A 288,358-nucleotide genomic window follows, 5' to 3' on the forward strand; every position below is an offset into this window, starting at 1 on the left:
AGGTTGGGTGTGATCAAGGCATGTTTGAAGGATGAGGGGAACACACCATTTGTAAGTGAGAGGTTGAAGCGGTGTGTTAGAGTGGGATTGAAGACTGTGGCAAGGTTAGGGATGAGGTGTGACGGGAGCAGATCAAGCGTGAAAGTGGTGAGGTGTGATCTTGAAAGGAGGGTGGGAGCTGATCTTCCGTCATGGTGGAGAAGTTAGTTTTTGAGGAACAGGGCAGAGCAGCTAATAGGGGCATTGGGGTCTGTGGGCCAAAACTTTCTCTGATCGTATCAATCTTCCATTAAAGAAGGAGGCAAAGTATTCAGTGGTAATGAGATGAGAAGGAGGAGGTGCTGGGGACAGAGTAGAAAATTGAAAGTGTTGAAAATCTGTATAGGGTTGTGAGACGGAGGATATGAGAGATGAAAAGTAAGTTTGCTTTTGCGGCAGTGAGTGTGGATTTGAAGGGATAGGAAACAAAGAGTGGTTATTAATGAAGCACACTCGGAATGGGTCACGGTTAGCAGTGGGGTACCACAGGGGTCAGTTTTGGACCCGCTTCTTTTTAACATATTTATTAATGACCTTGTAGGGGGCATAGAGAGTAGAATTTCAATATTTGCAGATGACACTAAACTCTGCAGGGTAATCAATACAGAGGAGGACAATTTTATATTACAGGAGGATTAATGTAAACTAGAAGCTTGGGCTGATAAATGGCAATTGAGCTTTAATAGGGATAAATGTAAGGTCATGCACTTGGGTAGAACGAATAAGATGTATAATTATGTGCTTAATTGTAAAACACTGGGCAAAACTGTCACTTAAAAAGACCTGGGTGTATGGGTGGATGACAAACTCACATTTAGTGGCCAGTGTCAGGCAGCTGCTGCAAAGGCAAATAAAATAATGGGATGCATTAAAAGAGGCATAGATGCTCATGAGGAGAACATAATTTTACCTCTATATAAGTCACTAGTGTGACCACACTTAGAATACTGTGTACAGTTCTGGTCTCTGGTGTATAAGAAAGACATAGCTGAACTGGAGCGGGTGCAGAGAAGAGCGGCCAAGGTTATTAGGGAACTAGGGGGTCTGCAATACCAAGACAGGTTATTACACTTGGGGTTATTTAGTTTGGAGAATCGAAGGCTTAGGGGTGATCTTATTACAATGTATAAATATATGCGGGGACAGTACAAAGACCTTTCTAATGACCTTTTTACTCTTAGACCTGTGATGGGCACAAGGGGGCATCCTCTACGTCTGGAGGAAAGGAGGTTTAAGCATACTCACAGACGCGGATTCTTTACTGTAAGAGCAGTGAGACTATGGAACTCTTTGCCGTATGATGTTGTAATGAGTGATTCCCTACTAAAATTTAAGAAGGGACTGGATGCCTTTCTTGAAAAGTATAATATTACAGGGTATATACACTAGTTTCCTTAATATTGCGTTGATCCAGAGAGCTAGTCTGATTGCCGTATGTGGAGTCGGGAAGGAATTTTTTTCCCCAATGTGAAGCTTACTGTTTGCCACATGGGTTTTTTTTGCCTTCCTCTGGATCAACATGTTTGGGCAGGTTAGGACAGGATATGGGTTGAACTAGATGGACTTAAAGTCTCCCTTCAACTTTAATAACTATGTTACTATGTTACTATGTTACTATGAAGTTGGTGAGGGACTGCTTGTATGCAGTTAAGTGCTCGGCAGAGTGATATTTCTTCCATCTCTTATCAGCAACACTGGAAGCCCGTCTCAGTTCTTTGGTGAGGCTAGTCAGCCAGGGCTGCCTGTTGATTATATGAGTTTTGCTATGTGTGAGGAGGGAGGCTGAATCGAGTGCTGCTGTTATTGTGGTGTTATAAAAGGTGGCAGCAGCATCTGTGTCATGAAGTGAAGCTATGTCTGTAAGAGGGAGGAGAAACTCAGAGAGCAGTTGTAAACTGAGGTGTTTGAGATTTCTGCAAAGATGAGAGATTGTGGAGTGGGGGTTGCGTACTAGGAGAGGAGAGGGAAGAGAATATCAGTAGGTTGTAGTCAGACAGGGGGAGGTATGAGTTATTGAGATTAGTAAGGGAGCAGAGGTGGGTGAAGATAAGGTCCAGTGTGTGACCATCTTTGTGAGTGGCTGCAGAGGACTATTGATTGAGGCCAAAGGAGGCAGTGAGCGATAAAAGTATGGAAGCAGCTGGGGTGGAAGCATCAATGGGGATGTTGAAGTCACCCATGATTATAGTGGGAATGTCAGCAGAAAGGAAATGAAGCAGCCAGGTAGTGAAGTGATCAAGAAAGGTGGAGATGGTTAGTTCTGGGGGGCGGTGGATGACAGCCAGCTGGAGGTTGGAAGGGGAGTAGATGCGGATGGAGTGCATCTCAAATGAGGGAAGAGTAGCGGATGGTGGTAGAGGAATTAGGGTAAAGGAACAGGTATTTGAGAGGAGCAAGCCAACTCCTCCACCATGTTTGTTGCTGGGGCGAGGGGTGTGAGAAAGATGGAATCTGCCATAAGAGAGTGCAGCTGGAGAGGCTGAGTTAGAGGGCTGAACCAGGTTTCAGTGATACCAAGAAAGGAGAGTTTGTTGGTGTTGAAGACAGATGAACGACAATTTATTGCAGACTGAGCGTGCGTTCGATAGTGCTCCAGGTAGGTGTCATGATCCATGCTGGATCAGGACTGATGAAAAGCACAGGTAACCTTTTTTTTCTCTTAAGCTGTGCTTAAGTTTGGCTTTTGCCCCCCGGTGGCCATTAGGATTATTACACTGTGGTGTCTTTTGTTCTAAGTTTGCCCCCGGTGGTGGGGAGCATCATTGCACTCTGGTTTCTTTAGTTAAGTGCACATGATTATATATGGAGGTGTGATTGCTCTGCTCTGCTATAAAAGAGTCACAGGTGTTGCAATCAGTGTTGGTGATAGTGTTCATTTCAACCATTCTTGGTGGAGGAAGGAGCTCGAGAGCGTTCCTTGCAGCACTGTCTTAGCCCTGGTGTGGAAGGAGTCATAGGGGATTTCCATGTAGCTCTGACAGAGCTTGGTGGCAGCGATTCAGGAGGAGAGCTGCATTCTGGTGGTGGACTCTTTTGCCAGGAGCAAGTGCAACAGAGTAAAGCTAAGTGGTGTTTCCCTGTTTGTGTTTTTCCTTAGTGTGTATTAGTACAGCGGTGGGGCCAGTGCCTACGCCACCCAGCTCCCTAGCATGGGCGCCCGGTGCGGAACTGGCATAAGGAACGTTAGGAGCATTAGGTACACTGACTCAGGGGAGTGCCGGAGGTCTCCACGTCCCCTCTCCCTATCGCAGGGCCCACGATTGTAACTGTTTCCCCTTTCCCCGTGTCTTGTTGTTTTAGTTACCGGCCTGCGGGTCACGTCACACAGGATGGGTCATCTTGTCAGTAGGGGGACCGGAGCAGTGGGGGCTGGATGAATGGGCATGAGGTTATCATCATTGCGAAAACATGTGGAGGATTGTGGCAGGGTGAATACACTCTTAATGCTTCATTATTGTAATGTGAAACGCCAGCACAGAAGGTATTATTTGTACGTTGGTGTCTTAACACATCATAGATTAATTGCAAGTTGCATGCCTAACTGGACTAAACATATGCCCAGGACTGATTTTTAAAAGTTAAAGGGGTCCAGGTCTTTTACATTGATAGCCTTTCCTTACTGTATACTAAGGTCACATTATTGTATATTCTCTCATTTGAGAAACTATGGTAAATATACTCTGATCACACTCTGATCAGAGTTTGATCAGCCAGTGATCATAGTGACATCCAATTTTCTCGGATGAGCAGCAAATGGAAAAAAGATAATTTTCTCCATCTATTCCATATTGTCAGTCCGTGGAAATCAGTTGCACTCAGATGCCATCCCAGTGCAATCTGATGATTTCCATTGACTCATTGACTTGCATGGATGATCAGAATATCGGATACAACTTGGGCATACTCCAATTTTTTTAATGAGACCATTGTCTGAGCAAAAAATCCAATATGTGCACATCCCCGATTCCCATTAGAATAGAATTGTTTTGAGTGCAATCCAGTGTTTTATCAAAAATATGACTATGTGCTCAAGCCCTTACGATAGGTCATCAATATCTGGTGAACATAAATTCCCTTAAAATATAATTTTATTATAAATATCTGTAAAATACACCAAAAACAAAACAAAATAATTAAAAAAAATGTGCAAATAACACAAAAATATATGCTATTCTGGATTACAGGGATATCTGGGAGAGCCACCGTTGATCAGGGGCGCCATCTTGAATCTTAGGGTGCCAACCTCCGCTGGTAGGTAGAGGCAGCAGTAAGGACAAAAAATATCCAAAGGGGAGGGAACTGTCTCTATCCTATTTTTTGTCCTAGTGCTGCCCCTACCTACCAGCGGAGGTTGGCACTCTAAGATTCGAGACGTTGCCCTCACTCAACAGCGGCTCTCCCCGATATCCCTTCTGATTTGGATAGAGATAATAAAGAATAGCTTTATACACATTTTTCAGTGCAATTGGATGCTTTGAAGTCATCTTTATGCAAGACACATCCATTTACTGGGAATCAAATTTTCTGACAAAATTCAATGAATCTTGTGAATTCAAACTGAAAAAAGATTTGTTCAACTCTACAAATTGAAAACAGTTCGTAAAATTGCATTTTGCGTGTAAGTCTCAAATTTTAAACATTTCTTCTTTAAGATGATCCCAATTGAAAAATTACCTTAGAATAAAAAGAACATTCAGCTCATTTAGCCTAATTGTCTTGGGAAACATGACACAAATATTGTTTCTTTTTTAATTACAGAATATTCCTCTCCTGGAATGAAAATTATGTTCTGAAAACTTAAATTATTAGTCTCCCGATATGTGAGCTGAGAACTCTGGCTGTGCTGAGTGATATTCTGTTGGGCAACATGATTATGATTGAAAGTCATGAAGTAATTCCATTGAAAGTTCTGATAATAAATACACATCTAATTCCATCAATCTCCTGTCAAATACCATTAAACCAAATATGTCTTAAGTCATGCAAGTGCAATGCCTATTCCTGGAATGTGACACGCAATTGGTAGCGATTTTTTCCTCTATTGACTGTAAAGTCTATTTTTTCCTACAACTGTAAAAATCAAAGTACATTTTCCTCTGCAAGAAAATAGATCAAAAAGGCAAACATATCAGTTCAACTCATTAGTTGGAACTGGAGGGTAAAAAAAAAATCAAATGATTGGCTGCATTCCTTGTTTTTAACTCAATACTTTCATCAGGCATAATGATTCTTCTGCAAAAGTTTCATTTATTCTTCAAAAGATAGTAAACCTTTAGGAAAATAATGTGCCCAGGTAATTAAAGACATTGTGTACCATTCACATGACTTTAAAACAAAGTCACATTAGTCATGGGCATCTCTAATATACCATTAATGGGCTACACTAGCGGGCTCCACGAGAGTTAACACTTTATGGCTCCCTTAAAAAAGAATTTGGGGAAGCATATTATTTTTGGCATTCAGCTGAAAATGATATTTGGTAGGAGTTATCTGCACTAAAAGAATTAGTATCTCTAGGAATGTTTTATCAAAGCTTCTGCCAAATGTAGGAAAAGCTATTTTTAATCGCAAAGTATAGTTCTCCAAATGCAATGTAAAGTTTGACTGCGACTCTAATGAACAGTTATATTTTCCAGTAAGGCTAAGTTCACACTGGGCTTTTTTTGCAGCTTTTTTTATGCATTTTTTATGCAAATTTTCAACTGAATATAACAGTCCCAGTAAAATCTATGATATTTCGGAAATCTCATGCACATACAGTGGGGAAAAAAAGTATTTAGTCAGTCAGCAATAGTGCAAGTTCCACCACTTAAAAAGATGAGAGGCGTCTGTAATTTACATCATAGGTAGACCTCAACTATGGGAGACAAACTGAGAAAAAAAAATCCAGAAAATCACATTGTCTGTTTTTTTTTCATTTTATTTGCATATTATGGTGGAAAAAAAGTATTTGGTCAGAAACAAGCAATCAAGATTTCTGGCTCTCACAGACCTGTAACTTCTTCTTTAAGAGTCTCCTCTTTCCTCCACTCATTACCTGTAGTAATGGCACCTGTTTAAACTTGTTATCAGTATAAAAAGACACCTGTGCACACCCTCAAACAGTCTGACTCCAAACTCCACTATGGTGAAGACCAAAGAGCTGTCAAAGGACACCAGAAACAAAATTGTAGCCCTGCACCAGGCTGGGAAGACTGAATCTGCAATAGCCAACCAGTTTGGAGTGAAGAAATCAACTGTGGGAGCAATAATTAGAAAATGGAAGACATACAAGACCACTGATAATCTCCCTCGATCTGGTGCTCCACGCAAAATCCCACCCCATGGGGTCAGAATGATCACAAGTACGGTGAGCAAAAATCCCAGAACCACGCGGGGGGACCTAGTGAATGAACTGCAGAGAGCTGGGACCAATGTAACAAGGCCTACCATAAGTAACACACTACGCCACCATGGACTCAGATCCTGCAGTGCCAGACGTGTCCCACTGCTTAAGCCTGTACATGTCCGGGCCCGTCTGAAGTTTGCTAGAGAGCATTTGGATGATCCAGAGGAGTTTTGGGAGAATGTCCTATGGTCTGATTAAACCAAACTGGAACTGTTTTGTAGAAACACAACTTGTCGTGTTTGGAGGAAAAAGAATACTGAGTTGCATCCATCAAACACCATACCTACTGTAAAGCATGGTGGTGGAAACATCATGCTTTGGGGCTGTCTCTCTGCAAAGGGGCCAGGACGACTGATCCGGGTACATGAAAGAATGAATGGGGCCATGTATCGTGAGATTTTGAGTGCAAACCTCCTTCCATCAGCAAGGGCATTGAAGATGAAACGTGGCTGGGTCTTTCAACATGACAATGATCCAAAGCACACCGCCAGGGCAACGAAGGAGTGGCTTCGTAAGAAGCATTTCAAGGTCCTGGAGTGGCCTAGCCAGTCTCCAGATCTCAACCCTATAGAAAACCTTTGGAGGGAGTTGAAAGTCCGTGTTGCCAAGCGAAAAGCCAAAAACATCACTGCTCTAGAGGAGATCTGCATGGAGGAATGGGCCAACATACCAACAACAGTGTGTGGCAACCTTGTGAAGACTTACAGAAAACATTTGACCTCTGTCATTGCCAACAAAGGATATATCACAAAGTATTGAGATGAAATTTTGTTTCTGACCAAATACTTATTTTCCACCATAATATGCAAATAAAATGAAAAAAAAAAACAGACACTGTGATTTTCTGGATTTTTTTCTCAGTTTGTCTCCCATAGTTGAGGTCTACCTATGATGTAAATTACAGACGCCTCTCATCTTTTTAAGTGGTGGAACTTGCACTATTGCTGACTGACTAAATACTTTTTTTCCCCACTGTATATTGCTTTTTTTGTCATCAGGATTTTGTGCTTTGCGTGTTTTTTGCACTATGGAGCATGTCACTTCTTTCAGCATTTTTTCAGCATTTTTCACCCACTGAAATGAATGAGTAGTGAAAAAAACGCTGAAAAAAAGCTGCGTTTTTCGTGCCAAACCCTCGTTCTATGGAATAGAATTTTTGTTTTCCAGCAATAAAGTTTATCAGCATGCAAAGACTGCAGAGAGAAATCTGGCAAGCCAGAACCGCAGCAGAAAATGCACAAAAAGCGCATCAAAAACCAACAAGAAAAACCAAGGAAAAACAAGGAAAACATGCTTTTTTCTGCAGCTTCCTTTCTGCCTAGACATCAGGTTTTGTGCAGACAAAAAATGCTAAACAAATGCCTCGTGTGAACTAAATGTGCTCTACTTAAACTCTATGGATTTTAATGTTAATGCTAAAAGATGTTTTGGCTTTCAAACTTCTGCTCTATTATTCCCCAACCACCCCTTTATTTTTTAATGCACTTACATTTGTGTCTCCTTCTCAATCTTCTGGAGTGCTATAATATGCCCTAAACTTACCTGTTGTGATTTGGCTATGATAACATCACGTCAACCAATCACATGGGTCTCTAAAGGTCCCGTTACACATAGCGATGCTCCAACAATACGACCTGGAAAGGATTGCTGGTACTTCGTTACATGGTTGCTAGTAAGCTATCAAACAGGCAGATCTACTCAACGACGCAGCAATGAACTGGCGATCTGTATAACAACCTTGGCGGTCGTTGGGATCTTGTCACACAGCAGCTATTCTGACGACTCAGACCTCGGTAGGTGTGTTTCAGCATTGCCTTTTCCACACCCCTCTGCTCCAATTGGTGGCAACTACTGTGCTATCACTACGTGGTTTGCTTCAGCGTCCCTGTCTGCATCGCTAGTGCGCTATTTATTCGTGGATCCACAGTCACTGACACGGAGGACACACGATTATTATAACTGTACATGTTAAATGTTGTGATTGCATATAATTGATAGCTGACCTATAAAAGGAAACGTTACAAAGATCCTAATTTGAGACCACCAGTCAAAGCAAAATCACACCTGCATCCCAGAGTTCTGAGTCGCCAACGAGGTCGCTCGTCGTTGTTATGGCATCAAACACAGCGATGCATGCTGGCCAGCGGGACACCAATGATCAAAAAATGGCCTAGGACATTCGAGCACGATCAGCGATATCGCAGAGGGGGCCGGTCACCGCTATGTGTCACATGTAGCGAGATCGCTGGTGAGGTCGCTGTTGCGTCACAAAACCTGTGACGTTTCAGTGATCTCGCTAATGATCTCGCTATGTGTAACATACCATTAACTTATTCCTGCTTTCAGCATGCCTCATGGACATGAGTCATCAGTTGCAGGGGGTAGTGGAGAGATCATACAGCCATGTCATGGCATACACAGTCCAAACAGTAGCTTCTTATTTTATGCATTAAGTCAGAAAGGCCAAGAAAGTAGATGGGAGGTCTACTCAATACTTCATTAGTACTTCCCCTTTTAATCAGTACCTCCCCACCTCCAACTTTTATTTAGAAATTAATTTACCTGCAGCTTAAAAGGGTATTCTCCAATCCAAGGTTAGCTGAGTGTTTGTTATATCTGATTTGTAGCAGAGCTGACTGTTTTGCAGTGTGTTGTGTTGTAGAAGAGCTGACTGAGTTGTTTTGATCTGTTGTACCTTATGCTTCTTTTACCCTTACCGGGTTTTTTGCAGCCTGTTTTTACAGGCCGTTTTTGCGGGCCGTATTGCCATGATCTTTGTGGTCTTCCGCAAAAACAGGCTGCAAAAAACCTTCTCGGATCGCCGGTTTCCCTGTTTTATCAAATTGGTGGGAAAAATATGGCGATCCGCAAACACGGTGTACCGCAAAAACAAGCTACTGTTGTTTTTGGGGTACCATTGAAATGTATTGTGGCCATGTCTGTGAGTTATGAAAAATATCGAGCTTGCTCGATATTTTTTCACGGCCGTATATGCTGCCCTCACGATCATGTGGCACACGGCGCTCCGATGAAATTTTGCCGGCCGTTTTTGCTGCAGAATTTGTTGTGTCTTGTGTAGCAAAGGTGTCTGTGTTATATCTGGTGTAACAGAGCTGACTGTGTTGTATTAAGTCCTGTATAGTAGTGCTGGCTGTGTTATCTTGTTATCTTTCGTCTTTATGTCTGGTTTAGCAGAGTTAACTGTGTTGTGTTTGGTTTAGCAGAGCTGTGTTGTGTCTTGTATAGCAGAGATGATTTTGTTGTACCTTGTGTAGCAAAGCTGACTGTTGTGGTTATTGTGTAGCAGAGCTGACCATATGTCTTTGCATCATGTGAAGCAGAGCTGACTTTTGTGTCCTGTCTTGTGCGGCAGAGCTGAATGTGTTGCTCTGTCAGGTGTTGCAGAACTAACTGTGCATATGGATTTGTCACTGCACAGTGAAGAATGGGAGAGCAGCAGTTCAGAACGTGAGGTTGGTGAATAAACACCTAAACAGGAGAACCCAGAAATCAATTTGCAAGAAAAGAGGGGATAGAATAAAAAGGGGCATAGTGCATGCTATTTGTACTATTTTGCAGATGAATCAGCACAGACGAGAGAGAGCTAAAGCCTGCAGAAGGATTAGAGGATTTAATGAGTAAGGAGAGGGTTGTGCTGCCCGCTAGTTAGTGACATGCACAGGGGTACAGTTAAGATGTAAACAAGCAGAGCTGCAAGATGAAAGTGACTACATAGAAATGAAAAAAATATCACAGCTTATAGTAACAAAGCAACACAGGCAATAGTAATTTTATTTTTATTTTATTTTTATTTATTTTTATTTTATTTTTAGACATTGAAATCAAATGGAAAACCCCTTTAAGTGATGGGGTCCATCCTTATTTATATATTTTTTTCTACAATAGATGAGTCTTATTGAAGTAACAGAGAAAGTAAAATCATATCTTCTTGATGATGTTATAGACATATCATTGCTTTATAAGAAAGCCCTCATTCACTGAGAATGGACCTAGCTCAGCTTCTAAGCCTGCTCCTTTCACATGCACCCGATTGGCACTGTGCGTGTACTGGAGATTTTGGGAAGAGGTTAGCAATTGATAAGCAGCAAAGTTTCATGATAAAACAGTAGATTTGATGAGGCTTGTGCTTTGTACACCTGTCTTGGAGTAAGATGCACCAAATTCATTGAGGCACCTCTTAATTAATGGGGCACTTCTTTTTACTGTTGTGTGCCATCGCAGGATATCTACTACAGTCATATGTCTATCGTACCTTATGCAAAGTTTGTAAAATAAATTACATTGAATTTGTAGCCCACTATTGACCACATACTGTACCTCACCGCTGAACATTGCATGATTTTCCAAACACTGACGGAACTGGCCAGGACTGGCTAAAAAATGACAAAAGTTGCAGAAGGTTTGTGCAACATTTTGCAAATTTTCACAGTTTCGCGCAAGAATTTTGGACAAAATTATGTCATGAATTAAAGAGGTTTTCCAATCCAAATTGATTATGTGATGGTCAACGTGTGACTGGACACACTGCCTCCAGCAGGGTGAATTTCTTTGGCACACGTGACCCTGGATACACCGCCTCTAGTAGGGCGAATTTTAATAATATAACGTGCAGCCAGATACACCGCCTCCAGCAAGCGAATTTCAGTATTACACGTATAACTGGATACACCGCCTCCAGCAGGGCGAATTTAAATAATAAAGGGAAATACCAGGGAAACTGATACAATGGCGGGCCCTGTGATAGGGAACGGGGACATGGAGACCTCCTGCACTCCCCTGAGTCAGTGTCTCTACACTCCTAGCGATCCCTAGGCCGCTTCCGCACTGGGCGCCGATCAGGAACCTAAAAACCCTAGCTCACCCTGCTCCTAGCCCTTTCTATTGAAATGGATGGTGCAGAAACTAATCCCACCACTGCACTGAAACACACAAAAGGAAAGTTACAAAACAGGGGTAACACCACTTAGCTTTGCTCTGTTGCTCTTGCTCCCAGCAACAGAGTCCAACACCAGAATGCTGCTTTCCTCCTGAATAGCTGCTGCTTCACCAAGCTTTGTCAGAGCTGCAAGGAACTCTCTCTAGCTCCTTCCACACCAGGGATCTGACTGAGCTGCCAGGAACTCTCTCTAGATCCTTCCTCCACCAAGGATGGTTGAAATGAGCAATATCACCAACAGTGAGTGAGAGAACAAGACACACCTATATAGTTAAACCAGAGCAATCACACCTGTTAGTGATAATCATGTGCACTAAACTAAAGTAACCAGAGTGCAATGACCCTACTGGCCACCGGGGGCAAAACTAGAACTGAAATCACCACAGTGCAATGACCCTAATGGCCACCGGGACAAAACTACCTTAAAGCCAAAGGCTTGAAGGAAAAAAAAAGGTTACTAGTGCATTTATCTGTCATAACCCAACCTGGATCATGACAGATTAGTCTGCAGTGACTCTCTCTGACTGCAGACTAATGAATCCCCCAGCGCATGCATTGTGCCCTGCAAGGCAGGTATGTATGAGTTATACATACTGTCAGCCAGAGCCCATCCAGTGGGCGCTACCTTTCTCCATACACTTGTATGGAGTCCGGCGGCACCCTTTTTAGCGATATGGCCATCTAGAGGGCGTGGTCAACCAGAGGGAGTTTCGAAGTGTCAGACGTCTTCATCAGGTCACCCCAGAGGCTGTGGTTTGTCCTGACGAAGTGTGACACTTTGAAATGCATTGACCAACAAACCTCATTCCTGGATTACTGACTCCTCATCACCAGCAGTGCAGATTTAACTCATTTTCACTCCAATCTTTGATCTTCACCTAGCTGTGGGTCTGCAGCAGCCTTAGGGCCCCGTCACACATAGCAACTCACCAGCGATCCCGACCGCGATATCAACTTGTCAGGATCGCTGGTGAGTCTCTACATGATCGCTGGTGAGCTGTCAAACAGACAGCTTCACTAGCGATCAGCAGCAGCGACGCCGAGCGCGCGGCGTTTCTGTGTACTTTAGTTACCAGCGCGCTGATGCAGGGAGCTGGTAACTAAGGTACACATTGGGTTTCTAAGGGGCGTGTGTCACTTAGAAACCCGATGTGTACCTTGGTTACCAGCTCCCTGCATCAGCGCGCTGGTAACTAAGGTACACATTGGGTTTCTAAGCACCGCCCGGTGCTTAGAAACCCTGCGTTTACTTTAGTTACCAGCGCGCTGATCGCTGGTCGCTGGTCATTTGCCTGTCACACGCAGCGATGCGTGCTGGCCAGCGGGAGACCAGCGACCAAAAAAATGTCCAGGGCTTTCCATCAACGATCAGGGATACCGGCAGGGGGGCCAGTTGCTGATAGGTGTCACACACAGCGATCTCACTGGTGAGATCGCTGATGCGTCACAAAACTTGTGACTCAGCAGCCATCTCGCTAGCGAGATCGCTATGTGTGACGGGGGCTTTAGACTTTTTAGTGGTTGTGATCATACAATTCAACCAGGTGAGCCCCATTGTCCACATTCTATCAATGTTAATCTGGATAAGACCCATTTGCGCTTATTGTTCTACCATTTCTGCATTATTTTAAATTATTACCTATAACTCCATCGGTCGGCATTTTTTTTGTAACACTAGTTTGATTCCAATTTTGTGAAGTCATCTAACAATCACCAAAGAGATTTAGAAGGTTATTAACGTTTATGCATATGCAATATGCATTCTCCTTATGTTATTTCCTTAAATATCTAAACACAAAATTTTGGACTTTCTAAAAACAGAATGGGGGATTTTACAGAGAAAATGGACAGCTTTTGATTATTTCCTTCAGCTTAAGCCCTAGTTGATCTTCAAAGAGATTTTAGACTGAATGATACACCTTGGGCTTCCAGGTTTGTTACTGTTATAACTGCTGATTTCTGCCTTTATGTTTAAATGCTTTCATGGATTCTACATCACTGTGCACATCACAAACCATCACATCTATAGAAACTTTTGGCACAGACTACTAATAACACGAAATACGGCATCCCTTATGCTTTCTACCATGCGTTTGATGTGACGGAAGAAATAGAAAGATATTGAAAGCATTGATTGCATCAGCAAAAAAGAACGTATATTATCTACATAGCCTGAAGAGGCAAAAGGTAAAATAAATCCAGCATGAATCATGCAGTGTGTTATATAAATCCTAGCAGTAATGTTACATTTAAAATAAACACAATGTAAATCTGCACAGTGAAAACTAATACTAATAAAAAGAATAAGGACAAGTCTCATGTATTTACATTAACATTACAAATACGCCATCTGAATGTACAAATATCAACATTTTAAAGAGGTCATCCAGGCAAACTCTTCAGCCATTCTTACATCGGGGTATGGAAAGGCAGTACAGATTCTTAACAAAAACCTATTGTCCAGCAAGAATAATGTACAGTAAAGGCTCCTTTACATTTAGCGATGCACCAGCGATCCCGACCACTATACGACCCGGTCAGGATCGCTGGTGCATCGCTAAATGATCGCTAGTGAGCTGCCACACAGGCAGATCTCACAGTGATGCAGCAGCGATACAGCGGATGATACTTACCTTTTAGACGCGGCGATCCTGACGTCCTCCCGTCCGCCTCCACATGTCACTCGTCGGTGCCACAGGAAGCCCAGCAGGAAGCGCCCGACGAGAAATGGAGCTGCGCAATCTCGCACTATCAACGACAGACAGCGGGGAGCCGGTCGGAGGCAAGTATCACACATAGCGATATCGCTAGCAATATCGCTGCTACGTCACCAAATCGGTGATGCTTTAGCGATATTGCTAGCGATATCGCTATGTGTAAAACCCACTTTACTTTACTAATTATTCCCTCAACACAACATGATGTGCAGATATCTAATTATCACTTGATAATTAGCACTCCATGCCAAGTATATTTATACTGGGCAAGTACTGTTTGTGTACCAGTACAGTGCAGGAACCCTACTGATATACACACCCAGACTTTTCAGGGGATCGGTGAGAACAAAAGTGTCATGTTATTTAACCCATATGATTAAAGGTATGGTGAAAAAAGGTTCCCCCACACATTATATCTAGTCTAAAATGCTACTATTAGGAAATACACCTTGCCCATTTTTTTTTTTACTTATCTTTTCTGTCTGGTGCAATCCCCATTAGGATGTGCTCCACTATTGCCAATGCCATCCAGTGTACGTCTTGCTGCATGTATGAAATCCTTGACCAGCTGGTCGAGGGTGCATACTGCTGTGTGAGATGTGAGCACGTTGTGCATTTGGAAGCCCAGATACTGGATCTAAATGCGCAGCTGGCAACACTGAGATCCATAGACAATATGGAAAGGAGTCTTCTCCTCACTGAGCAGACGCTCAATGGGATAGATGGGGGGGGGATGCTAGGTTGAAGCTGCAGGACAGTGAAGTAGCCAGCTGGGTGACAGAAGTTGGGGTAGAGGGAAGAGAACCAGGGAGGCTAGTCCTGATCTGGCACACCCCAATAAGTTTGCTAAGTTGGCAGATGAGGGGAGTGTCAGTGCAGGAGTAGCACTGCTGCAGCAAGGCATGTCCTCTGAAAGCCACCGGAAGAATGTCTGCTCCAGTAAGGGGGGAAATAGGAGAGCAGGGCAGGCAAGACAGGTGCTGGTAGTGGGGGACTCAATTGTTAGGGGAACAGATAGGGCAATCTGTCACAAAGACAGGGATCGTCGAACGGTGTGCTGCCTACCTGGCGCTCGAGTCCGACAAATCGCTGATCGGGTTGACAGATTACTGGGAGGGGCTGGTGAGGATCCAGCGGTCATGGTGCACATTGGCACAAATGACAAAGATAGAGGTAGGTGGATGGTCCTTAAAGATGATTTCAGGGAATTAGGCTGCAAGCTGAAAGCAAGGACCTCCAAGGTGGTATTTTTGAAAAATAGTTCCTGTACCACATGCCACGCCAGAGAGGCAACGGGAGATTAAGGAGGTTAATAAGTGGCTCAGGAATTGGTGTAGGAAGGAGGGGTTTGGTTCCTGGAGAACTGGGACAACTTCTCAGTTGGCTACAGGTTCTACGCTAGGGACGGGCTGCACCTCAATGGTGAGGGTGCAGCTGTGCTCGGGGAGAAAATGGCTAGATGGTTGGAGAAGTGTTTAAACTAGGGACTGGGGGGAGGGTATTCATTTTATAGGAGGGGAAGACAGTGCAGATAGAGACCTGGGCACAAATAATGAAATTGGGGGTGGGGTTAGAACAGTTAATAATTTAAGAAAGAATAGAGGTACAGAGAGATACATAAAGTGCATGTATACTAATGCCAGAAGCCTCGCCAACAAAATGAAGGAATTAGAATTAATGTTGTTGGAACATAATTATGACATGTTGGGGATATCTGAGACATGGCTGGATGAGAGCCATGACTGGGCTGTTAATTTACAGGGCTATAGTCTGTTCAGAAATGACCGTACAAATAAGCGAGGGGGAGGTGTGTGTTTATATGTAAAATCATCCTTAAAACCCATCCTGCATGATAATATATATGAATCTAATGAAAATGTAGTCTCTGTGGGTGGAGATGAGGGGAGGGAAAAAAAATAAATTACTAAGAGGGGTTTGTTATAAGTCTCCAGAAATAATGGAAGCAACGGAGAACATCCTTATCAAGCAAATAGATGAAGCAGCGACTCAAGGTGAAGTCATTATTATGGGGGACTTCAACTAGCCTGAAATACATTGGGGAACCGAAACCTGCAGTTCCAGCAAAGGTAATAGATTTTTGACAACTATGAGAGACAATTATCTTTCACAACTGGTTCAGGACCCAACAAGATGGGGGGCACTGCTAGACCTAATATTAACCAACAGGCCAGACCACATATCAAATATAAGGGTTGAGGGTCACTTGGGTATTAGTGATCACAGAATGATAAGTTTTCATGTATCCTTTAATAAGATGTGTAGTAGAGGGGTTACAAGGACACTAAACTTCAGGAAAGCAAATTTCCAACGGATGAGAGATGATCTTGGTGCAATTAACTGGGACGATATCCTGAGACATAAAAATACACAAAAAAAATGGGAGACGTTTATTAGCATCCTGAATAGGACCTGTGCACAATATAAACCGTATGGGAATAAACATGCGAGAAATATGAAGAAACCACTATGGCTAACGCCTCTTTCACACATCAGGTTTTCGCCGTCAGGCGCGATCCGGCGCTTTTGACAGAAACCGGATCCGGTGAAATGCAATGCCGGATCCGGGGTCCCCCCCATTGACTTGCATTTGCGCCGGATCGCGCCGGATGGCCATGCGTTTCATCCGGTTTTCGCCGGATCCGGCAATGTGTCGCGATCCGGCGTCTGGAAAAAACGGCTACTGTAACGTTTTTTGTCTCCGGCGAAAAAGCCGGACACGCCGGATCCGGCGCGTCCGTCTTTTTCACACAATGAAAGCCTATGAGCACCGCAATGCGCCTGATCCGGCGAAAGCCGAATCCGGTGGTCGGATCCGGTTTTTTGGTCTGAGCATGCTCAGTAGCTCTGCCCACAAGACATATATAAAAGCAAGACAGTGGGACCCACAGCCACACCCAACATGCCACCCAAGAAAGCAACCAAGCGCAGCAGGAGAAGGCAGGAGACCACTGCAGCACCATCAGCACCACCACCACCCCAAATGGAGCAGCAAATGGAACATGCTGAGGAGGGGAGGCCAGCAGCAGATGAGAGACGGTAATTATCAAATCCCCCATTCCTCCAAACTAGGGCTATTGAATATCAAGATATTCATTGGCCCTTTGTTTCTCTTTATTCAATAGCCGCCCAATAGATGCAGCAGCAGCAGCAGCAATGGCAGCAGGTGGAACACCACCCACAGGCATGGAGTGTCGCCACCAGGAAGACAGCACATCATCTTCTGGGAGCCCTCCCTCGCATCGTCAGCGTTTGACGGTAAGTTTTTATTTCCAAAATCCATCATCTCTGTAATATATGTCTATTCATTGCCTTTTATTTCAAAACAGGATTCACAAGATGAAGAGGAGCTCCCAGAAGAAGAAGGAAGGGGTGGACAGACACCTGGAGTGGGCTCACAATTGGTAAGTTTTTTGCATCAAACGCAGAAACACAACATCACACTACACACAACACATAGAAAACAATGTTCTGCAGACCACACACAGCAAACAAATGCCTACATCCAAAGACATAACATTTTTTGTTTTCTTCTCTAGTCTTCCCAATCTGGTGCTCGGCCAAGAGGTCCTCGCAGTGCCTCCCAGGGTCGTCGGCGACAGCAACGCGGCGGTCACCAGCGTGTAAGTATAAATATTTTTGCTTTGTTTTTTTGCACTTTTTATTTCATTTCTTTTGTGGAGGCTAATTATGTTATTTTTGTCTTTTTCTTTAACAGCCTTCACAGCGTGCTCCCGACTCTGACGGTGAGGATGGAGGACTCGATGTGGACCACCTCATCGATCTCGTCAGAGAAAGGGAGCCGCTCTGGAATATGGCTGACCGCCGCCACGCTGACCTTATCGTTACCCGACGACTCTGGGAGGAAATCTGTTCGCTCCTTGTGGGCCGCTGGGAGGACCTCGATGTTCGGGCCCAGATTAAAGAGCGTAAGTATATACAGTACCGGTTGCTTGATGTAAACCAGTGTTTCCCGAACTCCAGTCCTCGTGGTCCCCACGGATCATGTGTTCAGGATTTCTATTTACTATGGAAATCCTGAAAACATGACCCCTGGGGACCATGAGGACTGGAGTTTGGGAAACACTGATGTTGTATACTAACCACTCCTTTCTCGTTTCAGGGAACAGAATTGTGAATCGGTGGCGGTCTGTGAGGGATCGTTTCAAGAAGGAGTTCAATAAAGAGATGCGGGCCCCGAGTGGATCTGGAGGACGCAGGAGCAAGTACAAGTATGCACAAGCCCTGTCATTCCTCCGGGAAACAATGGTCACTAGAAGGTAAATATTACACACCACATGTGAAAAAAAATGTTAGATGTAACTTTTTTTTTTCAGCCAGGGCCATACCATGTCAGTATTTTAATTGTTTTTTTTTCTCTTTATTCCACAGCACGGTGAGCAGCACTCGGGAGCCTGCACGATTGGACCCTTCTGAGGCGATCCCTGAGGAGACCGGCACCGAGGGACACTTCGACCGCCCCGGTACATCTGCACCTTCCCAGCCTTCCCACACATTCGACCCATCTGTCCCATCTACCAGCACAGGAGCATCGTGGCCGCCTACATTACATGAAGCTGCTGGTGAGGAGATCGCTTTCCCTTTACCCCACCCTTCTGCCCCTGCCACCTCTAGTACACCTGCGGGTACTGGGCAGCAGCGGCAGAGGGGTCAGGAAAAGAGTTATGCGCCAGAGTTCTTGCATCTGAATGCATCTTTCCAGAACTGTCTAAAAGTCTTGTCAGAGGAAATCTCCGCAGGCTTTCAGCAGATCAACTCCAGCATTCTGGAGGTGAAGACACTTCTGCAAACCATGCATTCAGAAGCAAGATCTTTGCCAAACCACACCTTTTTCAGGTCTGTTGTGGAGCGCATGGCAACACTATCTCCTACCCAGCAGATGCATGTAATGCATTCGTGCCACGGTGCTCTACAGCAGGTTACCTCCCAACCTCCACCTCCCACCACTGTAGTTCCTCCACCTGCACCCCCTCCAGCCACTTTCCATCCTCCCCCTCCTATTACATCTGCACCCCCTCCAGCCACTTTCCATCCTCCCCCTCCTATTACATCTGCACCCCCTCCAGCCACTTTCCATCCTCCCCCTCCTATTACATCTGCACCCCCTCCAGCCACTTTCCATCCTCCCCCTCCTATTACATACCAGCAACCTCACCAGTACCAGCAACCTTCCCAGTACCAGCAACCTCCCCAGTACCAGACATCTCCCCACTTCCAGCAACCTGCCCCGTACCAAACTCCTTCCCCGTACCAAACTCCTTCCCCGTACCAAACTCCTCTTCCCCATACAACTTTCCATCAACATCATCTGCTCCTACAGTCCCTGCCCAACCCTCCACTCCACCGCCCACCACCTCTTCTGCCTCCCACATGTCCACCCATTCTGTATCTTTTTCCACATCATCACCTCTAACTGTTCCTTCCCCACCACGATCCCAGTCCTCTCTCCACACTCCCATTGTCGAAGTGTCCCGCAGCCCCTCCAGCAGTATTTCCACCCCACACTACACCGAGTTATAATGTTTTTTTTGTAATAAAAATGCCCATTTGGTTGGTTTCAAACCTTTATTAAAAAAGTTTTTTTAACTATAAAAACAGTTTACACAAAAAAAAATATTTTAAATAAAAGTTAAATTATTGTTTACACTGGTTGTCTGTCATTTCTTTCTGCGGCGAAATATGTTTAAAAAAAAGGTTAAATACAGGGTATTTAAAAGGTAAAAAGGTATTCAAAACAAGGTATATAACTGTGGGTAAATTTTAGCTTTTTGCCACAGTTGTGTTCCTGGTTGTGTTTGAAGCAAAGTATTTCACCTGAAAAGTTGTGTTTATTGTTGGTGATTTCCTAACAATGTACACAACTTTTGTTAAAAGGTGAAATACTTTGCATAAAACACAACCAGGTACACACCTGTGGCCTAAAGCTAAAAATAGTAAGACCATGACAAGATAGCCAACTTTGGTTGGCAAAGGTATATACTGTTGGTCCAGAAGGTACACAAGTTTGGTTAGGGCACAAATCTTTCACACTCTGTCATCCTGCCAGTGTACTCTGCCTTGAGGTGACATAAAGTATAGTGCAAAATTGTCCCTCAAACCGTCACAGAACTTCTAGTGGTAATATTTCCAATGACAACATCCATCTTCGCCAGTAACTTGCTCTTCTCTCCAACCTGCACTTTCTCCTCTACAACCTGTCAAAGAAGGGCTGTAGGAACATGCTATATATAGTTTTCCAGTAGCCAATCCCGTTCGGAAGGCCACAAGGGTCAATATTAAAAACCAGATCCTGCGTAATCCGTCGAAAAACAGATAGAAAAACGGATGAACCGGATGAGACGGATCCGGTTTTGTCTGTCAAGAACAAGACGGATCCGGCAGAAAACCGGATCCGGCACATCAGGTTTTACAAAACATTTGCCGGATCCGGCATTCCGGCACGACGCCGGATCGCGCCTGACGCCGAAAACCTGATGTGTGAAAGCAGCCTAAATAGAGCTGTAAGGGGTGCAATAAGAAATAAAAATAAAGCATTTAGAGAATTAAAGCAAGTAGGTAGTGATGAGGCATTAACTAAATACAGAAGATTAAATAAATTATGTAAAAAGCAAATCAAGGCAGCAAAGATTGAGAGAGAGAGACTCATTGCCAGAGAAAGTAAAAATAATCCCAAAATATTCTTTAACAATATAAATAGTAAGAAACTAAAAAATGATAGTGTTGGCCGCCTTAAAAATAGTCTGGGTGAAATGGTAGATGAGGATGAGGAAAAACCCAATATGCTAAATGACTTTTTTTCAACAGTATTTACACAAGAAAATCCCATGACGGATAACATGAACAGTGATAAAATTCTCCGTAAATGTCACCTGCTTAACCCAGCAGGAAGTACGGCGGCATCTACAAATCACTAAAATTGACAAATCCCCGGGCCCGGATGGGATACACCCCCGAGTACTGCAGGAATTAAGTACAGTCATAGATAGACCATTATTTTTAATCTTTAAAGATTCCATAATAACAGGGTCTGTACCAAAGGACTGGCATATAGCAAATGTGGTGCCAATATTCAAAAAGGGGACAAAAACTGAACTTGGAAATTATAGGCCAGTAAGTTTAACCTCAACTGTGGGTAAAATCCTGGAGGGTTTTCTAAGAGATGCTATACTGGAGTATCTGAAGAAGAATAACCTCATGACTAGAGTTGAGCGACTTTGGTCGGATCGGGTTTCATGAAACAAAATTTGTTTCAGATGAAACTGGTCCGACTAGGGAAAAAAAAGTCGGAGTTTTGTCCGAAACCCGACCCCAATGCAAGTCAATGGGGAATAAAAGTCGGCATTGAGTGGATGAATGTCATCCGCTCAATGCCGACTTTTATTTCCCATTGACTTGCATTGGAGTCAGGTTTCGGATGAAACTCCGACTTTTTATGCCCTAGTCAGACCAGTTTCATCTAAAACAAATTTTGTTTCATGAAACCCGATCCGACCAAAGTCGCTCAACTCTACTCATGACCCAATATCAACATGGGTTTACGAGGGACCGTTCCTGTCAAACTAACCTGATAAGCTTTTATGAAGAGGTAAGTTCCGGACTGGACTAAGGGAATGCAGTGGACGTGGTGTACATGGACAATTCAAAAGCTTTTGATATGCTGCATTTCGGCGCGCACGGCGCACCGTCAAAAGTGCGCAGCACGCTACTTTCACACTGGCAGCGCATGATCTGCGCACCCTATGCTAAAGAAAGGGTGCGCCGATCGCATGCGTGCAAATGCGAAAGTAGGCGGTGATCTCGGATGGGGCGGGCAGGGAGCCGGCTCGGGGCGGGGCTTAACGACGCAGGGCGCAGCATTGTTTTAACGCAAATGTGAAACCAGCCTAACAAACAATGTATAGTAGAAACCTCAATCTCTATCTATGATTAGTATCAAATTGTAATAAATGTTTACCAACCAAGATTATCTTACATTACATATATGAGGAGGAAAAAACAAACATACGTTCATTGTTCAATAACTATCTAAACAAATTTTCTTTTTATGCTTATGTTTGTGTAAGCAACAGACATTGGTATGAGAATGTGACATCATAAAACTATCACATGCTATGTTATTGCCTTACATATGGATTAAAATATGCTGCAAGTCTATCATATACTAAATAATGACATTTAGTTAAAATGTTTTAGAATCACTTTTTCATTATTGTACTGTAACTGAAATATTTTACTTAAAATGCACACATACTGTTTGTGTGAAGATGTGTATGACAATGCTCTCACTGTGGTGAGCTCCTTTTAAGACTGTTCACTGGCAAAACTTGCAAAAATGATGAAAAGCACAAAGTAACTAGATTAAGCTTTTAACCTTGTAATCTATCTCAAAATGTTTGACATGGAAAAGGTCAGCCATGGAAAAAATGCTGCCATGCATTTCTGCTGGTATAGATTTTTAAGAATGGAATACAATTTAGGTAAGTTTTTTTTTACAAAAAAATATTAATCTAGTTCCTCGGTTCCTTTTGAAGATTATCCAGTTGTCTGAATTGATGGGAGGTCATACCGAGGAAGAATGGAGAAACGCTAATGGTGCATAAGAATCTTCTATTTTATAGAAAAATATTTTAACTACTGTATTTTTGGACTATTAAAAGCACTTTTTCCCCAAAAAATTTGGGAGGAAGATGGGGGTGCATCTAATAATTCGAATGTAGCTTAACAGCGGGGCGGCTTTGGTGGAGCGGGATAACAAGAGGCATTGTCCCTGCTGCAGGAAGCCAGTGGTGGTGGATGTGGGGCGATGGTGTGTGCCTTGGGCTGTAAGGAGGGGTGTTGGCGATGAGGCATGACTGGAGTCCCAGCTTTCTGGTGATGGGCCTAAGGAAAATGGCCACCAGAAACAGCGCATGCGCAGATTGAGATCTTGACTCAGCCAAGATCTCAATCTGCGCATGCGCCACTGGAAGTGGCCATCTTCATGAAGCCCACTGCTTGGAAATCAATGCATTCCACTCTGCTTCACTGCCTACAACCTTCCTTTCAGCCCAGGGCCCACAGCATGGCACCATCGAGACACCCACTCCTCACACCCGGGATCCGCAGCATCATCCAACTTTTGCCACCACTAGCTTCCTGCTGCAGGGACCCTGCCTTCTGTGGCCCTGCTCTGCTGCTGCCTCCTCCCTGGTAAGCCACAGTAAATAGAAACTATAAGACTGATCCCCATGTCATAGAAAATATTAAAAATCTCTATGACTCTGTAGTGAAGGGGCACTCCCCACCCTCTCTCCTCCCCTCTCTCTTTTTGCAGTTAAGCCCCATCACACATAGCGATCTCATTAGCGAGATCACTGCTGAGTCACAAGTTTTGTGGCGCAACAGCGATCTCACCAGCGAGATCGCTGTGTGTGACACTGACCAGCGACCACCCCCACGCCGGTTATTGCTGATTGTCCTGGAATGGCCAGGACATTTTTTTGATCTCTTGTCTCCCGCTGGCCAGCATGCATTGCTGCGTGTGATAGGTTGGAGACCATCGATCAGCGCGCTGGTAACTAAGGTAAACGTTGCATTTCTAAGTGGCGCGCAGCGCTTAGAAACCCGATGTGGTGATTGTTAGATGACTTCACAAAATTGGAATCAAACTAGTGTTACAAAAAAAATGCCGACCGATGGAGTTATAGGTAATAATTTAAAATAATGCAGAAATGGTAGAACAATAAGCGCAAATGGGTCTTATCCAGATTAACATTGATAGAATGTGGACAATGGGGCTCACCTGGTTGAATTGTATGATCACAACCACTAAAAAGTCTAAAGCCCCCGTCACACATAGCGATCTCGCTAGCGAGATGGCTGCTGAGTCACAAGTTTTGTGACGCATCAGCGATCTCACCAGTGAGATCGCTGTGTGTGACACCTATCAGCAACTGGCCCCCCTGCCGGTATCCCTGATCGTTGATGGAAAGCCCTGGACATTTTTTTGGTCGCTGGTCTCCCGCTGGCCAGCACGCATCGCTGCGTGTGACAGGCAAATGACCAGCGACCAGCGATCAGCGCGCTGGTAACTAAAGTAAACGCAGGGTTTCTAAGCACCGGGCGGTGCTTAGAAACCCGATGTGTACCTTAGTTACCAGCGCGCTGATGCAGGGAGCTGGTAACCAAGGTAAACATCGGGTTTCTAAGTGCCGTGCGCTGCTTAGAAACCCAATGTATACCTTGGTTACCAGCTCCCTGCACCAGCACGCTCGTAACTAAGGTACACCGTGGGTAACTAAGCAATGTGCGTCGCTTGTTACCCTCCTGTCGCTGGTGCTGATCGCTGGTGAAGCTGCCTGTTTGGCAGCTCACCAGCGATCATGTAGCGACACACCAGCGATCCTGACAAGGTAATATCGTTGTCGGGATCGCAGGTGCATCGCTATGTGTGACGGAGCCCTAAGACAAGAGCTAGCAACCTTCCCTTATATGAGTTACACAGTTTAACACATGAGAAATGAGTAAAGGCCCCTTTACATTTAGCGATGCACCAGCGATCCCGACAACGATACGACCCGGTCAGGATCGCTGGTGCATCGCTAAATGGTTGCTAGCGAGCTGCCACACAGGCAGATCTCACAGCGATGTAGCGACGCAGCAGCGGTCGTTACTTACCTTTCAGACGCGGCGATCCTGACGTCCTTCCGCCTGCGTCCACGCGTCACTCGTCGGCGCCAGCAGGAAGCCCAGTAGGAAGCGCCCAATGAGAAATGGAGCTGCACGACCTCGCACGATCAGCGACAGACAGCAGGGGAGCCGGTCGGAGGTAAGTATCACACATAGCGATATCGTTAGCGATATCGCTGCTGCATCACAAAATCGATGACGCTTTAGCGATATCGCTATGTGTAAAGGCCCCTTAAAACTGCTATGTATAGATTGGAGACAAAGAGAAGTGACAATCCTAATTAAAATGCAAGCAAGAGCTCCTTTTGTGTCAATAGAGTCAGGCGTACAAACAAGAATGTTCATTGTGTATGGGCAAAGAGTTACAAATTTGTTTTTTTGAAGGATGAGTTGTACTTTTAAATGACACCAATCATTTTACCATATCATGTACTGCATAATGGAAATTTTTTTTAACTCTGGTAAGACGATGAAAAAGATGCAACTCCAACACTGTTGTGGGATTTGGTGAGTACGTGTATGGCTATACCGTACTAAATTATCATTTTTTATTATTTCCATTAATTGAGCTCTGTAAGGGCTTATTTTTTGCGCTGCTTGCTAACATTTTCATGGGTATATTTTTTGTGGGTATATACAGTTGTGCTTATAAGTTTACATATCCCAGCAGAATTTTTGCTTTCTTGGCCTTTTTCAGAGAATATGTATGGTAACACCAAACCTTTTTCTCTACTCATGGTTAGTGGTTGAGTAAAGCTATTTATTGTCAAACTACTGTGTTTTCTCTTTTCACATCATAATGACAACCCAAAACATCCAAATGACCCTGATAAAAAGTTCACATACCCTGGTGATTTTGACCAGATAACATGCATAGAAGTTGACACAAATGCGTTTGAATGGATACTAAAGGTAACATCCTCACCTGTGACCTGTTTGTTTGTAATCAGTGTGTGCATAAAAGCTGAGAGAGTTTCTGGGATCCAGACTGGCTCTTGCATCTTTCATCCAGCCACTGATGTTTCTGGATTGTGAATCATGGGAAAAGCAAAAGAAGTGTCAATGGATCTATGGGAAAAGGTAGTTGAACTGTATAAAACAGGAAAGGGATACAAAAAGATATCCAAGGAATTGATAATGCCAGTCAGCAGCATTCAAACTGCGATTAAAAAATGGAAAATCAGGGGCTCTGTAAAAACAAAACCACGGTCAGGTAGACCACCAAAAATTTCATCCAAAACTGCCAGGAAAATAGTTCGGGATGCAAAGAAAAATCCACAAGTCACATCAGCTGAAATACTGGACTCTCTGAAAACTAGCAGTGTGACTGTTTCAAGATGCACAATAAGGAGGCACTTCAAGAAAAATGGGCTGCATGGTCAAGTTGCCAGAAGAAAGCCATTACTGCGCAAATGCCACAAAGTATGTTGCCTACAATACGCAATACAGCACAGACACAAGACTCAAAACTTCGGGAACAAGGTAATTTGAAGCAATGAGACCAAAATTGAACTTTTTGGCCACAACCATAAACCTTACATTTGGAGAGAGGTCAACAAGGCCTATGATGAAAGGAACACCATTCCTACTGTAAAGCACAGGAGTGGATCACTGATATTTTGGGGATGTGTAAGCTACAAAGGCACAGGAAACTTGGTCAAAGTTGAAGGAAAGGTGAATGCAGCATGTTATCAGCAAATACTGGAGGCAAATTAGCAATCATCAGTCCAGAAGCTGCGCATGGGACGTACATGGATGTTCCAACATGACAATGATCCAAAAGACAATTCCATGTCGACCTGTCATTGGCTACAGCAGAGCAAAGTGAAGGTTTTGGAGTGGCCATCTCAGTCTCCTGACAATATCATTGATCCTCTCTCGGGAGATCTCAAGTGTGCAGTTCATGCTAGACAGCCCATGAATTCACAGGAACTGGAGTCTTTTTGCAAGAAGAGTGGGAAGCTTTACCATCTTATAAAACAAATAACCTCATCCACAACTACCACAAAAGACTTCAAGCTATCATTGATGTTAGAGGGGGCAATACATGGTATTAAGAAATGGGGTATGTGAACTTTTGATCAGGGTCATTTGAATGTTTTGGGTTGTCATTATGATTTAAAAAGAGAAAACATAGTAGTTTGACAATAAATGGCTTCACCCAACCACTAACCATGAGTGGAGAAAAAGTTTTGGTGTTATAATTCATATTCTCTGAAAAAGGGCCAAGAAAGCAAAAACTCTGCCGGGATATGTAAACGTTTGAGCACAACTGTACAATATTTTGACTGCTTTTTATTGTATTTTTTTAAAGAAGGGAAGTGAACGAAAAACAATTATAGCTTTTTTGACTAATTTTCTTCTCAAGTTACCATTTGAGTTAATTTATTTTATATTTTTATAGATAAGACTTTTTTCGACTTGGTTATTACAAATATGTTTATGTTTTAATTTTAATTGTGAGTTAATTCAAATTTTTAATTTTTTTTAACTTTTTTTCATTTTATTTTTTACTGCCTTTACTTGAGCCTGCTACTATCTGCTCATTTACACTATTTTCTGCAATACAATAGTGTTGAAGTATAAAGTGAAAATTGTCTCCTTTGAAGCTCAGCGTATAACGAAATGTCAGAGATGGAGTGTGATGGAAGTGATAGACCATAGAAGCAACTTACATACAATAGTTTTAAAGCCATGAAGACAAATACCCTAATGTAGTGGTTTGCAAAGTTTCATAACCTTACTTGCTTGATAAAATTGTTTGTAAAAAATATAAGTAAGGTTTATTTATTTTTTAAGTGAAATAGATTGGTGGGGCAATGGACTTGTGGGGTATCCATCATGCACTGCATCCATACATTGTGTCATAGTTTCTGAAATAGTACTCGAGTGTAGATACTGTAGATAAGAATTTGCACAGGGACAGAAAAGTTAACAGAAATATGATTTTTTGTCACACAAAATGTAGTTTATGCATCTATTGTTTATTGTACTGTGGTGTATAGATTTTATATTAACAATGCATTATTTGTAATAAAACCTGGCTTTTTCTGTTCAAAACAACAGCAGGATTGACATTTCATCGAACTCAGCTATGTCCTTTCACTTCTTATGCAGTTTCTTTTAATACTATTAAATAATGTTTTTGTTGTAAGGGTGGTATGAGGATTCCAGAAACATTTTCAAGAGTAATTCCACAATAAAGTGTTATTAAAGAGTTGTTCTTCCAATTTCCATATCTCTATTGAGGTATAGGGATATAAAAATCTGACAAGCTCAACCCATCTTTTCATTTTAAAAAGCCTTAAGCAAATACTACATCCTGCAGTAATCACCCAAATTTTTCCATATTACAAGCCATTAAACCTTGCAGAAATTGTTATTGGTGGGCTCCGAACCCAGATCCGTATGGGAATGGCTTTTTCAGACTTACCCTTTTTTCTGTTCTTTGTGTAGTGTTGTTGTTATTATTGTCCCTGTCTTATTTTATTATTCACTCATTAATTGTACATTTCAGTGGTATGTTTTTATGGCGCATGATCTCTAATTTAAGTACAAATTATTGCTCTTGCATCAATAAATTCCATGTGTTTATTTACAATTCTCTGTATGTCCCTTTGCTGTATTGTTTCTGCTAGTGAAGAGATTAGTAGAACATCCCAGTGATTGTTCCGTGAGCCTCCGCAGTTCCACCTGGCATTGGGTCTCCCATTTTTACATTGTCAATCTCCAAGTGGGAATCCCTGGAATTGGCAGCAGAAATGTAAAATAACTCATTTGTGGGCATTTGGTGTATGTTTGGTTTTACTTTGCAAAATCTATTAATTGCAGTGAAAATCTCATAGGCAAAATCACATTTAATGCATATCCTCCCTTGGGCTATAAGTGAGAATTTTGGACTACTTTGGATTTTAATCCAAAGTAAAAAAAAATGACCATAAAATCTTGTTTGAAAAGTTTTTGCTGTGGGTGGCAAACCCACAGAATTTAAATCTCAGTCTTCCCCATAAAAAATGAATGGAGCAGCTGCAGATATGCATGACCACTGCTACATTGCGGCAGTCTCCCGGAACTCTAGATGTCAGATGCACACTGATTTAACAATAATCAGTTCTGTAAAGAGGTGAAAACTTGTTATAAACACTATACCACTAAATGGAGATACCCCACATGGCTATTATATAAATGTAACATTTAAGTAATGAGATAATTATATTTCAAACCATGTTCACATTAGGGCTCTGTGCACTTATGCATCTGTAATTATATGCCTGAAGAAACCTGTTTCCATACGGTACCTATATATGTCTTAGAATTTTCTACAGAGGCAAATTAAGTTTTTTTTTTCCTACATGGTCCATAGGAAACCTCAGATATATTTTTATTGTTAGATATTAATCATTTACACATAATCAATTCAATGTACAATCATGGTGTTCGGAAACATAGTTGTTCCACAAGTAAGCTAAAAATGACGACATCAGATCATCACTGACCCAACAAGCAATAAATCAATGTATATTGGATTTACTCTTTAACAGCAGAAAAAAATCATAGCCTGGTGTTATCACTAAAAAATAAATTATTAGTGACAATTTATAATATAGTGGCGGACACTCGCTGTCGTCATGCAAGGTCATTAAATTTTTCATGCTCGGAAAACATGCAGTCAATTGTCTCTAATATTTTTTCTCTAATTGAAAATGTTGCACCTGCCTGTCAATCTTTTATCCAAGCTGCCTTGTCGAGAATTCCTTTAATTTTGTTCCTGCACCGGCATCCATTGGCATCCCTTGCCAGTACCTCTGTTTCCGAACACTGTGGAAAGGAAGGAGCTGCAGCTGCTGTTGCATATTCATTAGTGAGCTGTTTACTTTCACAACCACATCATAAGGTGTGTGCAATAAATTGCACACTCTGACCTTTTGGTGAGACTTTTTGAATATTCTTCCATATACACCTACTTTTAATGATAACCACATTTAATTAGAATACGGTACATAAAAAATGGATGGATGAAATAAGACTATTAATTAGATATACAATTCTGCACTAGTCACTGACCTCAACTTACCTAACAATCCAGTAATGGTAGCAGCAATGCAAAATAATGTCAAAGAAAATGAAAGGGGCTTTCCTCACAACATTAATCACCTAAAAACAATATACATAATTAATAATAACTTAACCCCTCACATCCATGCATCACTACCGCACAAACACTCCCGCACACGTTTCATTTAACTTTATGAGAGTGAGAAAGGACTTGACTCAAACATTAAATATAAATTTAGCTACATTTGCATTTTTTGGAATAGATTTCCATTGCTCAGGCTGGAAACAACATGATGGCAAAGCCCCAATTAGAGAAGCTGGAGAATCCATAAAATTAAGTATTATTAAAAACATTACTTTTAGGCCATGTTCCCTTGTTCAGTATTTGATCAGTATTTTACATCAGAATTTGTAAGGGTACCGTTACACCTAGCGATGCACCAACGATCCCGACAAGCGATATGACGCAGTCAGGATCGCTGGTGCATCGCTAGGTGGTCGCTAGTGAGCTGCCACTCAGGCAGATCTCACCAGCGATATCGCTGGGGTCGGAGGTCGCTACTTACCTGTCAGACGCGGCGATCCTGCGTCCTCCCGCCCGGCTCCATGCGTCGCTCGTCGTCAAAGCAGGAAGCCCAGCAGGAAGTGGCCGACGAGGAATGGTCCATGAGCTTCTCGCGCGATCAGCGATAACCAGCGGGGGAGGCGGTCGGAGGTAAGTATCACATGCAGCGATATCGCTAGCAATATCACTATAACATCACAAAATCGGTGACTTTGCAGCGATATTGCTAGCGATATCGCAGTGTGTAACGGGGGCTTAAGTGAAAATCACGAGTGGGTGATAAATACAGAAGTGGTGACGTGTTCCTATTATACTTTTTCTCTAGAGTTGAGCGAAACGAGTCGAAAAAATTCAAAAGTCGCCGACTTTTGGCAAAGTCGGGTTTCATGAAACGAAACCCGACCCTAGGATAAGGTCGGCCACGAGGTCGGCGACTTACGCGCCAAAGTCGCGTTTCAAAAGTTTGTTTTGCGCTCTTTTTCAGCCAATCAGGATCCACGGACACTGTGGGCAACGTGATGACATAGGCACGGGTCACCACCATCTTTCAGAAGGGCATGCAAGTGATTGGCTTGCTTTGGTGGGCGTCACAGGGGGTATAAAAGGGCGTGCACGCCGACCGCCATCTTACTTCTGCCGATCTTAGTATAGGGAGAGGTTGCTGCTGATTCTGTAGGGAGAGCGTTAGGCAGGGAAGAAGACAAAAAAACTGCTTCTGCTGCTAGCGATTTGGCCTGCACAACACACCAGTCACTGTGTGTGCAGTGCAAGGGGAGGCTATATAGTGGTGTATCAGTGGTGTTGGTTGTTGGGCTGCCTTCTAAGGCTTCCTGACATTCCTGCATTGCTGTTTACCCACTGCTCCGCAAACTGCTTTTTTAAAAGCAATCCCAATTTTTTTTTTTGTCCTGCTGAGAAGACAAAAAAACTGCTTCTGCTGCTAGCAATTTGGCCTGCACAACACACCAGTCACTGTGTGTGCAGTGCAAGGGGAGGCTATATAGTGGTGTATCAGTGGTGTTGGTTGTTGGGCTGCCTTCTAAGGCTTCCTGACATTCCTGCATTGCTGTTTACCCACTGCTCCGCAAACTTCTTTTTTAAAAGCAATCCAATCTCCCTTATCCTCTAGTCACTTTTGTCACAGCTGTGCCATCGAGCCTGTCACATAGTGCTCAGATATTCATTGGGCCTCACACAATCCAAACGTGTCCAGTGTCCAAAAGTGTGTGCAGAGATTCAAAATCTCCCTTATCCTCTAGTCACTTTGGTCACAGCTGTGCCATCGAGCCTGTCACATAGCGCTCAGATATCAGTGGGCCTCACACAATCCAAAAGTGTCCAGTGTCCAAAAGTGTGTGCAGAGATTCAAAATCTCCCTTATCCTCTAGTCACTTTGGTCACAGCTGTGCCATCGAGCCTGTCACATAGCACTCAGATATCAGTGGGCCTCACACAATCCAAAAGTGTCCATCCAGTGTCCAAAAGTGTGTGCAGAGATTCAAAATCTCCCTTATCCTATAGTCACTTTTGTCACAGCTGTGCCATCGAGCCTGTCACATAGCGCTCAGATATTCATTGGGCCTCACACAATCCAAAAGTGTCCAGTGTCCAAAAGTGTGTGCAGAGATTCAAAATCTCCCTTATCCTCTAGTCACTTTTGTCACAGCTGTGCCATCGAGCCTGTCACATAGCGCTCAGATATTCATTGGGCCTCACACAATCCAAAAGTGTCCATCCAGTGTCCAAAAGTGTGTGCAGAGATTCAAAATCTCCCTTATCCTCTAGTCACTTTGGTCACAGCTGTGCCATCGAGCCTGTCACATAGCGCTCAGATATCAGTGGGCCTCACACAATCCAAAAGTGTCCATCCAGTGTCCAAAAGTGTGTGCAGAGATTCAAAATCTCCCTTATCCTATAGTCACTTTTGTCACAGCTGTGCCATCGAGCCTGTCACATAGCGCTCAGATATTCATTGGGCCTCACACAATCCAAAAGTGTCCAGTGTCCAAAAGTGTGTGCAGAGATTCAAAATCTCCCTTATCCTCTAGTCACTTTTGTCACAGCTGTGCCATCGAGCCTGTCACATAGCGCTCAGATATTCATTGGGCCTCACACAATCCAAAAGTGTCCATCCAGTGTCCAAAAGTGTGTGCAGAGATTCAAAATCTCCCTTATCCTCTAGTCACTTTGGTCACAGCTGTGCCATCGAGCCTGTCACATAGCGCTCAGATATCAGTGGGCCTCACACAATCCAAAAGTGTCCATCCAGTGTCCAAAAGTGTGTGCAGAGATTCAAAATCTCCCTTATCCTCTAGTCACTTTTGTCACAGCTGTGCCATCGAGCCTGTCAAATAGCGCTCAGATATTCATTGGGCCTCACACAATTCAAAAGTGTCCAGTGTCCAAAAGTGTGTGCAGAGATTCAAAATCTCCCTTATCCTCTAGTCACTTTTGTCACAGCTGTGCCATCGAGCCTGTCACATAGCGCTCAGTTATCAGTGGGCCTCACACAATCCAAAAGTGTCCATCCAGTGTCCAAAAGTGTGTGCAGAGATTCAAAATCTCCCTTATCCTCTAGTCACTTTGGTCACAGCTGTGCCATCGAGCCTGTCACATAGCGCTCAGATATTCATTGGGCCTCACACAATCCAAAAGTGTCCAGTGTCCAAAAGTGTGTGCAGAGATTCAAAATCTCCCTTATCCTCTAGTCACTTTTGTCACAGCTGTGCCATCGAGCCTGTCACATAGCGCTCAGATATCAGTGGGCCTCACACAATCCAAAAGTGTCCATCCAGTGTCCAAAAGTGTGTGCAGAGATTCAAAATCTCCCTTATCCTCTAGTCACTTTGGTCACAGCTGTGCCATCGAGCCTGTCACATAGCGCTCAGATATTCATTGGGCCTCACACAATCCAAAAGTGTCCAGTGTCCAAAAGTGTGTGCAGAGATTCAAAATCTCTCTTATCCTCTAGTCACTTTTGTCACAGCTGTGCCATCGAGCCTGTCACATAGCGCTCAGATATTCATTGGGCCTCACACAATCCAAAAGTGTCCAGTGTCCAAAAGTGTGTGCAGAGATTCAAAATCTCCCTTATCCTCTAGTCACTTTTGTCACAGCTGTGCCATCGAGCCTGTCACATAGCGCTCAGATATCAGTGGGCCTCACACAATCCAAAAGTGTCCAGTGTCCACAAGTGTCTGCAGAAATTCAAAATCTCCCCTGTCCTATAGACACCTTGTACCTTGTTTTACATTACTATATAGTTTGTTGGATTTTGTCTACATTTCTACCAAAAATGAGGAAGGCTGGTGGAAGAGGCCGTGGAATTGGGCGGGGGTTGGCAGCTGGTAATGATCTTGTTGGTGGTGGATCTGATGGTAGTGGCAAGAGCAAAATAGGACCGAATGCAGGAGGTGCTGACCCTGCGTCATCGTCTGGCTACATAAGGCCTCGAACGCTTAGTTTTCTAGGAGTTGGCAAACCGCTTTTAAAGCCAGAGCATCAGGAAAAAGTTTTGTCTTACATTGCTGACTCAGATTCCAGCTCTATCGCCTCCTCTTCTTCAGTTGTAAAAAGTAAAAGCACCGAGTCGTCATTGGAGGCTCATGTTCATGAACCACACCTTTCCTTGTGTCCTTCACCCCAACCAAGATTGAAGGATGACACAGGCCATACTACTGATTACTCCATGGAGCTGTTTTCACATACCATGCCTGGATTATCAAGTCAAATGGTGAATTACCCAGGCCAAGATGAATCTGACATGGAGTGCACTGATGCACAGCCGCTGATGGATGATTCTGCTGGTACATTCACTCAGAGCACTACATTGTCCTCGCAGTGTACAGAGCCAGATTCTGACCCTGATGAGACTCAGGTGCCCCTTCCCGCACACTATACCACCATACACGGTGACACAGAGGAAGGTGCACATGACATAGAAGAGGAGGTGATGGATGACCCAGTTGTTGACCCAGATTGGCATCCATTGGGGGAAGAGGGTGCTGCTTCCAATAGCTCAGATGAGGAGCATCCACAGCAGACATCGACATCGCAACAGCTGTTATCTGGCAGGCCCGGAGCACTCCAAAGACAGGTTCCAAACATCAAAAGAGTTGCTGGACGGCTTGTCCAGAGGGTCAAAAGATCACAGCCTGCTAGGCCGCAAAATGTCTGCCAAAGTAGGAAGAGTGCAGTGTGGCACTTTTTTGACCAAAATCCTCATGATCAGGCCAAGGTTATCTGTAAGAAGTGCGCAAAGACCTTTAGCCGAGGGAAAAATCTGAAAAATTTGAATACCAGTTGCATGCTTAGACATTTAACCAGAATGCACTTGCAAGCGTGGACACAACACCAAACCTCAAGTGCCACATGTGCAACTGATCACAACGAAGGTAGTCAGCAACGCTATATTGTTTCCCCCACTGTAAGCCCACCGGTTAGCACAGCAGCAAATGTTGAGGTGTCGTTGCAAGACCACAGCAGTCAGGGAATCCCACTGTTATATCAACGAAAGACTGATTCTAGGCCATCAGAAAGAACACCAACTCCATCACCATCATCAACCCTCTCTCAGTCCGCCCTGTCCACCGCTACTTCCACCATATGCAGCTCTCAAGTCCAGCTCACCCTCCCAGTCACTATGAGTAGGTCAAGAAAGTACTCAGTCTCTCATCCGCGTACACTGGGTTTGAACGCCCACATTGCCAAACTAATCTCGTTTGAGATGATGCCCTTTCGGTTGGTGGAAAGCACAGCTTTCCGCGAACTCATGGCCTATGCAGTACCACGCTATGACCTACCCAGTCGCCACTTCTTCTCTCGCAAAGCCATCCCAGCCCTCCACCATCATGTGAAAGACCGCATTGTCCATGCACTCAAGCAGTCAGTGAGCGGAAAGGTGCACCTCACAACTGATGCATGGTCCAGTCGGCATGGCCAGGGCCATTACGTGTCCATCACTGCGCACTGGGTTAATGTGGTGGATGCAGGGTCCACAGGGGACAGCGGTGGTGGGACAGTGCTGCCTAGCCCACGGTATAGGAAACAGTTGGCTGTAGGTGTTCGACCCTCCTCCTCCTCCTCCTCCTCCTCCAGAAGCGAAAGCTCGTCCACAGAGCGCAGTCATACGAGCACTCCATCTGCAGCTGCCACTGTTGCACACGATGTGTCCCCCTATCGAGCAGCTAGTGGAAAGCGTCAGCAGGCTGTGTTGCAGATGATGTGTTTGGGCGACAGACACACCGCCAAGGTGCTGGCCGAGTACTTGAAGCGACAAACTGAGTCATGGCTGGGCAGTGTACATCTTGAGGCAGGCAAGGTAGTTAGTGATAACGGCCGTAATTTTGTGGCAGCCATAGCCCTTTCAAAACTCAGCCACATACCTTGCTTGGCTCACACCTTGAACCTGGTGGTGCAGTGCTTCCTCAAAAATTATCCGGAGTTAACAGCCCTGCTCCAGAAGGTGCGAAGACTGTGCGCGCACATCCGCCGGTCGCCTGTACACTCCGTTCGTATGCAGAAGCTGCAGCGATTGCTCCACCTTCCCAACCACCGCCTCATTATCGACATTGCAACAAGGTGGAACTCCACCCTGCACATGGTGGAGCGGCGGTGCGAGCAGAGGCAGGCCATAATGCATTTGTGGGAGGATACACGGCCAGGCACTTTGAGAGCAGACATGGAGTTGACAGGTGTGCAGTGGTCGAAGCTGAAAGACCTTTGTAAAGTCCTTCAGTGTTTTGAGGAATGCACACGGCTGGTAAGCGCAGACGACGCCATCCTAAGCATGAGCATCCCACTTATGCGTCTGCTCATGCAAACTTTGACGCACCTTAAGGAGCAGGCGTCTGCAGCCAATGTTGATGAGGAGGAAGAGGAGGAGGGAATCCTTGATGACATTCAGCCATTGTCTGCTCAGGGACCTCTCCTGGACGAGGTGGAGGAAGAAGAGGAGGAGGAGGATGATGATGGGGATGATTACTTAGGGGAGGAGGATGCATCTCGTGGGGCAAGTGAAAATGTTGGCGTGGCAAGGTCTGGTACAGGGTTTGTGCGTGACTGGAGGGATGTGGATTTGCCAGAAAGTGCTCCTCCACCCAGCACTCGCAGTGCATCATTGACACCGGGAACATTGGCCCACATGTCAGATTATGCCTTGCGGATCCTAAAAAGGGACCCCCGCATTGCCAAAATGATGAACGATGACGACTACTGGTTGGCCAGCATCCTGGATCCATGCTATAAAGGCAAATTACAAAACATCATGCCACAGGAGAACCTTGACCTAATATTGGCTAATAAACAAGCAACTCTGGTAAATCGGTGGCTTGAGGCATTCCCAGCACACAGCAGCGGTGATGGTTCTCACACGAGCCGTACGGGCCGGGGGCAGCTTGGCAGAGGTGTTCGTGGTGCATACAGCAGAAGTGGCGTTGGAGACAGGGGTTTCATGACAATGTTGTGGACTGATTTTTCAAATACCGCTCACACAACTGGTAATTCTGCATCGATGGAAAGTGACAGGAGACAGCAGTTGTCAACTATGGTTACAAACTACTTTTCCTCCCATATCGATGTTCTCCCACACAGGTCATTCCCCTTTGACTATTGGGCTGCTAAACTGGACACCTGGCCTGAATTGGCCCAATATGCCTTACAGGAGCTCGCTTGCCCAGCTGCAAGTGTGCTATCGGAAAGAGTCTTCAGTGCAGCTGGATCAATCCTGACAGAAAAAAGGACCCGTCTGTCAACCCAAAATGTGGATGATCTAACCTTCATTAAAATGAACCACGCATGGGTTTCCAAGGATTTTGTCCCACCTTCCCCTGATGACACATAGGGTGACAGAAAAATGGCTTGCTTTAGTCCACCTCTTCCTGGTACTTCACCTATTTCGCCTTTTGCATCAGCTGAATGTCCAACATCAACATATGCCACTTTCTAAAACTCCCTAACTGTGCTGCCTCCCCCCCCATGGCCGGGGTCACCACCTAGCGCACGACACCGTGCGAGTGCCGTTGCCCTGGACAGGTGGGTAGGCCGACTCTTGGGCGCGGGCACTGGCACAGGGTCCCTCATAGTGCAATCAAGTGTCTCTGACGGTGGTGGTGCACACCCGCCGTCAGACACACCGCTGTACTATGAGGGGCCCAGTGCCAGTACCGACGCCCACGAGTGGGCCCCCCTTGCTTGGGCAGGGCCCCAGCATTTGCAATCTTTACCTCTCCCTGCTCCTCCACTGTGTAATCTGGGCCGTCAAATCCATACTGTGCCTGACACCGTCTGAGCCTGCCTCCTGATGTATAGACATATATTTTGAATGTGTACGCTATCCATACATGTTATCCGGGGATACGGTACCCTTTCTAACCTTTGTGCAATCACGTGCAATCCATACTGGGCCTAACACCGTCTGAGCCTGCCTCCTGAGACTTATATTTTGAATGTGTACGCTATCCATACATGTTATCCGGGGATACGGTACCCTTTCTAACCTTTGTGCAATCACGTGCAATCCATACTGGGCCTAACACCGTCTGAGCCTGCCTCCTGAGACATATATTTTGAATGTGTACGCTATCCATACATGTTATCCGGGGATACGGTACCCTTTCTAACCTTTGTGCAATCACGTGCAATCCATACTGTGCCTAACACGATCTGAGCCTGCCTCCTGAGACATATATTTTGAATGTGTACGCTATCCATACATGTTATCCGGGGATACGGTACCCTTTCTAACCTTTGTGCAATCACGTGCAATCCATACTGGGCCTAACACCGTCTGAGCCTGCCTCCTGAGACATATATTTTGAATGTGTACGCTATCCATACATGTTATCCGGGGATACGGTACCCTTTCTAACCTTTGTGCAATCACGTGCAATCCATACTGGGCCTAACACCGTCTGAGCCTGCCTCCTGAGACTTATATTTTGAATGTGTACGCTATCCATACATGTTATCCGGGGATACGGTACCCTTTCTAACCTTTGTGCAATCACGTGCAATCCATACTGGGCCTAACACCGTCTGAGCCTGCCTCCTGAGACATATATTTTGAATGTGTACGCTATCCATACATGTTATCCGGGGATACAGTACCCTTTCTAACCTTTGTGCAATCACGTGCAATCCATACTGGGCCTAACACCGTCTGAGCCTGCCTCCTGAGACATATATTTTGAATGTGTACGCTATCCATACATGTTATCCGGGGATACGGTACCCTTTCTAACCTTTGTGCAATCACGTGCAATCCATACTGGGCCTAACACCGTCTGAGAATGATAGATGGGGCGCACCATACACTGGAACATTCCAAAGGTGGACATCAGACACTGGAGCAGCATTTACAGGGCCCATTATACACTAGAGCATTAGAAATGGGGCCCATTATGTTTGGAGCATTATTTGGGCCCATAAGACAGTAGAGCTTCATCCATGGGGACCAACATATACTGTAGCATTATGTGGAGCTCATCATATACTGTTTCAAACATTATATGGGACCAATGATTCTGTATGGAGAAATAGATGGGCCTCGTCATGAGATGTAAAAAGTGAGGTATTTTTCATTGTACTATACCGCTATTTCTCTGCCGTATCGGAGCATGATGAGTTGTGGTATGTGTTAAAGGGGCGCTCTTTCGCCCAGGGCACATGAAAACCTGGAGCCAGCCCTCCCCCCCCACAGTCTGTAGCCAAATAACCCCCATTTTTCAGTGCGTAACTTGTATTATGAAGTTAATTAAGGTTGACAAGCTTAAGTAAGAAGAATTGATGCTTTTGGCATTCAAATGGGCACTGTTGGTGTGTTTCCTGTCCTCCTCTCACTGCCGACTTTTATTCCCCATTGACTTACATTGGGTTTCGTGTTTCGGGACGACCCCGACTTTTCCCTATAATCGGACGATCTTGCTCGACCCGACTTTTGGAAAAGTCGGGTTTCACGAAACGAAACGCGACCCTAAAAAACCAAAAGTCGCTCAACTCTATTTTTCTCTAATTGTTCCTCTCCTGGTTTTGGATTAAAAATACAGATGTAAAATACAGACCAAATACTGAATGTGGGAATTTGGCCTTATATTGAAAACAATGGTTGATCCGTTTAACTTTGTTTTTGCAATATTATGGAAAAAGACTTTGATTAACCATCATTTTAATTTATTTTTTATACATATTAATGTTAATACATTTTATTTTAAATTTAGTACATTGTAGTTTTTATGTATCTCAAAAGCAATCAAAGAAATCTACTTCTTTCTTTGTCAAGACTGATTATTCTTTCTCTAAATTCTGAATTCATGGGTAAAATCTTTCTTCAGTGGAAAAAGGGAAGAGCTAAAGGCAGGGTTTCTCTCTTCTCCTTCCCTCTTCCTTCTACAGTGGGTATGGAAAATATTCAGACCCCTTTACATTTTTCACTCTGTTTCATTGCAGCCATTTGGTAAATTCAATAAAGGTCATATTTTTTCTCATTAATGTACACTCTGCACCCCATTTTGACAGAAAAAAAAACAGAAATGTGGACCTTTTTCCAAATATATTAAAAAAGATAAACAAATATCACATGTTCATAAGTATTCAGACCCTTTGCTAAGACACTCATATTTAACACACATGCTGTCCATTTCCTTGTGATCTTCCTTGAGATGTTCTACTCCTTCATTGGAGTCTAGCTGTGCTTAATTAACCCCTTCACCCCCAAGGGTGGTTTGCACGTTCATGACTGGGCCAATTTTTACAATTCTGACCACTGTACCATTATGAGGTCATAACTCTGGAACGCTTCCATGGATCCCGGTGATTCTGACACTGTTTTCTCGTGACATATTGTACTTCATGTTCGTGGTAAAATTTCATTCATATAGCTTGCGTTTATTTGTGAGAAAAACGGAAATTTGGCGAAAATGTTGAAAATTTCGCAATTTTCCAACTTTGAATTTTTATGCCCTTAAATCACAGAGATACTGCACACAAAAAACTTGATAACTAACATATCCCACATGTTTACTTTACATCAGCACAATTTTGGAACCAAAATTTTTTTTTGTTAGGAAGTTATAAGGGTTAAAAGTTGACCAGCGATTTCTCATTTTTACAACACCATTTTATTTTTAGGAGCACATCACATTTGAAGCCACTTTGAGGGGTCTATATGATAGAAAATACCCAAAAGTGACACCATTCTAAAAACTGCACCCCTTAAGGTGCTCAAAATCACATTCAAGAAGTTTATTAACCCTTTAGGTGCGTCACAGGAATTTTTTTGAACATTTAAAAAAAAATGAACAACTAACTTTTTCACAAAAAAAATAATTCAGGTTCAATTTTTTTTATTTTACCAAGGGTAACAGGAGAAATTGGACTGCAAAAGTTATTGTGCAATTTGTCCTGAGTGCGCAGATACCTGATATGTGGGGGGGAACGACTGTTTCAGCGCATGGCAGAGCTCAGAATGGAAGGAGCGCCGTTTGACTTTTTCAATGCAAAATTGGCTGGAATTCAGATTGGACGCCATGTCACGTTTGGAGAGTCCCTGATGTACCTAAACAGTGGAAACCCCCTACAAGTGACCCAATTTTGGAAACTAGACCCCCAAGGAACATATCTAGATATGTGGTGAGAACTTTGAACCCACAAGGGCTTTACAGAAGTTTATAACGTACAGCGGTACAATTAAAAAATCATATTTTTTCCACAAAAATGATCTTTTCACCCTCAATTCTTATTTTTCCAAGGGTAACAGGACCCTAAAAGTTATTGGGCAATTTGTCCTGAGTACGCTGATACCCCACATGTGGGGGTAAACCACTATTTGGGCGCATGGCAGAGCTCAGAAGGGAAGCAGCGCCATTTGACGTTTTTGGCTGGAATTGAGATCGGACACCATGTCGCGATTGGAAAACCCCTGATGTACCAAAACAGTGGAAACCCCCCACAAATGACACCATTTTGGAAACTAGACCCCCTAAGGAACTTATCTAGATGTGTGGTGAGAACTTTGAACCCCCAAGGGCTTCACAGAAGTTTATAACATACAGCCGTACAATTAAAAAATCATATTTTTTCCACAAAAATGATCTTTTCACCCTCAATTCTTATTTTTCCAAGGGTAACAGGACCCTAAAAGTTATTGTGCAATTTGTCCTGAGTATGCTGATACCCCGCATGTGGGGGTAAACCACTATTTGGGCGCATGGCAGAGCTCGGAAGGGAAGCAGCGCCATTTGACGTTTTTGGCTGGAATTGAGATCGGACATCATGTCGCGATTGGAAAACCCCTGATGTACCTAAACAGTGGAAACCCCCCACAAATGACACCATTTTGTAAACTAGACCCCCCAAGGAACTTATCTAGATGTGTGGTGAGCACTTTGAACCCCCCAGTGCTTCACAGAAGTTTATAACGCCCGGGCGTGAAAATAAAAAATGCGAAATTTTTTCCACAAACATGATCTTTTAGTCACCATTTTTTTTATTTTCCCAAGGGTAAAAGGAGAAATTGAACCCCAAAAGTTGTTGTCCAATTTGTCCTAAGTACGCTGACACCCCATATGTGGGAGAAAACTACTGTATGGACACACGTCGGGGCTCGGAAGGGAAGTAGTGACGTTTTGGAATGCAGACTTTGAGGGAATGTTCTGCGGGTGTCATGTTGCCTTTGGAGAGTCCTTAATGTACCTAAACAGTGGAAACCCCCCACAAATGACCCCATTTTGAAAACTAGACCCCCTAAGGAACTTATCTAGATGTGAGGTGAGCACTTTGAACCCCCAAGGGCTTCCCAGAAGTTTATAATGCCAGGGCATGAAAATAAAAAAATCGTATTTTTTCCACAAACATGATCAATTAGTCCCCAATTTTTTCATTTTCCCAAGGGTAACAGGAGAAATTGGACCCCAAAAGTTGTTGTCCAATTTGTCCTTAGTACGCTGACACCCCATATGTGGGAGAAAACTACTGTATGGGCACACGTCAGGGCTCGGAAGGGAAGTAGTGATGTTTTGGAATGCAGACTTTGATGGAATGGTCTGCGGGTGTCATGTTGCCTTTGGAGAGCCCCTAATGTACCTAAACAGTGGAAACCCCCCACAAATGACCCCATTTTGAAAACTAGACCCGCTAAGGAACTTATCTAAATGTGAGGTGAGCACTTTGAACCCCCAAGGGCTTCACAGAAGTTTATAATGCCCGGGCATGAAAATAAAAAAAATCGTATTTTTTCCACAAACATGATCAATTAGTCCCCAATTTTTTCATTTTCCCAAGGGTAACAGGAGAAATTGGACCTCAAAAGTTGTTGTCCAATTTGTCATGAGTACGCTGACACTCCATATGTGGGAGAAAACTACTGTATGTACACACGTCGGGGCTCGGAAGGGAAGCAGTGACGTTTTAGAATGCAGACTTTGATGGAATGGTCTGCGGGTGTCATGTGCGTTTGGAGAGCCCCTGATGTACCTAAACTATTGAAACTCCCCACAAGTGACCCCATTTTGGACACTAGACCCCCCACGGAACTTATCTAGATGTGTGGTGAGCACTTTGAACCCCCAAGTGCTTCACAGAAGTTTATAACGCTCGGACGTGAAAATAAAAAAATCATTTTTTTCCACAAAAATGATATTTTTGCCCCAATTTTTTATTTTCCTAAGGGTAACAGGAGAAATTGAACCCCAAAAATTGTTTTGCAATTTGACCTGAGTAGGCTGATACCCTACATGTGGGGGTAAAACACTGTTTGGGTGCATGGCAGAGCTTGGAAGGGAAGGAGCACCATTTGACTTTTTCAACTCAGAATTGCAGAATTGGCTGGAATTGAGATCAGACGCCATGTTGCATTTGGAGAGCCCCTGATGTGCCCAAACAGTGGAAACCCCCAATTCTAACTCCAACCCGAACCCCAACACACCCCTAACCCTAATCTCAGCCCTAACCCTAGCCCTAACCCTAACCCTAACCCTAGCCCTAATGGAAAAATGGAAATAAATACATTTTTTTATTTTATTATTTTTCCCTAACTAACGGGGTGATAACGGGGGGTTTGATTTACTATTTATGGCAGGTTTTATGTTTGGCGGCTGTCGCACGCTAAAAGACGCTTTTTATTGTAAAAATAGTTTTTGCATCACCACATATTGAGAGCTATAATTTTTCCGTATTTTGACCCACCGAGTCATGTGAGGTCTTATTTTTTGAGGGACGAGTTGACGTTTTTATTGATACCATTTTCGGGCACATGACATTTTTTGATTGCTTTTTATTCCGATTTTTGGGACGCAGAATGAACAAAAACCAGCGTTTCATGAATTTCTTTTGGGGGGGTGCGTTTACACCGTTCCGCGTGCGGTAAAATTGATAAGGCGGTTTTATTCTTCGGGTCAGTACGGTTACAGCGATACCTCATTTAGGTCGTTTTTTTATGTTTTGTCGGTTTTATGCAATGAAAACTATTTTATATAAAAAATAATTATTTTTGCATCGCTTTATTCTGCGAGCTATAACTTTTTTATTTTTTCGCTGATGATGCTGTGTCATGGCTCGTTTTTTGCGGGACAAGATGACGTTTTCAGCGGTACCATGGATATTTATATGCGTCTTTTTGATCGCGCGTTATTACACTTTTTGTTTGGCGGTATGATAATAAATCATTATTTTTTGCTTTGTTTTTTATTTTTATTTTTTAAGGGGTTCGCTAAAGGGGTTAAATAATGGGACAGTTTTATAGGTCGGGTCGTTATGGACGTGGCGATACCTAATATGTGTACTTTTATTGTTTTTTTTTTATTTCCAAAAAATGGATTTATTTTTATTTTTTTTCTAATGTATTTGGCGATTTTTTAAAATTTATTTTAACACTTTTTTTTATTTTTTTTTTTAAGTTTACTAAATAGTCCCAGGTGGGACATCACTGTCCTGTGACAGATCGCTGATCTGTCACATCACAGATCACTGTGACAGATCAGCAATCTGTCACAGTCAGTGCAGAAGGCTTCCTCATGCCTGCGCTTTGCAGGCACTGAGGAAGCCAGCTTCCTGCAGGCCCCCGAAGGCCCCCGTCGCCATCTTGGATTCGGGGGCCTGCAGGAAAGGAGCCCCCCGCAGCAGCGCTGCACATTGCGCTGCCGTGGGGGGCTCAGGGAAGCACGGAGGGAGCCCCCTCCCTGCCGATGCTTCCCTTTAACCCCCGGTACACCGTGATCATGTTTGATCGCGGTGTGCAAGGGGTTAACGTGTCGGGGACGGTCCGTGACCACCCCTGACACATTGTGCCGGGTGTCAGCTGTGATAATCAGCTGACACCCGGCCGCGATCAGCGGCGCTCACCACGTGGGCGCCGCTGATCGCGGTAGACGTACTATCCCGTCCATGGGCATAGGGTCCCGGGTCCCATGGACTGGATAGTACGTCTGATGTCAGGAAGGGGTTAAACTGATAGGACTTGATTTGTAAAGACACACACCTGTCTATATAAGACTTCACAGCTCACAAAGCATGCCAGACCAAATGAGAATCATGAGGTCAAAGAAACTGGCCAAGGAGCTCAGAGACAGATCTGTGAAAAGCACACATCTGGCGAAGTTGACAAAAGAATTTCTGCTGTACTCAAGGTTCCTAAGAGCACAGTATCCTCCATCATTTTTAAATGGAAGAAGTTTGGGACCACCAGAAGTCTTCCTAGACCTGGATATCCAGCCAAACTGAGCAATCGAGAGAGAAGAAACTTGGTGAAAGTGGTAAAGAAGAATCCCAAGAACACTGTGGCTGAGCTCCAAAGATGCAGTAGGGATATGGTTGAAAGTTCTACAAAGTCAACTATCACTGCAGACCTCCTCCAGTCGGGCCTTTATGGCAAAGTGGACATCGGAAGCCTCTCCTCACAGCCACACATATGAAAGCCCACATAGAGTTTGCTAAAAAACACATAAAGACTTCCCAGATTATGAGAAATAATATTATCTGATCTGATGAGATGAATATTGAAGTTTTTGGTGGTAATTTTAAGTGGTATGTGTGGAGAAAATCAGGCACTGCTCATCACCTGCCCAATGCAATCCCAACAGTGAAACAAGGTGTTGGCAGCATCATGCTATGGAGGTGTTTTTCAGCTGCAGGGACAGGATGACTGGGTGCAATTGAAGGAATCATGAATGCGGCCAAGTAGAGAGATATCCTGGATGAAAACCTCTTCCAAAGTGCTCTGGACTTCAGGCTTGGCCAAAGGTTCACCTTCCAACAAGACAATGACCCTAAGCACACAGCTAAAATAACAATGGAGTGTCTTCAGAACAACTCTGTTACCATTATTGACTGGCCCAGCCAGAGCCCTGACCTATACCCAATTGGGCATTTCTGGAAAGACCTGAAAATGGCTGTCCACCAACTTTCACCTTCCAACCTGATGGAACTGGAGAGGATCTGCAAGGAAGAATGGCAGAGGATCCCCAAATCCAGATGTGAAAAACTTGTTGCATCATTCTCAAGAGGACTCATGGCTGCACTAGCGCAAAAGGGTGCTTCTACTCAATACTGAGTACAGGGTCTGAATACTTATGACCATGTAATATTTCAGTTTTTCTTTTTTAATAAATTTGCAAAAGTTTCTACATTTCTGATTTTTTTCAGAAACTGCAGGACTCTGCTCTGACCTCAACAGGGCAGAGTAGTACACCTGCGCCGGAGCCACGACAGGAAGAAAAAAAGAGGATGGCATCGTGTGAAGATGGGAGGCGCCGGACCGGGCCGTTACACCCATTGGACCGGACCGGATGCTGGGGTGAGTATAATCTAAAGCCCCCGTCACACACAGAGATCTCGCTAGTGAGATCGCTGCTGAATCACAAGTTTTGGGATGCAACAGTGATCTCACCAGCGAGATCGCTGTGTGACACTTATCAGCGACCGACCCCCCTGCCGGGTATCGCTGATCGTGCTCGAATGGCCTGGACTTTTTTGATCATTGGTCTCCCGCTGGCCAGCACGCACGCATCACTGCGTGTGGCAGGCGGGAGACCAGCGATCAGCGAGCTGGAGCTGGTAACCAAGGTAAACATCGGGTTTCTAAGTGCCGTGCGGTGCTTAGAAACCCGATGTTTACCTTGGTTAGCAGCTCCCTGCACCAGCGCGCTGGTCTCTAATGTGCACTGTGGGTGGCTAAGCGACATGCATCGCTTGTTACCCGCCTGTCGCTGGTCCTGATCGCTGCTGAGATCAGCCTGTTTGTCAGCTCACCAGCGATCATGTAGTGACACACCAGCGATCCTGACAAGTTCATATCGTTGTCGGGATCGCTGGTGAGTTGCTATGTGTGACGGGGCCTTTACTCTTTTTTCTTATCTTTCAGGTTACATCAGGGGCTTATCTACAGCATTACAAAATGCTGTAGATAAGCCCCTTATATCGGTGCCGGCAGTTCATATTCGAAAAAAGGGGTGACAGATTCCCTTTAAATATTTTTTTTCTGTAATGTATTACAAAGTTGCTTATTTTCTTGTGTGCTACTGACTGAAAACATAAAAAAATTAGATGATGCTTACTCTTTAACTTTCCACTATATTCTAAATATCTATTACATTTTACTCCAATTAAAATAGCTGCATGTGTTGCATTTTTCCTCTGTTTCCATTAGATCATTACAGTATATAGTTTAAACTTATTTACAGCCAGCCAAGTGTCTTTACTACACCTTTGGCTGGACCTTCCTGCTTATACATAAGTTTTGTCCTCAACAAAATAGAACAGCTGCTAAATCCTCCTGCCAAGTCAGAGACATCCAATTCTGTACCTGAGCAGAAAGGATGCCTGGACTCAAAGGAAAATGCAATAGTTCCCAAAAAATGACTTTACTTATTTGAAAGCTAAAATATGTATTGTCTTACTTTATGATATTAGGATTGTGTAGCGTTTTGGGCATTTAGTTCCTTTATCCAAAGCATTTCCATTTTCATATTCATTACATACTCCTGGATCACAGAGCTAGAAATACATGCACTTTTTTCTAATTGTCATTGATACATTATATATATTGTATCCTTTTCTCATGTAGATTAACACAAAAACTAATATGTGTGGGCCTGCAGGACATCACAATATAAACACATTAGTATTCCAAAGGGTCAAAGGGGTCAGCAATTGTATTTTTAATTGTATGGGATTCCTTTGTTCTCTTGGAAATGTGCACGCAGCATGTACATTACAATGCATTTTAACTCTTAAAACATTTTTTTCTGTTCAGCTTTTGAAGCTTTAATCTGTGCCGGAAGTAAGAATTTGGCTTTGGGTCTTCAAAAGTAAAAGTTAATGTATGAGTTATCATTACTGATATAATATTTGTGACTAATATTCATGATCACTCACATATTGAGACTAATATTATAGACATTTCTAAAAATATAAAATATTTTGTCAACAGTCAGCAAATGAGCCCAATAACAACATGCTAAATAGTCATTTCAAGGCTTCAAAATGTAATTGAAAATTCTGACGTAATAACGATTAACAAAATATATTCATTATTAACTTTTTGGAAAATGTTCTTATTAGGGAGCTATATTTCCCATAAAAATAGCAATTTGTCTGATTTTATTGACCAATTTCTCCCTTACAAATGTGTACTCTCTGATTGAGTAATCTGACATTTCAATATGTAGGCATGTGATATTCAACATGGCAGACACTTTACCTCTAAGGCAGTTATCTATTTTTGGAAAGAAGAAAAAAATAGTAATCAGCACAACTTCCAGTGAGGACAATTCAGTAGGAAAACCACTTAAATTCACGTTGGAAACCTGCAAGACCTTGTTTTTTCAGGATGTGATGTAGGGAGTGTAGAACACATAAGGTTGGTGTCCATGCTTGAAATGGGGTGGCTGATGACTGAAATCAGAGGATAGAGGCCACTGAGTCTCATTTGGGCAACATGTGAAGATGGCCAGTCTGAAGGGTTTGTGGCGCGAACATCATCACTGTGTAGTGACAGGAAAATACCAAATAACTAAAAATTGGCTTGTACGTATGCATTTTGCCATAAGGTTTCTAACAATTTCTGGTGCAAGCAATTCCCTTTATAATGCGCATGCTTAGTGAAATGAAGTCCACCTGTGGGCAATCTAAGTGTCACATGGTCTGTCAGTATGTACGCACAGTTTCTGAAAGGCCATAGAAGCTGAATCACAATTAAGCAAGAGGCCCCACTAACTAAACACCATGAAGAACAAGGAGATCTCCAAACAATCAAGTCAGGCATAATGTTGTGGGGAAATACAAGTCAGGGTTGGGTTATGAAAAAATGTCCCAATCTCTGATGACCCCTGTAGCACCATCAAACCATCAAATCGATTATGATCAAATGGAAAGAATATGGTCATGGAACCACAACAAACTTGCTAATAGAGGGCCGCCCACCAAAACTCTAAGCCCGGGCAAGGACGGCATTGATCAGAGGGGCAGCACAAAGACCAAATATAACCCTGTAGGAGCTACAGAGTTCCCAAGCAGAGACTGGTTTATTTATTCATACGACTACAATAAGCCATAGACCTAGTAAACGTGACCTTTTAGGAAGAATGGGCAGAAAAAAATTTTGCTTATACAAAAAAATCCATAAGACTCATTTTGAATTTGCCAAAATACATATGGGAGTGTTGATTTCTTTGGATTCTGCCACACTAGGGTGTGGCCAGTCTTAATTGTCTGTGGCCGAATTGGACCTTTGGCAGAGATTATACGTGCACGGAGAAAAGAATACACAAGACAAGACAAGGTGTATCATGTCAAAATGATTCTTCTCTACTTTTAATCAGAGATGTACAGTTTTTATAACAGAAATTGAGCTGTCTCATTGTGTTACAACATGGGTTCTTTTCCAAATTACTGTTTACTCCAAATAGCAAATTAGTATTGATCTCATATGATCTCATATGTCCTATATCTGCTACTTAATCATTATGCACATAAGTATCGCTCTATAGCCCGGTCCACCCTAGTCCACCCAGTTTCGCTGAAGCCTAGGTGGGTTATACAATACAGAAATAATTCTCAGAAAATCAGATGTATCTTAAAGCGACATGATTCTTAAAGCTATATGATTCTAATATTTGAGCAAAGCGTCCATATAGTGGTGATTCTTGTATATATTCATATGTCATATATTCTCCCCTTAACAGGAGACTCCCCAAATGTATGGAAGAAGGCGGTGTGGTCAAATGAAACCAAAATTGAAAGTTTTGGCCACCAAGGTAAACTCTACGACTGGCAGCCAAACAAACACAGTTCATCACTCCAAGAATACAACCCTCAAAGTGAATCATAGTGGTAGCAGCATTATGCTGTGGGGATGTTTTTCAGCAGCAGGGACAGACAAAATGGTCCAAGTCGAGGGAAGATGGATAGAGCAAAATACAGGGATATTCTTGTTCAGAACCTGTTTCAGTTTGTCAGTGATTTGAGACTGAGATGGTGGTTTACCTAATGCATAACACACTGCTAAAGCAACACTCAAGTGGTTTAAGGGGAAACATGTAAATGTTTTGGAGTGCCCCAGTAAAAGCCCGTTCCTTAACCCAAATGAGAATTTGTGCTCAGACTTGAAGATTGCTGTTCACTAGAGGAAACCTTTTAGCTTGCAGAAGTGGAGCAGTTTTGCCTTGAGGAATGCACATAATTCCCAGTGGCAAGATGTGGAAAGCTCAAAGAGACTTATCCAAAGACTTAAAGCTGTAATTGCCACAAAAGGAGGCTCTACAAAGTACTGACTTTAGGGCGTGAACAGTTATACACACAGAAGTTTTCATTTACTTTGTCCTATTTGCTCTTTGTTTCACAATAAAGAGAAAACCAAATGTTCACAGTTGTAAGCATGTTTCTTACATGAACTGATGCAAACTAAATGTTGAAATGTTTCAAATTTTGAAAAAAATGTGAAATTTCAGGTTGTGAGGTAGCAAAACACAAAAATGCTAATAGGAGTCAACACTAGTGTTGAGCATTCCGATACTGCAAATATCGGGTATCGGACGATATTCGCTGTATCGGAATTCCAATAATGAGTACTGACATTTTTTCAATATCGGATACCGGAATGGAAGTCCCCATAATGCAATGAGCCACTGTTGTGGCTGTGATTGGCTGCTGAAATGATGTCATCATGATGCGCGGTCTGTGCGCATCATGATGCGCAGTCTGTGCCGACTGCAGGGGGCCTGTACTGACCGTGGGGGGCCTGTACGGGCCTGCTGGGGGCCTGTGCTGGCTGTCGGGGGTCTGTATGGGCCTGCCGGGGGCTTGTGCCGGCTGTCGGGGTCCTGTACTGGCCTGCCAGGGGCCTGTGCTGGCTGCCGGGGGTCTGTATGGGCCTGCCGGGGGCTTGTGCTGGCTGCCAGGGGTCTTGTGTGTGTGCAGGCATCATCCGATGGGACTACAAGTCCCATCGGGCGATGCCTGCTACAATGACAGTGATTGACACATTAGCCAATGATGGGACAGTAGTAGTCCCATCATCCAGCTAATGTGTTGAATGCAAAACAAACAAACAAAATATATATATATATACTACATACATACTACATATATACTACATTCATACTACATACATACTAAATACATACTACATATACACTACATTCATACAACATACATACATACATACTACATATATACTACATTCATACTACATACATACTACATACCTACTATATATACACTACATTCATACAACATACATACATACTACATATATACTACATTCATACTACATACATACTATATACTACATACATACATACAACATGCTACAGACATACAGTACATACTACATACATACTACATACATGCTACATATATAATACATTCATACAACATACATACATACATACTACATACATACTACATACATACTACATATATACTACATTCATTCTACATACATACTACATACATACAACATGCTACAGACATACAGTACATACTACATACATACTATATATATACTACATTCATACTACATACATACTACATACTATACTACATATATACTACATTCATACAACATACATACATACTACATACAACATACATACATTCATACAATACATACATACTACATCCATACTACATACAATACATTCATACATTCATACAATACATACATATAGACATACAGTACAAATAACATACAGTACATACTCACCAATACTTGTCACATTGTTCCCCGAAGCCAGTGTCATCTATGAAAAAATATGAAAATAACAAACCACCAAATACTCCCTGATCCACAGAAATCCACGAGTGAGTGTCCCACGCCGATTTCCTGTGGAGAACAACAGCATCAGCTGATGCGACCGCTCTCTACGGGGCTCCAGGAATCCAATGACGGGAGGTAGGTATCCTTCCGCACTGTATTCCTCCGCCACTGTAAAAGAATAGTCCCTGGTCTCACTTTATGGCAAAAGCTGCGTGGGAACTTTTTCACAGCAATGTCAAAAGTGAGACTAGGGACTATTTTTTTTACAGTGGCGGAGGAATACAGTGCGGAAGGAAACCTACCTCCCGTCATTGGATTCCTTGAGCCCCGTAGAGAGCGGTCACATCAGCTGATGCTGCTGATCTCCACGTGAATTCCACAATTATCCCTGTCCCCAAGAAAGTGGGATCCTCTGAGTTGAACGACTATAGACCAGTAGCACTCACATCTGTAGCTATGAAAGTCTTCGAAAGAATTATGATGTCCCACCTGATAAAATTCACGCAGAAGCTATGGGACCCGCTTCAGTTTGCCTATAAGGAGAATCGTTCAGCAAACGACACTGTCAATCTGGCACTGAAGTACATTTTGGATCATACAGATGAACTGCACTCATATGTCCGGATTCTTTTCATGGACTTTAGCTCAGCGTTCAATACCATTGATCCGAATTTACTTCATAAGAAAATGGTAGCTCTTGGAGTCCCTCTCAACTTATGCTTGTGGATTTATAACTTCCTGACAGCCAGGATACAGAGTGTAAAAGTTGGACCATTCACTTCGGACACCTTGGTCACAAACATCGGGGCACCTCAGGGGTGTGTTTTGTCCCCGTTACTGTTTTCTCTCTATACGAATGATTGCATCTCTTCAGCAGACTCAGTAAAAATCTTGAAATTTGCCGATGATATGACACTGATTGGTCTCATCAGGGGAAATGCTGAAGACTTGTATCGGAGTGAGGTGGAAAGAATATGTGACTGGTGTAAAGCCAATAATCTTGTACTCAACACTAAAAAACTGCTGAGATGGTTGTGGATTTTAGGAAAGATCAACATGAGATACTTCCAATCTACATCCATGACGAAGTGGTTCTTAGGGTCACAGAGACCAAATTCCTTGGTGTTATCATCTCTCATGATCTTAAATGGGGGAAAAACGTGGATGCTGTTATAAGAAAAGCACAACAGAGGATGTTCTTCCTGCGTCAGCTGAAAAGATATGGTTTGTCTAAGAATCTGCTGATCTTATTCTTTAATGCTGTCATCAGATCTGTGATTTGTTCCTCTCTGATAGTCTGGTATGGGGGAGCCACTGCGCATGACAAACTCCGCTTACAAAGGACTTTCAGAACAGCAGAGAGAATTATAGGTTCCCCCCTGCATAAAATCCAGGATCTTAATGATAAGAGTATTCGATCCCACACATTGAAAATTTAATCCGATCCCTCTCACCCAGGACACTCCTCATTCCAATTACTCCCTTCAGGATGTCGCTTCAGAGTCCCCAAATGCAGCACCAACCGCCATATGAACAGCTTCTATCCACTCTCTGTTCAACAATTAAATCGTCATGTGTAGACTATATACTGTATCTGTCTTGTTAGATGTTTCTTGTTGTATCTGTTGTTATATATTATGTTGCCTCTTTGCCACAAAGAATTCCTTGTATATATGTAATATGTACTTGGCGATAATAAATTTGGTTGATTGATTGATTGAAATCGGCGTGCGATACGTGGAGATCTGCGGATCAGGGAGTATATGGCTTGCTTGTTATTTTCTTATTTTTTCATAGATGACACTGGCTTCGGGGAACAATGTGACAAGTATTGGTGAGTATGTACTCTATGTTATATGTATTGTATGTCTATATGTATGTATTGTATGAATGTATTGTATGTAGTATGTATGTAGTATGTATGTATTGTATGAATGTATGTATGTTGTATGTAGTATGTATGTTGTATGTATGTTGTATGTCTGTAGCATGTTATATGTATGTTGTATGTACTATGTATGTATGCTGTATGAATGTAGTATGTATGTATTGTATGAATGTATGTTGCATGTTGTATGTATGTAGTATGCATGTTGTATGTCTGTAGCATGTTGTATGTATGTTGTATGTATGTAGTATGTATGGATGTTGTATGAATGTAGCATATATGTATGTAGTATGTATGTATGTTGTATGAATGTAGTATATATGCAGTATGAATGTAGTATGTATGTTGTATGTCTGTAGCATGTTGTATGTATGTTGTATGTATGTAGTAAGTATGTATGTATGTTGTATGAATGTAGTATATATGTAGTATGTATGTATGTATGTTGTATGAATGTAGTATATATGTAGTATGTATGTAGTATGTATGTATGTTGTATGAATATAGTATATATGTATGTAGTACGTATGTATGTATGTTGTATGAATGTAGTATATACTGTATGTAGTATGAATGTAGTATGTATGTTGTATGTATGTTTTATGTCTGTAGCATGTTGTATGTATGTTGTATGTATGTAGTAAGTATGTAGTATGTACGTATGTATGTTGTATGAATGTAGTATATATGTAGTATGAATGTAGTATGTATGTTGTATGTATGTTTTATGTCTGTAGCATGTTGTATGTATGTTGTATGTATGTAGTAAGTATGTAGTATGTATGTTGTATGAATGTAGTATATATGCAGTATGAATGTAGTATGTATGTTGTATGTCTGTAGCATGTTGTATGTATGTTGTATGTATGTAGTAAGTATGTATGTTGTATGAATGTAGTATATATGTAGTATGTATGTATGTATGTTGTATGAATGTAGTATATATGTAGTATGTATGTAGTATGTATGTAGTATGTAGGTATGTTGTATGAATGTAGTATATATGTATGTAGTATGTATGTATGTTGTATGAATGTAGTATATATGTAGTATGAATGTAGTATGTATGTTGTATGTATGTTGTATGTCTGTAGCATGTTGTATGTATGTAGTAAGTATGTAGTATGTATGTTGTATGAATGTAGTATGTATGTGGTATGTATATATATATATTTTTTTTTTACATTCAACACATTAGCCGGATGATGGGACTACTACTGTCCCATCATTGGCTAATGTGTCAATCACTGTCATTGTAGCAGGCATCGCCCGATGGGACTTGTAGTCCCATCGGACGATGCCTGCACACACACAAGACCCCCAGCAGGCCCGCACAGACCCCCAGCAGCCAGCACAAGCCCCCGGCAGGCCCGTACAGACCCCTGGCAACCGGCCCAAGCCCCCAGCAGGCCCGTACAGACCCCCGGCAGCCAGCACAAGCCCCCGGCAGGCCCGCACAGCCCCCTGGCAGCTGGCACAAGCCCCCAGCAGGCCCGTACAGACCCCCGCAGCCGGCACAAGCCCCCGGCAGGTCCGTGCAGACCCCCGGCAGGCCCGCACAGACCCCGCCCGCACACACAGACATGCACAGTGTCTGCCCACGCACCGCCCACACTCTTCCCCCCTCCTGAACTGGATGTGCAAGTAAAGAAATGTTTTTTTTTCATTCCGATATTTCTGTCCCATTGACTTGAATGGGACTTCCGGTAACGGAATCGGCGATACCCGATACTTTTTTTGTATCGGGCTGATCCAATCCGATCCGATATTTCTCTATATCAGATGGTATCGCTCAACACTACTCAACACTTTCACAAGGCACAGTAAATATCACTTAAAGCACCCAGAACTGAATGATATAGGGAGGGTGGGGGCGTTTATCTATTTAATGATAATTATTGTTTATCTATGTATGATTTACTTATTTTTCCTTTTTATGTGTGCGATGTTTATGTCTCTCTATTTCTTTGAAAATCAATTAAAATGACTATAACAAAAACATGGCAAGAAAAAAATACAGAAAGATAGCAAAGATTAAAGATTTATAAGCTTACACTTTTCAGGATAGCAACCCTCATTCGCTATGAATAAAAGTTCAGCAAACCTTATTCAGCTATGAATAAGGGTTGCTAACCCGAAATGTCTAAGCTTATAGACAATTATTAATTTTTATCTTTTTGTTTTATTTCTCACCATGCTTTAATTGCACAGTAAAAGCTATATTGAACATTTTTTTCATTGGTGCTGGCATCTAGTCCTCATGGTCCTTCTTTCCCAGTCACCTGTTTTTGTTGGACTGTTTCCAGTAAATCGGGTTGGACAATATTTATCTCACTTTTTTTTACTATTATATGTGCCAGATTTAAAAAAAAAAAAATAACAATGAGTATAGATTTACAGAAAAGAACATACCAGCTTGCTTAAGCCAAAGGCTTCTTTTACATAGTACAGCGAGCAATTCACATCCAAATTTTCAGGCTCAGGTTACCTAAGGCTTTGTTCTCTGTGTGAAATTACAACCAGGTCACCCATAAGGCACTGCACTGTGATGTCAGGAGCCCAGGACATATCTTATTTTACTTTTCTGTTCAATCGGCCAATAAAACATTGTATAAGTTGCACAATATAGAAAAAGCAAAAAATTACATAGTTATGCTAAAGGTAGACTCATGCCATAAAATATTGCAATATAGCATCAAAGAGCAGAGTTTTCTTTTGTGTTTTTCATTTTTTTTAGAGGGGACAGATTGTCAACCAGAACCTTCTAACAGCGCCAACAGATCACAGACATTGTCTTGCTAGGAAGCATTGAGTTATATTATTTAGCACAATGCCACATGCTGGAAATACATGACAGGCAATGTAAGCATTCATTTGTTCCGTGCCAGATCAAATGGCCAGAATCTGAACAGGACTGATCCAAGAAACTAATTCTACCCATCAGCTGTAAATTATATAACAGATGATACAAGCGGAATGAGGTATGATTCACTATAAAATAACCATGCTTTGCCTGCCAGACAACTGAGAAATAAGAACATATGACTATTTAAATGGAATCTATCAGCTAAAATGCGGCATAATTTTGTAGATCAGGAGAAGCAGAAAACATTGATAAATAGGTTTTTTGGAAACTAGCCATTATACTTTGTAATTTTCTGAATTCCTATGCTCATTTTGGGCTCATAGGTGAAGGAGGTGGTCATAGTCAGTGACTGTCATCTTTTCTTGAATAAAGGTACTGTCACACCAAGCGATATCGCTAGCAATATCGCTATAACTTGTGACGTTATAGCAATATTGCTAGCGATATCGCTGTGTCTGATACTTACCTACAACACGCTCCCCCACTGGTTATCGCTGATCGCGCGAGAACAGGCTGGACTGTTTCTCGTCGTCAGCTTCCTGCAGCGCTTCCTGTGGAGAGACGAGCGATGCGTGGAGCCGGGCGGGAGGACGCAGGATCGCCTAGTGTGACAGGTAAGTAGCGACCCCCGTCCCCAGCGATATCGCTGGTGAGATCTGCCTGTGTGGCAGCTCACTAGCGACCACTTAGCAATGTACCAGCGATCCTGACTGCGTCATATCGCTGGTCAGGATCGCTGGTACATCGCTAAGTGTGACAGTACCTTAAGTGTGCAGTCAATCATTGACTTAGAACCACCCAGTTCACAGAAAATCCCATAATGAGAAGACATGTGAATGAATAAAATACAAGTTAGGGTTCATTAACATTACAGTAAAGTGCTATCCATTTTGACAGATAGCACTTGTCCTTATGTTAATCAATGAGGAATGCATATGGCCAACTTTCGCCCAAGGTAAAAATTGTATCATGAACGAGTTGCCTCCAATCAGATGGCACTCAACCATTCATGTCTATGGGTTAGTGGTACACATCAGGCCAGACTCAGATGACATTCGAGTGTGGTCAGATTTTCACTAACACACTGCATGTAGAAGATAAAAAAAAACTTTTTTTCCTCTACTTCCAAGAAAATCACAACACACTGTGACCACACGCTGAACAAACTGTGATCAGTGTGGGATGAGCACAATCGGACTGATTTTTTTTCTGATGAGAGAAAATTGTGTGACCTTAACCTTATACTGAATAGTTTACTACAAATTTGTGTGCTCAGTTCCTCTTGCTCTATACCATGATGTCCATAGATTACACAACACTTTCAGACTGGAGACTTTCTTTTCAACTTATCATCAAAATGAATAAATTCTACAACTTCAGTTTCATCAAACTCTTCAAACTAACCTTGATTATTGGATCCAGTTTTGTGCTTCATATTCTAAAAAGGATACTGGAAATTCAGAGTGAGTACAAAAGCAGGCATAATTAAAAGGAACCTGTCATGTCTAAAAATGCTTTTTACTTGCAGCTATGGGGTTAATATGATAATAATAATAATCTTTATTTTTATATAGCGCTAACATATTCCTCAGCACTTTACAGTTTGCACACATTATCATCGCTGTCCCCGATGGGGCTCAGAATCTAAATTCCCTATCAGTATGTCTTTGGAATGTGGGAAGAAACCGGAGTACTGGGAGGAAACCCACACAAACACAGGGAGAACATACAAACTCCTTGCAGATAATATGGGGAGAAACATTAAGATCCATCCTGCTTACTTTACTGGAAGAGCTGCTGCACGGAGATAACTAGCTAACTTCCTCCTTGTAGTTGCTAGCTTTCAGTCATATGGGCAGTGAAGGGATCTGTAATAGTCACAACGAACTAGACTGTGTGCGACAGCTGTAATCACTCCCTGGCACTTTGATTGACAGCCCGCTTTGCAGTGTATATGTGAAGACTGAGCATGCTGTTAATTAGAGTGTCATGGAGTGACTAAAGTTGGGCTAACTGTAAAGTGAGAAATGACTCTGACCGCTTTTTGAACGTCCATATGGCTGAAGGCAGTGGGTACAGGGAGGATACAAGTTCATTTTCTCCCTGTAGCTGTCCCTCCAATAGGGCAACCAGGCAGGATTTTAACATTACTTACTTGCATATTAACCCCATATCTGCAGGTAATTTTTTTTTACAGGATATGTTCCCCTTATTTGGGATGGATGCTCTCGTTTAAAAAAATAAGTTAGAAAGTTGATCTTGTTTAGGTTAGAAAAAAGATGACTCATGAAGAAATATATCTGTGGTCAATGCAAAAGGACTGGCTCATGATTAGAGTTGAGCGACTTTTGGTTTTTTAGGGTCGCGTTTCGTTTCGTGAAACCCGACTTTTCCAAAAGTCGGATCGAGCAAGATCGTCCGATTATAGGGAAAAGTCGGGGTCGTCCCGAAACACGAAACCCAATGTAAGTCAATGGGGAATAAAAGTCGGCAGTGAGAGGAGGACAGGAAACACACCTACAGTGCCCATTTGAATGCCAAAAGCATCAATTCTTCTTTCTTAAGCTTGTCAACCTTAATTAACTTCATAATACAAGTTACGCACTGAAAAATGGGGGTTATTTGGCTACAAACTGTGGGGGGGGAGGGCTGGCTCCAGGTTTTCATGTGCCCTGGGCAAAAGAGCGCCCCTTTAACACATACCACAACTCATCATGCTCCGATACGGCAGAGAAATAGCGGTATAGTACAATGAAAAATACCTCACTTTTTACATATCATGACGAGGCCCATCTATTTCTCCATACAGAATCATTGGTCCCATATAATGCTTGAAACAGTATATGATGAGCTCCACATAATGCTACAGTATATGTTGGTCCCCATGGATGAAGCTCCACTGTCTTATGGGCCCAAATAATGCTCCAAACATAATGGGCCCCATTTCTAATGCTCTAGTGTATAATGGGCCCTGTAAATGCTGCTCCAGTGTCTGATGTCCACCTTTGGAATGTTCCAGTGTATGGTGAGCCCCATCTATCATTCTCCAGAGTATAGTGCTCCCCAAAAATTGCTGTCCCAACATTGAAAACAATCAAATAAGTCTCCTCGCTAGGGAATCCCTGTACTTGTCTGGACAGGTGCTGTAGCTTGCTTAACAGCTCGCCAGCCGTTCTCACGCCCAGTATGGATTACACGTGATTGCACAAAGGTGAGAAAGGGTACCGTATCCCCAGATAACATGTATGGATAGCGTACACATTCAAAATATATGTCTCAGGAGGCAGTCTCAGACGGTGTTAGGCCCAGTATGGATTGCACGTGATTGCACAAAGGTTAGAAAGGGTACCGTATCCCTGGATAACATGTATGGATAGCGTACACATTCAAAATATATGTCTATACAGCATGAGGCAGGCTCAGACGGTGTTAGGCCCAGTATGGATTGCACGTGATTGCACAAAGGTTAGAAAGGGTACCGTATCCCTGGATAACATGTATGGATAGCGTACACATTCAAAATATATGTCTATACAGCATGAGGCAGGCTCAGACGGTGTTAGGCCCAGTATGGATTGCACGTGATTGCACAAAGGTTAGAAAGGGTACCGTATCCCTGGATAACATGTATGGATAGCGTACACATTCAAAATATATGTCTATACAGCATGAGGCAGGCTCAGACGGTGTTAGGCCCAGTATGGATTGCACGTGATTGCACAAAGGTTAGAAAGGGTACCGTATCCCTGGATAACATGTATGGATAGCGTACACATTCAAAATATATGTCTCAGGAGGCAGGCTCAGACGGTGTTAGGCCCAGTATGGATTGCACGTGATTGCACAAAGGTTAGAAAGGGTACCGTATCCCTGGATAACATGTATTGATAGCGTACACATTCAAAATATATGTCTCAGGAGGCAGGCTCAGACGGTGTCAGGCACAGTATGGATTTGATGGCCCAGATTACACAGCGGAGGAGCAGGGAGAGGTAAAGATTGCAAATGCTGGGGCCCTGCCCAAGCAAGGGGGGCCCACTCGTGGGCGTCGGTACTGGCACTGGGCCCCTCATAGTACAGTGGTGTGTCTGACAGCGGGTGTGCACCACCACCGTCAGAGACACTTGATTGCACTATGAGGGACCCTGTGCCAGTGCCCGCGCCCAAGAGTCGGCCTACCCACCTGTCCAGGGCAACGGCACTCGCACGGTGTCGTGCGGTAGGTGGTGACCCCGGCCATGGGGGGGGAGGCAGCACAGTTAGGGAGTTTTAGAAAGTGGCATATGTTGATGTTGGACATTCAGCTGATGCAAAAGGCGAAATAGGTGAAGTACCAGGAAGAGGTGGACCAAAGCAAGCCATTTTTCTGTCACCCTATGTGTCATCAGGGGAAGGTGGGACAAAATCCTTGGAAACCCATGCGTGGTTCATTTTAATGAAGGTTAGATCATCCACATTTTGGGTTGACAGACGGGTCCTTTTTTCTGTCAGGATTGATCCAGCTGCACTGAAGACTCTTTCCGATAGCACACTTGCAGCTGGGCAAGCGAGCTCCTGTAAGGCATATTGGGCCAATTCAGGCCAGGTGTCCAGTTTAGTGGCCCAATAGTCAAAGGGGAATGACCTGTGTGGGAGAACATCGATATGGGAGGAAAAGTAGTTTGTTACCATAGTTGACAAGTGCTGTCTCCTGTCACTTTCCATCGATGCAGTATTACCAGTTGTGTGAGCGGTATTTGAAAAATCAGTCCACAACATTGTCATGAAACCCCTGTCTCCAACGCCACTTCTGCTGTATGCACCACGAACACCTCTGCCAAGCTGCCCCCGGCCCGTACGGCTCGTGTGAGAACCATCACCGCTGCTGTGTGCTGGGAATGCCTCAAGCAACCGATTTACCAGAGTTGCTTGTTTATTAGCCAATATTAGGTCAAGGTTCTCCTGTGGCATGATGTTTTGTAATTTGCCTTTATAGCGTGGATCCAGGATGCTGGCCAACCAGTAGTCGTCATCGTTCATCATTTTGGCAATGCGCGGGTCCCTTTTTAGGATCCGCAAGGCATAATCTGACATGTGGGCCAATGTTCCCGGAGTCAATGATGCACTGCGAGTGCTGGGTGGAGGAGCACTTTCTGGCAAATCCACATCCCTCCAGTCACGCACAAACCCTGTACCAGACCTTGCCACGCCAACATTTTCACTTGCCCCACGAGATGCATCCTCCTCCCCTAAGTAATCATCCCCATCATCCTCCTCCTCCTCCTCTTCTTCCTCCACCTCGTCCAGGAGAGGTCCCTGAGCAGACAATGGCTGAATGTCATCAAGGATTCCCTCCTCCTCTTCCTCCTCATCAACATTGGCTGCAGACGCCTGCTCCTTAAGGTGCGTCAAAGTTTGCATGAGCAGACGCATAAGTGGGATGCTCATGCTTAGGATGGCGTCGTCTGCGCTTACCAGCCGTGTGCATTCCTCAAAACACTGAAGGACTTTACAAAGGTCTTTCAGCTTCGACCACTGCACACCTGTCAACTCCATGTCTGCTCTCAAAGTGCCTGGCCGTGTATCCTCCCACAAATGCATTATGGCCTGCCTCTGCTCGCACAGCCGCTCCACCATGTGCAGGGTGGAGTTCCACCTTGTTGCAATGTCGATAATGAGGCGGTGGTTGGGAAGGTGGAGCAATCGCTGCAGCTTCTGCATACGAACGGAGTGTACAGGCGACCGGCGGATGTGCGCGCACAGTCTTCGCACCTTCTGGAGCAGGGCTGTTAACTCCGGATAATTTTTCAGGAAGCACTGCACCACCAGGTTCAAGGTGTGAGCCAAGCAAGGTATGTGGCTGAGTTTTGAAAGGGCTATGGCTGCCACAAAATTACGGCCGTTATCACTAACTACCTTGCCTGCCTCAAGATGTACACTGCCCAGCCATGACTCAGTTTGTCGCTTCAAGTACTCGGCCAGCACCTCGGCGGTGTGTCTGTCGCCCAAACACATCATCTGCAACACAGCCTGCTGACGCTTTCCACTAGCTGCTCGATAGGGGGACACATCGTGTGCAACAGTGGCAGCTGCAGATGGAGTGCTCGTACGACTGCGCTCTGTGGACGAGCTTTCGCTTCTGGAGGAGGTGGAGGAGGAGGAGGGTCGAACGCCTACAGCCAACTGTTTCCTATACCGTGGGCTAGGCAGCACTGTCCCACCACCGCTGTCCCCTGTGGACCCTGCATCCACCACATTAACCCAGTGCGCAGTGATGGACACGTAACGGCCCTGGTGTCCTGATGCTCTGGCTTTAAAAGCGGTTTGCCAACTCCTAGAAAACTAAGCATTCGAGGCCTTATGTAGCCAGACGATGACGCAGGGTCAGCACCTCCTGCATTCGGTCCTATTTTGCTCTTGCCACTACCATCAGATCCACCACCAACACCATCATTACCAGCTGCCAACCCCCGCCCAATTCCACGGCCTCTTTCACCAGCCTTCCTCATTTTTGGTAGAAATGTAGACAAAATCCAACAAACTATATAGTAATGTAAAACAAGGTACAAGGTGTCTATAGGGCAGGGGAGATTTTGAATTTCTGCACACACTTGTGGACAGTGGACACTTTTGGATTGTGTGAGGCCCACTGATATCTGAGCGCTATGTGACAGGCTCGATGGCACAGCTGTGACAAAATTGACTAGAGGATAAGGGAGATTTTGAATTTCTGCACACACTTGTGGACAGTGGACACTTTTGGATTGTGTGAGGCCCACTGATATCTGAGCGCTATGTGACAGGCTCGATGGCACTGCTGTGACAAAAGTGACTAGAGGATAAGGGAGATTTTGAATATCTGCACACACTTTTGGACACTGGACACTTTTGGATTGTGTGAGGCCCACTGATATCTGAGCGCTATGTGACAGGCTCGATGGCACTGCTGTGACAAAAGTGACTAGAGGATAAGGGAGATTTTGAATATCTGCACACACTTTTGGACACTGGACACTTTTGGATTGTGTGAGGCCCACTGATATCTGAGCGCTATGTGACAGGCTCGATGGCACAGCTGTGACAAAAGTGACTAGAGGATAAGGGAGATTTTGAATTTCTGCACACACTTGTGGACAGTGGACACTTTTGGATTGTGTGAGGCCCACTGATATCTGAGCGCTATGTGACAGGCTCGATGGCACTGCTGTGACAAAAGTGACTAGAGGATAAAGGAGATTTTGAATATCTGCACACACTTTTGGACACTGGACACTTTTGGATTGTGTGAGGCCCACTGATATCTGAGCGCTATGTGACAGGCTCGATGGCACTGCTGTGACAAAAGTGACTAGAGGATAAGGGAGATTTTGAATCTCTGCACACACTTTTGGACACTGGACACTTTTGGATTGTGTGAGGCCCAATGAATATCTGAGCGCTATGTGACAGGCTCGATGGCACAGCTGTGACAAAAGTGACTAGATGATAAGGGAGATTGGATTGCTTTTAAAAAAGCAGTTTGCGGAGCAGTGGGTAAACAGCAATGCCAGCCTGTCAGGAAGCCTTAGAAGGCAGCCCAACAACCAACACCACTGATACACCACTATATAGCCTCCCCTTGCACTGCACACACAGTGACTGGTGTGTTGTGCAGGCCAAATTGCTAGCAGCAGAAGCAGTTTTTTTTTCTTCTCAGCAGGACAAAAAAAAAATAATTGGGATTGCTTTTAAAAAAGCAGTTTGCGGAGCAGTGGGTAAACAGCAATGCCAGCCTGTCAGGAAGCCTTAAAAGGCAGCCCAACAACCAACACCACTGATACACCACTATATAGCCTCCCCTTGCACTGCACACACAGTGACTGGTGTGTTGTGCAGGCCAAATCGCTAGCAGCAGAAGCAGTTTTTTTGTCTTCTTCCCTGCCTAACGCTCTCCCTACAGAATCAGCAGCAACCTCTCCCTATACTAAGATCGGCAGAAGTAAGATGGCGGTCGGCGTGCACGCCCTTTTATACCCCCTGTGACGCCCACCAAAGCAAGCCAATCACTTGCATCCCCTTCTGAAAGATGGTGGTGACCCGTGCCTATGTCATCACGTTGCCCACAGTGTCCGTGGATCCTGATTGGCTGAAAAAGAGCGCAAAACAAACTTTTGAAACGCGACTTTGGCGCGTAAGTCGCCGACCTCGTGGCCGACCTCATCCTAGGGTCGGGTTTCGTTTCATGAAACCCGACTTTGCCAAAAGTCGGCGACTTTTGAATTTTTTCGACCCGTTTCGCTCAACTCTACTCATGATTATTTCTTCCAAGACCCTCATAAAGGATGCCAGGGCTTTCATTACGTGTGGAGGAAAGGTGATTCTAGTAATAAATAGTTCTTAAGGCCCCGTTACACACAACGATGTCCCAGCGATCCCACCAATGATCCGACATGGATGGGATCATTGGGACATCGTTAGGCTGATTGCTGGTGAGCTGTCACATAGACAGCCCCTCCAGCGATCAGGACCAACGAGTAAGCTGGTTTCCAATGTAAACAGCGGGTATCTAAGAGCTGCGCGGCTCTTGGATACCTGCTGTCTACCCTAGACACCAGCGTGCAGGCTGGTATACAACATAAACATCGGGTAACTAAGAGCCGCGTGGCTCTTAGTTACCCGATGTTTACGTTGGAAACCAGCATCCAGCGTCGCTGATCACTGGTCTCTCGCTGCCACACGCAGCGATGTGTGCTGGCCAGCGGGAGACCAACGATCAAAAAATGGCCCAGGACAATCCTGCATGATCAACGATACCCGTCAGGGGGGCTGGTCGCTGATCCCCGTCAGACACAGCGATATTGCTGGAGAGATCGCTGATGCATTACAAAATCAGCGATCTCGCTAGCGATCTTGCTCTGTGTGATGGGGCCCTTAGATTAGTCAGAGTATTTCAAGGTGAAGGCATTTCAAGAAAAAGGCAGGCTATGTCTTTCCTGAACCTTCTTTTTTGTCATTTCTGAATAGGCTTCACCATGGGTGTCTTTCTTTTTTTCTAATTTTAACTTTAAATCACCCAAAGAGAAAATGTCCTACAACTTTTAACCTTTTCCCAGAGTTTGAAATCTGAAGCAGCTAAAAGAAGTCACAAAAGATGGAAAATATGCACAGCAGGTCATTTTTTACATTGCTGTGAATATGTTCATTCTTTTTAGCCTTTTTTAACACTTTTTCAGGTGGATTCCAGGTGGACATACCCAGACAGTTCAAACTGAAGAATGGTTGAAAAGATTAGTGGAACAGTTGGTATCTTTCGGATTTCCAATAAAAAATTAAAATATGCAAAACGTCCTGTTATATTTGCATACTTATGACTAGAATCTTGTACATTCAGCTGTAAGCTTTTTACTCTCAATGTTACATTTAGGCAAGGGAAAGTTTAAGACAGTAATAAAACCTTATGAACATGAGAGCAAGCATGATGTATACACAAGGTTATTTAGCAAATGCAATACCTTTTTCATTACAGCAATCATATAAATCACAGCATTGTACGCAGCAATGAGTTATAAGGAGAATAATAATTCACTAAGAGACAAGTAAAACTTCAGTGTTAAATATTATTTCATTTCAGAAAGTGACATGCTGTAAATTGTCATTCAGGCTTTAATGCATAATAAATCTACTTTGTTTTTTTTCTTTAATGAATATAATCCTTTCACAAATGATACACAGTAGTGTGATCTATGCAGATCATAGTTACAGTTTTATATGAAACAATTCTATTTATTTCTCAGACATATCTTATTATGTATTTTTATTTTTTCTTTAAGGTTTAGGACGGTTCCAGAAAAACGTTACCAATGACTTTTATTTATAATCATTTTTATTTATAATCATTTTTTTCTCATTTATTTTAATTCTTCACTTGCAGTTACTTAAAGATGCACTTCCATCAAAGTTTTTTAATCATCATATTATACGGCACTGTGTACAGACAATTGCTCATTTTGCCTTTTTAGTCGGTTAATACTCATCTTTTCCGTTAGGCCTATGACACCATGTGATTAAAACAGACTAGCTGAATACTTCTAAACTCTATGTAGGAACAGGAGGTCTATTTTACCTGTATGAGTCATAAGTCACTGCAAAAGTCCCTGGCATGGGAGGATGAGAAACTGGGTCAGAAGATAAAGAGGGAGATGACTCATGCAGACAAAATAGACTTCCTGTTACTATACAGAGGTTAGAAGAGTTCAGCTAGTCTGTTTCTAGTCACATGATATCATAGACCTAATGGAAAAGAGAAGAATTAACTGAGTAGAAAGGAAAAATGAGCAATTGTAAGTACACAGTGCTATATAATAAAATTATTGCAATTTGTTAAGAGGATAAAAACTTTAATGGGAGGAGAGCTGCTTTAAAGAGAACTTTTATTGTTTTTTTTCTTGAACACATATTTTTCCTGATAATATGAAGGACATGCAGAGGAAGGAGTGATAGCAATTATCATGTCAGAGTTTTGTTTTCTAGCAAGATAAAGCTAGATTTGCACAACAAGATAGTCATAAATGTTTCATGATTACTTTGCTGTGTGAACAGACTGATGATCAACCGATGAATGAGCAAAATGCTTCTTCATCGGGAAAGATGATCTTTTGCACAGAGCAACAAATTATTACTCTTGGTGATGTATAAATGGAAATTGTGCTGCCAAGACCCATGGCAGCATCCATGCACTGAGCGATCTTGTATGGATCGCTCAGTTTGCATTGTTTGTTTTGGTCTACCTTTGTAAACAGGTATTTACAAGACTGTCAGTTGGTAAAACTTTACCGTATCGTGCTGCCGTTCTGTCCATGTAAATCAACCCTAAGACTTTGTTCATATTTGGATTTTTTAATCAATTATTCTGCTCCGACATAGGAGAGGAACAAGGAAATTAACAGCAGAGCCGGACCACATACATGCACAGCACCAGCAAAATCCAATGGACCCCATTAAATATAATGTGACCCATTGAATTTTGGTCAAGCTCTCCAATATTTTAATGCATAAAACAGCAGGGTGATATTTTTACTATTATTTTTGGCATAATCTAGATTAGAGACTAAGATAGGAACCAGAATTGCAGGTGGAGAGCCTGAGCACCTGTGTGTATATGGCATGGGCAAGACAGATTTTTATTTTCACAGAGTAAACAATGATGGATCCTAATGTCTGAATGCAAGCACAGATTTCGAAAACCATAAGGTATTGATGCAGAAAAGATTAGGGCAAACTTTGCATTACACAAAGAAAATCCTAAATGTTCTGTAGCTATAATATCCCTTTAACAAATACATAGTTCTCTGTATTCACATTTCATTCAAAAATTCTACAATAAGAACTCTAAAATGTATCTAATTATATTTACCATTGTCCATGTGTCCAACACAAGCATTAAGTAAAAGCTTCAATCTGTGCTCCTCAAGGTTACAATATATAACTTAGGTGGAGAAAGTCTGTCGACGCATTTTAGGCATGAGTAATAGTCTTAGGGTCCTGTTTCAGATAGCGATGCACCAGTGATCCCGACAGTGATACGACCTGGTAAGGATCGCTGGTGCGTCGCTACATGGTCGCTAGTAAGCTGCCAAACAGGCAGATCTGTATAACGACCTCGGCGGTCGTTGCTACCTTGTCACACAGCAGCTTTTCTGACGATTCCCGCCTGCGTCCCTGAGTTCTGCGTCTCCAGCGAGGTTGCTCTTCGGCATCAAACACAGCGATGCATGCTGACCAGCGGGACGCCGATGATGAAAAATGGCCTAGGACATTCGAGCATGATCAGCGATATCCAGCAGGGTGCTGGTTGCTGCTGCATGTTACATGTAGCGAGATCGCTGGCGAGGTCACTCTTGCGTCACAAAATTGGTGACGCTTCAGCGATCTCGCTAGCGATCTCACTATGTGAGACAGGGGCTTTGCTCTTGCTACAACTAAAGCTGCATTTACACTGAAAGATAATTGTGACTATGTGTTCTTGCAGCTAATAATCACCAGACGAATAATCAAAATACCCACTCATAGGGTTCATTGATCTTTTGTGCAACACTAAAGATCATTTTTCTTGGCGGTCTTGTAAACAGGGCTTGCACCACCGAGAACCACGGCAGCCTATTTGCACTGAATGATCCACTACAAACTGCTCAGTGCATATTGATTACTGTGGCCTGCCATTCTAAACAGGCTATTTCACAATTGCCAATTGGTAAAGGCTAAATGGACACTAAAGACTTTACTCACGGTTGAAACGCGTCTGCAGACTTTCTTTTTTAAATGTTTAAAGATTGTAGCATTTAATTATCACCTGTTTATCTTCACAAGTCTTATCTGCCATGCTGGATGGAGATCTTTGCGCTGGGATGGAAAGCTATAGTGCTGGTAAACCTGTCTGGTTCCTATTCTATAAGGATACAATTTAAACATTAATTTAAGTATTTTCTATACAATCTTCGGTTGCTTAGTAGCATTTAATGTCTTCAGTCAAGGACAATATTTGTCAAGGACCTGCATTTTATCCTTTAAGCAGCAATTATCTAATTTCCTGGTAGTCAAGGGTGTCCTTAAGCTCAAGGAACCATTACTATTATTATTGCTATTATTTACTTTATATAATTTAGGTAAAAAAAATACTTTATGAAAACTGCTGACTAGTGATTAGTTTATCTTACTGTGCTAAGCAGGTCCTAAATTAATTAGAACATGGCAATTATCACAAGTAGGAAACCCTAATTAACTATATTTAGACCAATTAGGTGGCCTTAACATTATATAGTCACATTTAGGGCCCACTTTGTGTCTGCAACATCTGTTCTTTGCACAATCATAAACTAAACTTAGATTCTATGGCAAAGTAAGTATTTTTTCAAGAGAGACTTGGGGGATCTAGGTGATATGCTCATAGTGAGGACAATTAATAAGATGTAATACATCAATCAATAGAAGTCCCTGGGTGCATGGGCGACTTTATTATTGGTACAACCTGCACAGCCGAACAGGGACCTGAAAGGTAAGGGGGGGGGGAATTTTCAGTGACAAAACAAGTGGAGTTGTGTGTTATGATGGATTACAAGGGGCCCATATATTGTTCTTGAACATAGGCTGTGTATCCACCAGTGCTTATGTATATTTTAGTTTCTGGTTCAGATAAAAAAGGGACAAGATGAAAGAATTTCTAAAATAAAGTCTGCTCAATGATCAATTCATAACCACCAGTACGGATTCAGAAACCTCTACTATTCTGTGTTATCATGGAGGGACATAATGACTGGCAATACATTTTCAGCTGTGGACATAGAGGAGTATAACTCTTAAACATTGGATATCCAATTTACAGTGGGTACGGAAACTATTCAGGCCCCTTTTATTTTTTTATACATATTAATTTTAATATATTTTAATTTACATTTAGTACATTGCAGTTTTATAATGTATCTCAACAGTACACATGAAAATAAGCAACTTTGTAATATATCTAATCAAAGCAATCTGCTTCATTCTTTGCCAAGGCTGATTATTCTTTCTCAAAATTCTGAATTCCTGGGGGAAATCTGTCTTCAGTGGAAGGAGGGAGGCGCTAAAGGCAGGGTTTCTCTCTTCTCCTCCCCTCTTCCTTCTAAAGTGGGTATGGAAAGTATTCAGACCCCTTCAAATTTTTCACTCTGTTTCATTGCAGCCATTTGGTAAATTCAAAAAAGTTCATTTTTTTCTCATTAATGTACACTCTGCACCACATCTTGACTGAAAAAAACAGAAATGTAGAAATGTTTGCAAATTTATAAAATAATAAAAACTGAAATATCACATGGTCATAAGTATTCAGATCCTTTGCTCAGACACTCATATTTAAGTCACATGCTGTCCATTTCCTTATGATAGCCCTCAAGATGGTTCTAATCATTCATTGAAGTACAGCTGTGTTTAATAAAACTGATAGGACTTGATTTGGAAAGGCACACACCTGTCTATATAAGACCTCACAGCTCACAGTGCATGTCAGACCAAATGAGAATCATGAGGTCAAATGAACTGGCCAAGGAGCTCAGAGGCAGAATTGTAGCAAGGTGCAGATCTGGTCAAGGTTACAAAAGAACTTCTGCAGTACTCAAAGTTCCTAACAGCACAGTGGCCTCCATAATCCTTAAATGGAAGAAGTTTTGGATAACCAGAAGACTTCCTTGCCCTGGCCGTCAGGTCAAACTGAGCAATCGTGGGAGAAGAGGCTTGGTGAGAGAGTTAAAGAAGAACCTCAAGATCACTGTGGATGAGCTCCACAAATGCAGTAGGGAGATGGGAAAAAGTTCCTCAAAGTCAACTATCACTGCAGCCCTCCAACAGTCGGGCCTTTAAGGCAGAGTGGCCCAACGGAAGCCGCTACTCAATGCAAGACATATGAAAGCCCGCATAGAGTTTGCCTTAAAACACATGAAGGACTCCCACACTATGAGAAATAAGATTCTCTGGTATGATGAAATGAATATTGAAGTTTTTGGTGATAATTCTAAGCGGTATGTGTGGAGAAAACCAAGCACTGCTCATCACCTGCGCAATACAATCCCAACAGTAAAACATGGTGGTAGCAGCAACATGCTATGGGGGTATTTTTCAGCTGCAGGGACAGGATGACATTGAAGGAAACATGAATGCGGTCAAGAACAGAGATATCCTGGATAAAAACCTCTTCCAAAGTGTTCTGGACCTCAGACTTGACAGAAGGTTCACCTTCCAACAAGACAATGACCCGAAGCACACAGCTAAAATGACAAAGGAGTGGCTTCAGAACAACTCTGTGACTATTCTTGACTGGCCCAGCCATAGCCCTGACCTAAACCCAATTGAGCATCTCTGAAGAGACCTGAAAATGACTGTCCACCAATAATCGCCTTCCAATCAGACAGAACTGGAGAGGATCTGCAAGGAAGAATGGCAGAGCATCACAAAATCCAGATGCGAAAACTTGCATCATTTCCAAGAAGACTCATGGCTGTATTAGTTCAAAAGGGTACTTCTACTCAATACTGAGCAAAGAGTCTGAATACTTATTACCATGTGATATTTCAGTTTTTCTTTTTTAATAAATTAGCAAAAATTTCTACATTCTGTTTTTTTTCTGTAAAGATGGGGTGCAGAGTGCATATTAATGAGAGAAAAAAATGAACTTTTTTGACTTTACCAAATGGCTGCAATGAAACAGTGAAAAATTTAAAGGGGTCTGAATACTTTCCCACTGCATAGGAAAAATACAGAATTACATCCCAACAATGAATAACTGACCCATTAACTTAGATTAGGAATACCATTGTGATAGATGCTCTCTATTAAATGGACTCCCCATTTTCTAACAGAAGGTGACACAAGTAAAGGGTTCTCTCCCCAACAGTTCTGTAAGCCTTAAAAGGATACATGTGAAAATATTTTTTTTTTTCCGAGACACCCCATTTATAAAAAAAAAAATCCTTCCTTTGAAACACACACTTGTATATCGAACATATGTATAAAATAATCTATGATGTATAATTCTGGTATTCCACTGTATAAACAAAGTGCCCTTAGGAAAATGTTTGTTTTTCAACTTACTGAACTGGCCAAGAGTGGAGGTGCTCCTGCAAATTTGGCAAACTTTCACCAGATCTGCTGATTTTGGCAGAAGTGGCCAATCATAGAACTCTAACCTTTAGGGCTCATACTCATTTGCGAGAGACTCGCACGATTCTCATGCAAGTCTCTCGCATGACAACCTGGCACTGCCGCCAGCACTCAGACCGGAGCGTGTGGCCACATGTATTTCTATGCAGCCACACACTCCGGTCCGATTGCTGGCGGCAGTGCCGGGCTTTCATGCGAGACACTCATAGGAGAATTGTGCAAGTCTCTCGCAAGTAAGTTGGATACCTTATAGTAATGTCCTGATTTTTCCTTTATTTCAGATATTGGAGAAAGAAAAATCAGGCACATTGGATATCAACATATACAATTCTTCTGTTCTCACAGGAAAAAAATAATGTCTCATCTTATCCCCAATGCGAACACATATACATAAGAATGAGCTAGGCTTGAACATCTGTGGGTGGGTTGGGAGTAATAGTTATTGGATGAAAGACCATTTGGTCTTCAACTATCTAAGATGTTTTGGCACCTTTGCTTTAACAGACCCATCATCTTGATCACTCTGCTTTATAGGGAAGCCAAATATGATTCTACATGCTCTTGATCAGTCTGCTTTCTAGGGAAGCCAAACATGATTCTACATGCCACATTGTTAAGAAAAAAAGACAATATAGAATTACAAAGCAAATTTATATGGCAATTATTAAAAAAGCCTTCAAATATGTAAAAACAATCTCCAATAGCTGCTAAAGTGGTTAAGACAGAATCAGCCAGGCCTTGTAGGCCTAGTGCAGTAATGTCCAACCTGAGCGTAGAATAAGTCCTTGTGGACATTCGGTATCTTATCCCCATAAGGTGCATCCTACAATGCCATTCAGAATCTGGCACGCTCAGTGCTTTACATTATAATATTACTTTACTCTCCCCTCCCCCAACCAGTAACTTGAAGGGAAGAATAAGCATCATAATCATAATTGCAGATGCAGTGTTCATGTTCTTTACCACGACCACATGGCCTAATGGCCCCAACTATAAGCTTCAATCAGGGCAAATTTATGTCATAATATTTTTCAACCCCCTCAATATAAAGCTTATTATAAGTGTTATAGGTATACATACTATGGAGCCCAGAAAAAAAGTCGTTATATTATAAGGCTATGTGCACACACTGCGGATTGGTCTGCGGATTTTTATCGCAGAACCGCAGGTAAAACCGCAGGTAAAATGACCTGCAGTTTGGCCTGCGGTTTTGCCCTGCGGTTTGCTACCTGGACAATGGAATAGGTGGTAAACCGCAGCAGAATCCGCAGAAATAATTGACATGTCAATTGTTTCTGCAGATATAAAACCGCAGCTTTTCCGCAGTTAAAAATCCGCAGCGTGTGCACAGCAGAATGTTAATCCCATAGGATAACATGCTATTGTACACTGTCTGCAGAACTGCTGCAGTTCAGCTACGGCCAAAACCGCAGCAGAACCGCAGCAAAAACCGCAGCGTGTGCACATAGCCTTACTGTCTAATCCAGAAAAGATTAGCTCCTAATAACCTGTACATGTGAAAACCTCACTACCATTTTCTTATGAGATAACTTGGAAATATCATTGCATATGTGTGCCATGCACTGGTGTCTGGAAACTGCTTTCTCATATAATCCTTGATTTTTTTTTTTGTAGATTTCCTAATATGCTTGCATTTCCATTTTGCCATAGCAGCTCACTGCAGGCTTGGTGATTGAGATGTATGTTAAGGAGTGTACAAACCTATCTTACACTGGGATTCCTATAATTAGAGTGAGACAGCAATTAAACAACGTTTAATGCACATATTTTTTTTTTATCCAGAATGATTTTGAATATCTTCAAATTTATAGAAATTCTAAAAAAAAATAAATAAAATAAAAGTCAGCAGTGACCACTTCAATCTCTGCATGATAATAACGGATTATTATGTGCAGTAACCTATTTATGAAAAAGGAAACAGTGTGCTTCTTTCAGACTCCATCAATTGCTTTAGCAAAGATTTGAAAAGCTTGGCCTACTTTATATGCAGATCACCATCCCAGTTGCATAAGGATTTACAATAGACAAAAACAAAACTGGTTTTGTTTTAAATAATGGGTGTTTGTTTAATTCCCACAATTATGCCTGCATAGGAAATGTTTACTGACTATTTAGGATGTAGATATTGCACTTTGATCATTTTAATTGTGCAATCATTTGCTTAAAATATCCATGAACTACAATTAATGCTATAGCTTCTCTAAATTGCCATCTTGAGTGTTCATAGCACGATAAAAAAAGTCTCGTAAATAGCCCATAATGCTGCTATCTGTCAAAGAAATGTTCCAAAAGTCATATATTGCAAAAAAAAAAGTCAGTAAAGCACAGAAACACAAATATTTCATATCATTTAACTCTCGTTTAATTAGGAAAATAGTCTTAAAACAATGAATTAGCATTATCAGTAGTGCTGGAAAAAGTAAGCAAGAACTATATATGATGTATATGTGTGTATATATACATCTAGATACTTATACATATATCTATCTATATACATATACCTATTTATATCTATCTACATACATATATATATATACATATATATATATATATATGTCTACAATCACACACATATATATAGATAGATATAGGTATATGTATATCTATACACATAGATATACATATATATGTACATATGTCTATAGATAGATAGATAGACACACATGTACATCTCTGCTTCAAATAAGCATTTCTAAATTTCTAGAACTCTATACTTGAAAATGTACATCTTGAAGGAAATCTTAAAGAGAGGTGTACAATCTAAACAATCCCTTTTTAAATTATTTCATCGACCTACAAATTTGGACACTGCTATTATTATTTTTCTTTTTTTTTGTAAAATACAAAAAAGATCGTTCTTATTCTTTATGGGATATACAATATATATATTTTCTTCTGAAATACTGCACATTAAAATATATTCATGGTAGAAAAGCTAAAAGCAACATTTAGGTTATTTAAAGTGCAAAGGCACTTTAACACAAAAAAAAGTGACGCCCAGTGGCTGCAGTAGGTAATTGATTTGTAAGAGTAACATGTTATTTACATAATAAAGCAAGAAAAAAAAAAGTTCATTTTGCCAAGACCTCCGGAAATCTTCTAGTTACTGTTTAAAACATTAGATTGAAGATTCACTCTCAGAATAAACAAAAAAACAGACCCAGAAAGAAAAAAATCAACAATGTAGTAATAAAAAAACATTCATTTAAAGGAAACTGTTTTTAGAACTGTAATGTAGAAATAATTTAAAGAAAAGGAAATAAGGATACATTGTCCCCAATGCCAATGGTTTTACAATGTATCTGTACCTGTGTAGCTTAATAAAAGGCATACCGTGTATGCACAATTGCATCTGACATTCCATATAAACAACAAGCGTGAAGCAATGTTTTTTTTTCTAGAAATGTTGCCTACAGCTGACTTATTGCAGTTTGCTTTTCCAAAACCTCAAGGTAATCTGGCTCTGATTGCATTTTTCCTTGAAGGAGAAGATGCTCTTGTTTAGATTGTTCCGCAAAGTATTTTCTGGGGGTGCCATATAAAACAGTTTTATTTATCCTGTCCTGGTTCTGGCGCCTCGATTCATATGCAGGCATGAGTTGCCTTTTAGGTAAGGTGCAAAAGTTATAATGGACTACCCCTCCACTGGGCAATTCCTTTACCCTCTCTGTAATATTCTGGTACAAAAGTTCTGGCTCTGCTGTAGCAGAGGACTTTTCCAGCAGTTCAGTTGTGCTTATTGTGTATGCAGATGGGTCCTCCTTCTTGTGGTCCAGTTTGCTGTAACTAAACTCTTGAAGGTTTCTATAATAGGCAACCGGGTCTCCTTCTTTTTGCATGTAGATTGGGTTTTGGCACATTTGCCCAACAGGTGGTGGGATGTAATTGTACACATGGGCCTCAGTTTTATCGCTGGAGTTGGTGTTGTATGACCCATACTGCAGTTGGAAAGAATTGATATCTAGATTGTTTGCACTGCTGTTCGGAACACTCTGTACCCCTTTTCGCCTTTTCAACACAAAGACAAACAGGCCTGCCCCAAAACATACTGAAAGAATGAAAACCACTAGTAATCCCAAAATGAGGACTGACAGAGGAACCTCAGTGTGAATTTCTGGATAAGGACTCGGTGATATACCCAATGGATGTAGTGTGTAGGTTTTATGATTAAAAGATAACACAGTTGCATCAGCCAAATGAGGGTTCTCTGGACAGATTGCTTCTTTAGACACAATCCTTAGATGCTCTCCGACATGCTTAAGTGGTGACTCACATGTTACTTCCTGAACAACCACAGTGGAGCTTGATTGCTCAATCCAGTTTTTCAGACCTAAAATATCACACGTGCAATCCCAAGGGTTTTCCTGGAGATCTATTTGTATAAAGGCAGTGAGCTGATCAAGAACTCCCTTTACAGGCAGATATGAGAAATGGTTGTTCCTTAAATTTAGTCTTGTAAGGGCAGTACCACCAAACACGTTATCAGGCAGTGATCTCAGTAAATTGTTGTTCAGGAATAAGAGCTGGAGGTTGCTCAGAGCATCAAACGTTCGCGGAAAAATGTCCTTTATTACATTGTATTCTAAATAAAGATATTGCAAACTGTACAAGCCTTCAAACATGGCTGGATGTAGTATTTCAAGGTAGTTACCATTAAGATAAAGTCTACGTAAGCTTGTCAGGTTTGAAAAGGCACCTTCTTGTATGACTGCTATTCGATTATTTCCTAAATGTAACAAATCCAAAGAATAAAATTCTAGAAGATCAGTCTTATAAACAATTTGAAGATAGTTACCTGTCAGATACATCTTTCTTGGATTGCTGGGCTTGGGTTGAAGATCAGAAATGTTGCTAATTTTTCTCTCTTGACAATTGACAGTTAAGCCACTATCAGAGGTCTGAGATGTGCAAACACAACTTTCTGGGCAGCTTAGAGGAACTGGAGATTTAGTCTGATACACCATGATAGGCCCAAAAATCTGCCGATCTTTTGAAACCGTGACTCTAGGTGTAGGTCGATTCCGGGTTTTGGGTGGCCGGCTAGCCTTTGGGGCTCTGGTTGGGCTCACTGCTGGGTTAAAGGTTGGAGGCATCCGTTGTATGCGAGTATCTGGAAATGCTGGATGTACAGATCTCTGATTTGTATCACTTGCACTTTTCCTGGGACACAGATCTTGCCTTGTGAGCTGTGTAACATCTTTTCCATGGAGTCTAAAAGGAGTCTCACACACAATCTCGCCAACAAACACAGTGATGGTATCTAACCATGCTTTGAGGGGAATTAAATCACAGGTACAATTCCAAGGGTTCTCCTCGAGTTGAATCTCCATAATGCCTCCAATGTGCTCAAGGACACCAGCAAAGGGCAACATTTTCAGCCTATTGCCCCTCAGATCCAAATGGGTTAAAAGTACAAAGCGAAATACGTTGTTCGGAAGAGAGAGCAGGAGATTGTCGTTAAGAATCAAGACTTTTAATTTATTCAGTTTGCTGAAAGCACCAGCTTCAATAATACTGATGAAATTGTAATCTGCTTGCAGATATTCCAGACTCTCAAGGCCCTGGAAAGTTTCCTCTCTCAACACTTCTAATTTGTTATTATTCAGGTGTAATCTTTTCAGCGTCTTAAGCCCATTGAAAGCACCAGTTCTGATTTCTTGAAGCTCATTGTTGCCCAAATGTAGAGTGACTGCATTGGAGTAATTGACAAACTCATTGGGATACAGCCTGCTCAGTAAGTTGCCATTAAGGAAAAGCTGATAAATTCTGGACTGGGGAGGCAGCAGCAAACTGACGCTGGTGAATCCTTTATTTTCACAATTAATATTTAGGACATTCTCCTTTTCCTCACACAGACAGCGGATCTTGCAGATATCTTTGGCAGTTTTACGACTCTCTGTCTTTAGGATTGCAGTCACTGACATAATACTCAGCAACAAAATGCTGTTCAGCATCTTTAGAATCCACAGATCCAAGATCTGGTGCCTATTGGAAAACCTTTAAGGAAAAACGAGAAAACAGAAGAAAAAAACAAACAAACAAACAAAAAAAGATATGTATCACACAATGAAAAGCAGCGAACAGATATCAAAGTGCAGAAAGACTATCCAAATCTCTGCTTCTAGAGCTGCCTAATGAATTGGAAGCCCCCACTTTCCCTCTTCCCAGACCGATGGCACAGCTTCCCATTGATTCCCAGCATATTCTTGGAAAACGTGCAGAAATATTAACTGTGTACTCACACATCAGGAAAGCATGAGGCTTTTCTTCCTTGCGAGTCCAATGCAGGTTGGCATATCAAAGCATGTGGTTCCGAGCTCGGCTCATTTGTCCCTATCCATGATCTCTGGGGAAATGTGGGAAGAAGTTATCTGAGTGGGAGATTGCCGTGACTGGGAGTAGTTGCTGCCGTGGACGCCTTCCCTTCTCTGCTTCCTATGAGTGGGTTTCTATGCTGCAGGCTCCCTCGGACCGAGAGAGGGTGACGTCACGCTCCGAAAATTTGTTGCTGGGGGAGCACTGCAAACACGTTGTGCCTATCTATTGTGTTCTCTCGCAAAGCTCAAATGTGATCCGTCCCTTTCATTATAGGAAAAGGGAGTGTGAAACTCATTGTGATCCTTGGATGCTGCCTGTCTGAATGAGGACAGCATCCTCTCAGCCCCCTCCCTTCTCCTTAAATACTCCTGATCATCAGTTTAGGCTGCACTATATAGGAGGACAATGCTGTAAGTTTCTTTTTTTCCATCTATCTATCTATCTATCTATCTATAGATAAAACTAAAGTTTTCGGATCTATATCACAAGACAGAACCGAAAAACATGAAGAGATCCAGCACTAGAATAAAATATCATATTTTATTGAGTATCTATAGATGCCTATCAAAGATCACTGTATGAGCTCGTCATCTGCTCTGGCCTGTCTGGTACGTACATCTGTGCAGCATATGCATTCCAAATCTTTGTAATGAGGAGTGATCTGCATGTCTGTATTAATTACCGTGCATGTTTGACCTGCTAAAACTAATGTTCATAGGAGCTGATTGCATTTTCCTGCTGGCGCACCATTGTTGACTGCTATACGTTTTGGATATTGACTCGTTTTTATGCTAAAAAAAATGATGCTTTTACTTGTATTAGTTAATTTGCTTATGCATTTATTTTGCATGTGTTTATGTATGTTTCTATTTATGCTTTTATTTTAGTCTTTTCTATATTGCTACCGTGTTCTGTAGCACGGTAAATATATTGTCATCACTCACACCATTCCATCTCCCCACTGAGACTCACAATCCATATTCCAAATTAATGTAATGATATTGTCATCACTCACACCATTCCCTCTCCCCATTGAGACTCACAATCTACATTAACAATTGATGTTAAGATATGGTTACCACTCACACCATTCCATCTCCCCATTGAGACTTCCAATCTATAGTCCCAAACTATTGTAACAATATTGTCATCACTCACACCATCCCCTCTCCCCATTGAGACTCACAATCTACATTTCCAATTGATATAAAGATACTGTCATCTCTCACACCTTTCCCTCTCCCCATTGAGACTCACAATCTTCATTCCAAACAGACCTATCAGCAGGATTGTTTTGCTAGTGTATGTGGTGTCTATTTATCTACCTTGACAAATGAGTTAAAGTATCTCTGCTCTCCCAGACCCATGTGCTTTTATCTGGGTGCCCAAGCGACCTTTGGCTACTAGTAATGAGAAGGGTCAGAGAGGGAGAGAAGAACTGATGGACAGTTTTTCATCCTCAAACCTGATTTTATCCTCTAATGGGCCCACAGGGAGGAATTGTGAGTTAGGTCTCATAGTCTAGATGTAATTACGTGTAGACCGTACAATATCATCACCGGTGTGTTGGACTGTTGAGTATTTGGATCATTATTACAGCAATTACTCTCTGTGGTGTCAGTGGTGCTTCTATTAACCGATTTGTGGCTAGAAGCTCATTAACTCCAGCTACTAAAGACTCATAAAACCTTCCCTTGTTGGAAGCCTATCGCCTTTTAACACCCAGTAACCCTTTGAAACCTACCAGTGCAGAAACCTCAGTAACCCTTTATCCCCTGTCCAGTAGTTGCAGAAAGCTGTTTAACCAGCAGGAGATACATTGCTCTTACCAGAATATGGAAGCTGCTAAATCTTCCTACCTAATATATTTAGATTACAAGATTGGCTACACAGTGAGAGAAATAGATTTCCAAAGGATGACATGTAATTTATAAAGAAACCTATATTGATATACAGTGGTCTGTATCATAGAACAAAGGGAAAGGAAACCCCGAACATCGATAAGTGGAAATTGGAAAGGTTGTCCTAGTGGGTATGAAAGAAAGCATTATTTATAAAGAGAGGCGAAGAATGCAGGTTTTCTTTATGTTGGCGCCAATGCCCAAACCCTTGCTGCATTCATGTAGCCTTGCCTGGCTTAACTCTCACAACTGTTTTCACACAAAGTGGTGATCAGTGAACTGATTGTTTCCTGGCCGGATGGACTGTGGGTGGTGGAGAGAAATACAGGATGACATTTGCAGGGGTGTTTGGCATCCGAGATAAAGAATGTAAAAATGTACTCTCTCTATACCTCTGGGTGACATTCATTTATCAGCCATACAGTAGAAGGACAAACACGACTACGTCCTGCTTGATGCAATTACCAGGATTGCAAAGATCACTTTCAGTTATTTATAGTTCTACCTTTTGGATAGGACATTTAAATGAAGATCTCATTGCAAAGCGTTTTTCTTGTTTAGATGTTGCAGATTTGTACAACTCGCCTTTCTTCCCAGCTTATAACTGAAGCACATTCTGTACCAGGCTTTCAGTGAAGGCAGATAGGACAGGAGGGGGAGTGAGTTGCAAATGCTATCCCTACCGGAATTAGACCTGGTTCGGCCACCCACCTGCTATTTCTATTTGGGTGCGCAAGCGTTGAGTCGTAACGTTGAGTCCTTGCTTAATTTGCCAGCAATATACCTATGCGCGATAGAGGTTTATTTATAATGGAGCTTGCTGCAGGATTGAGGCAGATTTGTGTGCTCCAGCCTACAGCCCACTCATTGATAATGTGAGTCCCTGTCAGAGAATGTTGCTATTGAATCACAGGAAGCTGCACTCAGGCAGCTGCTTGTAAGAAGGCAAACCTTAATGTCTCTTTTTCCTTAACCGGAGGTCCCTCATAAAAGACAGCTATATATTGTTTTATACATTGATGCCTATCACTTGTCCAGCCTTTTAAGTATTCATTATTCTAATTAATATCACAAGTTACACATTTATGCATCTATTTAAAAAATAATGAAACGACCTCACGATACTGTGAACAAAATGTTTGGTCTTATGTAAATTTAGTACAGTGTCATTTTTATTAAACGCATTGCCATATTAGAATGATCCACTTTTTATTAGAGTACGGATTTAAGAACTCAGAATCTGCAGAAGCTGTCAGTCACAACTGTCCCAGATATGTTCAACTATCCTTTCTGTATCAGGGCTCCCACGCATTTCGGTTTCTTTAGGTCATTGTCAATACAGTGTTCACAAAATGCCTGAATTTAATAACGGCTTCTAGTAAAGTTTTGCTCAAACTTGTCCTGAAACGTCCATTCAGGAGCATAGCTAGAATTCACAAGATGTCATGGCAAAAGGAGATTGACCCCCATAATCTAGTGAAAAAGTATCTGCTGCTATTTTAGATGTATGGATAATAGAGTGAATTGATTTTCTGCTAATTAAATTCATTTCAAATATTAGGAATTAGTTGAACGAGGTGAATGCAAACAGTTTTCAAATCAGTGGATATAAAACCTGCGTTGCCGAGGATCCAAAATACAATAGTAGACCAGATGTGGTATGGATGCAGTTCTATTTGTCAGCGCGTTTCAGGGTGATCATACCTCTTTATCAGGACAAACCACAATTATTATTGTGGTTTGTCCTGATGACGAGATGTTATCACCTCAAAACGCATTGACAAATAAAACTGCATCCATACCGCATCTGGTCTTCTATTGTATTTTGGATCCTCAGCAATGCTGGTTTCTTAGGCTAGTTTCACACTAGCGCTTATTCCATGCAGCGCACGGTGACACTAAGCCACGCCCCTGCCGGCTCCCTGCCCACCCCATCCGGTCATCGCCGCCTACTATCGCACAAGGCTGCATGCGATCTGCGCACCCTATCTTTAGCATAGGGTGCACAGATCGTGCGCTGGCCGTGTGCTAGTAGGATTTTAGCGTGCGCTGCACACTTTTGAAGGTGCGCCGTGCGCGCCAAAATGCAACATGCTGCGTTCGGCGCACACTGGTGCACCTTCAAAAGCGCGCAGCGCACGCTAAAATCCTACTAGCACACGGCCAGCGCACGATCTGGCAGGGGGCGTGGCTTAGCGGCGCCGTGCGCTGCATGGAATAAACGCTAGTGTGAAACTAGCCTTATCCACTTCCAACTCCAAGTTTGAATACTATCTGCTTTTTTGTGGATCTGCAGCAGCCACCTTTGCTTAAAAGCAAACAAAGGGGTAGTGACTTTCACAACCTCCCCAGGTGAGCAAATCCTGTTTTACTCTTTTCTTAGTAATTCGGATAAGACCCAATTGCACTTTTTGTCATTCCAGTTTTTTATATAAATATAGAGAAAACAAAAAGCAAAAAACACAAATATCCTAAAATAAAAAAGTTAAAGATAAACTGCAAATAATGCATAAAGGTAATAATAATAATAATAATAAGGGTATTTAGTAAACATAATTTTGATCAAAATAGTGTACAAGCCATCCCGCCACGTCACGGCAACCCTTGTGGGACAGTCCCTACTCTAGTATTTAATACCTTTTCACTTGCCAAGTGACGTGAATGTGAACAACGATCGAGCGACTGAACCACTAGTAAAAGCTTAGGCCAGACAGGATGGGTTTCCCAGCTCAGAAAGAGGGCGGTCACACCCATATATGCACTGAATGCACAATGAAATGAGCTTATTATTATTATTACTTTTATGCATTATTTGCAGTTATTTTTTACTTTTTTATTTTAGGATATTTGTGTTTTTTGCTTTCTCTGGTTAATGGTCATGTGTTAATATGCACTTACATTCTGCATACACATTAACTTACTTTCTCAGTTCAGACTCCAGTTTTTTATATAAATATGCAGCATTCATTCTAAACATTGCAGAAGCTTGCTTCCTCCAGAGAAGGCTCAATTGACCTTGGGTTTGACTAGGCAGCCTTTCCTATAACATCTTGCAGTTATTCCATCACATGGTATTGCATAGCCAATCAGGAGGAGCTTTATAGCCTGTTTAAAAGCAGAGGCATGAAATGCAGCAGCTATTTTGTGCTGAATCTGAATTGTCAATTGTGTGAGAATGTCATAGCTCACAATTTAGCAATAGAAATTGGAAGAGGAAGTCATAAAAAACAGAAAAGATATTACAGATGATGTGTGACAGCACAGCAGTGAAGAGCAGTTCCCATCCATTAAACCATAACCATATATATTAAGGTAAATGTTGAAATTACTAAAACTGTGTTGCATTGATAATGCTAAGAATGAGTTGGATACAGTCCTGTAAGACCTCAGAGTGTTAGGGTATATTTCCACGTTTCGGATTCCTTCAGTATTTGCTGCGGATTGGACGCTGCGTCTGTATGTAGCGTCCAATCCGCAGCATCGAGATGATACAGCAGAGTGGAAGGGATTTTATGAAATCCCATCTCCACTATGCGCGCACGGCTGCATCTGGCAGCCCTGCATAACCGGACATGCGGCAAGACTTTATAGACCTCAGCATGTCTATATATCTTGCGGAGGCGCTCCATCTCTGTAAGATAAATAACCCAGTCTTTGAATAGGATGCGGTGATTCTACATGGGTTCAATGAACACATCCGGAATCACCATGCATACAACAGGGAGAGGCGCTTTGGGCGGAGCGGGGTATCTGCTGCGTTCAAAGCGCAGGGATTCCAGACTGTGGAAACATACCCTAAGATTCGTCTTTTCAGGGTAATTGAAGAATTTACATGAATCAATTTGACACATATCAAATTGAAGAAGATGGGAGGTGCCAGACCAAGAAGAGTGACAACCCTTGGACCTGACCCACCTGCCAGGTGAGTATAATAAAAGTTATTTTTCTTCTCTTACAGGTCAGGTTGGGGGCTGATATACAGCATTATAGAATGCTGTATATAAGTTCTGAAAGACGGTGGCCATAACTCGCATCAACCTAACCTGGTGACAGGTTCACTTTATACAGGTGATATTGCGACTGCTGTATATACATTATGAATATGATGCAACTGTATAGTTGCAGTATCAACTATATAATGTATATACAGCAGTCACAGTATCACTTATATAATGTATAAACAGCAGTCACATTATCACTTATGTAATATATATAGAGCAGTCTGTGATATAAATTCAGCAGTCGATATGTATCCTGTATGATATATATGCATGACTCCTATGTGATGTATGCAACATAATATAGTATATAGTATAATGCTGTCTTAATACAGTGTATAATGTAGAGTTGTGCGTGTATATATATTATACAAAGTACAGATATTTATATAGTATGTTGCTGTGTATATGGCATGGAATTCACGCTATATACACTGGCACATCGTGTACACTATATACAGAGCTCCACTCTATACTCTTTAGCACATTATGTATTGTGGAGCTATGTATGCTGTGTATACATTTTGAATCTGTGACCTCCTGGGACATTTTTAAGCTATTAATATGGGTATATAGGTAATAGAATGGTTAGAATATTCCTACCTCTATGCCCATATCTGCAGTCTTATTGTGGAGAAATCGACTTTTATTTCTTTATGGTACTGTGTTCTTCCAGGCTCTGGGACGTGCAGTGCCTGGAAGAAAACTCTGCCTCAAGTGCTCAGTTGCATACCATCCTACTTCCCCCTCCCATCAGCATCACAGTGCCCTGTGATGTGTACTGATGGCCCTGGGATCCCATGCCTGCGCACTGTAATAGTGTGACTACACTTACCTTTTCCACCATTATAATAATAATCTTTATTTATATATCGCCAACATATTCCGCAGCGCTTTACAGTTTAACAGTTTCAAAACACAAGTCATAAGTAACAACATTAACAATACAATAATTAAAGCAAAATAAGACGACCCTGCTCGTGATAGCTTACAATCTACAATGAGGTGGGGGAGATGCAAAGTACAGGTGTGTATTTACAATGATGGTCCAGCCATCTTGAGGGAGTGAGGATGGATGGAGGTAGTGAATGTGCTACACATGCACACTTACACATAGAATGACCATTCTATGAACATTGGCTTCATTGTTCCCCTGCACAGGTGTCAGCAAGTCACTTACACATCAGTCCTGTTTATATACTCCTGTGTATATACACTGCACAGTACCACTCCTCCTGTCCTGTATATATAGACTTAGGGCCAGCGTCAGCACCCAAGCAAGTGGGAGGAGCCTGGAAAAAGTGCCAAACTTAATAGATGTGTCTTTTCAGTGGCGGCTGTTGACTGTTATTCTTAGGTTGGTGACCCAATAACCATGGCCATTGTTAGGCATTGGGTTCCTGCCTCTGCACAGCAGGAATCCCAAGCCATGCCATCTGCAGTCTCCCATTCCTCTCCAGCCACAGAGGAGCATACTCTGCAAAGATGTTGTGCTCGGCGTCTTGCTCAGTCTGCTACTGTTGGCTTGGTTACTGCTGCCAATCAGGGTTCAGCTATAGTAACCTGCAATAGCCAGCAGCAAGCAGCTCTTGGGAATAAAGCCCTTCTTTTGGCCCACTGAGCATGCCCGTGGGAAGTCCTCTCATTGGAGGTCTGAGGTCACATGCTCAGGTCCTATTGCTGCTCCCATTGGACCACTAGGAAGGTCCCAGAAGGATGCTGCTATAAAAGGTTTTCATGGCTGCTTGGCCATGCACTAGTATAGACTCAAATACTTATGGAGTGTATGATGATGGATGCATGTATCTGGTGACTGACTCCTTATGAAAACCCTACCCTTGGTTGTGTCTGTTGTTAGGGTTTAGCGGTTAGAGTCAGCGCCTGTTAGTGACTAGTGTGTACGCCACAGTGGATTCCAGTCTTCTGCACACTAGCGTCCGATGGTGTCGCCCACTGCAGGGCACTATCATGCTGCAACAAGTGACAGTCACGCCTGTGCAACGCCTTTACCAACCTGTGCGCTTATCTGGCCCAATCCTGAGCGATTAGTGGCGTCCGCCTGAGCAGCACTGTGCACACTTGCATGCGTTATCTATTAGTAACTCTTGCTGGCACCGCAGTCACGGTGCTGAGCGCTAGCGGTCTAGAGGGACTCCAGTCCTGCGGTCTAAGGGCCGATTCCTGTGGCCTTACGCTATGCGCTTCCTCTGCCGAGTCTTGTGGTGTTAACAGGTGGTGTTTCTTTCAGTGGCTCTGTGAAGTAACAGAGTTCGCTCCTGTGCACACCGGGTCAGTGGTTAACGTGCCGGTGTTCACTTAGGACTCCGCCATTACTAAGCAGCATTTTTCCATTTCTGCACAGCGGACCCCGGGTTGCGATCGCACTTCCTTATATTTCATATTTAGTGCGATCCGCAACCCTAACAGTCCTTTACCAGCCTGAGAATACCAGCCTCCAGCTGTCAGCTTTAGCTTAGCTGGTTGTCAAAAATGGGGGGAACCCTACGCCATTATGTCACTTATTTATTTAAACGATTAAAAAAGCAGTGTGGAGACTTGCTGAAGCTGACAGCTTCGAGATACAGCCAGCAGCTATCAGTTTTACCTAGCTGGCTATTAAAAATACCGGGGAATTTGCATCCATTTTTTTAAATTATTTATTTATTGTGCAATTGATAGGTCAATTAATGCCACTTCTCCTTGTGTCTGCCCCTAATTTTAGCTATTTTGCACCTTTCCCCTCTTCCTGAAGGTGTTGTCTATGCATTTGGTTTTTCCTCCCATTGAAGACAATGGGGTTTGGGTATGTTCATCAAAATGTTCAGTGAACATGTTCGGCAAACATTTAAAATCTTAACTCCCAGAGTTTTTTTGGTTTTGCGTTTTTGTTTTTCGCTTCCCTTCTTCCCAGAGCCATAACTTTTTATTTTTCCCTCAATATAGCCATATGAGGGATAATTTTTTGCTGGACGAGTTGTACTTTTGAACGACACCATTGGTTTTACCATGTCGTATACTAGAAAATGGGGAAAAAAATCGAAGTGCTGTGAAGTTGCAAAAAAGTGCAATCCCACACTTGTTTCTTGTTTGTTTTTTTTGCTAGCTTCACTAAATGCTAAAACTGACTTGCCAATATTATTCTCCCAGTCATTACAAGTTCACAGACACCATATATGTCTTAGTTCTTTTTTATCTAAGTGGTGAAAAAAAATCCAAGCTTTGGTAAAAACAAAATTGTGCCATTTCCAATACCCGTAACGATTCCATTTTTCATGATCTCGGGTTGGGTGAGGGCTTATTTTTTGCGTACTGGGCTGTTGTTTTTAATGATATATTTTGGTGTAGATGCGACCTTTAGATAGGTCGGTATTGCACTTTAATGCAATGTCGCGGTGACCAAAAAAAGGCGTAATTCTGACGCTTTGACTTTTTTCTCACTACGCCAATGAGTGATCAGGCTAATCTTTTTTTATTGACAGATCAGGTGATTCTGAACGCGGTGATACCGTATTATGTTTCTGTTTGATTTTATTTTTATTATTTTATTTTGAATGGGGCGAAAGGAGGCGATTTGAACTTTTATATTTTTTTATTTTTTTAATATTTTTAAACACTTTCTTTTTTACATTTGGCATGCTTCAATAGTCTCTATAGGAGACTAGATGCTGCCACAACTCAATTGGCTCTGCTACATAGAGGAGATGATCAGATCGCCTCTATGTATCAGATTTACTCACTTGCTATGAGCGCCAACCACTGAGTGGCGCTCACAGAAATCCGGCACTGATAACCATAGAGGTCTCCAGGGTCAGCAGTGTGCGTATTTCTGGTGCAATTGCCGAAAGCGCTTGTTAAATGCCGCTTTCAGAATTTGACAGCGGCATTTAACTGATTAATAGTGGCGGGTGGATCGCGATTCCACCCGTGTATTTTGCAGGCACTTGTCAGCTGTTTAAAACAGCTGACATGTCCAGAGAAAGATGTGGGCTCACCGCCAGAGCCAACATCAAAGAGAGGTAAACCGACATCGCTGTAAATATAAGCCCGATGTAGGAAATGGGTAAAAGTCCCCAGAACACAATAAACTAATGATGTTAACTAAAAATAATAAGAATAATCACTTCACTGCTCTTCTTTACCAACATCCTCACAGTCTGCCATCTGGTCTCCTGCACCTCTTCTTTTCCCCTTTTCCCATGAAGCTCATGCTTTTCATCCTCTTCACTCCAGGTTCTTTTGGCTTGAGTAGGCCTCAGATGTTACTCCACTCAAGTCATAACTTGACTAATGTGCACCATAACAATGTGATGTTAGAGGACTTGTTGAGCTGGAAGCCAGAGCCATCAGTGAAGACTTTGAGAAGGACGTGCTTGTTTGGTAAAGGGAAAAAGAACAGGCTTTTAGTACCAGATGGTTAGATAGATGAGCAGAGAGGTGAGCATTATGTATTTATTTTAACCATTTACCTGGCTTCGTTACCATTTTGCTGAATTCGTGTGTTCCGAATTGCAAAAAAAAATCCTTATTTGGATAATACAAACTTTTTAAAAATTAGAACAGAATTCAATTCCACTTAAATCAAATTGATTATCTCTATTTTTGTCATTGTCTTTTCCTCCTTTGGACTGACGCAGCTTGTTGAAAATTCTATTTCCAACTTGCTCTACCAGCCAGCAGCTACTCCATGAATGCTATGCAGGTGCCTTGCAGTTAGAACTATTTAGAAAATGGCATACCTGGGAATTGTTGCCATTTTCAGGATTTTTTTTTTCAAGAACAGTCTACAGTACTTTTGCCAGCAGAAATACAAAAGCTCTGATGAAAAGACAACTTTAAGCTTCATGCCCAAATGTAGAATCTATAGAAACCTCCTAATATGTGCCAATTTGAGTGGCTGGTTTTATCTAATTTAGCAAAGAAGCTTTTGAATCCCTCAATCACCAGGACAAGATGTTACTGCTACATCTGCACCCACTTTAGCAGTAGCCCTGTTTGACCCCATAAAATTCAATAAAACCATTCCATATCCAGTTGGATCCTTTGAAAAATTGATTTCTTACAATAAAATTGCTTCTATTATTACCAGAAGCCATGATGCTAGTGTATACCAGCCCACTCAACCATAACCGGATATTTTACTTTGATGCTGACTGTAGGCACAGAACCAGAAATTCTTTTGGCTGTATGTATCTATGATTGACAGTTAGAATTTCAAAATATAACTCATATCTACCAGTATTGTTGTTATGGGGACATAAGAATCTTTATACTGCAATACTGAAATGATATAGAAAAGATTACAGTGATGGTGGCATAATAGACAGATGGCTGAAGATTATGGGTATTTTTTCTATTGCACTTTACAACTGTGCATGCAACTGCACATAACTTTCCAAATAAATTCCACCACAAGCCTTTCCATCAACACATTTGCCTTTAGGCTTTTGTTGAGTTGCCAACATTTATATCTATTATAGTTTATGAAATAAGTATGTATGGTTTCAAACAAATGGAACCTCGAAAAAAATCAAAGCTTTTGTATTATATTACATCTTCTGATGACACTGCAGCTTTCCCTCTGAGCACATTACTGTACACTGGTACTGGGAACATTGCATTCTTATATCCTCGTCCCAAAGGGAACTGGCTAATAAAATTGCACAAGCAACGATAATGGAGGATGGGCATTAATCCATATTCTGGCAATCACTACAAAGAGCATACTTCCCAGTACCTGTCAGACTGCTGCATGTGGGAATACCCAGACTCTGACATATGTAAAAGGTATAGAATATGGAATTTACTAGAGTCAATTAACTTGTTTTTCTTTTGCCATCCCCTTTCTCTTGGAAGTGGGCTATTTTTCTTTCTGTTTTTCTCGATCCCTTGTTTCTCGGCATTATTTCCCAAACTCCAGTCCTAATGGACCCCAACAGGTCATGTTTTCAGGATTTCCTTAGTATTTCACAGGTGATGGAAGTATCATCAAGGCATCAGAAATTCTCTCACATGTGTAACGCTATGGAAATCCTGAAAACATGACCTGTTGGGGCCCGCGAGGACTGGAGTTTGGGAACCACTGCTCTACCGCATTGAAGAGAGTTAAATGTTTTTTGGGACTCACATACAATTGTATACTACGGAAATAAATGGGCGAGTCTACCAAAACTTGATTCTGGCAGATTAGCTTGAATACAAGTAGCAAATTTGATTTGATCCCCAAAATCTAACTTCAAGACAACAATTGTCGTAGAGGAAGTGGTTGAAAAAAATAAATCTTTCTGATCACTTTTTATCTCCAGTATTGTCACTTTTCCTTTCCTGTTTTTCCACTTCCACACCAGTTCTAGTCCCCAGTCCCAATCTCCAATAGACATGTTCTATTTTTCCATTGATGCATTAAAGATGAGTATGAACGTTAGTTTATCTTTATTTTAACGCTTTCCTGGATCTGGATGGCTGCAATTTTATTAGTTTGATGCAAATCTAATCCCAAATGGATTTTCTCATCTCTAGTTGCAGATTTGTGTAATGCGGCATACATAAACTATTAAAATCCATTAGAAACAAGTGTACCCATAAAGGAAATGTTAAAAACTCACACGTTTCTGGAGCAGCAAATGCTCTTGATTATAGTAGAATCATTGGAGTCTCCTTTTAAATATGTGGGAGCCAAATGCATGAATGAACGAATAAAGGACCAATAAAAAAACGCTACATACATGTATTGATTAAAGAAAATCAATACATTTTCTTTAATTAATTCACACGTTCCTTTTTTTATTGGTCAATTATTCATTCATTCATTCATTCATGTGACTGGCTCCCATGTGTTTAAAACAAGACTCCCATGATTCTTTTCCAAATTCTATAATTAAGGATGTATGTAGCTCTAGAAATGCTTCAGTTTTTAACATTTCCTAAATGGATCCACTTAGATTTAATGGATTTTGAAGAAAGGATTCTTCATTTTACCAGACGACCATGCTGAGCATTTCCTCTTTTAGGCTATGTTCACACGTTGCATTTTTTTTTTAAGCAAAGTTTAAGCTGTGTTTAAGCTGCTTAAAAAAAATAAGTTTTGTTTAGTTTTTGCTGCATTTTTTTGTCAGGGTACATTTGTCTCTTTTGCATGCTGATAAAGTTTAGAGCATAAAAAAATAATCAACTGCATCAGGTTTTGGCACAAAAAATGCAGCAAACCTGACAGCTGCATTTTTTGCACTATCCATTGCTTTTAATGGGGGAAAAATGATGAAAAAAATGCTGAAAGAAGTGACATGCTGAATTTTGCAAAAACGCAGCTCTTTGACAAAATAGTCAGGAAAAAAAGGTGTGTCCATGAGATATCTGAAATCTCGTAGACTGTCGTTACTGTGAAATGTAGCTGAAAATGTACTTAAAAAAGCAGCAAAAGAAAAACACTGCAAAAATTCAACGTGTGAACATAGCCCTTGTCCTTCTTCACACGCCCATTTTTTAAGGACCGCAACACAAACACCCATTTTATTAAATGGTGGTGTGCACATGTCAGGTTTTTCACACAGACCATGTGTCCATGTGAAAAACCCGCAGTCATGCCCCCTTTTTAATGCACCATGGTCAAAATGTGCGCCGCACACGTGCACAGTTATGACACACCAATGACATGTACCAGAATGAAACGCTTCGGCGGCAGACCCCGGCATCTGGGAAAAGCAGTACAGTTATTGCTGTTCCCAGGTGCCTGGTGCTGAATTAAACTCATCATTGTCGCCTGACAATACTCATGAGACTTGTAGTCAGCACCCACTGTGTAGCGCATATTAAATAAATAAATAAAAAATGGTATGGGGTCAGTCGACAGCTGGGGGCTGATGTTAATAATCTGGGAAGGGGCAAATAGCTATGTAGGTTCCCAGGCTATTAATATCTACTCAAAGCTGTTTGCTTAGCCTTTACTGGTTATTTTGGGGGGAACCTTAAAAAATATTTTGAGGGCCCCTATATTTACTAACCAGCAGAGGTCGAGCAAACAGCTGCGGGCTCATATTAATAGCTTAGGAAGGGACGATGGATATTGGCCCCCTCTCAGATGAAGAGCATCAGCTCTCAGCTGCCTCAGAAGTAGCGAATCAATTAGATGTGCCAAATATGGAGCTTAGCATCCACTCTTTCCACTTGCCCTGGTGCAGTGGCAGGTGGGGAAATAGTTGTGGAGTTTATGCCAACTGTTTTATGTCTGCTAACATCAAGCCCAGGGGTTTGTAATAGTGAGGCACCTATAAGAAGCCCCCATTACTAACCCCATAGTGATATGTAATTAAGACACAGACATAGTAAAGTCATTTAATTGAAATAAACACTCCCCAACCATCTTTTACCCACTTATAACCCAAAAAATAAAAAAGGAATGTTTTACTCACCTATCTGCCAATAATCCAGTTAATGCCTATGTCAGACAATGATCCAGATGGTTTGGTGAGCAGTCACATCATTGATGGAATTGCTCACCATGTCAACCGGAACATACTTAGCTGAGCATGAAAACCAATGTCTGTGACCATCAGTAGCTTTAATGACTACACTGCTGGTCACACTCAGCCATGTTATCACACAAGTTCAGTGTATTCCAACTAGCGTGGTGAGCGGTCACATCAATGATGTGACCACTCACCAAACCATCCAGTTTGTTGTGGAACATGGAAATTAATAAATTATTTGAGGAATGGTGAGTATAACTTTGCTTTTTTATTTTTATTTAAGGTAAATAAATGGGCAACAGAGGGTCGGGGACTGATTATTTCAAATCTAGGACTTTACACTGTGTTTATTTCAATTAAGAGACTTTAATCTGAGTCTTAATTAAATTAGACTATCAGGTTAGCAATGAGGATGTCTTATGGATGCCTCTTTATTACTAAGCCCTGGAATTGATGCCAGTGGCCTTAAAAAAGCTAACATCAACCCAACAACTGTTATCCCACTTGCTCAAGGGCAAGTGGAAATAGCACAAGCTAAGGGCAAGATTTGGCGCATCTAATAAATGTTTATAAAAACTTAATTCCAGCTCACCCAGTTGCTCTATGCTCATCTACCTGGGGCTCAGACACCAGCCTCGCCTTGGCCTCACATCAAGGACAATAGAAAAAATTGGAGTTTGGCTCAACAGGACTGGATTTTCCCTTTCTTTTTATTTTTCAAAAGAAATTATAGTTCATACAAAAGAAAATTTTCATGGTCGACATGAGATCGACTGGGTCACGTCGACCATGAAAATTTTCTTTTGTATGTACTATTCTTTCTTTTGAAAAAGACAAAGAAAAGGAAAATCCAGTCCTGTTGAGCTGGACTTCAATTTTTTCTGTTATCTAATGGATGTGCCATTTCTGGGATGGGTGAGGGCTGATGTTCTTAGTCTGGGAAGAGGCCAATATTAATCTCCCCTTCCTAGGCTATCAATATCAGCCAGCAGATGTCTGTTTTGCCTTGGCTGGTTAGTAAATATTGAGGGGACCCCAAGTAATTGTTTTGGGGACCTCATTATAATAACCAGTAAAGTCAAAGCAAGCAGCTGTGATCTGATAATAAAAGCCTGGGAACCTTTATGGCTATTGGTGCTTTCCCAGAATATTAACATCAGCCCACATCTGTCGGGTTTTCGTCAGCTGGTTATGAAAATTAAGAAGGACCCCATGCTACTTTTTCATTTATTTAAGCAATAAATACAAGTACAGAAAAAAACATGCAACGCGCTAATTACACATCACACTGACAGATTTTTATTTATCTTTCTTTCCATCTATCGATCATCTACCAAGTTCCTCATCTCTAGCTCTCTCTATTTTTGAACATCTTTAATACATAAAACTCTTTAATTTCTGTGCTATGTTTCATTCATTATGTGTCACACTGACAGCACACAGACATATGGATGTCACATACGTACACATGGATGTTACATGGACATGGGCCACAAATCTCATCAGTACTGTTTTTTCTAGCACAGGAATCACCAGGATGTGAGAAGGGAGCCTTACTCTGTATTTTGGCTGTATTTCAACAGCAGGATCACAAATTGTTTTTTGGTTTCTCAGCCTGCTATTTAACATGCAAGTGTAGAGAGATCTGTTTCACTTTTTCTTTTAAGGATCTACATGTTAGGGTTGCGGATGGTATGAAATATAAAATATAAGGAGGTGCGATCGCAACCCGGGGTCCACCATGCAGAGATGGTAAACTGCTGCTTGGTAATGCTGGAGTGCAAGCTAAACACCGGCGGGTAACCACTGACCCGATGTGTGCAGGAGCGAACTCTGTTACTTCAAAGAGTTCGCTGGCACAAATGCCAGAGCCTGTTATCTCCACAGGACTTGGAAAATGGAGTGCTACTGTAGAGTCTCAGGACTCTGCCCCCAGGACACAGGGATAGTGTCCCTCTCACCTCACTAGCATGCGGCAGCGCAACTGCATTGCCAGGAAAACAGATATATTTACAAACGAGCGTGTAAGTGTGCACAGTGCCTGCTCAGGCGGACTCTGCCAATTGCCCCTGGTTAGACCAGATAATCGCACTGGTTGCACACTGCGCTGCACAGGCGGTGGCTGTCACTTGCCGTGATACGATAGTGCCCCACTGGGGGCGACACCATCAAACGCTAGTGTGTCCTGAGAACTAGGAGCACAGTGGCATGAGCATAGCCACCAGTTGGCGCTGACTCTAACTCTGAATCCCCAACACAAACACAACCAGAGGGAGGGAATCTTAATGAGTCAGTCACAGATACATGCATCCTTCATCATACACACAAATAACAATTAGAGTATATACTAGCACATGGCCGAGTGGCCATGCAAACCTTTTATAGCAGCATCCTTCTGGGATCTTCCATTCGGAACAGGTACGGGACCTGAGCATGTGACCCCTGAGCTCCAATGGGAAGTTGAGCAACAGGCATGCTCAGTGGAGCAAAAAAGGGACTTAGCCCCAGGAGCTGCTCGCCGCTGGCTAGTGCAGGCTGCTATAGCTGAACCAGGGATGGCTGTAGCAACCAACCTGACAGCACTAGCTTGAGCAAGGCGTCGGGAATGACATCTTTGCTGACCAGGCTTCTCTGCGGTCGGGACTGAATGGGAGACCGCAGCAGGTAAGGCTCGGGATTCCTCCTGTGCAGAAGCAGGAACCTGATGCCTAACACTGTAGTTGTGTGAAAAAGTGTTTGACCCCTTCCTGATTTTTTATTCTTTTACATGTTTGTCACATTTAAATGTATCAGATCACCAAACAACTTTAAATATTAGACACAGATGACATAAGTAAACACAAAGTGTGGGATTTAGATGAAGATCTTTATTATTAAGGGAGAAAGAAATCCAAGCCTACAGTGCCTTGTGTGAAAAAATGGCTGCCAACCTCTCCTTAAAACATAAAATAACTGTGGTTTATTATATCTTTGGGAAGTGGAATTCAATTTCCCTAGCCACATCCAGGCCTGATTACTGCCACACCTGTTCTCATTCAATAAATCACTTAAATAGGACCTGCCTGACAAGGTGAAGTAGACCAAAGCTACACAACATGCCACAATCCAAAGAAATTCTAAAACAAATGAAAGACAAAGTAATTGAGATCTATCAGTCTGGAAAAGATTATAAAGCCATTTCTTAAGCTTTGGGACTCCAGCGAACCTCAGCGAGAGCCATTTTCCTCAAATGCCAAAACCATGGAACAGTGGTGAACCTTCCCAGGAGTAGCCAGTTGACCAAGATTACCCCAAGAGCACATAGATGACCCACCCAAGAGGCCACAAAATACCTCACAACAACATCCAAAGAACTATAGGCCTCACTTGAATCAGTTAAGATCAGTGCTCAGGACTCCACAATAAGAAAGGGACTGGGCAAGAATGGTCTGCATGGCAGAGTTTCAAGACAAAAACCACTGCTGATCAATAAGAACATAAAGGCTCATCTCACTTTTGCTAGAAAACATCTTGATGATCCCCAAGACTTTTGGGAGAATACGCTGTGGACTGATGAGACAGTTGAATTCTTTGGAAGGTGTATTTGTTAGGCATCGTGTTCTTCCGCTTTGCAGGATAGATCCCAAGCCTTGTTTGGTGCCGTGGTCTCCTATTCGGGCCAGACCACTGGGTCTGTGGTTTAGCGCAGATGTCAGTCTCAGCAACTCGCTAAGGCCTTTTGTTATACATGTGGTTACTGCTGGCTCTCCAGCTAAAGTTCATGGTAACCAGTGGTATACTAAGGCAGACCAACTCTCTGGAGTCTAAGTCCAGAAGTCACCTTATTGAGCATGTCCATGAGGTGGCACCTTCTTATTGGTGCTCGGAGTGCTCTGGTTATGTGGCAGCTCCGAATTGGCTCATGGACGATGCCCTGTCCAACTGGGCGTGAGTGTTTGGGGTGGAGCTTAGTGCATAGAGTCAGCAGACCACTCTGCAAGAATCCTCAGCTAGTGTGAGGACCTGCAGAACAGTCACACACATGTCAGAGACAGGTGATAGACAGGTCACAAAGTGGTCATACCGCTGCTGTGACCTGTCAATGGTGGGATCAATGATCACATCGATCCCACCAATCAGAGCTGGCCCTGGTGATGCCAGCGTTGCTAGGCACCAGCATAGAATCGGAGCTCTCAGCTGCAATCCTAGGGCTGGTCACTGGCAGGTCACCAGCAGGGCACAGTGTGGTCACACCGCAGCTGTGCCCTATTATTGGTTCGATCAACAATTACATCGATCACACCAATCAGCAGCTGCAGGCCATGCCTGGCCTGTCCTAGGCACCGCCCTAGGATCTGTGCTTTTACAGCACTGATCCATGAACGTCCTGGCAGGGCAGAGTAACACCACGGCTGTGCCCTGCGATTGGTGCGATCGATGTGATCGTCGATCGCACCAATCTGAGGGTTTTTTACCGATGCCTGGCGTTGTCAGGCTCCTGCCTAGGATCGAATACATCGGTTCTCGATCCTAGCCTGGGACCTCACTGTTTCAGCCAATCTGATTGGCTGAAACAATGAGAGAGGGTGTGATTGGCTGTTCAAAATTGAACAGCCAATCACAGCGATTGTTAGCCTGGGTGGGCGGCGATACCCCTCGGGATGCCGATACCATCTTCCAAGAGGTAAGATGGAGCCGGAATTTTAATGTGATCACCGCGACTTAAGTCACAGTGTTGCATTAAAGGTCATGACGTACTATCCCATACATGGGAAGCAAGGCTGAGGCAACATGGATGGGATAATACATCAGATGGCAAAGAGGGGTTAAGGAAGAAAATGGTACCTCCATAGAAGGAGGGCGGGTTAAGACTGGTGTATTAACAAGCGAGTAAGTCCTGTCGGCAAAATGCAAATGTGACTTCCTCTGTGTGTAGGTGACGGACTTACATATACAACCTATACATTAGATGTATTATTTTGGACTGTAAAACAGACCCAAATAATGAGTGCTGCCATTTTTATTTTCATGCAGATCATCAGACTGTGTGGAAAATTGGCTTTGTGAGATGGCACACTTTGTTTTCCTGTGTGGTCCATTGTTTCACACAGATAGCACAGGGACTAATTATACACTCTGAAAAAGCCCTATGTCATAGTTTTTACCACTTCTCCCTTGTTCCTACAAACTTGTGGCTCTTGGATTGAGCATCTTTTTGCCTAAGGGCATGCCAAGTGGAGACTATTACAATTTATATATTATGGAGAAAACCTGAGGCTACAAGATATTTTTCTATGGTAATAAAATCGCTAAGCTCCATAGTGATGCTCATTTACACTTATTTTTATTCTTTTTATACATGATTTTTTTTTTTTTAGGGCGGTTTGGGGGCACCAGCATAATATTAATTACTAGATTCAGAACATTATTCTATTAAAAGTTATTAGAAAATATTATGAAAATGATCTTCTGATACAGAGTGCCATGGGGCCATGACTGATTTGCAGAATATATGGAGTCTATAGAGTGCTTACACCTCTATGGCACATTGCATTGATTTCTGTCACTAAAAATCTGATATAATCTTCTAAACAAATAGACATTCAAATCAATGGCCCCTTGCATAGAATGATTATGTTAGAATTCATGTGAAAGAAATCACTGAGTAGTGCCAAAAGAATTTCAGTTTAATCGGTAGTGTTTTATGACAGAAGGTCATTTTAAAGGAAGTAAATGACATAGTTTTGAATGACAAAAGTAATTGAAGACATAATGTACTGAATATAAGGAAAAAATTCCAATAGCATGAATCCCCTACCTATCCCCACATTAATTCTGAGTTTTTGTTTTATTTGGCTTGTGTTTTTTATGATCTTCAGTAAATATGAAATGCTAACTTTGTTCTGCGGGTCAGTGTGGTTATGGTGATACCAAATTTACAACTTTTTTTAATGTTTTACTATGATTCTTCTAAAAAAACGATAACATATAGTATGTCGCCATATATTGCAAGCCATAATTATATTTTTATTTTTTATTCGATAGAGTTATAAAATGGCTTGCTTTTTTGCAGTACAAACTTCAGATTTTATTGGTACCATTTTAGGTACCATCTCTCAAAGTCACAATAAAAACCTGCTATTCTGCCATTTAATTCTTTTTTCAATTTGGAGTTCAACATTTTGTTCAGAGTGGGAAAATAAGTATGTGATACATGGACGATTTTGCAAGTTTCCCCACCTACAAAGAATGGAGGGGTCTGTAATTTTTATTGTAGGTATGCTTCAACTGTGAGAGACAGAATCTAAAAATAAAAAGTAGAAAATCACATTGTATGATTTTTGAAATAATTAAATTGCATATTGCATGCAATAAGTATTTGTGTCATTGTCCAGTCCGGAGTTTATTTTCTGCGGTCTTCCCTCCTTACTGGTCATGCGGGAGTTAATCTCCTCAGCCTCGTTCTGGAGCTAGCTGGGCTATTTCAGTCTCTCACAGCCTGCTGACCAGTGTTAGTGATAGCTCAAGCTTCCAGTTTACAGCCTCTGACCCTTGTACCTTGGTGATCCTCCTTTGACTGGTATTCACGTGTATGACCCGGACTGATTTCTGACCCTGTCTCTTGGTATTCGTCTCTGCTGTTACGTTCCCTCTCTGGCATCTGACTCCCCGGCTTGTACCCCGACCACGTATTTCGTCTCACGTTTTGGACCCTATGCTCATGTTCTGGCTTTCTGACTCGGTTTGTCTGACCATGCTCTCTCGTTACCTGTCACACCTGTGCTATTGCTCATTGTTTGCTACTCTTAGTGTGTAACCTCTCTTCCCTCACCAGCTCCCCCTGGTGGAAGTTTCACTACATTATCACTAACCTATACATTTAAATGAGATTTTGCACCTTTTTTTTCTTTGGTCATGGATCTGCTGCATAACTTGGCAGATCAAGTATCCAGTTTGACGCAGATGGCGCAGGACTTTTCTGTGAATCATCAGTCCCTTGTTATGTCTCATACCCACTTACAGAAAGAACTGACTGAGACTGTTAAGACCATGCAGGGAAACACCTCTCATATTGTTTGTCCAACAGGTGACTCTGTAGATATTATTTTGCACTATCCTGAACCCTCAGTTAAACTTCCTGACTAGAGTTGAGCGAAACGGGTCGAAAAATTTCAAAAGTCCCCGACTTTTGGCAAAGTCGGGTTTCATGAAACGAAACCCGACCCTAGGATGAGGTCGGCCACGAGGTCGGCGACTTTCGCGCCAAAGTCGCGTTTCAAAAGTTTGTTTTGCGCTCTTTTTCAGCCAATCAGGATCCACGGACACTGTGGGCAACGTGATGACATAGGCACGGGTCACCACCATCTTTCAGAAGGGCATGCAAGTGATTGCCTTGCTTTGGTGGGCGTCACAGGGGGTATAAAAGGGCTTGCACGCCGACCGCCATCTTACTTCTGCCGATCTCAGTATAGGGAGAGGTTGCTGCTGATTCTGTAGGGAGAGCATTAGGCAGGGAAGAAGACAAAAAAACTGCTTCTGCTGCTAGCGATTTGGCCTGCACAACACACCAGTCACTGTGTGTGCAGTGCAAGGGGAGGCTATATTGTGGTGTATCAGTGGTGTTGGTTGTTGGGCTGCCTTTTAAGGCTTCCTGACAGGCTGGCATTGCTGTTTACCCACTGCTCTGCAAACTGCTTTTTTAAAAGCAATCCAATCTCACTTATCCTATAGTCACTTTTGTCACAGCTGTGCCATCGAGCCTGTGACATAGCGCTCAGATATCAGTGAGCCTCACACAATCCAAAAGTGTCCAGTGTCCACAAGTGTCTGCAGAAATTCAAAATCTCCCTTATCCTCTAGTCACTTTGGTCACAGCTGTGCCATCGAGCCTGTCACATAGCGCTCAGATATTCATTGGGCCTCACACAATCCAAAAGTGTCCAGTGTCCACTAGTGTGAGAAGAAATTCAAGATCTCACTTATCCTCTAGTCACTTTGCTCACAGCAGTGCCATCGAGCCTGTCACATAGCGCTCAGATATTCATTGGGCCTCACACAATCCAAAAGTGTCCAGTGTCCACTAGTGTGAGAAGAAATTCAAAATCTCACTTATCCTCTAGTCACTTTGGTCACAGCAGTGCCATCGAGCCTGTCACATAGCGCTCAGATATTCATTGGGCCTCACACAATCCAAAAGTGTCCAGTGTCCACAAGTGTCTGCTGAAATTAAAAATCTCACTTATCCTCTAGTCACTTTGGTCACAGCTGTGCCATCGAGCCTGTCACATAGCGCTCAGATATTCATTGGGCCTCACACAATCCAAAAGTGTCCAGTGTCCACTAGTGTGAGAAGAAATTCAAAATCTCACTTATCCTCTAGTCACTTTGCTCACAGCAGTGCCATCGAGCCTGTCACATAGCGCTCAGATATTCATTGGGCCTCACACAATCCAAAAGTGTCCAGTGTCCACTAGTGTGAGAAGAAATTCAAAATCTCACTTATCCTCTAGTCACTTTGGTCACAGCAGTGCCATCGAGCCTGTCACATAGCGCTCAGATATTCATTGGGCCTCACACAATCCAAAAGTGTCCAGTGTCCACAAGTGTCTGCTGAAATTAAAAATCTCACTTATCCTCTAGTCACTTTGGTCACAGCTGTGCCATCGAGCCTGTCACATAGCGCTCAGATATTCATTGGGCCTCACACAATCCAAAAGTGTCCAGTGTCCACTAGTGTGAGAAGAAATTCAAAATCTCACTTATCCTCTAGTCACTTTGCTCACAGCAGTGCCATCGAGCCTGTCACATAGCGCTCAGATATTCATTGGGCCTCACACAATCCAAAAGTGTCCAGTGTCCACTAGTGTGAGAAGAAATTCAAAATCTCACTTATCCTCTAGTCACTTTGGTCACAGCAGTGCCATCGAGCCTGTCACATAGCGCTCAGATATTCATTGGGCCTCACACAATCCAAAAGTGTCCAGTGTCCACAAGTGTCTGCTGAAATTCAAAATCTCACTTATCCTCTAGTCACTTTGGTCACAGCTGTGCCATCGAGCCTGTGACATAGCGCTCAGATATCAGTGGGCCTCACACAATCCAAAAGTGTCCAGTGTCCACAAGTGTCTGCAGAAATTCAAAATCTCCCTTATCCTCTAGTCACTTTGGTCACAGCTGTGCCATCGAGCCTGTCACATAGCGCTCAGATATTCATTGGGCCTCACACAATCCAAAAGTGTCCAGTGTCCACTAGTGTGAGAAGAAATTCAAAATCTCACTTATCTTCTAGTCACTTTGCTCACAGCAGTGCCATCGAGCCTGTCACATAGCGCTCAGATATTCATTGGGCCTCACACAATCCAAAAGTGTCCAATGTCCACTAGTGTGAGAAGATATTCAAAATCTCACTTATCCTCTAGTCACTTTGGTCACAGCAGTGCCATCAAGCCTGTCAAATAGCGCTCAGATATTCATTGGGCCTCACACAATCCAAAAGTGTCCAGTGTACACAAGTGTGAGAAGAAATTCAAAATCTCACTTATCCTTTAGTCACTTTGGTCACAGCAGTGCCATCGAGCCTGTCACATAGCGCTCAGATATTCATTGGGCCTCACACAATCCAAAAGTGTCCAGTGTCCACTAGTGTGAGAAGAAATTCAAAATCTCACTTATCCTCTAGTCACTTTGGTCACAGCAGTGCCATCGAGCCTGTCACATAGCGCTCAGATATTCATTGGGCCTCACACAATCCAAAAGTGTCCAGTGTCCACAAGTGTGAGAAGAAATTCAAAATCTCACTTATCCTCTAGTCACTTTGGTCACAGCAGTGCCATCGAGCCTGTCACATAGCGCTCAGATATTCATTGGGCCTCACACAATCCAAAAGTGTCCAGTGTCCACTAGTGTGAGAAGAAATTCAAAATCTCACTTATCCTCTAAAAGGTAACTTCAATTCTCAGAGAGAGAGACGAGTTTGGGAGTACAAATTTATGACGAACTTTGACACTCTCAGTGCTGGAATGAATGTGTCGCATGGATTTATGTCTTTTTACATCAATTAAGGAATTTCCTTTTAAAACTAGACCCCAATCAGAGGACCATAAAACATCCAGACTCCTTATCTATGAACTGGTCCAATGTTTATATTTATGTTTTTCCCTCTCCCATATTGATAGTTCTGCTTCACGTCACTTGTCTTATCTTTTGCATTTTTTCTAGGCTGTATTGTGCATAAATATGTGACTTCAGATTTTGCATTAGTCTAGCCTGATGAAGAGACCTGAGTAGTCTCGAAAGCTTGCAATGTGTTACCATCTTTTCAGTTAGCCATAAAAAGGTATCAACTACTGAGGACTCTCAATCCTGAATATTTTTCTATCCACTGGCTAACACGGTACAAAGATATACATCTTTCCTGTATCAGTGTCCACAAGTGTCTGCTGAAATTCAAAGTCTCACTTATCCTCTAGTCACTTTGGTCACAGCAGTGCCATCGAGCCTGTCACATAGCGCTCAGATATTCATTGGGCCTCACACAATCCAAAAGTGTCCAGTGTCCACTAGTGTGAGAAGAAATTCAAAATCTCACTTATCCTCTAGTCACTTTGCTCACAGCAGTGCCATCGAGCCTGTCACATAGCGCTCAGATATTCATTGGGCCTCACACAATCCAAAAGTGTCCAGTGTCCACAAGTGTGAGAAGAAATTCAAAATCTCACTTATCCTCTAGTCACTTTGGTCACAGCAGTGCCATCGAGCCTGTCACATAGCGCTCAGATATTCATTGGGCCTCACACAATCCAAAAGTGTCCAGTGTCCACTAGTGTGAGAAGAAATTCAAAATCTCCCCTGTCCTATAGACAGCTTGTACCTTGTTTTACATTACTATATAGTTTGTTGGATTTTGTCTACATTTTTACCAAAAATGAGGAAGGCTGGTGGAAGAGGCCGTGGAATTGGGCGGGGGTTGGTGGTGGATCTGATGGTAGTGGCAAGAGCAAAATAGGACCGAATGCAGGAGGTGTTGAGCCTGCGTCATCGTCTGGCTCCATAAGGCTTCGAAGGCTTAGTTTTCTAGGAATTGGCAAACCGCTTTTAAAGCCAGAGCATCAGGAAAAAGTTTTGTCTTACATTGCTGACTCAGCCTCCAGCTCTATCGCCTCCTCTTCTTAAGTTGTAAAAAGTAAAAGCACTGAGTCGTCATTGGAGGCTCATGTTCATGAACCACACCTTTCCTTGTGTCCTTCACCCCAACCAAGATTGAAGGATGACGCAGGCCATACTACTGATTACTCCATGGAGCTGTTTTCACATACCATGCCTGGATTATCAAGTGAAATGGTGAATTACCCAGGCCAAGATGAATCTGACATGGAGTGCACTGATGCACAGCCGCTGATGGATGATTCTGCTGGTACATTCACTCAGAGCACTACATTGTCCTCGCAGTGTACAGAGCCAGATTCTGACCCTGATGAGACTCAGGTGCCCCTTCCCGCACACTATACCACCATACACGGTGACACAGAGGAAGGTGCACATGACATTGAAGAGGAGGTGATGGATGATCCAGTTGTTGACCCAGATTGGCATCCATTGGGGGAAGAGGGTGCTGCTTCCAATAGCTCAGATGAGGAGCATCCACAGCAGACATCGACATCGCAATAGCTGTTATCCGGCAGGCCCGGAGCACTCCAAAGACAGGTTCCAAAAATCAAAAGAGTTGCTGGACAGCTTGTCCAGAGGGTCAAAACATCACAGCGTGCTAGGCCGCAAAATGTCTGCCAAGGTAGGAAGAGTGCGGTGTGGCACTTTTTTGAACAAAATCCTCATGATCAGGCCAAGGTTATCTGTAAGAAGTGAGCAAAGACCTTTAGCCGAGGGAAAAATCTGAAAAATTTGAATACCAGTTGCATGCTTAGACATTTAACCAGCATGCACTTGCAAGCGTGGACACAACACCAAACCTCAAGTGCCACATGTGCAACTGATCACAACGAAGGTAGTCAGCAACGCTACATTGTTTCCCCCACTGTAAGCCCACCGGTTAGCACAGCAGCAAATGTTGAGGTGTCGTTGCAAGGCCACAGCAGTCAGGGAATCCCACTGTTATATCAACGAAAGACTGATTCTAGGCCATCAGAAAGAACACCAACTCCATCACCATCATCAACCCTCTCTCAGTCCGCCCTGTCCACCGCTACTTCCACCATATGCAGCTCTCAAGTCCAGCTCACCCTCCCAGACACTATGAGTAGGTCAAGAAAGTACTCAGTCTCTCATCCGCGTACACTGGGTTTGAACGCCCACATTGCCAAACTAATCTCGTTTGAGATGATGCCCTTTCGGTTGGTGGAAAGCGCAGCTTTCCGCGAACTCATGGCCTATGCAGTACCACGCTATGACCTACCCAGTCGCCACTTCTTCTCTCGCAAAGCCATCCCAGCCCTCCACCATCATGTGAAAGACCGCATTGTCCATGCACTCATGCAGTCAGTGAGCAGAAAGGTGCACCTCACAACTGATGCATGGTCCAGTCGCCATGGCCAGGGCCGTTACGTGTCCATCACTGTGCACTGGGTTAATGTGGTGGATGCAGGGTCCACAGGGGACAGCGGTGGTGGGACAGTGCTGCCTAGCCCACGGTATAGTAAACAGTTGGCTGTAGGCGTTCGACCCTCCTCCTCCTCCTCCAGAAGCGAAAGCTCGTCCACAGAGCGCAGTCGTACGAGCACTCCATCTGCAGCTGCCACTGTTGCACACGAGATGTCCCCCTATCGAGCAGCTAGTGGAAAGCGTCAGCAGGCTGTGTTGCAGATGATGTGTTTGGGCGACAGACACACCGCCGAGTTGCTGGCCGAGTACTTTCAGCGACAAACTGAGTCATGGCTGGGCAGTGTACATCTTGAGGCAGGCAAGGTAGTTAGTGATAACGGCCGTAATTTTGTGGCAGCCATAGCCCTTTCAAAACTCAGACACATACCTTGCTTGGCTCACACCTTGAACCTGGTGGTGCAGTGCTTCCTCAAAAATTATCCGGAGTTAACAGCCCTGCTCCAGAAGGTGCGAAGACTGTGAGCGCACATCCGCCGGTCGCCTGTACACTCCGTTCGTATGCAGAAGCTGCAGCGATTGCTCCACCTTCCCAACCACCGCCTCATTATCGACATTGCAACAAGGTGGAACTCCACCCTGCACATGGTGGAGCGGCTGTGCGAGCAGAGGCAGGCCATAATGCATTTGTGGGAGGATACACGGCCAGGCACTTTGAGAGCAGACATGGAGTTGACCGGTGTGCAGTGGTCGAAGCTGAAAGACCTCTGTAAAGTCCTTCAGTGTTTTGAGGAATGCACACGGCTGGTAAGTGCAGACGACGCCATCCTAAGCATGAGCATCCCACTTATGCGTCTACTCATGCAAACTTTGACGCACCTTAAGGAGCAGGCTTCTGCAGCCTATGTTGATGAGGAGGAAGAGGAGGAGGGAATCCTTGATGACATTCAGCCATTGTCTGCTCAGAGACCTCTCCTGGACGAGGTGGAGGAAGAAGAGGAGGAGGAGGAGGATGATGGGGATGATTACTTAGGGGAGGAGGATGCATCTCGTGGGGCAAGTGAAAATGTTGGCGTGGCAAGGTCTGGTACAGGGTTTGTGCTTGACTGGAGGGATGTTGATTTGCCAGAAAGTGCTCCTCCAACCAGCACTCGCAGTGCATCATTGACACCGGGAACATTAGCCCACATGTCAGATTATGCCTTGCAGATTCTAAAAAGGGACACCCGCAATGCCAAAATGATGAGCGATGACGACTACTGGTTGGCCAGCATCCTGGATCCACGCTATAAAGGCAAATTACAAAACATCATGCCACAGGAGAACCTTGACCTAATATTGGCTAATAAACAAGCAACTCTGGTAAATCGGTTGCTTGAGGCATTCCCAGCACACAGCAGCGGTGATGGTTCTCACACGAGCCGTACGGGCCGGGGTCAGCTTGGCAGAGGTGTTCGTGGTGCACACAGCAGAAGTGGCGTTGGAGACAGGGGTTTCATGACAATGTTGTGGACTGATTTTTCAAGTACCGCTCACACAACTGGTAATACTGCATCGATGGAAAGTGACAGGAGACAGCTGTTGTCAACTATGGTTACAAACTACTTTTCCTCCCATATCGATGTTCTTCCACACAGGTCATTCCCCTTTGACTATTGGGCCGCTAAACTGGACACCTGGCCTGAATTGGCACAATATGCCTTACAGGAGCTCGCTTGCCCAGCTGCAAGTGTGCTATCGGAAAGAGTCTTCAGTGCAGCTGGATCAATCCTGACAGAAAAAAGGACCCGTCTGTCAACCCAAAATGTGGATGATCTAACCTTCATTAAAATGAACCATGCATGGGTTTCCAAGGATTTTGTCCCACCTTCCCCTGATGACACATAGGGTGACAGAAAAATGGCTTGCTTTGGTCCACCTCTTCCTGGGACTTGACCTATTTCACCTTTTGCATCAGCTGAATGTCCAACATCAACATATGCCACTTTCTAAAACTCCCTAACTGTGCTGCCTCCCCACCCCATGGCCGGGGTCACCACCTACCGCACGACACCGTGCGAGTGCCATTGCCCTGGACATGTGGGTTACGCCGACTCTTGGGCGCGGGCACTGGCACAGGGTCCCTCATAGTGCAATCAAGTGTCTCTGACGGTGGTGGTGCACACCCGCCGTCAGACACACCGCCGTACTATGAGGGGCCCAGTGCCAGTACCGACACCCACGAGTGGGCCCCCCTTGCTTGGGCAAGGCCCCAGCATTTGCAATCTTTACCTCTCCCTGCTCCTCCGCTGTGTAGTCTGGGCCGTCAAATCCATGCTGGGCCTGACACCGTTTGAGCCTGCCTCCTGATGTATAGACAGATATTTTGAATGTGTATGCTATCCATACATGTTATCTGGGGATACGGAACCCTTTCTCACCTTTGTGCAATCATGTGCAATCCATACTGGGCCTAACACCGTCTGAGCCTGCGTCCTGGTATATAGACATATATTTTGAATGTGTACGCTATCCATACATGTTATCTGGGGATACGGAACCCTTTCTCACCTTTGTGCAATCACGTGCAATCCATACTGGGCCTGACACCGTCTGAGCCTGCCTCCTGATGTATAGACATATATTTTGAATGTGTACGCTATCCATACATGTTATCTGGGGATACGGAACCCTTTCTCACCTTTGTGCAATCACGTGCAATCCATACTGGGCCTGACACCGTCTGAGCCTGCCTCCTGATGTATAGACATATATTTTGAATGTGTACGCTATCCATACATGTTATCTGGGGATACGGAACCCTTTCTCACCTTTGTGCAATCACGTGCAATCCATACTGGGCCTGACACCGTCTGAGCCTGCCTCCTGATGTATAGACATATATTTTGTATGTGTACGCTATCCATACATGTTATCTGGGGATACAGAACCCTTTCTCACCTTTGTGCAATCACGTGCAATCCATACTGGGCCTGACACCGTCTGAGCCTGCCTCCTGATGTATAGACATATATTTTGAATGTGTACGCTATCCATACATGTTATCTGGGGATACGGAACCCTTTCTCACCTTTGTGCAATCACATGCAATCCATACTGGGCCTGACACCGTCTGAGCCTGCCTCCTGATGTATAGACATGTATTTTGAATGTGTACGCTATCCATACATGTTATCTGGGGATACGGAACCCTTTCTCACCTTTGTGCAATCACGTGCAATCCATACTGGGCCTGACACTGTCTGAGCCTGCCTCCTGATGTATAGACATATATTTTGAATGTGTACGCTATCCATACATGTTTTCTGGGGATACGGAACCCTTTCTCACCTTTGTGCAATCATGTGCAATCCATACTGGGCCTAACACCGTCTGAGCCTGCCTCCGGATGTATAGACATATATTTTGAATGTGTACGCTACCCATACATGTTATCTGGGGATACGGAACCCTTTCTCACCTTTGTGCAATCAAGTGCAATCCATACTGGGCCTGACACCGTCTCAGCCTGCCTCCTTGTATATAGACATATATTTTGAATGTGTACGCTATCCATACATGTTATCTGGGGATACGGAACCCTTTCTCACCTTTGTGCAATCACGTGCAATCCATACTGGGCCTGACACCGTCTGAGCCTGCCTCCTGATGTATAGACATATATTTTGAATGTGTACGCTATCTATACATGTTATCTGGGGATACGGAACCCTTTCTCACCTTTGTGCAATCACGTGCAATCCATACTGGGCCTGACACCGTCTGAGCCTGCCTCCTGATGTATAGACATATATTTTGAATGTGTATGCTATCCATACATGTTATCTGGGGATACGGAACCCTTTCTCACCTTTGTGCAATCACGTGCAATCCATACTGGGCCTGACACCGTCTGAGCCTGCCTCCTGATGTATAGACATATATTTTGAATGTGTACGCTATCCATACATGTTATCTGGGGATACGGAACCCTTTCTCACCTTTGTGCAATCACGTGCAATCCATACTGGGCCTGACACCGTCTGAGCCTGCCTCCTGATGTATAGACATATATTTTGAATGTGTACGCTATCCATACATGTTATCTGGGGATACGGAACCCTTTCTCACCTTTGTGCAATCACGTGCAATCCATACTGGGCCTGACACTGTCTGAGCCTGCCTCCTGATGTATAGACATATATTTTGAATGTGTACACTATGCTATCCATACATGTTATCCGGGGATATGGTACCCTTTCTCACCTTTGTGCAATCACGTGTAATCCATACTGGGCCTGAGAACAGATGGCGAGCTGTTAAGCAAGCTACAGCACCTGTGGTTTGCACACGTAAGTTTTTCATTTTTTCAGGAATGACGGTTAGGCCTAATTCCGGAACTGCGGTTGACCTGCACTTACTGGGAAATCATCGTTCGCGGGTAATAATTGTAATCACAGATCCCCATCACTAACGTTGTTCAGCGGGTTATCTGCACCTGTAAGCGACAAACGCTGGCCTTTTCAGTGTAGCGCACATGCAGCCACGGACATGTAAGGGCATGACACACCAGTTATTGGCCAATCTCATGTGCCAGAGCCTCACGTGTCCCTGTAGTAAGCCAGACTCAGACCGCGGGGCATGACGGAGTCTCGTTCGTTAACGGAATTAAGCTTGCAATGTGTGCATCTGTTCTGTAGCTTGCATGGTTGAGGTTTCCCAGGTGGAGTCGAATTAAACCGTAGGCTCCACTCCTGGTGGTGCCCTTCTGGACATTCCTTTAAGGTTCAGCTTTGCAACCATACTGCCCACGTAAAACAAACACTTTGCCTTCATGAACGCTGTTTGGAGGGTCATGACTCATGGGAATAACACCGCCCAATCAGTTAACCTGCTAGAGAGATCCTTCGTTGCTCCCAAGCATGACATCACACTCCCTAGGAGGAAGGTAATGCCACTGTGGCGACCGTACTCCTGGGGGCGACACAAGTGCACTGATGCCCAGCCACTGCTCGATGAATCTGCTGGTACATTGACCCAGACCACTACATTCCCCTCGCACGCTACACGGCCTGAATCTGACCCTGATGAAACTCAGGTTACCCTTCCCATATACAGTTCCATCTTATACGGTGACAAAGAGGAAGCTGCAGATGAAAGTGCAGGTTCGGCCCACCCGCCATCAGACACACCACCGTACTATCAGGGGCCCTGTGCCAGTGCCGTCGCCAACGAGTGGGCCCCCCCTGCTTGCTCAGGATCACAGCACTTGCAAGGTTGAAATACTGTGCAGTGAGATGGAAGATGGGAACGACGAGGAGTCCAGACTAGTACAGGGATTCCCTAGCGAGGAGACTTATTTGATTGTTTTCAATGTTGGGACAGCAATTTTTGGGGAGCACTATACTCTGGAGAATGATAGATGGGGCCCACCATACACTGGAACATTCCAAAGGTGGACATCAGACACTGGAGCAGCATTTACAGGGCCCATTATACACTAGAGCATTAGAAATGGGGCCCATTATGTTTGGAGCATTATTTGGGCCCATAAGACAGTGGAGCTTCATCCATGGGGACCAACATATACTGTAGCATTATGTGGAGCTCATCATATACTGTTTCAAACATTATATGGGACCAATGATTCTGTATGGAGAAATAGATGGGCCTTGTCATGAGATGTAAAAAGTGAAGTATTTTTCATTGTACTATACCGCTATTTCTCTGCCGTATCGGAGCATGATGAGTTGTGGTATGTGTTAAAGGGGCGCTCTTTCGCCCAGGGCACATGAAAACCTGGAGCCAGCCCTCCCCCCCACAACTTTAGCCAAATAAGCCCCATTTTTCAGTGCGTAACTTGTATTATGAAGTTAATTAAGGTTGACAAGCTTAAGTAAGAAGAATTGATGCTTTTGGAATTCAAATGGGCACTGTAGGTGTGTTTCCTGTCCTCCTCTCACTGCCGACTTTTATTCCCCATTGACTTACATTGGGTTTCGTGTTTCGGGACGACCCCGACTTTTCCCTATAATCGGACGATCTTGCTTGACCCGACTTTTGGAAAAGTCGGGTTTCACGAAACGAAACGCGACCCTAAAAAACCAAAAGTCGCTCAACTCTATTCCTGACACATTTTCTGTCGAAAAATCTAAATTTCACATATACAAGGAATGTTGTAAATTATGGTTTTCTCTTAGACCCCGATCGTCTGGGGATGAGACTCAGCGGGTGGGGATTGTTATCTCCTTACGTAGGGAGGTTCCCCAATCCTGGGCTTTTTTGTTGCCCCCTACTGCTACTGAACGGATGTCAGTAGATAGGTTCTTTGAGGCCCTAGGACTTATCTATGATGAACCGGACCGTGTTAGGGTGGCAGAGGACACTATTTTGGGTCTGGGGCATGGAAAGCACTCAACCGAATGGTACAGCTCCGAATTCCGTCGATGGTCCACTGAGGTGTCCTGGGACGACTCCGCACTGAGATGACTGTTCAGGAAGGGACTGTCGGATTGCTTGAAGGACGCTCTGGCTCTCCATCCGTCTCCCAGCTCATTGGAGGAGGCTAAGACTCAGGCTATCCGTATGGATCGGAGACTGCGGGAGAGAGGTGTTACTCAGCGAGGGTTTCCATTTTTCTCCTGCTAACCCTGATGTTTTGCTTCCATCTGAACTTATGGAGGTGGGAGCCACCAACCCCCAGGACAAAGAGAGGAAACGGCGACGTGATGGAAAATTGTATTTTTACTACGGAGATCCCGGACATTGGAAAAAAGACTGCCCCTCCTGTCCTCCGACTAACAAGCGGCTGAGTCTGGGTGATAATCGTGGAGGTCACCCAGACTCTCAGGTACCTTTTTCTTCTTTTTCAAAGATACTGCTAAAGGTGGAACTTGGTGTTGAGAACGGCTTTTTCCATACTTCGGCTTTTGTAGACTGTAGGTCATCCCTGAACCTGATTGACTCTAAGCTGGTGGCTCGCTGTAGATTAGCGATAGTTAGGTTGGGGACTCCCTTAAAAATTGTGGCTATTGACTCTACACCTCTCACTAAGGATGGTCTCCATTTCATTTCTAAAGAATTCACCCTCAGGGTGGGGGCCCTACACCAGGAGAGCATGTCATGCTTTGTTTTGGATAACCTCCCTGCTGGCCTGGTGTTAGGGTTTCCCTGGTTGCAACGGCATAACCCGGTTATTGACTGGGGGTCCCGGGATATTGTTAAATGGGGACCTGGTTGTTCTGAAAACTCTCTTGCTACTGTGTCTATGTCATCCGTCAGTCTGGAGGGTATTCCGGAGGACCTGAAGGATTTTGAGGATGTGTTCTCCGAAAAGGAGGCTGAGGTTCTACCACCACACCGCCCATTCGATTGTGCCGTGGATCTTGTTCCCGGTGCCAAATTGCCCAAAGCCCGGCTGTACAATCTCTCTGGCCCTGAACGGGCTGCTATGAAGGAGTATATCTCTGAGAGCCTCCATAAAGGGCATACACGGCCATCTGTCTCTCCCGTGGCAGCGGGGTTCTTTTTTGTGAAAAAAAAAGGATGGTGGTTTACGCCCATGCCTCGATTTTCGAGAACTGAATAAAATAACCATAAGAAACGCTTATCCTCTCCCACTGATACCTGATTTGTACGATCAATTGTCGGGGGCCAAGTGGTTCTCTAAGTTGGACCTCAGGGGAGTATACAATCTCATCCATATCCGGGAGGGGAATGAATGGAAAACTGCGTTTCTCACCTCTGAGGGTCTGTTTGAAAATTTGGTTATGCCCTTCGGTTTGACTACCGCACCAGCGGTATTCCAGAATTTCATTAACCATGTTTTTTCTGATTTTAGTGGACGCTTTGTAGTTGTTTATCTTGACGATATACTCATATATCTTTCTGATAGACAAAGTCATATGGGTCATCTTCATGCAGTTCTCCAGAGGCTCAGGGAGAACTCACTCTTTGCCAAATTGGAGAAATGTTCATTTTTTACTCAAGAATTGTCCTTTCTAGGGGTCATCCTGTCCGCTGAGGGGTTTCGTATGGACTCTAGGAAGGTACAGGCCATTGTGGATTGGGTGCAACCCAGAGATCTCAAGGGTCTTCAGCGATTTCTGGGTTTCGCCAATTATTATAGAAAATTCATCAAGGGGTTCTCTCAAGTGGTCAAACCCCTCACTGATTTCACCCAAAAGGGGTGGATCTCAAAAACTGGTCAGCTCCAGCTGTGGCAGCATTTTCTTTGTTAAAAGAACGTTTCATGACTGCTCCGGTACTGGTGCAACCTGACTTGTCTAAACCATTCATCATAGAAGTGGATGCCTCTGAGGTGGGAGTGGGAGCTGTGTTGTCCCAAGGGCCAACCACATTAACTAACTTAAGACCCTGTGCTTTCTTTTCTAAAAAATTTTCCTCTGCTGAACGGAATTATGATGTGGGTAACTGAGAGTTGTTGGCCATTAAATTGGCTTTTGAAGAATGGAGGCATTTTTTAGAGGGGGCTGTCCATTGTATCACTGTCATTACAGATCACAAGAACCTATCTTACATCGAATCTGCCAAACGACTGACTCCGAGACAGGCAAGGTGGTCACTTTTTTTTCCCGATTTCAGTTTTCCATCACTTTCAGACCAGGTTCCAAGAATGTAAAGGCGGACGCCTTGTCTCGCAGCCTAGATCCGGTATCGCCTCCTGAGCCTCCTTCCTCCATTCTTCAGCGCGGGTTGGTGGTGGCTGTGGTGTCCCAGAGATTGGAGCAGGAGATTCGTGGGGCCCTATCTCTTGCTCCTCTGTCCATACCTGAAAATAAGCTCTTTGTGCCTGCCCGGTATCGGTTAAGGGTGCTTCGGGAGTTCCACGACTCAGCTCTGAGTGGGCATCCTGGAATCTCGGCCACTTGTAAAGCCATCACTAGGCTGTTCTGGTGGCCCTCGTTGACTTCTCACGTCACTGGTTTTGTGTCCTCCTGTGAAACTTGTGCCCACGCTAAAGCCTCCCACAACCGGCCGGCAGGGGAATTGGTGCCACTGCCAATTCCGGATAGACCGTGGACTCACCTGTCCATGAATTTCATCACCGATTTCCCACCCTCTAATGGCAAAACCGTGATCTGGGTAGTTGTGGATAGGTTCAGTAAACAAGCACATTTTGTACCCTTAACGGGCCTTCCTAATGCTGAGACTCTATCTAAGCTATTCATTGAGCATGTGATTCGGTTGCATGGTGTGTCTGTCAGGGTGGTGTCTGATAGAGGGGTGCAATTCGTGGCAAAATTCTGGAGAGCTTTTTGTAAAAGGCTGGGCATCAGTCTGACCTTTTCATCGTCCTACCATCCCGAGACCAATGGTCAGACTGAAAGGACCAATCAGTCTTTGGAGCAGATCCTGCGGTGTCTTGTCAAATCCAGACAGGATGATTGGTGCTCTGTGATACCTATAGCGGAATTCGCCTTCAATAATCGTGTCAATCAGTCTACTGGTACTTCTCCTTTCTTCTGCAACTATGGGTTTCACCCTCATTTTGGTGAATTCTCCAGACTAGATTCGGAGTGTCTAGGGGCTGATTCGGCCTTTTTGCGATTGGAGGAGGTTTGGAGGGAGGTTCAGAGAAACATTGGGGAGGCTCAGGGCAAATATAAATTTTTTGTGGATAAACGATGCTCGGTGGGGTCAACTTATCAGGTGGGGGATAAGGTATGTTTATCCACCAAAAACATAAGGCTGAGAATTCCCTCTGCTAAGTTGGGTCCCAAGTTTATTGGTCCGTATGAGATTTTAGAGGTGATTAATCCTGTGGCCTTTCGCCTGCATTTGCCTCCGTCATTACGGATTCCTAATGTGTTCCATAAAGCACTTCTGAAGCCGTTGGTGCCTTCCTCTGATGAGTCTCCCTCGCACCCGCTGCCTGTTATGGTAGATGGTCAGACTGAGTACGAGGTGGAACAGATGGTGGATTCTCGTATGCTCCGTCGTTCACTTCAGTACTTGGTCCATTGGAAAGGATACGGTCCTGAGGATCGGTCATGGGCGTTCAGTCCATGCGGATCGGTTGGTCCGGGCCTTTCATGCTCATCATCCATGGAAGCCTGGGGGTCCAGTGGCCCCCCATTGAGAGGGGGGTACTGTCATGGTCCAGTCCATCATTAGACATATCCCCTGCTTTGATGAGGGCTCCGGCGCTGAGCCCGCATCAAAGCCTGGACATGTCAGCTGTTATTTTTTTCACCACATAGATAAAAGAGGACAAAGACATGTTTGGTGTCTGTGGACTCGTAATGACCTGGAGAATCATAATGGCAGATCAGATTTAGCATCTAGTGAAGATATCAAAAAAGCCAAGCAAAAAACTGGGATTGCACTTTTTTTGCAATTTCACCGCACTTGGAATTTTTTTCCCGTTTTCGAGTACCCAACATGGTAAAACCAATTGTGACATTTAAATGTCCAACTCGTCCTGCAAAAAATAAGCCCTCACATGGCCATATAGATGGAAAAATAAAAAAGTTATGGCTCTGGAAAGAAGGGGAGCGAAAAACGAATACGAAAAAAGGTCCGTTCATTAAGGGGTTAAGAATCCCTCCTATTCTGCACTCAGTACCTGTATTAATTGCATCTGTTTGAACTTGTTACCTGCATAAAAGCCACCTGTCAAACATCTCAACTCATCACAGTCTGCGAGTTTTCTTTTTTGAATGCTCGAACGCAAGCTCAGGTCCCTGCGCTGCATGTTTGACTCTTTGTAGACATCCAATGAACATGTGTGGATTGCCTGAAATTCACTCTAATTCCATAGCTATCTTAATTGTTGCAATACTGTGATTGGCTGGCTACATAGCATCTTCAGGTCTATTTAACACCTGTGATGTCATGCTCGGCACACTGTACACCAGACACAGGCAGCACAGGGTGCTGCTAAGAGTGGGACAGAATTCTAGCTGCATATTAGCCAGGGATTCAGTTATATATATATATATATATATATATATATATATATACACACTCACTGGCCACTTTATTAGGTACACCTGTCCAACTGTGTGTTAAGACTTAATTTCTAATCAGCCAATCACATGGCGGCAACTCAGTGCATTTAGGCATGTAGACATGGTCAAGACAATCTCCTGCAGTTCAAACCGAGCATCAGTATGGGGAAGAAAGGTGATTTGAGTGCCTTTGAACGTGGCATGATTGTTGGTGCCAGAAGGGCTGGTCTGAGAATTTCAGAAACTGCTGATCTACTGGGATTTTCACGCACAACCATCTCTAGGGTTTACAGAGAATGGTCCGAAAAAGAAAAAAAATCCAGTGAGCGGCAGTTCTGTGGCCGGAAATGCCATGTTGATGCCAGAGGTCAGAGGAGAATGGGCAGACTGGTTCGAGCTGATAGAAAGGCAACAGTGACTCAAATTGCCACCCGTTACAACCAAGGTAGGCAGAAGAGCATCTCTGAACGCACAGTGCGTCGAACTTTGAGGCAGATGGGCTACAGCAGCAGAAGACCACACTGGGTACCACTCCTCTCAGCTAAGAACAGGAAACTGAGGCTACAATTTGCACAAGCTCATCGAAATTGGACAGTAGAAGATTGGAAAAACGTTGCCTGGTCTGATGAGTCTCGATTTCTGCTGCGACATTCGGATGGTAGGGTCAGAATTTGGCGTAAACAACATGAAAGCATGGATCCATCCTGCCTTGTATCAACGGTTCAGGCTGGTGGTGGTGGTGTCATGGTGTGGGGAATTTTTTCTGGGCACTCTTTGGGCCCCTTGGTACCAATTGAGCATCGTTGCAACGCCACAGCCTACCTGAGTATTGTTGCTGACCATGTCCATCCCTTTATGACCACAATGTACCCAACATCTGATGGCTACTTTCAGCAGGATAATGCGCCATGTCATAAAGCTCGAATCATCTCAGATTGGTTTCTTGAACATGACAATGAGTTTACTGTACTCAAATGGCCTCCTCAGTCACCAGATCTCAATCCAATAGAGCATCTTTGGGATGTGGTGGAACGGGAGATTCGCATCAGGGATGTGCAGCCGACAAATCTGCGCCAACTGTGTGATGCCATCATGTCAATATGGTCCAAAATCTCTGAGGAATGCTTCCAGCACCTTGTTGAATCTCTGCCACGAAGAATTGAGGCAGTTCTGAAGGCAAAAGGGGGTCCAACCCCTTACTAGCATGGTGTACCTAATAAAGTGGCCAGTGAGTGTATATATATATATATATATATATATATATTTTTTTTTTTTTGTGTGAAGAACAGCAACAGTTATTCTTAGGGCTAATCATAATACATACAGTCATGGCCAAAAGTTTTGTGAATGACACAAATATTAATTTTTACAAAGTCTACTGCTTCATTTTTTCTAATGGCAATTTGCATATACTCCAGAATGTTATAAAGAGTGATCAGCTTAAAAGCAATTACTTGCAAAGTCAATATTTGCCTAGAAAATGAACTTTATCCCCCAAAACACATTTCAACATCATTGCAGCCCTGCCTTAAAAGGACCAACTAACATCGTTTCAATGATTGCTCCATTAACACAGGTGTGGGTATTGATGAGGACAGGGCTGGAGATCAATCTGTCATGATTAAGTAAGAATGACACCACTGGACACTTTAAAAGGAGGCTGGTGCTTGGCATCATTGTTTCTCTTCTGTTAACCATGGTTATCTCTAAAGAAACACGTGCAGTCATTATTGCACTGCACAAAAATGGCCTAACAGGGAAGAGTATCGCAGCTAGAAAGATTGCACCTCAGTCAACAATCTATCGCATCATCAAGAACTTCAAGGAGAGAGGTTCCCTTGTTGCCAAAAAGGCTCCAGGGCGCCCAAGAAAGACCAGCAAGCGCCAGGACCGTCTCTTAAAAGTGTTTCAGCTGCGGGATCGGGCTACCAGCAGTGCAGAGCTTGCTCAGGAATGGCAGCAGGCAGGTGTGAGTGCATCTGCACGCACTGTGAGGCGGAGACTCTTTGAGCAAGGCCTGGTCTCAAGGAGGGCAGCAAAGAAGCCACTTCTCTCCAGGAAAAACATCATGGACAGACTGATATTCTGCAAGAGGTACAGGGAGTGGACTGCTGAGGACTGGGGTAAAGTCATTTTCTCTGATGAATCCCCTTTTCGATTGTTTGGGACATCTGGAAACGGCTTATTCGGAGAAGACCAGGTGAGCGCTACCACCAGTCTTGTCTCATGCCAACTGTCAAGCATCCTGAAACCATTCATGTGTGGGGTTGCTTCTCAGCCAAGGGAATGGGCTCTCTCTCAGTCTTGCCTAAAAACACAGCCATGAATAAAGAACGGTACCAGAATGTCCTCCAAGAGCAACTTCTCCCAACCGTCCAAGAGCAGTTTGGCGATCAACAATGCCTTTTTCAACATGATGGAGCACCTTGCCATAAAGCAAAGGTGATAACTAAATGGCTCAGGGAACAAAACATAGAGATTTTGTTACCATGGCCTGGAAACTCCCCAGATCTTAATCCCATTGAGAACTTGTGGTCAAACATCAAGAGACGGGTGGACAAACAAAAACCTTCAAATTCAGACAAAATAAAAGCATTGATTTTGCAAGAATGGACTGCTATCAGTCAGGATTTGATCCAGAAGTTGATTGAGAGCATGCCAGGGAGAATTGCTGAGGTCCTGAAGAAGAAGGGTCAACACTGCAAATATTGACTTTCTGCATTAACTCATTCTAACTGTCAATATAACCTTTTGTTACTCATAATATGATTGCAATTATATTTCTGTATGTGATAAAAACATCTGACAAACACACATAAAAACCAGAGGGCAGCAGATCATGTGAAAATATAATATTTGTGTCATTCTCAAAACTTTTGGCCATGACTGTACAGTATTAATACTTCTGTTAGCAGTACTTATGGAGAGATTTTGCTGAAGTGATCATGTAGGACAGGATAGAGGTTATTGCAAGTCCTTTATGCTGCAGCCTGCAACTGATACCAAAACCTCTTTTTGTTCTTAATCCTGCAAATTCTTCTGAGTAGGGAAATATTATACAATATTTTCACTGGAGCAGTTGTGCATTAAAAGCATACTGCCAGACTTGGTTGTATCTCAATAGTACAATGTCCAACTTAGGACATTATCACATATTTTAATGTCAAACATCAGAAAAACTGTCTGGTACCTGATTCTGATACTTGAGTCTGATAATTGACTCTGATATGTGATTCTGATACCTGAGTCTGATACCTGACTCTGATACCTGACATTGATACCTGACATTGATACCTGACTTTGATACCTGATTCTGATACCTGACACTGATATCTGATTCTGATTCCTGACTCTGATACCTGACTCTGATACCTGACTCTGATAACTGACTCTGATAACTGACTCTGATAACTGACTCTGATAACTGACTCTGATACCCGTGTCTAATTGCTGAGTCTGATAATCTCACTAATCCTCTGTGAGTGAGGCATGGTCCTTCTGTAGCAGCAAAAATCAGAACTATGGGTGTGTCCTACACTATCTGATTCTGCAGGGGACATGCATGTGTTCATTGCCATCTCACAGATCTGCGGAGCATCGTTTCACTCTGTAAGGCCGGCGTCACACTACCGTAGAACACGGCTAAGTGCTAGGCGAGAAAACATCGCATAGCACTCTGCCCAGTGTTAATGTATGGGGCAGCATCACCATTTATTTTCTCGGGCGTATTCAGCATGCATGTAAAATCGCAGCATGCTGCGATTGTCACCGAGACTAGGCCGAGACTCGCCAATGCAAGCCAATGGGTGCAACAAAAAAAATTGCACAGCACTCAGATATAGATATATAGATGTTAGTGACACACATATACAGCTATGGCAAAAATTAAGAGACCACTGCACCATTATAAAAATCAGCTTCTTTACATGTCTGACAGCCATTTCGTTCCAGTTTCAGTTGAATTTCAACTCATTCTATTTAATGTGCTTCTGATTAGGTGATTAGGTGATCACCTGAACCAAATCTTATTTAACAAAGGAAAGTATAAAAAACCTGCTATGGTGTTCACAATCATCTTGCAATAGGACAAGCTGGATGACAAAACAAGTGCTAGTAATATCCCAAAAGTAATAGGAATGAAAAAATAACTTTTAACCATGCCAAAGGAGTTGAAAAGTCTTGAGTGAGGAAAAGAAGGGCTCAATTCTGGCTCTACTAGCAGAGGGATACAATGAGTGTCATGTTGCCTCCATCCTTAAAATTTCTAAGACGGCAGTCCGTTACAACAAGATCAAGCGGAAAAATGGAGAAAAATTGAGTCACCAATTGCTGCATAAATAGGCACAATTTTATTAATTACAAAAGGACATATATTGGGGAGAGACAAACTTCATAAAATAGTCACATAATAAGTGCAAAATGATGGGACAATAATGACCAATACCCAGAAAAGAAAGGCCTTTTTATGAAAACTGCACCCCTCAAGGTACTCAAAACCACATTGATGAAGTTTATTAACCCTTCAGGTGTTTCACAGGAATTTTTGGAATGAGGAAGAAAAAAATAAACATTTACTTTTCTTTCACAAAAATTTTCCTGTAGACCTAACTTTTTTTTAACTTTCACAAGGGTAACAGGAGAAAATGACCATACATTTAATTGAGCAATGTCTCCTGACCATGCAGATACCTTTTATGTGGGGAAAATCTACTGTTTGGGCCCACAGCAGGGCTCGGAAGGGAAGGAGCGCCATTTGACTTTTTGAATGCAAAATTTTATGGAATAATTAGCAGACGCCTTGTTGCGTTTGGAGAGCCCCTGATGTGCCTAAACAATTGAAACCCCCCACAAATGACACCATTTTATAAACTAGATCCCTATGGGACCTTTCCTAGATGTGTGTTGAGCACCTTGAACCCCCAGGCACTTCATAGAAGTTTATAACGTTAAGCAGTGAAAATTAAAAAAAAATGGAGAATCTGGCTTGGCTAAGTCATGTAACTAGGCTCGTTAAAGGGTCAACATTGACTTTTAGGATTGCTACCTCTAATAGGTGGCACTAGAGTTCTAGTCCTCTTCCTCTCTGAAGAGACAATTTGCATAATTAAAAAAAAAATCACATTTTTCCCATGAAAAACTATTTTAGCTACAAATTTTGTATTTTTACAAAGGTAAAAGGAGAAAATGGACCCCAAACTTTGTTGTTCAATTTCTCCTGAGTTCACTGATACCCAATATGTAGTCTAAAACTACTTTTGAGCCACAGGGCAAAGCTCAGAAGGTAATTAGCGCCATATTACAGTGCAGATTTTGCTGCACTGGTTTGAGGGTGCCATGTTACATTGGCAGAGACCCTGAGGTGACAGAACAGCAAAACCTCCAAGTGACCCCATTTTGCCAATTAAACATTTCAATTAATTCATCTAAGGATGCAGTGATTATATTGACACCACAGGTGTGTCACAAGCTTTTATACCATTGAGCAGTGAAGAAAAAATAATTTTCATTTTTACAACCAAGATTGTGTGTTAGACCCAAGTTCAATTTCACACTGGGAAATAGGTAAAAATGGCACAAGAATTTGTCCCACAATTTCTGCTGAATGTAGAAATACCCCATATGTGGCTGTACAGTACTACTTTGCTATGCAGAGTGACTTGGGAGGGACATAGCGCTATTTGCCTCCTGGAGTGCAGATTTTCCTAGACTAGTTTGTGGATTCCATATAAAGAGCCCCTAAGTGCTAGAAAAGCAGAATCCCCCTCAAGTGACCCCATTTTGGAAATTATATCCTTTTGGGAATTTATCTACAGATGTAGTGATGAATTTGACTCCATGGGTGGTCGGAGGTCACATGCTAAGGTCCTCAAGCAGCTCGGACTGGGCCATCAGCAAGGTCCTGGAAGGCTGCGGTTATAAAGGCTAGTATAGACCATGTGGAGTGAGTGTTGTATGCATGTATGAATGTCTCTGGTGACTGACTCATTAATAAACCCTACCCTTGGTACGCATGTGTTGATCAGCCTTGCCAGTTAGTGCCTAGGCTGATAATTCAGGTAGGAGGCAGAGTAAGGGCCTAGCATCAGAGCCTAGTAGTGGCTTGCCTGTATGCCACTGTGTACTTTGCACTCCACAGTATGCAGCGTCTATTAGTGGCTCTGCAGGTGTGACCCCGTGTGCTTAGTGGGTCTAGAGAGGCTCTTACCCCGCATCCTTGAGGCAGAGTCTTGTGACCGTACACTAGCGCTGACTCAGCTGTGCCCTGTGACAGCTAACAGGGTATGCAGGATAGGAAAAAAGTGGTCAGACAATCCGGGCTGCAAATTACTATAAACAATTATTATTGCTGTGGGTCTTTATTCGACGCATTTCGAAGTTTCACAGAACTCCTTCCTCAGGAAAAAAACAGGTGTGGACCCCAGGCTGCGAACGCACCTTATTACCATCTTTATATTGTTTAGTGCGTTCCTAACACCATGTTTATTTATATCTGTCTTTTTGATCGTGTGTTATTCCACTTTTTGTTCGGCGGTATGATGATAAAACATTGTTTTTTGTTTTTTTGCCTTGTTTCTTTTTTGCAATGGTGTTCACTAAAGGGGTTAGCTAGTGGGACAGTTTTATAGGTCGGGTTATCAAGGACTCGGTGATACTAAATATGTGTACTTTTATTGTTTATTTTTTATTTAAATATTTATTTATTGATGGATATTGAATTATTATTTTTTTAAAATATTTTACAATTATTTTAATTTTTTTTATTCTTACTTTTACACTGACTCCTACTATAGAACACTCATTTTGTGCAGGCAGATCGCTTCTATAGCATGCAGATCTGCACGCTTTAGAAGCTGTCAGCGCTGCAGCTTCTATAACACTAACTTGAGAGACTTCCTGACATGCACTGCGCATAACATGAAGTCTCTCAGCTCTGGAGACCCGGATGTCGTCATGATGACATCGGGTCTCCTTGGCAGCAATCGGGACCCCCGCATCATGACGCGGGGTCTCCAACCCAAAGGCAGAGGGACTGTTAGAGTTGACAGCCCCTCTGCTTGCTCCTGGAGTGCTGCGATCATGTTTGATTGCAGTGTTCCGGGGGTTAAAATTCCGGGAGCGGCTCGAGACCACTACTGGCACATAGTGCTGGGTATCACCTGTGAGAATCAGTTGACACCCTCCTGCGATCAGCTGCGCTCCCCCCATGAGCTCAACTGATTGCACATGATGTACTATACTGTCCATGGGCATTAAGGTCCAGGGCACATGGACGGTATAGTACGTCATATGTCACAAAGGGGTTAAAGTTGGAAGGAGAAGAAGTTCTGCTACCCAGCAATGAGAGTTACAGACAAGCAGTGGGGGTGCTCCTGTACATATCAACCACAACTTTTCCAGATATCACAGCCACAGTCGGAATTCTCTGCTGACGTGTAAGCAAGCCACGCCAAAGAGACTGGAATGCAATTAAGAGAATTCTTCAATATCTTAAAGAAACTCAAAGGCTAAAATCTTAAGATATCTGCATCAGGTGATCTCACTCTCAGAGGTTATGTGGATGAAGATTGGGCTGGAGATTCAAGTGATCGGAAATCAACAAGTTGTTACTTGTTCAAGTTAGGAGAAAATTCAATTTCTTTATCCGGCAGAAAACAAGTGTAAATCGTATTATCTTCTAAAGAAGCTGAATATATGTCTGCTGTTTATGCAAGTCAAGAAGTAATTTGGCTGAAACAACTTTTGGAAGATCTCGGCAAGGCATTAGCTCAACCAACAGTTATCTATGAGAACAACCAAGGATGCATTAAACTTGCCAGCAATGAGAAGATTAGTGCAAGGATTAAGCACATTGATGTAAAACATCACCACTTACGTGACTTTTTGGACCGTGGTGTACTCGAGTTTGATTATTACGAGTCTGAAAAGATGATAGCTGATGGTATGACAAAGCCATTATCAAGACCCAAGTTTGTGGACTTCAGAACCGCAATGGGACTAACAGGATAAGTAGTTCTTGAGTGGGGGTTTTGGAATATGTTTGGTGCAACAACTCCATTCCTGTCTGTGAGTGTTTTGTTGCTAGATTTGTATGCTGTTTATCATATTAAGGGCATGTCACACTAAGAGATATCGCTAGCAACATCGCTATAACTAGTGACGTTATAGCGATATTGCTAGCGATATTGCTGTGTGTGATACTTACCTACGACCGGCTCCCCCGCTGGTTATCGCTGATCGCGCGAGAACGTTCAGGACTGTTTCTCGTCGTCAGCTTCCTGCGGCGCTTCCTGCTGTGAGGACGAGCGACACGTGGAGCCGGGCGGGAGGACGCAGGATCGCCTAGTGTGACAGGTAAGTAGCGACCCCCGTCCCCAGCGATGTCGCTAGTGAGATCTGCCTCTGTGGCAGCTCACTAGCGACCACTTAGCGATGCACCAGCGATCCTGACAGCGTCATATCGCTGGTCGGGATCGCTGGTACATCGCTAAGTGTGACAGTACCTTTAGAACAAAAAAAACCTCCCAGAGGCTCACACAGGAAGAGCATGTTACCGTAGTTTCAGTTTTCCTCTGTCTTTGTATGAGAGAAGCAGCCTGCTCTAGATGATGCACAGAGAGAGACACACAAATAATTTATTCCTGATCTGTTAAGCTTATCATATATTCTTCCTGATTGTTCCTGAATAAAGAAGCTCTGTTGCTGCACGCTTGGAGAGTATCCTGAATAATCCGCTGCCAACACTTTATGAGCAGCAGAGGGCAGTAGTTGAATGCCAGCTACACCATGCATATCAGTATTCCAGTCAGCCTTTGCACAAAAGAGCTTATGAATGGGCATTGATGTCTGACATTTCTGTGTTTCTCCAAAACTTTGAGGACTCGACCAGGGTGGTGAGTGGCGATGACACCATAATCACCATCACCATCCCTCTTCTCTGTCTACTGAAATGCTCACTGCTCACAATTAAAAAGGAGGATTTGCAGGTAGAGCAAGTTGAGATGGAGTAAGAAACTATACTGGGAGATGCTACACAGCCCAGCCTCATATTCTCAATGTGGATTGGGTGATAATGAGGAGGAGGAACAGGAGCTGGTTGCCTGAACTGCAGTTGGTAATACCCACACCACCTTCATCCCGTCTCTTCAGCGTGGATGGCCTGAAGACAAGGAGGAAAGGGAGGATCAGAAGATGGAAGAGCATTAGACCATGGACAATTACCCTCTTCAAGAGGACAGGGAAGTCTTGGCTGTTGGCAGTCAGGCACACATGGCTGAGTTCTGTTACTTTTCCCGTGAACCTTGTGTTGTATGCATTTTGGCCAACACTAATTACTGGTGGGTTACCCTTCTAGACACATGCTACAAGGACATCTCTCCTTCCCGTGGCAGAGAAGTCTAATAAAATGTTGCAGTACCAAAAGGCGTAAATTGAAGAACTGTCTAATATATCCCCATCTGACAACACTGGCAGCAGGGGTCACAGTTTGTTAGACAGACAAGGAGTGGAGACTAGGGAAACACCCACTAGATGCAGTAGAGTAACAGGAACACTCTCAAAAGTCTGAGACAGTTTTCTCAGACCCTCCCAGTGCCCAGACCCTGATGCGTGAAATACTCTGACAAGGAGGGTAAAGGTTTGGAAGATGCTGAAGGAGTACCTTGCCAACTTTACCAGCATCCTCTGTGATTCCTCTGTGCCTTACAACTATTGGTTATCCATGCCAGACACATGGCATGAACTGTCTCTCTACACTTTGGAGGTCCTGGCCTGCCCTGCCACAAGCATTTTCTCATAATGGGTTTTTTGTGCTGCAAGGTGTATTATAACCAATACGTGCAGCCCCCTGTCAACTGAAAATGCTGACAGGCTGACTCATATCAAAATGAACAAGGGCTGGATTCTGCATGACTTCTGGACACCACCGGATGACAGCAGCAGAACATACTGTAGACCCAAATCCAGTGTTTTTTTTCTGGTCTATTCGCATGCACCCCTTCCCATCCAAACATGGGTATGCAATTCAGGATTTTGTTGTTTTATGTCATCCTTCTCTTCCTCCACTACCATATAAATAGGGTGATCATGCTACCCTCGCCATAAATTTTTTAAGGGTGTTTATGATGCACGCATTAATAATTTTACTTGGCCTACCATGAACAATCTTTTATATACTATGTATACCTCTCAGGGGTAAATGTGTTCAGGCCTAATTCAAATAGATTCTATTCTTTCATAATAAACCCTCTCTTATCTGCAATTCATGTAGGGTGAGATTTGGCAGTAGGTAAAATGTATGACAGGGATCTAGTCAGGGATTATTGCCTTATAAATTCTAAGCTTTTCTGCTGTTTTTTCCTTGCACTCATTGACCAATTCATATTTTTTATGGTCTATACTCAGAAATTCATCAAAGCTGGAGGTGTTACATGTGTTACTCTACAGTTTTTTGCTGCCACGTACAAGAAAAAAAAATTCAGGACCGATTCAATTTCCCTTATATAATAATCAATAACACCGCTCTTAAAAACAGAAAAAAGACAATTGGCGCTGCGCGTGGTACATGTATCACAAAAGCAGCAAGTTTCAAGGACAAAACCACTCAATCTGTCCAATATAATAAATTAAAAGATAAAACTAAAAACTTGCGCTGAAGTGTGTACCTTAAGGATTAAGCTCCGAAAAACCAACTAACATGTGCTGAGATTAATGTCTCTATGCAGGACTAGAATAAAGGGTGTATTACCTTTTAGGCAGGCATTAGCATAATGGCGCTGAAGTCCCAGGAATAATAATAATAATAATAATAAATTTTATTTCTATAGCGCCGACATATTCCGCAGCACTTCCGCAGCAGGAATGGTGTTTAGCAGACAGGAAATTCAAAAGTCTAACTCATGAATGTTCCAAAATGAAATAGTTACTATATTCTTGGCTCCAAGTGAACAGGTTTACTAATAGAAGACGTTGTCCAGGCTGGTCACCCGCCAGGACAACGTCTTCTATTAGTAATCCTATTCACTTGGAGCCAAGAATATAGTAACTATTTCATTTGTAATTCATTTGTAAAGGTTTGGGACAGTGTGTCAGACACGGTGATCTGCAATACAGGGGCACCTCAAGGTACAGTTCTTGCCCCTTTTCTCTTCACACTGTACACTGCGGATTTTAAGTGCAACTCATCTAGCTGCTACTTGCAGAAGTATTCTGATGACTCTGCAATAGTAGGCCTCATCACAGGAGGAGATGAAAGAGAGTACAGAGATACTAACCAAGCTTTTGTGGAGTGGTGTCAGAGGAACCACCTTAGGATTAATTCCGGGAAGACCAAGGAATTGGTGGTGGACTTTCGCAAGGGAAAAAATCCACCAGTAGTGGTGAATATTCAGGGAAATGATATTGAGATAGTCGACACCTATAAGTACCTTGGTGTGATCTTCAATAATAAGCTTGACTGGGCCCATCACTTGGATGCAGTGTACAGGAAGGGCCACAGTAGGCTTTATCTGCTCAGAAGGCTGAGAGTCTTCGGAGTTAGGGGGGCACTCCTTGCATCCTTCTTCAACTCTGTTGTGGCATCTTCTTTGGTGTGGCATGCTGGGGTAGTGGCATATCAACCAGGGACAGGAATAGGCTAGACAAACTGATTAGAAGGGCCAGCTCTGTCCTGGGATGCCCCCTTGATCCAGTTCAGGAAGTAGGCGACAGGAGGATACTGGCCAAGGTGAGCTACATGGTGCAGAATGATTCCCATCCCATGCATGAGACCGTGACAAAGATGTGCAGTACTGTCAGTGACCGGCTACTTCATCCTAAATATGAGAGGGAGCGCTATCGAAAGTCCTTCCTTCCTGCTGCAGTTAGGCTGTATAACCAGCACTGTCCAAAACGGAGAATGACCCAAACAGTGAACTGATAGATCCAAAGTTGTGATAGTCCGGTTATATCTTTTTTTTTTTTTTTCCGTATATGTACCTACCTACTGTCAATGTAATGCCTTTATGCATCTGTATCTGTACTTGTTCCTGCCTTGGGGCTGCTGTAATGCTCTGAATTTCCCCATGGTGGGACGATTAAAGGATTATCTTATCTTATTTTGGAATGTTCATGAGTAAAGGTACTGTCACACTTAGCGATGTACCAGCGATCCCGACCAGCGATATGATGCGGTCAGGATCGCTGGTACATCGCTAAGTAGTCACTAGTGAGCTGCCACACAGGCAGATCTCACTAGCGACATCGCTGGGGACGGGGGATCGCTACTTACCTGTCACACTAGGCGATCCTGCGTCCTCCCGCCCGGCTCCACGCTCGTCGCTCGTCTCTCCACAGGAAGCACCGCAGGAAGCTGATGACGAGAAACCGTCCAGGACGTTCTCGCGCGATCAGCGATAACCAGCGGGGGAGCCGGTCGTAGGTAAGTATCACACACAGAGATATCGCTAGCAATATGGCTATAACGTCACTAGTTATAGCGATATTGCTAGCGATATCTCTTTGTGTGACAGGCCCTTTAGACTTCTGGATTTCCTGTCTGCTAAACTTCAGTGCCATTATGCTAATGCCTACCTAAAAGGTAATACACCCTTTATTCTAGTCCCACATAGAGACATTAATCTCAGCACATGTTAATTGGTTTTTCAGGGCTTAATCCTAAAGGTACACACTTCAGTGCAAGTCTTTAGTTTTTTCCTTTAATAACACTGCTCTTATCTGCAATTCATCAACAGTGAGGTGTGGCAGTAGGAATAATGTATGACAGGCATCTAGTCAGAGATTATTGCCTTATAAATTGTAAGCTTTGCTGCTGTTTTTTTACATGCACTCGCTCACTGATTCATGCTTTTTATGGTGTTCTGTACTCAGAAATTTATCAAAGCAGGCAAAATTAATCATTTTATGTAAGTAAAAGGTAGTAATGGGAGACTTTACGCTACTGGAGCAGGAATGACCACTTCTGAACTCTCTAGTTCTTTGTTTCCATCTATTTCTGAGTTGTTCTTGAAGTAAGTTTGGAGTTGTCGTCTTGCTTTAAGACCCATGCCCTACTACGATGCAAACACAGCTTTCTTACATTGGGCACTACATTGTGACCCAAAATCCTTTGGGAGTCTTCACATTTCAAGGCACACATGGCGATAGGCAGCAAAACAACCCCAAAACATCTATGAATCTCCACCATATTTGACGGTAACTAATGTGTTATTTTATTTGTAGGCTTCTTTCCATTTAGTATACACTAGTCTACACTAAACAGTAGAATTATGTGCTTCACCAAAAAACTTTATATTGGTCTCATCTGTCCACTACACACCTGCTGGCCCTCTAACAATTGAAAGGGTCGCCTGATGGCCCTCTGCAAATAGTAATTGCCGTAAAAAAAATTAATAAATAAAAGACTTTCAATGTGTCTGACCATGACTCACACACCACATGGCCACGGCATTAAAATGATAAAATTACAATTCCTATGGAATGTTGTTTTCACCATTGAAAGCAATACAGACATGCAAAAACACTTTGCATGAACATAACCCATTATATGGAGGAGCATTTTTTCTCTTATTTATTTTGCCTTATATACAAGTCATCCTGGAAAGAATGTTTCTTAACATTTGTTCCAGTCAAATCCATTTTAAGTCCGGTTTTGTTTGTTTTAATGTCATTCGGTAAAAGTGGCATAATATTCTGGCATTGTTTTTAGCACCAGTTTGGGATTCAGAGGTGCTTCCAGGGGTCTCCCCCATGCTGTTCACATGCCATTTTTGTGCTGTTTACATTGTTGTTAGCAATTTTTAGACCTCTTCCAGACCTCCTGGGGGCTGCCATAAAAATGCTCGAATTTCCCATCGACTTCCATTATACTCAATACTCGGGTCGAGCACTCGAGCATTACAATTTGCTCTGCTTGAGTAACGAGTACTCAAAAAATTTTAGTGCTCTTACATCACTAGTAGTAAGTATTCTAATATAAATTGTTTCTGGAACAGCTGGAGTTTTGAGGTTATGGAGATGGTTTCAGTACTCAGGTCCATGTGAAAAATATTGTAGCATGTGTGGGGATGTGACTCGCTCAGGTGCAGCGGGAGACAATCAGGAGACCGGTTCTTCCAAAGTTCATGAGGTTTATTTCTGTCATAAACCATAAAACAGCATATCACCAAAAATAGCCTCTAGCTTAGGCAAACAAAACATAAACCTTCGTGGTTGCAGACTCAGACCGCGAGTCTCAGCACATGCTGGGAGGTGTAGTCCTCCCCACATACAGCTCCCTGGTTCAGGAGCAGGTCACATTATAAGGCTGTAGCCACACCCACGTTCCCAGCAGCTGACTGGTCACATGACTGTGACCTCACCACAGGTCCTTCAAACAAAAACAATAACAATATCTGGTATGCTTTACTTCTGCCTTACATTATGGAGATAAGCCATTTATGAGACACATATCTCCCATCAATTACACGACCCTTAGCCCTGCCACATACCTCTCCCCTCTGCCTAAAGCCGTGGGGCTTGGCACTTTCACCTACCAGGCAAGGGATTCTGGAGAGGGCATCGGCATTCCCATGTAGCTTCCCGGCCCTATGCTCTACATGGAAACTGAAGTCTTGTAGGGCTAAGAACCAGCGGGTGACCCTAGCATTCTTGCCCTTGGTTTCCCTCATCCACCTGAGTGGGGCATGGTCGGATATTAACCTAAACTTCCGTCCCACCAGGTAGTACCGTAATGTGTCCACTGCCCATTTTATGGCCAAACACTCCTTCTCTACAACTGAGTAATTTCTCTCACAAGAAGTCAACTTCCTACTCAAGTAGAGAACAGGATGCTCCTCCCCACGTATCTCTTGGGAAAGGACAGCTCCTACCCCGACATCTGAGGCATCTGTCTGGAGGACAAATTCACGTTTAAAGTCTGGGGCCACCAAAACGGGCTGCTTACAAAGAGCTCCCTTCATTTCTTGGAAGGCTGACTCTGCTTCTTCGGACCAGCTGACCATCACTGACTTTGTCCCTTTAAGCAGATCAGTTAGAGGTGCAGCCATTGTGGCGAAGTTTGGGATAAACCTCCTGTAATATCCCACAATCCCCAGGAAGGCTTTAACTTGCTTCTTTGACAGAGGTCTCGGCCATGTTTGAATTGCCTCCACTTTATTGATTTGGGGTTTGATCTCGCCACGCCCCACTACATATCCGAGGTACTTGGCTTCTTCTCTCCCCAAGGCACACTTCTTCGGGTTTATTGTAAACCCCGCCTCTCTTAGAGCGTCAAACACTGCTTGGACCTTTTCCAGGTGAGTCTCCCAGTCCGGGGTAAAGATGACGATATCATCCAGGTATGCGGCAGCGTATAGCTTATGAGGTGCAAGGATTCTATCCATCGCCCTCTGGAAGGTTGCTGGAGCTCCCTGTAGGCCAAACGGCATCCGGACATACTGGAAGCACCCATCTGGTGTGGAGAATGCCGTCTTCTCCTTGGCTTCCTGTGCCATGGGGATCTGCCAATATCCCTTGGTCAGATCCAAAGTGGTTATGTACCTGGCAGGTCCAAGTCTCTCGATGAGCTCATCAACGCGTGGCATGGGATAAGCGTCGAACTTGGAGACCTCATTCAGCTTCCGGTAATCGTTGCAGAACCTCCATTCACCATCAGGTTTTGGGACCAGGACAATCGGGCTCGACCAGCCGCTCTTGGATTCCTCAATGACCCCGAGCTTCAACATACGCTGCACCTCCTTGGAGATTACCTCTCGCCGGGCCTCAGGAATACGATATGGTTTCACGTTCACCCGCACATGTGGCTCGGTCAGAATTTCGTGCTCCACCACCTTCGTGCACCCCGGCAACTCTGAGAACAGGTCGCGGTTTTTCTGGAGTAACTCCCGACACTGCTGCTTCTGGGCCTTCGATAGAGTCTCCGCTATGGTAACGGCTCCAACCTCCCCTTCTAGGTTGCCCAGCAAGCACGGAGTTACCGCTGGCTCTCTATCTTGCCACGGCTTGATAAGGTTAACATGGTAAACCTGGTATGGCTTGCGTCTTCCGGGTTGGTGGATCTTGTAGTTTACGTCTCCCAGTTTCTCCACCACCTCATATGGCCCTTGCCACTTGGCCAAGAACTTACTTTCCACCGTCGGGATTAGCACGAGAACTCGGTCTCCCGGATTGAACTGCCTCACTCTGGCTGACCGGTTGTAGACCCTGGCCTGAGCCTCTTGTGCCTGGCGGAGATGTTCTTTAACAATGGGCATCACCTTCGCAACCCTCTGCTGCATCAGTGCCACATGCTCAATGACGCTTCTGTGGGGCGTGACTTCGGCTTCCCAGGTTTCCTTGGCTATACTGTATCTAGGAGACCTCGCGGATGCCGGCCGTACAGAAGCTCGAAGGGGGAGAACCCCGTGGAGGCCTGGGGAACTTCACGGATAGAAAACAGTAAATACGGTAAGAGACAATCCCAGTCTCTACCATCTTCCTCTATGACTTTTCTCAGCATGCTCTTCAGGGTCTTGTTAAACCTCTCAACAAGGCCATCTGACTGTGGATGGTACACTGAAGTCCTCAGCTGGGAAATTTGCAAGACTCTGCACAATTCTCTCATCACCTTGCTCATAAAAGGTGTCCCCTGGTCGGTCAGGATCTCCTTCGGCAAACCCGTCCGGGAAAACACATGGACCAGCTCACGGGCTATACTCTTCGCAGAGGAGTTTCTCAGGGGAATAGCCTCAGGATAGCGTGTGGCATAGTCCAGGATGACTAATATATACTGATGGCCCCGAGCTGATTTAACTAAGGGACCGACCAAGTCCATGGCAATTCTCTCAAATGGCACCTCAATAATTGGCAGTGGCACAAGAGGGTTCCGAAAATGAGATGTGGGGGCAGTTAACTGACATGTCGGGCAGGACCTGCAATAGTTTACTATTTCCCGGTGACACCCAGGCCAATAGAACCTCTGTACAATCCGTTCCTGGGTTTTTTCCACCCCCAGGTGTCCCCCCAAGATGTGTGAATGGGCCATGTCCAACACTTTTCGTCTATAGGGGCCTGGTACTATTAACTGCTCTGCCACCTCCTCCCTTATTTTCGTGACCCGGTACAACAATTCCCCACTCAACATAAAATGGGGAAACCTTGTGTCTGCTCCCGGCTCTTGTGCAACCCCATTAATGACGGTGACATTGTTAAAGGCTTCCCTTAGTGTGGGGTCCCTATGTTGGGCAGTCCCAAAATTCTCCCCGGCCACCCCTAACTCCGGGATGTCAGGTACAGGGGACCCTTCCTCTTCATCCCCAACAAGGACACATAAAGGGAACTCGTCTGCCTCTGGTGGTGGCGATACCTCAGTGGGGTGGATTGGTTCCCTGCTCTTGCTAGCACACTCAGAACCCATCCCCCACAGATCCCAAAACAGACAGAAATCCCGGCCAATAATTATGAGATGCAACAAGTCTCGAACAACGCCAACTTCATGCGACTCGGTGCCATGCGCCGTTTCAATCTTCACCCTAGCCATAGGGTAGTCCTTTGCATCGCCATGTATGCACCGAACACCAATCTTTTTACCCGGGAGTATGTTTAGAGGAAAACTGGCCCTCACAAGGGTCACCAAGCTCCCGGAGTCCAGAAGCGCCATTACTGCTCGACCGTTCACCTTCACGGGACACGCTTGTGGCCCCTTGTTAGGTAGCGAGTTCACACTGCAAGCTGGATATGCGTAGTATGAACTACGGCATCCCATGCTGCAGTCCATCTGCTCGGTGGTCTGGGGACAACGGGCCACTATATGTCCTGGCCCATGACACTTCCAGCAAATAACACCCGAGGGGACCTTGGGCACCGCCTCCCCCGCCCCTTTTGACCTTGGACGCACCACCCCTTTTTGTGACTCCGCCCCCTGCTGGGACCCCCAATATGAAATAGGCTGCTTCCCCAAGGAACCTTCCATCCCCTGGTATCTCTCGACCAGCCCAACCAGTTCATCAGCATTTTGGGGATCACCCTGGGCAACCCAAGTCTGTAGAGGTCTCGGCAGAGAATGCACAAACCGATCCATCACAACTCGCTCTACCATCTGTGCAGGGGAAGCCGACTCTGGCTGCAGCCATTTCTGGACCAGGTGCAACAGGTCAAACATTTGGGAGCGCGGGGGTTTGTCCCGGTGATAGGCCCAGCGATGAACTCGCTGTGCCCTGGTAGTCATTGTTACCCCCAAGCGTGCGAGAATTTCCGCTTTTAATTTGGGATACTCTCTGGCATCTTGTACCGTCAGGTCAAAGTACGCCTTCTGGGGCTCCCCCGTTAGGTAAGGGGCCAGTACCTCCGCCCACCGCTCTGGCTGAAGTTTTTCCCTCTCAGCCACCCTCTCAAACACCGTCAGGAAGGCCTCCACATCATCCTCAGGGGTCATTTTTTGTAATGCGCGTCTTACCGCCTTCTCGACGTCGGTGGCATCAGCCTGACCTGGGGTTGGGGCGCTCGTCCTGCCCTCCTGGATGGCGGTTGCCAGAAGCTGCATCTGCTGCCGTTGTTCCTGCTGGCTCTGCTGGAACTGCTGCCGCTGCTCCTGCTGGCTTTGCTGGATCTGCTGTAACAACAGCTTGTTGGTTTCCTGCTGCAGTGCCTGGGACTGGACCAGGTGTTTCATGAGGTCCTCCATGATTCCAGGCAATGCTTGTTGCCCCGCTGCAAACTTCACCCAGGACATGCAGCAACTGTCTCAAGTCTCTGCTGGGACCGCTGCCCGCACGTGTACCACCAATTGTGGGGATGTGACTCGCTCAGGTGCAGCGGGAGACAATCAGGAGACCGGTTCTTCCAAAGTTCATGAGGTTTATTTCTGTCATAAACCATAAAACAGCGCATCACCAAAAATAGCCTCTAGCTTAGGCAAACAAAACATAAACCTTCGTGGTTGCAGACTCAGACCGCGAGTCTCAGCACATGCTGGGAGGTGTAGTCCTCCCCACATACAGCTCCCTGGTTCAGGAGCAGGTCACATTATAAGGCTGTAGCCACACCCACGTTCCCAGCAGCTGACTGGTCACATGACTGTGACCTCACCACAGGTCCTTCAAACAAAAACAATAACAATATCTGGTATGCTTTACTTCTGCCTTACATTATGGAGATAAGCCATTTATGAGACACATATCTCCCATCAATTACACGACCCTTAGCCCTGCCACACATGGTATATGCTGGTTTGAAATATTGATCAAAATACTGCTTGTTAATAGCAAGCAGGCAGTTCCTGAATCCAAACGCGAGCATCAAGCTTCAAATAGAGCCAGTCAAGTTCACAATATGATTGATTTGAGCTTTATTGTGAAAAGAAAACAGGCTGGGGGCTCCATGGAATAAAGATGCAATTGTACAAATTGCAAACACAACCCTACATGAAGTTTAGAAGATAAGGAGGATGTGGTTTCTGCTCCTGCCGCTGAACCAGACTTAGTTCAGGCATGAATCTGGATAGATGAGACAAGTGGAAAATGTGATATTGTTGGGACCTTCCAATAGGAGTTAGGTAGAACAGCTCCAAAACGTGTTGTCAATAAAGTCTCCCCTTTTCAATCACTTGGCCACCTTGTTTTCCAAACTTGGCAGTGCCCGATAATACAGCCTTTTACACTGGTCTCTTCATGAGTAATGAGTTTTATTATGACCACCTAAATGTAAGCCTAAGATGGAGATGTGCTTTATGCTTCCAAGTACTTCCAAGGTAGTGAATGTTTTGTTGTAGTAATAGAAAAAGGTGGCTGACACCTTTTCAACTAAGATTTTGCATCATTAGTTATTTTCGGAGGTGGTTAGACTGAAGAGGCATTGGTGGTCCTAAATCTCTCCTGTCATGTCTTCACTGTAAAAGAATAGCTCTATCAATGTCATGTTTACATTGTTGGATACAGTTTTTAGACTATCCTTATGGTCATGTGGATGTTATTATCTGCTGAACATTAATGTCTCAGTGTGGATATAATTTTATAAATAATTATTTTATTCACCTATATAGCACCGTTAATTTCCACAACACTTTACAGACATCATCACTTTAACCACTGGGAGTCAATCTAAATCCCCTATCTGTATGTCTTGGGAGTGCAAGAGGGATCCGGAGTAAACCCATGCAAGCATAAGGAGAACGTACAAACTCTTTTCTGATGTTGCCATTGATGGGATTTAAACCCAGGACCTTAGCACTGGAAGTCTGCAGTGCTAACCACTGAACCACCCTACTGCCTATAAATATGAGCACCATCAAAGATCCATTGGCTCTACATACCAATCTCAGGAGTTGTTGTTCTATAATTCACATCAGAAGAATTTTGTGAATCTGTACTGCTTGTTAGTAGAGTTGAGTGAAACGGGTCGGTCATATTCAAAAGTCGGCGACTTTCACTGAAGTCGGGTTTCATGAAACAAAACCCGACCATAGCTTGAGGTCGGCCTCGAGGTCGGCGACCAGAGCGCCAAAGTCACGTTTCAAAAGATGCTTCCAGCGCCCTTTTTCAGCCAATGATGGAGGACGCACACTGTGGGCAATGAGATGACATAGGCATCGGTCACCACCATCTTTGAGAAGGGCATGCAAGTGATTGGCTGGCTTGGTGTGGCATCACAGGGGCTATAAAAGGGCGTGAATGCTGACCACCATCTTACTTCTGCCGATCTTAGCATTAGGGAGAGGTTGCTGGCTGCTGATTCAGAATAAGGGAGAGCGTTAGGCAGGGAAGAAGAACCAAAAAACTGCTTCTGCTGTTAGCGATTTCCACTTACAACACAACACTTTGTGTTCAGTGACAGGAGAGGCTCTATTTTTGTGCATCAGCTCTGTTGGTTATTAGGCTGCCTTATGAGGCTCCATGAGAGCTGCATTGCTGTTTGCACACTGCTGTGCAAACTGCTTTTTTAAAAGCAAAAATACTTTTCTTCCTCTTTTCTGCACAGCTACCAAGCGTTAATTTTTCCACCCTTTTGTGTGTGCACTGTGCAGCAGTCCTGCTTATTAGGCTGCCTGCGTCCATACTTGGACTGAGAACATCATTGTCAGCGTCCTCAAATCTCTAGTGAGAGCCAAATTCTCCCCACTCCTATAGACACCCTCCACCTTGTCATACACCATCCAATTTCAGCCTGTTACATTGAGGTGTAATCTCTCCTGGGCCTGAGACAATAGTTCAGCGTCCTCAAATCTATAGTGAGATTCAAATTCTCACCAATCCTATAGACACCCTCCACTGTTATGAATGAGTCACCGTAGGAGGCAAAAACAGAAATACTAGCTAAGTCCAGAAAACCAGAGAAGTTGGCAGCTATCGGATTGCAGACCCCTGAACCTATCAACAACAACTAGCAGTAGCCGTGGGGGGTTCCTACGGTGCCCTAGACCCCTCGATCACAGTCGGAGAACTACATAGCCTAAAGACAGAGAGGGAAATCTAAACTGCCCCAGAGCAGACCCCAAAGCAATAGGCAGCCCCCAACATATAATGACGGTGAAGCAAGATGAAAAAACACTCACACAGATAGAAAGATAGGCTGAGCAAATGATGGGGCCAAGCTAACTAGATAGGACAGGATAGAAAAGCTGCTGTCTGTAATCCGCCAAAACCCTATCAAAACAAGAGCCAACAGCTGATAGGGAAAAAAGCCCTGAAGACGCTAGGCTTCAAAAAGACTATATCAGTACTCAGGTATTTTCTGAAGACAGAGCAAAAAGGAATTCAGCTCACCCCAGCAGGGAATGGCAGAAATCAAGGAAAACAATGCAAAACAAAACCAAAACACAAATGCAAAAAGTAGAGCAGAAAACTTAGCTTTTGAGGAGCAGGAATCAGACTGGTCTCCTAGAATCCCTCAGAGAGATCACCAGCAAGGCAGAAGGGCGTCGGCTGCCTTATATCCAGTCAGTAATTCCCGTCACCCAGTCATCATCATCCTGCCCAGGTGCTTGGTAATCAGCCTCACTACCTTCCTCCACCAGAAGAGGGAGTTCACCAGACCTCAATGGTGAAGGGGAAAATGAACTCACAACACTCCACCTTGTCATACACCATCCAATTTCAGCCTGTTACATTGAGGTGTAATCTCTCCTGGGCCTGAGACAATAGTTCTGCGTCCTCAAATCTATAGTGAGATTTAAATTCTCACCAATAGTAGATACAACTTCAATCTTGTTTTACAGTACCATATAGCTGGTGGTATTTTGGGTACATTTTCACAAAAATGAGGAAGTATGGTGGAAGACGCCATGGAAGTGGGCAGGGGTTGCCAGCTGGTCCCGATGGTCGTGGTGGTGGTGGTGTTGCATCTGTTGGTAGTGGCAAAAGCACAATAGCACCTAAGGCAGGAGGTGTTGAGCCTGCGTCATCGTCTGGCTCCACAAGGCCTCGAAGGCTCTCTTTTCTGTAAGTAGGTAAACCACTTTTAAAGCCGGAACTTCAGGAACAAGTTTTGGCTTACATTGCTGACACAGCCTCCAGCTCTCTTGCCTCCTCTTCTGAAGTTTCAAAAAATAAAGCACTGAGTCATCAGTGGAGGCTCCTGGTCAGGAACAACACCTTTCCTTGTGTCCTTCACCCCTACCAAAAGTAACATAGTAACATAGTAATTAAGGTTGAAGGGAGACTTTAAGTCCATCTAGTTCAACCCATATCCTATCCTAACTTGCCCTAACATGTTGATCCAGAGGAAGGCAAAAAAACCCCATGTGGCAACAGTAAGCTTCACATTGGGGAAAAAAATTCCTTCCCGACTCCACATACGGCAATCAGACTAGCTCCCTGGATCAACGCAATATCAAGGAAACTAGTGTATATACCCTGTAATATTATACTTTTCAAGAAAGGCATCCAGTCCCTTCTTAAATTTTAGTTGGGAATCACTCATTACAACATCATATGGCAGAGAGTTCCATAGTCTCACTGCTCTTACAGTAAAGAATCCGCGCCTGTGAGTATGCTTAAACCTTCTTTCCTCCAGACGTAGAGGATGCCCCCTTGTCCCCGTCACAGGTCTAAGAGTAAAAAGATCATTAGAAAGGTCTTTGTATTGTCCCCACATATATTTATACATTGTAATAAGATCACCCCTAAGCCTTCGACCAAACTAAATAACCCCAAGTGTAATAACCTGTCTTGGTATTGCAGACCCCCTAGTTCCCTAATAACCTTGGTCGCTCTTCTCTGCACCCGCTCCAGTTCAGCTATGTCTTTCTTATACACCGGAGACCAGAACTGTACACAGTATTCTAAGTGTGGTCGCACTAGTGACTTATATAGAGGTAAAATTATGTTCTCCTCATGAGCATCTATGCCTCTTTTAATGCATCCCATTATTTTATTTGCCTTTGCAGCAGCTGCTTGACTCTGGCCACTAAATGTGAGTTTGTCGTCCACCCATACACCCAGGTCTTTTTCAGTGACTGTTTTGCCCAGTGTTTTACAATTAAGCACATAATTATACAACTTGTTCATTCTACCCAAGTGCATGACCTTACATTTATCCCCATTAAAGCTCATTTGCCATTTATCAGCCCAAGCTTCTAGTTTACATAAATCCTCCTGTAATATAAAATTGTCCTCCTCTGTATTAATTACCCTGCAGAGTTTAGTGTCATCTGCAAATATTGAAATTCTACTCTCTATGCCCCCTACAAGGTCATTAATAAATATGTTAAAAAGAAGCGGGCCCAAAACTGACCCCTGTGGTACCCCACTGCTAACCGTGACCCAGTCCGAGTGTGCTCCATTAATAACTACCCTTTGTTTCCTATCCCTGAGCCAGCTCTTAACCCACCTGCACATATTTTCCCCTATCCCCATTGTTCTCATTTTATGTATCAACCTTTTGTGTGGCACCGTATCAAAAGCTTTTGAAAAGTCCATGTACACCACGTCCACTGCATTCCCTTGGTCCAGTCTGGAACTTACCTCTTCATAAAAGCTTATCAGATTAGTCTGACAGGAACGGTCTCTTGTAAACCCATGTTGATATTGGGTCATAAGGTTATTCTTCTCCAGATACTCCAGTATAGTATCTCTTAGAAAACCCTCCAGGATTTTACCCACAGTTGAGGTTAAACTTACTGGCCTATAATTTCCAAGTTCAGTTTTTGTCCCCTTTTTGAATATTGGCACCACATTTGCTATACGCCAGTCCTGTGGTACAGACCCTGTTATTATGGAATCTTTAAAGATTAAAAATAGTGGTCTATCTATGACTGTGCTTAATTCCTGCAGTACTCGGGGGTGTATCCCATCCGGGCCCGGGGATTTGTCAATTTTAGTGATTTGTAGACGCCGCCGTACTTCCTGCTGGGTTAAGCAGGTGACATTTAATGGAGAATTTTTATCCCTGATCATGTTATCCGTCATGGGATTTTCTTGTGTAAATACTGTAGAAAAAAAGTCATTTAGCATATTGGCTTTTTCCTCATCCTCATCCACCATTTCACCCAGACTATTTTTAAGGGGACCAACACTATCATTTTTTAGCTTCTTACTATTTATGTAGTTAAAGAATATTTTGGGATTATTTTTACTTTCTCTGGCAATGAGTCTCTCTGTCTCAATCTTTGCTGTCTTGATTTGCTTTTTACAGAATTTATTTAATCTTCTGTATTTATTTAATGCCTCATCACTACCTACTTGCTTTAATTCTCTAAATGCTTTATTTTTATCTCTTATTGCGCCCCTTACAGCTCTATTTAGCCATAGTGGTTTCCTCCTATTTCTCGCATGTTTATTCCCATACGGTATATATTGTGCACAGGTCCTATTCAGGATGCTAATAAACATCTCCCATTTTCTTTGTGTATTTTTATGTCTCAGGATATCGTCCCAGTTAATTGCACCAAGATCATCTCTCATCCGTTGGAAATTTGCCTTCCTGAAGTTTAGTGTCCTTGTAACCCCTCTACTACACATCTTATTAAAGGATACATGAAAACTTATTAATTTGTGATCACTATTACCCAAGTGACCCTCAACCTTTACATTTGATATGCGGTCTGGCCTGTTGGTTAATATTAGGTCTAGCAGTGCCCCCCCTCTTGTTGGGTCCTGAACCAGTTGTGAAAGGTAATGGTCTCTCATAGTTGTCAAAAACCTATTACCTTTGCTGGAACTGCAGGTTTCGGTTCCCCAATGTATTTCAGGGTAGTTGAAGTCCCCCATAATAATGACTTCTCCTTGAGTCGCTGCTTCATCTATTTGCTTTATGAGGATATTCTCTGTAGCTTCCATTATTTTTGGAGATTTATAACAAACCCCTATCAGTAATTTATTATTTTTCCCCCCTCCCCTTATCTCTACCCACAGGGACTCTACATTTTCATTAGATTCATATATATTATCACGAAGGATGGGTTTTAAGGATGATTTTACATATAAACACACGCCTCCCCCTCCCTTATTTGTACGGTCATTTCTGAACAGACTATAGCCCTGTAAATTAACAGCCCAGTCATGGCTCTCATCCAGCCATGTCTCAGATATCCCCACCATGTCATAATTATGTTCCAACAACATTAACTCCAATTCCTCCATTTTGTTGGCGAGACTTCTGGCATTAGTATACATGCACTTTATGTATCCCTCTGTACCTCTATTCTTTCTTAAATTATTAACTGTTCTAACCCCACCCCCCATGCCACCTCCAATGTCATTATTTGTGCCCAGGTCTCTATCTGCACTGTCTTCCCCTCCTATAAAAGGAATACCCTCACCCCCGTCCCTAGTTTAAACACTCCTCCAACCTTCTAGCCATTTTCTCCCCCAGCACAGCTGCACCCTCCCCATTGAGGTGCAGCCCGTCCCTAGCGTAGAACCTGTAGCCAACTGAGAAGTCGGCCCAGTTCTGCAGGAACCCAAACCCCTCCTTCCTACACCAATTCCTGAGCCACTTATTTACCTCCCTAATCCCCCGTTGCCTCTCTGGCGTGGCACGTGGTACAGGAAGTATTTCCGAAAATACCACCTTGGAGGTCCTTGCTTTAAGCTTACAGCCTAATTCCCTGAAATCATCTTTAAGGACCTTCCACCTACCTCTAACTTTGTCATTTGTGCCAATGTGCACCATGACCGCTGGATCCTCTCCAGCCCCTCCCAGTAATCTGTCAACCCGATCAGCGATGTGTCGGACTCGAGCGCCAGGTAGGCAGCACACCGTTCGACGATCCCTGTCTTTGTGACAGATTGCCCTATCTGTTCCCCTAATAATTGAGTCCCCCACTACCAGCACCTGTCTGGCCTGCCCTGCTCTCCTATTTCCCCCCTTACTGGAGCAGACACTCCTCCGGCTTTCAGAGGACATGCCTTGCTGCAGCAGTGCTACTCCTGCACTAACACTCCCCTCATCTGCCAACTTAGCAAACTTATTGGGGTGTGCCAGATCAGGACTGGCCTCCCTGGTGCTCTTCCCTCTACCCCGCCTTCTAACTGTCACCCAGCTAGCTGCTTCATTGTCCTGCAGCTCCAACCTAGCATCCCCCCTCATCTATCCCATTGAGCGTCTGCTCAGTGAGCAGAAGACTCCTTTCCATATTGTTTATGGATCTCAGTGTTGCCAGCTGCACATTTAGATCCAGTATCTGGGCTTCCAAATGCACAACGTGCTCACATCTTGCACAGCAGTATGCACCCTCGACCGGCTGTTCAAGGATTTCATACATGCGGCAAGACGTGCACTGGATGGCATTGGCAATAGTGGAGCACATCCTAATGGGGATTGCACCAGACAATAAGATAAGCAAAAATAAATTAAAAAAAAAAAAAAAAAAGTATTAATATAACAGCAATTCAGTAAGACCTCCCTTGGAAACTCCCTGAATCTAAAGTCACTGAATTTCAAGTCACACACTTACCACAGTTCGCACTTATGCTCAGGTCACACTCAGCTCGTTCACACTCGCTCAGGAAGAAGATTTAAAAGAGTTTTTTTTTTTTTTTTTTTTCCCCTTTCACCAGCACACCACCTTGCTGCTCAAAGCACTTCCAAAAGGAGTTGAGCCCCAACCAGCTGCCCCTTATAAACCCTTAATTACTGTATGAACTCCCACCCTTAATTAACCCCTTGTGAATATAGTTACACCTCAAGATTTTTTACCCTTAAAAACACAGATAGTAAAATAAGAGATTAACCCTGAAGAGAGAAAATTTAGGTTAAACAAGCCCCCAAAGCCCCGCAAAAATTGAACAGGTAGAAAGCACTCAGCAACTTACAATTCAGCAACTCACACAGGTATTTGTTATAGGTTTTCCAAATACCTCTTCACTGAATTTCAAGTCACACACTTACCACAGTTCGCACTTACGCTCAGGTCACACTCAGCTCGTTCACACTCGCTCAGGAAGAAGATTTAAAAGAGTTTTTTTTTTTTTTTTTTTCCCCCTTTCACCAGCACACCACCAAGTGAAGGATGTGGCAGGCCACACTACCGATTACTCCATGGAGCTCTTTTCACATACCATGCCTGGGTTAGAAAGTCAAATCATGAATTCCCCAGTCCAAAATGAATCTGACATGGAGTGTGGGTGGCCAGCCAGGGCAGTGGGGTTAATCGGTACCGGGCTGATGTCTCAGAAGGATGTGTCATGTTGGTGGTGATGACTCGTTCCGTGGCCCTGGGCGTCCATGCAAAGGGGTGAATAATATTTATAGGTGAATGATACTTGACGCCACCTGTGGTTTCTGATCACATTGACCCACGCTGTAGTGTCGCGCCTGTGGGACAGATGTTGTGGTGCAGCTAAAAGGTAGAAGCCCTGCACAGGTAGGGCCGTAGTTGCAGGGCAGATGAAAGAGTTGGTAGATGGTGTGCAGAGCAGGATGTAGCATAGCCGTGCGCCAGGCACAGGAGAAAGATGACAGACACAGTCGTGCTGTTCCTTTACCTGTACTTGGTAAGTGCCGTCCATTACCCAGAGTACAGATGGAGAAGGAGTTGGTCAGCCTGGAAGCAAATTTGGAATTCTCTCTGCAGATAGGTAGTGTGGCCTCCGTTCTAGCGCTTATCTGAGGTACTCGCAGTACTGAGTTCACTGAGGTTCCCCCTGTTGACTCTCTTTTGGAACTTTCTCGTATGGCAGGCAGCCATATCCTTTTCCTTCTGGCTCACACACGTCGCTGCTGGGGCCTCCGGGCCTTAGTTGGGAACAGAGCATTTCCAGCTGCTACTTCCTCTGGTTTCTGCTGCAGGACCGTCAATGTCCCTACAAACTCGGAGACCGGAATCCCGACCATGCGCTCCAGCTAGGAGTGAGCCTTAACTCTGCTCATCCTCCAGCTCCCCTTCTCACGTCCACACACTTCCCCTTCCCTTCACAGACTGCCCTAACTTACCTCCCCCCGACCACAGAGAGCAGCTCCTCAGAAGTCAGGTTCAGAGGTCTCCCTGCTGGCCTGGAGTGGGAACTGTGTTGTGTGTTGGTTTAACTGCTAGAGAGATCCTTTGTTGCTCCCAAGCATGACATCACACTCCCTAGGAGGAAGGTAATGCCACTGTGGTGACTGTACTCCTGGGGGCATCACAAGTGCACTGATGCCCAGCCACTGCTAGATGATTCTGCTGGTACATTGACCCAGACCACTACATTCCCCTCACACTCTACACAGCCAGAATATGACCCTGATGAAACTCAGGTTCCCCTTCCCGCATACTATACGACCTTACACGGTGACAAAGAGGAAGGTGCACTTGAAAGTGCAGGTTTCTTGAGCAGGTGGGGGGTATACTCATGGGCGACGGCACTGGCACAGGGCCCCTCATAGTACGCAAAAGTGTCTCTGCTGGTGGGAGGGCCCTCCACCCACCATCAGACACACCGCTATACTATGAGGGGCCCTGTGCCAGTGCCGTCGCCAACGAGTGGGCCCCCCTGCTTGCTCAGGATCACAGCACTTGCAAAGTTGAAATACTTAACTCTCCCTGCTCCACCGCTGTGACGTCTTCCGCGTTTTCTGACAGTGACATTCTGGTCAGAGAGCATGATGACATCACGTCTGTACGCCCTCTGCCTAAACAGTCCAAGTGCAGTGAGATGGAAGATGGGGATGACGAGGAGTCCAGACTAGTACAGGGATTCCCTGGTGAGGAGACTTATTTAATTGTTTTCAAGGTTGGGACAGCTATTTTTGGGGAGCACAAAACTCTGGAGAATGATATATGAGGCCCACCATACAATGGAGCATTCCAAAGGTGGACATCAGACACTGGAGCAGCATTTACAGGGCCCATTATGCACTGGAGCATTAGAAATGGGGCCCATTATATATGGAGCATTATTTGGGCCCATAACACAGTGGAGCTTCATCCATAGGGACCAACATATACTGTAGCATTATATGGAGCTCATCATATACTCTTTCAAACATTATATGGGACCAATGATTCTGTATGGAGAAATATATGGGTCTCATTACTCTGTATAGCGCACTATGCGGTGGCCATAATACTGTATGGAGTTACATACTGTCCGTTTTTGGAGATATTGGAGAATTTAAAATGGATATCAGTCATGAGATGTAAGAAGTGAAGTATTTTTCATTGTACTATACCGCTATTTCTCTGCCGTATCAGAGGATCATGAATTGTGGCATGGGTTAAAAGAGCACAGTGACACTCTTTGGCCCAGGGCCCACAAAAATCTGGAGCCAGCCCTACTCCCCCCACAACTTTAGCCAAATAACCCCCAGTTTTCAATGCCTAACTATTATAAAGTAAATTAAGGTTGACAAGCTTAAGCAATTAGAATTGATGTTTTTGGCATTAAAATGGGCACTGTAGGTGTGTTTCCTGTCTTCCACTCCCTGCCGACCTTGGTTCCCCATTGACTTGCATTGGGTTTCGTGTTTCAGTCGGCCTTCGAGTTTTCACGATAATCGGCCGATTTCGTTCGACCCAACTTTTGAGAAAGTCAGGTTTCATGAAACCCGACTCGACCCGAAAAAAGGCAAAGTCGCTCATCTCTACTTGTTAGAATACCTTTTAATGCCAACCTGTCTCCTAGCTATAACCTTCAATACTATGTACGATGGTAATGTAGATCTGGAGCATTATATCATCTTCTTTCAAAGTTGAATGCATTCTCAAGAGGGAATACTTGAACTGAAGCCATGTGGTAGAATATTCTGTTGCCTTTCACCTGTAGTCGCAATGTAAATTTATAGCTCTGAGTTATAAAATATTTATCTTTAAATTTATGAGCAAGCAGTATAATCATCTGCATAGTGACAAGAGTATTCCATACTGTTCTCTAGGGACAGTGTAATGTACTGACAAGGTTATAGCACTCTTTAGTGCCACTATTCATATTACACATATTGCAGATTTAGCACTTTAGGAAAGTATAAAAATGTACTGCATTCTTTCTTAGAACACAATTTTATACAAATATGTACATACAATACATTCTACAATTTTGTCCCTCATGAAGCCCCACCACCCCAACTCTTCCTCTTCCCTTAATAGCTTAAAAGCCATATGCATAAGGTTCTGGCAACTGTTTCATTCAATATAAATCTGTAAAGTGCTTGCTGTCTATTTAACTGCCGGACCTACGGCATCCATGCACATTATACTTTATGTGAAAAGTGAAAATGAATAGCTAAAGCTTATCTGAAAGGACTGTGTTCTGATGTTTGTACCTGTGGCTGGTAGCCTTCTAGAATCCATTAAAAATAACAAGCAAAGTATTTTAAATACTTGCATAGTCAGTTTCTTGTTCAGCTTTGCTTTTGTGTAGTGTCCTTTTTTTCACCTTTTCTCTCCATTAGATGTGAGTGGACGTTTTGAAATTCGATTTTGCCAACTTCACCCAAAATCTCCCCAAATATGTGACTTGTGGCTAATAAATTTGTGCAAATTTCAATACTAGAATGCTTGTAATTACTTGGAAAATACATTTGAGGGTGGGGGACACCTCTTTAACCCCTTCACCCCCAAGGGTGGTTTGCACGTTCATGACCGGGCCAATTTTTACAATTCTGACCACTGTACCTTTATGAGGTCATAACTCTGGAACGCTTCCATGGATCCCGGTGATTCTGACATTGTTTTCTCGTGACATATTGTACTTCATGTAAGTGGTAAAATTTAATTCAAATAACTTGCGTTTATTTGTGAAAAAAATGGAAATTTGGCAAAAATTTTGAAAATTTTGCAATTTTCCAACTTTGAATTTTTCTGCCCTTAAATCACAGAGATACAGCACACAAAAAACTTGATAACTAACATTTCCCACATGTTTACTTTACATCAGCACAATTTTGGAACCAAAATTTTTTTTTGTTAGGAAGTTATAAGGGTTAAAAGTTGACCAGCAATTTCTCATTTTTACAACACCATTTTATTTTTAGGACCACATCACATTTGAAGCCACTTTGAGGGGTCTATATGATAGAAAATACCCAAAAGTGACAACATTCTAAAAACTGCACCCCTTAAGGTGCTCAAAACCACATTCAAGAAGTTTATTAACCCTTTAGGTGCGTCACAGGAATTTTTTTGAATAATTAAAAAAAAATGAACATCTAACTTTTTTTCACAAAAAAAATAATTCAGGTTTAATTTTTTTTATTTTACCAAGGGTAACAGGAGAAATTGGACTGCAAAAGTTATTGTGCAATTTGTCCTGAGTACGCTGATACCTGATTTGTGGGGGGAAACGACTGTTTCGGCGCATGGCAGAGCTCAGAATGGAAGGAGCGCCGTTTGACTTTTTCAATGCAAAATTGGCTGGAATTCAGATCGGACGCCATGTCACGTTTGGAGAGTCCCTGATGTACCTAAACAGTGGAAACCCCCTACAAGTGACCCCATTTTGGAAACTAGACCCCCCAAGGAACTTATCTAAATATGTGGTGAGAACTTTGAACCCACAAGGGCTTTACAGAAGTTTATAACGTACAGCGGTACAATTAAAAAATCATATTTTTTCCACAAAAATGATCTTTTCACCCCAATTTTTATTTTCCCAAGGGTAACAGGACCCTAAAAGTTATTGTGCAATTTGTCCTGAGTATGTTGATACCCCACATGTGGGGGTAAACCACTATTTGGGCGCATGGCAGAGCTTGGAAGGGAAGCAGCGCCATTTGACGTTTTTGGCTGGAATTGAGATCGGACATCATGTCGCGATTGGAAAACCCCTGATGTACCAAAACAGTGGAAACCCCCCACAAATGACACCATTTTGGAAACTAGACCCCCTAAGGAACTTATCTAGATGTGTGGTGAGAACTTTGAACCCCCAAGGGCTTCACAGAAATTTATAACATAAAGCCGTACAATTAAAAAATCATATTTTTTCCACAAAAATGATCTTTTCACCCTCAATTCTTATTTTTCCAAGGGTAATAGCACCCTAAAAGTTATTGTGCAATTTGTCCTGAGTATGCTGATACCCCACATGTGGGGGTAAACCACTATTTGGGCGCATGGCAGAGCTTGGAAGGGAAGCAGCGTCATTTGACGTTTTTGGCTGGAATTGAGATCGGACACCATGTCGCGATTGGAAAACCCCTGATGTACCTAAACAGTGGAAATCCCCCACAAATGACACCATTTTGTAAACTAGACCCCCCAAGGAACTTATCTAGATGTGTGGTGAGCACTTTGAACCCCCAAGGGCTTCACAGAAGTTTATAATGCCCGGGCATGAAAATAAAAAAATCATATTTTTTCCACAAACATGATCAATTAGTCCCCAATTTTTTCATTTTCCCAAGGGTAACAGGAGAAATTGGACCCCAAAAGTTGTTGTCCAATTTGTCATGAGTACTCTGACACCCATATGTGGGAGAAAACTACTGTATGGACACACGTCGGGGCTCGGAAGGGAAGCAGTGACGTTTTGGAATGCAGACTTTGATGGAATGGTCTGCGGGTGTCATGTGCGTTTGGAGAGCCCCTGATGTACCTAAACTATTGAAACTCCCCACAAGTGACCCCATTTTGGACACTAGACCCCCTAAGGAACTTATCTAGATGTGTGGTGAGCACTTCGAACCCCCAAGTGCTTCACAGAAGTTTATAACGCTCGGACGTGAAAATAAAAAAAAATATTTTTTTCCACAAAAATGATATTTTTGCCCCCAATTTTTTATTTTCCTAAGGGTAACAGGAGAAATTGGACCCCAAAAATTGTTTTGCAATTTGTCCTGAGTAGGCTCATACCCTACATGTGGGGGTAAAACACTGTTTGGGCGCATGACAGAGCTTGGAAGGGAAGGAGCACCATATGACTTTTTCAACTCAGAATTGGCTGGATTTGAGATCAGACGCAATGTTGCATTTGGAGAGCCCCTGATGTGCCCAAACAGTTTAAACCCCCAATTCTAACTCCAACCCGAACCCCAACACACCCCTAACCCTAATCTCAGCCCTAACCCTAACCCTAGCCCTCACCCAAGCCCTAACCCTAGCCCTAACCCTAACCCTAGCCCTAACCCTAGCCCTAACCCTAGCCCTAACCCTAATGGAAAAATGGAAATAAATACATTTTTTTTTATTTTATTATTTTTCCCTAACTAAGGGGGTGATAACGGGGGGTTTGATTTACTATTTATGGCGGTTTTTATGTTTGGGAGCTTTCGCACGCTAAAAGACGCTTTTTATTGTAAAAATAGTTTTTGCATCACCACATATTGAGAGCTATAATTTTTCCGTATTTTGACCCATCGAGTCATGTGAGGTATTATTTTTTGCGGGACGAGTTGACGTTTTTATCGGTATCATTTTCGGGCACGTGACATTTTTTGATCGCTTTTTATTCCGATTTTTGGGACGCAGAATGAACAAAAACCAGCGTTTCATGAATTTCTTTTGGGGGAGTGCGCTTACACCGTTCCGCGTGCAGTAAAACTGATAAAGCGGTTTTATTCTTCGGGTCAGTACGGTTACAGCGATACCTCATTTAGGTCGTTTTTTTATGTTTTGTCGGTTTTATGCAATGAAAACTATTTTATATAAAAAATAATTATTTTTGCATCGCTTTATTCTGCGAGCTATAACTTTTTTATTTTTTCGCTAATGATGCTGTGTGGTGGCTCGTTTTTTGCGGGACGAGATGACGTTTTCAGCGGTACCATGGATATTTATATGTGTCTTTTTGATCGCGCGTTATTACACTTTTTCTTTGGCGGTATGATAATAAATCATTATTTTTTGCTTCGTTTTTTATTTTTATTTTTTAAGGGGTTCGCTAAAGGGGTTAACTAATGGGACACTTTTATAGGGCGGGTCGTTACGGACACGGCGATACTTAAGATGTGTACCTTTATTGTTTTTTTTGTTTTTTTTTTTACAAAAAATGAATTTATTGGGGAATATTTTTTTTTTTACTAATTTATTTAGCGTTTTTTTTTTTTAAATTATTTTTACACTTTTTTTTTTTTTTTTTACTTTATTACATAGTCCCAGGTGGGACATCACTGTCCTGTGACAGATCGCTGATCTGTCACATCACAGATCACTGTGACAGATCAGCAATCTGTCACAGGCAGTGCCGAAGGCTTCCTCATGCCTGCGCTTTGCAGGCACTGAGGAAGCCAGCTTCCTGCAGGCCCCCGAAGGCCCCTGTCACCATCTTGGATTCGGGGGCCTGCAGGAAAGGAGGCCCCCGCAGCAGCGCTGCACATTTCGCTGCCGTGGGGGGCTCAGGGAAGCACGGAGGGAGCCCCCTCCCTGCCGATGCTTCCCTTTAACTCCCGGTACACCGCGATCGTGTTTGATCTCGGTGAGCAAGGGGTTAACGTGTCCGGGGCGGTCCGTGACCGCCCCTGACACATTGTGCCGGGTGTCAGCTGTGATAATCAGCTGACACCCAGCCACGATCTGCGGCGCTCACCACGTGGGCGCCGCTGATCGCGGTAGATGTACTATCCCGTCCATGGGCATAGGGGCCCGGGTCCCATGGACGGGATAGTACGTCTGATGTCAGAAAGGGGTTAACCATAAAAGATTAAACACTATAGGAGAGTAAGAGGACCCCACTGACTGTAAGAGCTTACACTCCACAGGAGAGAAAAAACTTACTCCACTGGGAACCACTGATCTGTGACAGCTCATATACTGACCACCATAGCACAAGGTATGATATTCTGGAAGATGTCATAGCTGCAGGGCATTATGGAGAAGCCCCGGTAGCAGCACAACATGAAGTTAACCTGCTCTCTGTGACTTCAGCAGTGTGGATAGTGGTGCTGGGCAACTTTTTTTGAGAACAGCAAGTCTAATTTCAAAATATTCTAATTTGCACCAAGCCACAAATATTAGAAAATTCAACTTGAAGTTGTTCCTCTGCTGATGAATTCGCTCATCTTTATGCCACATATCCCAAGATATGTGGTGTAAGATTAGCAGTTTTGAAAAACACAATAACTTCATGACATGCTATAACAATACATGCATACTTTCTGTTTTTTTGTGGACACACAGTGATTGAGCATTAAAATGTTGCCTATCGAGTTTTTGCTAGCATGCTACAATAAAAGTAATACTCCGAAGTCCATTTAATTTGAGTGATTAGTTTTTATGTGTTATTCAATTAAATATTACACTATATGCCATTGTAATGCACATAGGATCATGATTTTCCCAGACTTTGAAACACTATAGATTTCACAGCTTTAAGTTGTTAAATAGTTCCATTTCAGAGTGGTGGGAGTAGAAAGTGTTACAAATACACTGACTGGCTTTAGAACTAGAAACCAGTAGGAGTGGTAAGAACAACCGCAAGTGGAGTATATGAGAGTGTAAATGCTGCACAGAACTAGTGATGAGCAAATTTCTCCCCCCCACTGAAGTAGTCATTTCTCCCTCCATCCTCCCCAGCCATCTCTCCTCCTCCTCTGAACTGTTCCTCCCCACACAATCCTTTTTCCCCAGACACACACGGCCACATCATGTCCTATCCTGCTTCCACCTTCTAACGCTCTGTCTGCTACTCCTCATTGCTGGCGACGTATCTCCAAATCCTGGCCCTCCTCAACACATCCCTACACTCATTTCTAACACCCAGACACGATCTTCTACATGCTTTTGCAACCATGATAACCTCAGAACGCACGCTCTGTTTGCAATAAACTGTAGTTTATCCATGACCTCTTTATCACCAACAAACTCTCCTTCCTTGGAATCACTGAAACCTGGCTCAACCCCTCTGACTCAGCCTCTCCAGCTGCACTTTCTTACGGAAGACTCCATCTCTCTCACACACCTCGCCCTAGTAACAAACGTGATGGAGGAGTTGGCTTGCTCCTCTCCGATACCTGCTCCTTTACCCCAATTTCACTACCACACTCGGCTACTCTTCACTCATTTGAGGTCCACTCCATCTGCATCTATTCCCCCTCCAACCTCCAGCTGGCTGTCATTTACCACCCCCCAGAACTAGCCATCTCCACCTAACTCGACCACTTCAACACCTGGCTACTTCATTTCCTTTCTGCTGACATGCCCACTATCAACATGGGTGACTTCAACATCTCCATTGATGCTTCCACCTCAGCTGCCTCTAAACTTTTATCACTGACTGCCTCCTTTGGCCTCACTCAGTGGTCCTCTGCAGCCACTCATAAAGAGGGTCACACACTGGACCTCATCTTCACCTGCCTCTGTTCCCTTACTAATCTCAGTAACTCACCCCTCCCCCTCTTCCCTCTAATCTCCCAGTGCGCAACCCCCCTCCACAAACTCACTCGTCCTCGCAGAAATCTCAAACACTTCAACTTACAATCACTCTCTGAGTCCCTTTTCCCTCTTACAGACATAGCTTCCCTTCATAACACAGATACTGCTGCCACTTTTTATAACAGTACAATAACAGCAACACTTGATTCGGCCGCCCCTCATGCATAGCAAAACTGGTACGATCAACAGGCAGCCTTGGCTGACCAGCCTGGCCAAAGAACTGAGTTGGGATTCCAGGGTCGCTGAGCAGAGATGGAAGAGATCCCGCTCTGCCAAGCATTTCATTGCATACAAGCAGTCCATCACCAGCTTCAAGTCCATGCTCACTGCCGCAAAACAAACCTACTTCTCATCTCTCATATCCTCCCTGTCTCACAACCCTAAACAGCTTTTCAACACTTTCAAATTCTCTACTCTGTCCACCAGCACCACCTCCCTCTCCTCTCATTTCCGCTGAATCCTCTTTCTTTACGTAGATCAACATGATCAGAAAAAGCTTTGGCCCGCAGCCCCCAATGCCCTTCTTAGCTGCTCAGCCCTGCTCTTCCAAAACCTGCTTCTCAACCATGACAGAAGATCAGCTCTCCACTCTTCTGTCAAGATCCCACCTCACTACTTGCTCGCATGACGCACCTCCGTCCCACCTCATTCCTAACCTTGCCACAGTCTTCATCCCAACCCTAACACACCTCTTCAACCTCTCACTTACAAATGGTGTCTTCCCCTCATGCTTCAAACATGCCTTGATCACATTAATCCTCAAAAACCCTCCCTCCACCCATCCTCTGTGTCTAGCTATCGCTTGATATCTCTTCTCCATTATGCCTCTAAACTAATGGAACAGCATGTCCATCTTGAACTGTCCTCCTACCTCTCCTCCTGCTCTCTCTTTGACCACTTACAATCTGGCTTCCGACCCCATCACTCAATTGAAACTGTCCTAACTAAAGTCACCGATGACCTACTGACCACCAAGAGCAAGTGGCACTACTCTGTACTCCTTAACCTGGACCTGTCTTCTGGCTTTGACACTTTTGACCACTCCCTCTTGCTGCAGATTATTTCATCTCTTGGCATCTCAGATTTGACCCTATCCTCGATCTCATCATATCTAACAGACCGAACATTCAGTGTCTCCCTCTCTCCCGCCACCTCTTCACCTTGCCCCCTGTCTGTGGGTATTCACCAAGGCTCAGTTCTAGGACCCCTACTCTTCTCCATCTACACCTTTGGCCTGGGATAGCGCATAGAATCCCACAGTTTGCAGTATCATCTCTATGCCAACGACACACAGATCTATCTATCAGTCAGAGGTCTGATGTCTCCTGCCCTGTTCCTGTATTTTTCAGCTAAGTGATTCATTTGCTATTCCTTTGCATCTGATCTGGTTTTGTCTGTCTCTGCTTGTTGTGTGGGTTCAGCTTGCTCCTGCTGGGGGCTGTGCTGGACCACCGCTCCATATGTTACTGCTTGTGTCAGTTTGCTCAGTCCCCTGTTATATTGGTCTCTTTTGCTTTGCTTCCAGTTAATACTGGAGTGCTGATTTAATGGGGGCGAAGTCGTGTGACTTCAGTATTTTTGTGTACATCAGATGTATTGGATTTTTCAGGGTTTTTTGCATGACTGCAGACAGTGTCTTTTATTTCCTATCCTGTCTAGTCAGTTTGGGCCCCATCATTTGCTCAGTCTATTTTTCTGCCTGTGTTTGTGTTTCATCTTGTCTCACAGACAATATATGTTTGGGGGCTATCTATTTCTTTTGGGGAACTGCTCCAGGCCAGTTTAGATTTCACCTTTCTTGCTTTAGGATTAATTAGCTCTCCGGCTGTGCCGAGGCATCTAGGGCATCGTAGGTACACTCCACGGCTGCTGCTAGTTGTGTGGACAGGATCGGGGTCTGCAATCCACTTAGTTACCAACCTCTCTGGTTTTCTGGTGGCTTAGTCTGTTCCTGCCATGCTCCTCGGTGACCCATTCATAACATCCACCTGTCTCACCATTATTCCCCAGTCTCTCCTCTATGCCAAGCACTTCACTGGCTTCCTATTGTCCAGAGGCTCCAGTTCAAAAGCCTATCTGTGACATACAAAGTCAATCACAATCTGTGTCCTCCATACATCTGTGACATGGTCTCCCAGTACTTACCTACACGCAAACTTTGTTCCTCTCAAGATCTCCTTCTCTACTCCCCTCTTATCTCCTCTTCCCACAACTGCATATAAGACTTCTCCCGTGCTTCCCCTATACTCTGGAACTCTCTACCCAACACATCAGGCTTTCACCTATCACGGAAACCTTCAAACAGAACCTGAAGACCCAGTGCTTCAGACAAGCCTACAGCCTGCAGTGATCCTCAGTCTGCTAAACTGCCACATGACCAACTCTACCCTCTCCTAGTGTATCCTCACCATCCCCTGTAGACTGTGAGCCGTCAAGGGCAGGGTCCTCTCTTCTTCTGTACTTGTGTGCCTTGTTTTGCTCATGTTTATTGTACTTGTCTATATTTGCCCCTTTCACATGTAAACCGCCATGGAATAAATGGAGCTATAAAAATGTATAATAATAATAAAAATTTGTTCGGAATATGATATCAAAACATAAATTCGGCACAAATATGGCACTTTCGGATTCATGATCAGAGACACAAGCAATATTTTATAAAATTGGTAACATTCGGTAAAAGTGCGGGAAAATATTTTCATTGCCACAAAAGTTTTTTTCAGCACTATAGCAGTGATATTGGTGGTGTATCATCAGTGTCTGGTACATGTTTGATGAGGGGAGGGGGTTTTTAGAGCTCAGAAGTGCGGCGTTGTTGTAAAGTCTTCTTTTTTATTGTATGAAAAAGAACAAAAGGGATGGCACTCACCTTTCTGAGGAAGTTAATTTATTTTCAGATAAAAAGCATAGGTTCGGGAGAGATGTGTGAACTGTGGACAATGGCCGTTTCATGCCTACTGCGCTTCAACACGTCCTGGGTCTTCTTTTTCCCCTAACTTTATGTGTGCACATTGCGGCTAGCCAGTCAGGGCACAGGAAACATCTACAATGTCCTGAAACAACAGTTTGTTTCATTGGCTGCTCAAATCACATGTCTCTCTCCATATAAATTACGGACATCTAGTTTTAGCGCCATTTTGACACAGCGCAGAGAGGCTGGTACTATTAACAGCAAGATCTTAGTTAGTTGGTTATGCATTTGTATATCAGTGAGATAGAGTAGCTAGCTACTGTCAAGATTGGCAGTTAAAATTTACCTTCCAGCACTTTTCTTCTTTTTTGGACATTACTGAGGTCCACAAAGAAAGCCAGCAAGGGCACATGTTTTGCACTGCTTCTATAGTGCTCCATGCACAAGTATAGCATTCTAATTAATAGTTTTTCATTAGCTAAATGTGAAAAAGTCTTCTGTATTTCACATTTTAGCTCGTTAGCTAGGTGGTTGTATATCAGTCAGATTGTGTAGCTAGCTAGTGTGGCTGTTAAAATTACCTTTCAGTATTTTTTTTGTCATTACTAAGGTCCACACACAAAGCCATCATGGCACATGTCCTACAAGTGTGTTGCACACTGCTTCTATTGTGCTCCATGCAAGAGTATAGCATTCTAACATTTTTTCACAAGGTAAATGTGAAACAGCCTGCTGTATCTCGCCTTGTCATTTAGTGCTGTGGTGATATAAAACTGTCTGCAGATGTAAGGCACATTAAAAAAAGTGATGTTTGCTATTGCTAAATGTGAATCAGCCTGCTGTATCCCCCTTGTCATTTTGTGGCGGTGATATGAACCTGCCTGCAGACCTAAGGCACATTAAAAATATTATAATTTTTCAGCTGCAAAAAGTTAGACAACCCGCCGTATCACACTTTGTTATGTTGTGGCGGTGATGTGAACCTGTCTGCAGACCTAACGCGCATTTAAATATTTCTGTTGCTGAATGTGGTACAGCCCTCCATATCCCACTTTGTCATTTTGTGGCGGTGATATGAAGCTGTCTGCAGACCTCAAGCACATTAAAATATTATTCTTTCTGTTGATAAACATGATACAGCTCACTATAAACAGCATTTTCGTTTAATGGCGCTGAAATTGTTCTGTGTGCAAAGCTGTTGCACATTAAAATTAAATTATTTTATTTTTTACAAATGTGATACAGCAACCGAGATCTGAGCTTGAAATTGTTTTGAACCTATCTTCTAGATTATGTGCATCTTTGGTATCCAATTTCTCACGGGCTTCTTTTATAGCTAGCTTGAGACATGCATCTGTTAGGCTGTGGGCACACGCTGCGGATTTTGCTGCGGTTCCGCAGCGGTTTTGGCCGCTGCGGACCCGCAGCAGTTTTTGCTGCGGTGTACAGTACCATGATTCCCTATGGGAATCAAAAACCGCAGTGCAGACGGTGCGGAATTTTCCGCGCGGATTATCTGCGGTTTTCAATCCGCAGAAAGAATTGACATGTCAATTCTTTCTGCGGATTCTCCTGCGGTTTGCCATCTCCTCCATTGAGGAGATGAAAAACCGCAGGGCAAAACCGCAGAGCAATCCGCAGGTAAAACCGCAGGTCTTTTGACCTGCGGTTTCACCTGCGGATTTTACAAAATCCGCGCGGATGAATCCGCACATAATCCGCAGCGTGTGCACACAGCCTTACATCTTTCTTCTGAAGAGCATCAAGCGCTCTCTGGTAATTGTTGTTGGGTAGGCTGAATCCTGGATCTTGTACTTCCCATAGCTGTCCTGTTATTGATCCAGTTGAACGTTCCCATTCCCGCTGTCATTATTATTATTATTTATTTATATAGCACCATTAATTCCATGGTGCTGTAGATGTACTTCTTGGCCCTTTTCCTGATCAGTTCATGTCACAACATGTCTTTATTTCTCTAGCAAACCTGCACTTTACTAGCAGCAGCTATAGGAAAGATGGCATTCCAACGCCACGGAGAATTTTGTAGATTATACAGGCCTCATTCACACTAAAACAAATTTGTTTCATGTTACTAACTGAATACAGAAGGGGAGATCTCAGTTTGAAATTGTTTTAAGCATCTAGTCAATGCTATACAGGCCTCATCGACAGTCCCCCAAAAATTCTTCTGTTACTAACATCATACAGTAGGGGACATCTCATTTTCAAATTTTTGGAGCATCTAGTCAATGTTATACAGGACTCATCGATAGGCCTAAATAATTCTTATGTTACTAATGCCATACAGTAGGGGAAATCTCACTTTGAATTTGTTTGGAGCATCTTATCAATGCTATACAGGCCTTATCAACAGGTCCAAAAAAATTATTCTGTTACAAACATCATACAGTAGGGGACACCTCACTTTGAAATTGTTTGGAGCATCTACTCACAATGTTATACAGACCTCATCCACACTAAAAAACAAAAAAAAATCTGTTACTAATGTCATACAGTAGGGGACATCTTACTTTGAAATTGTTTGGAGCCTATGTTCTATATTATGTGCATCTTTGACATCAAACTCTCTCTGGTAATTAGTGTTGGGTAGATGAGTAATAGTGGTAGGCTGGATCCTGGATCTCGTACTTCCCATAGCTGTTCTGTTATTGATTCTGTTGTATGCTCCCATTCCTGCCATCATCATGGCCCGTTCCCTGATCAGTACATGTAATGACACGGGCATATTTCTCCAGCAAACCTGCACCTTACCAGCAACTGTAGGAAAGATGGTGCTCCAATGCCACGGACAATCTTCTAGATTGTACAGGTCTCATTCACACTAAAAAAAATATTTTATGTTACTAACCAAATACAGAAGGGGAGATCTCACTTTGAAATTGTTTGGAGCATCTAGTCAATGCTATACAGGCCTCATCGACAGTCCCCCAAAAATTCTTCTGTTACTAACATCATACAGTAGGGGACATCTCATTTTCAAATTTTTGGAGCATCTAGTCAATGTTATACAGGACTCATCGATAGGCCTAAATAATTCTTATGTTACTAATGCCATACAGTAGGGGAAATCTCACTTTGAATTTGTTTGGAGCATCTTATCAATGCTATACAGGCCTTATCGACAGGTCCAAAAAAATTATTCTGTTACAAACATCATACAGTAGGGGACATCTCACTTTGAAATTGTTTGGAGCATCTACTCACAATGTTATACAGACCTCATCCACACTAAAAAACAAAAAAAAATCTGTTACTAATGTCATACAGTAGGGGACATCTTACTTTGAAATTGTTTGGAGCCTATGTTCTATATTATGTGCATCTTTGACATCAAACTCTCTCTGGTAATTAGTGTTGGGTAGATGAGTAATAGTGGTAGGCTGGATCCTGGATCTCGTACTTCCCATAGTTGTTCTGTTATTGATTCTGTTGTATGCTCCCATTCCTGCCATCATCATGGCCCTTTCCCTGATCAGTACATGTAATGACACGGGCATATTTCTCCAGCAAACCTGCACCTTACCAGCAACTGTAGGAAAGATGGTGCTCCAATGCCACGGACAGTCTTCTAGATTGTACAGGTCTCATTCACACTAAAAAAAATATTTTATGTTACTAACCAAATACAGAAGGGGAGATCTCACTTTGAAATTGTTTGGAGCATCTAGTCAATGTTTTTCAGGCCTCATCGACAGGCACAAAAAAATATTTTGTTACTAACATCAAACAGTAGGAGACATCTCACTTTGAAATTGTTTGGAGCATCTAGTCAATGTTATACAGGCCTTATCGACATGCCCCAAAATATTCTTCTGTTACTTATATCATATAGTAGGGGAAATCTTACTTTGAAATTTTTTGGAGCAGATCTTCTTTGTCATATAGGCCTTATCAACACTGAAACAATTCTTTCTGCTGTGAGTAATGTGATTAATCACGCCATATTTCACCTTCTAATTTTGTGCCGCTGAAATTCAACTGTGTGCAGAGGTTGTGCAGAGAAAAAAATGTATTTTTAGTTGCTAATAGTGTGCTCATAGCACATTATCTGAGAAACATGACTGAGAAAAAGCGAGGCCATAGAGGAAGGGGGATTAGGCTTGGTGTTCGAGGTGTATGTGGGGTAGGTGTTCATGTTTCTGAAAGCACTAGTGAATCACTAACGTGACGTCCTATCCAAAGACAACTGACAAATTCTGTTACTGGATGCTGTAGTTTTTAGTGTGCTGCATTGATCTTGCACAATTGCATTGCTCCTATATCTTAGTGGGGGTTATGTGCCTGCTGGAAATGTTAACAATAATTTGTGGAAATGTGACCAGTCCTGCTTGCATGTCCATCTGTTAGGTTGAGTGTAGTGGAAGACCTGTCAGTACCTATTATATTATTTCTACTGTGGTAAAATTGATGCCAGTTTGTTAGTGTCTGACACTAATTTTTGTAAATGTATAGATTCCGCGTTGGGTCTCCTTCATGTGTATTACCTGTAGCAATAGGCCTCCAATACCGACAGTCCTCCACTGTCTTTGAGACAACTACCCGTGTTACTATCCTTACATTTTTCTGACAATAGTAATCTACGAAACTGATACGTGTGCCACCTGAGTGTGGCTGAGCATCACTTTCAATTTTTTGGGGTTTTATCACTTATATAGCGCCAATAATTGAACATTCGCTTTACAGACATTACTGGCACTGTCATCATTGGGACTCACAATCTAAGTTTATTATCTATATGTCTTTGTAGTGTGGGTAGAGAAAATATTTACTGGGATAAACCCTCGCAAACATGTTTAGAACATACAAACTTTTTGCAGATGCTGTCCTTGGTGGGGTTGTAACACATGACTATAGCGCTGAAAGACTGCTAATGTTTTTGTGTTGACAACTGAACGTTTCTGTGGTTGGAAGGCTATCACTGGCATTCAAACTGTGTGCCTCACTACTGTGTTGAGGAAAACCACTGTCAAGCTTGTCTTCCAGCATGTTTTGATACTGCAGTATGGGCGCATCCCTTTCCTGTGGGGAAAGAAACAGGCAAAATTTACTTTTGTATTGTGGCTAGAACACACTGGAAACCCAGTAGTCAGCATTATTTGGAATCATAACTATATGGGTAACAATCATGTTGCAGATAGTGCTGCAAGAAGGCACTCATGGGTTAGTCTTTTTCATGAGGTCCAACTCCACAGTGTATTGGTAGTGAAATAACAATCAAGCTTTTTTCCTCCATCCCCTCCTCGCAACCATAGACAACATAGAGAGAATCATTATCGTCTTCATCACCTAACTGTTGCACATCCATCACCTCTTCCTTCTCGCCCTTTTCATGGTCCTTCTCCATTTGTTCCTCCCATGGATAATGCCTGTGAAACAATAGACCTGAACTTATAGATACTGCTAACCCTAAATGTATCCTCCTCTGCTTCCTCCTCTTCCCCCAGGAACAACACCACCTCCTGCTCACCTCACAATAAAGTGTGCTCCAGCATGTAGATGACAGTAATAGGGATGCTGATGACGGCATCATAACCGCCAACCATCTTAGTAGCCATAAAGAAAACATGCAGAAGGGTGCAGAGGTCCTTCATCTGTATCCAGTACGCAAGTGTGAATTCCACCATGTCCATACTGCGTTGTGTCATGCTATGAAAAATATCATCCTGCACCAGGTCTCAGCGCTGCTGCCACAGTCACTGCAACATGTGCAGAGTTTAATTAAATGGTGTGGTCATATCACATATCAACCGGTCAACCGGTAGTAAGAAATATCTCTATACCAACTGAAGTGGAATGGTGGAAGTCAGCATGACAGTGGTTTCTGCAGCAGCTCTGCCAGGCTGGGATTGTGAGGAATTGCTGTACCATCAGGTTGAGGATACAAACCATGCAAGGCACGTGTGTAAGGTTGGCCTGGTGTGGGACCACCACCAGGTTTGCACCGTTATCACAGAGAGCGTTCCCTGGCTCCAGGTTGCAATCTACCAGGCATATTATTGTAAACACTGCCTGATTAAGGTGAGCCCTGGCTGCACAGTATGGAGATGGTGGTGTTTGAATGTGTATTTAACGTGGAGGAGACAGAAGAACTGGTCCAGTGTCTTATGGGCCCTAATAATGCTCCATATATAATGGGCCCCCTTTTCTAATTCTCCAGTGTATCATGTGCCCCATAGATGCTGATCCAGTGTCTGATCTGCCCCATTTGCAATGTTCCAGTATATGATGGACCTCATGGATGATGCTCCAGTGTCAGATGCCCCTATTTGGAATGCTCCAGTATATGATGGGCCCCATAGATGCTGCTCCAGTGTCAGATCTGCCCCATTTAGAATGCTCCAGTATATGATGGGCCTCATGGATGATGCTCCAGTGTCTTAAGGGCCCAAATAATGCTCCATATATAATGTGCACCATTTCTAATGCTCCAGTGTATAATGGGCCCTGTAAATGCAGCTCCAGTGTCTGATGTCCCCTATTTGGAATGCTCCAGTATATGATGGGCCCCATTTTTAATGAACCGAGGCATGGTATGTGAAAAGAGCTCCATGGAGTTATCTGAAGTTTGTGCTGTCGCATCCTTCACTTTTGATGTGGGTGAAGGACACAAGGAAAGGGGTTGCTCCTGACCAGAAGCCTGCACTTACGACTCAGTGCTTGGATTTTTTTAAACTTCAGAAGAGTAGGCGATAGAACTCACAGCTGTTTCAGCAATGTAAGCCAAAAAAAAGTTCCTGATGCTCCAGCTTTAAAAGCAGTCTACCTACTCCCAGAAAATGGAGCCTTACAGGCCTTCCGTAGCTAGACCATGACGCAGGCTCAACACCTACTGCCTTAGCTGCTATTGTGCTTTTGTCACTACCAGAAGATGCACCACCATCACCATCAGTACCAGGTGGCCCCCCACGCCCGCGCCCTCTTCCACCATACTTCCTCATGTTTTGGAAAATGGACCCAAAATACCAACAGATATATGGTACTGTATCAGAAGAGTACAGCTCTAGACAGTCTAGGAATAACAGTACATCTCCGTATATATTTCAAGAGTCATACACAAGCGCTCACAGGCTCAGTATGGATTACTCAATAAAGTAAAAAGTTGAAAAAGGGTACAGTATCACCAGATACAAGGTATATATAGTATAGTGTAAACATTCTGAATCTCTGTATGTATTTCAGGAGGCAGACACAGGCCCAGTATGCATTACACAAGAATATGAAGAGCTGTAAATGGGTAATGTATCACAAGCAAACAGCTGTATACAGTGTTGGGGTAATCTTAAATCTCCAAATATATTTCTGGAGTAACAGACAGATGTTCACAGGCTCATTATTGATTACACCTGAATCTAAATAGCAAAAAAGTTTAGGGAATCAGAAGTGTACTGCTCTATACAGTGTTGGTCACATTTGAAATCTCGGTATATATTTCCAGAGTCACCCTCAGACGCTCACTCAGTCTGGTTTTTACCATAATAAAAAATGTTGTTAAAAAGGTACTGGATAACAAGATAGCAAGTATATATATATATATATATATATATTATAGTGTACAATTAAAATCTCCATTTACATAGTCCCGTAGTCACTCTCAGACGCTGAATCAGTATGGATGTGACCGTAACACTAAATGTGTACCAAAGGTACTGCATAACACGATACAAGCTGGATCAAGTATAGGGTAAACATTGGTATCTCCTATTCAACATCTATATAGAAGGCGGAAACCACACATGCTCACTCATTATGGATGATACCTTAATAAAAAATTTTGAACAAAGGTACTGTATCAGCACATACCAGGTGTATCCAGTCTAGGGGTAATTGTAAATTTCCGTCTACACTTCCGGAGTCAGACACTGACACTTTCCAGCTCAGTATGTATTACACCAGAATTTAAAAATTAGAAAAAGGGAAAGGTATTCGAGGCGTACACCAGTATACAGTGTTGTGGTACTTTTAAATCTTCGTATATATTTCAATCTGAGTAAGCCAGTCCAGACTCTCCGGTACTGCAAACTACATAGCTAAAAGTACAGACGGAAAGTTGAGAGATATCAGGGGAAGGAGGGTCAAAATCCTTTGAAACCCATGCATGGTTCATTTTAATGATGGTTAGATCATCAACATTTTGGGTCGACAGACGGGTCCTTTTTTCTGTCAGGATTGATCCAGCAGCACTGAAGACTCTTTCAGATAACACACTAGCAGCAGGGCAAGCGAGCTCCTGTAAGGCATATTGTGCCAATTCAGGCCAGGTGTCCAGTTTAGAGGACCAATAGTCAAAGGGGAATGACCTGTGAGGGAGAAAATCGACATGGGAGGATAAGCAGTTTGTCACCATAGTTGACAACTGCTGTCTCCTGTCACTTTTAATCGATGCAGTATTAGGAGTCATGTGAGCGATACTTGAGAAATCAGTCCACAACATGGTCATGAAACCCCTGTCTCCAACCCCACTTCGGCTGTGTGCACCACGAACACCTCTTCCATTGTGCCTACTACAGCTCGTGGGAGAAACAGCACCTCTGCTGTGTGCTGGGAAAGCCTCAAATGGTTTACCAGAGTTGTTTGTTTGTTTGTTAGACAATATTATCTCGAGGTTCTCCTGTGGCATGATGTTGTATAATTTGCCTTTGTAGCATGGATCGAGGATGCTGGCCAGCCAGTAGCCATCATCCTTCATCATTTTGGCAATGTGGGGGTCCCTTTTTATGATCCGCAAGGCATAATCACACATGTGGTCCAATGTTCCAGGTGTCAATAATGAACTGCCACTGTTGGGTGGAGGAGCACTTTCTGGAAAATCCACATCCCTACAGTCAAGCACAAACACTGTACCTGACCTTGGAATGCCAACATTTTCTCTTGCCCCCTGAGAAGCATCCTCCTGCCCAAAATAATCATCCCCCTCATCCTCCTCCTCTTCCTCTTCTTCCTCCACCTCGTCCAGGACAGTTCCCTGACCAGACAATGGCTGACTGTCAGCAAGGCTTCCCTCTTCCTCCTCCTCCTCCGGTTCCTCCTCCGCTGCAGATGCCTGTTCCTTAATGTGCATCAAACTTTGCATGATGAGACACATAAGTGGGATGCTCATGCTAATGATGGCGTCATCTGCACTTACCAGCCATGTGCATTCCTCAAAACACTGAAGGACTGGGGTCTTTCAGCTTTGACCACTGCACACCCGACAATTCCATGTGTTCCCTCAAACTGCCTGGCTATGTATCGTCCCACAAATGCATTACAGCCTGCCTCTGTTCGCAAAGCCTCTCAACCATGTGCAGGGTGGAGTTCCACCTTGTTGCAACGTCTATAATTAGGCGGTGCTTGGGAGGTGGAGCAATCGCTGTAGCTTCTGCATACGACTGGAGTGTACGGCCGAACGACGGATGTGTGAGCACAGTCTTCGCAACTTATGGAGCAGGGATGTTAACTCCATATAATTATTAAGGAAGCACTGCACCACCAGCTTCAAAGTGTGAGCCAGGCAAGGTATGTGTGTGAGTTTTGAAAGGCCTATGGCTGCCACAAAATTACGGCCATTATCACTGACTACCTTGCCTGGCTCAAGATGTAGACTGCCCAGCCATGACTCAGTTTGTCGCTGCAAGTAGTCGGCCAGTATCTCCGCGGTGTGTCTGTTGTCGCCAAAAGATATCATCTTTAACACCACCTGCTGATGCTTACCACTAGCTTTTCGATACTGGAACTCCTCGTGTGCAACACTGCCAGCTGCGGATAGAGTCCTGGTGCGACTGCGCTCTGTGGACAAGCTTTTGCTTATGGAGGAGGAGGAGGGTTGAAAGCCTACAGCCAACTGTTTCCCATACCGTGGGCTAAACAGCACTGTTCCACCGCCGCTGTCCCCTGTGGAGCCTGCATCCACCACATTAACCCAGAGTGCAGTGCTAGACACGTAATGGCCCTGGCCATGCCTACTGAACCAAGCATCTGTTGTGAGGTGCACCTTTCCAATCACTGATTGCTTGAGTGCATGGACAATGCGGTCTTTCACATGCAGGTGGAGGGCTGGGATGGCTTTTCGAGAAAAGAAGTGCCGACTGGGTAGGTCATAGCCTGGGACTGCGTATGCCATGAGCTCGCAGAAAGCTTCGCTTTCAACCAACCGGTAGGGTATCATCTGTAACAAGATTAGTTTGGCAATGTGGGCATTCAAACACAGTGTATGCCGATGAGAGGATGAGTACTTTCTTGTCCTACTCAGAATGTCTGGTAGGGCGAGCTGTACTGGAGAGCTGCATATGGGGGAAGTAGTGGTGGACCGGATGGAGTGAGAGGGGGTTGATGATGGTATTGGTGGTGATGGCCTAGATTCAGTGTTGTGTTGCAAAACCATTGTGATTCCCTGAGTGCTTTGGCCTTACGACGACACCTCAACATTTAGTGCTGGTGGTGTGCTTAACGGTGGCAGTGGTCTTACAGTGGGGGTAGCGATGGAGCGTTGCTGGCTACGTTCAGTCGGAGCAGGTGCACATGTGCTACCTGAGGTTTTGTAGTCCGTCCACGATTTCAAGCGCATGTTGCTTAAATGTCTAAGCAAGCAACCGGTATTCAAATTTTGGAGTTGTTAACCTCAGCTAAATGTCCTCCCGCACTTCTTACAGGTTACCTTTGCCTCATCAGTAGGATTTTGGACAAAGAAATGCCACACTGCACTCTTCCTACTATGGTATACATTTTCTGGTCTTGCACTCTGTGCTAACTTGACCGTCTGGCCAAGCTGTCCTGCAACTCTTTTTTTTTGTTCCAAGTTTTTGCTCAGCTGTGGGCCTGCCAAATAACCGTTGCTGCAATGTCATTGCCTGCTGCGGATCCTTCTCCTTATCTGAACTATTGCCAGCGCCACCATCCTCCCCCAATGGATGCCAATCCGGGTCAAGAACTGGGTCATCCATCACCTCCTCTTCAAAGTCATCTGCACCTTCCTCTTTACATTCCTCTGTGTCCGCGTCTAAGGTGGTATAGTATGCGGGAAGGGGCACCTGAGTTTCTTCAGTGTCAGATTCTGGCTCAGTAGACTGTAAGGGCAATGTAGTGGTCTGTGTCAATGTACCAGCAGAATCATCTAGCAGTGGCTGTCCATTAGTGCACTCCATGTCAGATTCATCTTGGACTGGGGAATTAATGATTTGGCTGGCTAACCCAGGCATGGTATGTGAAAAGAGCTCCATAGAATAATCTGAAGTGTCGGCTGCCGCATCCTTCACTTTTGGTGGGGCTGAAGGACACAAGGAAAGGTGTTTTTCCTGACCAGAACCCTGCACTGGCGACTCCGTGCTTGCAGGTTTGGAACGTTTAGAAGAGGAGGCAATAGAGCTGGTGACTGTTTCGGCAATGTACGCCAAAACCTGTTCCTGAAGCTCCGGCTTTAAAAGCGGTTTTCCTACTCCAAGAATAGGGAACCTTACAGGCCTTCTTGGGCCAGGTGATGATGCAGGCTCAACACCTCCTGCCTTAGCTGCTATTGTGCTTTTGCCAGAACGAGCCGATGCACCACCACCATCAGTACCAGCTGCGCCCCCCTGCCCACGTCTGCGGCCTGTTCCACCATACTTCCTCATGTTTGGGAAAATGTAACCAAAATACCAGCAGAGAGATGGTACTGTATGAGGAGCGTCCAGCTGTGTAAGGTGTATTAAAATAATTAAATCTACGTATATATTTTGTTAGTCACAGATGCTCTCTCCATATACGGTACTGTATCAGAAGTGTAGAGCTCTATACGCTTTTTCTGTAAGTAACAATCTGAGTATACGTGTTTACGGAGTGTCACACACACACACTGCCTCTGTATAGATGTGACTGTAATGCGAACAGCAGATATACAATACCGTTTGAGAATCGGACAGCTCAATGCGGTGTAGGTCTTGAAAAATGGAAAATCTCCTTTGTTTTTCCAGAAAGCACACAGGTAGCTTGTATTTGTCCGTGATACCAGACAGTACATGGTAGTGTGTGACGAACGTACACCGCTAGACGGTGTCTGTATGGAAAATTGCCACTCTCAGGCTATGTTTACACAGAGTGACACACGCTGTCTCTGTATAGTTTTGACTGTTATGAAACAGCCGATAAACTAAACTGTTTGAAAAGCGGACAGCACTCTAAGGTGTCGGTCTGGAAAAACGGAAAAACTCTTCGGCTTTTTTTTCCAGAGTAACACACAGATAGCTTGTATTTGTCCCTGATACCAGCCAGTGTGAGAAGCATACGTACACCGCTATACAGTGTGTGAAAAAATGAACGCTCGGTAACTGAGCAGAACAAAATAATAAAAGTTGGAGTGCTGTGAAAAAAGCAGTTAGAACAGCAGTACACACACACCAATGCAGCTATCAAGTAACCTGAAAAGGCAGCCTAATCATCACCAGTGCTGCTGCACACAACAAAAGTCCTGTCCTTTCACTGCACACTAACTGTACAGTGATAAGTACTATCAGCAGAAGCAGTTTTTTTCTTCTTCCCTGCCTAACGCTCTCCCTACAGAATCAGCAGCAGCAGCTCTCCCTATTCTAAGATCGGCAGAAGAAGATGGCTGTCGGCGGTCACGCCCTTTTATAGCCCCTGTGACGCCACACAAAGCCAGCCAATCACTTGAATGCCCTTCTCTAAGATGGTGGTGACTGCTGCCCATGTCATCGCGTTGCCCACAGTGTGCGTCCTCCATCATTGGCTGAAAAAGGGCACTGGAAGCAACATTTGAAACGTGACTCTTGCGCTCTGATCGGCGACCTCTTGGCCGACCTCACACTATGGTCGGGTTTCGTTTCATGAAACCCGACTTTAGCGAAAGTCGGCAATTTTGAAATTGACCGACCTGTTTCTCTCAACTCTAATGGTGTGTAGTGTAAAGAGAAAACTCCCAATCAACATCATAATGGTTTATGCATAGTTATGCAAGCAAATATCCATATAGCATATTTAAATAGCAAGTCAATTAAATATTGAATATAAGGAGAAACATGAGTCCTGCTATATCATTAAAAATCATCTAGATTTTATTAGAAAAATGTTAAAAGCAGATTTTACATTTAAAAACACAGATAAAATTTGAGCAAAAAGGTAACAAAAAAGGATAGCAGTGACACTAGAATCAAAGAGATTGAAACCAGGTGTGCTGTTAGTACAGCTAGCCTTTGAGTTGATGTTAACACAATGGTCAAACTGTTATAGCCATCTACTGAATAGTCAAAGTGATTGTGCCCATAGTAATAGTATTTGTGCATATGTCATTTTGATGAGGCATTAAGAGTGGACCGCAAAAAAATGTAATGTGAAGGTCAACATACAGTCAAATGTTGCTGCATGTCCACATACATGAACAAATAAAGCAAATTGGACAATCTTAACCTTGACATATAATTGGAGCAATAAGCATTCTAGTGGAGATATGGCAGATATTTGTCTATCTTTACCCATAAGGAAAAGTAAGCTGGCACTCCTGTGCTGTGTCCCCGACATGCGTTTTACTAGGTGGTAGCTTCCTCAGGGGGCGTTGTTTACCATTATTAGTGTACTTCTATTTATGTTTAGGACCTGCAGTGTCATGATCTAGGTTGGATATGACAGAGATAAAGCACAGGTAGCCTTTTTTTTCTGTGCTTAGGTTTGGTTTTTGGCCCCGGTGGCAATTAGGATTATTGCACTGTGGAATCTTTGGTTCTAAATTTGCCCCCCGGTGGTGGTGAGCGTCATTGCACTTGGTTACTTTAGTTTTGTGTACGTAATTATAAAACAGGTGTGATTGCTCTATAAAAGAGTGTCAGGTGTGGTAATCACTGTGGGTGATAGTCCTCAGTTACAAGCAAGCCTGGGTGAAGGATGGAGCTGAAGCAGAGTCTCGGGCAGCTCAGTGAGAGTGCTGGAGTGGCTGCTATGGTGTCTGCAAGGAGGGCTGGCATGGCTTGGTGGAGTTGCAGCTATGGTGTCAGCAAGGAGTTCTTGCATGGCTTGGTGGAGTGGCAGCTATGGTGTAGAGCTGCACTCATGATGCTGGACTCGGTGGCTGAAAAGCTGGACTCAACATGCTGGACTTTATTGTTGGAAAGCTGGACTCATATGCTGGACTCTGTTTCTGGACAGCTGCACGCAGGTGGTGGACTCTGTTTGCTCCAAGGCTGCACTATGGTGTTGGATCCAGTTTGAGGAAAAGATGCACGCAGGTAGTGGGCTCTGTTGCTGGCAGTGTAAGCAACAGAGCAAAGCTAAGTGGTGTTCCCCTGCTTTGTCTCTTTTCCTCATGTGTGTTTTAGTGCAGTGGTGGGATTAGTTTCTGCACCGTCCACTTCACTAGTGAGGGTTTAGGTGCAGGGCGAGTCAGGGTTTTAAGGTTCCTGATCGTCGCCCGGTGCGGAACCGGCCTAGGGAACATTAGGAGTGTAGAGACACTGACTCAGGGAAGTGCAGAAGGTCTCCACTTCCCCATTCCCTATCGCAGGGCCACCATTGTTATTGTTACCCTTGGTTTCCCTTTTATTGTTTAAATTCGCCTTACTGGAGGCGGGGTTTCCAGCTGCACGTTTTATTATTTAAATTTGCCCAACTGGAGGCGGTGTATCCAGGGTCACGCGTGTCATCTAATTCCGCCCTGCTGGAGGCGCTGTGTCCAGACGCACGTGACCGTGTCATGCAGTTAGCTGACCAGCTGGGGACATTCATGATGTCGGGTTCTGCTCATGCACAACAGCACCCGTAAGGTCCTACAAGTGCGCATCTCCCGTATGTTCTCTAAAAATAATTCACCATCAAACTTAGCCATAGCCAAAAGTTTCAAGTATTGCAAAAAAAGGAAGATAAATTTTCCATCATACTCACATGTTAGGGAACACCTGTTTTTGTTTTCCGGAGTGCCATTCCGAAGATGCTAACCGACCAGAAATATCCAATGCAAAAAAGTGGTGGACTAGTACATCCAATAATGAAAAAATCTTCAAGCCTTATTCCAAACACAAATCTTTACAAATCCATACAAGCATCATGTGGCACAGTAACCGTTGTGATGCTTTTCTGGCGCCTTTTGCAGCCTTAATCATAAAGCATGATTACTGAGGCGTTATAACCACATAAAAAACACCAAGCCACATTTAATCATGTGCTAACTAATTAACCAAATCATGTGTAGTAATACTCAGGAGAGAACACCCCCCCACAGTCAGAGTGCTGTAAAAAAAACAACACCCCCAAAAATAACAATTATAAATAAATATTTTTTTTATAGAAACCAACAAAGATAAATTAGACCTCTCTGAAATGTATTAATGATTACCAAACATAAACCGTTATAATAATACGAGAAAGGCAGCCATATATATATATATATATATATATATATATATATACATATACACAGCTCTGGCAAAAATTAAGAGACCACTTTCAAATGTGGTTTGTCTGATTTTTCTCTTTGTAGGTATATTTTTGAGTAAAATGTAATTTGCTCTTTTAGTCTATAAACTACTAACAACATGTCTGAATTTTTAAGCAATAAATTTTGTATTTTTTTTTGAAAAGGAGAAATGGTCAAAATTAAAAAAAACAGTGCTTTCACACCTCAAATAATGCAAAGAAAACAAGTTCATAATAATTTATAAACAACAATACTAATGTTTTAACTCAGGAAGAGTTCAGAAATCAATATTTTGTTGAATCACCATGATTTTTAAAAACAGCTTTCATGCGTCTTGGCATGCTTTCCACCAGTCTTTCACACTGCTTCTGGCACAAAAATTTAAGCAGTTCTTCTTTGTTTGATGGCTTGTGAATATCTATCATCCTCTTGATTGCATTCCAGAGGTTTTCAATGGGTTTCAGGTCTTGAGAATGGGCTGCCCATAACAGCGTTTTGATGTGGTGATCTCTTAATTTTTGCCAAAGCTGTATATGACATGAGAGACTAGGGTTCAAATCCCGGCTCTGCCCTGTGGAAAGATAAATTAAAATAAATTATATATCAAGGCTTCTAACACTATAATACCTACCTCAGGTGGCTGTTATAGCGTAGTTGTTAAAGTGCACAACCACCAACGTGGGAGACTGGGATTCAAATCCCAGCTCTGTCCTGTTGGAAATAATATACCAGTAGTGATCCTTGGGCAAGACTACTAACACTATAGTGCCTACCTCAATAAGCATGAGAGTGTCACGAACAAAGAGAGTCATGCTGGCTCGCATGTCGCCCGGATTAACAAGGTCTGCGTCAAATGTCGAGGAACCAGGACAATCTGATGATAAATGGGCTATTAGAACAAACCATATATGGACAAGAAAAGAGAATCTGGATCTAATGAAATGCTACAATAACAGCAGACCAAATGAGAGAGGATATATGAAGTGTATGAGGAAACTCGGGATACATACAAGACCTGACGGAGAAACAACTAGTCACCCAAAATTTCAATGTCATATAGAGAAAGCTATTATCACAACTTGAGATGGATCAGCTGCACTACAGATCCACCCCACATGAAGACCTGGAAGAACAACATGTGCAACCCCCTCCTGATTCAATCCTGCAACTAGAAAGCACTGATGTTGATCTGAAACTGAAGATCTTAGATAAACTAAATACCATCAATACTAGAGATGGACTGCCAAGGCTCAGCAAAGAAACACCACCAGACAATATTCTAGAAGATGCCAATAGAGCACTTGCATTAATACCTACCACCACCATAGCTCAAACTAATAAACTGATCTATGCTACTGCCTCAGCAATCATGGAAATGTTTGGCTATACAACCAACAAGAACAACAGAAGAATGTGCCCCCTTGGAAAGAAGACTGGAGACAAAAATCAAGGTGACATGAAATGAAGTCATGCAAACTAACAGAAATACAGAAGGGTGTAAAGATCAAGAATAAGACCAAGCTGGACAAGTACAAAGGCCTGATCCCAACGGAAGCCCTATAGACTGCTAAACAAAGGCTCACAGTACTCGATGCAAGACTAGGCAGATACACTAGAGAAGCTGAGGCCAAGAAGATAAATTCCCTGCTCTCCAAAGAACCATCCAAGGTGTACTTCCAAATACAGAGTAGCAGCACAAAAGCAGCAACTCCACAAATAGCAGAGACTGAACAATATTGGAGGCACAAATGGGAGAAGTTAAAAACACACAACACCAGTGCAATGTGGCTGCAAAATCTGAGAATGAAACACCACAACCACCTAGAGCCAGAACCAGTCACTATTACAGAAGAAGACAACCAACAGCGGTTCAAGAACATGAAGAACAGGACAGCACCTGGCCCAGACATGATCCACACCTACTGGCTAAAGAAATTTACAACGGTACATGAATGCATGGCAAAGTAGATGAACCAACTGCAAGAAGCAGGCCACGGCCCAGCTTGGCTAACACAAGGAAGAACAGTGCTGATCATAAAGGATCTTAACAAAGGAACAGTCCCATCCATAACCAGGTTCCCCGCATCATTCTCCCACATGCTTTATGCATCCATTAGCCCTCTGTGTCTGTACTGTTACACACTTAACATTATGGTTGGTCCATACAATCAGGACAACTGTTACCACCCACCTTTCGTGTCTACCTCTTTCCTCATAGACTGTAAGCTTGCGAGCAGGGCCCTCTTTCCTCTTGGTATTTGTTATAATCTACTGTATGTGATTATTGTTATGCTGTAATGTCTATTGTCTGTACAAATCCCCTCTGAAATGTAAAGTGCTGCGGAATATGTCGGCGCTATAAAAATAAAATTTATTATTATTATATCCAACTTCCGCCCAATATCCTGCATTACAACAACAAGGAAACTCCTTTCAGACATCATAATGACCAAGCTACAGAACCATATGAACCAGTACATGAATCCAGCTCAGGAAGGCATTGGGATCAACACCAGAGGCTCTATGCACCAGCTCCTAGTAGACAGAGCAATCGCTCAACACTCAAGATCCAGACTGACCAATCTCAGCACATCATAGATTGACTACAGGAAGACCTATGACTCAATGCCACAAAAATCAATCTGTGAATGCTTCGCTCTCTACAACGTCAACAGGAAATTAAGAACCTTCCTCAGAAACTCAATGGGGTGATGGAGAACAACATTGAATGTCAACTCAAGGCAACTAGCACAAGTGAGCATCAAATGCGGCATATACCAAGGTGATGCACTGTCCCCATTGCAGTTATGTATAGGCTTGAACCCACTCAGTCAGATAATTACAGAGTATGGCTACGGATACAAGTTCAAGAGTGGAAGCACCATCAGCCACCTCCTCTACATGAATGACATCAAGCTGTATGCGAAAAACAAACTAGACATCAATTCACTGATCCACCTGACAAGGATCTACAGCGAAGACATTGGGATGTCCTTTGGATTGGAGAAGTGCAGCTGGTTAGTAATAAAAAGAGGCAAGATAGTCAAGACTGATGGAGTGAAATTACCAGCAGGGCACATAGCAGGTGTACAGACATGCTACAAGTACCTCGACATCCCACAGTGATATGGTAACCATGATGAGTAGACAAGGAAAGCAGCCACATACAAATGCCATCAAATTGTAAGACAGGCCCTGAAGAGCCAGCTCAATCGGAAGAATAAAATACGCACCACCAATACATAAGCTGCATGGAATGTACCATCTGTGGATAATGGAGATGGCTGACATGGAGAAACCAATGGCTGGAGAAAGCAGGACTCTGAGATAGCATAGAGGCACTAATCATAGTGGCACAAGAGCAAGCACTAAGCACCAAATCCATAGAGGCAGGAATATACCACACAAGACAAGACCCAGGGTGCAGACTATGCAAAGAAATCTTAGAAACAGTCTAACACATATTCTCAGCATGCAAAATGCAAGCAAAAACAGCATATACTGAACACCACAACCAAATAGCAGGAATTGTATACAGGAATATCTGCACAGCATATGGGCCAAGTCCCCCTAAGTCCAGGTGGGAGGCCCCAGAAAAAGTGGTGGAGAATGAAAGTGCTAAAATCTTGTGTGACTTCAAGAACCAGATGGATAAGCAGGTGCTGCCTAACCAATCAGACATTGTGATAGTACACAAGGATCTGAAGACAGCAATGATAATAGATATGGCACTGACAAGTCAGAGCAACACCAGAAAGAAGGAATATGAGAAGTTGGAAATACCAGGGCCTCAAAGGAGAACTGAAGAAGGTGTGGAAGGTGAAGGCAGCAGTGATTTCAGTGGTGATAGGAGTACTTGGAGCAGTGACCCCTAAGCAGGGAAAATGGCTACAAGAGATCCCAGGAGCAACATCTGAACTTTCTATCCAGAAAATCATAATGCTGGGAACAAGTAAGATCCTGCGCAGGACCCTCAAACTCCCAAGCCTCTGGTAGAGGACCCGAGAATGAGAATGGACAAAAAAAACACCCCCGTTGAGGGGGTGAGAAGGAATTTTTTTTAATATTCACCTTTTACATTTTAAAAATTACAAAAATGTGCTTGTGTAAAAGTTTTGGCACCCTGCATGGTTAGTACCTAGTAGCCCCTCCTTTTGAAAGTATCAAAGCTTTTAAACACTTTTTGCAGCCTGCCAAAAGATTTTCAATTCTTGCTTGAGAGATTTTCAACAATTCTTCATTGGAAAATGTTTCCAGTTCTGTGAGATTCCTGGGTCATTGCTATTTTGAGGTCTAGCCACAGATTTTCAATGGTGTTCAGATCAGAAGACTGTGAGGATCATTGTAAAAACTACAGGTTTGCTATGTTAGGTGTTGAGTTCCTGTCGCTGTACAGCAGGAATCCCGAGCCTTGCGTTCGGCAGTCTCCCATTCCTCTCCGGCGGCAGAGGAGGCTGCTCAGCAGACTCATCGATCCCAGCGCTCTGCTCAGACCAGCTCTGTGGGTTTGGTTGCTGCTGCCACGTCTGGTCCAGCTCTGGTTTGGTTGCTGCTGCCACCTCTAGTCCAGCTATAGCAACGCATGCTGGTCAGCAGCGAGCTACTCCAGGGACTAAGTCCTCCTTTCAGTCCACTGAGCATGCCCCTGGGACGATCTCTCATTGGAGATCAGAGGTCACATGCTCATGTCCTTCTCCAGCTCAGATTGGACCATCAGGAAAGTCAGGAAGGTCCCAGAAGGACTCTGCTATAAAAGGTTCGCATGGCCACTCGGCCATGTGCTAATATAGACAAAGATTAGACCATGTGGAGTGAGTGTTGTATGCATGTATGAATGTCTCTGGTGAATGACTCATTAAGAAACCCCTACCCTTGGTACACATGTGTTGTGCAGCCTAGCCTGTTAAGTGCCCAGGTCTATGTGTAGGTAGAGGCAGAGTCAGAGACTGGAATCAGTGTCCACCGGTGGCTCTACACGCCACGATGCACGTGCTCGACACTCCACCATAGTCAGCGTCTATAGTGGTGTCCGCAGGTGCTACGCCACGTGCTCAGAAGGTCTAGAGGGACTCTGACCCCGTGTCCTTGGGGCAGAGTTCTGTGACTGCATTCTGTGCGCCCCCTTGCTGAGCTCTGTGAGTTCTAACAGACTCCGGCATTTAAGTTCCACGGTACTGCGGCTCTGTGACGTAACTAACAGAGTCCGCTCCTGTTCACACCGGGTGATGTTAACCCACGTGTGACCTTTAGTATACCGCTATATACATCCGCCATTACTAAGCAGCAGTTTACCACCACTGCACGGTGGACCCCGGGCTGCGAACGCACCTTACTATTATTTTATTATTTGGTGCGTTCTGCCAGCCCTAACATTATATTAGCGCCAGGGTCTGGCTTGTAATGGCGGGATGAGCAGCGACTACAGCTGTACATCCAGCAGCTGGAGGGTAGGTTGGCGGCTCTTGAGCACACAACCACAGCCATGGATGTTACTGCAGTAGCTGCTCAGGCTGCTAGCGTGGTTGTAGCCACTTTGTCCACTGCCACCACTGTTCCGACATTATCCCACCTCCCGCTAACAGGTACGTTTTCTGGTAATAGCCAGTCATGTGGGGGATTCGTGAGCCAGTGTGAAATACACCTTGAGCTCCTGGCAGCACGTTTCCCCTCAGAGCGGGCCAAGGTGGGATTCATAATATCCCTTTTGTCGGACAGGGCGTTGGAGTGGGCCATGCCATTGTGGGAGCGTGACGATCGTGCGGTACAGAGTGCTTCACAGTTTCTGAGCACTCTGAGACAGGTCTTTTTGGGACCTCGAGTCGCCTACGATACAGCGCTCCAACTGCTGGCATCTACACAGGGTTCGTTCATGGTCAGCCATTTTGCTGTCCATTTCCAGACTCTGGCTCCCGAGCTGGAGTGGCCGGATAAACTTCTCATTCTCGTGTTTTGGAGAGGGCTGGCTGACCATGTAAAGGACGCTCTGGCCACTAGGGAGATTCCTGACACACTGGAGGAGCTAATAGTGTTTTCTACCCGCATCGACCTTCGCTTTAACGAGCAAAGGTTGGAGCGAGCCCAGTGTAGGCAGAGGTTTTCGCTGGCTCCCACCTTCACCAAACCTCTGGAATCTCCAGCCCAGACGTCCGAGCATCAGGAGGCCATGGAGGTGTCTCGAGCGGGTGTATCTGCCGGCAGTCGGGACATCTTGCCTCTAGATGTCCTCAGCGAGCGAGGGAACGTCCGCGCTTAGTGACCTTAGGAGCTGGTTCACTAGACGCAGCGATGCCATCCTCTAAGCTCACTTTTAGGGGTACAATCGGTATTGACCCATCCACCCAGGTGGTAGAGCTATGCGTGGATTCAGGGGCGGAGGGCAATTTTATGACTTCTGCCTTCACCCGACGGCACGCAATTCCACTGGTGATGCTTGCCAAGCCAGTGACCATACGGGTGATAAATGGGTCGACATTATGCTCACAGATAACACATCAGACCATCCTGTTTACTCTATCCATGTCTCCATCCCATCAGGATATCATCTCTCTGCTAGTCATGCTCGAGGGAATTGATGAGGTTCTCTTAGGGATGCCATGGCTAGGCTATCACTCCCCTCATATAGAGTGGTCTTCAGGGAGAATTCTGGGATGGAGTAAATCCTGTGAGGGTAGATGTCAGAGGGAGTACCTTCAGGTTGCTACTACAGAGGTACCCGCAGATCTTTCCTCTCCCCAAACACTATTGGCCCTATGCGGACGTGTTCTCCATTAAGGCAGCGGAGACTCTTCCGTCTCACCATCCCTATGAGTGTCCAATTGACCTCTTGCCTGGTGCTGAGCCTCCCCGGGGTCAGGTTTATCCTCTCTCTCTTCCGGAGACGGAGGCAATGTCTCAGTACATCCAGGAGAATCTGGCAAGAGGATTCATTAGGAAGTCAGTGCCACCTGCAGGGGCGGGGTTCTTCTTCGTACAGAAGAAGAACAGGGAGCTACGTCCATGCATAGATTACAGGGGTCTTAACGCCATTACCATTAAGAACAAGTACCCTCTGCCCCTGATATTGGAGCTTTTCGATAAGTTGCGGGGAGCGAGGATTTTTACTAAGCTTGATCTGCGGGATGCCTACAACCTGATACGCATCCGTGAGGGGGACAAATGGAAGACTGCATTTAACACCAGGGATGGGCACTATGAATACCTGGTGATGCCCTTCGGGCTTTGCTATGCTCCGGCCATCTTCCAAGACTTTGTGAACGACATCTTCCAGGAGATGCTAACCACTTCAGTTGTAGTCTATTTGGATGATATTCTCATCTACTCTCCAGATATGGACTTCCACCAGAGAGATGTTTGCAAAGTCTTCGACCTACTACAGGCAAACTCCCTCTATGCTAAGTTGGAGAAGTGTGTGTTTAAGCTGGAGTCCTTGCCTTTCCTGGGCTATATCATCTCTGCCCAGGGAATGGCCATGGATCCTGCCAATCTACAGGTGGTGATGGATTGGCAGGAGCCTCATTCCCTTAAAGCGGTGCAACATTTTTTGGGGTTTATCAACTACTACCGCCAATTCATTCCCCACTTCTCAACTTTGGTAGCTCCCTTGGTTGCCCTCACAAAGAAGGGAGCAAATCTTAAATTGTGGTCAGAGGAGATCTCCAAGGCTTTCCTTTATATTAAGTCTCACTTTGCTAGAGCTCCCATTTTACATCGCCCTGATGTGGATAAACCATTTATTATGGAGGTGGATGCCTCATCAGTCTGGAGCAGTCCTGTTCCAAAAGGATGCTCAAGGTCAGAAGCATCCTTGCTTCTTCTTTTCTTAGACCTTCTCACCGGCGGAGAAGAACTATTCCATCGAGGACAGGGAGTTGCTAGCCATGAAGTTGGCCTTTTCAGAATAGAGACACCTCCTGGAGGGGGCTCGCTATCCCTTCCAAGTCTACACCAACCACAAAAATCTGGTGTACCTACAAACAGCCCAGCAGTTAAATTCTCGCCAAGCCCGATGGTCTCTCTTATTCTCCCGGTTCAACTTCACCCTGCTTTTAATTTCCGGTGAGAAGAATGTCCAAGCCGATGCGCTCTCTCGCTCCGTGGTGTCAGTGGAGGAGGAGCCTTGGTTAATTGTACCCTCAGAGGACAGTGGCTCCGGTCGCCCTTGAGTCTGTACCCCCGGGCAAGACTTACTCCCTGCCCATTTGCATCCAGAGGTCCTCTCTTGGGCTCACGTGTCCAGGGTGGGTTTACACTTTGGTACTAAGCAGACAGTTGAGCTTTTGGCAAGGACGTACTGGTGGCCGCATATGGCCCATGACATCAGAGACTATATTCAGGCGTGTGTCTCCTGTGCCAAGAATAAGTCTTCCCGGCAACGACCCGCTGGGTTACTTTACCCTTTACCGGTGACGGACAGGCCCTGGGAGATGGTGGGCATGGACTTTGTGGTGGGTCCACCCAAGTCCAGTGGCAGCACAGTTATTTAGGTCGTCACCAATCATTTTTCTAAAATGGTGCACTTGGTGCCTCTCTCTCGGCTACCTTCCGCATGGGGCCTAGCAGTGTTGTTCATTAAACATGTTTTCCGGTTACACGGCATGCCAGACAAGATTGTCAGTGACCGTGGTCCCCAGTTTGCTTCTCGTTTCTGGAGAGAGCTCTGTTGCTTGCTCAGTATTGAGCTGAATCTCTCCTCGGCCTATCATCCCAAGACAAATGGGTTGGTAGAGAGGGCCAACCAGACCCTGGTCACATATCTCCGACATTTTGTCTCGGGTAGGCAGGATCACTGGACATCCTTGTTGCCGTGGGCAGAGTTCACCTTGAACAACACTGTGGCCGATTCCACCAGCAAGACCCCATTCCTCCTTAACTACAGCCAACATCCTCGTGTCCCTGTGCCCATGCCCGTGTCATCCACCGACTCTAGGGTGGCAGACTGGGTGGTGGAGGTGGTGGATATTTGGTACCACACCCAGGATGCTATTCTGGCCTCTAAGGAGAGAATGAGGGTCTCCGTGGATGCACACCGGCGTTCTGCTCCAACTTTCTTCCCTGGTGACTTAGTGTGGCTCTCTGCCCGTAACATCAGGCTGCGAGTCGAGTCCACTAAGTTTGCTCCATGCTACATTGGTCCCTTTAAGGTCCTTGAGCAGATCAGCTCTGTGGTCTATCGGCTGGCCCTTCCACCACCCTTGGCTATCTCTGACACCTTCCACGTGTCCCTCCTTAAGTCAGTCCACATGTCCCGGTTCTCCAAGTCATCTGCCGGAACATCAGACCTGTCCTCAGGTGAGTTTGAGGTTAATGCCATCGTGGGATGCAGGGTGGAAAAAAGTTTTATCTGGTGGACTGGAAGGGTCATGGTCCAGAAGCTCGGACCTGGGAGCTAGTGAAGAACATCCATGCTTCGCTTCTCATTGCGGAATTTGAGCATAGTGAGGCTCAAAGGGGAGGGGGCCCTAGGAGGGACTGTAATGTTAGGCATCGGGCTCCTGTTGCTGCACAGCAGGAATCCCGAGCCTTGCATTCGGCAGTCTCCCATTCCTCTCCGGCCACAGAGGAGGCTGCTCAGCAGACTCGTCGATCCCAGCGCTCTGCTTAGACCAGCTCTGTGGGTTTGGTTGCTGCTGCCATGTCTGGTACAGCTATAGCAACGCATGCTGGTCAGCAGCAAACTACTCCAGGGACTAAGTCCTCCTTTCGGTCCACTGAGCATGCCCGTGGGACGATCTCTCATTGGAGATCAGAGGTCACATGCTCAGGTCCTTCTCCAGCTCGGATTGGACCATCAGGAAGGTCAGGAAGGTCCTGGAAGGACGTTGCTATAAAAGGTTTGCATGGCCACTCGGCCATGCGCTAATATAGACAAAGATTAGACCATGTGGAGTGAGTGTTGTATGCATGCATTAATGTCTCTGGTGAATGACTCATTAAGAAACCCCTACCCTTGGTACTCATGTGTTGTGCAGCCTAGCCTGTTAAGCGCCCAGGTCTATGTGTAGGTAGAGGCAGAGTCAGAGACTGGAATCAGTGTCCACCGGTGGCTCTACACGCCACGGTGCACGTGCTCGACACTCCACCATAGTCAGCGTCTATAGTGGTGTCCGCAGGTGCTACGCCACATGCTCAGAAGGTCTAGAGGGACTCTGACCCCGTGTCCTTGGGGCAGAGTTCTGTGACTGCATTCTGTGCACCCCCTTGCCAAGCTCTGTAAGTTCTAACAGACTCCAGCATTTAAGCTCCGCGGTACTGCGGCTCTGTGACAACAGAGTCTGCTCCTGTTCACACCGGGTGACGTTAACCCATGTGTGACCTTTTGTATACCGCTATATACATCCGCCATTACTAAGCAGCAGTTTACCACCTCTGCATGGTGGACCCTGGGCAGCGAACGCACCTTACTATTACTTTATTATTTGGTGCGTTCTGCCAGCCCTAACATGCTGTTTGAGTTAGTCTGTTTTGGATTTTGATGTGTGTTTAGTATCATTATCCATTTGTAGAAGCCATCCTTTTTTCAGCTTCATTTTTTACAGATGGTGCTATTTTGCATTAAGAATTTGTTGAAATTTCATTGAATACCATCTTCCCTCTACCCATGAAATGCTCCCCGTGCCATTGGCTGCAACACAATCCCAAAGTATGTTTGATCCACCGCCAAGCCCAATGGTTGGTGAGATGTTCCTTTCCTGAAATTCTGTGCTTTTTTTCCTCCACTTATACCTTGGATAATTGTGGCCAAAGAGTTCTATTTTAACCTTTTAAGTCTGCAGGAATAGTTTCCAAAATATATCAGGCTTGTTTAGGTGTCCTTCTGCATTCTTCTGATTCTGAATTTTATGGTGAGGACGCAGGAGAGGTTTTCTTCTGATAACTTTTCCATGAAGACCATGTATGTGCATGTATCTCTGAACAGTCGAACAGTGTACTACAACTCCAAAGTCTGCTAAATCTTTCTGAAGGTCATTTGCATTCAAACAGGGATTCTGATTTGCTTTTCTAGCAATCCTATGAGCAACTCACTGATTTTTTTTGCTTGCTCTTCCAGACCTTATCTTGACCTCCACTGTTCCTGTTGCCTGCCATTTCTTAATTACTTATCGATCTAAGGACATGGCAACTTGAAAACACTTTGTTATCTTCTTACAGCCTTCTAAACCATTTTCATTTTCATAGTGCTAGGCAGCTGCTTAGAAGAACCCATTGTCACGGTCCATTTTTGGAGCCGTGGCAGAATGTGGATTCTAATAGAAACCTTTTTCCCCCGGTGGCCGCTGGGGTTTACTACAACTGTAGTTGTTTTGGTGCTGGTTTTGCCCCCGGTGGCCGCTGGGGATACTACACGTTTGAATTAACCAACAGGTGGTGACTACTCCCCCCTCCATCCTGTAAAAAGTCGTCATGTGCAGTAAATCACTGTTGGTAATATTGTTAATTTGCTATCCAACCGTGGTGAAAACTGGACCTACCTGGTGGAGAGGGGGTTCAGCTTATCTGGAGCAGTGGAGTTGCTGCTGGATGCTGATTGGATTCTTACTCTGCTGCTTAGAGCATTTGCAGCAGAGCAAAGGTAAGTTTTGGGTTTTAGTTGCTTTAACCCCGTGGTGTCTGTTTTATTTTCCTTTGTGAGTTATTGGGTGCAGTTCACTTTATTCCCTATCTCACCTCCTGGGGAGGGGGTTGGTGGTTTAGCTCAGGGCTAAACAGGAGATAGGGACAGGTCGGGGACTTGGGCCTCACTACCTTCAAGTGTACCCCCAAGTTAAGGAGAGTCAGGGCACCCCCTTAGCCTGAGGGGCAGTTCAGGGGCCCAGGTTCCACGTCTCCTGCTTTGTCCCAACTGTCCCGTGACACTCATGACTGCAGTTTTTTGGCACAAGGTTAAAGGAGGCTGGGTTTTAATAAAGCAGGAAAATTTGCATCACCCGGTCTTTCCTAACGATGATAGTAAACAATCCATAACCTAAACATTGTAATCCTGTCAGGCTTTGTGGTCTTTTTAAACCTTTTTAACCCCTTAACTCCAAGATTTTTTTTTTTCGTTTTTGCATTTTCATTTTTTGCTCCCTTTTTTCCCAGAGCCATAACTTTTTTATTTTTCTGTCAATATGGAGATGTGAGGCCTTGCTTTTTGAGGGATGAGTAGTACTTTTGAATGATACCATTGGTTTTACCATGTTGTGTACTAGAAAACAGGAAAAAAAATCCAAGTGCGATTAAATTGCAAAAAAAAAAAAAGTGCAATCCAACACTTATTTGTTGTTTGGCTTTTTTACTAGGTTCGCTAAATGCTAAAACTGGCCTGCCACTATGATTATCCAGGTCATAGACACCAAACATTTCTAGGTTCTTTTTTATCTAAGTGGTGAAAAAAATGTCAAACTTTGTTAAAAAAAATTGCGTAATTTTCCAATACCTGTAGGTTCTCCATTTTTTGTGATGTTGGGTTGGGTGAGGGCTTTTTTTGCGTGACGAGCTGATGTTTTTAACCCCTTCCTGACATCCGACGTACTATCCCGTCCATGGGACCCGGGCCCCTATGCACATGGACGGGATAGTACGTCTACCGCGATCAGCGGCACCTACGTGGTGAGCGCCGCTAATCGCGGCCGGGTGTCAGCTGATTATCACAGCTGACACCCAGCACAATGTGTCAGGGGCAGTCACGGACCGCCCCCGACATGTTAACCCCTTGCACACCGCGATCAAACATGATCGCGGTGTACCGGGGGTTAAAGGGAAGCATCGGCAGGGAGGGGGCTCCCTCCGTGCTTCCCTGAGCCCCCCACGGCAGCGCAATGTGCAGCGCTGCTGCGGGGGCTCCTTTCCTGCAGGCCCCCGAATCCAAGATGGCGACGGGGGCCTTCGGGGGCCTGCAGTAAGCTGGCTCCTCAGTGCCTGCAAAGCGCAGGCATGAGGAAGCCTTCTGCACTGCCTGTGACAGATCGCTGATCTGTCACAGTGATCTGTGATGTGACAGATCAGCGATCTGTCACAGGACAGTGATGTCCCACCTGGGACTATGTAATAAAGTTAAAAAAAAAGTAAAAAGAAGTGTTAAAATAATTTTAAAAAAAATCGCCAAATAAATTAGAAAAAAAAAAGAAATATTCCCCCAATAAATCCATTTTTTGGAAATAAAAAAAAAAACAATAAAAGTACACATATTAGGTATCGCCGCGTCCGTAACAACCCGCCCTATAAAACTGTCCCATTAGTTAACCCCTTTAGCGAACCCCTTAAAAAATAAAAATAAAAAATGAAGCAAAAAATAATGATTTATTATCATACCGCCAAACAAAAAGTGTAATAACGCGCGATCAAAAAGACGCATATAAATATCCATGGTACCGCTGAAAACGTCATCTTGTCCCACAAAAAATGAGCCACCATACAGCATCATCAGCGAAAAAATAAAAAAGTTATAGCTCACAGAATAATGCGATGCAAAAATAATTATTCTTTATATAAAATAGTTTTCATTGCATAAAACCGACAAAACATAAAAAAAGACCTAAATGAGGTATCGCTGTAACCGCACTGACCCGAAGAATAAAACCGCTCTATTAATTTTACGCACCCCCCAAAAGAAATTCATGAAACGCTGGTTTTTGTTCATTCTGCGTCCCAAAAATCGGAATAAAAAGCGATCAAAAAATGTCACGTGCCCAAAAATGGTACCAATAAAAACGTCAACTCGTCCCACAAAAAATAAGACCTCACATGACTCGGTGGGTCAAAATACGGAAAAATTATAGCTCTCAATATGTGGTGATGCAAAAACTAATTTTACAATAAAAAGCGTCTTTTAGCGTGCGACAGCTGCCAAACATAAAAACCACCATAAATAGTAAAACAAACTCCCCGTTATCACCCCTTAGTTAGGGAAAAATAATAAAATAAAAAAAATGTATTTATTTCCATTTTCCCATTAGGGTTAGGGTTAGGGCTAGGGTTAGGTCCAGGGCTAGGGTTAGGGTTAGGGTTAGGGCTAGGGTTAGGGTTAGGGCTAGGGTTAGGGCTAGGGCTGAGATTAGGGTTAGGGGTGTGTTGGGGTTCGGGTTGGAGTTAGAATTGGGGGTTTCCACTGTTTGGGCACATCAGGGGCTCTCCAAATGCAACATGGCGTCTGATCTCAATTCCAGCCAATTCTGAGTTGAAAAAGTCAAATGGTGCTCCTTCCCTTCCAAGCTCTGCCATGCGCCCAAACAGTGTTTTAGCCCCACATGTAGGGTATCAGCCTACTCAGGACAAATTGCAAAACAATTTTTGGGGTCCAATTTCTCCTGTTACCCTTAGGGAAATAAAAAATTGGGGGCAAAAATATCATTTTTGTGGAAAAAGCCGGATTACTTACCGGTAATGCTCTTTTAATGAGTCCACGACAGCACCCACTTGGAGAGAGGGATCCGCCCATAGGAACAGGAAACCTACAGAGATAAAAGAGGGCGGTCCACCTCTCCCCCTCAGTTGGATTTCAGAGTACCAGGAGGACCGCCAAATATTAGGCCATTATATTATCCAATTATTCTAAGTTATTAACTTCACAACTAAGAAGGTGTATATACATTATGTTAACTTCTAGGGAGGGTTAGTGAACGGGTGCTGTCGTGGACTCATTAAAAGAGCATTACCGGTAAGTAATCTGGCTTTTTACCCTTCGCCACGACAGCACCCACTTGGAGAGACTTTCAGAGACCTTCACCTGGGAGGGACCACCGTGCCGAGGACTGCTCTACCAAAGGCTAGGTCAGATGAGCATGATAAATCAAGCCTATAGTGATTATAAAAAGTAGAGGGTGTAGACCAGGTTGCCGCCTTACATATAGATTCGATTGCGACGTCTCCCCTTTCTGCCCAAGAGGAAGCCATAGCTCTGGCTGAATGTGCTCTGATACCCTCCGGAGGATTCTCATTGCTCTCTGAGTATGCCAGCCCAATCGCGTCTCTGATCCATCGAGACAGGGTACCCCTTGTGACTTCACATCCCTTCTTTTGGCCCTGAAAAGAAACAAATAGAGCCCTACTCTTCCTCCAGCTGCTAGACCTTTCAATGTATTGTAATACTGCTCTTCTAACGTCTAGTGTATGGAATCTTTCTTCCTCTGGAGTAGAAGGGTTACTATAAAATGAAGGGAGATGGATTTCTTGTGACCTATGAAATTTCCCTGCTACTTTTGGTAAGTATGAGGGATCTGGTTTTAGTATTAGCTGATCCTGTAACGTCACTAAAAAAGGGGGTTCTATTGAAAGTGCCTGTATGTCACTAACTCTTCTGGCTGAGGTTAGTGCAACTAGCAGTGCTGTTTTGAAGGATAGGTGTTTAAGGGAAATTGAATCTAAGGGTTCGAAAGGCGGACGTGTTAAGGCCTCCAGAACCAGGTTCAGATCCCAAGGAGGAACTCTAGGTATGTGTACTGGCTCGCTCCGCTCACATGCCGAGATGAATCTGCTTATCCATTTATTGCCTGCCACATTATAGCTATAGAGGGCCCCTAGAGCTGACACCTGAACTTTTAGTGTGTTGACAGCTAGCCCTAATTCCTTTCCTTTCTGTAGGAATTCTAGGATCGCCGTAATCGGGATTTCTCCAGACTCAGGCTTTGTGTGGGACTCTAGGAATTTTCTCCATACTCTGGTATAAATTCTTGTCGTTGCTATTTTCCGACTTTGTAGGAGTGTATTGACTAGTCCCTCCGAGAACCCTCTTGATCTCAACATTTCCCTTTCAAGTTCCAGGCAGTCAAGTGGAGACTGTCCACTTGAGGATGGAAAAAAGGTCCCTGTGAGAGGAGCCTGGGGGTTGAGGGAAGCACCCACGGATCTGTTACTGACATCGCTTGCAGGCATGAAAACCACGGCCTCCTGGGCCAGAATGGTGCTATTAGGATTATTCGTGCTTCCTCTGCTCTGATTTTCCTGATCACCTGCGGCAGTAGTATGATTGGTGGGAACGCATATGCCAGTTTGAATTGCCACGGGGCCTGGAGGGCATCCAGAATTTCCGGACTGTCTGACACATTTAGAGAGGCGAACCTTCGCACTTGCCTGTTTTTTCTGGTGGCGAAGAGGTCTATTTGGGGAAGACCCCAAAGCGACACGATGTGTGTGAATATTCCCCGGCTTAGACACCACTCCCCTTGCCGCAGTGTATGGCGGCTTAGGAAATCTGCCTCCACGTTGTCTCTTCCCCTTATGTGGAGGGCTGAGAGAGACAACAAAAGTTCTTCTGCTAGGGATAAAATTCTTCTTGCGGAAGACATTAAGGTGACCGATCGAGTTCCGCCTTGTCTGTTCAGATAAGCGACTATGGTGGTGTTGTCCGAAAGGATTCTCACATCCTCCCCTTGTAATTGTGGAAGAAAGTGAAATAATGCATGATAAACTGCCTTTAGTTCTTTTAAATTTGACGAATCCTTATCTTCGCCTATATCCCATAGGCCTTGGGCAAAATTATTCCCCATATGGGCTCCCCATCCTGTGGGGCTAGCGTCCATGATAATTATACGGGAGGGTGTTATAACCCAAGGTACTCCCGCCGTTAGGTTATCGTCCTTTAGCCACCACGCAAGGGAGGTTAGGACCTCCTGGGACAGCGTGATTTTCTTTGTCAGATTCCCTCTGTCACGGGACTCCTCTAAAAGAATTTGGTATTGTAGCATCCTCATGTGGAACTGGGCCCACTGAACTGCCGGGATGCAGGCAGTAAGGGATCCCAGAAGGGACATTGCTTCCCTTAAAGACATGTGTGGCCGACGTATCACCATCTTAACCTTCTTTTTGATTGCTGAGATTTTTACCTGCGACAGCAGACACCTTTGGCTTATGGAATCTAGCTCGAGACCCAGGAAGGACTGAACAGACTGCGGCTCGATTCTGGACTTTTTGAAGTTTATTATCCACCCTAGGGCCTGTAAGGACAAGATTGTATCAGCAACTCGATCACTACATTGTCGAGATGAATTTCCCACTATCAGAAAATCATCCAGATAGGGTACTATTAGCGTGTCCTTCTGGCGTAAAAAAGCCATCACTTCCAGCATCACCTTTGTAAATACTCGTGGTGCGATGGAAATGCCGAATGGCATGGCCGTGAACTGGAGATGCTGTATCCTGCCATCGAGAAGGACCGCCACTCTGAGGTATTTCTGATATCTGGAATGGATGGGAATATGATAATAAGCATCCTTCAGATCCAAGCCTGCCATCATACAATTGGGGAAGAGGAGCTTAATCGTGGATCTTATGGATTCCATCTTAAATTTATGATTTATTATGAATGAATTTAATTTTTTCAAGTTGATTATTGTCCGGAATGATCCGTCTGGTTTAGATATCAGAAAGAGAGGGGAGTAAAATCCTCACCCTTCTTGCCCCTTAGGCACATGGACCAAAACTTTTTTGTCCAGTAAATTCCGAATCTCAGCTTCCAGGGCCTGCTGTTGGATTGGTGAGCTGAAGGATGTTATAATCAAAGAATTACGGGGTACATGATGGAATCCTATTTTTAACCTGTCTCTGATAATGCCTAGGACCCAAGGGCTAGCCATAATTTTCTCCCATTCTCGGAAAAAAATTTTTAGTCTCCCTCCTACTGGAGGGACTGGCTCCTCAGTTCCTGTCCCTGCGGAAGGAGGATCCCCTAAACATGGCACCTTTGCCTTTTCCTTCCTTTGTGGCCCAGCGGTTTTGATTCTCCGCTGATCTTCCTCGGCCGAAGGGTCTTCTCCTAAACGCCCTCCTATAAAATGGGAGAGGAGGGTTAGGGAATCCTTTTTTCCTTTCTTTTGCCTTCGTAAGGATTTCATCTAAGGCTCTTCCAAATAAGAACTCACCCTCGCAAGGAATGGTACACAGTTTTGCTTTGGACTGAGTGTCACCTCTCCAGCTTTTAAGCCACAGGCTACGCCTGGCGTTATTAGCCAACCCCGCTGTTCTGGCTGCCATACGTAAGGAATCAGCCGAAGCATCCGCTATATATGCTGCTGCACCGCGGATTAGTGGTATGGCGTCTCGTAGTTTGTCTCTAGGGATCTTCTGGTCTATTTGCTGGTCTAGTTGATCGATCCAGACCAGCATAGAACGAGCTGTGCAGGTACTAGCTATTGCCGGTTTAAATGTGCCGGTAGCTGCTTCCCATGCCCTCTTCAAAGAGGCGTCAGCGTTGCGGTCAAGCGGGTCTTTTAAAATGCCTGTGTCCTCCACTGGTAAGACCGTTTGCTTTGAGGCGGAGGCCACTGCCGCATCTACCTTTGGGACCTTACCCCATGTCGACAACTCTTCGTCGTCAAAGGGGTACCTTCTCTTTGAGGTTGAGGGAAGATACCCTCTCTGGTCCTGTCTCTCCCATTCTTTCTTAACCAGCGCTTTTATTGCTGGAATAACTGGAAAAACTCTCCTCTTTTTGTCCGTTAGACCTGCAAACATGATTTCTTGAGTCGTCTGCGGCTCCTTTGTGTCCGTGCATCCCAATGTATTTCTCATGGATTTAACTAGATTATCCATATGATCTAAAGGAAAACAGCAATGGCCCTCCATCTCTGAGGAGGATGCTGATGTGGATGCGTTGGAACTATCTGAGACTACTTCGCCTTCATCGGTGTCTACAACCGCTGGTTTGGTAGTTTCGATATTGGAGGGCCTGCTCTGGTTTAGGGCCTGTAGTTCTTCCCTAATTATGGCCCTTATGTCTATGGCTGATGCCTGTTTTGCCGTCTCATTAATGCATTTTTTGCATAGCCGTTTTGTGTAAGATTCCGGTAACGGACGTGCACACAGGACGCACTCTTTATTTTTTGATTTTTCCTTCCTCTTTGTCTGAGATATGATGACGGCAGGGGAGAGGAGTAGAGAGGGGAGAGAGAGAGAGAGAGAGAGAGAGAGACATTTTATCAGCTTGATAGGCAGAGTGATGTCCACTCACCCAGAGAAGCTGTAGGTACCGGCTCAGGAGGCTGCGAAGGAGGCTTGTTGGCGTGGCTTCTATGGCTACGATCCGAGGACCCTCGTCTTGCATGGTCCTTGGTTGCTGCTGCGTCGCCTGCCTGGGGATGCGTGTCCTGCCTTGGTGAAGACATGATTGCATGCCATATCCCTGTGCCCCAGGCCTTTTGTAAGCCCTTTCATACCTGGTACCTCCCCCTCCAGGTGCGCCTACTTGCGGCTCATTAGTATGCGCTTCAGCGCTGACACTAGCCACTCGCCTGCAGATTAAATCGCTCTCTTTTTTTTTTTTTTTTTCTCCTCTGCTGGAGGGGGCGGGGAGCGCCTCTATGCCTGTGGTGCCACCCATCCGCGCGTGCGCGCTGCGCCGAGGAACCTCCGGTAACCCGGAAGTTCCTCCTTACCACATCCTGCCGCTCTGCATGTGCGTCCTCCTGGACGCTGAAGCCTTCTAGGAACGCCGGAGGCTGCCATTTCCTCCGGTTCCTGCGCCCCCACATGGACCGGAATGGATCCTCCTGCCCGGTGTCATGTTATCACAGAAAGACCCCGGTCGGCGCCACCCGGTACCGGTGTCTCTGCACTCCATACCAGCCGAGGAGGGAGCCGGATTCCAGCACTCCCCCTTCGCTGCCTCTGGACCGGAACCCCTGCCGTTCTCGCAGACACTGCACAGGCGGTTCCTTGGCCCAGGTAAGTCTGTAGCGTATCCTGCGGTTCCGTTTAGGAACAGGAAACCAACTGAGGGGGAGAGATGGACCGCCCTCTTTTATCTCTGTAGGTTTCCTGTTCCTATGGACGGATCCCTCTCTCCAAGTGGGTGCTGTCGTGGCGAAGGGTAAAAAAATGATTTTTTTATTTTCATGCCCGGGTATTATAAACTTCTGTGAAGCACTTGGGGGTTCAAAGTGCTCACCACACATCTAGATAAGTTCCTTAGGGGGTCTCGTTTCCAAAATGGGGTCATTTGTGGGGGGTTTCCACTGTTTAGGTACATTAGGGGCTCTCCAAAGGCAACATGACACCCGCAGAACATTCCCTCAAAGTCTGCAGTCCAAAACGTCACTACTTCCCTTCCGAGCCCCGACGTGTGTCTATACAGTAGTTTTCTCCCACATATGGGGCGTCAGCGTACTCAGGACAAATTGGACAACAACTTTTGGGGTTCAATTTCTCCTGTTACCCTTGGGAAAATAAAAAAATTGGGGACTAATTGATCATGTTTGTGGAAAAAATACGATTTTTTTATTTTCATGCCCTGGCATTATAAACTTCTGTGAAGCCCTTGGGGGTTCAAAGTGCTCACCTCACATCTAGATAAGTTCCTTAGGGGGTCTAGTTTTCAAAATGGGGTCATTAGTGGGGGGTTTCCACTGTTTAGGTACATTAAGGGCTCTCCAAAGGCAACATGACACCCGCAGAACATTCCCTCAAAGTCTGCATTCCAAAACGTCACTACTTCCCTTCCGAGCCCCGACGTGTGTCCATACAGTAGTTTTCTCCCACATATGGGGCGTCAGCGTACTCAGGACAAATTGGACAACAACTTTTGGGGTTCAATTTCTCCTGTTACACTTGGGAAAATAAAAAAATGGTGACTAAAAGATCATGTTTGTGGAAAAAATTTCGCATTTTTTATTTTCACGCCCGGGCGTTATAAACTTCTGTGAAGCACTGGGGGGTTCAAAGTGCTCACCACACATCTAGATAAGTTCCTTGGGGGGTCTAGTTTACAAAATGGTGTCATTTGTGGGGGATTTCCACTGTTTAGGTACATCAGGGGTTTTCCAATCGCGACATGATGTCCGATCTCAATTCCAGCCAAAAACGTCAAATGGCGCTGCTTCCCTTCCGAGCTCTGCCATGCGCCCAAATAGTGGTTTACCTCCACATGCGGGGTATCAGCATACTCAGGACAAATTGCACAATAACTTTTAGGGTCCTGTTACCCTTGGAAAAATAAGAATTGAGGGTGAAAAGATCATTTTTGTGGAAAAAATATGATTTTTTAATTGTACGGCTGTATGTTATAAACTTCTGTGAAGCCCTTGGGGGTTCAAAGTTCTCACCACACATCTAGATAAGTTACTAAGGGGGTCTAGTTTCAAAAATGGTGTCATTTGTGGGGGGTTTCCACTGTTTTGGTACATCAGGGGTTTTCCAATCGCGACATGATGTCCGATCTCAATTCCAGCCAAAAACGTCAAATGGCGCTGCTTCCCTTCCGAGCTCTGCCATGCGCCCAAATAGTGGTTTACCCCCACATGTGGGGTATTAGCGTACTCAGGACAAATTGCACAATAACTTTTAGGGTCCTGTTACCCTTGGAAAAATAAGAATTGAGGGTGAAAAGATCATTTTTGTGGAAAAAATATGATTTTTTAATTGTACGGCTGTATGTTATAAACTTCTGTGAAGCCCTTGGGGGTTCAAAGTTCTCACCACACATCTAGATAAGTTACTAAGGGGGTCTAGTTTCAAAAATGGTGTCATTTGTGGGGGGTTTCCACTGTTTTGGTACATCAGGGGTTTTCCAATCGCGACATGATGTCCGATCTCAATTCCAGCCAAAAACGTCAAATGGCGCTGCTTCCCTTCCGAGCTCTGCCATGCGCCCAAATAGTGGTTTACCCCCACATGTGGGGTATTAGCGTACTCAGGACAAATTGCACAATAACTTTTAGGGTCCTGTTACCCTTGGGAAAATAAAAATTGGGGTGAAAAGATCATTTTTGTGGAAAAAATATGATTTTTTAATTGTACCGCTGTACGTTATAAACTTCTGTAAAGCCTTTGTGGGTTCAAAGTTCTCACCACATATCTAGATAAGTTCCTTGGGGGGTCTAGTTTCCAAAATGGGGTCACTTGTAGGGGGTTTCCACTGTTTAGGTACATCAGGGACTCTCCAAACATGACATGGTGTCCGATCTGAATTCCAGCCAATTTTGCATTGAAAAAGTCAAACGGCGCTCCTTCCATTCTGAGCTCTGCCATGCGTCGAAACAGTCGTTCCCCCCCACATATCAGGTATCAGCATACTCAGGACAAATTTCACAATAACTTTTGCAGTCCAATTTCTCCTGTTACCCTTGGGAAAATAAAAAAAATTGAACTTGAAGTATTTTTTTTGTGAAAAAAAGTTAGATGTTCTTTTTTTTTAAATATTCAAAAAAATTCCTGTGACGCACCTAAAGGGTTAATAAACTTCTTGAATGTGGTTTTGAGCACCTTAAGGGGTGCAGTTTTTAGAATGGTGTCACTTTTGGGTATTTTCTATCATATAGACCCCTCAAAGTGGCTTCAAATGTGATGTGGTCCGTAAAAATAAAATGGTGTTGTAAAAATGAGAAATCGCTGGTCAACTTTTAACCCTTATAACTTCCTAACAAAAAAAATTTTGGTTCCAAAATTGTGCTGATGTAAAGTAAACATGTGGGAAATGTTAGTTATCAAGTTTTTTGTGTGACGTATCTCTGTGATTTAAGGGCATAAAAATTCAAAGTTGGAAAATTGCGAAATTTTCAAAATTTTTGCCAAATTTCCATTTTTCTCACAAATAAACGCAAGTTATTTGAATGAAATTTTACCACTATCATGAAGTACAATATGTCACAAGAAAACATTGTCAGAATCACCAGGATCCATGGAAGCGTTCCAGAGTTATGACCTCATAAAGGTACAGTGGTCAGAATTGTAAAAATTGGCCCGGTCATGAACGTGCAAACCACCCTTGGGGGTGAAGGGGTTAATTATATCATTTTGGTGGAGATACAATCTTTTGATTCCCCGTTTTTGCTTTTTAATGCAATGTCATGGCGACCAAAAAAACTTAATTCTGGTGTTTTTGACTTTTTTTCTTGCTGTGCCATTTAGCGATCAGGTTAATTCTTTTTTTATTCATAAACCAGGTGATTCTGAACACAGCGATACTAAATATGTGTATGTTTGATTTTTTTATTGTTTAATTTTAAATGGGGCAAAAGGAGGATGATTTGAACTGTTATATTTTTTATTTTTTTATATTTTTAAAAACTTTTTTTTATTTTTGGCATGCCTCAAGAGTCTCCATGGGAGACTAGAAGCTGCCACAGCTCAATCATCTCTGCTACATAGAGGCGATGATCAGATCGCCTCTTTATAAAAGAATTGCTCACTTGCTATGAGTGCCGACCACTGGGTGACGGTCACATCAAGCCGGCACTGCCAACCATAGATGTATCCAGGTGACCTCTGGCTGTCATGCCAAAGAACCGGTGACCCGCGATCATGTGACTTGGGTCAACGGTGGGCGGATTTCCGGCGTGATTGCCGGAAGCCTCTGTTAAATGCTGCTGTCAGTGTTTGACAGTGTCATTTAAAGGGTTAATAGCTGTGGGTGGATTGCGATTCCACCCGCTGCTATTGAGGGCATAAGTCAGCTGTTCAAAACAGCTGATATGTGCCAGGAAAAGATGTGGTCTCACCGCCGGAGCCCACATCAAAGGTAGGAAAGGGGTTAAACTGCTCCAATGAAGATTAGTTTTATGACCGGATTGGATTGTGCCAATGAAATCTCCTTTGCTCTTCTATCACTTTCAGTGTTTTTATGAACACAGTTTTGAGAGCTAGCAACACAATTTTGTGTTAGAATTGTTATCTCCTTGGGCCCCATGTCATCGGTCACAAAGGCTGACTTTTCTCATCTCTTCCAATAAATCAACTGAATAAGTTGTTCTACTGTAGAGTCTTCTTAAGCTCCCAGTGTGTTGTGGGTTAGAAAGCTAAGAGGCAGAAAAAAAGCAGGTGTGGAAATGGAAAAAAATGGAATGGAAGTTCTGCATGTATAATATTAAGTGTTGAAACTGTGGGGGAGGTGGACTGAGAAGAACATTGATTTAGGCCGGGGTCACACTTGCGAGAAACTCGCACGAGTCTCATGTCTCAAAACCCGGCACTTCCACTGGCACATGGACCGGAGCACTCAGTTGCATAGAAATACAAGCACTCGCACACTCCAGTCCTAAGTGCTGGCGGCAGTGCTGGGTATTGAGATGTGAGACTCGTGTGAGTTTCTCGCAAGTGTGACGCCAACCTTAAGCTGATGCTGTCGCTATCAGAGGATACATGAGCTGGAATAAGGGATGTGGACAAGTATGACCTGCGTTTGGCACTAGTATGGATTTTTTTCTCTCATGCTACCACATCTATTGCCAAGCTATGATTTCATTTACCATATATTGGGGACACAAGTATAATGTTTAAGTCATTCAAAAAAACTTGTTACCACACTAAGCCAGCTCTTGAAAAATATGGAATCGATGACAAATGCTAAGCATGGTTCAGATGAACCGAGAAGGCTAATGCAACACCAGCTTGCCCATAACATCTGCGTGGTGACTTTGTGTCTCCAATTTGAAAACTTAAACAGGTGTTCATAAACAGAACTGCATTCTTAAATGTCTTCAGTCAGTTTAGTTGAATGCCTTTTGTTTAGGGTACCCAGATTAATTCCATTTGCCAAAAAGAACCATGCAACAACAAATGCTATGTGATAGGATAAATTATGTAACAGCTCAGTGTCAATCAAAACAGGATTTCAAAAAGTAAAATGTGTGTAAGGTTTTCCAATTCTTTTCTTTTTGTTTGTTTTAACCAATATCTCCCCCCCAGCAAAATTAAAACCCAGAATACTAAATTGGTTGGTAGATAGACGCATAGATTGGAACTTGCCAAAAAGAAAGCAGTTTTTTTGTGATGCGTACGCTTGTTAAATTATGATAGTAAAGCAGTTGTGCAAAAATGTTTACTTCATTTATTTTGATTTCATAGATATTATTTGTATTTTTAATTCAAACTTTCCTATTCCTAAAAAACGATGTCGCTCTATAGAGTATAGTTACATGCGCAGAAAGTAATTTGCAGGATTGTCATGGTTATTAAATTGGATTAAACAATTATGCATAAACAAACATTTTTTGTCTTTTTTTCTATTTGTTTATTTTTATTTCTCTGCCCTTAACAGAAATATTGTGAAAAAATATGTTGCTAGGTAGGTAAATGCACGCAAAGTAACTTGTAGCATTTAAAAGCAACTAATAAAAGTATTCAAGTTAACCTTTTTTGCATGTTTTTTTCTATTTTTTAATTATCCCACCTTGAAAAAATGCAAAGTAACCCTAAAAAAACTATGTTGCAAAGTATCTATATGTAGGTTTATAACCATAAAAGGGAATGCAGCCACAACATGCAGTATGAACGTAGGGTGTATGGTTGCTAAATCTGACTGCTAAAACAGTTATTCAAAAATTAAAACAAACACCCCTGCACACACAGGCATAGCTAGGGTTTCGGTTCAGGGGGGGGCGAAACTTCTGAGTGGGCCCCTAACTAGGTAACTTTGATTACAACTCGGTGACGTACCCTAATAGTGGATGTAGGAGATGACTGCGCTGTTACTGAAAATAATCCCTTAATAAAGACCAACATGGATATTACCGCCATATGGTCAGTGGTAAATACCAGTCCTACAAAACATATGTGATTACTGCACAGGTATAGTTGGTGTCTTACCGCTGACGTTCTTTCTGATGGAATCGGTCACTTTTCACGTCTTTTCCATCTGGCCCAGACTGACATGACAACTCCTCCAGCCAGGACTCGGCTACAGAGAATACAACAACGACATGTTTCACTTCTCATATTCCAGCCCCATCACCATGTATCCCCAACCTGTGCAAACTCCTCATCCTGCTGATACCCCAATGCTGAGCCGCTGCTGCCTTATGTGTCCCTATTACTGCACCTGATACCCCAATGCTGAGCCGCTGCTGCCGTATGTGTTCCTATTACTGCACCTGATACCCCAATACTGAGCCTCTGCTGCCGTATGTGTCCTTATTACTGCACCTGATACCCCAATACTGAACCGCTGCTGCCGTATGTGCCCCTATTACTGCACCTGATACCCCAATACTGAGCCTCTGCTGCCGTATGTGTCCTTATTACTGCACCTGATACCCCAATACTGTGCCGCTGCTGCAGTATATGTCCCTATTACTGCACTTGATACCCCAATACTGAGCCGATGCTGCCGTATGTGTTCCTATTACTGCACTTGATACCCCAATACTGAGCCTCTGCTGCCGTATGTGTCCCTATTACTGCAGCTGATACCCCAATACTTAGCCGCTGCTGCCTTATGTGTCCCTATTACTGCACCTGATACCCCAATTCTGAGCCACTGCAGCCTTATGTCTCCCCATTACTGCACCTGATACCCCAATACTGAGCCTCTGCTGCTGTATGTGTCCCTATTACTGCACCCGATACCCCAATGCTGAGCCGCTGCTGCCGTATGTGTCCCTATTACTGCACCTGATACCCCCTATACACACACGGCTCTGGCCCACACCCCCTATACACACACGGCTCTGCTCCGTACACGCTGTACACATGCGGCTCCGCTCCATACACCTTGTACACACCTGGCTCCACTCTGTACACCTTGTACACACACGGCTCTGCTCCGCACACCCCGTACACACGTGGCTCCGCACCATACACCTCGTACACATACGGCTCAAATCCATACACCTTGCACACACGGCTCCACTCCGTACAAGCCGCACACACACGGCTCTGCTCTGTACACCCCGTACACACACGGCTCTGCTCTGTACACACTTGGCTCCACTCCCTACACAAACAGCTCTGCTCACCCCAAACACACACGGCTCCGCTCCTCTGTACACCTCATGCATGCATATCTCTGCTCCGTACACCTTCTACACACACGGCTCCGCTCTGTACACCTCATACACACACAGCTCTGCTACATCCACCCTGTAAACCCCTCCTAGCCCACACAGAAACTTACTTCACCTCATCCAGCACCATGACAACCAGCACAGCAGAGCCCTGTGCTGAAGCCCTGATCATGTGACCCCCTAACTCCGCCCCTCCTGTGACCTCTTCACAGGTCCTGTGTGCACAGAAAAGCTCATAATGACATTGCTGACTGTGAGGTGGGGGGCCCACTGCTGGCACCAGGGCCCCCCACCGCCTTCTCAGGGGCCCATAGCGGCTGGGTGGCAGAGTAGGGAGATCGATTCTCCCTGCTCTGCCGCAGAATGTAACTGTATGGGCACGCTGTGCACGCCAATACAGTTACAGTAGCATAGCTCAGTGGGCCCCTCAGAGCTTGGGGCCCGGGGCGACCGCCCCCTCTGCCCCCCGGTAGCTACACTACTGCCTGTACAGAAAAGGTTATGACAAGAAAAGCTAGGTAGGTTCACATCTCAGAATTAAGCCCTTGCAACAGACCTTTGTTTTCGAGTGACATGTACGGGTTTATTATTTGACTATTAAAAGGAATTGTGGAAAAGAAAAAATATTTTTTGCAGCACGCACACTTTGTTAGGAATATGCATTAAAATGTCTTAAATGCAAGTGCAATAAACCTGTAAATGCATATGCATTTATTCTTTTTTCTAAAAAAAGATGGCTTGCCTGTCTCACAAGAATGGAAGCAACATTTCTTGTGATACAAGCCTTAGTTTCAGGATTCAGGATTTTTTTTAGAAGCAAAATTAGAGATATTAAATTTCCCTCTTTATTTGCAGTGTGTGAAGAATGCTAGTAATGTGCTTTTACTGTGGTATATCACAGATAAGTCAATTTACAGTCACATTGCGAGACTATAAAGGTACAAAACTTCCTTATTTCAATTGAATTTTTGAATTAATATTTACAGACTTGGACTAACCCTCCCATTTTCAATGAGCTTTTGCCCTGCAGGTATACCGCAGTCACATGTAGCCCTCTTCCATTCCCTGTTGGAATGAACTGTGTACTCTGTCCTCTTATCTCTAGTTTGTAAAATCCTAAATTAGTGCTGCTTAACTCTCCCTCAGATTTTATAGTGGCTGTATTAGTTCCACTGAATGGTTAAACAACATCATGTGATGTGATAGCTGCAAGGCATTATGTGGAAGCCTGCAAGCCCTATATATGAGTCTTCAATAGTATGTACAATGGTGCCAGGCATGTTTTATCCTCTATCCTTGACAATCAAATGTTGAAGTGTATAATTTTACTGGGACCTACAAAATTTAGAAAATTTGAATCATCCAATTCTCTTCAGGTCGATCCGCTCATCTAGAGATGTGAAAATGTTTGTAGCAGGGGAATTATAGCAGTTATATTCAGCATGATCAGTTTGTCAGCAAAACACCATCAACCTTTGGAGTACAGCTCCATACCAACATGACAATTGTATTTGCAATGTCCAAAAAGAGAATAAAAGTTTGCACTCACTCTCCGATTAAAATTGGCCTTTATTTGAACATGGAATAACGGGTTCAGCAGGAGGATAATGGGGACTTCATGAAGCGACGGACGTTTCACGCACACTGCGCTTCAACAAAACGAAACTCGCTGAAGCGCAGTGTGCGCAAGATGGCCGTTGTTTAACGAAGTCCCCAACTCTCCTCCTGCTGAACCCAGTGTTCCATGATCAAATAAAGGACACTTGTAATCGGAGGGTGAGTGCAACCTTTTTTCTACTTTTGGTCATCTAGAGATGCGCATATGATCACTTCCACCTAAACATGTAGTCAAGGACAGGTATACAGCTGCTTATAGAAAGAACACCGTGAGCACAACTCAAGATGGTGCTAAGGTTAGGTTCCCAAACCGTTAAAGCAACAAATATGAACCTAGCACTCAACTTAAAGGTATTTATAAGGCGGTTTATTGTAGTACACGAAAAAAGATGTTTCGGTCAATGTGACCTTCTTCAGTTACGTGACAGTTACGTGACTCTTAACTGAAGAAGGTCACATTGACCGAAACGTCTTTTTTCGTGTACTACAATAAACCGCCTTACAAATACCTTTAAGTTGAGTGCTAGGTTCATATTTGTTGTAGGTATACAGCTGCTAATGCCAAGACTTAATCCAGGACAGGCTTAAACAAGGCAAAAGCACATATACATACATGTTCAAATGTATGCTGACATCTTTTCTATTTTTATTTTAGGTGTTTCAGCCACAAGAAAGGACAAAAGTTGGACTATAAATAGGCTTCGTCAGATATATTCTCATCTGTGACTGTATAGTTTTACAGCTATATATCACAAATTATAACATTGAGAAGGAGATGCTACATCAACACAAATTCGAAATGATTAAGAGACAGCATGGTAAGCTGAGAAAAATAAAAGAACCCTGAAACAAAGAGAAGAAAAACCCTTTCCTTTTATGTCGAAGAAGAATATTTGACATGGATTCAGCTATTTCATTTCTACCAGAGAAATAAATATACAGTATGCGCAATATGCTTTCCGAATCTATGGAACTTTTGTTTAGTTACCCAAGTGTCACAGGAACTTGCATGGCTTCATTGAGTTATAATTTTATTTTTACATGTTAATACATTAAACCTTTATGTGATGGACTAATGACTACTCTCATTTATTACTATTCTGACAGATACTATTACTACTCTGATAATCTAGACATCTTACAATTAATATGGTTTTGGCAAATTTATCCCAGACCAAAATTTTGGAGTCAACATTTAAGTGTGGATTCATTATGACTGTCCTAGCATACACTAGTCTTAATGAATGGGTTTACTGAAGTATGTCATTAAGTCGTTAAAAGGTGGACAACACTTGATAAATTAGGCACATCTATTAAGCGGTGTGTGCCTCCCACGGAAATAATTGGGAATACAGTAGTTAGGGGAGTAAGTTATGTCACCAAGGTGGTGTAACTTTTAGGGAAATTGATCAGAAGGCATATTGACATAGCTAGCTATGGCTTGTTGTAGTATGTTTGTGCAAATTCTGTGTTGCGCAAAAATATTGCAACTTATTGAGGTACTTTATGCCAGAAGATTGGCGCAAACACCTTAAATGGAATTTGTAACCAGGTTTTTTTATACCCCATCTGAGAACATCATGATGTAGGGGTAGAGACCCTAATTTAAGCTATATATCAATTATTTCACTGGGTGCTGCAGTTTTGATTACGTACTGCTTTATCTGCTGACAATTTACTAGTTCTCTCAATGTTGAGCTGTGTATAACCCCCCAAACTACTGATTGGCAGTTTTCTGTGTGCACTCTGCATAAGCAGATAGATGCCAATCAGTGATGAGGATGTAGTTGGACTACATGGCACCAGGCCAAGCAGCCATTTATTAATAATCCCCTGCTGATAAAACAGTTTTATAAAAACTATACTAAGCAAACCAGTCACTTATACAACAAAGGAAATGTCTTTTTACATTATGCATCTCTCAGATTAGGTGTTAATAACATGGTGTCAGATTTACTTTTCAAAATTGTTCCCTCTTATTTATCTATGCAAACTGAGATTGAATTATGGCTAATTTCGCTTGGCAAATTTCTAACACTTTCACTTGTTCTGCCTATTACCGTTATACATAAGGGGTCAAAACTAGAATATCTTCAGTATGTTAGAGCTTTAAAATCGCTAATGCACATGAATGGTATGTCAGTATTACTAATACGTGAGCAGGTGTCACGCCCGCAGGTGGTGCACGTGGATGGTGGACCCATGGGCCACAGGTCCGAACCTGCCTATGAAGAGGTGTAGCTAAGCAGCTTCCTGATGTTCCCTGCAGCTCTTGATGCTGTAGACAGATTCTGCTGAAGGTAGCCACCAGGTACCACTCCTAAACAGGTGCCGGTAGTGCAGCTGCCAATCCCAGTGGTTTGGCTTGCTGACGTGGGGAGAGGTCACTGACTAGATGGAACTGGAGAATGACGGACTGTACAGACAGCTTGAATATAGAAGATAGGTTTTTGTTCAGACCCATAGATATCAGCAACAATTTGGCAGCTGACCGTACTAGGACCAGGAACAATGGACACTGGACTAGGCGCAGCAGGCCAGGGTTCAGGTATAGATACCACAGATGCAGTTTCAGAAATAGTTTGCCGCCAAAGCGGTGTCAAAAACATAGGCAAACTCGCTGACGGCAGAATCCTTGGTAGAGGTCCGCAAACTGTGGAATCTTGGGATCAGCAAAACGCAGGAAGGGACATATAAAGGTGTTTAACTGGTTTTTGCTGAAACTCCTGATGGTGGAGACACAAGGTAGCCACCAGGTACCACTTCTAGGCAGGCACCGGTTCTGCATCTGCCAATCCCATGTGTCAGATTCGCTGAGGCAAGGTGATGTGACTGAGGTCACTGACTAACCAGACCCAGGGACTGATGGACTTTATGGACAGCATGAATATAAATATTACTTTAGTCACATCACTGAGGACAAAAGCCAATTGGTATTCATGTAATTGTGCACCTCGGCTACATACCGTTTAGATGACATATAGCAGTATAGGACTTTGAGATATTTTCTCACTTTTCTATGAGACCACTAGGTCTCCCCACTAGGGGTACTTTGAAAAAATTTTTTCTACATATATGTGTGGTGTTTGTTTATTTTTCAGCGTTAGTATGTCAAGGGTGCATTAGGATATTCAGGGATACCGATGTTGAGGGGGGAGCCATCACATCTACAACCTTGGTGCCAGCCTCCACTGAAACTTAGGGCGATTTCCTAGGGCTCTTCAAGGGAGAGATTAGCCTTTTTTTTATATTGGGCTATTATACTTCTTCCCTGCTGGCCCATATCTTCTTATTGCACCATTTTTAATGTAAAATTGATTTTTAATATATATCAGTAAAAGTTAATTCTTAGAGGTCTATTTCTCTTTTCAAGCTATATTGGCCTAATGGGACACATGATACTGGAAGAACTATATAATAAACAATGGGAACACAGGACTAGTAATAATATATACTAGAGACGGGGACCTGGCAAAATACAGTTGCACACTGCAAACCACCTAACACAAACTGTAAGGTTTGCTCATACACCTTTTTGTTGGGGAGGGTGCCGTTAATACAAGATGCCTCCCAGCTACTGGCTGGGAGGCAACTTGCAGGTGAATACTATAACTAAATGGCTCCCAGCTCACAGCTGGAGGCAGTTTACTATGTATGCACCGCCAAACCAGAGCGCGTCGTGCACAGAGGAGAGGAAGGAGGCACACGGAAATGCTGTTGCTGCTGGAGTGGTGAGTTCCCTCATGGAGGGAGTAGTGAAAAAATGCAGAGATGCTAGCAGACTCTAAGGTACTTGCTACACATATGACATAGCGCATGTGTTATTTCCATATTTATTCCGTTTAATTCACTTTGGTACTCCCAGATGCCAACCTCTACGGTGCTGTCCTACATGGTTGTACAATATTAATTTCCAAGCTATTTATGCTAGAGTAATACACCATATTGACTACATCATTAGGTTAAGATTACCTATACTACATGTAAAATATGTATATACAGGGTGGGCCATTTATATGGATACACCTAAATAAAATTGGAATGGTTGGTGATATCAACTTCCTGTTTGTGGCACATTAGTATATGGAAGGGGGAAAATTTTTCAAGATGGGTGGTGACTATGGTTGCCATATTGAAGTTTGCATTTTGGATCCAACTTTATTTTCTCCAATGGGAAGAGGGTTATGTGACACATATGGTGTGCTTGGTTTTAACGTAACTATATTATTTCATGAGTTATTTACAAGTTTATGACCACTTATAAAATGTGTTCAAAGTGCTGCCCATTGTGTTGGATTGTCAATGCAACCCTCTTCTCCCGCTCTTGACACACTGATAGCAACACCGCAGAAGAAATTCTTTCACAGGCTTCCAGTATCTGTTGTTTCAGATGCTGCACATCTCATATCTTCACAGCATAGACAATTGCCTTCAGGTGACCCAAAAAATAAAAGTCTAAGGGGGTCACATCGGGAGACCTTGGTGGCCATTCAACTGGCCCACGACAACCAATCCACTTTCCAAGAACATGTTCATTCCTACTGTAAAGCACGGCGGTGGATCGCTGATGTTTTGGGGATGTGTGAGCTACAAAGGAACAGGAAACTCGGTCAAAGTTGAAGGAAAGGTTAATGCAGCACATTATCAGCAAATACTGCTGCGCATGGGACATACTTGGATGTTCCAACATGACAACTATCCAAAACACAAGGCCAAGTCAACTTGTCATTAGCTGCAGCAAAACAAAGTGAAGGTTCTGGAGTGGCCATCTCAGTTTCCTGACCTCATTATCATTGAGCCACTCTGCGGAGATCTCAAGCGCACAGTTCATGCTAGACAGCCCAGGATTTTACACAAACTGGAGGCATTTTGCCAAAGAGAGTGGGCAGCTTTACCATATAAGAAAATAAAGAATCTCATTCACAACTACCACAAAAGACTTCAAGCTGTCATTGATGTTAGAGGGGGCACAGCACGGTATTAAGAAATGGGGTATGTAAACTTTTGATCAGGGTCATTTGGATGTTTTGGGTTGTCATTATGATTTAAAAAGAGAAAACACAGTAGTTTGACAACAAATGGCTTCACTCAACCACTAACCACGAGTGGCGAAAAAGTTTTGGTGTTATCATTCATATTCTCTGAAAAAAGGTCAAGAAAGCAAAAATTCTGCAGGGGTATGTAAACTTTTAAGCACAACTGTATTTTCAACCTCTTTTAGTCCTATCCTTATTCTTATAATTAAATTTTTGGCCTATTGCCTTATAAAAAGCATATTGAAACACAATCCTAAATGAAATTAGTTAAGCAATTTTTTGTCTATAATCAGTAGCAATTCAACAATATAACAAGATGATCAGTCCCTTTAAGACATATTTAACATGGACCGCGTACTAGGTACCCACCGGTATGTATGCGTCCTGTGCAGTGCAGACGAACGCGGTTCACAGCGTCTGGGGACAGAGACAGGACAACACGCGACCCCCGGCAAACAGGACCTGCGACATGTGACCACTGGGGGGTGGGACTGGGGCAGAGCCAACAGCAGGAGAATATTCAGGGCCAAGCAAGTCTGGAAACCAGGAGAGGCAGAAACATTACCAAGGGAACAGACAGAACGGATAGTCAAACCATGCGGAAGTCAAAGAACCAGATGAGCAAACAGACCGTACCAAATCAGCAGGCAAATAAAAAATTGGAAACAGACCGGTTCAGAACCAAAGTATCACACAAGAGAACAGACACAATGCATAGGCACACAGAGGTCAACTTAACTCAGCCAAGGGCAGGAGTATAACTGACAATGATTTGAGCAACCGGTGGGTATAAAGAGCCTTCCCAGATCCAGAGAGAGGCCACAATGATTAACCCCTGGCACACCAGTCACAAGCCTACCATAGGATTATGACACTACTGACTACGTGATTCTCAATTATCACTCGAGTATCACGGTGTTCGACTGTACTAGTAACTCGACACGTAATGGGAAGTGCTCTATATAAAAGTCAAATCCCCACCTCACATTTTTGGCACCTGTTACACAGCCAATAAGCATGCGAGGATTGCTTATGCGTCACTTTATTGCTGCACCCAACTTGTTTGTGGCATTACTATGATTGGCTGGCTGTGTGACATCATCAAGGCTTCTAAAAGAACAGGTGCCACCCGATTCAGCATAATAATGTCATTGCACACCTCTGTGACACTTTGTATTGGAGTGAGCGAGTGCTTATCTAGACCTGTGTGTGCACAGTCCAACAAATCAGAGGGTTATGCTGTTGATACTGGTGCTGAAGCTGTGCTGTCATACTTCTAAGGGCTAATTGTTTGCTTTGCTGTTTATGTCACATACAATCTGCATTTAGCCTAGGGAGGGAGAGAGAGTCGCAGGAGAAAGGAGAGTGACAGAATCTAGTCTGTAGACAGCGATTAGGGTTGTGTAGTCCATTGGTAAAAATGTAGATTTTTGGGGGGGTTGAAAAAATTGAATATACTTTGATCCATCAAGTATTATGTGATTTTTGTTACCTACATACTATTCTGTATGAATGTTTTTTTTATATATAACACTCCAAAAAAGCATTAAAAATTTTGCAGGGTTAAATTTGTCACCCACACAGTATTACGTAGTCTAGCGTACATTTCCTGTGATCTATAAAACTTAAAAAAAAAGCGTTAAAAATTGTTGCAGGCTTAAATTTCTATGTCATACAGTTTCACGTGTTCTGGGGTACATTTCTGTGATATCTAACACCTCAAAAAAATGTTAAAAAAATTAGCTACCTTACATTTCTCACTCATACAGTGCAACGTAATCTGGGGTAAATTTCTATGACATTATCTAATGCCATAAAAAAGCGTTAAAAATATTGTCTGTGAGCTTCAGTTTGGCTGCATCTTAAGCAGAGCTCCTGAAAGTTGCACCTTTGGACACTCTCTACCGACATACCAGTATTGGAGACGGCAACCAAAATGGGATAAGACCAGGACAAATGATCTAGACCATTGGATCCAGCTCTCCTGATACCCCGGAAGACCCAGGCCATGTGTGGGTCGCTGGAGAAGTCACACTGTGGGTGACTGCAGAGCTTCACATACAGATTGCTGGATGGAAAGCGCCTGCATGTACTCCTGTAGCAGAGATCTCTGTGCTGAGAGGTGGGTGAGATATAGGCCAGAGTCACAATAGACGTATAAAATATTGGTCCATTTTTCACGGTCGAGAATCACAGAAATGTTCCCTGAACAATGATCCGTAAGTCATCCGTGTGCAATGCGAAGATGCGATTTTGACAGGATATGATACATGGTTTACATACAGTAAACCATTGCATAGCCATTATTTTTTAAATGTCCCTCACTAATATTGTTAGTAGTGTGTGTGTGTGTGTGTGTGTGTGTGTGTAAAATTTTGGAGCTGTAGGTGTTAAACTAAAGGATTAATGCAAGGAAAAAACTGGCATGGGTTCCCGCCCAATTTTCTCCGCCAGAGAGGGCAAGCTAGTGACTGAGGGCAGATATTAATAGCCTAGAGAGGGACTATTGTTTTTGCCCCCCTAGCTAAAAATATCTGCTCCCAGCCACCCCAGAAAAGGTGCATCTGTAAGATGCGCCAACTCTGGCACTTACCCTATCTCTTCCCATTGCCCTGTAGTGGGTGGCATATGGGGTAATAAGGGGTTAATGTCACTTTGCTCTGTGGTGTACAGCCGGGCCGGTCGCATTAGCACCGCTCTCGGTTGCAAACTATTTAACCCCTTCAGATGGATTGCGGCATGGGACTTGACTACGGCAGACAGGTATGGGATATTGTTGCATTTTTACTTTGGATTTTTTGCCGGAGAGCAAGGGCTTTGAATGGTTGGGAGTGTAATAAAGATGGAAGCAATGTGTGTTTATTTATTTAAAAAAAGTCTTTATTGTTAATGTGTGTGTGTTTTAACCCTTTCAGACTAGTGGACTAATAATGGATAAGTGTCTTATTGGCACCTCTCCATTATTAACCAGGCTTAATGCAACCTTACAATAGCAAGATGAAATTAACCCCTTATTACACCATATGCCACCCACAACAGGGCAATGGGAAGAGAGCAGGTAAGTGCCGGAATTTTCTGGGGTGGGTGGGGGCAGATTTTTTTAGCCAGTGGGGCCCAATAACAATGGTCCCTCTCTAGGCTATTAATATCTACCCTCAGGCACTGGCTTGCCCTCTCTGGTGGAGAAAATTGCGCAGGAATCCACACCAGTTTTTTACGTGAATTAATCCTTTAACTTAACACCTACAGCTCCAAAATTTAACACACACACTACTAACATTATTAAGGAGGGACATTTAAAAAAATAATGGATATGCAATGATTTTCTGTATGTAAACCATTTATCATATCCTGTGGGGTTCTGTAATGATTTTACAGATGCCAACAATTGATTTTTCACATATTCTGCTATCTATATCTCTAAGTCTGGTTTCACACTTGCGTTTTTTTGCGCTGTTTTTTAGCGCAAAATATGCATGCGTTTTTTTCCTATATTTTACATGGGGTGCGCTTATGTGCGCATACACATGCATTTGTACGCGTTTGTATGCGCATGCGTTTTTTGTAGTGTGCGCTGAGGCACACAAAATGCATCCTGTTGCATTTTTTGTGCGTCTGACTTACCCCAAAAAAACGCATGCGCATGCAATGCGTTTTATTAGAGCAAAACACCCATTGTAGTCTATGGGTGCGCATATGTGCGCATTGTAATGTGCACGTATTCGCAAAAAAACGCACGCAAACGCATGATGCATTTTTTCCATGCGTTTTTGTGCGCAAAAGCACGCAGCAAAAAACCGCAAGTGTGAAAGTAGCCTAAGAAATATAAATATACTAGCTGAAGAGCCCGGCGTTGCCTGGGCATAGTAACCAACTGTGGTTAGTTATAACTAGTGTTGAGCTTTCCGATACCGCAAGTATCGGGTATCGGCCGATATTTGCCGTATCGGAATTCCGATACCGAGTACCGATACTTTTTTCGTATCGGATACCAAAATCGGAAGTCCAAAATGCAATGAGCCACTTTTGTGGCTCTGATTGGCTGCCGAAATGATGTCATCATGATGCGCTGTCTGTGCGCATCATGATGCGCCGTCAGTTTGGGCATTCGGGGGGGCTGTGCCGACTGTCCAGGGGTCTGTGCCGGCCTGCCGGTGGTCTGTGCAGGCTCCGGGGGTCTGTGCCGGCCTGCCGGGGGGCTGTGCCGGCCTGCCGGTGGTCTGTGCAGGCTCCGGTGGTCTGTGCCGGCCTGCCGGGGGGCTGTGCCGGCCTGCCGGTGGTCTGTGCAGGGTCCGGGGGTCTGTGCCGGCCTGCCGGGGGGGCTGTGCCGGCCTGCCGGTGGTCTGTGCAGGCTCTGGGGGGCTTGCCGGCCTGCCGGGGGGCTGTGCCGGCCTGCCGGTGGTCTGTGCAGGCTCCGGTGGTCTGTGCCGGCCTGCCGGGGGGCTGTGCCGGCCTGCCGGTGGTCTGTGCAGGCTGCGGGGGTCTGTGTCGGCCTGCCCGTGGTCTGTGCAGGCTCCGGGGGTCTGTGCAGGCATCGTCCGATGGGACTACAAGTCCCATCGGGCGATGCCTGCTACCATGACAGTGATTGACACATTAGCCAATGATGGGACAGTAGTAGTCTCATCATCCGGCTAATGTGTTGAATGTAAAAAAAAAAAAAAAATTACATGCTACATACATACAACATGCATACTACATATATACTACATGTAACATACATACTACATGCAACATGCATACTACATACATGCTACATACTACATGCATGCTACATACATGCTACATACTACATACATGCTACATACATGCTACATACTACATACATGCTACATACATAATACATATATACTACATGCATGCAACATACATACAACATATATACTACATGCATGCAACATGCATACTACATATATACTATATATACTACATGTAACATACATACTACATGCTACATACATGCTACATACTACATACATGCTACATACTACATACATAATACATATATACTACATGCATGCAACATACATACAACATATATACTACATGCATGCAACATGCATACTACATATATACTATATATACTACATGTAACATACATACTACATATATACTACATGCTACATACATGCAACATACATACTACATACATGCTACATACATACTACATACATAATACATATATACTACATGCATGCAACATACATACAACATATATACTACATGCATGCAACATGCATACTACATATATACTATATATACTACATGTAACATACATACTACATATATACTACATGCTACATACATGCAACATACACACTACATGCTACATACATGCAACATACTACATACATGCTACATACATACACACTACATGCTACATACATGCAACATACATACTACATACATGCTACATACTACATACATGCTACATACATACTACATATATACCACATGCATGCAACATGCATACTACATATACACTCACTGGCCACTTTATTAGGTACACCTGTCCAACTGTGTGTTAAGACTTAATTTCTAATCAGCCAATCACATGGCGGCAACTCAGTGCATTTAGGCATGTAGACATGGTCAAGACAATCTCCTGCAGTTCAAACCGAGCATCAGTATGGGGAAGAAAGGTGATTTGAGTGCCTTTGAACGTGGCATGATTGTTGGTGCCAGAAGGGCTGGTCTGAGTATTTCAGAAACTGCTGATCTACTGGGATTTTCACGCACAACCATCTCTAGGGTTTACAGAGAATGGTCCGAAAAAGAAAAAAAATCCAGTGAGCGGCAGTTCTGTGGCCGGAAATGCCTTGTTGATGCCAGAGGTCAGAGGAGAATGGGCAGACTGGTTCGAGCTGATAGAAAGGCAACAGTGACTCAAATTGCCACCCGTTACAACCAAGGTAGGCAGAAGAGCATCTCTGAACGCACAGTGCGTCGAACTTTGAGGCAGATGGGCTACAGCAGCAGAAGACCACACTGGGTACCACTCCTCTCAGCTAAGAACAGGAAACTGAGGCTACAATTTGCACAAGCTCATCGAAATTGGACAGTAGAAGATTGGAAAAACGTTGCCTGGTCTGATGAGTCTCGATTTCTGCTGCGACATTCGGATGGTAGGGTCAGAATTTGGCGTAAACAACATGAAAGCATGGATCCATCCTGCCTTGTATCAACGGTTCAGGCTGGTGGTGGTGGTGTCATGGTGTGGGGAATTTTTTCTGGGCACTCTTTGGGCCCCTTGGTACCAATTGAGCATCGTTGCAACGCCACAGCCTACCTGAGTATTGTTGCTGACCATGTCCATCCCTTTATGACCACAATGTACCCAACATCTGATGGCTACTTTCAGCAGGATAATGTGCCATGTCATAAAGCTCGAATCATCTCAGATTGGTTTCTTGAACATGACAATGAGTTCACTGTACTCAAATGGCCTCCTCAGTCACCAGATCTCAATCCAATAGAGCATCTTTGGGATGAGGTGGAACGGGAGATTCGCATCAGGGATGTGCAGCCGACAAATCTGCACCAACTGTGTGATGCCATCATGTCAATATGGTCCAAAATCTCTGAGGAATGCTTCCAGCACCTTGTTGAATCTCTGCCACGAAGAATTGAGGCAGTTCTGAAGGCAAAAGGGGGTCCAACCCCTTACTAGCATGGTGTACCTAATAAAGTGGCCAGTGAGTGTATACTGCATATATACTACATGCATGCAACATACATATATACTACATACAATACATACATATAGACATACAGTACATATAACACAGAGTACATACTCACCGTCACTTGTCACTTTGATCCCCGACGCCATTGTCCCATTGAGGAATAAATATCAAAATAAAAAAACACCAATATACTTACCCCAATCCGCAGAAGTCCACGAGGGTCCCACGTCCATCTTGCGTGGAGAACAGCAGCATCAGCTGATGCTACCATTCTCTACCAGCTCCAGGAATACAATGACGGAAGGTAGGTATCCTTCCGCACTGTATTCCTCCACCACTTTAAAAAAAAAAAAAGTCCCTAGTCTCACTTTATGCCATTGCTGTGTGGGACTTTTTTTGTATGTATGTTGCATGCATGTAGTATATATGTATTATGTATGTAGTATGTATGTAGCATGTATGTAGTATGTATGTTGCATGTATGTAGTATGTATGTTGCATGTATGTAGCATGTAGTATATATAGTATATATGTAGTATGCATGTTGCATGCATGTAGTATATATGTTGTATATATGTTGCATGCATGTAGTATATATGTATTATGTATGTAGTATGTAGCATGTATGTAGTATGTAGCATGTATGTAGCATGTAGTATATATGTAGTATGTATGTTACATGTAGTGTATATAGTATATATGTAGTATGCATGTTGCACAGCCCCCCGGAGCCTGCAAAGACCACCGGCAGGCCGGCACAGCCCCCCGGCAGGCCTGCACAGACCACCGGAGCCTGCACAGACCACCGGCAGGCCGGCACAGCCCCCCCGGCAGGCCGGCACAGACCACCGGAGCCTGCACAGACCACCGGCAGGCGGGCACAGCCCCCCGGCAGGCCGGCACAGACCCCAGAGAGGCTGTACAAGGCAAAAATAGGGTTTTTCTTATTCCGATACCGGAAGTCCCATAGACTTGAATGGGACTTCCGGTATCGGAATCGGCGATACCCGATATTTTTTTTAGATCGGCCGATACCATCCGATCCGATACTTTTAAGTATCGGACGGTATCGCTCAACACTAGTTATAACAAATTATAATGATTATATTGCACATAAAAACATTTCACATCATATATTCAGCACTACAGATTTGCAACACAAATTAACTAAACAATTACCCAAGTATTTCGCCGACGCCATTTTGGATCCTGACATCGTCCTCGCGAGATTTCGCCGACGCCATTTTGGATCCCGACATCGTCCACGCCGGCGACATGTTCTTGCGGCGACGCCATCTTGAGTATCGTGGGATTTCATGATACTCAAGATGGCGTCGCCGCAAGAACATGTCGCCAGCGTGGACAACGTCTGGATCCAGGATGGCGCCGGCAGAAGAAGATGTTGGGGATCGTGGAGCAGCGGCGATGACGGCGTGAGTATGAGAGACGGAGTGAGAGAAAGGGTCGTATGTGGAGTGAAAGGGGGGGGACATGAGTGGAGATGGTGAAAGGTGAGAGGAGTGTGTGTTGAGGAGGTGTGTGTGTTGAAGGTTAACATGGCAAGAGGTGTGTTACTATCCTCCCGATGCGATAGCATCGGGCCTTAATCTAGTATATATATATATATACCTATACTATGTGTATACATGTATTGTATCTTATCTAGTTTAACATGTTAGTGTGATTTTACAGTATAGCGCACAGAATTGCTGGCTTTTCTACAGGACACCGGTGCGTATTTCTCGCAAGTCACATGCATGGTCCGTGTGTAATCCATTTTTTTCTCGCACCCATAGACTTGCATTGTCTAGTCTCGGGCGAGATATAGTGGAAATCACAACATGCTGCAATTTTGCTCACACGAATAAAACGGGTGAGAAAAAAATGGATGATGGGAGCTGCCCCATAGACTAACATTGCTCCGAGCGCTATGCGATTTTTTTGTCGCATAGCACTCGTCCGTAATTCTCTCTAGTGTGACTCCGGCCATAAGCATATAAAAGGAGACAGTGGAAACAATACAAACTCTGAACACTGAGCAGATAAAGAAGGGGGAGAGACAAAACACAGCAGAAGCCATCACCAGGATGCAAACAGTGGCAGCTTCTCAGGCTGCAGTCAAAAGACTGATACTAGAGACTGAATAATGACCATAGCTGTGTGTCAAACACCTACTACAATCTCCAAACTTCTGCCATAGCTAGAAGTAATGGAGAGACATAAAACAAATCCATTACAATAAATCCAGGGAAGTGGCCTATGTAATAGTTTAACCCGGTGGCGTAACTACAAAGTTATGGGCCCCAGTGCGAACTTTCAAATGGGCCCACCCCAATGCCAAAATACACGCACATCTCCGCTCTGTACACCTCGTACACACATGGCTCTGCTCTGCACACCTCGTATACACATGGCTCCGCTCACCTCGTACACATGGCTCCTCTCCATACACTTCATACACATACAGCTCCCCACACCTCATACACACACGGCTCTGCGACATCCACCCTGTAAACCCCTCACCCCACACATAAACTTATACCCTCATCATACAGAGGCCCTTGATAATGTGACCCCTGACTCCTCCCCTCCTATGACCACATCACAGGTCCTGTGTGCACAGAGCAGCCAGTTGCAGCCAATCAAAGAATGGAGCTGCACAGTCAATGAGTGGCTGCAGATCCGCGATCGGGCCCCTTAGGACTCTGGGCCCCATCGCAGCTGTGACCGCTGCGACCGCGGTAGTCCCACCACTGGTTTAACCCTTGAACATTTGGTGTCATTAACCCGCTCTGAAATCATATCAGTAAACCAGACTCTGACCACACATAAATGTATTCAAGCAAAAAAGGAAGCACACTGTAGCGCAATAACATGCAAATATGAAAATTGAATAATGAATTGCATTACTGCATTAGAAATATGAAAAATTGAGAAAGTTTAAACTTTCTCAATTTTTCATATTTCGAATGCAGTAATGCAATTAATTTTTCATTTTTCATATTTGCATGTTATGGCGCTACAGTGTGCTTCCTTTTTTGCTTGAATGTATATGAGTTGGTGACTCTAGGTTAAGCACCTGTTCACACAATGTTTATGCTTGGATGTGACGGTCAGTTTTTTAAATTTGCACACACAAATGTAGTTAGCCACTTCTTGAGTGACATCATTACCATTTTTAAAGAAGCCCTAAACCTAACGTCATATCAATATGGATAAATTTATGGGGAAAAATAATCCCACATCATCACTTAAAGGGAATAGAATGAACACAAGTAGCCAAAATATATCCTCCCCTTTTAAAGGGCTGGACCAATCCTCTAATGATCCCTCTGAAGCTATGGCACAGGCTTCCCTAAAACTTCTGATGTCCACCATAGATGGAAGATTGGCTGCCTTTCAGTCATCTCTGGACATTATAGTAGTGCAAGTAAATGCCCACAGAACCAGACACATGGAGGCGGAACAGGGAGTCTCAGACCTGGAGGTCTCAATTAAAGGTTATGCAGAAAGCCTAGCAAGCAAAGATATGAAAGGCACTAATAAATAAAGTAGATCATCTGGAAAACTGGTCCAGACGCAACAATCTGCAGTTGGTGGGGCTCCCTGAGACAATACAACAATCAGAGCTTATGAGAATAACAGAATGGTTACCAAAATCCCTTGATCTGGAAACCCCATTAGGGAAAATTATGGTTGAAAGAGCCCACCATGTGGGACCACTCAGGAAAGATTGGTCTACCAGACCAGTGATTTTCAAGATTCGCGATTTACAGGATAGAACTAGACACATGACAGCCTTCAGAAAAAAATCATCATAATTCTATGACAACAATAAACTTCTACTATTCCAGGACTATTCACCAGCCTTGGCTGCTATTCCTAAAGCCTTTGTGCCTGTGTGCAAAATTTTGATAGAAAGAAATATCTGTTTTGGATTGCAATATCTGGCTATCCTTCGCTTTACATCAGAGGGGAAGAATTGGCTCTTCGGGGTCCCAGAAAGAACCCTTCACACTTACAGAGAGATTACCAGGTTTCATCTTCAGCTAATATGGACACTTGACTGTGTGATGTCACTGTATTCATGGTTTAATTACTTTATGTTGTTGCTCCTACTCAGAGTAGGTAGTATACCGAAAATCCGGAATGTTAAACCTTTTGGGATATTGCTATGTTTATTAGGGGTTCTGGGGGGAGGGGATTCTCGTGTGAAAACTTGTAGCTGGTACTATGTAGAGAGAGATCTAATACCTACTCGCTGGGATGGGTGGGGGATCTCAAACGAATGTTCACTAAACCATGGCAGTTCCCACAAGTTGGAATAGGTTAAATGGCTGATGGTGTGAGTAGCACGGGGTTGATGGAAAGGTCTATCATATGTTGTTCTTGAAATGTTAATGGTCTTAATTCATCAATCAAAAGGAAAAAATTCTTATCTATTTGCACCAATTAAACCCCCATATTATTTTTTGAGAGGAATCACACTGGATTAAGGGTAAACATACAGCTTTCCAAGATAGAAAATATACTATATGTGCGGAAGCCTCATTTAAAAAAAAACCAAAAACAAAAAGTGGTGTTATTAAGATTAATATGATATTAGGTGCGAAGTGTTGGAGGTAGTGGAGGACCCTCAGGCGAGATATTTACAAGTCCAAGCAAGCACAGAGGGTGTTGACTACAGTTTGGTGAACGTGTATGCTCTTAATGGGTCGAATGTACAATTTGATCCACGGTTAGTGGAAAATATCGCTAATTGGGATACAAGGAATTTGGTGGTGATTTTCATGACCCCATCAGGGATACAATGCAGTCTCAGACGACAGCAATGCAAATACCAAGAGGCTGTATACAGTCCTTAATAGATCAATTAGACTTAAGGCCCAGTCACACATAGCGATCTCGCTAGCGAGACACAAGTTTTGTGACACAACAGCGATCTCATCAGCGAGATCGCTGTGTGTGACAGCGATCAGCGACCAGCGCCCCTGCCGGTATCGCTGATCGCTCCAGGAAAGCCCAGGACATTTCTTTGGTAGCTGGGCTCCCGCTGGCCAGCACGCATCGCTGTGTGTGACCGGCGGGAGCCCAGTGATTAGCTGGTAACTAGAGTTGAGCGAAACGGGTCGAAAAATTTCAAAAGTCGCCGACTTTTGGCAAAGTCGGGTTTCATGAAACGAAACCCGACCCAAGGATGAGGTCGGCCACGAGGTCGGCGACTTACGCACCAAAGTCGCGTTTCAAAACTTTGTTTTGCGCTCTTTTTCAGCCAATCAGGATCCACGGACACTGTGGGCAACGTGATGACATAGGCAGGGGTCACCACCATCTTTCAGAAGGGCATGCAAGTGATTGGCTTGCTTTGGTGGGCGTCACAGGGGTTATAAAAGGGCGTGCACGCCGACCGCCATCTTACTTCTGCCGATCTTAGCATAGGGAGAGGTTGCTGCTGCTGATTCTGTAGGGAGAGCGTTAGGCAGGGAAGAAGAAAAAAAAACTGCTTCTGCTGCTAGCGATTTTGCCTGTACAACACACCATTCACTGTGTGTGCAGTGCAAGGGGAGGCTATATTGTGGTGGATCAGCGGTGTTGGTTGTTAGGCTGCCTTCTAAGGCTTCCTGACAGCTGCATTGCTGTTTACCCACTGCTCTGCAAACTGCTTTTTTAAAAGCAATCCCAATTTTTTTTTTTGTCCTGCTGAGGTACTGAGCGTGCATTTTTTCACAACATACAGCGGTGTTCGCTCCTCACACAGTACCGTGTAACGGCTGCTATCACAGCCACAGTGAAGCTATCTGTGTGTCACTGTGAGAATAAGTCGAGGACATGTTCCGTTCTTACAGACCTGCACCTACTAGTTTTGTCTAGCTTTCAAACAGTTAAATATATTTGCTGTTTGATCACATTCAAAACTATAGAGAGACAGCGTGTGTCAGTCCGCATACTTAAAAAACACAGAGCTTGACAATTTTACGTACACCGGACAGCCGTGTACGTGCACGCTCCTCTCAGTACCGTGTAACGGCTGTTATCACGGCTACAGTGAAGCTGTGTGTCACTCTGTGAGAATAAGTCGAGGACATGTTCCGTTCTTACAGACCTGCACCTACTAGTTTTGTCTAGCTTTCAAACAGTTAAATAAATTTGCTGTTTGATCACATTCAAAACTATAGAGAGACAGCATGTGTCAGTCCGTATACTTAAAAAACACGGAGCTTGACAATTTTACGTACACCGGACAGCCGTGTACGTGCACGCTCCTCTCAGTACCATGTAACGGCTGTTATCACGGCCACAGTGAAGCTATCTGTGTGTCACTGTGGAAGGATAAGTGGAGGACTTGTTCCATTCTTACAGACCTACACTCTAGGGAGATTCCTATTCTGCCCAATTCTACATACACCTTGTAGTTTGTGATACACTGGCCAATTTCTGCCTGTGACATAGCGCTCTGATATTCAGTGGGCCTCACACAATCCAAAAGTGTCCAGTGTCCACTAGTGTGTGCAGAAATTCAAAATCTCCCTTATCCTGTAGTCACTTTTTTCACACCTGTGCCATCGAGCCTGTGACATAGCGCTGTGATATTCAGTGGGCCTCACACAATCCATAAGTGTCCAGTGTCCACAAGTGTGTGCAGAAATTCAAAATCTCTGTGATCCTGTAGTCACTTTTTTCACACCTGTGCCATCGAGCCTGTGACATAGCGCTGTGATATTCAGTGGGCCTCACACAATCCAAAAGTGTCCAGTGTCCACTAGTGTGTGCAGAAATTCAAAATCTCCCTTATCCTATAGACACCTTGTACCTTCTTTTACATTACTATATAGTTTGTTGGATTTTGTCTACATTTCTACAAAAAATGAGGAAGGCTGGTGGAAGAGGCCATGGAATTGGGCAGGGGTTGGCAGCTGGTAATGATGGTGTTGGTGGTGGATCTGATGGTAGTGGCAAGAGCAAAATAGGACCGAATGCAGGAGGTGTTGAGCCTGCGTCATCGTCTGGCTCCATAAGGCTTCGAAGGCTTAGTTTTCTAGGAGTTGGCAAACCGCTTTTAAAGCCAGAGCATCAGGAAAAAGTTTTGTCTTACATTGCTGACTCAGCCTCCAGCTCTATCGCCTCCTCTTCTGAAGTTGTAAAAAGTAAAAGCACTGAGTCGTCATTGGAGGCTCATGTTCATGAACCACACCTTTCCTTGTGTCCTTCACCCCAACCAAGATTGAAGGATAACGCAGGCCATACTACTGATTACTCCATGGAGCTGTTTTCACATACCATGCCTGGATTATCAAGTCAAATGGTGAATTACCCAGGCCAAGATGAATCTGACATGGAGTGCACTGATGCACAGCCGCTGATAGATGATTCTGCTGGTACATTCACTCAGAGCACTACATTGTCCTCGCAGTGTACAGAGCCAGATTCTGACCCTGATGAGACTCAGGTGCCCCTTCCCGCACACTATACCACCATACACGGTGACACAGAGGAAGGTGCACATGACATTGAAGAGGAGGTGATGGATGACCCAGTTGTTGACCCAGCTTGGCATCCATTGGGGGAAGAGGGTGCTGCTTCCAATAGCTCAGATGAGGAGCATCCACAGCAGACATCGACATCGCAACAGCTGTTATCTGGCAGGCCCGGAGCACTCCAAAGACAGGTTCCAAAAATCAAAAGATTTGCTGGACAGCTTGTCCAGAGGGTCAAAAGATCACAGCGTGCTAGGCCGCAAAATGTCTGCCAAAGTAGGAAGAGTGCAGTGTGGCACTTTTTTGAACAAAATCCTCATAATCAGGCCAAGTTTATCTGTAAGAAGTGCGCAAAGACCTTTAGCCGAGGGAAAAATCTGAAAAATTTGAATACCAGTTGCATGCTTAGACATTTAACCACCATGGACTTGCAAGCGTGGACACAACACCAAACCTCAAGTGCCACATGTGCAACTGATCACAAAGAAGGTAGTCAGCAACGCTACATTGTTTCCCCCACTGTAAGCCCACCGGTTAGCACAGCAGCAAATGTTGAGGTGTCGTTGCAAGGCCACAGCAGTCAGGGAATCCCACTGTTATATCAACGAAATACTGAATCTAGGCCATCAGAAAGAACACCAACCCCAGCACCATCATCAACCCTCTCTCAGTCCGCCCTGTCCACCGCTACTTCCACCATATGCAGCTCTCAAGTCCAGCTCACCCTCCCTGACACTATGAGTAGGTCAAGAAAGTACTCAGTCTCTCATCCGCGCAAACTGGGTTTGAACGCCCACATTGCCAAACTAATCTCGTTTGAGATGATGCCTTATCGGTTGGTGGAAAGCGCAGCTTTCCGCGAACTCATGGCCTATGCAGTACCACGCTATGACCTACCCAGTCGCCACTTCTTCTCTCGCAAAGCCATCCCAGCCCTCCACCATCATGTAAAAGACCGCATTGTCCATGCACTCAAGCAGTCAGTGAGTGGAAATGTGCACCTCACAACTGATGCATGGTCCAGTCGGCATGGCCAGGGCCGTTACGTGTCCATCACTGCGCACTGGGTTAATGTGGTGGATGCAGGGTCCACAGGGGACAGCGGTGGTGGGACAGTGCTGCCTAGCCCACGGTATAGGAAACAGTTGGCTGTAGGCGTTTGACCCTCCTCCTCCTCCTCCAGAAGCGAAAGCTCGTCCACAGAGCACTCCATCTACAGCTGCCACTGTTGCACACGAGGTGTTCCCCTATCGAGCAGCTATTGAAAAGTGTCAGCAGCCTGTGTTGCAAATGATGTGTTTGGGCGACAGACACACCGCCGAGGTGCTGGCCGAGTACTTGAAGCGACAAACTGAGTCATGGCTGGGCAGTGTACATCTTGAGGCAGGCAAGGTAGTTAGTGATAACGGCCGTAATTTTGTGGCAGCCATAGCCCTTTCAAAACTCAGCCACATACCTTGCTTGGCTCACACCTTGAACCTGGTGGTGCAGTGCTTCCTCAATAATTATCCGGAGTTAACAGCCGTCCTCCAGAAGGTGCGAAGGCTGTGCGCGCACATCCGCCGGTCGCCTGTACACTCCGTTCGTATGCAGAAGCTGCAGCGATTGCTCCACCTTCCCAACCACCGCTTCATTATCGACATTGCAACAAGGTGGAACTCCACCCTGCACATGGTGGAGCGGCTGTGCGAGCAAAGGCAGGCCATAATGCATTTGTGGGAGGATACACGGCCAGGCACTTTGAGAGCAGACATGGAGTTGACAGGTGTGCAGTGGTCGAAGCTGAAAGACCTCTGTAAAGTCCTTCAGTGTTTTGAGGAATGCACACGGCTGGTAAGCGCAGACGACGCCATCCTAAGCATGAGCATCCCACTTATGCATCTGCTCATGCAAACTTTGACGCACCTTAAGGAGCAGGCGTCTGCAGCCAATGTTGACGAGGAGGGAATCCTTGATGACATTCAGCCATTGTCTGCTCAGGGACCTCTCCTGGACGAGGTGGAGGAAGAAGAGGAGGGGGTGGAGGAGGATGATGGGGATGATTACTTAGGGGAGGAGGATGCATCTCGTGGGGCAAGTGAAAATGTTGGCATGGCAAGGTCTGGTACAGGGTTTGTGCGTGACTGGAGGGATGTGGATTTGCCAGAAAGTGCTCCTCCAACCAGCACTCACAGTGCATCATTGACACCGGGAACATTGGCCCACATGTCAGATTATGCCTTGCGGATCCTAAAAAGGGACCCCCGCATTGCCAAAATGATGAACGATGACGACTACTGGTTGGCCAGCATCCTGGATCCACGCTATAAAGGCAAATTACAAAACATCATGCCACAGGAGAACCTTGACCTAATATTGGCTAATAAACAAGCAACTCTGGTAAATCGGTTGCTTGAGGCATTCCCAGCACACAGCAGCGGTGATGGTTCTCACACGAGCCGTACGGGCCGGGGGGCAGCTTGGCAGAGGTGTTCATGGTGCACACAGCAGAAGTGGCGTTGGAGACAGGGGTTTCATGACAATGTTGTGGACTGATTTTTCAAGTACCGCTCACACAACTGGTAATACTGCATCGATGGAAAGTGACAGGAGACAGCAGTTGTCAACTATGGTTACAAACTACTTTTCCTCCCATATCGATGTTCTCCCACACAGGTCATTCCCCTTTGACTATTGGGCCGCTAAACTGGACACCTGGCCTGAATTGGCACAATATGCCTTACAGGAGCTCGCTTGCCCAGCTGCAAGTGTGCTATCGGAAAGAGTCTTCAGTGCAGCTGGATCAATCCTGACAGAAAAAAGGACCCGTCTGTCAACCCAAAATGTGGATGATCTAACCTTCATTAAAATGAACCATGCATGGGTTTCCAAGGATTTTGTCCCACCTTCCCCTGATGACACATAGGGTGACAGAAAAATGGCTTGCTTTGGTCCACCTCTTCCTGGGACTTGACCTATTTCGCCTTTTGCATCAGCTGAATGTCCAACATCAACATATGCCACTTTCTAAAACTCCCTAACTGTGCTGCCCCCCCCCATGGCCGGGGTCACCACCTAGCGCACGACACCGTGCGAGTGCCGTTGCCCTGGACAGGTGGGTAGGCCGACTCTTGGGCGCTGGCACTGGCACAGGGTCCCTCATAGTGCAATCAAGTGTCTCTGACGGTGGTGGTGCACACCCGCCGTCAGACACACCGCCGTACTATGAGGGGCCCAGTGCCAGTACCGACACCCACGAGTGGGCCCCCCTTGCATGGGCAGGGCCCCAGCATTTGCAATCTTTACCTCTCCCTGCTCCTCCGCTGTGTAGTCTGGGCCGTCAAATCCATACTGTGCCTGACACCGTCTGAGCCTGCCTCCTGATGTATAGACATATATTTTGAATGTGTACGCTATCCATACATGTTATCCGGGGATACGGTACCCTTTCTCACCTTTGTGCAATCACGTGCAATCCATACTGGGCCTAACACCGTCTGAGCCTGCCTCCTGATGTATAGACATATATTTTGAATGTGTACGCTATCCATACATGTTATCCGGGGATACGGTACCCTTTCTCACCTTTGTGCAATCATGTGCAATCCATACTGGGCCTAACACCATCTGAGCCTGCCTCCTGATGTATAGACATATATTTTGAATGTGTACGCTATCCATACATGTTATCCGGGGATACGGTACCCTTTCTCACCTTTGTGCAATCATGTGCAATCCATACTGGGCCTAACACCATCTGAGCCTGCCTCCTGATATATAGACATATATTTTGAATGTGTACGCTATCCATACATGTTATCCGGGGATACGGTACCCTTTCTCACCTTTGTGCAATCACGTGCAATCCATACTGGGCCTAACACCGTCTGAGCCTGCCTCCTGATGTATAGACATATTTTGAATGTGTACTCTATCCATACATGTTATCCGGGGATACGGTACCCTTTCTCACCTTTGTGTAATCACGTGTAATCTATACTGGGCGTGAGAACGGCTGGCGAGCTGTTAAGCAAGCTACAGCACCTGTGGTTTGCACACGTAAGTTTTTCATTTTTTCAGGAATGACGGTTAGGCCTAATTCCGGAACTGCGGTTGACCTGCACTTACTGGGAAATCATCGTTCACGGGTAATAATTGTAATCAGTGATCCCCATCACTAACGTTGTTCAGCGGGTTATCTGCACCTGTAAGCGACAAACGCTGGCCTTTTCAGTGTAGCACACATGCAGCCACGGACATGTAAGGGCATGACACACCAGTTATTGGCCAATCTCATGTGCCAGAGCCTCACGTGTCCCTCTAGTAAGCCGGACTCGGACCGCGGGGCATGACGGAGTCTCGTTCGTTAACGGAATTAAGCTTGCAATGTGTGCATCTTTTCTGTAGCTGGCATGGTTGAGGTTTCCCAGGTGGAGTCGAATTTAACCGTAGGCTCCACTCCTGGTGGTGCCCTTCTGGACATTCCTTTAAGGTTCAGCTTTGCAACCATACTGCCCACGTAAAACAAACACTTTGCCTTCATGAACGCTGTTTGGAGGGTCATGACTCGTGGGAATAACGCCGCCCAATCAGTTAACCTGCTAGAGAGATCCTTCGTTGCTCCCAAGCATGACATCACACTCCCTAGGAGGAAGGTAATGCCACTGTGGCGACCGTACTCCTGGGGGCGACACAAGTGCACTGATGCCCAGCCACTGCTCGATGAATCTGCTGGTACATTGACCCAGACCACTACATTCCCCTCGCACGCTACACGGCCTGAATCTGACCCTGATGAAACTCAGGTTACCCTTCCCATATACAGTTCCATCTTACACGGTGACAAAGAGGAAGCTGCAGATGAAAGTGCAGGTTCGGCCCACCCGCCATCAGACACACCACCGTACTATCAGGGGCCCTGTGCCAGTGCCGTCGCCAACGAGTGGGCCCCCCCTGCTTGCTCAGGATCACAGCACTTGCAAGGTTGAAATACTGTGCAGTGAGAAGGAAGATGGGGACGACGAGGAGTCCAGACTAGTACAGGGATTCCCTAGCGAGGAGACTTATTTGATTGTTTTCAATGTTGGGACAGCAATTTTTGGGGAGCACTATACTCTGGAGAATGATAGATGGGGCCCACCATACACTGGAACATTCCAAAGGTGGACGTCAGACACTGGAGCAGCATTTACAGGGCCCATTATACACTAGAGCATTAGAAATGGGGCCCATTATGTTTGGAGCATTATTTGGGCCCATAAGACAGTGGAGCTTCATCCATGGGGACCAACATATACTGTAGCATTATGTGGAGCTCATCATATACTGTTTCAAACATTATATGGGACCAATGATTCTGTATGGAGAAATAGATGGGCCTCGTCATGAGATGTAAAAAGTGAAGTATTATTCATTGTACTATACCGCTATTTCTCTGCCGTATTGGAGCATGATGAGTTGTGGTATGTGTTAAAGGGGCGCTCTTTTGCCCAGGGCACATGAAAACCTGGAGCCAGCCCTACCCCCCCACAACTTTAGCCAAATAACCCCCATTTTTCAGTGCGTAACTTGTATTATGAAGTTAATTAAGGTTGACAAGCTTAAGTAAGAAGAATTGATGCTTTTGGCATTCAAATGGGCACTGTAGGTGTGTTTCCTGTCCTCCTCTCACTGCCGACTTTTATTCCCCATTGACTTACATTGGGTTTCGTGTTTCGGGACGACCCCGACTTTTCCCTATAATCGGCCGATCTTGCTCGACCCAACTTTTGGAAAAGTCGGGTTTCACGAAACGAAACTCGACCCTAAAAAACTAAAAGTCGCTCAACTCTACTGGTAACTAATGTACACATCGGGTATCCAAGGGACGCGCGCTGATGCAGGCCTGGCGGGCAGGCTGTCACTTCTGCTCCCTCAGGTGTATAGCACCAGCCTGTGCTATACACCCCCACCCCCGGGAATGGACGCCTGCATTGTGGGAGGATCGTTCAGTTAGTTACCAAGCGCGCTGATGCAGGTACCTGGCAACATCCACTAAGCTGCAGAATCCGGTAGGTAAGAACTTTACACATTATTCACATGTACACAGATCACATGCAAGGCTGGATTATTGTTTTTTAGGGGCGTCATTACTGCCTTTGCTGGCCTTCTCCTGATGGCGGTATTCTGTCGCCGAAACGCGTTGTGTGTTTAGCATTCAAAATAAAGGTCTGTATATTTATATTAACCCTTTGCCCTTTTCTGTATGCCCAGCGCTCCGCGTGACCGCACTTTTTTCTACATTCATTTTCCTAAATATATGACATTCATATTTTGGATCATGCACCAAAAACCTTTGAATATAAGCTACAAACTCTAGTCTGGCAGGAAAGACAATGGAAATTCCCCTCCTATCTATATAACTCAGAAGATTTTAAAAGCACAGTACAAATGTTCTGGGACTTCAATAAAAGTGACAATACAGACCATGTGGGGGGATGCACATCTATTTTGGGATGCCGATAAGGCAGTCATGAGGGGCAGTTAATTTTCTACATAAGCCACAAATGTAAAAAACTTATAGAAATTACTCAAGAAGCACAAATAGAACTTACTCAGGTCTATAAAAATTTCAAATCAAACTTGAAACAAAAATTTCAAATCAAAACTTGAAACAAAAATTTTTAGATGCCAAGGAGACAGCTGACATGTTTGCCTATGAAGCAGCCTTAAACAACCTCGAGTATCAGAAACATAAATATTGTAAGTGGGGTAACAGATCAAGGGGCCTTTACACATAGCGATATCACTAAAGCGTCACCGATTTTGTGACGCAGCAGCGATATCGCTATGTGTGATACTTACCTTCGACCGGCTCCCCCGCTGTCTGTCGCTGATCGTGCGAGATCGTGCAGCTCCATTTCTCGTCGGGCGCCTCCTGCTGGGCTTCCTGCTGGCGCCCGACGAGTCCTTACTCGTCAGGATCGCCACGTCTGAAAGGTAAGTAAGGACTGCTGCTGCGTCGCTACATCGCTGTGAGATCTGCCTGTGTGGCAGCTCACTAGCGACCATTTAGCGATGCACCAGCGATCCTTACCGGGTCATATCGTTGTCGGAATCGCTGGTGCATCGCTAAATGTAAAGGGGCCTATCAAGTAGGCTGCTTGCTTCTCTAACAAAACCATTTAGAACAGCTACTAAAATCCTCAAATGCAAAAAAAAGATGGCATGATCACATCCAAAAATGAGGAAATAAGAGACGAATTTAGCTCTTTCTTTGGTTCTCTCTACAAAGCAGAATCAAATGGGGATCTGGGTAATTCTGAATTTCTGAAACTGGAGATTGCCCCAATCCTCACTGAGGAGCAAAGAAACTTGCTTAACAACCCCATTAATCCTATGGAGGTGATCCAGACTATCAATTCATTAAAAATAACGAAGGCACCACTGGGACTAGTGATGAGCAAGCATACTCGGTAATGATCAGTACTCGCCCGAGCATCACTGTACTTGCGGTACTTGACATTTCAGGAATTATTAGACGGGAGCTGGGGTCCCCGCCCTGTATGTTTGTCATTCTTTAGAGCACCAATCCACACACAGGAATTGTCTGTCATGCACTGTAATGCCACAGTCATCTTGGTTGTGGTATTACAGTGATTGGCTGGCCGCCCTGCTCAGCACAGTCAGCTCTGGAATCACTAGTGTAGGAAAACTTGCTGCTGCGATAGGGACAGAATAGGTAGGGTATCAGTTACTGTGGGTATACCATTGATGAATCCACAAATCCAGCTAAACCAACAGTACTTCTAAGGACTAATTTCGGTGGGATATATAGATATCAGTGATAGGTAGGCAGGCAGTGTATGTGGCTATATACAGTATATATATATATATATATATATATACACTCACTGGCCACTTTATTAGGTACACCTGTCCAACTGTGTGTTAAGACTTAATTTCTAATCAGCCAATCACATGGCGGCAACTCAGTGCATTTAGGCATGTAGACATGGTCAAGACAATCTCCTGCAGTTCAAACCGAGCATCAGTATGGGGAAGAAAGGTGATTTGAGTGCCTTTGAACGTGGCATGATTGTTGGTGCCAGAAGGGCTGGTCTGAGAATTTCAGAAACTGCTGATCTACTGGGATTTTCACGCACAACCATCTCTAGGGTTTACAGAGAATGGTCCGAAAAAGAAAAAAAATCCAGTGAGCGGCAGTTCTGTGGCCGGAAATGCCATGTTGATGCCAGAGGTCAGAGGAGAATGGGCAGACTGGTTCGAGCTGATAGAAAGGCAACAGTGACTCAAATTGCCACCCGTTACAACCAAGGTAGGCAGAAGAGCATCTCTGAACGCACAGTGCGTCGAACTTTGAGGCAGATGGGCTACAGCAGCAGAAGACCACACTGGGTACCACTCCTCTCAGCTAAGAACAGGAAACTGAGGCTACAATTTGCACAAGCTCATCGAAATTGGACAGTAGAAGATTGGAAAAACGTTGCCTGGTCTGATGAGTCTCGATTTCTGCTGCGACATTCGGATGGTAGGGTCAGAATTTGGCGTAAACAACATGAAAGCATGGATCCATCCTGCCTTGTATCAACGGTTCAGGCTGGTGGTGGTGGTGTCATGGTGTGGGGAATTTTTTCTGGGCACTCTTTGGGCCCCTTGGTACCAATTGAGCATCGTTGCAACGCCACAGCCTACCTGAGTATTGTTGCTGACCATGTCCATCCCTTTATGACCACAATGTACCCAACATCTGATGGCTACTTTCAGCAGGATAATGCGCCATGTCATAAAGCTCGAATCATCTCAGATTGGTTTCTTGAACATGACAATGAGTTTACTGTACTCAAATGGCCTCCTCAGTCACCAGATCTCAATCCAATAGAGCATCTTTGGGATGTGGTGGAACGGGAGATTCGCATCAGGGATGTGCAGCCGACAAATCTGCGCCAACTGTGTGATGCCATCATGTCAATATGGTCCAAAATCTCTGAGGAATGCTTCCAGCACCTTGTTGAATCTCTGCCACGAAGAATTGAGGCAGTTCTGAAGGCAAAAGGGGGTCCAACCCCTTACTAGCATGGTGTACCTAATAAAGTGGCCAGTGAGTGTATATATATATCAGTGTTAGGCAGCAGGCAATGTATGTGGGGCTATAGATATAAGAGCTAGGCAGGCAGGCATTGTATGTGACATACTTTAATGCATACAGCAAGTGGGTCCATTCCATTACTGTCTGCTGATGCTTTTTACACATATAGATTGTATATACCTAGCCCCAGGTATCAGTGGCCAGGTATAATTTTTTTGGCATCTTAATCCTGATTATTTTATTCAAAAGCAATCCAGAGCACACTTTTTTCTGCATTTGGTTGTTAACACTGTAGAATACAGCCAGATCCTTTTTATACTACAATGTGAAAATCCAGCTATTTTAAACGTGTTTGACTGTCCCAGGGATCACATCTGAGTTCACAGAAAATTCTGCCATTTTTGTGACATTGTAAATTTTTTTGGCGTGTCTTAGATTATTGACACCATTTTGCCGCCAAAAAAAATATTTAGCTACAGGGCAGATATTTTCCATGGTGTTTTGTCCTCCACACGGATCGTATATCATTGCGTTTAAAATTGTGCCATTTCAGACCTCCATAGAATTGATTTATTTTGTCTTACCCTATTATTGACGCAATTTTACTGGCCAAAAAATTACAGGCCAGGTATTTGAAAGTGTGGAATCTCTGTCACATGCCTCATCTATCTGTGGGCTACAAATTGTGGCATTTCAGGCCTACATTGAACTATTTTTCAAAATCCTACTTATGTCCCATGAAAACACCAGCCAAGGTTATGTATATAGTGTGTAGGTATAACTACTCCCAATAAGGGACCCCCCACTACACATGATATATGAAAAGTATATTACAAGAACACAAAGTAACTTGCTACATAATATTACCTTACTGACTGGTCAGTGAAGTGGGTCAGCCCAGGTGTACCCTCCCCAACGCACGTTTCGGCCCAAATGGCCTTTCTCAAGGGGTGAAGAAAGTAGGAAGTGGTGAGTATTTAACATGAGAAACCACCAATGGGATTGTGGAATCAAATAGACCAATCAAGTGATACATCTAAAAAACCTTCCCAGGAAGTGACATCAGTCAACATGGAGATGGATGACTAACTAACTCCTCATTACCGTTATAACAAGAGAATCATCAGATAATCCTAATCATAACAGCAGAGTTAACTAATATAAACAAATAACAACGGTTGCCCACCATATATATGATATATCATATCAAATGAGCGCTGCATAACCACACAGTTAATATTAGATTTACTAAAAAATCCAAAACCTATCTTTAAGGCACTGATGTAATAATAACACTCCCGTCGCTGTTAAATCATCACAACTACATGTCACAGGAGTTGGAAAGATCTGCCCAAAATAACGCCACATTACCAGGGCAACAATGAACGGAAGTGTGCCTCACATTGTGTATTCCCATAGCGCATCACGTCCATCTGAGCAGGATTTTGATCTACAGGCAAGGGATCTTGCTGATAGGTTTCGGGAGAGAGGATATAGTGGACGGGCAATTAAAAGAGCATTTAATCGTGCTAAATGGTCTACACGTCACTCTCTTCTTTATAAAAAGGAGACTAAAATAGACAATAAAGTAAGGTTTATAACTGATTATAATGCACAATTTGCCCGTATGAAAGGCTGTCTTAAACGGGCCTGGCCTATCCTCCAGACCGATCCCATTCTAAATCAGTTTCTCCCAGCTATGCCGAGTGTTACCATCAGATGATCAAGAAACCTTCGGGATCATCTTGTACGTAGTTGTTATCAAAAAGAATTGAAAACTACATTTCTTGACGCGGGCCGTCCTGGGAGTGGCTGTACTCCTTGTGGCCGATGTGTCGCCTGCCCCAATATTGACCGTACCAACCAGTTCTTTAATTCTTCAGGAAGTAGAATATATAATATCAGAAGCCACATCACGTGTATGACACGTTATGTGGTATATTTTGCCGTGTGCCCATGCAATTTGATATATATTGGGATGACCACGCGGCAATTGAAAACACGTGTTTGTGAGCACGTGTTGGGGATACAGGCGGCAGTCGACCATGAGGACTTGGCCACTCTCAGGACGTTACCTAGGCATTTTAAGCTTAAACATGGCTGTGATAGTTCATTACTCCGTGTGAGGGGTATTGATATTGTCAAACCTGGTATACGGGGTGGTAATTTAACTAAAAGATAATTACAAGTTGAAACCCGTTGGATCTGGTCCTTGGACACCGTACACCCGAAAGGACTTAATGAGGCTATTAGCTTTGCCCCATTTCTGTGACCATCGTATGCGGCTTGAGATTTGACCATTTTTGGTTCATGTGTTTTGTTTTTAATATTTTGTTTTTAATTTTTTTATTTAGTGTGATATCCACTGATGTTTGTGTTTATACCTCCCATGATTTTGGACATCTATAACAAGGAATTACGGTTATATACTATCTGACTGTGCATTTGGAATAGGATTCTACGCTTGGCAAGATTCGGGATGGAGATTTGTTATTAATTATTTTGTTTTATTTTTTCTGTCATCTATTATTATTTTTTCCATTATTTTGTACATGAGAGCTATGTGGATTGTGATTCTTGAGCTAGCATCTGATTACGATTATGACATTACGATGATATGTATGTTGCTATCATGAAAAACATATATTCCATGGCTAGTTTTTGTTATTTGTGTTTGTGCCTTGGTTTTATTTATTATTTTTCATCCTTATTTTTAAGTATATCATTATTTTTTATTTTCTTTCCCTTTTTTTCTTTTTTTCTGTTTTATCATGCTTTAGGTAATATTCTCCCATCTCGTTTTATTTTGTGGATCCTCCCCATAGGTGCGGTTTAATTAATCTAGTCGGTTGTTCACCTCTAAAGGGCTGCTGCATGCTTTTTACTTCCCCTAGCGGCTCATGTTGCTCCGGTACGCATGTGTGCCGCTGCTCCCCGCACGCTCGGCGGCTCTCGGCATCTTTGTTGCCTGGTGATGAGTCACGTGATTGTGACGTCGCCGGTCATGTGATGCCGACGCCGCTCGGTGTCCGGGTTGCCGCGGCGACGCTTGCGTCACAGTGGGCGGACGTGATGCGCTATGGGAATACACAATGTGAGGCACACTTACGTTCATTGTTGCCCTGGTAACGTGGCGTTATTTTGGGCAGATCTTTCCAACTCCTGTGACATGTAGTTGTGATGATTTAACAGCGACGGGAGTGTTATTATTACATCAGTGCCTTAAAGATAGGTTTTGGATTTTTTAGTAAATCTAATATTAACTGTGTGGTTATGCAGCGCTCATTTGATATGATATATCATATATATGGTGGGCAACCATTGTTATTTATTTATATTAGTTAACTCTGCTGTTATGATTAGGATTATCTGATGATTCTCTTGTTATAACGGTAATGAGGAGTTAGTTAGTTATCCATCTCCATGTTGACTGATGTCACTTCCTGGGAAGGTTTTTTAGATGTATCACTTGATTGGTCTATTTGATTCCACAATCCCATTGGTGGTTTCTCATGTTAAATACTCACCACTTCCTACTTTCTTCACCCCTTGAGAAAGGCCATTTGGGCCGAAACGTGCGTTGGGGAGGGTACACCTGGGCTGACCCACTTCACTGACCAGTCAGTAAGGTAATATTATGTAGCAAGTTACTTTGTGTTCTTGTAATATACTTTTCATATATCATGTGTAGTGGGGGGTCCCTTATTGGGAGTAGTTATACCTACACACTATATACATAACCTTGGATGGTGTTTTCATGTGACATAAGTAGGATTTTGAAAAATTTATTATGTATTGTTATAACTATATGTCCCGGAGTCTATAGTCCCTTGTTGTGCTCTAATTTTTGCCCATGTACTGTCTATGGTCATCTTTTGACTCTAATCTCACTGTGTCCTATATCTTGATTGTCTTTAATAAAACTATTTTGTACTTTTGTAAATTTTGGTATTGGACTTTTTTTCGCTGTTTTTTCTTTATATCTTATATTTAAGTATTGCGATAGTCCTATTATGTCCACTTACATACCCATTGGTTTAGTATTAAATGGTTATATATCTATTATACTGGTATAAATGGGTTTCTTTTCTATGAAACTGTTATGTTATTGAACTATTTTTGCTGTGTGCTATGTGATAAAACACTCCGGGATCGCCTTTGCTGGGGTCAAAGGTCACGTGCGTTCAGCATGAAACTCAGGCGCAGAGCTGGGATTCGGGTGTAACTGACACTGGGTCAGGTTTATTAACAGTGAAAGCAATGCAAAAGGAAATAAACCATAAAACAAATCCTTGCCTGTCCGGCACTAACTAAACAATGGACAACCTAACTACCAACTGGCAGGCTTCTCCCATCCAGCCAAACCACAGTTGCAGTGGGCACTGCTTTCACTCACGTGTGTGTCTCTCACACAGACAGGCTCTCTGTGTTCCCAGGCTGAGACACCCACACAACCACCTTGCATCCTTTTATATCCACCTCCCATTATTCATTAGCAAGCAGGTGCGATACTGACCAGACTAGGCCACATAGGAAAGGAATCTGGGCGAGATATACCTGCCCTCATCCACTATTCCCACATGATTCTCACATATCCCCCCCCTCTGCTCAGACCACTCTGGTCGAGCAATGACACCCGCCAAACAGTGCACTCGGGACAGGGCATCTGCATTCCCCATCTGTACCCCTGGGCGGTGCTCCACCGTAAAAGTGTAGGCCTGCAGGGCAAGGAACCACCGGGTCACCCGGCTATTCCGTTCCTTGTTCAAGTGCATCCACTTGAGAGGGGCATGGTCAGTGATCAGCCTGAACTTTCGGCCCACCAGGTAATATTTGAGGGCCTCTAGAGCCCACTTAATGGCGAGGCATCTCTTTTTCTATGACTGCATACCTTTGCTCGTGTTTATTCAGCTTCCTGCTGAGATAGAGGACTGGGTGTTCCACTCCGTCCCTCACTTGTGAGAGTACGGCCCCGATACCGGTATCAGAGGCATCCGTTTGTACCACAAACTCGCTGCGGAAGTCCGGAGTCACCAGTACTGGTTGAGAGCAAAGTGCCCGTTTTAGGCTATGGAAGGCTTCTTCAGCCGCTAAACTCCATTTAATCATGACGGAGTCTTTCCCTTTTGTAAGATCCGTCAGGGGGGTAGCGATGGCTGCAAAATTGGGTATGAACCGGCGATAATAGCCGGCGATCCCCAGGAAGGCTTGCACCTGCTTCTTGTTGACAGGTTGTGGCCAGTCCTGAACCGCCTGAATCTTATCAACCTGGGGTTTAACAACACCCCTCCCAATTACATACCCCAAATACCGGGCTTCTTCTAGCCCGATGTGACATTTCTTGGGGTTCGCGGTCAGACCTGCCTCCCACAGGTCGTCAATCGCAGCTTGTACTTTCTGGAGATGAGTCTCCCAGTCCAAGCTGTAAATGACAATGTCATCCAAATAGGCCGAAGCGTACCGCCTATGTGGCCTCAAGACTCGATCCATCAGTCTCTGGAAGGTCGCCGGTGCCCCGTGCAGTCCAAATGGCATATACACATACTGAAATAAACCTTCCGGCGTAGCAAATGCCGTCTTTTCTCTGGCAGCCTCAGCCAGAGGGATCTGCCAATACCCCTTTGTTAGATCTAGGGTCGTAATATACCGGGCTTTTCCTAACAGATCTATTAACTCGTCGACCCGGGGCATAGGATAGGCATCAAATTTTGAGACCGCATTCAGTTTCCTGAAGTCATTGCAGAACCGGATGGTGCCGTCCGGTTTAGGAATTAGCACAATCAGGCTGGACCACGCACTGTGCGATTCCTCAATGACTCCTAACTCTAACATTGCCTTCACTTCCCGGGAAACGGCTTCACGGCGTGCTTTCGGGATTCGGTAGGGCTTTACGTGAACTGTGACACCAGGTTCCGTTACGATGTCATGTTTCATTAGCATAGTCGGCCCGGGTTTTTCTGAGAAAAACTTTTGGTTGTGAAGGAGAAACTGCCTGACCTCCATCTTTTGCCGCTCCGAGAGAGTCTCTGCAACCCGTACCTCCGGTACGGTATGCGAGCAGACAGGACGGGCCAGCTCCGCTGACAAGGCAGACCGATCCTTCCAGGGCTTTATCAGATTTACATGATAAATCTGTTCAGGTTTCCGTTTACCTGCCTGGTGTACTTTGTAGTTTACTTCACCAACTCTTTCCTTGATCTCAAAGGGGCCCTGCCACTTTGCCAGGAACTTACTGTCCACCGTGGGGACCAGGATCAACACCCTATCTCCGGGTGCAAACGTACGGATCTTGGCGCCCCTATCATAGATTCTTTTTTGGGCTCCTTGAGCCTGTATCATGTGTTCTTTAACGATAGGCATAACAGCCGCAATACGGTCCTGCATTTGTGTGACGTGATCTATCACTGTTTTAAATGGAGTGACCTGACCCTCCCAGGTTTCTTTTGCAACGTCTAACAGTCCGCGAGGACGTCGGGCGTACAATAACTCGAAAGGCGAGAATCCTGTGGAAGACTGGGGTACTTCCCTGATGGCAAAAAGCAAATACGGAAGTAAATAGTCCCAGTTCTTCCCATCCTTGTCTATCACCTTTCTCAGCATCTGCTTCAGAGTTTTATTGAACCGTTCAACCCGTCTGTTTGAGGGTGATACACGGACGTGCGTAACGGTTCGATTTGTAACAATCGGCAGAGCTCCTTCATTATCCTGGACATGAAGGGGGTCCCCTGGTCGGTGAGTATCTGTTTTGGTATACCGACCCAACTAAACACATGCACCAGTTCCTTGGCAATCATCTTGGTGGCCGTGTTACGCAAAGGGATGGCCTCCGGGTAACGAGTGGCATAATCCAAGATGACCAGGATATGTTGGTGTCCACGTGCAGACCGTGGAAGGGGCCCAACTAAATCCATCCCAATCCTCTCAAACGGGACTTCAATAATAGGTAGGGGTACAAAAGGGCTACAGAACCGGGGCTTAGGTGCAGAGGCTTGGCAGTCAGGACAAGACTCACAATATACATGAATATCGTGATGCATGCCTGGCCAAACAAAACAGTGCAATATCCTTTCGGTGGTTTTCTGGACTACCAGGTGACCTCCCATCACATGTCCGTGGGCCAGGTCCAGCATCTGCCGCCGGTAGGGTTTTGGCACGACTAATAGTTGCACCGTATCTTCCCCCTTTTTCTCTACCTGATAGAGTAAATCATTCTCCAGAACCATGTAAGGATATGCCAGCCTAGAGCCAGGTTCTACGGGTACCCCATTTATCACTTTTACATTTGTCCTAGCCTGAGAAAGGGTAGGATCATTTATTTGCTCGCTTTGGAAGTCATCTTTCTGAACTTCTAAATCCGGCAAACGGGGAGGTGGGCGGCTGTCGGCCTCCTCCTCTTCCCCGGTCTCCTCCGAATCACCCGCCATGACTGAAAACGGGAACTGCAGGTCATTTCCCGCAGACTCTTCCCCAGAGTCTTCCGGGGAGACCTCTTCCAGGGGTTCGGGACCCACACGCGCCCTGGGAGAAGAATCATGTACACTATTACCCTGGGGTATCAACTGATTCTCCCACAATTGCCAGAAGTGGGGAAAATCCCGGCCCAGGATAACATCATGCAATAACGCCGGGACGAGTCCCACTTTATGTTGCACAGACCCATAGGAAGTAGTAATGCATATGACCATGGTGAGGTACGAACAGGTGTCTCCATGCACACACGTTACAGAAAATTTGTCTGATGGTCCAGTCGGGGCTGACACCAGACTGTCCTTCACCAGAGTCACCACACTTCCCGAGTCTAACAATGCCACCACATTTTTGCCATCAACAGTTAAATCACACAAGTGTTTTTCCACATCCTTTTGACCGGCATTCACACTCACTACCCGTGCAACCACAGACATGCGGTTTTTAGAGTCTGTGACGTCGCACTGCATGGGTTCAGTAGTGACCGGACAGTTCGCAGCAATATGTCCCATCTCTTGGCATCGGAAACACCTAACGGGCCCCTTGCTTAGACCATAGTTCGTTACTCTCGGCCTCGCAGTGCGGGCAGTCCCTTTTTCCTCCCCCACTATCTTAGGGATTTTTCCATCTCCCCTACTCCCTGGAACAGTCTTACCGGTTCCACGTGGAGACGATGAAGAACGAGGTGGGGTAGCGTCGTCTCGGAGTCCTTCCGCCACGGAGTAACGTTCAACCAGATCCACCAGTTGATCTGCCGTCGTAGGATTTCCATGGCTTACCCACTTCCTCAGGGCTGGCGGTAGAGCTCTCAGGTACTTGTCCATGACGACTCTCTGGATTATCTCTGGCGCTGTCAACACCTCGGGTTGTAGCCACTTCTTCGTCACGTGGATCAGGTCGAACCTCTGGGACCGCGGTGGTTTATCCGGCTGATAAGTCCATTGATGCACTCTCTGTGCACGGACAGCGGTCGTCACTCCCAGCCGGGCCAAGATCTCGGCTTTCAATTTGTCAAAGTCCTGCGCGGCTTCAGGCTCTAAGTCATAATAAGCCTTTTGGGCCTCACCGGAAAGAAATGGGGCAATCAGGCCGGCCCATCGTGCCTTCGGCCATTTTTCTCGCACCGCCGTCCGTTCAAACGTGGTCAGGTATGCCTCGACGTCATCTTCGGTCGTCATCTTCTGCCAGTACCGACTCACGTGAATCACTCTCGACTCGGCTTCCAGGTTAACCTCATGTAGGCTTGCCAGGCGCTGCGCCACCTGCTGGAGAAGTGAACGATCGGTAGCTGTCATGTCCACCAACTCCTTCAGCTGGGCCATCATCACCCGATTAGCTTCTTGCTGGACAGCGGTGAACTGTACCAGCGCTTTCACCACGTCCTCCATGCTCATGCTTGCAACGTGATGCCCGCGTTCTCCACCACAATGTGATAAAACACTCCGGGATCGCCTTTGCTGGGGTCAAAGGTCACGTGCGTTCAGCATGAAACTCAGGCGCAGAGCTGGGATTCGGGTGTAACTGACACTGGGTCAGGTTTATTAACAGTGAAAGCAATGCAAAAGGAAATAAACCATAAAACAAATCCTTGCCTGTCCGGCACTAACTAAACAATGGACAACCTAACTACCAACTGGCAGGCTTCTCCCGTCCAGCCAAACCACAGTTGCAGTGGGCACTGCTTTCACTCACGTGTGTGTCTCTCACACAGACAGGCTCTCTGTGTTCCCAGGCTGAGACACCCACACAACCACCTTGCATCCTTTTATATCCACCTCCCATTATTCATTAGCAAGCAGGTGCGATACTGACCAGACTAGGCCACATAGGAAAGGAATCTGGGCGAGCTATACCTGCCCTCATCCACTATTCCCACATGATTCTCACAGCTACCATACTTAGTGATACTGTTTTGCTGTAATAAGGTAAAAATACAGGCCACATATTTTACAGTTTGTTATCTCTGTTACACACCTCATCTATCTGTGGGCTACAAATTGTGGCATTTGAAGCCTCCATTCAACTCTTTTTGCTGTGTGTTACCCTAGGTCTTTAAACTATTTATGTTCTTGTAAAAAAATAAAAATACAGGCCACATATTTTACAATGTGGTATCTCCTTCACACACCTCATCTATCTGTGGGCTACAAATTGTGGCATTTCAGGCCAGATTGAACCGTTTTTGCTGTGTGCTACCCTAGTTAGAAACTATTTTCCTGCAAAGAAATAAAAATACAGGCCACATATTTGACAATATAATATCTCCGTCACACATCTCATCTATATGTGGGCTACAAATTGTGGCATTTGATGCCTCCATTCAACTGTTTGTGCTGTGTGTTACCCTAGTTCTTGAAACTATTTTCCTGTAAAAAAATTAAAATACAGGCCATATATTTTACAGTGTCATATCTCTGTCACACACCTCATCTATCTGTGAGCTACAAATTGTGGCATTTCAGGCCAATATTGAACTGTTTTTTCTGTGTGCTACCTGAGTTAGTGACACTATTTTGCTTTAAAAAATGAAAATACAGGTCACATATTTTACAGTGTGGTATCTCCGTCAAATGCCTCACATATCTGTCGGCTACAAATTGTGGCATTTGAGGCCTCCATTCAACTGTTTTTTCTGTGTGTTACCCTAGTTCTTGAAACTCTTTTCCTGTTAAGAAAATAAAAATACAGGCCACATATTTTACAGTGTGGTACCTCCGTCACACACCTCATCTATCTATGGGCTACACATTGTGGCATTTTAGGTCTCAATTCAACTGTTTTTTCTTTGTGTTATCCTAGTTTTTTAAACTATTTTCCTTTCCAGTTATAAAAATAAAAATACAGGCCACATATTTTACAGTGTGGTATCTCCATCACTCACCTCATCTATCTGTGGGCTACAAATTGTGGCATTTGGGGCCTCCATTCAACTGTTCTTGCTGTGTGTTATAGTTCTTGAAAATATTTTCCTGTAAAAAAATAAAAAAATATAGGCCACATATTTTACAGTGTGGCATCTCTGTCATACTCCCCATCTACCTGTGGGCTACAAATTGTGGCATTTCAGGCCTGCATTGAACTGTTTTTGCTTTGTGCTACCCTAGTTCTTGAAATTATTTTTCTGTAAAAAAATAAAAATATAGGCCACATATTTTACAGTGTGGTATCTCCGTCACACATCTCATCTATCTGTGGGCTACAAATTGTGGCATTTGTGGCCTCCATTCAACTGTTTTTGCCATGTGTTATCCTAGTTCTTGAAACTAATTTCCTGTAAAAAAAAAATAAAAATACAGGCCATATATTTTACAGTGTGGTATCTCCGTCACACACCTCATCTATCTGTGGGCTACAAATTGTGGCATTTGAGGCCTCCATTCAACTGTTTTTGCTGTGTGTTACCCTAGTTCTTTAAACTATTTACTGTATATACTCATGTATAAGCCCACCCATGTATAAGCCAATCCCCCTAATTATGCCACAAAAGACTGGGAAAACTTATTGACTCACGTATAAGCCTAGGGTAGAAAATGCAGCAGCTACTGGTAAATTTCAAAAATAAAAATAGATACCAATAAAAGTTAAATTAATTGAGACATCAGTAGGTTAAATGTTTTTGAATATCCATATTGAATCAGGAGCCCCATATAATGCTCCATACAGTCCAAGATGGGCCCCATAAGATGCTCCATACAAAATACACCCCATATAATGCTGCATAATGGTTAATAATGCCCCATACGATGCTCCATAGAATAATTTGCCCCATATAATGCTCCATAAAGGTTATGGCCCCATAAGATGCTCCATAGATTATGCCCCCATAAAATGTTCCATAGATTATGCCCTCATATGCTGCTCCATAGATTATGCCCTCATATGATGCTTCATAGAATATGCCCTCATATGCTGCTCCATAGATTATGCCCCCATATGCTGCCCCATAGAATATGCCCCCATATGCTGCTCCGTAGAATATGTCCCCATATGCTGACCCATAGAATATGTCCCCATGTGCTACTCAATAGAATATGCCCCATATTCTGCTCCATAGACTATGCCCCCATGTGCTGCTCCATAAAATATGCCCCCATATGCTGCTCCATAGACTATTCCCCATATGCTGCCCCATAGAACATGCCCCCATATGGTGCTCCATAGAATATGCCCCATCTGCTGCTCCATAGAATATGCCCCATATGCTACTCCATAGAATATGCCCTCATATGCTGCTCCATAGACTATGCCCCCATATGCTGCCCCATAGAACATGCCCCCATATGCTGTTCCATAAAATAAGCCCCCATATGCTGCTCCATAGATTATGCCCCATATGCTGCTCCATAGAATATGCCCCATATGCTGCTCCATAGAATATGCCCCATATGCTACTCCATAGACTATGCCCCCATATGCTGCCCCATAGAACATGCCCCCATATGCTGTTCCATAAAATATGCCCCCATATGCTGCTCCATAGATTATGCCCCATATGCTGCTCCATAGAATATGCCCCATATGCTGCTCCAGAGAACATTCCCCCATATGCTGCTCCATAGAATATGCCCCCGTATGCTGCTCCATAGAATATGCCCCCATATGCTGCTCCATAGACTATGCCCCCATATGCTGCCCCATAGACTATGCCCCCATATGCTGCTCTATAGACTATGCCCCCATATGCTGCTCTATAGACTATGCCCCCATATCTGCCCCATAGTACATGCCCCCATATGTTGCCCCATAGAATATGCCCCCATATACTGCCCCCATAAGATGCTGCATATATTATGCCCCCATATGCTGCTGCAAAAAAATGCCATACTCACCTCTCCTGCTCAGGACCTGGCACCTGAGATATTCACCTGTCCGGGGTCCATCGCTGCTCACTGCTGTCTGTCGTTTCCTGTGTCAGTGACTGTTCAGCCAGCAGAGGGCACAGTACACACTTACAACATCACCGCGCCCCCTGCTGCCTGAACGTCACTTACACAGAACGCAGCAGACAGCGGTGAGCAGCGATGGACCCCGGACAGGTGAATATCACTATACTTATCCACTCCTGGCGCAGTCTCTGCAGCCCCGCTTCTCCCTGTCATGTGATACCACTCATTACACTCATGAATATGCACATATTCATAAGTTTAAGTGCGGTACCACGTGACCGCTGAAGGCAGGAAGGGAGACCGTGGGAGAAGCGGGGGGGCTTCAGAGACTGCGCTGGGAGGGTAAGTATGATCTCAGCCCCCCCTTCTCCCCTCCTCCGCCGACCCCCAGGTATATGACTCGTGTATAAGCCGAGAGGGGGACTTTCAGCCCTAAAAAAATGGGCTGAAAATCTTGTCTTATACATGAGTATATACGGTATGTTCCTGTAAAAAAATAAAAATACAGGCCACATATTTTACAGTGTGGTATCTCCGTCACACACCTCATCAATCTGTGGGCTACAAATTGTGGCATTTGAGGCCTTCATTCCAATTTTTTTCCTGTGTCTTAGCCTTTTTATTGATGCTAGCTTTGTGAAAAAAAAAATTCTACAGGTCAGATATTTTAAACTGTGGTTTTCCCGCACACAGATTACATATAAGTTCACTCCATATTCAGCCATTTGTAGTGAACATGGAAAATATTGTACTCCATTTAAAATTGGCATGGCACGTGGCAAGGGATGGGGGAAGTGGACGTGATGGTGAATGTCCATGCAGAGGCCAAGCCTGTGGGCAAGCTGAAATTGTGCCACAGCAAACATCCACATCTCACCCGACCATCTTGTCTGAATTTCTAGGGGACTGCAGAACACCACCATTGAACCCAGAGCAGTGTCAAAAGGTTGTGGGTTGGATAGCGGATAATGCTTCCGGTCACTTTGCCACCACAATTACCACCCTGTCTTCCACACAGTCAAGTCTGAATACCTGTGTGTCTGATCTGTATATTCCTCACCCTGATTATCCTTTCTCCCACCATGTCGAGTGCACGGAGACAACAGATCCTACACTTGGGCACTACGAACAGCTGTTCACTTTTCCATTTATATATTCGGGCCTCTCGTCTGGTCCACTTAAAGTGGGGCAAAATGAGATCGCATTTAGCAATGCCCAAATATTTTAGCAACCATGGTCACACGAAGGCGACGGTGGGAACGTATCACAAGAGGTGGACGATGATGAGATACAATAGCTAGAAAGTCAGGAGGAAGACAAGGATGCAGAAATGGAAGACAAGGTTGTGGATGATATAGTAACTGACCCAACCTGGTAGAAGGACATGCAGAGCGAGGACAGCAGCACACAGGGGGAGATAGTCGTAGCACCCCAACAGGCAGGAACAAGCAGTGTGGTGGCCGGAGACAGAAGGCAGGGCAGCCATTCCTCATACACCAACACGACAGAAGTTGGTAGTATAACTGCAAGGTCTTCTCGAGTCTGGTTGTATTACTGCCATGTCTATGTCCGCCCACGCTGGTACTAGCTATTGTGGTATACCTTCCTCCTGGGCCTGCCCCTAGCGGTCCCTGTATAGAGGTAGGTTTGACCTGACCAGCTTTCCCAGGGTCGGCTAGTACCGCAATCCAGTGTGTCCACTCAAGATTTCATAACAGAATAATCAGGCCATGTACCCCGCTGGTACCTTGGCTGCTGCTCAAAAGGAGTTGGTGTACTTGTGGGAGAATCAGACACGTTTAATATATTTCATGAAGTCCATGGAATCACGGTTGTCTGCCTTACAGGCCTCTGATCCAGGGAATGCTTCCCAGCTCGCCAGTCTCCAACAGGAGCTTGTTCAGCAGCGTGACACCCAGACTCATATTTTATGCTATATGGCTTCTGTGGATGACTGTCTGTTATCCCTTCAGTCTGCTGCCTCGGCTTCTGCACAAGCTCTGTCTCATAATCCTGATCCCATCCCACACCCTCCACCTCGCCTAGGTAAACCACCCTGGTATAAAGGCAATTCCAAGCTGTGTCAGGGTCTTTTGAATCAATGCCATCTAAATTTTGAATTATCTCCGCATCAATACCCTACCAATCGAGCTAAGGTGGCGTTTGTGGTTTCTCATTTAGAGGGAGAGGCTCTGGCTTTAGTTAATCCTCTGTGGGAGTGGGATGATCCCATAACCTCTCAGCTGTCAACCTTTTTGGAGACCTTCTGCAGAATGTTTGACGAACAGGGTCGCATAGCCTCGGCCACTGAGTCCTTCTTTAACCTCCACCAAAGCTCCCTCACCATCGATCAATATGCCATTCGTTTTCGTATACTGTCCTCGGAACTGGTTTGGAATAACAAGTTGCTGGTCGGTGCCTTCTGGCGGGGGTTATCGGGTAAAATTATGGACAAACTTGTGGGTCAGGATGCTCCTTCCTCCCCAGAGCATTTAATTTCCCTTGCCACATGTATTGATCTACGCATCCAGGAGCGTTCTCAGGACTCCGCTCGAGAGAGAAGGCACCATCGTCCAGTCCCTGCCACCCATAGGCCTTCCAGCCCAAGGTCATCGGCGTCCCCTTCTGTTCTGGCACCTGAACCTATGCAAGTTGATCGGGTCAAAATGGCGGATCTGTGTCAGAAAGAGAGGGTCACGCAAGGCCTTTGTTTTTACTGGGGTAGTGCCTCGCATTTCCTCCGTTCTTGCCCCGAGTGGCCGAGAAACTCCTCCTCCTAGGTCAGGTACGAGAGGCCTCCCTAGGTGTGTGTGACTCCTCTCTACCTTTAACCATGTCTGTGCAAATTATTTTTGAGAATAGGCGCTAGTCTGACTTGGAGTACGTGGATTCGGGTGCGGCAGGCAACTTCATAAGTCTTCAGGAGGTAAGAAAGCATCAGATTATGGTCAAGGTTCTGGAGGAAACGCGGTTGATTTCCTCAGTAGATAGAAGGCCATTGTGAGAAACCATCACGAAGATTACTGAGGAGGTGGAGTTGCGAGTGGGAGCCCTGCATTGCGATAAAATCGCATTCTACATCCTGCCTAACTTGTCTGCAATTCTTCTCGGGCTACCCTGGCTGAGGGCGCATGAGCCCATCCTTGACTGGCGCACTGGGGACGTTCAATGCTGGGTCCCACACTGCCATGATAGTTGCCTGTTACCGGTTCGTCCATTCAGTGTGTCTCGACCCATCTCCGCTCCTGTCGGATTACCTGCAGGTTATTCGCCCTTCGTGGATGTCTTCTGCAAGAGAGAGGTGGAGAGTCTTCCTCCGCATCGGCCATATGACTGCCCGATTGAACTCGTTCCTGGCTCTACACCCTCCAGGCCTAGAAACTATCCTTTGTCCCCAGCGGAGATGCAAGCCATGTCGGAGTATATTCAGAAGAATATCGCCAAAGGCTTTATCCAAAAGTCCTCTTCACCCGCAGGCTCTGGATTCTTATTTGCAAAAAAGAAAGATGTCTCACTTCATCCTTGTATTGACTACAGAGGTCTCAATGAGATTACTGTCAAGAACAGGTACCCACTGTCACTCATCCCTGAGCTCTTTGATCGTCTGGGAGGAGCAAGGATCTTCACTAAGCTTGACCTTCGCAGGGCGTACAACCTAGTCCGTATTTGCTGCAGAGATGAGTGGAAAACCGTATTTAACACCTGGGACGGCCATTACAAGTATTTATTTATGCCCTTCGGTCTTTGCAATACCCCCACAGTATTTCAAGAGTTGGTTAATGACATCTTCCGTGATCAGTTATACTCCTGCGTGGTGGTTTACCTGGATGACATTCTGTTTTTTTCTCTGGACTTTCCCACCCTCAGAAGGAATGTTCGCCAGGTATTGCTGTGACTATGAGAGAATCAGCTTTATGCCAAATTCAAAAAGTTCATGTTCAAGCAAACTTCCCTACCTTATTTAGGTTATGTTATCTCCGATTCCAATCTGATGATGGATCCCGAAAAGGTGTCTGCCATTCTCAACTGGCAACAACCTCAGGGGATTAAGGCCATTCAACGCTTTCTTGGCTTTGTGAACTATTACTGACAATTTATTTCTCATTTCTCGTCACTGACTAAGCCAATCTCATCTCTCACCCGCAAAGGATCCAATCACGAAGTCTGGTCGCCTGAGGTTGAAGAGGCTTTCTTAACCTTGAAGCAGAGGTTTGCAAAGGCTCCTATATTGCATCTTCCTGTGGGTAGCAAGCCATTCATTCTCAAAGTGGACGCTTCGTCCACGGGTGTCGGTGCTGTTCTCTCCCAGAAGTCTTCTTCGGGTCTATTAGTCACCTGCGGTTTTTTCTCCAAAGCACTCTCCACTACAGAATGCAACTATTCCATCGGGGACAGGGAGTTATTGGCCATTAAGTTGGCATTGGTGGAGTGGCGGTATCTTCTCGAAGAAGCCATACATCCTTTTATTATCCACACTGACCACAAGAAACTGGCGTACATTCAGTCTGTGCAAAGGCTTAACCCTCGACAAGCCAGATGATCCTTTTTCTTCACTCGGTTTGACTTCGAACACTTACTTCCTGGCATAAAAAACACTAAGGTTGCCGCTCTCTCCAGATCCTTTCTGTCGGAAGATACTGAGGAGGAGCCCTCTCTCATCTTCAACCCTTCTAGGGTAATCATCATGGCTCCACTCAGGGTTACCACACCACCACCGAGTAGGATGTTCGTGGCAGAGAACGACAGGGTCTGGGTAATTCGCTGGGGTCGTTCCTCTAAATTGGCTGGCCATGCTGGAATCAAGAAGACTCTTTTACTCATCTGTCTCTAATAGTGGTGGCCTTCCCTCCATCAAGATGTGGAGGATTTTACAGCCTCTTGCCCATCCTGCACCAAGAACAAGACTCCAAGGCAACTTCCCTCCGTGCTCCTGCATTCCCTTCCGGTGCCATCGGCTCCCTGGCAACACATTGCCGTGGATATTATTGCTGACCTTCCTCGTTCCTCGGATTGTATATCTATTTTGGTGGTTGTGGACCGTTTTTCGAAAATGGCTCATTTTGTTCCCCTACCCGGCTTACCATCTGCTCCAGAATTAGGGAAGATCTTCGTTAGTCACATTTTTAAGTTTCATGGCTTCCCTCTACACTTGGTTTCTGATAGAAGTGTACAATTTACTTATCGCTTCTGGAGAGCTCTCTGCAGACTCATGAAGGTAACTCTGGATTTTTCCTCAGCCTATCACCCTCAGATTAATGGCCATATAGAACGAGTCAACCAGGTCCTGATGTTTTACCTTCAGCACTTTACTAATGTCCATCAGGACGACTGGGTCAGCCTTCTTACCTGGGCAGAGTTTGCATATAGCAAACCATCCCATCGAGTCTTCTACCAAGTCTCCGTTCTACATCATTTTTGATCAACACCCGGTTTCCCTTGTCTCAGGCGTGCCAGCACCTGACACCATGTTAAGCGCCCGGTGTCTGGTATATCAGATAGCTTTGACCGTCCCTCGGGAGCCTGATTATTATTTCCTGCACTTGCCTGTGTAGGTGCTCTCCCTGGTCCCTGTACGCTTCCAGTGGGTGCTCTGCTCTGTCCCTGTATGCTTCCAGTGCGTGTTCTGCTCTGCTCTGTCCCTGTATGGTTCCAGTGCATGCTCTGTTCTGCTCTGTCCCTGTATGCTTCCAGTGCATGCTCTGCTCTGTCCCTGCACACTTTCAGTGCATGCTCTGCTCTGCTCTGTCCCTGTGCGCTTCCAGTGCATGTCCAGCTCTGCTCGGTCCCTGTACGCTTCCAGTGCATGCTCTGCTCTGCCCTGTCACTGTACGCCTGCCAGGACATGCTCTGCTCTGTCCAGGATCTCGAACCCACTGTGAACTCTGCCTTGTCCCAGATCCCATGTCTCTCTGCGGCTGCTCAGCTCCATCTCATTCTTGGTGAGTACCATGATTCTTCTCCTTGCCTTCGAGCAGATCCTCCGGTACTAGCTATTGCAGTATACATTTCTCCTGGGCCTGCCACTAATGGTCCCTGTATAGGGGTCAGTTCCACCAGGGTCAGCCGGTACCACAATCCAATGGGTTCACTGTAGGTTTTGTAACAGGTTGTTTTTTAAAGACTTTGCCGATAACCCCAAACAGGCCATTTGCACCACCTGCCATGCCTGCATCAGCAGCCTGACCACCACCATCATGATCAGGCACATGGCAGCAAAGCACCTTACTTTGTGGACTGAACACCAGGGTCCAGCAACACTCTCTGCGGTTGACACCACGGCTTCTTTCTCTGCTGTGCATGGAAGCAAATCCCCTGTCCATGGTGCCTGCAAAGATGCCTCCTGCCCTGTACCTGTCATTGCACACACTCAACTACTACCATCATCAAGCATGTCAATGTCCTTGTCCCAGGGTAGTATTCATTTGAACATATCCCAGTCCTTGGAAAGTAAGCATACAGTTGTGGCCAAAAGTATTGACACTCCTGCAATTCTGTCAGATAATACTCAGTTTCTTCCTGAAAATGATTGCAAACACAAATTCTTTGGTATTATTATCTTCATTTAATTTGTCTTAAATGAAAAAAACACAAAAAGAATTGTCCTAAAGCCAAATTGGATATAATTCCACACAAAACATAAAAAAGAGGGTGGACAAAAGTATTGGCACTGTTCGAAAAATCATGTGATGCTTCTCTAATTTGTGTAATTAACAGCACCTGTAACTTACCTGTGGCACCTAACAGGTGTTAGCAATAACTAAATCACACTTGCAGCCAGTTGACATGGATTAAAGTTGACTCAACCTCTGTCCTGTGTCCTTGTGTGTACCACATTGAGCATGGAGAAAAGAAAGAAGACCAAAGAACTATCTGAGGACTTGAGAAACCAAATTGTGAGGAAGCATGAGCAATCTCAAGGCTACAAGTCCATCTCCAAAGACCTGAATGTTCCTGTGTCTACCGTTCGCAGTGTCATCAAGAAGTTTAAAGTCCATGGCATTATGGCTAACCTCCCTAGATGTGGACAGAAAAGAAAAATTGACAAGAGATTTCAACGCAAGATTGTGCGGATGTTGGATAAAGAACCTTGACTAACATCCAAACAAGTTCAAGCTGCCCTGCAGTCTGAGGGTACAACAGTGTCAACCCGTACTATCCGTCGGCGTCTGAATGAAAAGGGACTGTATGGTAGGAGACCCAGGAAGACCCCACTTCTTACCCCGAGACATAAAAAAGCCAGGCTGCAGTTTGCCAAAACTTACCTGAAAAAGCCTAAAATGTTTTGAAAGAATGTTCTCTGGTCAGATGAGACAAAAGTAGAGCTTTTTGGGCAAAGGCATCAACATAGAGTTTACAGGAGAAAAAAAGAGGCATTCAAAGAAAAGATCACGGTCCCTACAGTCAAACATGGCGGAGGTTCCCTGATGTTTTGGGGCTGCTTTGTTGCCTCTGGCACTGGACTACTTGACCGTGTGCATGGCATTATGAAGTCAGAAGACTACCAACAAATTTTGCAGCATAATGTAGGGCCCAGTGTGAGAAAGCTGGGTCTCCCTCAGAGGTCATGGGTCTTCTAGCAGGACAATGACCCAAAACACACTTCAAAAACCACTAGAAAATGGTTTGAGAGAAAGCACTGGAGACTTCTAAGGTGGCCAGAAATGAGTGCAGACCTGAATCCCATAGAACACCTGTGGAGACATCTAAAAATGGCAGTTTGGAGAAGGCACCCTTCAAATATCAGGGACCTGGAGCAGTTTGCCAAAGAAGAATGGTCTAAAATTCCAGGAGACCATTGTAAGAAACTCATTGATGGTTACCGGAAGTGGTTGGTCGCAGTTATTTTGGCTAAAGGTTGTGCAACCAAGTATTAGGCTGAGGGTGCCAATACTTTTGCCTGGCCCATTTTTGGAGTTTTGTGTGAAATGATCAATGCTTTGCTTTTTGCTTCATTCTCTTTTGTGTTTTTTTCATTTAAGACAAATTAAATGAAGATAATAATACCAAAGAATTTGTGTTTGCAATCATTTTCAGGAAGAAACTGAGTATTATCTGACAGAATTGCAGGGGTGTCAATACTTTTGGCCACAACTGTAAATATGCAGCCAATGCCCCACAAGCCACAGTACAAAATTCACAGATTTCTCATCTGCTTGCACTCAAAATGTTGCCTTCTAGGCTCTTGGAGATGGAAGCTTTCCACAACCTGATGGCAGCGGCCATCCCATGGTACTTGGTTCTCAGCCGCCACTGTTTCTCCCGGTGTGCTGTGCCAGTATTACACAAGAATGTGTCCCATAACATTACCTGTGCACTCTACAATGCTGTTACTGTGAAAGTCCTCCTAACCACGGACATGTGGACAATTGCTTATGGGCAGGGGCAGTACGTCTCACTGACGGCACACTGGGTTAAAATAATAGAAGCTGGTACTCAGTCAGACTTTGGGATGGAACACGTCCTCCAGACACGAAGGATTGCGGGCCCTACGTCAATCAGGGTTGCCCCCAGAGTCTACAATTCCTGCACCTCCTCCTCTTCAGCCTACTTCTCCAAAATGATGACATCAGTCACAAGCTGGAAGCACTGCAGCACTGTCTCAGCCAAGCGGCAAAAGGCTGTGCTGAAGCTAATATGCTTAGGTGACAAACTGCACAAAGTTTTTTCCAATATCAAATCTGTATCTACTCCCATTTAGTTTCATTCCATTGTTTCTTATGTTTCCATGTGCAAATGAGAATAAGGATGATTCCTCCACACTGAGACATCCCTTCATGTATTTGAAGACAGCTATTAAGTCTCCTCTTAGCCTTCATTTTAGCAAGCTAAATATTCCCAGATCCTTTAACCATTCTTCATAGGAAATACTTTCAGTTCACTTACCCTCCTGGTAGCTCTTCTCTTAACTTGCTCCAGTTTTTTTAATGTATTTTTAAAATGTGGTGATCAGAACTGGACACAGTATTCCACATGAGGCCTGACCAAGGAGGAGTAGACGGGGATAATTACTTCACGTGATGTAGACTCTGTGCTTCTCTTAATACATCCTAGAACTGTTTTTGCCTTTTTTGCTTCTGTATCATACTGTTGACTCATGTGCAGTCTGCTATCTATTAATATACTAAGTCTTTTTCACATGTGCTGTTGCTTAGTTCTATTCCTACAGTTCTATAGATGTAGTTTTCATTTTTCTTGCCTAGATGTAAATTTTTGCACTTCTCCTTGTTATTTACATTTCTGTTAGTCACTGCTCATTGCTCAAGCTTATCTATATCCTTCTGAATCCTCTGTCTTCAGAGTCTTTATACAGAGCTCCTGAATATGGAGGACTAAATGGCAGCAGGTTTACTAGTCCTATAGTGATAATTTAATGCTGAAAAAAATTAATTTCTAAAATTTACAGCCAGCAGCACAGTAAGGTACAAATTGAAGATGTCAGAATCTCTGTCTCTACATCATTTTGCGCTCAAATTAGGTGGCAAAAAGCTAATGAAAGATTTTCTTTAGGAGAGTATTTCAGTAATAAGAAGTTATCCCTTTCCACAATGTAGGTAATCACAAGAATAGGGGACTACTACTCCTTGCGACACTAGTCACTACTCACGGACAGGCCATGAGGCAGAAGATTCAGCCATTCTAGGATCAATAACGAGAGAGTAAGTAGATAACCAAGGGAAAAGGCAAAGGCGTAAGTCAGGCCACAGTCCAGGGTCAATAACAAGAGATAGCAGATCAAAAGCCGAAGGACAAGACAAACGGGTAGTCAGAACACGGTCCAAAGGTGGGCAGCAGAAGATCAGAACTCAGAGTAACAGAATCAGGCTACACTCACCAAAAAGCACAAACTACGTCTGGCAGGGATCAGGGGAAAACAGCTCAGTTAAGTAGCTATGTGATTACCAGAACACTGAACACCTGCAGAAAGTTGTCCATGCCCCAGTCACAGATTGGACAGCAGAGCTTTCAATCAATGCACAGACAGCCCACCAAGCCCATCACAGTATTGGACAACAAAGCTGTCAATCAAGACACAGACAGCTCAGCAAGACAGTTTCCATAGAACAGCATAGCAAAAATTCACTGAGTGGAGCAATCATGATACTCCTTGTTTTAAAGGGTTATTTTTAAAATATTAAGTTATTCCCTGTCTAAAGGATAACCTACTGATTGCTGAAGGTCTCACTGCTTGTAACCTGAACAATCCTGTGATTAGGGTTTTTGATCCATTAACCAGGTTTTCTGGAGCCCCATCTCAGAAGTGTGCATTCTTGACCTGCACTCTATTCATTGTCTATGGGACTGTTGGAAAAAGTCAAGCAATTTTCTTGACCTTTTAGATAAAGCATGACTTAGACATTTCCACTTTTAAGACCTACATAACATAAGTGTGGGGTTAGTAATAGGGTCATCTTATTGACGCCTCTCCATTACTAACCTTGGGGCTTGATGTCACCTGAAAGGTGACATTAACCCCCCAACTATTACCCCATATATCCACAGAGCAGTGGGAAGAGCAAGGCTATGTGCCAGAATTGGTGCATTTTAGCGATGCGCCTCTCTGGGGTGGCTGAGACCTGATGTTTTTAGTCGGGGGGGCCAGGATCCATGGCCCCTTTCTAGGCTATTAACATCAGCCCTCGGCTGTCAGCATAGCCATTGCTGGCTATTAATTATAGAGGGACCCCACACCATTTGTTTTCAGTAAAAGAATCTTTTATTCATTAAATACATGTCCAGAATTTTGCACACACACTATACTAATTGTATTTTTCAATGAAATCTATATATCCACCAATTCTATATGGATTTACTGTATGTAATCCATGTCTCCTATCCTGTCAGCTCCTGCAGTGATTTTACAGAAGCCGACAAATGAATTACCGGACATTCATCTATCTCTCTATGAAATATAAAGACATATATATATATATATATATATATATTTATATATATGTGTGTCACTAACATATATCTAATATATATAATATATGTCATATATATATTGTATATATAATACATGTCACCTTTACTATGTGTATATATCTATTCTATAATATCCTGTCACTCTGTGATCATACTGTATGCGGCAGATCATTTGCCAGCTTTTAATCTATCTATATCTATCTATCAATCTAATATTTATATATGCAGTGGGGAAAAAAGTATTTAGTCAGCCACCAATTGTGCAAGTTCTCCCACCTAAAAAGATGAGAGAGGCCTGGAATTGACATCATAGGTAGACCATAACTATGAGAGTCAAAATGAGAAAACAAATCCAGAAAATCATCTTGTCTGATTTGGCAAGATTTATTTTTTGAATTTTGGAGGAAAATAACTATTTGGTCACCTAACAACATGCAAGATTTCTGGCTCTCACAGACCTGTAACTTCTTCTTTAAGAGGCTCCTCTGTCCTCCACTCATTACCTGTAGTAATGGCACCTTTTTGAACTTGTTATCAGTATAAAAGACACCTGTCCACAACCTCAAACAGTTACACTCCATGCTCCACTATATATATATGTTTTGAAGAATATTTAGTTTTAAGACGATGTGTCAATGACAGAGAACTGCTGTAGGTAAAAACTCATGTTAAAATCACATTGCATATGGATTGCATACGGATGTCATATGGATACTAGACATGAGGAGATCGCATTATTGCATTGCAAACGGATTGCATACGGATCACCATACGGAGAACACTCCTGCGATTCTCGGCCGAGAAAATCGGACCAATTTTTCATACAGCAAGTGTGACTCCGGCCTAAGAAGGTATGAATTAAAATAAAATAGACAAAGGCTCAGTTAATAACATTGGAAAAAGTCAATAAGTTCTACAATTCAAGATGCAAGATGCAAATATGGAGACAAAATTTAGTTTGATCCTTGAAACAAAAAAAATGACAAATACAACCCTTAAGAGTCCATCATTACTGGTGGAGCTAAGTGGAAATATCCTCTCCAGGAATCATTATTTAAATTTCCCTAGCTCTAAAGTAGACTTATTGTGTGCAATCACCTCTGTAGTCAGGATTTCATTTGTTATTACCCACAGTTCTTTAAGGTCATACACAGCTGATTCCTTGTAGAAAATTTGGCAATTGAAACTCCATTTACTGCAATAACCATTCAGACGAATAGAATAGTTTCCAAAATATCTGCAACAAATTTAATAAGATTTAGGTTATGTGTAGACACCCAAATACTTTTCATTAAGACGTCCTGAAAGCAACTTGGCAATCGGATAAGACAATATCTACTACTTCATTAAATGTAGGCAAAATTTGCAATGAATTAATCCAATAAGAACAGGATACTGATGGCTCAGGAAACCATATCTCCTAGCTGGCTGTAGAATGAATCTTGAGCATAATGTATTCTGGAAACAAAATCATGCTTTATGGGCAATTATTTAACTTGTTTTAAGCAAATGTGAAATTGTTTGCTCTCGCTTTCTTTATTGGAGGATTTGAACAGATTGTACTAATAACCTCACACAGTGTGATGTGAGCTGTGCAATGTGATTAGCACTTAGCCATCCCCAGCAGGGAAAAAGGCAGGGGAAGAAGCTGGGTTATGGCCTCTGACATAATTGTAGAAAAAGTGTAATTGAATTACTGTGTAATCGACAGAGAAAAAAATGTCTAATCAGTATAAAGCAATAAAAACATGAACAAGTAGGAAGTAGAAAGCTATCATCTGTATGTACTCAGATGAGCAGACAAGTCACAATTATATTAATCATAAGAAAGTTCTGCATTTGTAAATATTCATTATAATGGTGTCTAGAAACGTCTTCATAAGATGAGCATGCAGTCTAATATCTTTATTGCCAGGGCATATGTGCATGTTGATAACTAGCATGTTTGTTCAAACATACTTATGTAATGCTAGCTTAAGGTATGGGTAGTTATATCTGGCAATAGAAAGGACAGAAGTAAAAACATTCCCCATTGTAGATGCCTTCCCTACTGGAGGTGTTTAATAAACCATTATGTCTGTATGTACTGATGTAAATATAGTCTGGTGGGCCTCAATGCAAAATTAAACCTCCTCATTAGCCCCTTCCTGGAATATATGTCCCAATTTCTGGTATATATGTCCCCCATCCTGGTAAGTATGTCTTTAATTGTGATACCTTTCTGGTGCATATGCCATCCTTTCTGGTGTTTATGGCCACTTTCCTGGACCCACCCTGATGCATATGTCCCCCATACTGGGTCCATCCTGGTACATAAATCAATCACTCTGTTGTATATGTTCAACATCCTGAGACATCGTGGTATATTTTTCCCTCATCCTGGTATTCATGTCCTCCATACTGGACCCATCGTGGTGTATATATATATTAAATAAAGCTCAATGTGGATGTGTGTGTATGTCCGGGATTGGCATCTGCACCGTCATAGTTGCAGCCACAAAATTTTGCACAGTCACATGTCTGGACCCCGAGAGCGTCATAGGCTATGTTGTGAGTTGAAATTTTAACCCCGCGCGTTCCAATTCACAAAACAATTTTGCCCCTATCTACATAATGGGGAAAAAGTGTATTAATGTATTGGCATCTGCACCGTCATAGTTGCAGCCACAAAATTTTGCACAGTCACATGTCTGGACCCCGAGAGCGTCATAGGCTATGTTGCGAGGTGAAATTTTAACCCCGCGCTTTCCAATTCACCAAACTATTTTGCCCCTATCTACATAATAGGGAAAAAGTGAAAGGAAACGTGTTGGAGGCAAATTGACAGCTGCCAGATGTGAACAAGGGGGACTTAAAGAATGAGAGCGATGGCGCCAAAGAGTATATACCGTACAGTTGCTAAGATGGGGCCCTGACATGGGATACTCACCGCACACGGGGAAATGAACACACACAAAATGCGAAACACACACTTCCACATGCTTCAACACACATACCACCCTCAGCACACATTTCACCACACATACACCAACCTCACCACATAAAAGTCGAAACATAAAAGTCGCCACGCTGTCCCAGAGCTGTTTAAAAGATGAAAAATGAGCTGTGATTGGTTGCTATCAGCAACAGTTTTCTTTGTAGACAGTTGTGGTAACTGAGGCTTATTATTCTTATCATTTCTATGGTGTTATTGTCTTTCTGTAAGGCTAGAAATAACACAATTTATTACCCTGCCAACACAGACCACCCTCTGACACAGACTGCAGGGGGAGCCCAGTATCACACAGGATAGGATTAGATACACGGCTCAGCAGTCAGTATCACACAGGGTAGGATTAGAATTACGGTTTTTATGTGCAATATAATCATTATAATTTGTTATAACTAACCACAGTTGATTATATGCCTGGGCATAGCATATATATATATATATATATATATATACACGTCTTGGTATATTTGTTCCAAATCCTGGGCCCATCCTGGTAGAAATGTTTTTTTTATCTATATATATGTCCCCCAGTCTGGTGAATTTGTACTCCATCTTAGGCCCATTCTGGTATACAGTATGTGTCCCCCAATCTGGTGTATATGCTCCACATCCTTGGTCCATCCTGGTATATATCTTATATGTTCCACATTCTGGGCCTATCCTGGTATTTACAGTATATCATAAAAGTGATTACAACCCATTACATTTTTGGATGCACATCCAGGTAAAATAGTTCCAGATGACATCTTGGCCATGGGTGGTGCTTGTGCAGATTGATCGCTCGACAAGCTTCAATAAAATGGCGCATGTGCAGATTGATCTTCTGGCAGTCTTTGGGAAAATGGGGGCATGCTTAAATTTAAATCTCAGGTCCTCATTTATAATCAAAGAATTTAAATAAGGAAGAAGATAGACAGCCGAGTGGCCAGAGACAGAGATCCTAACCACAGTCCTACCTTACAGGATCTCCCCGATGCAGAGACTAACATTTCTATTGATGATTTTATAAAAAAAACAGGCTATGGATTTCTTCACTGAAAGTACGTATTAAATTAGTATTAAGGGCCATTACGGCAATGCTTTTCATTTAAAAAGTATACCCCTGATGACAGGTTCTTTTTAAGATTTAGGCTTCTTGCTCATAAATTTATTATAGCCCAATGCAAAATATAGCCCTACTGCACCTACATATGATTTTAAATCATTGGCTATAGGAAAAATGAAATGAATAGTTTTTTTTAAAGGAGTCATTCAGAACTTTTTCATTGATGACCTATCCTTAGAATAGGTTATCAATGTCTAATGCGTAGCGGTGCGACACCCTTGCACCTCCACCGATCAGCTTTTTCCAGTGTTGGAGGTTGGAGTTGAATAGATCTGTCAGCTAAATAGTAGCCACTGCTGGGTACTATACATTCAACCCCTATTGACTTGAGTAGATGGCAAATGTGCATTACTCTCATTACTTGTGTGGCTCAGTAACTGAGCATTTCCAACCATCAACAAAGGGAACATCTGATCATCAGGGGTGCCAGGTGTCGTACCACCACCAATCAGACATTGATGACCTATCCTAAAGATAGCCCATCAATGTTAAAGTCCTGTATAAACCCTTTAAGCTCTCCATGTTTGATCAAGAATTTCGTAAGTATCATTAAGTCATTTTCCAACTATGCAAAAGAGGATATTAAAAATAATCTCATATTTACATTTAGCATTTTAAATCTCAATATATATCTGTTGTGGTTAAATGTCTCAGTTATAAAGACAGTGATGTGTAGATTGATGACAAGAGAAGAAAAATCCTTATCTGTATTGACTGTGTCTAATTGGAAACAAAATAAAAAATAGTTTCCCATGCTACACAAGATTTCTGCCAGAATGCACAAAACGTGCTTTTATTGTGAAGGGTTGAGAGGTCATTGCCCTTTTTACTCTGAGCTGCATCCCATAGCAGAAAGCTTCAAAACGCTTTGGCATTTCATGTAATTAGTGCTCCCAATTATTCTAAAATTTATTAGCTCGCTGACCGCAACTAAGAGGAAAATAAAGATTTTCATATTTTTTACCATGATTCGTTAAAATGAACCACTTCTTAGCCTAAAGTTTACAATGCAGTAGTTGAAATGTACAAAATAATGTGGCTTTAAACTTTGTAGATGATATAGGTCAAAATAAAACAATAACTTTAGTAACTTGTGAAATGTAATGTTATTTCTACTGTTGATTATTTTTAATCTTTGTTACAGAAAACTCATTATACAGTCCTGCTCATCGTTATTGGCACCCACGAAGTACATAATGTGAAAAGAAAAATCAAGGTAAACAGTTTTTTTGTATAGATCACTCATGTTAATTAGAAAAGAGCAAATGATAAACAATAATTTAAAATAAAAAACAATGGGAGGGAAAAATAGAAAACCCTAAAGCCTGCTGTAACACTGGTATTGACACCCTTTACATTAAATTAGTATGGAAATACATTTTGACTGTTTTAAATCGCAAATGAGAACTGTGATTAATTGTCGGTACCCATGTGACATAACTTAGCCAATGAATGATGACTTCAATGTTTTAAAAAGCCACACTGTAGGCCCTGTTCCTTTGTCACAACGGTGAAGACAAAGGAGCTGTCTGGGGACATTAGCACTGCTTTTATTAGCAAACAGAAAACTTCCAAAGGGAATAAGGCCATCTCCAAAGATCTTGGTATCTCATTTTCAACTGTGCACAATGTTAATAAGATATTTGCCAAGCATGGTACTGTCAAGAACCTCCCTGTACGTGGGGGAAAGAGGAAAATGGAAAAGAGATGTCTTAGAATGTTGGTGCAAATGGTAGAAAAAACACCACATCAAACATCCAAAGACCAGAAGGCCAAGCTGGAACAGTCTTTGGTCTTGATTTCAACAAGTACCATACGGCGCACACTAAACCAAGCAGAGTTTTTTGGGCAAAGGCTAAGGAAGAAACCATTGTTGAAGAAAAGAAATAAAAAGGAATGACTGATATTTGCCAAAGAGTACCTTGATAAGGCACAATCCTACTGGGAAAATGTTCTGTAGACAGATGAAACAAAAATATAGCTTCTTTGTCAATACAAAGAAACAGTTTGTTTACAGATGGCTCAATGAAACTTAGGAAAGGAAAAGGAAGGAAAAAAACAGCGCAATAACAGTTAAAGATGGTGAAGGATCCACAATGCTGTTTGGTTTATTTGCTGTGTCTGGTACTGGAGGCTTTGACTGTATCACAGGAATCATGATATTGGAGTATTATCAAGAGATTTTAGAGTGAAATGTCTTACCCAGTTTAAGACAACTTGGTTTGAGCCGAAGATTATGGTTCCTACAGCAAGACCACAACCCAAAGCACACATCAAAAACTACACAGGAATGGTTGAAAAATAGACAGCAATGAGTCCTGAATTCAATCACATTGAAAATCTTTGGGTTGAACTGAAATTTGCCATTGGGAGATAGAACCCTGCAAACATTTAAGAGCTTGAACAAACTGCAAAGGAAAAATGGGAGAAAATAGCAGCTGAGATGTGCAAGAAGCTCATAGATGGCTCGAAGAAATGTTTGGAAGCTGTCATCAATGCCAAAGAATGTGCAACCAAGTATAAATTAGGGGTGCCTTTTGCTGAACATGCTATTTATTCTGTTTCTTCTTTGAAATTGCAACATGTAAGTTGAAAAACAATATTTTAATGTTGAAATAACTTTGGACCACTAATTAAAAAATCCTGAGGATATAAATTTGGTACATTTCCATTTATTTCTGAAGATATTATACAGTCTATGAAACAAATGAAGGAGTGCCTATAATGGTGAGCAGTACTGTACCAAATCCAAACTAGTGACATATAGAGAAAAGCAGATTGATTAGTGTAGGGTTAAGTCAGAGTTGAATTTCATGAAATTGGTATTTTTTTGTAAATTCAAACATTTTGAGATTCGATTTGTGATTCACAAAAAGCAACTTGCCTGTCACCATTTCTTGAAGCATCAGATAGCAAGCAAGAATAATTTTTTTGCAAACCTCAATGAAGGTGGCAAAATCAAATTTCAAAAGTCTCACTCATGTCTAATGACATAGTGTTCATTAGTATAAACATAATTTTAGTTTCTCAATTTGGACAAAAGATTCCCATTGTACTTTTAATGCATATCTAGACTGTATTTTGGCACAAGAATGTGTTTTTTTTCAATTAGTTTTTCATATAGCAAAATTAAAATGTAACTTTTATTAGGTATATATACAAAAATACTTGGCACTCAAAATCGGAAAAGCAATTTTTTCTCTATTGTGCATTCAGACAAAAATAGACTCATATCATATGAACGTTTTCGGCCCAACAACGGACCTTCATCAGAAAGGTCTTTTTGTTTCTTTTAGAGTAGACTATAAGTTACAAAAAAGTAAACAAGAGAACAAAACAATATGTCAGAACAATGCTATAGACATATAATACACTTTCACAATAATAAATAATAATCTGACGTCAGAAGCAGGATCTTTAGTGAAGGAAAGTGACTGCAGAAATTCATTCCATAAATGTAGATGCAGTTTTCAGATTTCATCTGTGCCATAAATGAGGGTGAGAACATGGTTAAGGAAAACGGATTTATTAGTAACAGAAAATCCTGCTTTTGTATATGTCTATGGTTTGGAAACCTTACTTGAGCACCAATTCTCCTCTGTTTTTCTCTGGAGTGCGGTGGTTTTTTTGTATACTGGATTTTATTAAGTATAGTTAGGAGTGCAGAGCAATTACACCTGGAATGGAAGTTTCTAACAACACAGGGTATACTTACTATATCAGATATTTCATCAATTAGCGTCATTCACAAAGCCACCTGTGAATGCGGCCTTGAATACATAGGGTAGACCAGGTGGGAACTATGAAGGAGAGTGTGAACACCTACAAGAAACCATCAACAAAAGTGATACACCTATTGCAAACCATTTAAACCACCATCAAAGTAACACAAATAAGTTGAAATTTATGGGGATAGATAAGATTAACCGCCCTATGAGAGATGGTGGTGACTGAAGTGGTATGTTACTCCACAAAAAAACAGTGGATTTTCCATTTAAAAACTTGTCATACCAATGGTCTGAATGCACAGCTTTTTTTGCCCCATTCATTTAATTTAGGAGACATGAAGAGTCAGTTATATAAGGGTAAGACGTTGATGAGTGGGGGAGCCATCTACACAGGTCCCTAGGGTGCCAACATCCATATTAGGTAGGGAATATACTAGTTGTAGAGATCCACCAAATGAGTGGACAGGGATTATAACTCGCTTGGCTGTGATATTGAGGCACACAGGAACACTTTTGCTTAAAGTAACAGTCTGTGGTTTATTTCCTTCATAAACCAATGTCACAGGAACACAAGCCAAACAGTCTTATATCAGACAGACGAGTTCTTAATGTTCATAGTAGAGCTTCGCTCTCTCAGGCCTGTGGGCACACAGGCTGTGCCATATCCAACATGTATGCAGCATTACCATATAAAGCATACAAAGACTCTTCCTGACCCCGGTCAGCGTTACTCACAGTTTATCCCTCACGGGTTATCAGGGAAGCAGCCGCACTGGGATCACTGTTCCAGACAGTGCCTTGCTCACTAGGCCATCTACAGTTGCAGAGCCACAGCTGGGCAGTAGCTTCCCTACACAGAGCCGTCACAGACTCTACCAGGTCCGGGTCGTTCCACGTGCTCTTCCAGGAAGTTCAGTCCCAGACACTTCCAACACACACAGGCCTTCTGGGACCTTGCACTCTGATCACTCAGGATCAAACACACAACCCATGTGACCAGACCTCAGTCACACTATCTGGTACATGACCACACCCACAAGTGAGGTATGGATCACATGGTCTTGACCTCACTACAGGTCCTATTCCACACAGCCAGACACATACAGGCTTTATCATGGGCGTTCAGACATATGCCCCCATGCATATCCTGAGTAGCATATACAGCGCCCCCTAGCTTTAACAAAGGTTACTGCACCACATAGTGTAGGAGCTAAATAAGGAACATAATAGTTTCCCACCCCCTTCCTCCTTCCCATCGTCCACCCCCCGACTTTGTCTCGAGAATCTGCCTTTTCACACTCCCTATATAATCCTATAAATTTTGATTTTGGTCTTTTCCCCCTTTTGTCCCCTACTCCCCAGAAATTTACCAAAAAATTTCACTTAATTGGTTCCTTTCTCTGAGATTATTCTGTCCATCTGTCTACTCTGTATCCTTGTGTTCAAAAAATATGCTTGGCTTTTGCCCTGACAAAAATACTGTGTTGATTGGACCAAGAATTTGGAAATCATTTATCTTTGGTCGTATAGAAAATCACCTCCTTACCGCTCTATTAAGCAAGACAGGTGCCTACGAGATTAAATTCTCACTTTAACTTGAGGATTTATATATGAGGACCAACCTCTGTCCTTCTTATGCTCCACGTGCCTTGCCACTGGGCCGTAGCTGGGGACGCGGATGTCGGGTGTGCTGTATGCATGTCACTGCTGACTCTGCGTTCCACTAACCAGAAGCCCATGGCATGTCTTTCCATTTGCGTTCCACCAACCATAAAAGGCATCACTCGCCATCGACTTAGTGAAGGCGCTGCACGCATAAAAGGAGACACATTTGTAAGTGCAAAATGGCAGCAATATTTCTTAACTTTAGGTTGTGGTGACATTTAAGGCAAACTCTCCTGATGAATTATGAACAAGGAAACAAATTGGGAGTCTCTTTAATGGGGGAACATCAACCATAAATAAGTGGAACGTTCCAGAGGATAGAGATTACATTTTCCCTAAAAAATTGGGTGAGATTGTTCCTTATTCCTCCAGTCACTCGATATAATGCCAATTGATTGTCTTTGCAAGACTACAGATATGGGTGAAATCATTAAGAGTACTATTAATTACTAATTATTAATGTCTGTACTGCCAACATATACGCCCTAAGATGTTAACTTACTGATAAACCCCATTGTCACGTACCTTGATGTGTATGAATGTGACACTGGTACATTTTATGTCACAGCTAGAGATGGGCAAACCCAAACAGTAAAGTTTAGCGTCCTTACCAAAACACCTGCTGTTCGGGCACCGACACCGAACATGGGATTCACCAGGAAGTCCATGTTACTGTTTGGGTTCCGCTGTCCAAACACCAGGTGTTTGTCGCAATGTTATGTGCTTGGCAGTGTGGCAAACACCACTTCTGATGCATGGTGAAACAATCCCTACCTGTCAAAGAGGCACAGTTCCCATGCTGTCAAAAGACAGCAAGAGCGCTCAGCTGTGATCGGAGGTATAAAGCTTATCAACTGTCACTGGTGTCCGCTTATGGGACTACTGATCCCATCATCCAACACCTGCTGCCACTAATTACAGTGAGAGGAGGAGCTGCACGGATGGGAGTATTCATCAGCAGCTCCTGTGCTGAAAATAAAAATTTTTTTTAAAAATGGTGCGGATTCCCCTGTATCTTTGATAACCAGCCAGAGAAAACCCACAACTGGGGGCTGCAACCCTCAGCTGTCAGCTTCAGCAAAGCTAGTTATCAAGAATAGAGGGGTTGTCTTCTGTCGCCGAGATCACCGCAGTTCAGCCCGGCAGGAAACTGACGTCTGCCTGCGGTCTGGGCTGCAGCCAGACAACACCCCGAGAAATACTGATACCCTTTACCCCTATACAGGGATCTGGATTTATAGCAGAGCCCAGGAGGCGCTGTCTGAATAGGAGCAATGACCAGAGCAGGACGGTCGCCAGAAAGGTGTTCCAATACAGGACACAGAGGCAATGATATCCGAGAATAAACCAGTCAGGCAGAAATGGTATAAAAACAGTAGACAGTAGCAGAGTCAGATTCCAGGCCGAAGCCAGAGTCATAAACCAGGAGAGTCGCAGAGGTACAGAATCGTTAGGCAGAAGCAGAGGCAGAATCCAGGCCAAAGCCAGAGTCAGTCAAACAGTAATTCACACAGTAACACGCAGGGGAACCAAGAATATATCCGGCGGCCTGCAAGAGCAGTCCCAAGGTATTTGAGGGATCAGGTCATCCCTCACAGGCTCCTGGGCTGATGATGTCATCCAGACCGCCCCCAGGACCAGGCTGGATGGTGATGCACCAGCCCCTTCATGACTGACCGAGGAGCGAAGCCTGCGTCCAGCGGACGCCTGCGCAGGAACCTCATAACTATCACCGCCATCACTCGGGGTTGAAGCACAGCACCTCCCAGAAACCTAGGCCGGAACTGCAGGCCACGAGTCAGACGGTGATAGGACAGTCCGGGGCCTCCTAGTGGTCGAGGCCGGGACAGCAGGCCCTGAGTCTGACGGTGATGTGACAGTCCGGCGCCTCCTAGTGGCCGAGGCCGGGACAGCAGGCCCTGAGTCTGACGGTGACGTGACAGTACCCCCCCTCTAAGAGGGGCCTCTGGACCCTCAAAACACGGTTTGTCAGGGTGGAGGAGGTGAAACCTTCTAATCAACCCGTTTGCATGAATGTCACTAGCGGGGACCCAGGACCTCTCCTCTGGGCCGTAGCCCTTCCAATGCACTAAATATTGCACAGAGTTTCTCACTAGACGGGAATCAAAGATGCCCTGGACTTCGTACTCCAAGGCACCCTTCACCAAAACTGGAGGAGGAGGGGACTGGACTGGACGAATTGGGGAGCGGTACACCTTGAGGAGGGACTTATGGAAAACATTAGGAATTTTAAACGACTGCGGAAGCTTTAACCGAAACGCTACCGGGTTAATTACCTCTAATATTTCATATGGGCCGATGAACCTGGGACCCAGTTTGGCAGACGTTACCTTAAGTTTGATGTTTCTTGTAGAGAGCCAAACCTTGTCACCAACTCCCAGGTGCGGCCCCTGGGATCGTCGTCTATTAACCGCCGAAGCCTGTCTAATCTGAGCCCCTTTCAAATTTGAGTTTACTTCGGACCAAATTGTCTTCAGACGATGTATATTTTGTTCAACCCCTGGGAGTTCCGACATCTTGGCCGAAAATGATCCAAAGCGCGGATTGAGTCCAAGGTTACAGAAAAAGGGGGTAGTTTTGATGGAGTTTTGGTATCTATTATTGAGAGCGAACTCCGCCAATGGCAAATGTTCCACCCAATCTGACTGATGTGCTGAGACATAGCAGCGGAGGTATTGCTCCAGCGCTTGGTTGGCACGTTCAGTTTGACCATTGGTTTCGGGATGGTATGCCGAGGAGAAGGACAACTCAACACCAATACGTTTACAGAACGTCCTCCAGAACTTCGAGACAAACTGGGTACCCCTGTCGGACACAATATTTGCCGGAACGCCATGCAAACATATAACGTGAAGAACAAACAACTTACTCAAAGTTTCAGAGTTAGGCAAGCCAGACAAGGGAACAAAGTGACACTGCTTACTGAACCTGTCCACCACCACCCAGATACAAGTTTTCCCATCGGAGGGTGTCAGGTCTGTAATGAAGAGACCTGGAGACATGGAGATGTGGGTCCATGGACTCTCAGGGGTGGGCAAGGACTGAAGCCAGCCGGTAGGGCGATTATGGTGGGGACTTGGCGCGGGCACAGACTTCACACGCTGAGACGTAGTCCTTACAGTCCTTGGCCACCGTCGGCCACCAAAAGTTCCTGGTTACCAGCCTAGTGGTATTATTGAGACCAGGATGGCCTGCCAGGACGGAGTCGTGTGATTCTTTTAACACTTGTAAGTGAAAGGTAGCTGGAACGAATAATTTTTTGGGGGGTGTAGTGTCAGGAGCTCGTTCTGATGACCTACAGATCTCCTCCAGAAGGTCCAGAGATACTGCCGACACGACAATCCCATTAGACAATATTGGAACTGGTTCATAGTCCTCGGTCTGTGTGGGGCAAAAGCTGCGGGAGAGGGCATCTGCCCTCACATTTTTAGTTCCGGGGCGAAAGGTGATTAAAAAAATCAAACCTGGAGAAAAACAATGCCCACCTGGCCTGCCTAGGATTTAGTCTTTTAGCCGACTCTAGGTAGGTTAGGTTTTTGTGGTCGGTAATAACAGTAACCTTGTGTTTGGCACCTTCGAGGAAGTGGCGCCATTCCTCGAAGGTCCACTTAATTGCCAGTAATTCCCGATTGCCGATGTCATAGTTTCTCTCCGTGGCAGAGAATTTGTGGGAGAAAAAGGCACATGGGCGAAGCTGAGTGAGGGATGCAGTGTCTTGTGAGAGCACTGCTCCCTCTCCGACTTCGGAGGCATCTACTTCTACAATAAACGGGTGGTCCAAATTTGGTTGAATCAACACCGGGTTGGCCACGAAGCACTCTTTTAGTGTAGAAAAAGCCCGAGTTGCCTCAGGATTCCAATTGGTCACATCCGCCCCTTTCCGATTAAGGTCCGTGAGTGGCTTGGCAATCTCTGAGAATCTCCTGATGAATTTGCGATAATAATTCGCAAATCCCAAAAATCGCTGCAGTGCTTTCAGCGATTTGGGCTGCACCCAATCCTTAATAGGTTGAATCTTGGCAGGATCCATGCGGAACCCCTTGCCTGATACCATGTATCCTAAAAACTGCATCTCTTCGGCAAAAAACAAAACAAAACACATTTTTCAAATTTCGCAAACAGTTTTCGCGCAGTCTTTGCAGTACTGAACGGACGTGTTGAGCATATGTCACAGGGTCAGCAGAATAAATCAAAATGTCGTCCAGGTATACGACGACATACACCCCACAAATGTCTCTGAAAATATCGTTGACGAAGTGCTGAAATGCTGCAGGAGCGTTACTGAGTCCGAACGGCATTACCAGGTACTCAAAATGGCCAAGGGGTGTATTAAAGGCCATTTTCCATTCGTCCCCATCTCTTATGCGGACCAGGTTACATGCCCCCCGGAGGTCAAGTTTAGTAAACTAGCGGGCTCCCAGTAACTGATTAAAAAGATCAGGAATGAGTGGCAGCGGGTACTGATTTTTTACAGTAATGGCGTTCAGCTCACGGTAATCAATGCATGGTCTGAGTCCACCATCTTTTTTCTCTACAAAGAAAAACCCAGCTCCTACAGGTGAGGTGGAAGGTCTAATGAAGCCTTTTCGTAGGCTGTCTGCTATGTAGTCATTCATGGCTACACGATCAGGACCAGAGAGGTTGAATATTCTCCCCTTAGGGAGACGGGCACCAGGGACCAAGTCAATAGGACAATCATTCTCTGTGAGGAGGTAGTTTCTCCGACTCCACTATAGAGAAAGCATCTTCATAATCCCTAAACGCATATGGAATAGAAGGTGTTTTAATTTTAATCTAGTTTACTGAAAGAGATATACAGTTACTCTGACACCGTGGACTCCAGCGCACAACGTCACCTATGCACCAGTCAATAACCGGAATATGTTGGTGCAACCATGGCATGCCTAACACAACTGGATCTGATAAATTGTATATAACATAAAATGACATTTGTTCGTTATGTAATGTCCCCACTGACATAGAAATTTCGGCAGTAACGAATTCCACGCCTCCCTGGAATATAGATGTACCATTAATCGCAGTAGTCTGAATAGTCTGCACATCCAGTTCGGGAGGGGGGAAGAGTGTTGGCGGTGTGCGGGCTGAGACTGTGCGTGGGTGTGCGGGCGGGGTCTGTACGGGCCTCTCGGGGGTCTGTGCCGGCCTGCCGGGGGTCTGTGCGGGCCTGCCGGGGTTTGTGTGTGTGTGCAGGCATCGTCCGATGGGACAACAAGTCCCATCGGCCTATACCTGCTACAATGACAGTGATTGACACATTAGCCAATGATGGGACAGTAGTAGTCCCATCATCCGGCTAATGTGTTGAATGTAAAAAAAAAACAAAAAAAAGCAATACGGGCCTGCCGGGGGTCTGTGCGGGCCTGCCGGGGGTTGTGTGTGTGTGTGCAGGCACTACAAGTCCCATCGGGCTATGCCTGCTACAATGACAGTGATTGACACATTAGCCAATGATGGGACAGTAGTTGTCCCATCATCCGGCTAATGTGTTGAATGTAAAAAAAAAAAAACAAAAAAAAGCAATACGGGCCTGCCGGGGGTCTGTGCGGGCTGCCAGGGGTCTGTGCGGGCTGCCGGGGGTCTGTGCGGGCCTGCCGGGGGTCTGTGCGTGTGTGCAGGCATCGTCCGATGGGACAACAAGTCCCATCGGCCTATACCTGCTACAATGACAGTGATTGACACATTAGCCAATGATGGGACAGTAGTAGTCCCATCATCCGGCTAATGTGTTGAATGTAAAAAAAAAACAAAAAAAAGCAATACGGGCCTGCCGGGGGTCTGTGCGGGCCTGCCGGGGGTTGTGTGTGTGTGTGCAGGCACTACAAGTCCCATCGGGCTATGCCTGCTACAATGACAGTGATTGAAACATTAGCCAATGATGGGACAGTAGTAGTCCCATCATCCGGCTAATGTGTTGAATGTAAGAAAAAAAAAAAAACAATACGGGCCTGCCGGGGGTCAGTGCGGGCCTGCCGGGGGTCTGTGCGGGCCTGCCGGGGGTTGTGTGTGTGTGTGTGCAGGCACTACAAGTTCCATCGGGCTATGCCTGCTACAATGACAGTGATTGACACATTAGCCAATGATGGGACAGTAGTTGTCCCATCATCCGGCTAATGTGTTGAATTTAAAAAAACCATACATACTACATACATACATACAACATATATACAACATACATACAAACTACATATATACTTCATATATACTACATTCATACAACATACATAGATACTACATACATACTATATTCATACAACATACATACATACATACTACATAATACATGCATGCTACATATATACTACATTCATACAACATGCATACATACTACATACATACTACATACTACATTCATACTACATAATACATACATGCTACATATATACTACATTCATACAACATAACTACATACATACTACATACATACAACATACATTACATACATATAGATATCGTGGATTTCTGCGGATCAGGGAGTATATTGGTTGTTTGTTATTTTAATATTTTTTGCAGATGACACTGGCTTCAGGGATCAAAATGACAAGTGATGGTGAGTATGTACTCTATGTTATACAGTATGTACTGTATGTCTATATGTATGTATTGTATGAATGTATTGTATGTAGTATGTATGAATGTAGTATATATGTAGTATGCATGTATGTTGTATGAATGTAGTATATATGTATGTATGAATGTAGTATATATGTAGTATGTATGTATGTTGTATGAATGTAGTATACATGTAGTATTTATGTAGTATGTATGTATGTTGTATGAATGTAGTATACATGTTGTATGTATGTTGTATGAATGTAGTATGTATGTATTATGTAGTATGCATGTAGTATATATGCTGTATATATGAATGTAGTATATATGCAGTATGAATATAGTATATATGAAGTATGTATGTAGTATGTAGTAAGTATGTATGTTGTATATATGTAGTATGTATGTTTTTTGTTTTTTACATTCAACACATTAGCCGGATGATGGGACTACTACTGTCCCATCATTGGCTAATGTGTCAATCACTGTCATTGTAGCAGGCATAGCCCGATGGGACTTGTAGTCTCATCGGGCGATGCCTGCACACACACACACACAACCTCCGGCAGGCCCGCACAGACCCCCGGCAGCCCGCACAGACCCCCGGCAGGCCCACACAGACCCCCGGCAGGCCCACACAGACCCCCGGCAGGCCCACACAGACCCCCGGCAGGCCCACACAGACCGCGCATCATGATGATATCATTTCAGCAGCCAACCACAGCCATGCCATTAGTTACCATGGCTAAAACAACTGGCTCATTGCATTATGGGAACTTCTGATTCCGGTATTCGATATTGTAAAAATATCGGAACTCTGTATCGGAACTCCGATACAGCGAATATCGGCCGATACCCGATATTTGCAGTATCGGAATGCTCAACACTAGTTGTGGTCTACCTAAAATGTCAATTACAAGCCTCTCTCATCTTTTTAAGTGGGAGAACTTGCACAATTGGTGGCTGACTAAATTCTTTTCTTCCCAATGTATATTTTCAGTAAATGCACTCAATACTTGGTCCAAAAAGTTTGTGATACTATCGCTTTCACATCTTTGGTCACATCCTTTTTGTTTTTTTGAAAAAAAAAACCACGTAAATAAAGTGTCACGCGGGGCTTAGGTTAACTAAGGCTGAAATACCCGGGGCCCCTGTGGTGTCCCTTTAACTAGGGGAAACCCTGTCTGACCCTCAACCCAGGGTTTTTGCTGATGGTGCAAATGCCTGAGCCTCCAACCTTTCCTTATCTCCTGCTCAGCCCTTAGCTTAACCCTCCACCCAGTGAGGAGACAAACCACCAAAGCCCAACACAATAATGACAGACAGGGAGAACTTAAACTGCACCGCGCCGCATACACACAGGACTATACAGTAATGTGAACAGGGCACAACAAAACACAAATATGGGAAGGTGAAAAGGTAACAACGGATCATACGCCACCAGATACGAATCTCTCTCTCTCCAACACCTCCACTCCAGACCGGAACCACTTGGTATGAAACACAAGCTATAATCGGCAACGCCCATAGGCCAGCACGACTATTTAAAGACCGTGGGCGTGACCAAACATCCAACCTGATCTCCAGCTAGATTAACCCCCGATAGCCTGAGAAAATCAAGCCGGCGCCACTGAGGCTATAGTGGACGGAGGTGGAACTACCTCTGCCTGCCGGACGCTGTGGTGTGAACAGCGTCCGACATGACAAGTGGACCGAGGTGAAACTACCTCTGCCTGCCGGACACTGTGGTGTGAATAGCGTCCGACATGACATAAAGTTCACCAAACACTCCATTTGACAGTTGTGTAGGCCACATTAGCTCATATTAAAGTGTAGTCCACACACTTTATAAAATTAGTGTTTCTTATACCTGTTAGCAGCTGTTCAGGAATAAGCACACTAAGCCCCCCTTTGTACTTTTCTGCCTATCTTTATCAGTCTACCAAGATGAAGAAAGCAGGGAGTAAGGCACGTGGTCGTGGGCGTGGAGTTTCAGCAGGGAGAGGACGTGGGGATTCTGTGCCTGCTGTGGGCACCAGTGACTCAGCATCCCCCAGTTTTACCAGGGAACAGTCCTTTATGCGAAGCTTTGTAGGACCTCGCCTTCCCCACTGCTGTGGGATGAACAAATTGAAGCCGTTATCGGATGGATGGCAGCTAACGCATTGACTTCAATTACTTCCACATCCTCTCAGGGCCAGAGCACTGAAGAGCAACCATCTGTCTCTTCACAAGGCAAGCACTAAGCGAGGAGGTTTTGGAAGAGGTGGAGGATGAGGAGTCACAAATGCCATCTGCTTCTGGACAGTCTGCGCAGCGTGGTTCCTCACAAAGGCCTAGGCAGGGGACACTTTGTGAGAAGGATGAGGAGGAGTCAATGGAGGAGGAAGACATCTCTCCAGAGGAGGGAGGTACAGTACACAATGCTCTAGTAGTCAGCATGTAGAGCGAGGGTGGGGTGATGCAGAGCAGGCAGAGATGAGGCCTCAAGCAGAGAACAGTGTTTCTTGGCCAGTTGGGAGTCTGCAGCACATGGTTGATTTCATGCTGCAGTGCCTGAGAAACGACCGCCGCATCGCCCACATTCTCAACACGGCTGATTATTGGGTGTACACCCTCCTAGATCCTCGCTACTGGGACCACTTACAAAGCCTCATAACACCGTTGAATCGGGAGCGTAAAATGCGGGAGTACCAAGACACACTGGTGCATTCCATCATATTCTCCATTCCACCCGAGAGCAGTGCTGCTAGTGCTTTACAAAGCAGCTCTGTGCGTTGAGGCAATGGAGGAAGCTCTGCATAAAGAGGGAGCAGAGGCAACGCCTCAGCACAAGGCAAGACCAGTATGGCCCAAATGTGGCAAAGTTTTGTGTGTCCGCCACAAATGTCTACACCATCACAGACGGCTCCAGTCAGCAGGAGGCAATGTTTCCGTCAGATGGTGACAGACTACATGTCTTGCCCTGTCAGTGTGCTCCCAGACGGCTCTTCCCCCTTCAAGTTTTGGGTCTCTAAGCTGGATACATGTCCAGAGCTTACCAAGTGTGCATTGGAGGTGCTGGCTTGCCCTGCTGCTAGTGTATTATCGGAACGCGTCTTTAGTGCCGCAGGTGGTGTACTAACAGACCGTCGCACGTGACTATCCTCCGATAACGTTGACCGGCTTACTTTTCTGAAAATGAACAAGGCCTGGATCTCGCCAGAATTTGCCAGTCCTCTTCCAGAATAAATAATTGGTTGGCAACAGTATCCAGGTCTCCTGTTGTGTTCATGTTTCTACCACCTGAACTGTAATCTCTGGTCTCCAACACCGCCAGTTGTTGCTCAGAAGTGCCGTCTGCACAGAGAAAAACACTAGCTCCTGTGTTAGTGGGGTTCAGTAATGTCAGCTGCTCCCCTGCTGTGTGTCCGGCAATGTCTCCTGCTCTGTCCACATTTACACTACTACTGATTTTAAACTTGCTCCAATTAGGCCTCTGGCTCCACTCTGTCTCTAGTATTTACCCTGGGCTCCAACACCGCCAGTTGCTGCACTAGAATGTGGACAGAGCAGGAGAAATTGCCGGACACACAGCAGGGGATTAGCTGATGTTACTGAACCCCAATAACACAGGAGCAAGTGTTGACTGTGCAGATGGCACTTCTGAGCAGCAACTGGCGGTGTTGGAGCCCAGGGTAAATACTAGAAACAGAGTGCAGCCAGAGGCCTAATTGGAGCAAGTTTAAAATCAGTTGTAGTCTACAACAGATATTAATCTTGATCCAATTAGGCCTCTGGCTCCACTATGTTTCTAGTATTAACCCTGGGCTTCAACACCGCCAGTTGCTGCTCAGAAGTGCCATCTGCACAGTCAACATATGCTCCAATGTTATTAGGGTTCAGTAATGTCAGCTGATCCCCAGCTGTGTGTCCGGCAATTTCTCCTGCTCTGTCCACACTCACACAACTACAGATTTTAAACTTGCTCCAATTAGGCCTCTGTCTCCACTCTGTTTGTAGTATTTTCCCTGGGTTCCAGCACCGCCAGCTGGTTCCCGGCAGTGTCTTTGGCATGGGTACTCCCTCCTGCCCAGCCTGGTTCCAGCGCGCCAGCTGTTTCCGGGTAGTGTCAACATCACTTTGCCTCCAAAACTTTGTCATGTTGTGTTGCGGTCGGGTTAGCCGACTCTATGGTGCCTGCAGTTTAGGTGCTTCCTATGTGGGCTGCGGGTTCTGGCAATAAAGGCTGGTTCCGTAGTGCCAATAGGACAAGCACCCCCTGTAGGACTGTTGGTTTCGGTAACTGCGGCCGGTTCGCGGCCTTGCAACTTTGTTTTTCATGGGTACCTACTGCTACCCATCCGGGTTCCAGTACCGTCAGCTGGTTCTCGGCAGTGCCTTTGGCTTAGGTGCCTCCTTCTCGGTATCCGAGTTCCAGCAACGTCTGCTGGTCCTTGGTAGTGCTTTCTGGCACAGGTACCTCCTGCTTAGTAACCGGGTTCCAGTGCCATCAGATGGTCCTCGTTAGTGCCATTTGCTCTTGTTCCTTCTGCTGCCCCTCTGGGTTCCAGCACCATCAGCTGGTCCTCGGTAGTTCCATTGGCTCTTGTAGCTTCTGCTATCCATCCGGGTGCCAGCACCGTCAGCTGGTTCTTGGCAGTGTCTTAGGCCTGGGTACTCCCTTCTGCCCAGCCTGGTTCCAGCACGCCAGCTGTTTCTGGGTAGTGTCAATGTCACTTTGCCTCCAAAACTTTGTTCTGTCGTGTTGCGGTCGGGTTAGCCGATTCTATGGTGCCTGCTGTTTAGGTGCTTCCTATGTGGGCTGCGGGTTCTGGCAATAAAGGCTGGTTCCGTAGTGCCAATAGGACAAGCACCCCCTGTAGGACTGTGGGTTTCAGTAACTGCGGCCGGCTTGCGGCCTTGCAACTTTGTTTTTCATGGGTACCTTCTGCTATCCATCTGGGTTCCAGTACTGTCAGCTGGTTCTAGGCAGTTCCTCAGCCTTCTTGTGCCTTCTGCTACATTTCCAAGTTCAAACTTTTTGAAATGGTTTTTGGTAATCACTCTGGGTCTTCCTGATGACGACCCTGAAGACCACAAAGATGACCCTGAAGAAGATGACCAAGAGGACAAAGAACATGAAGACAACCATCAAGATACAGAACAACAAGAGACAGAAGAACAAAAAGCAGAAGAACAAAAAGCAGAAGAACAAAAAGCAGAAGAACAAAAAGCAGAAGAACATTAAGCATAAGACTAAAAATCAGAGCAAAAGATTTTATCTAAATTATAAGCAGAAGAAGACTAAGCAGTGTATGGGGGTGAGTCCGTTCCTCCTCGTGGTGCCCATTGAAAATACCTGCTGCTGCAGGCCAAACTGAACGCGGACAAATCCTGTTGTAAATCTTTTGTGACAGGCAGAACGGCTGGTGTAATCTTCAAACTTTTATAGATAACAACTACAGGAATGCCTGTCACTAATAAGAATATGATGAAGAAGAAGAATAGGAAGAAGATGAAGAAGTAGAATATGAAGAAGAATAATAGTTGAATAAGAAGAATATGAAGAATGTAAAAAAAAGAATAATAGGAAGAAGGTGAAGAAGAAGAAGATGAATAAGGTGAAAAAGAAGTTGATGAAAAAGATGCTGCTGCTGCTGAGGATCATGAAGGAGAAAGTGTGGGAGAAGTAAAAAAGAAGGTGAAGAGCATGGAAGTAGTGAAACATACATATCTGACAAAATATAAAAAAGGTTAACATAGTCAATATCTTTGTAACTCCGAACGTCTTAAAAAAAAAATTATTGCTGCTATTCCATTTGATTGGGCTAAACCTCTATGCCCTTAATGTCTCCTCCACCTCCCCCAATACATTCTACATTTTTATTAGTTGTTTTTCTTCATGTAGAATTAACCTACAAGGAAAGAAAGGGTTTATTTTAATTCCGATATTTCTATTCCATTGACTTGCATTGGTTTCCGGTATCGGAATCGGCGATATCCGATACTTTTTTGGTATTGGTCCGATCCAATACGATCCGATATTTCACGATATCGGAAGGTATCGCTCAACACTACTCCTTGGGGAATATTTCTGAATCCCGTTTTGAAAGGGGGGTTTGAACATAAGCCCCAACGGGACCCTTAATGTACCATAAACCCTATGAAATGGTTATGAAAAAGTGGCTTTAATTTGGCAGTGACTAACTAGAATTGGACAGTCCTCAAATATTGATGCAAAGATAAGAAGAAAATTGTTCCTAGAGGCTTCCGGGAGGTAATGTGGAGAGTGAGGGAGTAAATATATGAGCAGACAGTATGGTTAGTTTTGGTATATGAGAGGAGACGGTATAAGGAGGGGGAAATACATGAGGAGAATATAGAGGGGAACAATGTGAGCAGACAGTATGACGAAAGAAAAGTGTGTGTGGGCACAGAATAGAGACTGAGTAGTTAGGGGAGGTAGCATCCGGTGACAGTGTAAGGACACATCCAGGAAGGGACAGTAAACTATGGAGGGTGAGTGTGATGAGGGGGCACAGAATAGAGTTTTGGCACCATTGGGGAGACACAGTGTGAGAGGACATTGTGAAAAAGGGGCCCAGTATGGAAAGGAGAGAGCAGAGAGGAGGGCATGCATCATAAGAAGGACAGTGTGGGTGATAATTTGTGCAGGGAATATAATGAGAGGCAATTACTTATTTTTTTAAGGGCATCATGTGGGGATATGTGGATGAATACTGGAGAACATGGAAGTTTGCAGAGACAAGCTGTGGATGAAAAAAAGTCATTATGAAGTCTGGACAAGATGAAGAAAAAAAAGCGAATTATTCCAATTAGAGACAACGTCATGTGTGAGGTATCTGGATGTAAATGTTTTTTAAGATGCTGACTAGTTATCACATAAAGCCCTGTGGCATGTGAATCCTAACAGCGTGTGATATGCTCACTGTCACAATTCAGCACAGCTTCTGTGTTCTATCAGGGATCACGTGGCCACTTCACTCATACGATTTTCATGCTTACTGTTGCATGACAGCTTTTCTTATGAATCTCTCAGTTTTTCACTTAGCATTGAGAGAATTAGGAAGAGCAGCTTGTTGGAACATGACTCTAAGTGTGCAAATTGCATATGTGTTTGGGGGATCGCCAAACTGAATTCTAGGCCCTGGGGCCAGAAAACCTATATTACACTTCTGCTTTGCATCACTAAAAAAATACTTCCCCTAGTAAAGTATTTTGGATGCAGTATTATGCTGTTGGGGCTTGAACAGGGGCTTTAGTCAAGGAGGAGGGAAGTATGTACTGTTCCAGATATGAGTCAATTTTACAACAAAACCTTCAAGCCTCTGCTAAAAAGCTGAAGATTAAGAGGAATTTCACCTTTCAGCACAACCGCATGCCTAAGCATACCTCCAAATCAACAAAACAATATCTTACTCTGGGAGACATTCAAAATTTTGGAATGGCACAGCCAGAGTGCAGTCCCAAATTGTATTAAATTCTGTAGGATGCCCTGAAGTGTACGGTGCACAGGAAATGCTCTCGCAATCTGACAGATTTGTAGCACTGTTGCAAGGAAGAGGAGGCAAAATTTGCCAATTCTAAATGTGTCATACTAATAGACTCCCAGCCAAAAAATCTGAATACTTTCATATACTTTCATAAATTGAAAAAAATATATTAGTTTATGCATATTTATGCAGTTTCAAAATATTTGTAGGCTTTTTTAAATCCATTGTATCTAGTTTTTGTGTACCACTAGATTTGAAACTGTGCTGTAAAATGTGAAGTTGTTTTTAACCCCTTTCTGACATGAGATGTACTATCCTGTAAATTGTACCTGGGCCTATATGACCGGGGACGGGATAGTAAGTCTAAGCGATCAGCGACTCTCCCGTTTGGGGGGGGACGCTGCTGATCGCGGCTGGGTGTCAGCTGATTATCACAGCTGACACCCAGCACTATGTCAGGGGAGGTCACTGACCGCCCCCGCCACGTTAACCCCTGGCACACTGCAATCAAGCATGATCGCAGTGTACTGGTGGATTAGGGAAGCATCGGCAGGGAGGGGGTTCCCTCCGTGCTTCCCTGAGACCCCCGGAGCAGCATGATGTGCTGTGCTGCCTGAGGGTCTCCTTCCCTGCAGGCTCCTGGATCCAATATGGCTGGGGAGGTCTTCGGGGGCCTGCAAGGAGGCGGCTTCCTCATTGCCTACAGAGAGCAACCTGTGCAGCGCCTGTCAGATGGCTGATCTGACAGAGTGCTGTCCAAACTGTCAGATCAGGGATCTGACACATTACAGTAATGTCCCCCCCCCCGGGACAATAAAATAAATTAAAAAAAATGTCAAAAATAATGTATATAAAAATCCCTGAATAAATTAAAAAAAAGAAAAATATTCCCTAATAAATTCATTTTTTGGAAATAAAAAAAAATAATAAAAGTACACATATTTGTTATCGTTGCATCCGCAACGACCCGCCCTATAAAACTATCCCACTAGTTAACCCCTTTAGTGAACCCATTCAAAATAAAAAACAAAGCAAAATATAATGCTTTATTATAATACCGCTGAATAAAAAGTGCAATAATGCGCGATCAAAAAGACGGACTTAAATGACTGAAAATGTCATCTTGTCCCGCAAAAAATGAGCTGCCATACAGCATCATCAGCAAAAAAATAAAAAAGTTATAGCTTGCAGAATAAAGCGATGCAAAAATAATTATTTTTCTATATAAAATTGTTTTCATTGCATAAAAGCGCCAAAACATAAAAAAAATGACATAAATGAGGTATCGCTGTAACCGTACTGACCCATCAGGATGCAGTGGACCCATATAATTAAGATGGCAACACAGGTGCAAGAATACCAATCAAACAACTGCTCGCAATGGAGGGGGCGGTTGCCTGGTATGTTGATGCACAAAACAACTTGCATGCAGTGCTGTTCACACTAAGGCCATGCACAGCATCCAGGCCAGCCTAGTACCAACACCCTTCTATTAGCTCAGGCGGGCTGCCCAGCGCTAACAAAATGCATGCCATGTGAACAGACACCGCAGTTTACAAGACCAAATGGGCCCAGCTGCACCCCGAATAAAAAGTGCAAAAAACACATTTAAAAAAAATGTGGAGTATTAGCTGATATTTTGGCCAAAATGCTTGAGCCCGTAACCTACGTCAAAGATCTCCACGTTTACGGGTACCTAACACTAAATACTAATACAGCACAGTACAAAAAGAGGACTTGAAAATCCTCCAATAATAGAAAACAGCAAGAGAACAACAAGGTTTACCCGTACAGGCCTCCAAACAAATGCAAAAAACACATTTAAAAAAAATGTGGAGTATTAGCTGATATTTTGGCCAAAATACGTGTTCTCTTGCTGTTTTCTATTATTGGAGGATTTTCAAGTCCTCTTTTTGTACTGTGCTGTATTAGTATTTAGTGTTAGGTACCCGTAAACGTGGAGATCTTTGACGTAGGTTACGGGCTCACGCATTTTGGCCAAAATATCAGCTAATACTCCACATTTTTTTTAAATGTGTTTTTTGCACTTTTTATTTGGGGTGCAGCTGGGCCCATTTGGTCTTGTAAACTGCAGTGTCTGTTCACATGGCATGCATTTTGTTAGCCCTGGGCAGCCCGCCTGAGCTAATAGAAGGGTGTTGGTACTAGGCTGGCCTGGATGCTGTGCATGGCCTTAGTGTGAACAGCACTGCATACAAGTTGTTTTGTGCATCAACATACCAGGCAACCGCCCCCTCCATGTATTGGTAGGCTGCGAGCAGTTGTTTGATTCGTATTCTTGCACCTGTGTTGCCATCTTAATTATATGGGTCCACTGCATCCTGATAGTGCATTTGTTTGGAGGCCTGTACGGGTAAACCTTGTTGTTCTCTTACCGTACTGACCCGAAGAATAAAACCGCTATAACAATTTTACCACACGCAGAACGGTGTAAACGCACCCCCAAAAAGAAATTCACGAAATGCTGGTTTTGTTCATTCTGCGTCCTAAAAATCAGAATACAAACCGATCAAAAAATTTACGTGCCTGAAAATGGTACCAATAAAAATGTCAATTCATCCTGCAAAAAATAAGACCTCAAATGACTCGGTGGGTCAAAATATGGAAAAATTATAGCTCTCAATATGTGGTGATGCAAAAACTATTTTTACAATAAAAAGTGTCTTTTAGCGTATGACAGTTGCCAAACATAAAAATCCGCCATGAATAGTAAATCATACCCCCCTTTATCACCCCCTTAGTTAGGGAAAAATAATGAAATGAAAAAAGGTATTTATTTCCATTTTCCCATTAGGGTTTTTTATTTTTATGGCTTTACGTTATAAACTTCTGTGAAGCACTTGGGGGTTCAACGTGCTCACCACACATCTAGATATGTTCCTTGGGGGGCTCTAGTTTCCAAAATGCGGTCACTTGTGGGAGGTTTCAACTGTTTTGGCACATCAGAGGCTCTCCAAATGCAAAATGACACCCACAGACCATTCCATCAAAGTCTGCATTCCAAAACGTCATTACTACCCTTCCAAGCCCCGACGTGTGCCCATACAGTAGTTTTCTCCCACATATGGGATATCAGCATACTCAGGACAAATTGGCCAACAATTTTTGGTGTCCAATTTATCCTGTTACCCTTGGAAAATAAAAAAAATTGGGGACTAAAAGATCATGTTTGTGAAAAAAATAAAAAAAATTTATTTTCGCGCACGGGCGTTATAAACTTCTGTGAAGCCCTTGAGGGTTCAAAGTGCTCAGCACAAATCTAGATAAGTTCCTTGGGGGGTTTAATTTCCAAAATGGGGTCACTTGTGGGGGGTTTCCACAGTTTAGGCACATCGGGGCTCTCCAAAGGCAACATGACACCCACAGACCATTCCATCAAAGTCTGCATTCCAAAACGTCACTACTTCCCTTCCGAGCCCCGACGTGTGCCCATACAGTAGTTTTCTCCCATATATGGGATATCAGCATACTCAGGACAAATTGGACAAAAACTGTTGGAGTCCAATTCCTCCTGTTACCCTTGGGAAAATAAAAAAATTGGGGATTAAAAGATCATATTTGTGGAAAAAATATGATTTTTTTTTATTTTCACGCCCGGGCGTCATAAACTTCTGTGAAGCCCTTGAGGGTTCAAAGTGCTCAGCACAAATCTAGATAAGTTCCTTGGGGGTCTAGTTTCCAAAACGGTGTCATTTGTGTGGGGTTTCCACTGTTTTGGCACATCAGGGGCTTTCCAAACGCGGCATGGCGTTCGATCTCAATTCCAGCCAAAAAAGTCAAATGGCGCTGCTTCCCTTCCGAGCTCTGCCATGCACCCAAATAGTGTTTTTCTCGCACATGTGGGGTATCAGCGTACTCAGGACAAATTGCACAATAACTTTTGGGGTCCTGTTACCCTTGGGAAAATAAAAATTGGGGGTGAAAAGATCATTTTTTGTGGAAAAAATATGATTTTTTAATTTTACGGCTGTTTGTTAAAAACTTATGTGAAGCCCTTGGGGGTTCAAAGTTCTCACCACACATCTAGATAAGCTCCTTGGGGGGTCTACTTTCCAAATTGATGTCATTTGTGGGGAGTTTCCACTGTTTTCGCACATCAGGGGCTTTCCAAACGCGACATGGCGTTTGATCTCAAATCCAGCCAAAAAAGTCAAATGGCACTGCTTCCCTTCCAAGCTCTGCCATGGGCACAAATAGTCGTTTACCCCCACATATGGAATATCAGCGTACTCAGGACAAATTGCACAATAACTTTTGCGGTCCTGTTACCCTTCGTAAAATAAAAATTGGGGGTGAAAATATTATTTTTGCGGAAAAAATATGATTTTTTAATTGTACGGCTGTACGTTATAAACTTCTGTGAAGCCCTTGGGGGTTGAAAGTTCTCACCACATATCTAGATAAGTTCCTTGGGGGGGTATAGTTTCAAAAATGCAGTCAATTGTGGGGGGGTTTCACTGTTTAGGCACATCAGGGGCTCTCCAAACATGACATGGCGTCCGATCTGAATTTCAGCCAATTTATGCGTTGAAAAAGTCAAACGGCGCTCCTTCCCTTCTGAGCTCTGCCATGTGCAGAAACAGTGGTTCCCCCACATATCAGGTATCAGCGTACTCAGGACAAATTGCGCAATAACTTTTGCAGTCCAATTTCTCCTGTTACCCTTGGTAAAATAAAAAAATTGAACCTGAAGTAATTTTTTTGTGAAAAAAGTTAAATGTTCATTTTTTTTAAACATTCAAAAAATTCCTGTGATGCACCTGAAGGGTTAATAAACTTCTTGAATGTGGTTTTGAGCACCTTGAGGGGTGCAGTTTTTAGAATGGTGTCACTTTTGGTTATTTTCTATCATATAGACCCCTCAAAGTGACTTCAAATGTGATGTGGTCCCTAAAAATAAAATAGTGTTGTAAAAATGAGAAATCGCTGGTCAAATTTTAACCCTTATAACTTCCTAACAAAAAAAAATATTGGTTCCCAAATTTTGCTGATGTAAAGTAACCATGTGGGTAATGTTACTTATTAATTTTTTTGTGTGCCATATCTCTGTGATTTAAGGGCATAAAAATTCAAAGTTGGAAAATTGTGAAATTTTCAAAATTTTCACCAAATTTCCATTTTTTTCACAAATAAATGCAAGATATATCAATGAAATTTTACCACTAACATAAAGTACAATATGTCTCGAGAAAACATTGTCAGAATCACCGGGATCCATGGAAGCATTTCAGAGTTATTACCTCATAAAGGGACAGTGGTCAGAATTATAATAAATTGGCCCGGTCATGAACGTGCAAATCATCCTTGGGGGTAAAGGGGTTAAAGCTAATCACTGAAGTTTTGGGATGTTGTTTCAAATAAGGAGCAATTACAAGTAAATCACATAAAAACTTGAACCTAACCTGTACTTGCCAAATGGACAAAACAGTGGCAATGAAAACTGCGGCAATTAATGCTATACACATTGTCAGTCCTACTTGACTGACAAAACTGTAATAATGTTTTACTTTGCTAGTTAAAAAACATAAAGTGACCAATTCTGCATGTTATGTGCAGTAATACATAGAGACAGTAAGCTTCCTGCATAATTGTTTTATTACATCTACATTATTGAAAGTGTGTAATATTTCAATTAGAGATCATCGAAATAACTATGTTTTGAATTCACCAAATTAGAATGATTTTACCGGGAAATTCGATTTACAGTGTATTTATTCTCCGCAAATTGACTGTCCGTTATTAAGCAGTAACTTATTATGCCTGGTCACGGGCTAAAGTCCTAGCTTTGCATTCGGAGGTCTGGAGTGTCAGTGCGTGATAGCAGTAAGGAGAGGCACTGAGGAACAGACAGTGGACATCATACAGTGGGGCAGCTGGAGGGATGAATATTAGTTGATTTTCTTGTTTTTTTTTATAATGTTTTGACTGCCCTCCATGGCTCAGACAAATCATGGCTATGGAGTGAAATACAAAAAAACATGTAATCTGAAGGATATGGATTTTTGCTAAATGTGAGGAGAATTCAATTGCATTTCAATACAATTGTAAATCTCTAATTTCAATAGTCTCTGGAGGCAAGTCGTGAAATAGCCTTACCAAAAGCCTAAAATGTTTTTAGCTCTCTATCACGAAAGAAAAAAATAATATAAATATATATAAGTCTGTCTGTAGCTCTCCACAGGTGGCCCTTGCCCTTTAGACAACTCTTCTGATAATTCTTTTCACTGCCCTGTCTGAAATCTTGCCGAGAGCATCTGGTCATGGCCATTTTATGGTGAAATTATGTTTTTTCCACTCTTTGATTATGGCTCAAACAGTGCTCAATATATATATATATATGTGTGTGTAAAAAATAGGAACAGCACAAAATACCTTAGGGTAGTGCACGTTTCTCCAGACACCTCAATGTCCTTAGATAATAGAAAAAAGAGAAAAAGCAGCACCAAAATAGTAGTGGTGTGAACTGTTTAATAGCCTAGTGGCGTGGCGATGTTTCGGATATGGCAATCCTTTTGCCATATCCGAAACGTCACCACGCCACTAGGCTATTAAACAATTCACATCACTACTATTTTGGGCCGGTCTTTCCTTTTTTTGCTAATATATATATATATATATATATATATATATATATATATATACACATATACATACTGCTCAAAAAAAATAAAGGGAACACTATTCCATATGCAACAGGCTGTTTGTGTTAGCTTTATTTCTTTGAGCAATATATATTATATATACAGGGTGGGCCATTTATATGGATACACCTAAATAAAATGGGAATGGTTGGTGATATCAACTTCCTGTTTGTGACACATTAGTATATGGGAGGGGGAAACTTTTCAAGATGGGTGGTGATAATGGCGGCCATATTGAAGTCAGCCGTTTTGGATCCAACTTTATTGTTTCGAATGGGAAGAGGGTCATGTGACACATCAAACTTATTGAGAATTTCACAAGAAAAACAAATGGTGTGCTTGGTTTTAACATAACTTTAGTCTTTTGTTAGTTATTTACAAGTTTAAAACCACTTATATAATGTGTTCAAAGTGCTGCCCATTGTGTTGGATTGTCAATGCAACCCTCTTCTCCCACTCTTGACACACTGATAGCAACACAGCAGAAAAAATGCTAGTCTAAGGGGGTCAGATTCCTTGTAGGAATGATTGGACCTGACACCCATAATGTTGTGGTGCATCATCTTGCAGGAAAAACTCAGGGAACGTGCCATCTTCATGGCATCATGAGGGCAACACATCATCATGTAGCAATTTCAGATATCAAGTGGCATTTAGGTTTTCAATGATGAAGAATGGCTCCACTATCTTTGTACCCCATATACCACACCATACCAACAATTATACGTGTCAAGTCCGAGCATTCCTACAAGAACAGTTTCCTGGAAAGTGGATTGGTTATCGTGGGCCAGTTGAATGGCCACCAAAGTCTCCCGATCTGACCTCCTTAGACATTTGTCTTTGTGGTCATCTGAAGGCAATTGTCTATGTATGTTGTGAAGATACAAGATGTGCAGCATCTGAAACAATGGATACTGGAAACCTGTGCTAGCATTTCTTCTGCGGTGTTGCTATTAGTGTGTCAAGAGCGGGAGAAGAGAGTTGCATTGACAATCCAACACAATGGGCAGCACTTTGAACACATTTTATAAGTGGCCATAAAACTCTAAATAACTCATGAATAAAGTTACGTTGAAAGCAAGCAAACCATTGTTTTTCTTGTGAAAATCTCAGTAAGTTTGATGTGTCACTTTACCCTCTTCCTATTGAAAAAAATAAAGTTGGATCCAAAATGACCATCTTCAAAATGGCCACCACTCATCTTGAAAAGTTTCCCCCCTACCATATACTCACGTGCCACAAACAGGAAGTTGATATGACCAACCATTCCAATTTTATTTTATTTAGGTGTATCCATATAAATGGCACACCCTGTATGCAATATATATATATATATATATATATATATATATATATATACACATACTCTCCTGAAAAGAAAGTGTTTATAAATTCCCACCTTATGCACTTATGGAGTATGTAGAGAAAATTCATTAAATTGCCCCAGAGGTTTTAATTTTCTCCAATGTTGGGCTCTTCTATTTGCATGTTGATTGCAGTCTCTTTTTATGCAAGTATCTCTAGCCTCTTTTTTCCTAAGAGACAGACCAGTAAGATTGAGTATATGCTTGCAGTAGAAAAATAGTGTAGCATGCAGTGGTACATTTTTGGAGCAAAAAAAAAAAAATATAGAAAATGTCTAAGTAGATGAGAATTTTGCCATTCTTTCCTTTTTACCAATTTCCCCCTACTAATGTCTCAAACATATGGAAATAGAGATGTCCTCCCCTGTGGCACAACCCTCATTTCTATTTCATACTGATTAGACATCGTTATTGCCCTGCTGGTAACCTGATGAGCCTTGGCCGGCTTGCACTTTGCCTTTTGCTGAATATTGGTTTACTATATTTACTGTTTATAATGCGACATTCAGAAAATGATTATTATAAACTGCATGAATTATTGGCCCCAACAGTTCCATGAAATGTTTTCATCTATGTGCACAAAATGCAACTAACGCGTTAGTTTCCGTTTTATGCCTTCTACATATCTTTATTATACTATTAATTAACTTTTACTCATTTAATCACCATGGTGAAACATTCTGTTATTTTAAAAGGTTTGAAATATATGTTAATCCCATGTGCCTATTTAACCTCTTCACGAGCTTTGACCTACCTATACGTTATGGTCAGATAGGGGTTCCCAAACCTTGACAAATAGGTATGTCATGGTGATCATGCACTGCACAGGAGCTTGGTTCTCACAATCACTGCTAGGAGCTTGGCTTACTTGATAACAGAGCAACGGCTGTAACAGCCCGCATTGTCCGGCTGTTTATCCCCTTAATTCCAAGATCAATATCTATGGCAGCATTAGGGAGCTAGGAGAGAGAGTGGACCTCGTAAAGTCATCGCAAGGGCCTGGTTATTGCAATAGTAACCCAAGGTCGTCATGACAACCTCTGGATCTGACAGCGAGCATGACCTGCTTAGACTATGCCAGGAGCATGGTCTTAGAGGCTTCCGTTAGTATAATACTTACAGCTGTAATGCATTGCAATGCTGGTACATTGCAATACATTGTGCCAGCGATCAGAGTAATACAAGTTAAAAGTCCCATAGAGGGATTAAGTAAAAAAGGAAAAAAAAAGAAAAAATATGAAAAAAAAATCTCAAAATAAATTATTTTTTTTTTTACCAATAGATGCTTATATTTATGTATAAACAAAAAAAAAAGTACACATATTTTGAAATGCATTGTCCAAATTGACCCAGCTAATAAAACTAGTTAATCCCTTTAGTGAATACCATAAAAAATAATCAAAAAATGTGACCAAAATGATACTTTTTCATCATACTCCAGAACAATAAGTGGAATAAAACGTGATAAAAAAAGTTGAAGAGAAATAAAAATAGCATCTCTGAAAATAGCACATTGTCTTGCAAAAAACAAGCCATCATATATCACTATTAGCAGAAAACTAAAAAAGCTATAGCTCTCAGAATTTAGAGATGCAAAAAGCTGTCGTATCACTTTTACCACACATAGAATAGTTTTTGTTGATGCTGCCTCCCAAAAATTGAAAAATAAAGTGATCGAAAAATGTCATGTGCCCAAAAATGGCACCAATAAAAATATCAACTTGCCCTGCAAAAACAAGCCCTCACATGGCTTTGTCAGCAGAAACATATAAATATTATAGCTCTCAAAACAGGATGATCCAAAACCAAGCATTTGCAGAAAAGAAAAAAAAACATTTCCGTGTATGATTTCAGAACATCATAAAAAAAATAAACCCGGTATCGCTATAATTGCACCAACCCAAAGGATAAAGTAATTGTCACTGTCCAATTCTTGGATCTGTGTCAGATTCGGCATTCCCTCAATTATATACTTTTTTTTCCTTTCAAGCCTTTGGGGCCTTAATATGAGTTTTTTGCCCCCGGTGGTCACTGGGGTTATTACATGTCTGTTGGCTTCTCTGCTGATGTGACCACTCCTCCTTTCCTATATAAGGTCACCTGGTGTATCAGCTGGTGTTGGTTATAGCAGTTCCTTGGTGGATTGGTGAAGATAGCAGCTGGCTCTGAGGTGTTTAGCCACTGCTGAAAGCTGATCTGGTGATGAACTCTGCTGCCTGGTGTTTGCAGCAGAGAAAGATGGTGAAAGTAGCAGCTGGCTCTGAGGTGTCGAGCCACTGCTGAAAGCTAATCTGGTGGTGAAGTCTGGTGCCTGGTGACTGCAGCAGAGAAAGATAAGTGTTTTGTTGTTTTCCCCCATTTGGTGTATTCTCCTTTGTGTGCATTAGTGCTGCGGTGGGACTAGTGTCTGCACTAACCAGTTCCCTAGTAAGGGATAAGTGCAGGGCTAGTGAGGGATTCAGATATCCTGGTCGGCGACAGGTGAAGAGCCTGTATAGGGAACGTTAGGAGTGTTCAGGGACACTGCCTCAGGGGAGTGCAGAAGGTCTCCACATCCCCATTCCCTATTGCAGGGCCCACCATTGTAACTGTTTCCCCGATGTTCCCCTTTTGTCCTGTTGCTTCGATTACCGACCTGCAGGTCGTGTCACACAGAACAGGTACACGTGACAGTAATCCAATCGTTTATACTGCACAGAAAATGGTGTAAATAATAAATAAAACTAATTATTGACCTGCTGTTGATTTGTTCATTCTGCCTCCCAAACATCAAAGTAGGGCTTGGCTCACATTTATCCTGTGCTCTTTGCTCAGTGCTTATAAAAGGGTTTCAGTCTAGATCTCAGAAATACATGATTCAGATGGAACCTATAGCCCAAGAATCCCCATAATGAGGCAGATGGAGTCATTGTGGATGTCAACTGGAATATAATCCAGCGGTGTCTGCCTTTTTAAGCATGCATAGAAGTGCAGTAAGCCACAGTTTTGAACACTTCTGAAAAGAAGGACACCACTGACCTGACCTGATGGAGTATAGAGTAAAGCCCCCGTTACACACTGCGATATCGCTAGCAATATCGCTGTAAAGTCACCGATTTTGTGACGTTACAGCGATATTGCTAGCGATATCGCTGCATGTGATACTTACCTCCGACCGCTCCCCCGCTGGTTATCGCTGATCGCGCGAGAAGCTCCTGGACCATTCCTCGTCGGCCACTTCCTGCTGGGCTTCCTGTGGCGCCGACGAGAGACGCGTGGAGCTGGGCGGGAGGACGCAGGATCGCCACGTCTGACAGGTAAGTAGCGACCCCCGACCCCTGCGATGTCGCTGGTGAAATCTGCCTGTGTGGCAGCTCACTAGCGACCACCTAGCGATGCACCAGCGATCCTGACCGCGTCATATCGCTGGTCGGGATCGCTGGTCCATCGCTAGGTGTAACGGTACCCTAACTCGCTGCCTCCTTATAGAGAACGGACTAATCGGGGTTTTATCTAAATCACATCATTAGGAGATTTAGATGGAAACCTCCATGTAAGTGCTCAGTGTAAAGTGCAGGATAAATGTGACCCAAAATGTTATGCAAAATGTTCCCAACAAAAGCCTCAACTCAATCAACAAAGCAATCAAGTCCCCACTCAGGTCCATCATCTGTCAATGGAAATATAAGGGGCTTCCATGTTATCACGTAACAAAGGCTCTGCAAAAGCTCTATTGATCTTCACTCCCACAAAATAAATAAAGCAAACTCTGTGCTTCCATATTCACTCCTGCTTATTTCTGGAAAACACCCATATAGATAATCACCTATAGATTAATTAGCAAAGAGGTATAATTTCAAAAAATGGAATCACTTGAGGGGGGATTCTGCTCTTCTGGCATTAGGGGCTCTGTATATGGAGTACGCAAATTATTCTGCAACAATTCATTCTCTGAGAATTAAATAGTGCTCTTTCCCTCCCTCGTCTTGACGTGTGGCTAAGCAGTATTGTGCAGCCACATGTGGGGTATTGCCACGTTCAGAAGAAATGGTGTAACAAATCTTACTTCCATATTTACAAATTTCTGGATATGAAAATATAAAATCTGGGGCTAAAACAAATTTGTGGTAAAAAAAGTAATTATTTTTTCTTCACTGCCAATGGTATAAAATTATGTGACACACCCGTGATGTCAATATGATCACTGCACCATACGGTGAATTGACTGAGAGGTAGAGATGAGCAACTTTACCTTTTTTCGGGTCGAGTAGGGTTTCATGAAACACGACTTTCGCAAAAGTCGGGTCGAACGCAATCGGCCGATTATCGTGAAAAGTCGAAGGTCGACTGAAACACGAAACCCAATGCAAGTCAATAGGGAAGAAAAGTCGGCAGTGAGTGGAGGACAGGAAGCACACCTACAGTGCCCATTTTAATGCCAAAAACATCAATTCTAAATACTTAAGCTTGTCAACCTTAATTTACTTTATAATAATAGTTAGGCATTGAAAACTGGGGGTTATTTGGCTAAAGTTGTGGGGGAGTAGGGTTGGCTCCAGATTTTCGTGGGCCCAGGGCCAAAGAGTGTCGCTGGGCTCCTTTAACACATGCCACAGTTCATGATCCTCTGATACGGCAGAGAAATAGCAGAATAGTACAATGAAAAATACTTCACTTCTTACATCACATGACTGATATCTATTTTAAATTCTCCAATAGCTCCAAAAACGGACAGTATATTGCTCCATACAGTATTATGGCCACTGCAGAGTGCGCCATACAGAGTAATGAGGCCCATATATTTCTCCATACAGAATCATTGGTCCCATATAATGATGGATACAATATATGATGAGCTCCACATAATGCTACAGTATATGTTGGTCCCCATGGATGAAGCTCCACTGTCTTATGGGCCCAAATAATGCTCCATATATAATGGGCCCCATTTCTAATGCTCCATTGTATAATGGGCCCTGTAAATGCTGCTCCAGTGTCTGATGTCCACTTTTGAAACTTCAGAAGAGGAGGGCATATTAGCTGGAGTCTGTTTCAGCAATTTAGGCCAAAACCAGTTCCTGATGCTCCGGTTTTAAAAGCAGTTAACCTTCTCCCAGAAAAGGTAGCCTTCCAGGCCTTCCGGAGCCAGACCATGATGCAGGCTCAACACCTCCTGCCTTAGCTGCTATTGTGCTTTTGCCACTACCAGCAGATGCACCACGACCATCAGTACCAGCTGGTCCCTCCATGCCCACGTCCGCAGCCTCTTCAACCATACTTCCAAATTTTGGAGAAAATGTACCCAAAATAACATCAGATATATGGTACTGTATCAAAAGCGTTTTTCAGATTGCAGACCCCTGAACCTATCAACACAACTAGCAGTAGCCGTGGGGGGTTCCTACGATGCCCTAGACCCCTCGATCACAGCCGGAGAAATACATAGGTCTAAAGAAAGAAAGGGGAAATCTAAACTGCCCCAGAGCAGACCCCAAAGCAATAGGCAGCCCCCAACATATAATGACGGTGAAGAAAGATGAAAATACTAACACAGACAGAAAGATAGACTGAGCAAAGACAGGGCCCCAAAACTACCTAGATAGGAAAGGACAGGAAGGCTGCTGTCTGCAATCTGCCAAAACCCTATCAAAGACATAAGCCAACCAGCTGATATGAAAAAGG

General features: G+C 43.9%; 1 protein-coding gene and 1 long non-coding RNA gene across 2 annotated transcripts; one reads left to right on the forward strand and one right to left on the reverse strand.

Annotated features, from left to right (window-relative positions):
* Positions 1 to 74,434: 74,434 nt before the first annotated feature.
* SLITRK2 (SLIT and NTRK like family member 2) lies at positions 74,435 to 78,049 on the reverse strand. Its single transcript, XM_073543587.1, has one exon. The coding sequence runs from the start codon at positions 78,047 to 78,049 to the stop codon at positions 75,506 to 75,508; it is 2,544 nt and encodes an 847-aa protein (XP_073399688.1). The 3' UTR covers positions 74,435 to 75,505.
* A 737-nt stretch (positions 78,050 to 78,786) lies between these two features.
* LOC141048146 (uncharacterized) lies at positions 78,787 to 200,626 on the forward strand. The gene is made up of 2 exons (XR_012219973.1): positions 78,787 to 79,021; positions 200,210 to 200,626. It is a non-coding gene; the product is annotated as an uncharacterized lncRNA (long non-coding RNA).
* Positions 200,627 to 288,358: the final 87,732 nt, after the last annotated feature.

The sequence above is a fragment of the Dendrobates tinctorius genome, unplaced genomic scaffold (assembly GCF_039654945.1).
Source record: "Dendrobates tinctorius isolate UK_male_01 unplaced genomic scaffold, ASM3965494v1 ptg000133l, whole genome shotgun sequence".
Taxonomy (NCBI): Eukaryota; Metazoa; Chordata; class Amphibia; order Anura; family Dendrobatidae; genus Dendrobates; species Dendrobates tinctorius.

What these genes read in the sequence shown, in the direction of transcription:
- SLITRK2 (XM_073543587.1), bottom strand. Translation starts at nt 78,049, where the DNA reads ATGCTGAACAGCATTTTGTTGCTGAGTATTATGTCAGTGACTGCAATC.